Below are 245,000 nucleotides of genomic sequence, written 5' to 3' on the forward strand. Positions count from 1 at the left end.
GTTGCATCCCCTGACTAAAGGGCGGTCCCCAGACCAAAGTGTGGTCCCCAGGTCAAAGGGCCATCCCCTGACTAAAAGGTGGTCCCCAGACCAATGGGCGGTTCACAGGCCAAAGGACGGTCCCCAGACCAAAGGACGGTCCCCAGACCAATGGGCAGTCCACAGACCAATGGGCGGTCCCCAGACCAATGGGCAGTCCACAGACCAATGGGCGGTCCCCAGACCAATGGGCGGTCCCCAGACCAATGGGCGGTCCACAGACCAAAGAGTGGTCCCCAGGTCAAAGGGCCATCCCCTGACTAAAAGGTGGTCCCCAAACCAATGGGCGGTCCCCAGACCAATGGGCGGTCCCCAGACCAAAGGGTGGTCCCCAGATCAAAGGGTGGTCCCCTGACCAAAGGGCGGTCCCCAGACCAATGGGCGGTCCACAGACCAAAGGACAGTCCCCAGACCAATGGGCGGTCCCCAGACCAAAGGACGGTCCCCAGACCAATGAGCGGTCAACAGACCAAAGGATGGTCCCCTTACCAAAGGGTGGTCCCCAGATCAAAGGGTGGTCCCCAGACCAAAGGACGGTCCCCTGACCAAAGGGTGGTCCCCAGACCAATGGGCGGTCCACAGACCAAAGGATGGTCCCCTGACCAAAGGGTGGTCCCCACAACAAAGGGCGGTCCCCTGACCAATGAGCGGTCAACAGACCAAAGGGCGGTCCACAGACCAATGGGCGGTCCCCTGACCAAAGGGTGGTCCCCACAACAAAGGGCGGTCCCCTGACCAATGAGCGGTCAACAGACCAAAGGGCAGTCCCCTGACCATAGGGTGGTCCCCACAACAAAGGGCGGTCCCCTGACCAATGAGCGGTCAACAGACCAAAGGGGCGGTCCACAGACCAATGGGCGGTCCCCTGACCAAAGGGTGGTCCCCACAACAAAGGGCGGTCCCAGGCCAATGGGCGGTCTCCCGACCAAAGGGCGGTCCACAGACCAAAGGGTGGTCCCCACAACAAAAGGCGGTCCCCAGACCAATGAGCGGTCCTCTGACCAAAGGGCGGTCCCCAGACCAAAGGGCTGTCCCCAGACCAATGGGCGGTCCACAGACCAATGGGCGGTCCCCAGACCAAAGGGCTTTCCTCTGACCAAAGGGCGGTACCCAGACCAATGGGCGGTCCCCAGACCAAAGGGCGGTCCTCTGACCAAAGGGTGGTCCCCAGGTCAAAGGGTGGTCCACAGACCAATGGGCGGTACCCAGACCAATGGGCGGTCCACAGACCAATGGGCGGTCCACAGGCCAGAGGGCCTTCCCCAGACCAAAGGGTTTTTTGTTGTTTTTTACAGTCTGTGTTCTGGACGGCCACAGTTCCTCCCAGAGGGCAACAACCAGAGCTCCTTCAGTGGGGTTCTGGACTACTTTCGTTAAAATCTGTCAAAATCAACCATGGGTTACCCAGTTCTTCTTTACAGTCTGCTTTGAACCTGAACCTGCAACCCATCTTAACATATATGCTCATTATAGCAACACATTCAGACCTGAGTGCCTGTAAACCACAGATATCCACAGCCCGCTGGGCTTCTTTCTGCATGTGGAGAATGTTCCTGAAGAAAGTTGCGGGTGAATGCATCAGGAGTTGGACAAACCTGGAAACAGCTGTTGGATGAAGCCGCATGTTTGACTGCAGATTACAGAGAGCTAATTAACTTTAATCCCGTTAATGAGAGTGGCCATGTTTGCTGTGTGAGATCAGAGCGGCGCCGGATTTAAGGATTAATCCAGTGAAATGACACACACCACGGCGTGTTTGCTCTCCACTGAGGAAATATTGAAGCTTTCTGTCCGCAGACATATGGAAACCAATCTCACACACTCTCACACACACACACACATACTTTTTCGGCTAACTTTAAGAGGATGTTGTTTTGATATCTCGGTCACAGCACATAAAATGAAATTTTGCCTGTTAGGGAGAGTTAAAGAATCATGAATATTGATCTGGAAATATATTTCATCCACTTTTGGACCCCTAGAAAGCACCAGTGTCCTGTTGGACCAAAGGTTGACAACCAAAAAGAGCTTTCCCGTTCTCCCACCAAATATATATACAAATAGTTTATTAAATTAAATCATAGAACCAGGGGACACAGTGGCGCAGATGGTAGTGCAGCCCAGCTAGAAGGTCATAGGTTCAGTTCTCGCCGGGCACGCTGTGGGTGCTGATGGTTGGCTAACTTGCTCAGCCTTGGGATTAGCCCAAGTAACTCCTTCTTGCTGCTTTCCCTTGGACATCTCAAGGCTAGTCCGGGTTTGGTTCAGACTAGCAAGCCAGGACTAGCCCCTCGGTGATTACCATAAACTCAGTGCGGTTACATGCACATCTAAATCAAGCTACTGGCAACAATGTAGCTAAGGATTAAACTGATGTATAAATGCGCAAGGAGGAGGAACGGCAGGTCTGGATTCAGACGTGTTGTCTGAAATCCTTACAAAGGAAAACATCATTTCACACCTTTTTCTTAGCATATAGTAATATGTATGCTGTATGCTGACCTATATGAGTACTTATTTGTTGAAAATGAAATAAATGAGAGCTCCAGTATACACTATAGTGGGCATGGGCAGTCCTATCCTGGTAAGGGCCAAAAGATGTCAAAAGAGGCCAAACATGCCCTCGTTGGGGCCCATATGGAGCAATTGTAGGCAGAAAATTAAGTTAATGTGGGTGCCAAATACTGTGTGAAATGAACATAATTGGCCCCCATAGTCTGAAGCCCAGGCTGGAAGACTACAGAAAGCCCACATGGGGGCCAACAAGAGCAAAACCACTGTTAACCCTTTTCCACCAAACCGGTTCCAAGGCTGGTTCTCACCAGTGATGAGTTTGGAACAGGGCTTTCTGTTTCCACCGACAAAGAACTGGCTCCGGGCCATAAAACCTGTTCCAGGGTAGCACCAACTCTTTGCTAGGCTAGAGGAAAGAGTCAGCGGAGGGAGCGGAGTTGTTCATACCAACCGCAATAGCAAGACTGGGAGACGGCGACATTTTCAAATAAGCAACGAATAAATCTGGATGCAGCAAAGCAGCAATGGTCTGTGGAGGAGACAACCTGTCTTTTAGCAATATGGTCCACGGAGGGCGCTACATGGACCAAGTCTGTATTAGAGCAAATACGTTGTAGTTGCTTTCGCGCTAACGCAAATGCAGTGACGTAACTGACGTTTGCAGCGACCTAACTGACATTAGCAGCAACGTAAATTGCGTTTGCAGCGGCGTAAATTGCGTTTGCAGCGACATAACTAACTGACATTAGCAGCGACGTAAATGATGTTTGCAGCAACGTAACTAACTGACGTTTGCAGCGACGTAAATTAAGTTTGCAGCGGCCTAACTGACCTTAGCAGCGACGTAAATTGCGTTTGCAGCAACATAACTGACGTTAGCAGTGAAGTAAATTACGTTTGCAGGGGCCTAACTGACGTTAGCAGCGGTGTAAATTGCAATTGCAGCGACCTAACTGATGTTAGCATCGAAGTAAATTGCGTTTGCAGCAAAGTAAATTACGTTTGCAGCAACCTAACTGACGTTAGTAGCAACGTAAATTGCGTTTGCAGCAACGTAAATTAACAACGTAACATAACTGATGTTTCCAGCAACGCAACTGACGTTTGCAGCGAAGTAAATGATTGTGTTTGCAGCGAAATAACTAACTGACATTAGCAGCAACGTAAATGATGTTTGCAGCAACGTAAATGACGTTAGCAGCGACATAAATTGCGTTTGCAGCGAAGTAAATTGCGTTTGCAGCGACATAACTGACGTTAGCAGCGACATAAATTACGTTTGCAGCGACGTAACTGACCATTGCAGGGACATAATGACATGGCTCCCCTTAGCATCCGAGCTATGAAAAAGCAAACCGGTTCTCAACTGGTTCGCAAGTTGAACGAGTTGTGAACCAGCACCAGCTCTGGAACCGGTTTGGTGGAAAAGGGGTATGTGGGTCCTGTTTGACCCAGCCCAGTGGAGACCTCCATGGGTTTTGTTAGCAGGGCCCAGACACACATCCACAAATGAGGGGCCATCCTGGGCATACCTAACGGACAGGCTTGCTGAAGGACCTGTCTTGTGTTGATGGTGATCTCCACAGTGGAGTTCACTACCTCCACAGTCCCCAAAACAGGCCCCCTCAAGAAAACCCACACGCAAGCCCTAAATAGAGGGAATGCACATGACGTCACAGATGCGACTTAACAACGGGTCACGCCCACTGAGTGTCAGAAAGACTGAGTGTCAGAAAGACTGAGTGTCAGAAAGACTGAGTGGCAGAAAGACTGAGTGTCAGAAAGACTGAGTGGCAGTGGCAGTTTCAGCAACTGGAAAACATCTAAAATGGGAAAGAGCTGTTGTACTCATAGATTTAGCAAGAAATCAGAGTTATCGTTTTACAGACTGAAGAAAAATAAGCTTAAGAGACAAATGGATCGCTGCAATTCACAGAAACAACTGGATTCCAGGCACCGAAACGTGGATTTGCAGTTCCCATTTTGTATCAGATAATGTTGGATTTTTGGGTAGCTAACGTTAAACGGTCAAATCATAAAGTTCGGTGTCCTCATCACTTTAATTTCACCAACAAATCCTGCCTTGAAGTCGGACCAAGCATCAAGACTTTTGTGAGCCTTCAAGCTTTGCTTTGTGTATTTCCCGGCGTAGAAATTAAGTACATATAAATATTGGAAACTGGATTCGTGGCCAAATATTAATCTCCATGGACCACTGGTTCTTGGGGTAACTGTACCAAATATTAATGTCCATGGACCACTGGTTCTTGGTAACTGTACCAAATATTAATGTCCATGGACCACTGGTTCTTGGTAACTGTACCAAATATTAATGTCCATGGACCACTGGTTCTTGGTAACTGTACCAAATATTAATGTCCATGGACCACTGGTTCTTGGGGTAACTGTACCAAATATTAATGTCCATGCACCACTGGTTCTTGGGGTAATTGTACCAAATATTAATGTCCATGGACCACTGGTTCTTGGGGTAACTGTACCAAATATTAATGTCCATGGACCACTGGTTCTTGGTAACTGTACCAAATATTAATGTCCATGGACCACTGGTTCTTGGTAACTGTACCAAATATTAATGTCCATGGACCACTGGTTCTTGGGGTAACTGTACCAAATATTAATGTCCATGGACCACTGGTTCTTGGGGTAACTGTACAGGTCACTGTCAAGTCCAGCTGCCTTTAATTTAAGCCGATAATCAGCTGTTATCCCGTCTTCTCCACTAGTTGCAGACATTTTTGCTGATGTTTTGCCACTTAGTGGGAGTAAGGGGGCTGGTCCAGTGGGGAAGTGACGTCAATGCAAACCCTCTATACCAGACCTTTCTGAGGGACACCCACATGGGGTCACATGTGGGTGCCTGCTGGGATTGTGGCTTCAAACTAAAACACACATACACAAACCAGGTGTGTGTTCGTGTGTTCATCACTCGCCGCTCTCACTTGTCATGTGACATCCACACTTTGTAAACCTCCAAATTAAACCAGCAAACAAACAATTACTCGAGTCAATGAGAACAATTAGGTGCGCGAGGCCTCCGAGGGCCGAATCTGCATACCGAACGAGTTCATTATCATACCGCTGAGCAATGGAGGAGATGCCGCCTTCAGCCTCGCATTAATCAGCGGTTTAACCTCCGCACATGTACACTCAGTGGTGGTACCACAGATGAGTTCACAGTCAGGTTTATCCGTTCGTGGGAAATATTCTCACTAATGTGACGTAAGAGGGAGACCCGGAGAGAAGCTCTCAGGTGCAAATATAAGGGTAGAAAGGTTTTATTCAGAGCAGAAACACAAGGAACACATACAAGGTCCAAACCAGTACAGTTCCTGCAGTGAATGATACACTGAACACATGACCTGGCCAGAGTTGCTGTAAAGGAAATGACACCAGCGCAGGAGCCAGAAATCAAGCAGAAACAGACATGACACCACGAAGAAGAAACACAAACCATGAGAAGTGGGTTGGCTGATCGTTGTGTAAGATATGATTTGGCTGATCCTTGAGGGGAAATAAAAGTGACATAATGCAGAATAGAAATTCATATTAAGCACTAATAATATAAAACAAAAAAATGTATGTGAAAATAAAACATTCTACAAGTTAAAACTACAAGTTAAGTAGTTCTTCATCGTTCTGTATTTTTGTTGTCATTCCATAAATCTAATTGTACTATTATTATTATTATTATTATTATTATTATTATTATTATTATTATTATTATTATTTTTATTATTATTATTATTATTATTATTATTATTATTATTATTATTATTATTATTATTATTGATAATTGTTGAGCCTTAAGAGAAACAACATTTATATATTTTTTTTAATCATGTGATTTATATAGCAAAGATGAAGGGGAAAAAAATAATAATAATACTACTACTAATAATAATAATAATAATAATAATAATAATAATAATAATAATAATAATAATAATAATAATAATAGTAATAACACCATTAACAATATTAACAATAATAATAATAATCTATTATTATCAATATTATTATTCGTGTTATTATTTATTCACGTGAATTATTTCTGGATGATTGCTTTGTATGATTTAAACAAATGAAGTAAAATAAGATAAGATAAGATAAGAAATCCTTTAATAGTCCCCCAGAGGGGAAATTTCCAGATTACAGCAGCAAAGTGGATAGTGCAAAACACAAGAGGCATCAATATCACACAATAATAATAATAATAGAAAAACACTATAAACAGTATATACAATAGTAATAATAATAGAAAAACACTATAAACAGTATATACAATAATAATAATAATAAAAATAAGAAGGAGAATAAAATAGTAATAAAATAAAAAAATACTAGTATACAAAAGAAAAACAGATGGATATTTACAGATGATATTACAGGATATTTACAATACCAGAGAATGGTATTGCACATTTTTGTTTGTGGTCTACTGTGAGCAGTGCTGGTTGTGTAGTCTCACAGCTGCAGGGAGGAAGGACCGTCTGTAGCGCTCCTTCACACACCTAGGGTGAAGGAGCCTGTCGCTGAAGGAGCTCTCCAGCGCTCTGAAGGTGTCCTTCATGGGGTGGGAGTCCTTCTCCATCATGGATGACAGCTTAGCCATCATCCTCCTCTCTCCCACCACCTGTACTGTATCCAGAGAGCAACCCACGACAGAGCCGGCCCTTTTGATTGTTTTGTCCAGCCTCCTTCTGTCTGCAGCTGTGATGTTGCTGCCCCAGCAGACCACTCCGTAAAAAATGGCTGATGCCACCACAGTGTCGTAGAATGTTTTTAGGAGTGTTTCCTCCACACCAAAGGCCCTCAGTCTCCTGAGCAGATAGAGTCTGCTCTGGCCTTTTTTGTGGAGTGCAGAGGAATTAGTAGTCCAGTCCAGTTTATTGTTGAGGTGAACACCCAGGTACTTATAAGATGTCACCATCTCAATGTCCTTTCCCTGGATGTTCACCGGTGTCGGGGGGGATTTATTACACCTGCGGAAATCCACCACCAGTTCTTTGGTTTTCCCCGCGTTGATCTGGAGGTGGTTCTGCAGGCACCAGTCCACAAAGTCCTGGGACAGTTCTCTGTACTCGCTATCGTCTTCATCAGTGATGAGGCCGACGATAGCAGAGTCATCAGAGAACTTTTGAAGGTGACAGGTTGGGGAGTTGTAGGAGAAGTAAAATAAAACAAGTGTTTGTCTTTAAATGTGTTTAAAAGTTCATCTGTTCTCTAGTAAACTTGGTCCTGATGAAACGACGAACAAAGGGATGGCGCCATCTTGTGGCTAATGACGGTTTCATCAACTGGTTTGAACTAGTTTGGCTCGGTTTTTTCATCCGGTTTAAATCCACTCATCACCTCTGAATCTGACCTCTAATTCAATTTAACCAATAACTAACGAACTAAAATAAATAAAAACACGTGACCTGCATCACTTCATAGAAACACGCGTGTCAGACGGCAGGCACGGCTTGTAGCGATGGCAGCTTTTATTTTGAAGAGTTTAAATAAACAGTGTCTTTTAATTTGAAAAGTGTCGCCGGAAGTCTTGCCGGATGTAGACGAAGGCAGTCAGCTCCATCGCAGTAGCTAGCTCGGTGCGTGTTCGTGTGCTTCTCTTTCTGTGAGTGATCTGACCATGGCGTACCAGCTGTACCGGAACACCACCCTGGGAAACAGCCTGCAGGAGAGTCTGGACGAGCTCATCCAGGTGAGCGGAGCCGAGCAGAAGCGAGCAGAGCCGGGCAGAGTCGAGCCGAAGCTCCCCGGCTGCTAACGGCTGATTCATGGTTCCGCGTTAAAACGCGGCGACGCACACCGTACGGTGCCGTAGGCTCTGCGTCGCTGTAACGCGGTACCATAAATTAGCCCTAACCCGCTGAGCGGGAGAAGTGCAGCTGCTGCAGAGTGGCTGCACAAACACCGCAGTTCTGAAGAGAAAACAGTGTTTTAAAGTCTTCCTACGGGGGCTGGAAATCCTGGAAAGTGCTCGAATTTAAAGGTGCTTGGATTTGAGTTTAAGTGCTTGAAACACCTGGAAAAGTCCAACAAACTGGGATCAAACATCGCAGTTATTTAGAAAATAAGCTCAGTATTAAAAGTTTAAGCCAAAGCAATAACCGATAATTGGTAGTTTCTTATTTGTGTATCTTTTTTTTTTTGGAACAATATTTTTATTGAATTTCAATATAAATGCACAAAAAATAGGGCTTGCTGTGTACACACAGATAAAAACAAATAAACAAACGGAAAAAAATAAAATTATTATTTTCTGTAATGCAATAAAAAAAAAATGTCATACATTCTGGATTCATTACAAATAAACTGAAATATTGCAAGTTTTTTATTATTTTAATATTGCTGATTATGGCTCACAGTTTAGGATTCCCAGAACATTCAAATTTTTTAAGATTTTCTTGGAGACAGACGGGCGAGGGAACGAGCAGCGCAGAAAGACCGGAATTAATTTAAAGAGGAATGAGTGTTTACATGATCGCGGAATTATTCTATTCAGATTTAAAATCGGAATAAACCAGCCACTTACTTCGGAATTAAATTTAATTCAGAATGGTCATTTTCATTCGGAATTAGGTGTTTACATGGTAATTTTTACTCATTTTAAACCGGATTTAATTTTAATTCCGAATTAAAAAGGAATTAAACTTCCCATGTAAACGCACTCATCGTGCATGTTATATTAAATGCTTGTATTAACATTTGATTGTGTTCACTGGTTTTCTTACGGTGCATCAGACAAAGGAACACAAGGATCTTTCAGGGGACTGGTAGTGTTTCCTCCTGCAGCTGGTTACCAGCACCGATGCTGCAGGGTGTCTTTATTAGATTAGAAGGTCTGGGATATCTGCTGAAAACCCTCAGGCCCCGTTTACACGGAGCAAAAACTGAGGCGTTTTAATGCGTTTTGGCCATTCGTTTACACGAAAACGGAGCTCAAAGCCCCCCAAAACGATCATTTCTGAAAACTCCGGCCAAAGTGGAGATTTTCAAAAACTCCGTTTACACGTTTGCGTCTAAACGGAGGAAAACGGAGATTTAGGCTTCAGAACATCACATATGCACCAGAAACGTCACCAGCGTCATTTGTGCGACTTGTTTACAATTAGTTTGGCCACCGTCAATATTTTCTTGTATTTTACCTGTTTTATATTCTAAAGTCACACTTAAAAGTAACTCCACTTCTCTGTCACTCCAAACCAAAGACTCTCGTTCCGTCTTGGAAGTAAAGCCTGAATTATGGTCCCGCGTTAAATCGACGCAGAGCCTACGGCGTAGGTTACGCGGCGATGCGCGCCGTACGGTGTGCGTCGCCGCGTACCCTACGCCGTAGGCTCTGCGTTAGTGTAACGCAGAACCATAAATCAGCCTAAACTGGAAGTTACACAAATACACGTGTCATTTGTTGATGTTTTTTCCAGGATTCTGATTGGCTGGCATGACGTTAACAGCGTTTTCATGCGGGTCCGTGTAAACGAGGATATTTTTGAAAACGTAGAGGGGAAAATGTCAGTTTTTGTAAATACCCGGCTACGTGTAAACGTGGCCTCAGTCCCCCCGAGCGACAGGTTCCCAGAGCCGCGGTTAAGAGTGAAACAGGCAGAAACGTGTGTGAACGGTGATGGAACGTGTTGAGATGTGAGGTTGACGGGAGAATAAAGTCTCTGTTCTGGTCCCCAGACCCAGCAGATCACCCCCCAGCTGGCCCTGCAGGTCCTGCTCCAGTTCGACAAAGCCATCAACACAGCCCTGGCCAACCGGGTCCGGAACCGGGTCAACTTCAGGGTGAGTCCAGTCCCAGACCTGCACCAACCCCAACCTGGGGCCCGTTCTGGTCCTGATCTTTGGTCTCTGTTCTGGTCCTGGTCTCTGTTCTGGTCTCTGTTCTGGTCCTGGTCTCTGTTCTGGTCTCTGTTCTGGTCCTGGTCTCTGTTCTGGTCTCTGTTCTGGTCCTGGTCTCTGTTCTGGTCCCGATCTCTGATCTCTGTTCTGGTATATTGACTCTTTTAATAGACTTAAATTATGAAAACTACTGCAACAATTACCCTACATGGATAATTAATTATGAATATATATATATATATATATATATATGTGTGTGTTTGTGTAAACACTCACCGGCCACTTCATTAAGTACAACTGTCCAACTACTCTATAACGAAACATTTCTAATCAGCCAATAACATGACAGCACCTCAACGCTTGTAGACATGTGGACGTGGTGAAGACGATCTGCTGCAGTTCAAACCAGCATCAGAACGGGGAAGAACGTGATTTAAGGGAATCTGAACATGGCATGGTTGTTGGTACCAGACGGGCTGGTCTGAGTGTTTCACAAAATGCTGATCTACTGGGATTTTCACCCACAACCATCTCCCGGGTTTACAGAGAGTGGTCCGAAAGAGAAAATATGCAGTGAGCGGCAGCTCGGTTGGTGCAAATCCCTTGTTGATGCCGGAGGTCAGAGGAGAACTGGAGACTGGTGGGAGCTGATAGAAAGACAACAGTAACTCAAATAACCACTCGTTACAGCTAAGAACAGGAAACTGAGGCTACAATTCACACAGTAACCAGAACTGGACAACAGAAGATGGAAAAACGTTTCCTGGTCTGATGAGTCTCCAATTCTGCTGCCACATTCAGATGGTCGGGTCAGAGTTCATCAACATGAAAGCTTGGATCCATCCTGCCTTGTATCAACGGTCCAGGCTGCTGCTGGTGGTGTGACGGTGTGGGGGAGATTTTCCTGGCACACTTTGGACCCTTTAGTACCAACTGAGCATCATCTCAACGCCACAGCCTACCTGAGGGCCAATCCCAATACACCCCCTACTTTCTACCACTAGCCCTAAAAATGAAGCCACAGGCGTAGGGTCCTTGTAATGTTCCCTAGGGATTGGGACACCACTTGCTACGTCACTGCGTGGTTTACGTTGGGGTACGTAAGCGACTGCGTAGTTACGTTTGCACAAACGTCACACCATATCAGGAAGCCCAGAGATAAAAGCTGTTCAAATTTCAGCTGTAGCGCTGTTAATTTGCCACTTTATTAAGTTTTAATATTTTTTCAGGTGTAAAAGTAACCGTTAAGATCCCCAACCTGGGCTCAGTTTATCCAAATAACGCCTGTTAAGAAATTTGATCCGAAGTTTTTGGGGATGAGCCGCCGGCTCGGGAGCTGATTTATGGTTCTGCGTTAAATGTTGATTTAACGCAAAACCATAAATCAGCCGAGATCTGAAGATACAACGCAACAACGACCAAGCAGGTGATTATGTACATTCACTGAGTGAGTATTATGAAATTAAAATATATATTTCTCGCTAGAAATGTAATCAAAACGCATTTTTATGCAGAAACTAACTCAAAATATTGATTTTTATTCACTAAAATTAGAAATGTCCGCCATGTTTTTTTGTTTGATTCAGTCTGCAAATGATGACGTAAAGCATTCTGGGAAATTTTCTCTAGCCCTCCGTCAGCGAGTCAGTATCTGAAATCCCTCGCTGTGAAGGGCTAGATTCATACACACTAGCCCTCGTTATGTCCACTAGCCCTACATGCAAAGAGGAATTGGGACACCACTACCCTCACGGGAACGCACAAAATTTAGGGGTAGGGATGAAAAGTAAGAGTAGGGGGGGATTGGGACTGGGCCTGAATGTTGGTGCTGGCCACGTCCATCCCTTTATGACCAGTGTACAATCTTCTGATGCTACTTCCAGCAGGATAACATGTCATAAGAATCATCTCAGACTCTTGAACACGAGGATGAGTTCACTACTCAAATGTTCTCCAGTCACCAGATCTCCATCCAACAGAACACCTTTGTGATACGGGAGATTCTCATCATGGATGTGCAGCCCACAAATCTGCAGCAACTGTGTGATGCTGTCATGTCAATATGGACCAAACTCTCTGAGCAATGTTTTCTGAACCTTGTTGAATCTATGCCAGGAAGGATTAAGGCAGTTCTGAAGGTAAAAGGGGTCCAACCCGGTACTAGCAAGGTGTACCTAATAAAGTGGCTGGTGAGTGTAAGTGCTAACATGTACTCATGTTATTGGCAGGTTGTCCAAGTGATTCTCTGAATACTACTACTACCACTGTCATTAAGCAGATGCTTTTATCCAAAGTGACTTATCTGGCTCCAGCTGATCCAAAATGCAGCAGCACGAGTGCTGACAGGAATCGGCAGGAGAGACCACGTCTCTCCAGTGTTAGCGTCGCTCCATTGGTCCCTGTAAAACTCAGGATCCAATTCAAAGTTCTATTACTTGCGTGTAAAGCCCAAAACGGCTTAGCTCCGCGATATTTACAAGACCTGATAGTGCCTTATGTTCCTGGCAGAGCTCTCCGTTCTCAGAGTGCAGGTGAGTGTATATCTAGACGCATAAGAACTAGGTATATGAGTTGGTTGGTCACTGCCCCCTGGTGGATGTGTTGCTTAGCAACCACGTGAGCACAGAGGTATGAGGGTTAGTGACTGTAACACCTGTTGTTGTTTCCTCCTGCAGGGCTCCCTGAACACGTACCGGTTCTGTGACAACGTGTGGACGTTTGTTCTGAACGACGTGGAGTTCCGGGAGGTCACGGACCTGGTGAAGGTGGACAAGGTCAAGATCGTGGCCTGCGACGGGAAGAGTGAGTCAGAACCTGCAGCTAAACTCATCACCGGACCTCGTTAAAAATCCCACACAGATGCAGTTTCCAGTGCTGTCCCTGGTTCTGGTTCTGGTGGTCCCAGTCAGGACTTTACTGGAACACAATCACCAGGAGTTCACCACTAAAATTAAGAAGGGAGTCAGCATTCAGCTTCACGTGATTACCATGGTAACTGAAGCACACAGGCTGAGACGTTGGGATTGTAGGTTTCCATTGACAGATTATACAGGACTGTCTCAGAAAATTAGAATATTGTGATAAAGTTCTTTATTTTCTGTAATGCAATTAAAAAAACAAAAATGTCATACATTCTGGATTCATTACAAATCAACTGAAATATTGCAAGCCTTTTATTATTTTAATATTGCTGATCATGGTTTACAGTTTAAGATTAAGATTCACAGATATCAGAGATAGGATATTTGAGTTTTCTTAAGCTGTAAACCATGATCAGCAATATTAAAATAATAAAAGGCTTGCAATATTTCAGTTGATTTTTTTTTTCTCCCTTTCCTTTTTTAATCTGGACATTTCGACTTTTTTCTCGACGTTTCAACTTTTTTCTTGAGATTGTATTTCAACATTAATCTCAATATTTCAACTTTTTTCTCAACATTTCGACTTTTTTCACGAAATTTCGACTTATTTCTCAACATTTCGACTTTTTTTCTCTCGACATTTTGGCTTTTTTCTCAAAATTGTACTTCCAACATTAATCTCGACATTTCGACTTTTTTCGCGAAATTTCGACTTTTTTCACGAAATTTCGACTTATTTCTCAACATTTCGCCTTTTTTCTCGAAGTGCATAAGGAAAAAAAAAATGTTCCCCCAGTTCTAACTAATATAGATCCATGCAGCATGTGTTGTCTTCATTCTAAGGCTGATACAAGACTTTTAATTTTTTGCAGCTCCAGACATATTTGTTTTTGGTCCAATATGGCTCTAAAACATTTTGGGTCACCGCCCCCTGGTCTAGGTGTTGCCGTGTCCTCCAGCTGACCTTGTTCTCCCTGTGTTCAGATTCCGGCTCCAACGCTGCAGAGTGACGGCGGATCCTCGTCTTCCTCCGTCAGATGGACCCGGACGGACCAAGACTGTACATATAATTTATTACAGCAGTTACCAGTGTGTGTGTGTGTGTGTGAGAGAGTGTGTGTGTGTGTGTGTGTGTGTGTGTGTGTGAGAGAGTGTGTGTGTGTGTGTGAGAGAGAGAGAGAGAGAGAGAGAGAGAGAGAGGGAGTGTGTGTGTGAGGTCACCAACAGGAATTTCTTTTTGTTTTTTTTTAATAATGAAGGTTTTGTGTTCAGTGTGTTGTCAAAATGCTGAATCATCTTTAATAAAACTTTATTTAAAACACAGATTCAGTTGTGGTGTTTGAGATGATTGAGCTGCTGCCTGTTAAATACATAGTTATCTGTTTATGACATTAAATATTCAGCAGATGCATCCTCCAAAGAACATTATATAACTTTTTTTTTCCAGTATGCAATCATTTATTCACTTAAAAAGAATGAGGACAGTCTTACTACCTGTATGAAGGTCTGGGGGCTGCAGGTGTGTCCTAACACAGTACCAGCCGGGAAAGACAAAAGTACTGGTCTTAGAGAAGCAGTTTGGGCTACTTTTAAAACTAAAACAAAGCCAGTTGAATAGGCCTGTGTTTAAAAGATCGGCTTTCCGATTCTAAATCGATTCTCATATTAATTCCTAAAAATCGATTCGTATGGCTAAAGATCAATTTTTTTTTTCTTCTTTCATCATTACATTACAACTTTTGGTATTTTTTTGTTTTTGCCTAAAAAAGGAATGTTTTGTTGGACACCAGCATAACTAGTGCCATGTTTTTTGCCTTTAAATATGTTTAAAGGTATGAAACCATTAAAGTTTTCAGTTATAATTGCATAAAATATTTATTTGCTTTATATATGCCCCCCCTCTGGGCATCCCGCTGCTGCTTCCACCTGCCTGCTGTGCTGCTGACGTCCCTGACTCCCCCAGTCTGGTCTTTGGCAGGAGGGTCCCCCTTATGATCCAGGTCCTGGTCGAGGTTTCTTCCTCCTAAAGGGGAGTTTTTCTTGCCACTGTTTGGTTTAAGGTTTTTCTCCCACTAGGGGAGTTTTTACCTGCCATTGTTTATGTAATAATTGCTCGGGGGTTTATGTTCTGGATCTCTGGAAAGATCCTAGAGACAACTTCTGTTGTATTAGACGCTATACAAATTGAATTGAATATATATTTATTCAAGTAGCCTCATAATTGTAACAACATCTGCATCTGATTGTTAAATTAAACAAAGTGCAATTCAAAAATATTTATTGTCACTGAATGAAAGTACCTGTGCCGGGCCGGGCTCACGCTGAGCTCTGGCGTGTTGTGGACGTGTCCCTGCAGCCGGAGGAACGAGACGCTTCACCCAATAACTTCTTTATTTAAATTAAACACGGGAAACACTGAACAGTAGAAAAGTCCGGCCGGAGCAGCCGGAGCAGCCGGCCGGACCGCAGAACCCCCAGCGGCTCCGCCCACAGGTCACACAGAAGCTGTTCCAGCGGTGCAGACTGGTGGAGCTGTGAGGGAGACGGGCCGGGCCGGGCTGGGCTGCCGCTGGAGGACCACGGACCGCCGGCACCGCGGGTCAGAGCGCCTCGTCCAGCGGCACCATGAGCAGCTGCAGCTCCTTGAAGGCGCTGCCGTGGCGACCCACCTGCAGGGCCCGGTTCTTCACGATGTTGCTCAGGTTCTTCAGGTGCTTGCAGCACGCTCGGCACTTCTGGTGTCTGCACACACACAAGCAGTAGCAGCATCAGAACCAGACGGCAGCACACATTTCAGACGTGCTGCTCCGGGTCAGACTGGACGGGATCTTTAAAAGTCACTAAATCCCTAACCATGACCCCTCACACCCTGCTATCTGTTTAAGCGCCTCCACTCCCAGAGGAGGATTATTTAGAAGTCACTGGGTAAAAGGAACAAGAGATACAATGACTCTTAGGGCCAATCCCAATACACCCCCTACTTTCTACCACTAGCCCTAAAAATGAAGCCACAGACTTTAGGGCCCTTGTAATGTTCCCTAGGGATTGGGACACCACTTGCTACGTCACTGCGTGGTTTACGTTCGGGTACGTAAGCGACTGCGTAGTTACGTTTGCACATACGTCACACCATATCAGGAAGCCCAGAGATAAAAGCTGTTTTAATTTCAGCTGTAGCGCTGTTAATATGCCCGTTTATTACTGCGTTGGTGTAACGCGGAACCATAATCAGCCTTTATTCTGGCGAGATCTGAAAAGACTTCGCAACAACGGGCAAGCGAGTGATTATATACATTCACTGATTGAATATTATGAAAGTAAAATATATATTTCTTGCTAGAAATGTAATCAAAATGCATTTTTATGCAGAAACTAACTCAAAATATTGATTTTATTCACGAAAAATGAGAAATGTCCGCCATGTTTTTTTGTTTGATTCAGTCTGCAAATGATGACGTACTGTAAAGCATTCTGGGAAATTTTCTCTGGCCCTCGGTCAGCGAGTCAGCATCTGAAATCCCTAACTGAAGGGCTAGATTCATACACACTAGCCCTCGTTATGTCCACTAGCCCTACATGCAAAGAGGAATTGGGACACCACTACCCTCAGGGGAACACGCAAAATTTAGGAGTAGGACTGAAAAGTAGGACTAGGGGGGGATTGGGACTGGGCCTCTCTTTCCCTCGGGCGTACGACTACTAAACGCTTAACGCAGGGGTGTCCAAAGTCGGTCCTCGAGGGCCGCAGTCCTGCATGTTTTAGATGTTTCCCTTTTTTTATCAAACCGTGATACAAGGAGCTCTGTCATCAACAGAACTATCCAGACTTTGATGACAAGGTGGTGACGAGCGTTAATTAGAATCAGGTGTGTTGATGCAGGAAACAACTAAAACATGCAGGACACCGGCCCTCGAGGACCCACTTTGGACACCCCTTGTCCTATTTCGGTAATCCTGTCTGATATGTGCTGTTGTGTGCCTTGTCCAGTTTAGTCTGCACTGTTATTACTCTGTTTTTGTCCTCTGGAGAATGTTCTGTCTCTTGTACTGCTGTGGTGTTGCAGCTCCACCTGCACCGTGACACTAGCTCCCCCGGCCGAGCCGGGTGGCAGTAACAGGCCGGTGAGTGGACCCACCTCTCCTCCCGGCTGATGTCCACCCCCACGGCCGGCGACGCCTTCAGCGTGTCGTTGATCAGCATCCAGAAGTGCTTCATGATGAGCTTCAGGGACGTGGAGCCGGTCTGCATGTAGCTGAGGACACACAACCACAACGGTGACCCGGGGGGTTCTGGAGGACCGGGATCTGGACCCGGGAGGTTCTGGCACATATTCATGTCTCCTCCTCCTCCTATGGAGCTGCTGTGATACGTCAACGTCACCGCCATATTGGATGTTCAAGACTGTAAACTAATACAAGTAAATTGACTTATTTTCATAAAGCGCCTTTCTACAAAGAAATGTACGTTTTACGTCTCATTTATTCATTCACGCACTAATATACTTGGGAAACAGTTAGGCACCAAATATAATATATTTAATTTTCTCAGATGGCAAAAATAAGAACTTTATTGATCCCACATAGGAGTAATTCATGTTATATCAGCTACAGAGAACAAGGTAGTGCCGAAAAACAATATATATCCCCACTCAGAAAAATAAGAAAAATAGAGAAACATATTTTCTCATCAATAAAACAAATTTTAATTTAACATATTTTAACCATTTTTTCAGACAATAAAATAACTGAAAAAATCTTTAAAAAGGTTCAAATATGTTATTTTGTTACTTGAAAAAATTAACTGTTTCCCAAGTATATTAGTGCGTGTTTGAATGAATAAATGAGACGTAAAACGTACATTTCTTTGTAGAAAGGCGCTTTATGAAAATAAGTCCATTTACTTGTATTAGTTTATGTAGCACGGTGAGTGCCACGGGGGCCCGACCGACAGGATGGAGAGACACGGAGCTTTGTGCAGAACCCTTTTTATTAGATCAGATCACCAACACACCGTGCACAAGCACCTCAAGCCAGCCGCAGCTTCTCCGCCCCTTGCTGCTGTCCAGCTCTGCCTTATAAAAGGCAGGCAGGGTGGAGAGCTGCAGCCACTCAGGCGGATGGGACACAGGTGCGCGTGTCCCATCAACCTCCCCACCTTGCCACAGTTTACAGTCTTGAACATCCAATATGGTGGAGACGTTGACGTATCGCAGAAGCGGACAAGCACACTCGATGCATCGTCTACGTTTCTATGTCTATGTTCTGGAGGACCGGGACCTGGACCGGGAGGTTCTGGCGGGGGGAGCTCACCTCTCGTACTTGCTCTGCAGCAGCTTGTCGATCTGGGGCAGGATGGTGGTGCACAGGTCCAGCTTCCACAGAGACCTGCAGCAGGGCACAGGGGTGAGAGCTGCCCCTGCTGGGGACGGGGGGTGGAACCATACACTAATCTCACCATAACCATACCATATTATAGCAGTATTTTTTTAACAACCTTGAATGAGGAACATATGACTGGAAAAAATGGTCTTTTATTTGAAAGACACAAAATACAAAACAATACTGTGCGTTTGCCCTATTGTTCCAGTTTGTAATGCTTTATAACTGTTTAAGTTTTAAAGAGAAAGCCAGGCCAACCATTTTCCACAAACTGAACTAAAAGTAAATGTCAGGTTTGCATTATGATCTTCAGTTTCATACAAGTACAAATATTTAGACACAAACTGAATAGTTTCTCTCATGTAGGATTTGACTTTTTTCTTTTCCAGAAATTTAACAACTAAAATTAAATAAATAAATAAAAGTAAATAAATACATACAATTTTACATCATAAACAGATTGACTCCTGCTCACCTTATAAGTGTAAGAGGAGATTTATTTTTGTTAAGAAGATTATTTTGGTAATTCAGGGTTGATTATTTTATAAATCTATTCTTTATATTGTGATGTAAATCAGGGACTATAATGACACTAGTCAGTTTATCTGTAGTGATGAGTCTGTTTTAGATTGGGCGGAGTGATACGCCACAGTACGGCACTAGGTGCTGTGTTGATGTTCTAAAATCCTACACTGTTGAGGGACATTAAAGTACACTGGAACTCAGCAGAAGTTTCCCCGTGTTTATCCTATTCACCACCCCAAAAAGGTTTAATTTAATAAGGTAAGGCTTAACTCTACACCAGCCTTACAGAAGTAAAAGTTCCCGTGATCGGGACCAAAACGGGACTAGTTTCTTCTGAGCGGAGGAAGATTTTCATCCGCGGGTCGAGGCGCGGTCGGATGCGCGTTACTAGTCAACACAATAGATTAATATTAATAACCCAATATCAGATACAGTTTGTCACCTCCACGACACGTATCGTGACGTTTTTGTATCGCGAAATTTCGTGGCACCATATATTGTTACACCCCTACTGGGGACGGAGGGAACTGCAGGCTGACGGAGGAGCAGCTCTGCTGCCTCTGCTGGCTCCACCAGATGTGTGTGTGTGTGTGTGTGTGTGTGTGTGTGTGTGTGTGTGTGTGTGTGTGTGTGTGTGTGTGTGTGTGTGTGTGTGTGTGTGTGTGTGTGTGTGTGTGTGTGTGTGTGTGTGTGTGTGTGTGTGTGTGTGTGTGAGAGTCTCACGGCTGCTGGTTGATGATGTTGAGGATGTCCACCACGATGGACAGGTCACTGATGGAGACAGCCATGTCCAGGGCGCTCTGCAGACACACGGGGACAGCAGGACAGTTAAACCTCTGCAGCTGATGGAACACAGTCCTCACACACACTCTGAACTTTGTGTTTAATGTTCAGTTTGTTGTTGTTCATGTGTAGGCATCAGAATTTATCCTAAGTGTTGTTTTATCATCTTTTAACGCTTGTGTAAATAAATTGTGATTAATTTGAATGAGAGAAGTTGTTTGTGCTTATTTTATCCATATTTGTCACAGCTGCTGGTTGTAAAGGTCTGAGCTCAGACTTCACTGTTGTTCTGTAACCCCCGGCAACAGGCTGCACGTAGGGAATAACAGCTACTTTGAGACTGATTTTGCTCCCCCTCACCTTCATGTCGTCCCGGGTCCACACGGCCCGGACCGTCTGCAGGTTCTTGTGGCGGCTGCTCAGCATCACACACATGGTCTCGTGGCCCTTCTTGATCTGGGACAGAGCCTCCTCGTCACTCAGGCTGCCCGAGTTCTGCTGCCCTGAGAACTGGGAGATAGAGACGTTTAGAGACGTTTAGAGACGCTCAGAGACGCTGAGAAACACCTGCAGAAATACTGCAGGAATGACATAGCAGCAGTTAAATGCAGCCTTCTGTAAGCTTTAAATATCCACTGGGCTTACATCAAATACATCAAAACACAACAATAAAAAACACTTTTCTGAACTTATCAATATGACTCTGTCCTTCACAGGATAAGTAAAATGGATCACTGCAAAAACTCTAAATCTTAACAAGAATATTTGTCTTATTTCTAGTTAAAATGTCTCATTTTAGTAAAGAAATCTCATTCCACTTAAAACAAGACTCATCACTGGAAAAAACAACAATTTTCACCTGTTTCAAGTAGATTTTCACTTAAAATAAGTAGAAAAATCTGCCAGTGGAACAGGATTTTTTTGCTTGTAATAAGAAGATAAATCTTGTCCCACTGGCAGATTTTTCTACTTATTTCAAGTGAAAATTGACTTGAAATAGGTGAAAATGGTCAAATAAGTTATTTTTCTGGTGATGACTCTAAATGTTGAAATAGCAGTAAAACCACATTCATTGATGAAATGACTATGGATGGAAAGGGGGGATGGCAGTTTTACAGGGGGGATGATTTGGACCGTTTTTATTTCAGGGGGGGTGCCATCCCCCCTCATCCCCCCTCATCCCCCCTCATCTCCAGTACTGCCGACGCCTCGCCGACGCCCCACCTCCACTCACCGGCAGGAAGTCGGCCACGTTGAGGCCGATGGGCTCGTTCCTGGTGCTGAGGATGATCTTGGGCTGTTTGGACTTGGTGGAGGTCACCGGGGCTGCAGGGGGGGGCTGGCTGGAGGAGGGGGGGTCACCGGACGCAGGGACCGCTGCCGACGGGGCGGGGCGCTTCGCACAGGAGATGACTGTGGGCTCCACCCGCTGGACGGGGGTGGAGGTGGCCAGGGGGGGGGCCTGGGAACGGACACACGTGATCATTACAGTGTTTAGATGCAGGACCTGCCCATGGTACAGCTACAGCTACGCTCTCCTCCGCTACAGAACCAGGACTCAATCTCTGGAGCCGCAGAACCCACCTATCAACGCTAAACACCTGAACAACAAAACACCAGCTTTTATTTTCACTTCACTGACCTCCTGCTGCCTTCACTGACCTCCTGCTGCCTTCACTGACCTCCTGCTGCCTTCACTGACCTCCTGCTGCCTTCACTGACCTCCTGCTGCCTTCACTGACCTCCTGCTGCCTTCACTGACCTCGTGCTGCCTTCACTGACCTCCTGCTGCCTTCACTGACCTCCTGCTGCCTTCACTGACCTCGTGCTGCCTTCACTGACCTCGTGCTGCCTTCACTGACCTCGTGCTGCCTTCACTGACCTCGTGCTGCCTTCACTGACCTCGTGCTGCCTTCACTGACCTCGTGCTGCCTTCACTGACGTGCTGCCTTCACTGACCTCCTGCTGCCTTCACTGACCTCCTGCTGCCTTCACTGACCTCGTGCTGCCTTCACTGACCTCGTGCTGCCTTCAATGACCTCGTGCTGCCTTCACTGACCTCCTGCTGCCTTCACTGACCTCGTGCTGCCTTCACTGACCTCGTGCTGCCTTCACTGACCTCGTGCTGCCTTCACTGTCCTCCTGCTGCCTTCACTGACCTCCTGCTGCCTTCACTGACCTCCTGCTGCCTTCACTGACCTCGTGCTGCCTTCACTGACCCGCTACAGCCCTCACCCACCTCGTGCTGCCTTCACTGACCTCGTGCTGCCTTCACTGACCTCGTGCTGCCTTCACTGACCTCCTGCTGCCTTCACTGACCTCGTGCTGCCTTCACTGACCTCCTGCTGCCTTCACTGACCTGCTGCCTTCACTGACCTCGTGCTGCCTTCACTGACCCGCTACAGCCCTCACCCACCTCGTGCTGCCTTCACTGACCTGCTGCCTTTCAGGAAACGGAGGAATCATGTCCTTCAGCTGTCGGCCGATCGCCAGCACGGTCTCTGGGGGGAAGAGGAGGGAGTTATTGTGATTTCCTGACGTAAGAGCTTCAGAACAGCGTGCTGAGGTCTCCATGGTGACGGTGGAGCAGCTGCAGCTGCTGCAGCTCCTGCAGCACCGGTCAGGCCGGCAGCAGCCGGGTTCTGGACTCACCGTCTTCAGGAGGAGCGGAGAACGGCTCCGAGGTCCTGGGAGGAGTCCGAGCTGCAACAGACACACAGAGACCATCACAGAAGTGATCACAAGTGTTCCAGCCGGGGACTCGGTGTGGGACGGAACAGGAGCGGACTGGGACGACCCTCAGGGGAACTGGGAGGTGTGTGTTGCCTTCAGGAACCGTCAGGGTGATGACCTGGGGGAGGGACTGACCCAGGTGGGACTTGGGGTAACTGGGAGTGACAGGAGGGCCCTGGCGTGGTGTCGGGGTGACTCGTGGAAGTCATGCTGGATTCACACCGAAAGCGTCAAAAATCTCCTGTGGTCGCTCAGGACGGGTGCAGTGGGCGGGGCCTGTAGTGGGCGGGGCCTGTAGTGGGCGGGGCTTTGGGAGTTTGATGCTCCTTAACAAGGTTGGTCGGCGAGCCGTTGGTCCCGGTGAAGCTGCAGTAAACACCACTGACACACCGGGCCGATTTGGTCATAATGTGTGTTTTGTGATTAATAAGGACGTTTTCACTTACTCATTAAGGCTCCAAAAATCCACCTTTATTAAGCGGTGGAGCCCTGTCATAGCTTTATTAATACAATGAGGTCTATTACCCAATGTTGCTTGGCCCACCTGCCTAATTCTTACTGTACTCCCTCTATACAGATGCCAATTTTTCCTAGAGTAAATATGGTGCCGGCTTTTCTATACACACCGTTGTACCTTGGAGTGGATTATTATTATTATTATTGACTTTACTATTTTTTTATTTTATTTATGGGTTTGTTATTATATACGTATATTTTGGAGTGAATAATTATGTTGTCATTTTCTTTTGTTTTATTTGCTTAATACTTAAGTATAATGTGTACAAATGTTGTATGCAGCTGAAAAAGGAAAAAAAAAGAAGAAAATGTATGTGGTGTATTGTTGTTGAAAATTAAATAAAAATTAAGTTCCAAAAAAAAATAAGGACGTTTTCTTTTTTATTATTTTGCGTTGGATCGATGTAGCAAATAAAATCATTGGGACCATCCAGCTCCTCAACCATCAGTTATTGTTTCACGAGAGCAGTTCAGGTAAAAACTGCAGTCAAATCAGCAAAAATGTCAGTTTGCTGGGTGAAATATATTCATTCCTGATAAAATAAGTTTGTTAGTGCACAGCTCTGCTCATGTGTGCATGTGAATGAGTGTACGTTTGTGTGAACATGAAAGTACAATCTGCATTGAGGGTTCTTGCTTCAGGAATCCTGGTCTGTGATTGGACGCTGCCTCGGCTTCAACGCTGCTCATTTGCATAAAGTTTAGATTTTTCAACTTCAAATTGACGCTCTGGACGCCTCCAACGCCTCTCGCAGCGCTTTCATTGAAAATGAATGGCAGCCGGACGCCTATGACGCCCGTGGTGCTTTTGGTGTGAATCCAGGGTGAGGTGGTGCTTGTGTGTGACGTGTGACCGGGTGCTCCACCTACAGATGGCGTTCTTGGGCTGGAAGAGATCCTTGTAGTCCTCGGCGTTGTGGATCTCAGCGGACGCCACCTTCTCGTCCGCCTCGTCCTCGCTGGGGCTCCGCCTCTCTCCCTCAGGGCTCCGCCTGTCAGCCTCCGAGTGCTGCTTCACCCTGATCACATCACAAAGGTCATCCTATTACTACGGTCAGAGCCGGATTAACGCAAAGGCAAACTAGGCATGTGCCTAGGGCCCGACAGAGGGGGGGCCCAGACAGAGGGACAAAAAAAAAAAAAAAAATTTATTTATTTTTTTTTTGTCTGCACACATATTAATGGTTGATAACATGCCGGTAAAAACCTAAGGCATATATATATATATATATATATATATATATATATATATATATATATATATATATATATATATATATATATATATAGTAAATATGCACATATATATATATATATATATATATATATATATATATATATATATATATATATATATATATATATATATATATGTGCATATTTACTATATATACTATATTTAGTATACATACATATATATATACGCATACGCACAGGGCCGCCGCAAGGGATGTGCGAACCGTGCGACCGCTCGGGGCCTCGCGCCCCAAGGGGCCTGGCGCTATGGGCCGTTTTTTTTTCCCCCCTAATTTCTTTTTTTTTTTTTTTTTCGTTTTTTCCATTATAAATATCAACAGTCACGCTCCATTACAGACCTAAATATGTACTAGTCATGTGCATATCAATAAATATATGTGCAATGATGAGGCGTGTCTGTTGTTCAATACAACTGATCAGACCAAGCGCAGACACAAGCTGCTCTGATCCAGACGGTGGAGTGTGGAACAATCTGTCACACAATGTCGAGAGAACGAGACAGATTCAGGAAATTTCCATCAGGGGGTGAAAAAAGAAAAAAACGAAATAAAATGAGTTTAATGCCTCTCTGAAAGGCTTGTTTGATAAATTTGTTACAAAAATCACCGATCCGACCGGGTCTCAAGCAGCCATGGGGCCCCGCGTCGAGGCAAGAGATGATGATGAGGCAGGGGAAGGTATCCAGTATTTTGCTAATTGGAGAGTTAAAATTGTGCATATAGACACCCGATCCGACCCGAAAAACCCAGCAAAAATAGTCCCCGGTAATTCACTTCCGTTTTTTTATTTGCGGCGTATTTTTTTATTTGCAGCAGCGTTTCTTTATATTTGCAGCATTTATTTTATTTGCAAAGCATTTATTTTATTTACACCCAGACCCAGACCCGGACCCGGTCACCTGTGAGAGCTGCAGGTGGTGGTGGGCCTCTCGTAGCTCCGACGCAGCGCGGCCCCCTTGGGGTCCTTGGGCTCTGCCAGGGGCCGGTTGTCCTGGATGATTCCCTGGATCACGGAGCCGCCGCTCTTCTTCACCCTCTTCAGGTCCACCACGAAAGAAGAGACGCTGGACAGCTGGTGGGACACGCCGATCTGAGGAGGAGGAGAGGGGGTCAGGGTTTGCTGTGGGGGCCCGGCCGGGTCCGTGTACTTCGCGGCCATCCGTTTTTTGTTTTGAAATGGCAAAATAAAAATAGAGAAATAATCCAAAATAATCCATTTCCCGTTTTTTGTTTTGATAATAAAAAACGGAAAACATCATTATCCGTTATCCGATTTCATTGATGTGTTTGAAAATCAAAATTGGGAATTAAAACAGCGAGTGGAAAACTCTTTTCTCTATTTCCTATTCGTTCCCAGTATGTTAGAGTTCAGTACATGTTATTGATTGGACGCTACTTTTTTTTTGGACGCTGCAGCTGAACGGACTGTCACAACATCACTGCATGACAGAGTGAAGACAGATTACAGATTAAACTCATGTTTCACGGTCCGTGTATCTTTTGGTCATTGGATTTTTCCGTCATGAGTGGGAATCAAAAAACAAAAAACGATTGGTTTATTTGATTTTCCTTTTAAAACAAAAAACAAATATTGAATTACACTGCATTTTTTCTTTTTCTGTGTTAATATGACTTAACAAAGATTCAAAATACGCTTTTATTTTCGTTTTCTATTTCATATAAGAAAAATGAAATTACTAGTCAACAGGAAGGAAAAAACGAACCAAAAACAACCGTTTATTCATATTCGTGCACCGGAAGCTGGCATTTACAACCGAGTGAACTTAGTTCTGGATATTTGACAGGCATTCCTGTGACAATTCTCTCCAGGGGAAGTTTGATTTTAATATTTAATTGGTCGGGTTTACGTGACTCGGAAATGGCTCTGTACGCGGCAGTTCGGGTAACCATGGTTACCATGGCGGCGCTGAAACAACAGATTAAGGATTATTTTTTAAAGATTGATAAGGACTTGTTCCACAGCGGTTTGACGCACAATGACATTTCCTGCACGTTGCAGCAGATGAGTCTCCTGCAATGCTCAGAAATGAGCGTCAGAAGATTCTGTGCTCGGCATGATCTGAGGAGAAAAAGACGCAGAGCTGGAGAGCGCTTTGATTCAATCTATTTATGAGGTTTTTATTCAGATGTCCACAGTATATTGTAAATATACACACTGCATGCGACGCGAGCGAGAGTCAGCGTCAAAAACAGTTCCATTGCTTTATTTTTATTGCACTGTCTACACTGGTTGCGAGCGACGCGGCGTCGTTTTGAGCTGGACTTTTGTCGCACGCCCTGCTTCTATTTTCTTCCCGTCGCTCGCTTTGAAAGCCGGTTGAAAGTTGAAAAAAAAGTTAAAAGCGCTGTAGGAAACAGTCATTTCAATACAAGAACCTCAATAAAGTGTCAGCTGCTGGAGGGAGATCGCCAGGCTGGAAGGTTCTGTTAAGATAATAAGATATAATAAGAATCTTATCTTAGGGCTTAATTTGTGCCGGATCCTGCCGGATTTCTCGTGTCCTCTGCTTTTCCCCCACATCCCAGTAATGATCTGACATGCTGACATGTTTGCTGCTTTAACACCACACGCCGCTCACTCACGCTGTTCCCTGTTTCATTGCGTCACCGTTCGGTTTTTTCCCCACTTATTCCACCGAATAATAAGCTTGTTTTCTGTTTAGAAAGTACAAACGTAGGAAGATTACAAGTAATCACCATCTTTTACTCGTCCCTTTACTCTTTCAGGAGTAATTTTAGGAGTTTCTTTCAGGAGCGCATAATTCAGGAGTGAATAAAGGCTGATTTATGGTTCCGCGTAAAATCGACGGCGTAGCCTACGGCGTAGGGTACGCGGCGACGCGCACCGTTCGGTGACTGCGCCGCGTAACCTACGCCGTAAGGTCTGCGTTGGTGTAACGCGAAACCATAAATCAGCCTTTTAAAAGGCGAGTCTCAGCTGTCAATCAAAAGAACGTGGTAGAACGTGGGGCCGATGACGCGTTCAGTGTTTCAGGACAGAGCGGGTCCGATGCCACGCAGTGTGACGACAGTCGGACGCTCGCATGCAGTTAGGACAGGCTTTTAGGGAGCCGTAGCCTAATTTTTGTTGACCGCTTTGATCACTGATCACCCCGATCACGTTTGCAGTGTACACGTTTAAAACCCATTAAGCATGTCGGAAGGCCGTTGTGGCTGAGTTTTGTCATTAAACGCCATAAAACTTCTCTCGGACTCAGCGTGCTTCTCTGTCAGCAGCGCGTCTGGAGAAGGTCGGGTTGGAAGAACCTAAGAGAGCTCCATCAGCCATGAATTCCGGCGTCAGGTAAAGTTTGTGCTGCAGTGCAATTTATACATATAATGGTAATCACGTGGATACTTCACGCGTGGGACTAAATTAATTCTTCCAACCCGACCTTCTCCAGCATGCACCCCCAGTGACACAGATAGCCGGTCATTCGGCCATGACGAATCAAAGCGCTCTCCAGCTCTGCGTCTTTTTCTCCTCAGATCATGCCGAGCACAGAATCTTCTGACGCTCATTTCTGAGCATTGCAGGAGACACATCTGCTGCAACGTGCAGGAAATGTCATTGTGCGTCAAAATAAAAGCGTATTTTGAATCTTTGTTAAGTCATATTAACACAGAAAAAGAAAAAATGCAGTGTAATTCAATATTTGTTTTTTGTTTTAAAAGGAAAATCAAATAAACCAATCGTTTTTTGTTTTTTGATTCCCACTCATGACGGAAAAATCCAATGACCAAAAGATACACGGACCTTTCACTCCCAGGTTTCATATTTGATTTATTTTCTGTTTCAACATAAAAAAAATCTAAAACGGTCCGTGTATCTTTTGGTCATTGGATTTTTCCATCATGAGTGGGAATCAAAAAACAAAAGACGATTGGTTTATTTGATTTTCCTTTTAAAACAAAAAACAAATATTGAATTACACTGCATTTTTTCTTTTTCTGTGTTAATATGATTTAACAAAGATTCAAAATACGCTTTTATTTTCGTTTTCTATTTCATATAAGAAAAATGAAATCAATAGTCAACAGGAACGAAAAAACGAACCAAAAACAACCGTTTATTCATATTCAGTGCAGTGTTTGGCGGGTGTGCTTGTGAGAACTGGGGTCCCTGGAGGTCCTGCAGAGCCAATGTCCCCGTAGCGCGAGGTGTCTCCGGCGAGCTGCAGTGTTTGGCGGGCTGTCTGTGAGTGTCCTGGGGTCCCTGGAGGTCCTGGAGAGCACAAGTCCCCGTACCGGGAGCTGTCCCCGGTCCTGGCCGGGATCAGTGCAGTGTTTGGCCGGTGTGCTTGTGAGAACTGGGGTCCCTGGAGGTCCAGGAGGCAAAGGGGAAGCCCAAGTAGCCTACCCCCCCCCGTACCGGGACGTGGTCCCGGTCTTGGCCGGGTGCAGTGCAGCGTTTGGCGGGCTGGGTGTGAGTGTCTGGGGTCTCTGGGTGCCTGGGTCCTGGTCCCGGGACTCGTGGGTCCCTGGGTCGGGTCCCGGGACTCGTGGGTCCCTGGGTCGGGTCCCGGGACTCGCGGGTCCCTGGGTCGGGTCCCGGGACTCGTGGGTCCCTGGGTCCTGGCCACTTTCGCCCGATTTTCAGACACTTTGGCCGGCTTTCGGCTTCCTTCGGGCCCGCCTCTGCGGCGCTGCTCCCCCCGACCACCGGGGGGTTTGCAGCGCCTCCCTCTCGGTAGCGAGACCGAGTCGACCCGTCCGCCCCAGGTGTCCCCCCACGGAGCCTCGCCGCCGCCGGGCAGGCCGACCTCCGACGTCGGCTGCCGCTCTGGCGGTGGTGTTCTCCGGGAAAAACAATGTTTCTCAAACCCTACCACGCCGCAGACGGCTGAACCGGGGCCTGGATTGCCGGTCACCCCCAGCCCGAGCGGACCCACCCGCCCGCCCAGAAAACGGTGCGTCGAGGCGGGGCGAGGTTCCGGCCGCTCCCGAGGTCTCCCCGCACGGGGCTGCCGAGACCCGAGTCCCGTTGCTGGTGGATCGGAGGTCGGCCTGCCCGGCGGCGGCGAGGCTCCGTGGGGGGACACCTGGGGCGGACGGGTCGACTCGGTCTCGCTACCGAGAGGGAGGCGCTGCAGACCCCCCGGTGGTCGGGGGGAGCAGCGCCGCAGAGGCGGGCCCGAAGGAAGCTGAAAGCCGGCCAAAGTGTCTGAAAATCGGGCGAAAGTGGCCAGGACCCAGGGACCCACGAGTCCCGGGACCCGACCCAGGGACCCACGAGTCCCGGGACCAGGACCCAGGGACCCACGAGTCCCGGGACCCGACCCAGGGACCCACGAGTCCCGGGACCAGGACCCAGGGACCCACGAGTCCCGGGACCAGGACCCAGGGACCCACGAGTCCCGGGACCCGACCCAGGGACCCACGAGTCCCGGGACCCGACCCAGGGACCCACGAGTCCCGGGACCAGGACCCAGGCACCCAGAGACCCCAGACACTCACACCCAGCCCGCCAAACGCTGCACTGCACCCGGCCAAGACCGGGACCACGTCCCGGTACGGGGGGTAGGCTACTTGGGCTTTCCCTTTGCCTCCTGGACCTCCAGGGACCCCAGTTCTCACAAGCACACCGGCCAAACACTGCACTGATCCCGGCCAGGACCGGGGACAGCTCCCGGTACGGGGACTTGTGCTCTCCAGGACCTCCAGGGACCCCAGGACACTCACAGACAGCCCGCCAAACACTGCAGCTCGCCGGGGACACCTCGCGCTACGGGGACATTGGCTCTCCAGGACCTCCAGGGACCCCAGTTCTCACAAGCACACCCGCCAAACACTGCACTGAATATGAATAAACGGTTGTTTTTGGTTCGTTTTTTCGTTCCTGTTGATTAGTAATTTCATTTTTCTTATATGAAATAGAAAACGAAAATAAAAGCGTATTTTGAATCTTTGTTAAATCATATTAACACAGAAAAAGAAAAAATGCAGTGTAATTCAATATTTGTTTTTTGTTTTAAAAGGAAAATCAAATAAACCAATCGTTTTTTGTTTTTTGATTCCCACTCATGATGGAAAAATCCAATGACCAAAAGATACACGGACCTAAAACTGTTAGTTTTCAATCTGATCAACAAAAGAACAAGGATAATGGATAACGATTCGTTTTCCGTTTTTTATTATCAAAACAAAAAACGGGAAACAGATTATTTTGGATTATTTCTCTATTTTTATTTTGTCATTTCAAAACAAAAAACAGATGGCCGTGAAGTACACGGACCCCGGCCGGGGGAACCTGCGTGGGGGCCGGACCGGCCCCCCGGCCGGGGGAACCTGCGTGGGGGGGCTACGCACCAGCTGCTGGCTGCAGACGGCCAGGTCCGACACCCGTCCCCAGCCCACCGGCACCACGTCGAAGCAGCGGTCCGGCTCCCAGCCAAACACACGCAGGGAGTCGCTGGCCCCGCTGTAGAGGCAGGAGCCGTCAGCGCTGAAGCACATGCACCTGCAAGAGACACGGGGTTCAGGACAGGGGCCCCGAGGTCAGGAACAGGGGTCCCGAGGTCAGGGGGGTCAGGAAGTGGGGCCCTGGGGCCCTGGGCCCCGGGGCGGCCAGCAGTATCATGTGACTCACCTGACGGCAGACGTGTCTCCCTCCAGCGATCCGATCATGCTGAACTTCTCCAGGTCCCATAGCTTGATGCTCCTGCAGGAGAAACCTTCAGTAATCAGGGTGGGGTCATGCCGACTATCAAGGCAGCCACACTAACAAGCAGCCAGGCCTCATACCTGTCGTAGCTGCCGGACGCCAGCAGGTACTCGTTGGGGTGAAACTGGACGATGTTGACGGCCGCCGTGTGAGCGGTGAACTCGGTGAGGGTCTTCCCCTGAGTCAGGTCCCACAGCTGCCGGAGACAGGAGACAGAAAGGTTTCACTCCCACTCCACTGTCACAAGACACTAGCCACCATACTACCCCTGAACTAACGCTTTACTGCCTTGTTTTCATGCTTTTCTCCTACCCTGAGCTAAACCAGCCTGAAGTGGATGTGGACCTACGTCAGGACGGCACCACACCCAGGTCAGAGACTGGCACTTGGTTGGAACACGCCCACTTTACTTACTTCCAAGTAGGGATGCCCTGATACTAATACTGGTATCGGTACCAGTCCCAAAGCAGCCCGCTAGTGCGTACCTTCACCGTGCAGTCGTCACTCGCCGAGGCCAACCACTTCCCATCTGGACTGAAGGCCAGACTCCTGACAGCCTGAGAGTGACCCTGCAGCAAAACAGACTCATGGTGACACGGGGCAGCCGCTCACGGGCCGAGGGCATCACACGAGTCCAGCTACGCCTTACCTTGTACCTGAACACGTAGCCCTTCCTCCGGACATCCCACAGCTGACAGGCAGACGTTCATGTGGGGAGAGAAACAGACACGATGACATTCATGCAGAACACGAAGACATACACAAACACAAACACACACACACACACACACACACACACACACACACACACACACACACACCTTGATGTTGGTGTCCATGGAGCTGGAGGCCAGGAAGTCTCCGTATGGATGACATCCCAGACTGGTGATGTTGGCTTTGTGTCCCGCCAGCGTCTGTGAAACTGAGGAAGGAGGCAGCGGTCAGTGAGCAGCGCCCTGGCACCGCCCTCGTACCGCCCTCGTACCGCCCTGGCACCGCCCTCGTACCGCCCTGGCACCGCCTTCGTACCGCCCTCGTACCGCCCTGGCACCGCCCTGGCACCGCCCTGGCACCGCCCTGGCACCGCCGTCATACCGCCCTGGCACCGCCCTCGTACCGCCCTGGCACCGCCCTCGTACCGCCCTGGCACCGCCTTCGTACCGCCGTCGTACCGCCCTGGCACCGCCCTCGTACCGCCCTGGCACCGCCCTGGCACCGCCCTCGTACCGCCCTGGCACCGCCCTGGCACCGCCCTGGCACCGCCCTCGTACCGCCGTCGTACCGCCCTGGCACCGCCCCCCTACCGCCCTGGCACCGCCCTCCTACCGCCCTGGCACCGCCCTCCTACCGCCCTGGCACCGCCCTCCTACCGCCCTGGCACCGCTCTCCTACCGCCCTGGCACCGCCCTCTTACCGCCCTGGCACCCCCCTAGCGCGGCCCGCGCACCCCCCCTAGCACGGCCCGCGCACCCCCCCTAGCGCGGCCCGCGCACCACCCTAGCGCGGTCCTGGCACCCCCCCTAGCGCGGTCCTGGCACCCCCCCTAGCGCGGTCCTGGCACCCCCCCTAGCGCGGTCCTGGCACCGCCCTAGCGCGGCCCTGGCACCGCCCTAGCGCGGCCCTCTCACCACCCTAGCGCGGCCCTCTCACCGCCCTAGCGCGGCCCTCTCACCGCCCTAGCGCGGCCCTCTCACCGCCCTAGCGCGGCCCTCTCACCGCCCTAGCGCGGCCCTGGCACCCCCCCTAGCGCGGCCCTAGCACCGCCCTAGCGCGGCCCTAGCACCGCCCTAGCGCGGCCCTCTCACCGCCCTAGCGCGGCCCTCTCACCGCCCTAGCGCGGCCCTCTCATCGCCCTAGCGCGGTCATGGCACCCCCTTAGCGCCTCGAAAGGAGAGCCCTGGTTCCCAGGTGGAGGGGTTCCCTGCTGAAGCCCCGCCCCTGTCTGACCAACACACGCAGCAAACTGAAACTTACTCTTGGCGGCCTCCAGGTCCCAGATGCGTATGGAGCCAGACTGGGAACCAGCCACAACCTGCTCCTCTGATGCGTTGAACTGGACACACTCCACAGGGGTCTTGTGGCCCGTCAGGCTCTGAGAACAGGTGTGAGCAAGTGCACATGCTTAAGAAGTGTGCTGAACCGCGTCAGAAACTAGGTAGCGCTTCCGAAAAGGTCCAGTTAGGTGCAGAGACGGCACAATGATATTAAAAATAACATTCAATTAATATTTTGTTGTTGGCAAGTAAGACGGCTCTCACGAGGAAGTGGTTGCAAACTGAAACTCCCACCGTTGAGGACTGGATCAATGTTATCCATGACATTTTTGCCATGGAAAAACTGACATTTATACTTAGACTTGAACAGGAAAAGTTTGAAGACTACTGGAAGTCATGGACTGAATACAGTATGTATCCTCCTTTAGATTGGACTTTAAGGGTGCTTTCACACCTGTGGCCCGTTTGTTTTGTTCCGATTCAGGGGCTGAACCGATACAGTTGTTCCGTTTCTCGTTCGTGGGGTTTGTGTTCACAAGGCAAACGTCTGTACCGTTTCAAAGCTGGTAACAAATTCCATGCGCGAACCAGCTGCTCTCTGATTGGTCAAATGAACGCGGAAGGAGTTTCCTCTTCCGCACCCCGACAACACGCCCCTTTCAGCGCAGCGCAGACTGCAGCCGTTGGCTTTGGCTGATTTATGGTTCCGCGTTACACCAACGCAGAGCCTATGGCGTAGAGTACGGCGTAGGCTCTGCGTCGATTTAACGCGGAACCATTAATCAGGCTTTACCCATTCATTTATGTGCGCTCGGCGCAGAGCAGGGCTCAGCAGCGGACGAGAGGCCGCCTGCCGCAGCCGGGTTTGGGCTGCGCAAACCCTGCCCGAATTGAACATTGTTTAATTTCAAACAAAGTTTAATTTGTGCCGTGCTGGGAAGACATCTCGCACGTCCAATAGGAGAGGAGTTGGTGGAGGCTGGACCGACTCCTCTCCTTGCGCCGCCGCAGCACATACACAAACCAAATGAATGAATGGAGTTGTATCGGTTGCTGTGTGGATTATGTTCTCACTCCAAATAAAAAAAATGAACCGTTTCAGGTCTCAATTGGAATCGAGCTGAGACCACCTCTCCTAGCGATCTCGGAACGCTTGTTTTGTACCGTTTCAGAGCGCGATTACTGTGTTCACATGTACCAAAACGTTCCGATCTTGAGGGGGAAACGTTCCCTGTATCGGAACAACTGCTTGAAACGGTACAGGTGTGAAAGTACCCTAAGTCATCTTTAGTAGAAGAGACTAATCCACTAACTCCCCCTAAGTTCCTAAGCTACTCTACTGTTGTTTTTAATTTATTTATTTATTTTGACTCTGATGTTTCAAGTATTATATTGTTTCAGGTGAACATGTTTGTAGCTAGTCCCCATTCCTTCTTTTTTTTCCTTTTCCCTCTCCATTTTCATTGCTATGATAATAGGAAAAGAGCAGGTAAAAAGGTGTTTTTCTTTCTTTCTTTTTTATTATTATTTTAATTTTATTTTTACTTTTTTTTTCTCCCCTTCCCTTTTATATTATCTTCCCCCTTTTCCCTCTCTTTATGAATGAGCTGTCTTCCTTTTATTTTTATTTTACTTTTATTTATATCAAAAACAGGGACATGATGTAAGCATGCAATATTGTATAACATGTATCACCTTTGTTCCAAATAAAAATTTGAATGAAAAAAAATAAATAATAACATTGAAAATAACAGCTCTGTTGTCCTACCATGATGCAGTTGGCTTTGCTGACGGCCCAGATGTTGACCCTGCAGTCCTCCCCCCCGGTGGCCAGCAGGCGGCCGGAGCTCTTCCCCAGAGCCAGGCAGGAAACAGAGCGGGAATGAGCCTCGAACTCCTCTGGACGACGACACGGGACACGGCAAATACGTCAGCGTCTCAGTGAGACTCACTGGACAGAGAGTCCAGTGATTCTCTGTCGTTTTTATCAGTCCTTCATTGAAAGCCTTTTAACTTGTTCTTTTATTTGTTGGTTCAACAACCTGTCACTCAGGGACAGAAACAGTCTTAACAGTGTGGTGAAAATCTGTTCTAAGATTATTGGACTCCAGCAGAAAGACCTTGGTTCCCTATGGGAACAACAGGTTTTGAGGAACTCAGAGTATTCTGGGACTTCTGGACACGTGTTAGGAAAATAATTTTCCCTGCTGCCTTCAGGACGTCGTTATGCCCAACCTGTGTGTAAGGGTAATCGCTTTTCCAAGTCTTTTACCCCCTCTGCTGTTCGGCTATTAAATTTAAATGTATCCTTATGAATTTGTTTGGAATGTGTATTTAGGTGCTGTGTACCTTCTAGGAATGTATACAGTGTTTGTATAGAGCAGGGGTCGGCAACCCAAAATCTTGAAAGAGCCATATTGGACCAAAAACACAAAACACAAATATGTCTGGAGCCGCAAAAAATGAAAAGTCTTGTATCAGCCTTAGAATGAAGGCAACACATGCTGCATGTTTCTATATTAGTTATAACTGGGGGAAGTTTTTTCTTCATTACACACTTTGAGAAAAAAGTCGAAATGTTGAGAAAAAACTTGAAATTTCGTGAAAAAAAGTCGTAATGTTGAGAAAAAAGTAGAAATTTCGAGAAAAAAGTTGAAATGTTGAGAAAAAAGTCGAAATATCAAGATTAATGTTGAAGTGAAATCTCGAGAAAAAAGTCAAGATTTCGAGAAAGAAGTCGAAATGTTGAGATTAAAAAGGAAAGGAAGGAAGAAAAAAAGAGGAAAAAAGGAAAGAAAGAAGAAAAAAGAAAAAAAGGAGAAAAAAAGAAGAAAAAAAAGAAAAAGAAAAAAAGGAAGAAAAAAAAGAAAAAGAAAAAAAAGGAAGAAAAAAAAGAAAAAAAAAGAAAAAAAAAGAAAAAAAGAAGAAAAAGGTAAAAAAAAAAGGTCAAACATTTTTGAAAAACCTCCAGGGAGCCATTAGGGCGGCGCTAAAGAGCCGCATGCGGCTCTAGAGCCGCGGGTTGCCGACCCCCGGTATAGACTGTTTTTTAATTAATTTATTGGTATCAGCACTTTTTTAATGCAACAAATTGCAGATTTTTGCACACAGCTGCCAACTTTCTGTCTGTCTTCTATTGAATGTGTTATGTGTTTGTTATGTGTGTGTTTGGGCACGAGCTGCCAAATCAAATTGCCCTTCAAGGGATTAATAAAGTTGTTTTGAATTTGAATTGAATTGAATTGTCTCGTACACCAGGATACCGTGACACGGCAGCTGTGTGACTGATGTTTGTACTCACGCAGCCTCCATGACATCTTGGTGTTGGAAGCAGCCATGCTGCTCACTTTGGGAGACGCTGCTAGTGGGGGCTACTTCATGAGGCTGCGCCTGGGCCGCGGCCCCTGGCTGGAGACGGCGGCCCCTGGCTGGAGACGGTGGCCCCTGGCTGGGGACGGTGGCCCCTGGCTGGAGATGGTGGCCCCTGGCTGGAGATGGTGGCCCCTGGCTGGAGAGGGTGGCCCCTGGCTGGAGACGGTGGCCCCTGGCTGGAGACGCGGCTCACCAGAACCACGTGGAGCTCAGGTTGGTTGGACCTGAGCTCCTAGAGAGTTCCGGAAACACAGATTAGGATTAGATAACCTTTGTGTTTGTCAAAATAAATCAATCAGTGCCAGGCATACCTGTCAAGTTTTGGATTTAAAAATATGGGAATTTTCCGCCAACTGCGGTCCAGTATCTTACATTATAAGACAGATTTACGAGAAATTTAAAATGAAAACTACCTGTCAATCACTTACAAACTAGTTGACCTTTGTTGACACTGAAATGCTGTGGACATTCCTATGTATGTATTTCCTATAATAGACCCTAAATAAAACAAAAAAACAAAAAGTGAATTAAAGCATATTTATTTATTTTAAATATTTTCAGTTTATATACACATTGATTGACTTCAAGTGAAACATTTAGATTTTCTAAGATTTTCACTCATGTGGCTCTCTGGCATTCACTGACGGACATCGGCCCGTGAGAGACACTGACATCGCAGTTCCTCGCTCCTCTTTAGGAAAGTAAATTAGTTTTCCCATTTTTATAGATATTTACACGAAGTCTTTGCTTTTTTGGGGCAGAAATACCTCCTCTCTGGTTACATCCATCCATCATACCTCACTGACCGTCAACAGTTTGGACAACTAAAGAACCACCAATCTGGGTGCACGGGTGTCCCCCAGGGGTCAGTATTGGGTCTGCTTCTCTTCACCATGTACCTCCTACCCCTGGGCTCAATCCTCCGTCCACCATGGGGTCCATTTCCACTGCTACGCCGACGACACACAGATCTATATCTCCTCCAAACCCACTGCTGCTATTCCTCCCACCTCCCTAACCAACTGTCTGGATGACATCAATACCTGGATGAGCAAAAATTTTCTAAAACTCAACGGCAATAAAACTGAGGCTCTTCATCGGCTCCAAATCCACCCTCACCAAGTCACAACTCTCTCCTGCTCCACCCATCATCATCGACCGGCTTCCCGTTACCTTCTCCTCCCAAGTCCAGAGCCATGGCATCATTCTGGACATTACCCTTTTATTTGCACCTCATATTCACAACATCAACTGCATTCTTCCACCTCCGCAACATGTCCAGACTCCGTCCAGCACCGTCCCGGTCCAGCACCGTCCCGGTCCAGCACCGTCCCGGTCCAGCACCGTCCCGGTCCAGCACCGTCCCGGTCCAGCACCGTCCCGGTCCAGCACCGTCCCGGTCCAGCACCGTCCCGGTCCAGCACCGTCCCGGTCCAGCACCGTCCCGGTCCAGCACCGTCCCGGTCCACTCTTTCATCACATCCCGTATCTATTACTGTAGCACCCTCCTCACTGGCCTCCCTACCAAACTCACCGACAGATTGCAACTCATTCAGAACTCGGCCGCCCCGATCATCACCCGCACCAAGTCATCTGACCACATCACCCCCTTCTTATCCAACTACACTGGCTCCCAGTCCACTCCCAGTCCACTACCAGTCCACTCCCAGTCCACCACCAGTCCACTCCCAGTCCACCACCAGTCCACCACCAGTCCACTACTGAATCATCTACAAAAGGCTGAGTTATGGTTCTGCCAAACCACACGCCGTCACCGACCTGCACCTCCCAAAAATTGAAACTACGCGTCGAGGTGACGCAGACCACACGCAGACGGAGAGGGCTGTGACTGGTTCGCTTGGAAGCACCGCATTTCCGGTTTCCGGTTTGAAGCAGTCGTGAACTTTCAGCGCTCTTTTCTTCGTGTATGTGTGATTTTTTTTTGTTTAGGTTTTTTGCACAATAGTTGTCCTTATCTCTTTGATTCACTGTGACCGGAAAAGTCGGATAAACCATTCAGGAAAAGATTGCAACCCCCTAGCAGTCGCGGGGGGTACTGCACCGCGGAGAAATAGAGTGACGGAGAAGTCTGAAGGGTTCACGACGGCGTCACGGTGACGGCGTAGGCTCTACGTTGGTTTAACACAGAACCATAACTCAGGCTTTATCCAACTCCACTGGCCTCCAGTTCACCACCAGTCCACCACCAGTACCGCATCATCTACAAAAACCTCCTCCTCACCTACAAGGCGTTTCACCACCAGTGACCTCTGACCTCCTCCATGAACACCTCCCTCCCTCCCCACCCTCCTCATCCTCGGCTGGACTTCTCAACATTCCCACTTCAGCCTGAGCACGATGGGTGCCCCATGGGTGCCCGAGCCTTCAGCTGCTCAGCACCCAGACTCTGGAACCCCCTTCCCCCACACATAAAACAGACAGACTCCATCACATTCAAAACCCAACTCAAACATCACCTGTTTAAACTCGCTCACTCACTTTAATCAGTCATTGTGCACTACACTGCACCAGTTTGTTCTATTTATTTGTCTATGTACTTTGTTTATGCGGTCTGTTGCTTCTTTTTTTGTATTAACTGTATTTTAACTTATAAAATGTGTGTTTGTATCACTTGTAAGGTGACATGAAAGGCGCCTCTAAATAAAATAAATTATTGTTATTGATTTCTGATTTGTTGTTCCGAGTTTGTTCCTGTTTGTTGCCGCTAACCTCGCGAGAACTGCCACCCAGGCCACAGCAACGGGCAGTTATCGCGAGATTAGTGACAATTCAGTTTGCTGTTTACAAACTATGATATTATAAAACTGGAAATTTACGGGAAAATACTAATACGACTTGGCAGGTATTGGTTCCAGGTTCTCCTTAATCTAATAGCAGAGCTGTTTCTGAGCTGGACCGGGTCTGACTGGTTTAACCGACTCATGAGAGACTTTTAGAGTTTTAGGGTAAGAATAAAGGCTTCTGAAACAATAAGCTGTTTTATAGTTGATTGAGAGCAGCCTGAGCCCCGTGGTCCGTCCAAAAACCCGGACCACTGCTGGACTTTAGCCGCCACAAACAGAACAAACTTCATTGAAACAACAGAGAGGAAAAACTGTTCAGAGCCACTGGTCATTTCATCTAAAAGGCTGATTTATGGTCCTGCGTCACACCGACGCAGAGCCTACGGCGTACGGTACGCGGCCCTACGCCGTCGATTTAACGCAGAACCATAAATCAGGCTTAAGAAACTACAGCAACTGCAGCAGGGAGCGACGGCTCACCTGGGGCCGGCTCTCAGCTCCCTCAGCTCGGCGTTAGCAGGTGAGGTCGAGCCGCGGGGAAACACGTGACCCGCCGCAGGTAAACGCAGATAAAAACGCAGGTTGAGCCGACAGCGACCTGTTGACGTGCTCGCTGATCCCGCTGCAGCCTAGCAACGGAGCTACCTACGTCACTTCCTCTACTGCCCGGATGTTTTTACTTTTTTGGGGGAAAACTTTATTGCCCAGCAATTTCAGAATAAAAGTACAAAGGACTGCAATGAGCCAATTCTTGAAAGGATTTTAGTCTATGATTTATATTAAAATGTTGCATATGAATACTTAAGTAAACAAGCATATTCTTAAATCAATGTAAATGATGACAAAATGAAACCTGATAGAAATCAACAACACGAATGTAAATCTTACACAGATAGAGGTCATTGTAATTACTTATTTTAATTCTACAGGATCTCCTGTAGAGGTCTGATGGATCTCCTGTAGAGGTCTGGAGGATCTCCCGTAGAGGTCTGGAGGATCTCCCGTAGAGGTCTGGAGGATCTCCCGTAGAGGTCTGATGGATCTCCTGTAGAGGTCTGGAGGATCTCCTGTAGAGGTCTGGAGGATCTCCCTTAGAGGTCTGGAGGATCTCCTGTAGAAGTCTGAAGATCTCCTGTAGAGGTCTGGAGGATCTCCCGTAAAGGTCTGGAGGATCTCCTGTAGAGGTCTGAAGATCTCCTGTAGAGGTCTGAAGGATCTCCCGTAGAGGTCTGGAGGGTCTCCTGTAGAGGTCTGGAGGATCTCCTGTAGAGGTCTGGAGGGTCTCCTGTAGAGGTCTGGAGGATCTCCTGTAGAGGTCTGAAGATCTCCTGTAGAGGTCTGAAGGATCTCCCGTAGAGGTCTGGAGGGTCTCCTGTAGAGGTCTGGAGGATCTCCTGTAGAGGTCTGGAGGATCTCCTGTAGAGGTCTGAAGATCTCCTGTAGAGGTCTGAAGGATCTCCCGTAGAGGTCTGAAGGATCTCCCGTAGAGGTCTGGAGGGTCTCCTGTAGAGGTCTGGAGGATCTCCTGTAGAGGTCTGGAGGGTCTCCTGTAGAGGTCTGAAGGATCTCCTGTAGAGGTCTGGAGGATCTCCTGTAGAGGTCTGGAGGATCTCCTGTAGAGGTCTGGAAGGTCTCCCGTAAAAGTCTGGAGGGTCTCCTGTAGAGGTCTGGAAGGTCTCCCGTAAAAGTCTGGAGGGTCTCCTGTAGAGGTCTGGAAGGTCTCCCGTAGAGGTCCGAGGGTCTCCTGTAGAGGTCTGGAGGGTCTCCTGTAGAGGTCTGGAGGATCTCCGGTAGAGGTCTGGAGGGTCTCCTGTAGAGGTCTGAAGGGTCTCCTGTAGAGGTCTGGAGGGTCTCCTGTAGATGTCTGGAAGATCTCCCGTAGAGGTCTGGAGGGTCTCCTGTAGAGGTCTGAAGATCTCCTGTAGAGGTCTGGAGGATCTGTAGAGGTCTGGAGGGTCTCCTGTAGAGGTCTGGAGGGTCTCCTTTAGTGGCAAAATGCAGCAGCACGAGTGCTGACAGGAATCAGTGTTATCTTCACTCCATTGCTCCGGTAAAAGTCCAATTCAATTCAATTAAAAATGTTGTTATTTGCGTATAAAGCCCAAAATGGCTTAGCACTGCGATATTTGCAAGACCTGATAGTGCCTTATGTTCCTGGCAGAGCTCTCCGCTCTCAGAGTGCAGGTTTACTCGTAGTTCCTAGAGGATCCAAATGTAGATTTGGAGGACGGTTCCTCTGCTATCAGTTCGGTAAACCTTTACTTAGTGTTTAGTAAACCTCTAGTTAGTTAGTAAACCTCTAGTTAGTGTTAGTAAACCTCTAGTTATTGTTTAGTAAACCTCTAGTTATTGTTTAGTAAACCTCTAGTTAGTGTTCAGTAAACCTCTAGTTAGTGTTTAGTAGACCTCTAGTTAGTGCTAGTAAACCTCTAGTTAGTGTTTAGTAAATGTCTAGTTAGTGTTTAGTAAATCTCTATTTAGTGTTTAGTAAACCTCTAGTTAGTGTTTAGTAAACCTCTAGTTAGTGTTAGTAAACCTCTAGTTAGTGTTTAGTAAATCTCTAGTTAGTGTTAGTAAACCTCTAGTTATTGTTTAGTAAACCTCTAGTTAGTGTTCAGTAAACCTCTAGTTAGTGTTTAGTAAATCTCTAGTTAGTGTTTAGTAAATCTCTATTTAGTGTTTAGTAAACCTCTAGTAAGTGTTAGTAAACCTCTAGTTAGTGTTTAGTAAACCTTTAGTTAGTGTTAGTAAACCTCTAGTTATTGTTCAGTAAACCTCTAGTTAGTGCTAGTAAACCTGTAGTTAGTGTTTAGTAAACCTCTATTTAGTGTTAGTAAACCTGTAGTTAGTGTTTAGTAAACCTCTAGTTAGTGTTCAGTAAACCTCTAGTTAGTGTTTAGTAAATCTCTAGTTAGTGTTTAGTAAACCTCTAGTTAGTGTTAGTAAATCTCTAGTTAGTGTTTAGTAAACCTCTATTTAGTGTTAGTAAACCTGTAGTTAGTGTTTAGTAAAACTCAATTTAGTGTTAGTAAACCTGTAGTTAGTGTTTAGTAAATCTGTATTTAGTGTTAGTAAACCTCTAGTTAGTGTTCAGTAAACCTCTAGTTAGTGTTAGTAAACCTCTAGTTAGTGTTCAGTAAACCTCTAGTTAGTGTTTAGTAAACCTCTAGTTAGTGTTAGTAAACCTCTAGTTAGTGTTTAGTAAACCTCTAGCTAGTGTTAGTAAACCTCTAGTTAGTGCTAGTAAACCTGTAGTTAGTGTTAGTAAACCTCTAGTTAGTGTTAGTAAACCTCTAGTTAGTGCTAGTAAACCTTTATTTAGTGTTTAGTAAATATCTAGTTAGTGTTTAGTAAACCTCTAGTTAGTGTTTAGTAAACGTCTAGTAAGTGTTTAGTAAACCTCTAGTTAGTGATAGTAAACCTGTAGTTAGTGTTTAGTAAACCTCTATTTAGTGTTAGTAAACCTCTAGTTAGTGTTTAGTAAATCTGTAGTTAGTGTTTAGTAAACCTCTAGTTAGTGTTATTAAATCTCTAGTTAGTGTTTAGTAAACCTCTAGTTAGTGTTAGTAAATCTGTAGTTAGTGTTTAGTAAACCTCTATTTAGTGTTAGTAAATCTCTAGTTAGTGTTTAGTAAACCTCTATTTAGTGTTAGTAAACCTGTAGTTAGTGTTTACTAAACCTCTAGTTAGTGTTCAGTAAACCTCTAGTTAGTGTTAGTAAACCTCTAGTTAGTGTTCAGTAAACCTCTAGTTAGTGTTTAGTAAACATCTAGTTAGTGTTTAGTAAACCTCTAGTTAGTGTTAGTAAACCTCTAATTAGTGTTTAGTAAACCTCTAGCTAGTGTTAGTAAACCTTTAGTTAGTGCTAGTAAACCTGTAGTTAGTGTTAGTAAACCTCTAGTTAGTGTTAGTAAACCTCTAGTTAGTGCTAGTAAACCTCTATTTAGTGTTTAGTAAATCTCTAGTTAGTGTTTAGTAAACCTCTAGTTAGTGTTTAGTAAACCTCTAGTTAGTGTTTAGTAAACCTCTAGTTAGTGTTAGTAAACCTCTAGTTAGTGTTAGTAAACCTCTAGTTAGTGTTTAGTAAACCTCTAGTTAGTGCTAGTAAACCTCTAGTTAGTGCTAGTAAACCTCTAGTTAGTGTTTAGTAAACCTCTAGTTAGTGTTAGTAAACCTCTAGTTAGTGCTAGTAAACCTCTAGTTAGTGTTTAGTAAACCTCTAGTTAGTGCTAGTAAACCTCTATTTAGTGTTTATTAAATCTCTAGTTAGTGTTTAGTAAACCTCTAGTTAGTGTTCAGTAAACCTCTAGTTAGTGTTAGTAAACCTCTAGTTAGTGCTAGTAAACCTGTAGTTAGTGTTTAGTAAATCTCTAGTTAGTGTTAGTAAACCTCTATTTTCGTGTTTAGTAAACCTCTAGTTATTGTTAGTAAACCTCTAGTTAGTATTAGTAAACCTTTAGCTAGTGTTAGTAAACCTCTAGTTAGTGCTAGTAAACATGTAGTTAGTGTTAGTAAACCTCTAGTTAGTGTTAGTAAACCTCTAGTTAGTGTTAGTAAACCTCTAGTTAGTGCTAGTAAACCTCTAGTTAGTGTTTAGTAAACCTCTAGTTAGTGCTAGTAAACCTCTATTTAGTGTTTAGTAAATCTCTAGTTAGTGTTTAGTAAACCTCTAGTTAGTGTTCAGTAAACCTCTAGTTAGTGTTAGTTAACCTCTAGTTAGTGCTAGTAAACCTGTAGTTAGTGTTTAGTAAATCTCTAGTTAGTGTTAGTAAACCTCTATTTAGTGTTTAGTAAACCTCTATTTAGTGTTTAGTAAACCTCTATTTAGTGTTTAGTAAATCTCTAGTTAGTGTTTAGTAAACCTCTAGTTAGTGTTTAGTAAACCTCTAGTTAGTGTTTAGTAAACCTCTAGTTATTGTTTAGTAAACATGTGCTGGGAGGTTGAGCTGAAATCTTAATATATTTTTGACTGAAGAATAAATTAATATACATCAAAGTTTAGGCTAATCAATTTTCAATTTTTAGATTGCCTGTTTTTGCTATCAACTCACCACACACACATACTGTACATATACCTGGATATATACATACACCCATCTATATACACATGTATACATATACCTGGATATATACATACACCCATCTATATACACATGTATACATATACCTGGATATATATATACACGTATCTATACACACGTATACATATACCTGGATATATACATACACCCATCTATATACACATGTATACATATACCTGGATATATATATACACGTATCTATACACATGTATACATATACCTGGATATATATATATGTATATATATATATATATATATATATATATATATATATATATATATACACGCATCTATACACACGTATACATATACCTGGATATATACATACACAAATATACATGTACCTAGGTATATACATACATCCACCTATACACCCATCTAGATACACACACACACAAACAGCGATAAAAGCTGCCAGCCTGGTCAGGAAGTACATCCTGGTCTGCCCCTTCCTGTAAAGATAGTCACAGTTCACCGACCAGTCACATTTGTTGTCCCGCTGCAGACATAGGCACTTGCTTTCTTTAAAGGTTTTTTTGTGGCCTTTACTGGGAAATAGGTGGACAGGAAGCTGGTAGAGGTAGGGGGGGGGCAGCGAGGAGTGACAGACCCGGACTCAAACCTGCACTGCCTGCACGAGGGGGACAGCCTTTGTAATGGCACTTTTCCACTACATCACTTTAAATATTAAGTGTAAATCAACCCCTAGGTCTTGTAGCTGAATTTGCTCCCATTTCAGATTAAAAACCATAGATGGTAAAAACCTGCCAGGCTGACAGTAGGATGATGGAAACAACACTATGACCTGTGACCTTTTATCTGTTGCTTCTCTGTGTGGCCAGTAGGGGCAGTTGCTGACTTTGTAAAATATTAATTGAAGGGTTTTTCTACAAGTTTGTTAATCTGTTGTCTGGTTCCATGGTCTTAATCACTGTGGATTACAATCTAACTACAACAAAAAGTTATTCCATCTAGTTTTACAAGTGTATTTGTAATGACAGGGAAGAACATGAAATAAGTTTATAGTGGGTGTTTGAATGATCAATAATCAGTATTATTGGCAGTAATAGAGCCCCATGGAGGCTTGAGCCGGCCCTGTGTGGGAGCTCCAGCTGGACCCACATGTGGAGCTGCACATCCAGCTGCTCAGCTTGCAGAGGTGCTCCTCCACTCTGCGGAAGTGGGTGTGGCGGCTGGTTTTACTGTGAAAGGGCTGCGGCGGAAGTAGGCGTGGCGGCTGGTTTTACTGTGAAAGGGCAGCGGCGGAAGTGGGCGTGTCGGCCCTGGTTAAGTGGACGCTGCAGCGCTTCCTGCTTCACAGCCGCTCCCGGCCCCAGCAGAACGTGTCGGAGCCAGAGCCAGCGGAACCAGGGGGACCAGGGAACCAGCCGAGGGTCGCGGGTCGCGGCAGCAGCAGCAGCAGCAGCAGCAGCCAGGAGGAGGCCCGGGAGTCCCGGGAGAAGCCTCCGGCATCCGGGCAGATGGCGAAGACGTACGACTACCTGTTCAAGCTGCTGCTGATCGGGGACAGCGGCGTGGGCAAGACCTGCCTGCTGTTCCGCTTCAGCGAGGACGCCTTCAACACCACCTTCATCTCCACCATCGGTGAGTGGTAACCCCCGTAACCATGGTAACCTAACCCTAACCCTTCAACACCACCTTCATCTCCACCATCGGTGAGTGGCAACCCCGGTACCCTAGTAACCACGCCCCCCCCGGTAACCCTGGTAACCCCGGTAACCACGCCCCCCTCCGGTAACCCCGGTAACCACGCCCCCCCCGTCACCCCGGTAACCCCGGTAACCCTGGTAACCACGGTAACCCCGGGAAACTGAAGTCAGCTGTGACGTCAGCAGCTGCCTCTGGTTGATGGGAAGTGAACTAGTCACGTGATTCAGGAGGATGTGGATCAGCATCTTTGAGTTTCCTATTAATGTCAATAGAAACAATTTGAACTGAAACATTAGTGGGAATGTTGTATTACTGCTCACTGAGGTGGGAAACCAGGGGGACACATCCGGGGGGTCTGGAGACCTCCAGGGTCTGGATCCAGACCCTGAAGGTCCTCCTAGACCACCAGGGTCTGGATCCAGACCCTGGTGGTCCTCCTTGACCACCAGGGTCTGGATCCAGACCACCAGGGACTGGATCCAGACCACCAGGGACTGGATCCAGACCTCCAGGGACTGGATCCAGACCACCAGGGACTGGATCCAGACCTCCAGGGTCTGGGTCCAGACCTCCAGGGACTGGATCCAGACCTCCAGGGTCTGGATCCAGTCCCTGGTGGTCTGGATCCAGTCCCTGGTGGTCTGGATCCAGTCCCTGGTGGTCCTCCCAGACCACCAAGGTCTGGGGGGGTCTGGGGACAGCTCAGTGGCATAAAGGCCACTAGAACCACAAAACACCAATGCGTGTCTGTACAAAGACAAACACACGTTTAACTCTGGCGTGTAGCTGGAGTGAGAGCTGCGCTACCTGCGGGGACTGGAGCTACGCAGCGCCGCCTCGTCCGGACCTCCATTAGTTTTGTTGACCGTCCCATTGGACCGTGTCAGACTGGTTTTGCTCCCGCTAAAGCCTTAATTATGGTTCCGCGTTACCCTCTGCGTTGGTGTAACGCGGAACCTTATATCAGCCTTAATGCTGCTGTGCATGGCTCAAACAGCAGCTTGGCAGCAACTCCTGTGGAGAATGTCTTTGGCTAGCACTAGCTGTGGAGCTGCAACAATGCTAACAAAGACTTAACAGTAACGTTAGCAGAAACATTAATGGAGATGCTGATCTTGGTCCGAGCGGAGCGCTGCTGGATCCTGGTAAAAGTCTTCAGTCCAGGATTGTTGTTCCACCTTCTGTCCTGTAGCACCTTCACCTCCCTGCCGTGGTGTGTGACTCCTGCAGGGCTGGAACGGCCCGACATCGGGGGCCGGGTCGCTGGCTGGGGAGCCTTTACAGCGGGAAGTTGCTGATGACGGAGAATCTGTGAAAATCAGAACCAACGTGACTCCTGGATTTAATAGGAAATACTTGTGTGTGGGCCGGTCCTCACAGAGACGGTGAACACTCAGAGTGTGTGTTGTGTGTGTTTCCGGTGCACCAGCGTGGATGTTGCTCAGGTGGAAACAGGAAGCGTGTGTTTGTGCTGCACTCTTCTGTCTCCGTGAGGACGTGTTGGCTGGTCAGAAACCCGGCTGTCTCCAGAGCTGAACCAGAACTCGGACCTGTTCAGCTCACGTCCACTCAGCTGTGGTTCTGTCAGTTCTCATGTTGCTTGGGCGTCTGCCCCTGGTTCTGGTTCCAGAGCCGGCCGCCGGCCCGGCAGTGGTGGTCTGGCTGAATCTCCTGGTTTGGTGTCCGGTCCAGGACCACGTAGGAGCCTCATTAGTGGCGGTTCAGGGGCCCGTCGTCCGTTCTCTTCGTTCTTCAGTTACTCATCTTAAAGGGGACCTATTCTGAAAAACATGTTTTCTCTTGCTTTAACATATATAAAGTGGTCTCCCCTCAGCCTGCCAACTCAGAGAAGGAGGAAAGCAACCAAATTCTGCAGTGTCTGTACAGCCGCCTGGATGATCCGTCCAGTGTGATGTGGATCTACGAGCCAATAAGATTCTGCTCCCGTCATTACGTAACGACAGGAGCGATGTGTGAAACCACGCCCACAACTAACTCCACCGGCCGGAGCTTCCGCCATTTTTTCGTAGCGGTGTATCGCATCATTCAGGCAGCCAATCAGCACAGAGCCTCGTTATCATAGCCCCGCCCACTACCCCTAAATTTTGCGCGTTCCCGTGAGGGTAGTGGTTTCCCAATTCCTCTTCATCTAGGGGGAGTGCGGAAAACAAGGCTAGTGTGTATGAATCTGGCCCTTCAGAACGAGGGATTTCAGATGCTGACTCGCTGACCTAGGGCCAGAAAAAATTCCCAGAATGCTTTTTGTCATCATTTGCAGACTGAATCAAACAAAAAAAACATGGCGGACATTTCTTATCTTTTAGTGAATAAAATCAATATTTTGAGTTAGTTTCTGCATAAAAATGCATTTTGATTACATTTCTAGCGAGAAATATATATTTTACTTTCATAATATTCACTCAGTGAATGTACATAATCACTCGCTTGGTCGTTGTTGCATTGTATCTTCAGATCTCGCCAGAATAAAGGCTGATTTATGGTTCCACGTTACACCAACGCAGAGCCTACGACGTAGGCTCTGCGTTGGTGTAACGCGGAACCATAAATCAGCTCCCGGAGCCAGCAGGCAGTTTTGATCCCGAAATTTTCGGAGTAAATTTCTTAACAGGCGTAGCTACAACTGTAAGATTTCATCTATTAAACCAACATTTATTTTCCTAAATGATTTATTTTAGCCAGCGGTAATTCTCCACAGAGCTGCAGGTTTCTCCCCGGGACGACGGCGCAGGTTGACCCGGCCGTGAGCTGCAGCTGCTGCTGCTGCTGCTGCTCCGGCCCGGCGGCTCTTCTCTGAAAACATCGGGTCAAATTTCTTAACAGGCGTTATTTGGATAAACTGAGCCCAGGTTGGGGATCTTAACGGTTACTTTTACACCTGAAAACATATTAAAACTTAATAAAGTGACATATTAACAGCACTACAGCTGAAATTAAAACAGCTTTTATCTCTGGGCTTCCTGATATGGTGTGACGTTTGTGCAAACGTAACTACGCAGTCGCTTACATACCTGAACGTAAACCACGCAGTGACGTAGCAAGCAAAATTTAGGGGTAGTGCTGAAAAGTAGGAGTAGTGGGAGTATTGGGACAGGCCCCTGGGAAGATTACAAGTGCCCTAAAATCTGTGGCTTCTTTTTTAGGGCTAGTGGTAGAAAGTAGGGGCTGTATTGGGATTGGCCCTTAGAGACTGAATTAAATGCAATCAAAAGCTTGTTTTTAAGACATTAAAGGCCTGTTTAAAATAGGTATTGGATGCCATAATAGGTCCCCTTTAAGGGTTGATCTTTTTGACGTCTGAGCTGAACCTGTCCTGCTCAGGTTGAGACGCTCCGTAGTCTAGTGGCTACAGGTGGGCTTGGGTCTGGAGGACCAGGTTCAAGCCCCGGAACGGCAACCAAGATGAACTACCTTGGGCCTCTGAGCAAGACCTTCACCCAAGCTGCATGGTGTGTGTCTCAGATGTTAGTCGCTTTGGATAAAAGCGCCTGCTAGATGACAGTAGTAGTAGGAGTAGACCCATGGGTCTCCTCAGAGACGTGAATGTGGTCAAGTGGACAAGCTTTTCTTTGTTCTTGGAGATGTTTCACCTTCTTTTACCCAGAAGCCTCAGCTGCATGAAGGGAGCGTGTCCTCCAGAACAAAGAAGTGTGGTTGTCTTGGTTGGAGTATTTGGCGTCACCGTGACCCGGGCGACCCTCCCCCCGACCCAGCGACGGCGTCGGGGCTGTGCGTCCCCTACGCCATCGCTGCTAGCAGAAGTCCACCAGATGCTGAACTGGAACCAGAGCGAATCAGGACTGGTTCCGGATCAGGAGGTGGATCGGAACCAGAAACTGGTTGAACGGCCCGTCCACAGCTCCCAGTGTGCGCTGGTCTCTGCTCCCAGTCCGGCTGCAGGAATGTGAGGCGAGCGGCGGGACAGAGGACGCTCTGTCCCGCCGGGCCGCAGGTCTGCTGAGAGTCAGCTGACCTCCGGCTGCACGTGGGCCGGCCGTTCTGCCCCTGAAAAGGTCCACAAGGTCCTGCTGTGCTGACAGAACCTCACGGACCAGTCAGAGGGTCCGGGCTGGACCCGGGTCCAGGTCAGGACCAGGACCAGGACCGGGGACAGTGCTGCACGTGTACGTGTGACGTGGGAACTTCCCACGGCCCAGAATGCTTCAGTGGCCACGGTTACATGATGATTTTTAATTCAGAATTAATCATTCAGAATTAAATAATTCAGAATTTAGGCCCCGTTCACACGTAGCAGAAACGGTGGTGTTTTCATGCGTTTTTGCCGTTCGTTTACACAAAAACGATGCTCAAATTCACCAAAAACCATCATTTCTGAAAACTCCGGCCAAAGTGGAGATTTTCAAAAACTCCGTCTTCACTTTTGCTTGTAAACGGAGAGAAACGTCACATTATGCAACAGAAACGTCACCAGCGTCATGAGTGCGACCTGTGTTTACAATTTGTTTGGCCACCGTCAATATTTTCTTGAATTTTACTTGTTTTATATTCTAAAGTCACACTTAAAAGTAACTCCACTTCTCTGTCCTAACCAAAGACTCTGGTTCATCTTGGAAGTAACTGGAAGTTACTCGTGTCATTTGTTGATGTTTTTTCCAGGATTCTGATTGGCTAGCATGACTTTATCTTCTCGTTACACTGCCCCCTGTAGGTTTGGCTGCTCATAGCACCTTAACAGATATTTATGCAGGTTCCTGGAAATGATGGTATTTTTCAAACGCAGAGGGGGAAATATCTGTTTTTGTAAATACCCGGCTGTGTGGAAACATTGCCTCAAACTATTTTCCTTTGAGTTTACATGGAAATAGTAATTCTGAATTGAGGTTTACATGGAAAACACGTTTGATGGTCTTTCTCCAATTCCTCTCCAGGTCTGGGGGTTGGGAAGGTTCTGATTGGATAGGGGGGGGACCGGAAGTTAAACTACCGGAAGAAAAACTAACTTAGCCGCTACAACTTTGAAAAGCTCACAATTTTGATGTTTCCTGTTTCCATCTGTTCTTTTAATGATTTCTATTTATTAAATAAATGTTCTCTGCTCTTGACCACCGTTTACTGCTGCTGCATCTTGAAACTTTGTTTGGAAAACCAGCCCAGCGGAATATAAGATCATGGAGACAGACGGGGAGGGAACGAGCAGAAAGAAAGACCAGGATTAATTTAAAGAGGAATGAGTCGGTGCATCCAAAATGCCGTACTAAACAGTATATACTAAAAAGTATATTTAAGTTTGGCACACTTTTGAGTAAATATCAGTAGTGTGCATTAATTTGGACGTACTATTAAGAGCACACACGTCACTTCCTGCCGTTGGGAGGAAGGGACGTGTCACAGCAGCAGTAGCAGCTGTTACCATGGTAACAGCAGCAGTAGTGCTGTTACCATGGTAACAGCAGCAGTAGCAGCTGTTACCATGGTAACAGCAGCAGTAGTGCTGTTACCATGGTAACAGCAGCAGTAGCAGCTGTTACTATGGTAACAGCAGCAGCAGTAGCAGCACCGCTCCGCCATTTCCCGTTTATTCTTGCCGAAACAAGATGACATTATAAAATATTATTAAAATATTAATATTATATACGAATATTCATATACTTAATATGATACTTATGACATGTACGTATCACTTAGCAACCAAACACCGCTGCATTGCATTGTGGGAAGTTTCTGCTTAGCTAGTGTCCATCAATCCACACTATACATTTCTCCAGAATGAGTATGGATAGTACATACTATCCATACTCATATCCATACTCATTTCGGACGTAGCCAGTGTATACATGATCACGGAAATATTCTATTCGGATTTAAAATGGGAATAAACCAGCCACTTCGGAATTAAGTTTACATGGTAAATTTTACTCATTTTAAATCCGATTTAATTTTAATTCTGAATGAAAGAGGAATTAAACTTCCCATGTAAACGCACTGACTGTGTATGAGACCTCAGTCTTAAAAAGTCCTTGGAAAATCTTGAAGGGCCCCCAGGCCCTCGCCACGGGGGTGTTGAAGGGCCACGAGGGTCTGTCTGGCGCTGGCGTTGATCAGACGTGTGTTCAAGCATCAACAACAGCAGCAGCAGCGTTGAGCCTTGATGTGGGAGTTCTGAAGCAAAGCACTCTGGACCTTTTGCAGAGTTTTCAGCCTGAGCAGCAGAGAGAGTTTCACTTCCTGCTGGGGGGGGGGGGCGGCTCCGGCTGGTTCAGTCCCACTCAGACTGCTGCCAGATGTTGCAGCGTCTCCGTGGCGACGGCCCGGTGCTCGTCACATGACGGGAAACGAGACACCGGAGCGCTGGTGTCTTCAGAGCGGCTCTGTGAGAACGCGGTCCAGACCCGGGCGTTGCCGGGCCAACAGCACGTCACACCGCTGCAGAGACCGGAGACGGCTGCTCCGGGTCATGTGACGGGGTCTGGTGACGGGGGGGGGTTCAGATGGGACAGGAAGCAGCGTCTGCGTCAGGAAACTGAGCCGTCGGGTTTCTATGAACCTCCAGGCTGCAGAGAGGAAGTGGCTGTCGTTTATTATTAACGTGCATCACTCCGAGCCCGGCGCTTGTTTTTAACCAGCCCGCAGCCAGCGGGGTGGAGCTTAGCTCCACCTCGCACCGCAGACGTAGGCGTTGGAGCTCGGCTTCTAGAGCAGGGATCATTAACTGGCGGCCCGCGGGCCCAATCTGGCCCGCCAAACCGTTCCATCCGGCCCGCGACTGGATTCTTCTCTGACCGGCCTCTGACAGCTCAGGATATGAATCCTGTAAATTTGTATGTTTAGATTCTATTCTTTTGCTACAGCAACAGTTTCATTGCAAATGAGGCAAACAGGTGACGCATTTGGGAAGGTCGGCATGATAAATAATGCGTACTTTTCAGTCCAGTCATCGTTAGAGGATCTGTTTTCCACATCAACTTTTCCTTTGAGAGCCATTTTACCTGTTAAGAGGCCTTTTCCTGTCACTTCTGTGGTGTTTGTTTTTCAAGTGCTCTATAAATAAAGTTGACTTAATTGAGTTGAGGCAAAATATCTCTATCACTCCTGGTGGATGACTGTGGTCTAGGTGATAGGAGACGGACTCATAAAGGCTAAAGATGCCTTCAGTTTTGTAATGAAATGGAAAAAAAATATTATGCCAAAATTTGATTTTTATTTACCGTATTTTCCGCACTAAGGTGCACCTAAAAGCCTTTAATTTTCTCAAAAACCGGCAGTGCGCCTTATAATGCAGTGCGCCTTATATATGATCATTATGGTAATGTCTGTTACTGTAGTCAGGGGGATTGTGGGTAATGTAGTTGGTGTCGCTGAAGTAACGGCGCTAAAAACGTCAGGAATCATCACAGACATTCAAGACAACAGCGGAGACGCTGACTCGCATAATGGAGACTTTGACGAGACGGAGCAAAGCTGGTTTTTATTTTGTTAATAAAGTTTGACATACGGTGGTACTTGTTTTTTTTTTGCATTTGCTGTAGGATTTTGTAGCAACAGGTAGATACGTATCTCAACCCCAGCCACTATAGTACACTATTTTACCTGATATTTAGTGCACCTTATAATGCGGTGCACCTTATATATGAAGGGTGTTTTAAAAGAGGCCATTTATTGAAGGTGCGCCTTATGGAGAAAATACGGTAATTTTTATTTGAGGGTCCGGCCCCCAAGGTGACTGTCCGGTAAAATTCTGGCCCTCTGACAAATATAGTTGGTGACCCCTGATCTAGAGGCAGACTCCGCCCACCCCCACCGTCCATATGTGGGGGCAAAACCCGGGCCCGTCCCCTGGTCCCTAGGGGCTGCAGTTGCTCTACTGACCACTAGGGGCTGCAGTTGCTCTACTGGCCACTAGGGGCTGGATCTAACAGTGAGTTTGTCTCCTTTGACCTCCACGTTGTCCCGCGGACCCTTCTGGACCAGTGGCGGATGGAGACTATTTTAAATGGGGGGGCAGGGGGTCCACACAGGGGAGGGTGGAACAACATCAGCGCAGTAGGAGGAGATTCTAACGTCTATTTAAACTTGTTTCTGCTGCTCCTTGGAGGGTTTTGGGGAACGTCTTTAAGTGAGGCTGCACTGGTGTCCCCCTACGGGAGGTACCAGGACCACTGAAGAAGAAACATACAGTTCTGCAGCTGGTCCTGGTTCTGATAAATATATATGTGTGTATGCTGTACATTGTGTTTATTTCACTGCACAAGCACTTCCGGTTAGATGCTAACTGCGTTCCGTTGACCTGTACATGTGCAATGATAATAAAGTTGAATCTAATGGAATCTAAAGCTGAACTTGTTGTATAACTGACCCGAGATCTGGACCTGTCCCTGTCTCTAGGAATCGACTTCAAGATCCGGACGGTGGATCTGGACGGCAAGAAGATCAAACTTCAGATCTGGTGAGTTTGTGTGTGCGTACGTGCTCGGTCTCTAAATGGTGACGTAAAACTTGATGTTGGGATCATTTCCTGTCACATGGTCCAGTTTTAGCTGATGGACATCCTCAGTTTTCTCTGCAAACTGGTCTACTGAGGAGTTTTTGTACGTCTCTGTACGTCTTTTGTGCGTCTCCTTCTCGGTAGCGAGGCCGAGTCGCCCCGTCCGCCCCAGGTGTCCCGCCACGGAGCCGCCGCCGGGCAATCACGGGCAATTCATGCCCCCCCTTTAACATCTCATGGTGGTCCCTACTACGTCTGCAAATCACGCCCCTCCTTCCCCCTTAACTTCTCATGGTGGCCTCAATTACGTCCGCCTTATGGATCTGCGTTAAGTCAACGCAGCCCTACCACGTAGGCTCTGCGTCGGTGTAACGTGGAAACATAAATCAGCCTTTAAATAATACAATGGGCCAATTGTCATTGGGCGCGCGGCACATTTAAGAAAAAAAAAAAAACTTTTATATGCGCCTAATGGTCACAAAAATACGGTACTCAAGACGCCACTGTTTCCTTCCCCTTCCTCAGGGACACAGCGGGTCAGGAGCGCTTCAGGACCATCACCACGGCCTATTACAGAGGAGCCATGGTAAGACCCCCCTCACTGTTACAGAGGAGCCATGGTAAGACCCCCCCTCACTATTACAGAGGAGCCATGGTAAGACCCCCCTCACTATTACAGAGGAGCCATGGTAAGACACGCCCCCTCACTCCCACCAGCTCTGGCCGGCCGGCTGAGCCTCTTCACTCCGTGTTTCTGCTGCAGGGCATCATGCTGGTGTACGACATCACCAACGAGAAGTCCTTTGACAACATCAGGAACTGGATACGCAACATAGAGGAGGTAGGCCCCGCCCCCACACCAGCTCTGACCGGTTCAGGCTGGAAACTCACGTTTCTGCTCGTGTGTGTGTGTGTGTCGTCAGCACGCGTCGTCGGACGTGGAGAGGATGGTCCTGGGAAACAAGTGCGACATGAACGACAAGAGACAAGTGTCCAAGGAGAGAGGAGAGAAGGTCTGGCTGCTGCTTTCATCACTAATGCTCTGCAAAAACTCAATCTTACCAGGAATATTCGTCTTATTTCTAGTTAAAATGTCTCATTTTTAGTCAGAAAATCTCATTACACTTAAAACAAGAGTCATTACCAGAAAAATAACTTGTTATTTGACAATTTTCACCTGTTTCAAGTAAATTTTCACTTGAAATAAGTACAAAAATCTGCCAGTGGAACAAGATTTATCTTCTCATTACAAGCAAAAAAATATTGTTCCACTGGCAGATTTCTCTACTTATTATACTTATATACTTGAAACAGGTGAAAATTGTTGTTTTTTCCAGAGATGAGTCTTGTTTTAAGTGTAATGAGATAGTTTTTGACTAAAAATGAGATTAAGCTTTGTGACAATATCAGTTGGTTAACCTACACTGCAAAAACTCAAAATCTTACCAGGAATATTTGTCTTATTTCTAGTTAAAATGTCTCATTTCAAAAAATCTCATTACACTTAAAACAAGAGTCATCACAATAAAAATAACTTATTTGACAATTTTCACCTGTTTCAAGTAAATTTTCACTTGAAATAAGTAGAAAAATCTGCCAGTGGGACAAGATTTATCTTCTCATTACAAGCAAAAAAATCTTGTTCCACTGGCAGATTTTTCTACTTATTTCAAGTGAAAATCTACTTGAAACAGGTGAAAATAGTTGTTTTTTCCAGTGATGAGTCTTGTTTTAAGTGTAATGAGATTTTTTTTTTTTTAAATGAGACATTTTAACTAGAAAATAAGACAAATATTCTTAAGATCTAGAGTTTTTGCAGTGTGCTTCACACGTTTTAACCTGCAGAAACCACAAGATGTTTGGTAGCTGTAGCTAACGAGGACCACGATACCTGACGTGATTAAAGACACCTCGCTGAGATCTTTTATTTTGAAATAGCGACGTCGTTTCAGAAGTGTGAGGGGGGAGTTGAAAGAGGAAATGGACGTGAAAGGTGGTCATGTGTCTAACGCCAGCTCGTGTCTCCCTCAGCTCGCCATCGACTATGGGATCAAGTTCCTGGAAACCAGCGCTAAGTCCAGCATCAACGTGGAGGAGGTGGGTCCCCGTAGCTCCGCCCCCTGCACGCTCACGTCTCCACGGCAACGCCTTTCAAATGTTTTCTTCCTCCGCAGGCCTTCCTCACGCTCGCCAGGGACATCATGAGCCGACTAAACAGGAAGATGGTGAGTTTGAGAGCGGTAACGATACACTAATCTCACGATACGGTACGATTCACAATTACGATACGATATTATAGCAGTATTTTTTTAACAACCTTGAATGAGGAACATATGACTGGAAAAAATGGTGTTTTATTTGAAAGACACAAAAACAATGCTGTGCATTTGCCCTATTGTTACAGTTTGTAATGCTTTATAACTGTTTAAGTTTTAAGAGAAAGCCAGGCCAACCATTTTCCACAAACTGAACTAAAAGTAAATGTCAGGTTTGCATTATGATCTTCAGTTTCATACAAGTACAAATATTTTGCCACAAACTGAATAGTTTCTCTCATGTATGATTTGACTTTTCTTTTCCAGAAATGTAACAACTAAAATTAAATAAATAAATACAAGTAAATAAATACAGGGCTGTCTCAGAAAATTAGCATATTGTGATAAAGTCCTTTATTTTCTGTAATGCAAAAATGTCATACATTCTGGATTCATTACAAATCAACTGAAATATTGCAAGCCTTTTATTATTTTAATATTGCTGATTATTGCTCTGTTTCAGCACAACGACAACAACCCGGCCGGGGCAGGCGGGCCCGTCAAGATCACGGAGTCCCGCTCCAAGAAGAGCCTGTTCCGGTGCTCGCTGCTGTAGCGGAGCCTCCTCACAGCCAATCACCTGCCCCGACTCCTCCTCCTCTTATTCCTCTTCTTCTTCTGGTGGAAATGTGGCTGCTGTTGGCTCGGCTGGGCGGCGCTGATCCTGGAGGTGGTGGTGATGATGAGGAGGAGGAGGAGGAGGAGCCCCACCGGCTCACGGGTCAGTAACAAACTCCTGAAACTTCTGGGATCCAACATGAAGGAAACACTGATTTAGAGGCTTTGAGCTGCACACAGATGCTGGATCAGAACTGGACCAGAACCGCCGGACTCTCTGCAGCAGCTTCGTCGCAGGACGGCCCAACCAGCTCCTGCACCGTTTGGTTCCCGGCAGACATTTACCTTCACAACGGTTCTGACACAGAGCGTGTTACAGAACCAAACTGTGTTGGACCTTCTTTGCAGCAGCCTGTGAGTTTTCAGAGAATAATTATGAACATGAAGAAACAACCCAAATGAGAGTGAAGGGACTCCTCCTCGGCGAGCCTTCATTTATTTCCCGTCGGGGGACCAAGAACCCGGTCTGCCTGAGTCGTTTTCATTTGGATCTAGATCCATTTTTCTGTTGGAGACCTGTAACACATTCCTGCACGGTGACGGGGGTTTGATCCCAGACTCCTCCGAGCCCAGAGATGTGGCCTCTGGACAGGTTGTGTTAGCGCACTGACCCGTGCTGCCAGGAACTGCTGCTTCCCTCCCCGGGTAACCCAGAACTGGGGGAAACGAGGGTGGGAGCAGGTCTGGTGTCAGTCCATCGATTATCTCTACCCACTTATCCCATCTGCCTCACACTTCACCCCAGAACCCTTCCAGAACCACAGCCATCTCTTGGTACAGTTAACAACACAAGACATGTTACCTTTAAACTGTGAACACTTTGCTAAAGTAAAGGTGGCGGACGGAGCTGTTGAGCTGTAAACCAACCCCCAATAGAGGGTTTGTATTGCAGTCACTTCCCCACTGGACCAGCCCCCTTACTCACACTGAGTGGCAAAAACAGCTGCAAGTAGTGGAGAAGACGGGATAACAGCTGATTATCAGCTTAAATTAGTGTCAGTTGGACTTGACAGTGACCCGTACAGTTACCCCAAGAACCAGTGGTCCATGGACATTAATATTTGGTACAGTTACCCCAAGAACCAGTGGTCCATGGACATTAATATTTGGTACAGTTACCCCAAGAACCAGTGGTCCATGGACATTAATATTTGGTACAGTTACCAAGAACCAGTGGTCCATGGACATTAATATTTGGTACAGTTACCAAGAACCAGTGGTCCATGGACATTAATATTTGGTACAGTTACCAAGAACCAGTGGTCCATGGACATTAATATTTGGTACAGTTACCCCAAGAACCAGTGGTCCATGGACATTAATATTTGTCCACAAATCCAGTTTCTTGATATTTATATGTACTTAATTTCTACGCCGGGGAAATGCACGAAGCAAAGCTTGAAGGCTTACAAAAGTCTTGACGCTTGGTCCGACTTCAAGGCAGGATTTGTTGTAGAAATTAAAGTGATGAGGACACTGAACTTTATGATTTGACCGTTTAACGTTAGCTACCCAAAAATCCAACATTACCTGATACAAAATGGGAACCACAAATCCACGTTTCGGTGTCTGGAATCCAGTTGTTTCTGTGAATTACAGCGATCCATTTGTCTCTCTTAAGATTATTTTTCAGCAGTCTGTAAAACGATAACTCCCATTTCTTGAGTACAGTCGATCGCACAACAGCTCTTTCCCATTTTAGATGTTTTCCAGTTGCTCAAACTGAAAGTTTACGCTGACACTCAGTCTTTCTGCCACTCAGTCTTTCTGCCACTCAGTCTTTCTGACACTCAGTCTTTCTGACACTCAGTCATTAGAGTCTTTACAAGGGAGATGAAGTGTCGTCTTCGGGGTTGGACGGATGTCACGCCTCCTGTGCTCTGAAATTCCTTAATCTTTTTGGAACATTTTTCAGCATTTTCCTCCTCAAGCACTTAACTGTTTTTGTTCCTAATCGTCATTTTGATCCCGTCTCTGTTCCTGCGAGCACTAAACTGTCCAGACGTCTTCTGGAATGTGTTGCAGGTCTCAAATGAAGTTTTTTAAATTCATGTTCTCTGAGAAAATGTAAAAGTCATATATCGTCCCAATTAGTTCTGATCTGTGGTTGTATGAAAATATGAAATCAATAATTTGCACGTTTTGAGGTCAAGATTCAGCATTCCTCCTGATGAGTCTGAAAGCACCATCAGTGAACGGAAGCAGAGTTTATTAGTGTTTTATTTAACCGGTTCTCACCTGAAGTCTTATCGTCTGAAGTCCTGACCTTCATCGCCTCAGTTTATCTGGGCTAACGTTGTCATGTTAAATGCAGTTTTCTTGTCAGGGATTTGAACCTTTGCCAACTCAAATGAGTTTGTCCTCTTGTTGCCACTGCGAGGCGTTAGGGTTGGAGATGTTGGGCTCCTGAGCAGGTTCCCGGCAGGGAGGGGTTCATTTTCAAAAGTAAAACATGTGGAATCCCCATTGCAGCGGTTCCTGCCCTCTGCAGCACAGCAGAGAGGGACGGGGCAGCAGCGGCGCCAGCAGTGCCGGCAGCGCCTACTTTCTCCTGATTTCTGCTTTCAGACCTGATGCAGCGCATGAGCGTGCACGTGTTCAGAGGTCTTCGTGTCTTCAGTCAGAAAACGATCGATGAGGTCGGACTTTGATCAATAATCAGTTACAACACTGCTCTTGTTTTGAAACTTCCAGAGGAAGTCCTTTTGTGTGTTACAGGCCCCCAGGCGGGGGTCCAGAGATCACTCTAACATCTAGAAATGTCCCGTGATGACGTCACAAACCAAAGAGCTGAAACGCTGGCCTTGGAGCTCAGATATACTTGCAGTTGGTGCTTGCGTTCGCGTCCATTGGCGTCCGTTCGCGTGCACCACCAACTGCAACGTCGCTTGCGTAGCACGGGGCGTTTGTTGTGCAGGGCGGCGCCAGCTGGTCTGAGGTCAGCTGACCCTGAACGCTCTCACGTGCACGTCTTAACTTGCTATGCAACTGACTTGAGTTTATCCTTAGTGAGTTTCACAGATAATCAAATGTATTGATCTGCTGATCGGGACGATCACCCGGATCTTTTCTTGTTGCTTTTTTAATTACTTGTTTTTTTTATTTCAAAATAAAAGCCTTTCCTCATTAACTGTCAGATACAAACTTAAAAATAAACTTGTTTTATATTTGTTTATATTTGTTTCCGTTGGTTTGATGTTTCCTCCAAACAACCATCAAGTTCATACTGAAACCTCCATGAGGTTGGATCCAGCCCCTGGATGTCGAGGGCTGGAAGGAAGGCTGTGGGAGGTGAAGCAGCACCGTCTGGTCCTGCAGCTCTGGTGTAGCAGTAGTTTTAGTTAGTTAAGACTACCATATACATTATACATACATATACATACATTTTTACAGTGCAATGATTGCATTAGCACTAGAATGTAGTCATGCAATACACTAAACACATCTGATGTATGCTTATGTTTCAGAGAAGTCGGGGAAAAAATAAATAAGATTAAAAAAAAATATTGGATTATTTAACAGATCTGACACAAAGCTGGTATATTAAAAGCCTCACACGGGGCACCATTATGTTGTGGCACAAAAGGGGGTGCTGGTTCAGTTAATAATTGTCCTTCGATAAATATTAATTAATAAAGTAGATTATCAAATTGAATTATCAAAATGAATCAATCAAAACCGGGCACCTACAGGGCGTTACAGAATAACAGTAAAGGAAGGAGTCTGAGCTCAGACCTTTGCAACCAGCAGCTGTGACAAATATGGATAAATTAAACACAAAACTTCTCTCATCCACGGCTGGGCTTTGGAGTCTTTCCTTAATTCCTTTGTTCCAAAGCCATGCGGTCAGCGGTAATAAAATGGAGGCTGGTCTCAGACTGAGGCCTTAAAGAGGACCTATTATGAAAAACAGGTTTTTTCTTGCTTTAACATTTATAAAGAGGTCTCCCCTCAGCCTGCCAACTCAGAGAAGGAGGAAAGCAACCAAATTCTACAGCCGCCCGGATGAGCCGTCCAGTGTCATGTGGATCTACGAGCCAATAAGATTCTGCTCCCTTTGGTTAAGTAACCAAAATGCAAACCACGCCCACAACTATAAAACCGTGTAACTGCATGAGCGTCCGACTATCGTAGCACTGCGTGACATCGGACGCTCTCTGTCCATCTCCCTCCAGCAGCTGCCACTTTATTGAGGTTTTTGTGGTGAAATGAGGAGGAATCATAGAGATAACTTCTCATTTCAACTAACTGGATCAGCCGTTCCTCATCATGATTGTTTCCTACAGCGCTTTCAACCGGCTTTCAACACGAGTGGCAGGAAGAAAATAGAAGCAGGGCGTCCAACAAATGTTCAGCTGAAAACGGCCAGTTAGGACAGTCCAATAGAAAATAAAGCAATTGAATTGATTTTGTCGCTGACACTCGCATCGCATCCAGTTAGGACACAGTGTAAATAACTCGGCCAGCCGGAGCTTCCGCCATTTTTCCGTAGGGGTGTATCGCGTCATTCAGGCAGCCAATCAGCACAGAGCCTCATTATCATAGCCCCGCCCACTCAGAATCCCTCATAGATAATGAGGTTAGAGAATGGGAAGATAAAGACATGGATCAGAGGCTGAATTTCTAATTTATTTAGCAAAAACAATCAAAAGCTTGTTTTTAAGACATTCAAGGCCTGTTTAAATAAACATTAGATGCCATAATAGGTCCCCTTTAAAGTTGAAATGAAGGCTTCCCTGTTCCTATAGGACCGTGGCCCAACACTTAGGAAGAAGTTGTTTTCTGCTGATCTTCATGTAATTTGAACCTGTGGTTTCTCCAGTGTTGTGCAAGTTCCTACTTCTCATGAACTAGTGCAAAGTTCAGTTCACATAGTTTCAAAATGAACAGTTTACGTTCATAGTTCACCATTTTCACTATGAACTAGTTCAAATTCAGTTCATTTCAATATTTTTCAATATTTTTCGGTGAGAAGTACGAATGAAACGCCCCCCTATCCTAAAACTGTTCACTGTACAATCATTATTGTCCTAGTGGCTTTTCAACTTTACTCAGAGGCTGTAAATCTCCAACAATGTAGTCCATTATCAGTTTGTCTACCTGTTGCTGAAGGAGCAGCAGTGACTGGGGTTGTTTGGGGCTGTTGGGTCTTCTTGGTCTTTCCTGATGACTTTGTTTGATTGTCAAAGACTTTCAGATATTTTCTCACACTGGACGGATGCTTTAACTCCACATGACGTTTACAATGTGAAGTTGACGAGGCAGACGCTCTGACTTGTTTTCTCAGTGCAGGTGGACATAATTTACACAGAAAGGTTAGATTTCTACCATTAGACTCTTTGGTAGACTGTGTAAAATTCCTGCAGATAATGATAATGTGGAAAGAGGAATTTCAGGTCACCATTGGGGCAGACAATAAAGTATTCTATTCTAGTCTAGTCTAAATGACAGTAAAACACAGACTGAATCCAGGTGTCGGGTGTAACTTCATGACTGCAGGTCCAGGTGGTTTTACCGGAACAAACACCACAATCATGTGATCCGACCTCTGAGCGTCTGCGTTTGTGGCGTAACGACTTGCAGAGATGATTCTTCGTTTCTGACGGTGTAAACTTTCTAAACAGAGAACATTCAGAAGCTTGAACACTGACAAAGTGACTTCACAAACACAAATCTGCAAGGTTGTTTTTAATAAACTCCAAACTCAAAAAAATGGACTTCATAAATATACAAAATTTTCCAAAAGTGTGAGGAAGAAGAAACAAACGGACAGAACGATAAACTGACCTCAAAGTCAAACTCAGAAAATTAAAAGGCAAAAAAACTCACTTATAACTTATAAAGTTGCACATTTGCAAAAGGTCATTCCCACTTTTTGACTTTATAAAAGTGAAGGTTTATGAGAAACACTGGAAACTAAACTAAGAGCTGAGGAACCTGCACGTTGGGAACGTTGCAAGAACAGACAGAAACTGGAAACTGGTATGAACGAATGGATTTTCACGACAAGCGTCGTTAAGACGCTGCGTCACTTTGTCAAAGGAACAAATTCAGCATTTGACATTTCTAAGGAAACACTGGAACTGCATCTTCAACTACGAAGGTTTCATCTTTCAGAGACATCAGGAGCTCCGTGAGCCGGTCCCTCCGCTCTTCCTCTCAAACGTTTGTGTTTGGGAGTACTGAACGTTGACGTCCTGGGAACCAACAGGTCTATCCTCCGGGTCCACTGCGGTTTATTTACACGCATGTACAGGCGACGGGGCCGAGCCGGGCCGGGGAGCAGGACCGGCACCGGCACCGGCAGCAGAACCAGCAGTCCATATTTACATGAGGAACAACTGCAGACGCAGCTCCGACGTCGGCGTCCGACATCAGAACCTGCAGACACAAACCAGCCTGCAGTTAGTCACATGACCTCAGGACGGGCCTGGGGAGGGGAGGGGGGGGGGGGGGTGCCCGACGGGTCACAGCTCCTGGAACCCAGGTGAGACTGAGCTGGACCAGACCAGACCCGAGCAGACCCCCCTGCAGATCAGGACTACGTTTCCATTCATCAATAACCCTTTTCTAACCGGAATATTAGCAATAACCCGGTTGCTCACGGCCATGTAAACACCACTGACTACGTTTACATGCAGTCAAAATTGGTGTTATTGCTAATATTCCGCTTACTGAAACATTCAGAATATTCCGTTACCATGGTAATTAATCATTTGGGATATCTGGATCAAACCAGCGACGCACGGAGAACATCATGACGCAATTAGCGTCATTTCTGCTTTTCCTTCCTGTATCCAAATTCAAAACAAATGCTGCTTCACGCAACTTTTCTCTCACCTTCTGGTAAATCTGGAGTAACCCAGGGCTCATATTGGGGTTTTTAAAAACTTGAATATGAGCAAATTCGGGTTATTCAAAGGGGTTATTGGTGTTTACATGGCCGTGCAATTTCGGGTTATTGCCAATATTCGGGTTTTAAAAGGGTTATTGATGCATGGAAACATAGAATTTGCACGGCCATGTAAACACCAATAACCCCTATGAATAACCCGAATTTGCTCATATTGGGGTTTTTAAAAACCTGAATATTTAAATTACTCATTTTAAAACCCAAATATTGGGTCATGTAAACGCCAAACGGAATATCTATTATAAACACGGAGAAACCAAGACCAGGAGGAGACTAATCACTTCATAAATGTAATGAAGGATATGAACATTTCTGCATTTGTAGACGGTAGAAAGTACCGGGATAGAAGATTTACAAGAAGGTGAGAGAAAAGTTACGTGAAGCAGCATTTGTTTTGAATTTGGATACAGGAAGAAGAAGCAGAAATGACGGGAATTGAATTAATTACCATGTAAACAGGGATAACCCTGTTTGCTCACGCATGGAAACACATTATTCAGAATGTTTCAGTAACTGGAATATTGACCTTAACCCCAATTCTGACTGCATGTAAACGTAGTCCATGATTCTCCCTCCACCGTGCCCACGTCCTTCAACCCCCACAAACATTCAAGCTCATTCCAGACGTTTTCCAGAGAGACGGAGCGAAGGATGATGTTGTGACTCACAGGATCAGGATCAGAGCCCGGGGGTCAGACGATGGTGGCCGGGCTGACGACCGCAGCAGCTTCCTGCAGAGGAACACAGGGGTCATGTGACCACAGGGACGGGTCATGTGACATCACATCCACCGTCTGATGGGGATCAATCTAATCATATCCATGTCTCCTCCTCCTCCCATGGAGCTGCTGTGATACGTCAACGTCACCGCCATATTGGATGTTCAAGACTGTAAACTAATACAAGTAAATTGACTTATTTTCATAAAGCGCCTTTCTACAAAGAAATGTACGTTTTACATCTCATTTATTCATTCACACATGCACTAATATACTTGGGAAACAATTAGGCACCAAGTATAATATATTTAATTTTCTCAGATGGCAAAAATAAGAACTTTATTGATCCCACATAGGAGTAATTCATGTTATATCAGCTATAGAGAACAAGGTAGTGCCGAAAAACAATAACTATGCCCCCTCACAAAAATAAGAAAAATAGAGAAACACATTTTCTCATTAACATATTTTACATTTTTCAAGTAACAAAATAACATATTTGAACCATTTTAAAGATTTTTTTTTCAGTTATTTTATTGTCTGAAAAATGGTTCAAATATGTTAAATTAAAATTTGTTTTGTTGATTAGAAAATATGTTTCTCTATTTGTCTTATTTTTGTGAGGGGGATATATATTGTTTTTCGGCACTACCTTGTTCTCTATTGGCGCTTTTGCATTAGTACCACCTTAGCCAGGCTCGGCTCCGCTCGGCTCGTCGCGGCTCTTCCCGTTTGTCCCCGTTTGTTTTTCCACCCCCAGGGGAGAAGTGTGCAGGTTGGGGTGAAGCTGCTGTGACGTACTCCATTGTGCAACCGCTTTGTTCATGTCGGCGCTGATGAGAAATCAGCTGGAGCCGCGAGCAGCTGAGAGTAAAACAGCCCGTCTAGATCCCTTTTTAATTCTCTCCTCAGCACCAGGTTTATGAACATCTGCACCTCAGAGTTGGATCACCAAACAGACGTTTGCGCTTTATAATAAAATCGCCGCGAGTCGCTCTCGCGCTGACTCCCGCTTCCTGATTCAAACGTCTGACGGCCCCGCCCCCGACCAATCAGTGGCGAGGAGGTTGGTGACGTCAGAAATAGTCCCGGCTCAGCCCGCTATAGAACCTCACTGAAATGGTTACAGAAAAAAGTATCGACTTGGAGCGGCTCTACTCGTCTCAGCCCTAGTGCGAAAGCGCAAAATGGGGCCGTGGCGGGTAGAACCGAGGTGAAGCGTTACTAGTGCAAAAGCGGCTTATAGCTAATATAACATGAATTACTCCTATGTGGGATCAATAAAGTTCTTATTTTCGCCATCTGAGAAAATTAAATATATTATATTTGGTGCCTAACTGTTTAAGTATATTAGTGCGTGTGTGAATGAATAAATGAGACGTAAAACGTACATTTCTTTGTAGAAAGGCGCTTTATGAAAATAAGTCCATTTACTTGTATTAGTTTACAGCGCAGTCTTGAACATCCAATATGGCGGCGACGTTGACGTATCACAGCAGCTCCATGGAAGGAGGAGGAGACATGGATATGAATCCAACAGTGAAAGCTTCTCTGTACCAGCCCCCCGGTCTCGCACTCAGAATGTGTGCTGATTTCTCCCAGTGGCCAGCCGCGGTACTGCAACAAAAAATCCCATGTGGCCCAGAAAGCTTTTTTCCCATAGACCGCAATAGTAAAAGAGAAGCCTCTAAAACTGTTCACAGGACACCTCCAGCTGTAATCACCGTCAATTACTAATCTTTGTATTCTATATTTTTAAGTCATGGACTTTATATCCGTCAAAAATGTTTTATAACGGCCAGAAAAGTCAAAGAAAAGTCTCTTTCTGGGCGTGACGTCACGGCTGACGTCACAGCCGTGTCCGTGCATTCCACGGATGTTTATATTAATATATATTATGTAATTATATTATATTAATACATTAATAATATATGTAATACTATACATGTAATAATATACATTAATTAATATATTATATTAATACATATTATATTAATACTCGCGTCATTGCCCCGGGGCATGATGGGAGGCCCCAGAGCATCATGGGAGGTGACTCAACTGCGCATGCTCTATGGGCCCATTAACGCGGAAGTCAGGAACTTTTTCAGCGTATGCGCTGAGTGAGCAAATTGCATTGAAATGAATGGACGGCCATTTTTGACGTCCCATCCAGTTCTATAATACATCCATGCTCTGTACTCACAGACGTCAGGTCGGTGCTGAGCTGCAGTTTCCTGGAGGACCAGGAGGGCGGGGGGGAGGGCTGGATGGGAGGGCTGGACTCCTCCGCCAGCGCCTCCTGCTGGTGGGAGGAGGCGCAGCCGCTGTCTGAGCCGGTGGAGCCGGACAAGCAGCGGGACGACGAGCCGGAACTCTCCGTAGCTGCAGAGAAACAACCAGACATCAGACAACGAGCATGATGGGAAATCTAGGCTCAAGTATGTGTGTGTGCACGTATGTGTAGGGCTGGGGATCCATTCCCATTCTTAAGATTCAGAATCAATTATCACCATTTGATTTGATCCGATTTGATTCCGATATTGATTTGGGTTAGTGTTATTAAAACTGTTTTTTCGGCTGTTGCATGAATTATATGACTGTAGTTATGCCACATACAGGACTGTCTCAGAAAATTAGAATATTGTGATTTTCTGTAATGCAATTACAAAAACAAAATCAACTGAAATATTGCAAGCCTTTTATTATTTTAATATTGCTGATCATGGTTTACAGCTTAAGAAAACTCAAATATCCTATCTCAAAAAATTAGAATATTCTAGGAATCTTAATCTTAAACTCTAAACCCTAATCAGCAATATTAAAATAATAAAAGGCTTGCAATATTTCAGTTGATTTGTAATGAATCCAGAATGTATGACATTTTAGTTTTTTTAATTGCATTACACAAAATAAAGAACTTTATCACAATATTCAAATTTTCTGAGACAGTCCTGTATTAATACTAGTATTATATTGAGATTCAACAGCAAGTATTGCAGCTAATGATGCTGTAAGGACCAATCAGCTCCCAGAATGCTGATAGAACTGCTTTCAGAAACATCGTGGTAGGAATTACCAAACAGATCCAGGGAGGAAACAGAGACGGATGAAATCCGTTTTATTTTTTAATAATTTTTGAGAATTTGGTTTTTAGCATTTTATGCAAATGTAACCCCAAGACAGTATATAAAGTAATGAAATATAGACAATTTATGCAATTATAACTGAAAACTTTAATGTCTTCATACATTTAAACATATTTAAAGGCAAAAACATGGAATTAGTTATTCTCGTGTCCAAACAAACATCCTTTTTTGGGCATAAACCAAAAAATAACAAAAGTTGTATTGATGAAAAAAATATCAATGTTTAGACATACAAATTGATTTTTAGGAATTAATATGAGAATCGATTAAGAATTGGAAAATCATTTTTTTTCAACACAGGCCTATGTGTGTGTGTGTGTGTGTGTGTGTGTGTGTGTGTGTGTCGTACTCATGGAGGGCTGGCTGCTGGTCTCGTGTTCCTCCTCCTCGATGCAGGAGGAGCTGAAGGAGGAGTCGGCCGGAGCAGAGGAGGGGGGGGGGCTGACTGCAGGACCAGAAGAGAGGAGAAGGAACTTTAATTCCTCTTTAATTCACAATTAAAATTAAATCCCATTTAAAATGAGTAAAAATTACCATGTAAACACCTAATTCTGAATGAAAATGGCCATTCCGAATTAAACTTAATTCCGAAGTAAGTGGCTGGTTTATTCGGGCCCGAGCACTTACAGTGCCCTATTGTATCTGTAGGAGATGTTCTTTATTCTTTCTTTCTTTCTTTCTTTCTTTCTTTCTTTCTTTCTTTCTTTCTTTCTTTCTTTCTTTCTTTCTTTCTTTCTTTCTTTCTTTCTTTCTTTCTTTCTTTCTTTCTTTCTTTCTTTCTTTCTTTCTTTCTTTCTTTCTTTCTTCTGACGAAATGAGGGCCTTTTTGCCTCCCTAAACGTGCCCCAAAAGTCACCGAATTTTGCACCAAGCCAGGCCTGCCGAAAAATGTTCATGGTTTGCATTAATAATGGCTCAACAGCGCCCCTTGAAAACTTTGTGCCTCAAGCCCCACAATACGGTTTGACGTACATGCACGAAAATCGGTACACACCTGTATCATGTCGCAACTTAAAGAAAAGTCTCTTGGCGCCATGGCCGAAACCCAACAGGAAGTCGGCCATTTTGAACATTCTGAATTAATCGCGTAATTTTGGAGCAATTTATGCCATTCCTTCGAGAATTAATACGGCCCGAACCGTAACGTGCACCCAGGTGTGTTATACATCAAAATGTGCGTCTCCATCCTGCGACGATGCGCATTACCCTTCTCTTTCAAAAGTGTTACCGTGGCGACGCTAGAGGCCAAAAAGCGCGCCCCCCTTCATGATTGGTCCATATTTGATAGTTCTCCAAAAGTCACCAAATTTTGCATGCAAAGCAGGCCTGGCGATAAATGTGATATTTCATGCTTTGCATTAATGGGCGTGGCAAAATGGCTCAACAGCGCCCCCTAGAATACAGAGACCATTTATTTAATAAATAGCTTGGACCTGGAAATAATTAAAAGAACTGATGGAAACAAGAAACATAAAAAGTGTGAGCTTTTCAAAGTTGTAGCGGCTAAGTTTGTTTTTCTTCCGGTAGTTTAACTTCCGGTCCCCCCCCCCTATCCAATCAGAACCTTCCCAACCCCCAGACCTGGAGAGGAATTGGAGAAAGACCATCAAACGTGTTTTCCATGTAAACCTCAATTCAGAATTACTGTTTCCATGTAAACTCCAAGGAAAATAGTTTAATTCTGAATTATTTAATTAGGAATAATTAATTCAGAATTGAAAAACATCATGTAACCATGGCCATTATCTCCTCTGGGGGGGGTTCAGTTTTAACAAATAAATGATGGAAAGGTGTAAAAACATGTTCATGTGAGTTTGTGGAAAACTCACGAGATCAAGAGAGTTAACATTTACAGAGGACAGCATTTGGTACCTGAGCGGGTGGTGGGTGGGGGTTTAGTACCTAGGCGGGGGGGCGTACCTGTACATGTGCAAGTTGAGGGGCCCCAGCAGGCTGCAGGACGAGGGTCCTGGGGGGGTGTCGGGGGGCCCGGCTCCCCGCTTGAAGGGGTGTGAGTGGTCGAAGACGGAGACGGCGATGGACGCCCGCGTTCTGGCTCCTGCACACAGAAACACATGAGTGGTGAAGCTCCGCACTGAACTCCCGGGGGGGAACTCCCGGGGGGGGGGGGACACTTTCCCAGGGGGGCCAGACTGCGGTACCTCTGCTCTTCATGATGTAGTGAACGGCTCGGTCGCTGATGGCGGCGTCGCTGGGCTGGATGTCCAGGAAGGGTTTGTTCCCCACGCCCATGGACACCATCTCCTTCAGACGCGTCTCTGAGCAAGCAGGACGGGGGGAGTTAGTGACCACAACCAGTACTCCAGTTGTAAAAAAACATCAGGGGGGATGGTGGATTTTATCAGATGGGGACAGATCATTTGTGCTGATTACAAATAATATAATATATTACAAATAATAGCACTGACCAAAACAGCTGCAGAAATACTGCAGGAATGACATAGCAGCAGTTAAATGCAGCCTTCTGTAAGCTTTAAATATCCACTGGGCTTACATCAAATACATCAAAACAACAATAAAAAACACTTTTCTGAACTTATCAATATGACTCTGTCCTTTACAGGATAAGTAACATGGATCACTGCAAAAACTCTAAATCTTAACAAGAATATTTGTCTTATTTCTAGTTAAAATGTCTCATTTTAGTAAAAAAAATCTCATTACACTTAAAACAAGACTCATCACTGGAAAAAACAACAATTTTCACCTGTTTCAAGTAGATTTTCACTTGAAATAAGTAGAAAAATCTGCCAGTGGAACAAGATTTTTTTGCTTGTAATGAGAAGATAAATCTTGTTCCACTGGCAGATTTTCCTACTTATTTCAAGTGAAAATTTACTTGAAACAGGTGAAAATTGTCAAATAAGTTATTTTTTGGTGATGACTCTAAATGTTGAAATAGAGTAAAACCATATTAATTGATGAAATGACATAAGGGATGGAAAGGAGGGATGGCAGTTTTACAGGGGGGATGATTTGGACCGTTTTTATTTCAGGGGGGGATGATTTGGACCGTTTTTATTTCAGGGGGGGATGATTTGGACCGTTTTTATTTCAGGGGGGATGATTTGGACCGTTTTTATTTCAGGGGGGATGATTTGGACCGTTTTTATTTCAGGGGGGGGATGATTTGGACCGTTTTTATTTCAGGGGGGATGCCATCCCCCCTCAACTCCAGTACTGCCCACAACCACGCAGCAGCAGCAGCAGCAGCAGCAGCAGCAGCAGCAGCAGCAGCAGCACCGGCCCCTGCTGGCCCCCGACCTCTCACCTTTGTTGCGGGTGGCCTGGGTCCACAGGATCCTGGCGATGTCTCCCGTCCACGCCGCCTTCACCTCGGCTGTGGGCGGCTGCAGGATGAAGGTCTGGTTCTTGGACGTCCTCCTCCTGAACCAGATCTCAAACTTCAGCCCGTTGTCCCCCGCTGATTCAGTCAGACCCACGTCTGCCGTCTGGGGACCACAGCAAGCAGTGAGCAGACGGCCAGCCCTTTTAATATTTAACAGCTATGTGTTGCAGATATCCACACTTCAATTCTTCCTAGTCAAAAAGAGCATTTCAGATATCTACAATTACATTCTTCCTGTCCATTCACGTGTGTGGGGTTTCTAATTACAGATATCTACAATTCAGTTGCAGATATCTGCAATGTCAATTACGGATATCTGCAACTGAATTACGACTAGCTGTAATTCCAGTTTCAGATATCTTTAATTCCCCTCAATTCAAGATATCTACATCGTCCTTTTTAGATATCTTAAATTAAGTTTTGACTAGTCAGAACGAAGTTGTAGATATCTTGAACTGGAATTATGACTAGTCCAAATGACGTTGTAGATATCTCAAACTGGAATTACAGATAGTCATAATTTAATTGTAGATATCTATAATCAAGTTATAGATATCTTGTAATGAATTTTAATTAGAGATATGTCAAATTGGAGATATCTTTAACTTCCATTCTGCCTAGTCAAAATGTAATTACAGATATCTTGAATTAGAGTATTGACTCGTCAAAATGATGTCATAGATATCTTGAATGACAATTCTGACTAGTCACACTGGCCAGGGTTACATGTTTAGGTAACCCTTTCTTTTACAGTACAGTAATAACCAGGTAATACCATGGTAATAACACTGTAATTACCTAGTAGTACTTTGTATTTACAAGGTAATTACATGGTAACTACTAGGTACTTACCTAGTACTTACCTAGTAAGTACTAGGTAATTATTATGTATTTTCTTGTACCATGTAATTATGTGTATTTACCATGTAATTACAAGGTAAATACCTGGTTGTTTAAACTAAACATTACTAGGTAATTACAAAAATATTAGATGGGAACTATGAGGGAAATTACAGGTATTTACTAGGTTAAAATTGGTAACTACCAGTCAATTTACCATGTAATTACTCTGAAATTACATTAATTATTTCTAAGTAAGTACCAGGTAATTACTAAGTATTTTTCTGCAAAATACCAGGGAATGATAACCTATATTTGAGGTAGTTACCAGATAATTACACTTCAATGACCATGTAGTTACCTTGTATTTACTATACATTTCATGGATAACTACCGGGTATTTACCCATTCATTATTGATTCATGTATTATCAATGGAGATTGGTGCAGGTACCCCCGAGGGTGTAAAAGACTCTATTGACCTTGTAATTAACCTGATAGTTACCATGTTTTACCTGGTGATTGGCAGGTACTTACCTTGTAGTTACTTGCCCAGTAATTCTATTTCCTAAGTATTTACCCAATAAGTACAGACATTTTTACCTGGCTTTTACTCAGTAATTAAAGTGAAACTGGACTGTAAAAGAAAGCGTGTGTTGTTTCCATAATATTACCTGGTACTTCCTCATTAAGTACAGAAATAATTACCTGATATTTACCCATTAATTAAAGTGAAACTGGACTGTAAAAGAAAGCGTGTGTTGTTTCCATAATATTACCAGGTACTAAAATAAAAGCATACAAATAATGTCTTTGTAATTACCTAGTAATGTTTAGTTTAAACAACCAGGTATTTACCATGTAATTACATGGTAAATACACATAATTACATGGTACAAGAAAATACTTAATAATTACCTAGTACTTATTGGGTAAATTACCCGGTAGTTACCATGTAATTACTTTGTACATACAAGGTACTACTAGGTTATTACAGTGTAATTACCATGGTATTTAGACCCTCCAGAAAAACGCGGGCTAAAATCATTGATTATGCGATTAAATGTGTGTGTTTTTTATGTGCTTTTATGCGGTGAAATTGCGGAATATGCGGGAAGTCGTGGAATATGCGGAAAGAGGAGAGGAGAGGAGAGGGGCGGTGGTGGCCCGGAGGCCGGCCGTCTCTCCCCCCCAGCCCGCGGCTCAGTGCTCGGGTGATTGCCGGGTGCGCCGGCGCGGCGAGGGGACGCCGGAGCTCCATCACCCCCACGCGTCCGCCGCCAAGATCCCCCAGTGGATGGGAGCATGTGTCCGCCTCCGCTGGCCTTCGCAGGTGCAGTGGTACGCGGTCGGCGCGGATCCTGAGTTCACCGGCAGCCGCGCCCACCGCGCAAGCTGGGGGCTCGGCGGAGACGGCACTCCCTTGTACCTCTCACCCCCGCGGGTGAGAGCGGCAGTTTGGGGGGTGGCGGTTTCTGCGAGGTCCCGCACGTCGCGACCGGGCGTCCCGACATGTCACTCACAACACTTCCCCCTTTTTCCAAACTTTATGCGAAAATGTGCATGGTGAAATCAAGCGAGCCCCGCATAATTCGCATATTCAGCGCTGACATATGCGATCATCGCGGGAAATATGCGCCCTTTTAGGAATAAATGTATCCCCGCGTAATCTGCGCCATTTGGCTGATTATGCAATGAATTATGCGATTGCATAATCGCGTTTTTCTGGAGGGCCTAGGTATTACCTGGTTATTACTGTACTGTAAAAGAAAGGGTAACCAATGTTTTTTATTTCGGAATTAATTATTCTGAATTAAATAATTCCGAATTAAACTATTTTCCTTCAAGTTTACATGGAAATAGTAATTCCGAATTGAGGTTTACATGGAAAACACTTTTGATGGTCTTTCTCCAATTCCTCTCCAGGTCTGGGGGTTGGGAAGGTTCTGATTGGATAGGGGGGGGACCGGAAGTTAAACTACCGGAAGAAAAACTAACTTAGCCGCTACAACTTTGAAAAGCTCACAATTTTGATGTTTCCTGTTTCCATCTGTTCTTTTAATTATTTCTATTTATTAAATAAATGGTCTCTGCTCTTGACCAGCGTTTACTGCTGCTGCATCTTGAAACTTTGTTTGGAAAACCAGCCCAGTGGAATATAAGATCATGGAGACAGACGGACGAGGGAACGAGCAGAAAGAAAGACCGGGATTAATTTAAAGAGGAATGAGTGTAAACATGATCACTGAATTATTCTATTTGGATTTAAAATCGGAATAAACCAGCCACTTACTTTGGAATTAAGTTTAATTCAGAATGGCCATTTTCATTCGGAATTAGGTGTTTACATGGAAATTTTTACTTATTTAAAATCGTATTTAATTTTAATTCTGAATTAAAGAGGAAATTAAACTTCCCATGTGAACACACTCAATGTAATTAGGACTAGTCAAAATGCAGTTGTGAACTCCTGCTCACCTTGAAGGAGTGCTTGTAGATGAACACGTCCAGCCCGCCCTCCATCTTCTTGGGTTTGCTGAAGAGGACGAGCTCCTCGAACAGGAAGATGCGGCGCTGACACTTCCTCCTCCCGCTCCAGACGGTGAACTCGTCCTGCCGGATCAGCTGGCCCTGCTCCTTCAGGTTCACCTGCAGGGACGGTTCAACCACAACTCAGCCATGTTGGGGACACCTGCTTCTTCTGTGGCGCAGCAGGAGCAGAGGTGCTAGTAACCAGTTACATTTACTACGTTACATTTACTTGAGTACGTTTTGGGAAATGTTGTACTTTTAGGAGTAGTTTTGAATCACTATACTTTGTACTTTTACTTGAGTAGATTTGTGAAGAAGAAACTGTTACTCTTCCTCCGCTACATTAGGCTACGTTGAGCTGTTACTTTTCTTTTATCCCTTTTATCCGCGTACGTGTCAATCTCATGACATCACTGGGTGATTCTTTGGCAAAAATGTTTGTTTTTGCATGTTTTGTCACATTTACACAGACTCAAACACACACAGAGTTTCTATGAGTTCATGTTTGTTCTAGTTCTGCTGGTTAAAAAAGAAAAGTACAAAGGCTGGAAATTTTGTGCTTAATTTATTTTTTTATTCTGTTATATTTATTTTATTATTTATTAAAGTACTTGAATTTACTTTAAGATTATTTTAATTTAAGCTATTTTTTATTAATTTAAATTTATTTTATTATTTTATTGATTTAATTTGCCTGAAGATGATTATTTTGTACTTTTGTCTGTTTGAATGGTTGTGTTAAAAAAATAAATCAGACGTTACTCAACAGTTACTCAGTACTTTTTTTCACCAAGTACTTTTTCACTTTTACTCAAGTCATTAATTGGATGACTACTTTTTACTTCTACTTGAGTCAAACAACAAATCTTACATGGAATTGACTAAAATAATATTAGAAAAAGCCAAGAACACGCTTCCTCTCAAGTCTGTCAGCAGGAGGGGTGTAACAATATATCGTGCCAGGAAATTTTGCGATACAAAAACGTCACAATACGTGTCGTGGAGGTGACAAACTGTAGCGCAATATTGGGACACATTTATCCAGTCAATACAAGCAGACGATGATTTCTTTTTCAATGTAGTGATTTTGTTTTAACACAAGAGGGCGCTCTGAGCTGGTGGTGACTAATCTGCACCGCACCGCCCTCTCCCATCTTTCCAATGCTTGTTGTTTCAGAGAGTGTGTAGGATTTACAAGTAAAATGGAAAACAACGTAGCAATAGAAGACGCCCCCACCACATTTAAGTCACCGGTATGGCGGCATTTTGGATTTCCAGTTGTGGATATTGCTAATATTCCTAAAAATTCAATTCAATTCAATTCAATTTTATTTATATAGCGTCTAATACAACAGATGTTGTCTCTAGACGCTTTCCAGAGATCCAGAACATAAACATAAACATAAACATAAACCCCGAGCAATTATTACATAAACAATGGCAGGTAAAAACTCCCATAGTGGGAGAAAAACCTTAAGCCAAACAGTGGCAAGAAAAACTCCCCTTTAGGAGGAAAGAAACCTTGAGCAGGACCAGGCTCATAAAAGGGGACCCTCCTGCCGAAGGCCAGACTGGGGGAGTCAGGGACCCTGAAAATGAATATGTCCATCTCTCAGGCTGGAGCAGGTGAAGCTCTTAGCTCTGCAGAAGATCAATAACAGTCATGTTGCATTTGGAGTTTGGGACTTTTCATAGTTTATTTATTTACTTTTTTTCATTTATTTATTTAATTTTAGTTGTTAAATTTCTGGAAAAGAAAAAAGTCAAATCATACATGAGAGAAACTATTCAGTTTGTGGCAAAATATTTGTACTTGTATGAAACTGAAGATGCAAACCTGACATTTACTTTTAGTTCAGTTTGTGTAAAATGGTTGGCCTGGCTTTCTCTTTAAAACTTAAACAGTTATAAAGCATTACAAACACAGTTTGTACCTGTACACCTCTAGTTAGTGTTAGTAAACCTCTAGTTAGTGTTAGTAAACCTCTAGTTAGTGTTAGTAAACCTCTAGTTAGTGTTCAGTAAACCTCTAGTTAGTGTTAGTAAACCTCTAGTTAGTGTTAGTAAACCACTAGTTAGTGTTTAGTAAACCTCTAGTTAGTGTTCAGTAAACCTCTAGTTAGTGTTAAACCTCTAGTTAGTGTTAGTAAACCTCTAGTTAGTGTTTAGTAAACCTCTAGTTAGTGTTAGTAAACCTATAGTTAGTGTTAGTAAACCTCTAGTTAGTGTTAGTAAACCTCTAGTTAGTGTTAAACCTCTAGTTAGTGTTTAGTAAACCACTAGTTAGTGTTAGTAAACCTCTAGTTAGTGTTAGTAAACCTCTAGTTAGTGTTAGTAAACCTCTAGTTAGTGTTAAACCTCTAGTTAGTGTTAGTAAACCTCTAGTTAGTGTTCAGTAAACCTCTAGTTAGTGTTAGTAAACCTCTAGTTAGTGTTAGTAAACCTCTAGTTAGTGTTAGTAAACCTCTAGTTAGTGTTAGTAAACCTCTAGTTAGTGTTAGTAAACCTCTAGTTAGTGTTAAACCTCTAGTTAGTGTTAGTAAACCTCTATTTAGTGTTCAGTAAACCTCTAGTTAGTGTTAGTAAACCACTAGTTAGTGTTAGTAAACCTCTAGTTAGTGTTAGTAAACCTCTAGTTAGTGTTAAACCTCTAGTTAGTGTTAGTAAACCTCTAGTTAGTGATAAACCTCTAGTTAGTGTTAAACCTCTAGTTAGTGTTAGTAAACCTCTAGTTAGTGTTAAACCTCTAGTTAGTGTTAGTAAACCTCTAGTTAGTGATAAACCTCTAGTTAGTGTTAAACCTCTAGTTAGTGTTAGTAAACCTCTAGTTTGTGTTAGTAAACCTCTAGTTAGTGTTAGTAAACCTCTAGTTAGTGTTAGTAAACCTCTAGTTAGTGTTAGTAAACCTCTAGTTAGTGTTAGTAAACCTCTAGTTTGTGTTAGTAAACCTCTAGTTAGTGTTAGTAAACCTCTAGTTAGTGTTAGTAAACCTCTAGTTAGTGATAAACCTCTAGTTAGTGTTAAACCTCTAGTTAGTGTTAGTAAACCTCTAGTTTGTGTTAGTAAACCTCTAGTTAGTGTTTAGTAAACCTCTAGTTAGTGTTAGTAAACCTCTAGTTAGTGTTAGTAAACCTCTAGTTAGTGTTTAGTAAACCTCTAGTTAGTGTTAGTAAACCTCTAGTTTGTGTTAGTAAACCTCTAGTTAGTGTTAGTAAACCTCTAGTTTGTGTTAGTAAACCTCTAGTTAGTGTTAGTAAACCTGTAGTTAGTGTTAATAAACCAGACCTGATCAACATCCAAACACCTGAATGAACCGATCGACTCACATCACAGTCCAGGATGGCGTCCATGGCCAGCAGGTCGTTGCCGTGGCGCAGCTGGAACTTGACCATGTTGGTGGCGTCCTCCAGCGTGGCCAGCTCCGCCTCCTGGGACACGCCCACCTCCTTCATGAGGTCGGTGAGCAGCAGGGCGTACTTACTCATCCTCTGGATGGGCTTCAGCAGGTACGAGGACAGGTCCATCTTGTCTCCCAGTTCCAGCTGCTTCCTCTGAAAACAGCAGGGGGGGTCAGTGATGGAGGTCAGAGGTCAGAATGATCCACAGACGTCAGAAGAGGACCGGTCCTCACCCTGAAGAAGGCGTGTCCGTGGTTGGCCAGCAGAGCGTCAGACTTGGGCTTGTTTTTGCTGTAGAGGGCGTACAGGCTGAACTGCTCCTGCTGCAAACACACATGCAGGAGAAGCTTCATGAAGGTAAGAGGACTGAGAACCAACTGATCCAGGAAAACAATCACTGCATCCTGGACTCACAGGAATGTTGCTGTAGAAAACTCATCTGTACCTAAAGACCCATCTGTACCTAGAGATTCAGCAGAGCAACCGCCCTCAACATGGCAACAACAGGAATGGACCTTAGCTTGTGTTAGCGTATTAGCGTGTCTGAGGTAGAACTGTAGGACTAACCCTGCATTCACACCGAAAACGTCAAAAATCTCCTGACGCCAGCATCGCACTGCTTTGTGCGTTCACACTGAAAGCTGCTGCACTGTCGACGGCTGCAGTGGGCGGGGCTAAAGGAGGGAACAGTATACACATATCTATCTATAGCTGCGCATCTTCAGTTTCCTATTTCACCATAGATCACACTTTGGGAAGCCTTCTTTATATTTCAGAGTTATTTCCGCGTAGATAGGAGAGAGTTTGATGCTCCTTAACCAGGTTGGTCCTGGATCAACATCAACCATCATCGTTGGTCCCGGTGAAGCTGCAGTCTGTCTGCGGTGAACACTGACACACCGGGTCCCAGCGGGTTTGGTCATATTGTTTAAACTGTGTTTTGTAATTAATAAGCATGTTTTTTTTTAAATTATTTTGCGTTGGATCGATGTAGCAAATAAAATCGTTGGGACCATCCAGCTCCTCAACCATCAGTTACTGTTTCACATGAGCAGTTCAGGTAAAAACGGCAGTGAAAGCAGCAAAAATGTCAGTTTGCTGGATGAAATATATTAATTCCTGATAAAATAAGTGTGTTAGTGCACAGCACTGCTCATGTACGCATGGGAATGAGTGTACGTTTGTGTGTACATGAATGTACAATCTGCATTGAGAGTTCTCGCTTCGGGAATCCTGGTCTGTGATTGGACGCTGCCTCGGCGTCACCGCTGCTCATTTTCATAAAGTTCAGATTTTTCAACTTCAAATTGACGCTCTGCTCCGGCTGCTCCGGCTGCGTCTGCTGCTCTCGCTGCTTCTCGACGCGCGTTTTCATAGAAAATGAATGGCAGCCAGACACCTATGACGCTCCTGACGCTTCCAGTGTGAATGCAGGGTTAGAGGATGTATGTTAGCGTGTGTTAGCCTGTGTGTGATGTAGTGTGTGTGTGTTAGTGTGTCCTACGTGTCGGAGGAAGCAGCAGGGGACTCTCAGCGGATGCTTCCAGCAGGCCTCCAGCTCCCGGAGGAAGAACTGGTTGTGGAAGTCCAGCAGCTTCTCCAGGTTCCCGAAGACGATGGAGCGTTTCCCCCTCAGGTCCTGAGGAAGGTCGTCCCGGTCCATCTCAGGGAAGTAGTGCTGGATGATGTAGTGCAGCGAGCGGACGTACTCCCGCTCCGTGGTCACCATCTCCTCCACGATGTGACGCAGCTTGCTGCACACAGACATCAGTCTCTGCTCACATCAACACCACAGTAAAGGGCTGCATTGGGATTGGGTCCCGCAAATATTGCGGGGGCAGGCGGTTTGAATTTTCAGCTAAAAAAAACACTGCGTTATCGGGATGTAGCCTAACGACAAGATGGAAATCAATGAGGTGTAAAAGAACCTCAAACAAGGTCTTTACAAAACAAAGACAAAGCAAGGCCAGTCAGATATTTGGAGAAACTGCTTTTAGTGTCTGTGGAGCATCTTGGAAGAGACGCAGGATTGGAACCTCAGACAGTCAGCAACATTCTCTTCCTCCACAGATATGTAATGGCCAAGTGATTAATTTGTTAAATTAATTCATTTAATTGGTTAACTTTGTCTATTTTATGTTATTTATTAGTGTTATTTGAGCCAGTCACAGCTACTCTCGTTGCTATAAACTCAATCACATAATTGATGCGCGAAAGGTGGGAACGGTAATGTGATTTTTATCTGACTATATTTATATACAATGTTTAAATCACTGTATAATATATTTTACACCAGACGATACAAGGCTGCACATAATATTAATAAGATAAGATCATGATTAGAGATTGACATAAAGCACCTGTTAACGTTACATATAGTACATTAAAAAGCCCTCTTATCACTTCCATAACATACAGCGCTGCACATTACATGTTATGCTTGTTAATGACAGAAAGAAAAAGGGTTTATGTTATAGAAGACTGTGAAAAGAGGGCTTCTTAATGTACTATTAAAACGGGTGCTTTATATCAATATGTGTATTATGTGCAGCCTTGTATCGTCTGGTGTAACGTTAAAATATAATAAAGAAACGTCTCGTAATTTACAGCGTTGTACAGTGATATAAACATCGTATATAAATATAGTCAGATAAAAATCACAAAAAGCACTTCCGGTTGTAGTGACCGGTTATGAAGCGTTTTTCTTTTGAAGATGGTTTCTTGTTTTATATCGTTTTGTGCTTTGCATCGTTTCTCTATTTGCAGTGTTTGATGATGCTGCATTTGTCTTTGGTTTTTGCAGCAGGTTTTTTCATTTGCACCACGTTCCTCTTTTTGTACCTCGTTTTCAGTTTGTGAATTTGAATCGTTTCTGTACTTGAAGCCGTTTTCCTTAACTGAGACGCATTAGGCCGTTGCAGTGCGTCTGGCCCTTGTCGCCCACCGTAGTATTTACATCCAAGGAATAAAAACATTGTGAACTATCAGTTTGAGAGTCAACTATCATCAGTCGGGGCTACACAAATTATTTTTTCTTTCTGTGCGGCCCGGTACCAGATGACCCAGGGCCCGGGGTTTGGGGACCACTGCTCTACCCCACACCACTAGCGTTACCGTACCCACCTTCCCCGAGGTCTGGGGTCTGCCGTGGGGGTCCCGGGGGTGGGGGTCCGGGGCCCGGCTGCGCGGGGGCAGAGCGTGCGGTCGGCCGTCTCCGTGCTGCTGACCTCCAGGCCGCGGATGAACACGCCCGTGTTTCCCCGACGCGCCGGCTCGCTGAGGGCGCGGGGACAGTGGCCGTAGCGGGACAGGTCCGGCGTGGAGGGACTGTCGAAGCTCTGCGTCTTCCTCATCTGCTGCCGCCGGCTGCAGAAGAAGGACGAGGAGGGGCTGAAGCCGGGGGAGGACATGTCCACCTGGTCCGAGGACTCCTCGGAGGACGAGCTGCGGAACAGGCGCTGGAGCAGCGGCGTGTGCTGAGGGGTGGGAGGGGACGGGGAGGTCAGGGGCGAGGACGTGCTCGCGTCCTCCTCCAGGGAGAAGGAGGACGTCTTCCGGGAGCTCCAGAACCCCGACAGAGTCTTTCTGGAGGAGGTGGAGCTTCTGCTGCTGGTGGAGTCGGAGCGGCGTCTGTGGGCGGAGTCTCGTGTCCGGAACGCCGCCTCCATCTTCCTGTCAAACATCTTCTTGGTCTCTTGACACTTGGACCAGGCGAAGCTCCACTGGTGGAGGCCACGTTCCCCCCGCAGCTCGCCGGCCTCCACCTTCATCTCCTGGAAGCGCCTGTCTGGGATCGGTGGGTGCTTGTGCTGGTAGTCCTGCAGGGAGCCGATCACGTCCTGGCATTTATCTGGCAGCGTGCAGTCCTCCATGCTGATCCCGGCTAGGTGGCGCATCCCATCCAGCGCCCAGCCGTAGGCCTGCACACAGAGAGGAGCCACACGGGTCACGACAGAAACACTCACAAGTCACGACGGGGCAGCCCCGGCAGCGCTGGCACGTCTACCAATCAAGGTTCAGGAAATCAAGGAGACATTTATGGCACTTTTCCACTAGCACCTACTCAGCTCAACTCAGCCTGGTTTCTTTTTCATAATAATTCAGCACCTGGAGCAGAAGTAGGAGGTTGGAGAAGCTGCTGTGACGTATTTGATTGTGTATCTAAAGGAAGAAGACAACAACACTAAAGATGTAGAACCTGAAGGAGATGATAGATGTGCTGCTGGGTCTGTGGCTTGTGTTCGATACCATGTTTTATACGCTGCGCTATAAAACTTGGCCAGCGTTGGTCAGTCATGGCCAGTCATGGCCAGTCATGGCCAGCATTGGTCAGTCATGACGAGTCATGGTCGGTCATGGTCAGTCATGGCCAGTCATGGCCAGCATTGGTCAGTCATGACGAGTCATGGTCGGTCATGACGAGTCATGGTCGGTCATGGTCAGTCATGGCCAGCGTTGGTCAGTCATGGTCAGTTATGGTGAGTCATGTTTGGTCATGGCCAGTCATGGCCAGCGTTGGTCAGTCATGGTCAGTTATGGTGAGTCATGTTCGGTCATGGCCAGTCATGGCCAGCGTTTGGTCAGTCATGGCCAGTCATGGTGAGTCATGGCCAGTCATGGCGAATCATGGCCAGTCATGGCTAGTCAAGGCCAGTCATGGCCAGTCATGGCTAGTCAAGGCCAGTCAAGGCCAGTCATGGCGAGTCAAAGCATTGAATAGACTGGGCATGAGGATAAAGAAAATAGAATGCCCCTCCCCCTTTTCTCTGTCCTCCTTTATTCATACATACCTGGTTGTCTTAAGTCCCCTTTATTCTCAAGCACAACACATCACACACTCACCTAACTGCACCCATCACGTCTTCTCTTTCCTACTTTTTCATGTTCCACTTTTGGTGATCTTAGTCCGCTTTGGCAAAATGTTTTATTCTTTTTCACTTTTCGTTGTTTTCTTGAGGGACTAATAAAATATGGTGACCCAAGATGACCAGATGGTTTTTTTGTTCGGACCCTTTGAAACAGGATTAAAAGAGGTGCTACTAACATTAGCATGACTGTATGTACCCCCCAGTCTCCGCGGCCCCTCTTCCCATGAGGATGTCACAGGCATTATTTCAGGGTAATCGCTGGGATCTGGTCTCTGTGAGGAGGGGGGCAGTGTGTGCGTGAGAGTGTGTGATGTGACTGATCCGTACAGTGACAGGACGTCGGCTGGCGGACAATGAACCCATATGGAGACCGCCGGGTCAGCGATCATCAGATCAATTAGCTGTTGATGCGTCCTGATCGCTGCAGCCGCTGGCTTCCCACACCATGCCCCCCCCCCCCCCCACGGGGGCCGTCTTCAGCTGCCTCCCTCCCTGTGGGTGTGGTTTAAGTAATAATCCTTTCAGAAGTCGGCGGACACAAGCTTCACCAAGTTCTCCTGAAGCACTTTCCCTTGTAATGCCCTTTGATGCCACAATGTCCTCATCAATTAATCAGTTTTGGGAAAGATGCTGAACTGATGATTGATCACTTCTGCTACTACTACTACTGTCATTAAGCAGACGCTTTCATCCAAAGCGACTTACAAGTGAGACACACACACCATGGAGCAATTAGGGTTAAGGCTTTGCTCAGGGTCCTCCAGACCCAGGTCCACCTCTGTAGCCACTAGACTACCACCTCCCTGCTCTGGATGTTGTTATGAACTCCAGAGTAGGAAGGAAAACATGGCGCTGAAAGGAAAGGAGGAGGAGCAGCAGCAGGAGGAGGTAGGAGGAGTAGGATCATGATCACATGATTACAGCCGATCTAACGTGACTCGGCCGATCTAGCGTGACCCATCTGGATTCCTGGATTGGGGCTAAACAATCTCCTACTCTGGTCCAGAACATCTCAGCGTTTATGGGACCACCACCGATGCTCCTGTCTGAAACCCCCACATGGTCCATCAACATCCCACTGTCATGAAAAGTATCGTCCAACCAGGAGCCACCAGCCACGCATCTGCACCATCATGCATTGCGCTCAAGACATCAACAAAAGAAAAAGGACATGGGCAGAGATCAGCAATAAATGACCTAATTATTAACGAAGTGGGCCTTCTGTGAACTGAAGAATATCTCCAGCATCAAGGAGACGTGTTGTTGCCAAAGCAACCACACAGCCTTTCGGTTCAGGTCTGCTCTATGTCCCCAGAACCAGAACCGAACATGGGGAAGCAGCATTCAGCCAATCAAGCCATGACTTGAACACCAATCATCCTCTACATACGGGTCCCTGCAGACACCTGGACATGTGGACTAGATAGAGACTAGGGGGTCAGAGAAACCATGGACTAGATAGAGACTAGGGGGTCAGAGAAACCATGGACTAGATAGAGACTAGGGGGTCAGAGAAACCATGGACTAGATAGAGACTAGGGGGGTCAGAGAATCCATGGACTAGATAGAGACTAGGGGGGGTCAGAGAAACCATGGACTAGATAGAGACTAGGGGGGTCAGAGAAACCATGGACTAGATAGAGACTAGGGGGTCAGAGAAACCATGGACTAGATAGAGACTAGGGGGGTCAGAGAATCCATGGACTAGATAGAGACTAGGGGGGTCAGGGAGAGCATGGACTAGATAGGGACTAGGGGGGTCAGAGAATCCATGGACTAGATAGAGACTAGGGGGGTCAGGGAGAGCATGGACTATATAGAGACTAGGGGGGTCAGAGAATCCATGGACTAGATAGAGACTAGGGGGGTCAGAGAAACCATGGACTAGATAGAGACTAGGGGGTCAGAGAAACCATGGACTAGATAGAGACTAGGGGGTCAGAGAAACCATGGACTAGATAGAGACTAGGGGGGTCAGAGAGAGCATGGACTAGATAGAGACTAGGGGGGTCAGAGAAACCATGGACTAGATAGAGACTAGGGGGGTCAGAGAAACCATGGACTAGATAGAGACTAGGGGGGTCAGAGAATCCATGGACTAGATAGAGACTAGGGGGGTCAGAGAAACCATGGACTAGATAGAGACTAGGGGGGTCAGAGAGAGCATGGACTAGATAGAGACTAGGGGGGTCAGAGAGAGCATGGACTAGATAGAGACTAGGGGGGTCAGAGAAACCATGGACTAGATAGAGACTAGGGGGGTCAGAGAAACCATGGACTAGATAGAGACTAGGGGGGTCAGAGAAACCATGGACTAGATAGAGACTAGGGGGTCAGAGAAACCATGGACTAGATAGAGACTAGGGGGGTCAGAGAATCCATGGACTAGATAGAGACTAGGGGGGTCAGGGAGAGCATGGACTAGATAGAGACTAGGGGGGTCAGAGAATCCATGGACTAGATAGAGACTAGGGGGGTCAGAGAGAGCATGGACTAGATAGAGACTAGGGGGGTCAGAGAGAGCATGGACTAGATAGAGACTAGGGGGGTCAGAGAATCCATGGACTAGATAGAGACTAGGGGGGTCAGAGAATCCATGGACTAGATAGAGACTAGGGGGGTCAGAGAATCCATGGACTAGATAGAGACTAGGGGGGTCAGGGAGAGCATGGACTAGATAGAGACTAGGGGGGTCAGAGAGAGCATGGACTAGATAGAGACTAGGGGGGTCAGAGAATCCATGGACTAGATAGAGACTAGGGGGGTCAGAGAATCCATGGACTAGATAGAGACTAGGGGGGTCAGAGAAACCATGGACTAGATAGAGACTAGGGGGGTCAGAGAATCCATGGACTAGATAGAGACTAGGGGGGTCAGGGAGAGCATGGACTAGATAGAGACTAGGGGGGTCAGAGAGAGCATGGACTAGATAGAGACTAGGGGGGTCAGAGAAACCATGGACTAGATAGAGACTAGGGGGGTCAGGGAGAGCATGGACTAGATAGAGACTAGGGGGGTCAGAGAAACCATGGACTAGATAGAGACTAGGGGGGTCAGAGAAACCATGGACTAGATAGAGACTAGGGGGGTCAGGGAGAGCATGGACTAGATAGAGACTAGGGGGGTCAGAGAAACCATGGACTAGATAGAGACTAGGGGGGTCAGAGAATCCATGGGCTAGATAGAGACTAGGGGGGTCAGAGAATCCATGGACTAGATAGAGACTAGGGGGGTCAGAGAGAGCATGGACTAGATAGAGACTAGGGGGGTCAGAGAAACCATGGACTAGATAGAGACTAGGGGGGTCAGAGAGAGCATGGACTAGATAGAGACTAGGGGGGTCAGAGAATCCATGGACTAGATAGAGACTAGGGGGGTCAGAGAAACCATGGACTAGATAGAGACTAGGGGGGTCAGGGAGAGCATGGACTAGATAGAGACTAGGGGGGTCAGAGAAACCATGGACTAGATAGAGACTAGGGGGGTCAGGGAGAGCATGGACTAGATAGAGACTAGGGGGGTCAGAGAGAGCATGGACTAGATAGAGACTAGGGGGGTCAGAGAATCCATGGACTAGATAGAGACTAGGGGGGTCAGAGAAACCATGGACTAGATAGAGACTAGGGGGGTCAGAGAATCCATGGACTAGATAGAGACTAGGGGGGTCAGAGAATCCATGGACTAGATAGAGACTAGGGGGGTCAGAGAATCCATGGACTAGATAGAGACTAGGGGGGTCAGGGAGAGCATGGACTAGATAGAGACTAGGGGGGTCAGAGAGAGCATGGACTAGATAGAGACTAGGGGGGTCAGAGAATCCATGGACTAGATAGAGACTAGGGGGGTCAGAGAATCCATGGACTAGATAGAGACTAGGGGGGTCAGAGAAACCATGGACTAGATAGAGACTAGGGGGGTCAGAGAATCCATGGACTAGATAGAGACTAGGGGGGTCAGGGAGAGCATGGACTAGATAGAGACTAGGGGGGTCAGAGAGAGCATGGACTAGATAGAGACTAGGGGGGTCAGAGAAACCATGGACTAGATAGAGACTAGGGGGGTCAGGGAGAGCATGGACTAGATAGAGACTAGGGGGGTCAGAGAAACCATGGACTAGATAGAGACTAGGGGGGTCAGAGAAACCATGGACTAGATAGAGACTAGGGGGGTCAGGGAGAGCATGGACTAGATAGAGACTAGGGGGGTCAGAGAAACCATGGACTAGATAGAGACTAGGGGGGTCAGAGAATCCATGGGCTAGATAGAGACTAGGGGGGTCAGAGAATCCATGGACTAGATAGAGACTAGGGGGGTCAGAGAGAGCATGGACTAGATAGAGACTAGGGGGGTCAGAGAAACCATGGACTAGATAGAGACTAGGGGGGTCAGAGAGAGCATGGACTAGATAGAGACTAGGGGGGTCAGAGAATCCATGGACTAGATAGAGACTAGGGGGGTCAGAGAAACCATGGACTAGATAGAGACTAGGGGGGTCAGGGAGAGCATGGACTAGATAGAGACTAGGGGGGTCAGAGAAACCATGGACTAGATAGAGACTAGGGGGGTCAGGGAGAGCATGGACTAGATAGAGACTAGGGGGGTCAGAGAGAGCATGGACTAGATAGAGACTAGGGGGGTCAGAGAATCCATGGACTAGATAGAGACTAGGGGGGTCAGAGAAACCATGGACTAGATAGAGACTAGGGGGGTCAGTGAGAGCATGGACTAGATCTTTCATGGAGACCTGGGGCCTCATTTATAAAGCTTGCGTGCGCACAAAACAGGGCTTGAAAGATGCGCAAGCCACCTTCTACACAATGTGCGTATCTTTACGCCAACCCTGACCCTCGCGCACGAACAGTCTGAAGACATGGGGAACTGGCGACGCAGGCGGTGAGGTGGTGAAATGAAGCCAGATTCATGTCATACTGTTAATGTCATCACATATCAGACTTATAATATAATAGCACTGATCGTGTCTCTCTGTGTTTGAAGCTCAGCGTCAGTCAGGACTCTGGTGCTGCAGCAGCCGCGGTGCAGGACACGCCGTGCTGGTGTCGTGCCAAAAAGTGATTGAAGGCCAAATACAGTTAATAAAAAGTTGTTTCTGCCTAAATATGACTTGATCTCATTTTTGAGCTTCATAATCTGAAAACCTGACGTTTTAGCGCTATCTCTCAACGGGCTGCTGTGCGCGCTCCCGTGGCCAGAAATCAGATTCTGGCAGGCAATCACTTTTTGGCACAACACCTGTCGTACGACACCAGGCCACTCTTCTCTTGGCCTCCACCTTCAAATCGCACCACTTCTTTTTTCTTTCTGCCACAAATCTCTCCGTGGCACTCACAGCGTTTCCAGCAGCAAAGACCTGCTGCCACTCACTCGCTTTCTTTTTGTTAGTGATGCCACTACTGTGACCACCAAATAATGTGGTTTTCCTGCCTCCACCTCATCCACAACATCTCCATCTCAGTCTCCGTGAAATTTAGTGGCACGGTGGCTCGACACGTCTCATTCATCCTGACACAGCAGAAACAGACTGCAGGTGGCGCTGCGCATGCTCAGCAGGCTCATTTATATACAAATACAGTCATCATGTAGTTTGCATTCACCATTCATGGTAAAAAGTGGGCGTGTAGAGGGCGGGATATGAGGGCGAATTCAGCTGCGCAACCTTCCAGCTGGACTGTGATTTATAAAGTGAACATTGTGTGCAAGTGTGCGTGCACACGGTTTTATAAATCCGGGTTTTTTTTGTGCGCACGCCATTTTCGGCTTTTGAGCGCACGTACACTTTTAGTATGAATCCTATGCACTCTTTTAGAAATGAGGCCCCTGGTGACCCGGGTGAGAAGAGAAGACTTGAATCCAGGTCTAAAACAACGGCAGGCAGCAGGTTTCTGGGGTTCTTCACCCGAGGGCCGGTAACGGTGTACAGAGGATCCCCATGACAACCACCTTGAGGCACGCCCCCTTCGGTTCATGACCCGTCCAGGACTTTCAGACATGCAAGTAGAGTCCGTTTTTACATCCATGTGTACGCGGTAAAGCAAAGCAACTCCTTCTGAAGATCTGATGTGAAAGTGAATAAAACCTCCCCTCTGATGGACTTCTGGAAATAAACAAGTCTGAGGTTCCCCAGTCTTTCGGGGCGGTGCGGGGCTTCATGGGTCTGCTGGTACCGGCGTCTCAGCGGCTCTAGCCTCAGTCACACAGCAGTTCTAGTTCTTCAAACTGGATCACAAGGGCCTAGTTTAAAACAGCAGTGGGCCCAGAAAGGAGCTTGGGAGCCGCCCACAACACAAAAACACCTCCTGTCAGTCAAATACGACTTCAACCACAAAATCACTAAATTATCCAATTCAGGAAACTAAGGACTAGAAACTATGAATCTAAAAACATCAGCAACATCAGAACCTGATCAGAATCAGAAGCAACATCAGAATCTAAAAGCATCAGCATTTCTGGATCAACAGTTAGAAGATGATTTAAGTCTTTGGAGGCCGGTTTGGGGCTGAAACCGGACTGGAACCTAGTCATCACAGTCAGCAGCAGAACACACTGCAAAAACTCAAAATCTTAACAAGAATATTTGTCTTATTTGTAGTTAAAATGTCTCATTTTTAGTCAAAGAAATCTCATTACACTTAAAACAAGACTCATCACTGGAAAAAACAACAATTTCCACCTGTTTCAAGTAGATTTTCACTTGAAATAAGTAGAAAAATCTGCCAGTGGAACAAGATTTCTTTGCTTGTAATGAGAAGATAAATCTTGTTCCACTGGCAGATTTTTCTACTTATTTCAAGTGAAAATTTACTTGAAACAGGTGAAAATTGTCAAATAACTTTGTTATGTTTCTTGTAATGACTCTTGTTTTAAGTGTAATGAGATTTTTTGACTAAAAATTAGACATTTTAACTAGAAATAAGACAAATATTCCTGGTAAGATTTTGAGAACGAATTTGAAAACGGAGCTCAAAGTCACCAAAAACGATCATTTCTGTAAACTCCGGCCAAAGTGGAGATTTGCAAAAACTCCGTCTTCACGTTTGCTTGTAAACAGAGAGAAACGGACATTTAGGCTTCAGAACGTCACATTATGCCACAGAAACGGCACGACACTGCAAAAACTCAAAATCTTAACAAGAATATTTGTCTTATATCTAGTTAAAATGTTTCATTTTTAGTCAAAAAAATCTCATTACACCTAAAACAAGACTCATCACTGGAAAAAAGTGAACATTTACTTGAAACAGGTGGAAATTGTCAAATAAGTTATTTTTCTGGTAATGACTCTTGTGTAATGAGATTTTTTTTAACTAAAAATGAGACATTTTAACTAGAAATAAGACTCCTGACTCAAGACTTCCTGGTAAGATTTGGAGTTTTTGCAGTGCAGAGACGTATTTACCCCCATAGTCCTTCAGAGAAGAGGGACGCTGAGGAGGGACGAGGACGTAGTTCCACGGGGTGATGTCACACACACAAACACACACAAACACACACCTCGGAGCGCTACAGCTGGAAACCACGATCCCTCAGAGCTCTGAAGTTAACGTCCAACAGCTGGATCTCCCAAAGTCCCGGCCGAACGGCACCATGTGACCCGACTACGACACAACTCTGCTGCGAGTGTGTACGAGTGTGTAGAAGTGTGTCGTACCTCGATCAGTCGCAGCGCTGCAGCCTGAATGAAGCCAGCCCGGAGTGGCATCCTGACCACACACACTCTCACACCCCCACCTCATTCACAGGCTGAATGGCAGATGGGCGGTCCCACGGGAGCAGGGGAGCAGGGGGGGGGGGGGGGGGGGGGGGGTCGCCACGGCGACAAAGACTCAGTGGTGAGAGCAGTGAAAAGAGGAAGGAGGGAAAACTTGGCACTGGACTGACACCTGGACTGTTGGAGCTGCTTTCAGGAGCCGGGACTCCTGCTGGGAGTCTGTCTCAGACGGAGTGTGAGTGTGTGTGTGTGTGTGTGTGTGTGTGTGTGTGTGTGTGTGTGTGTGTGTGTGTGTGTGTGTGTGTGTGTGTGTGTGTGTGTGTGTGTGTGTGTGTGTTGGTCCCCACAGAGACGGTGAACCCCAGACGTGAGTGTCAGGTCAGATCTTCTGCTCCCACTCCTCCTGCTGCTGCTGGAGCTGTCTGTTCTGCTCAGGACCAGGAACCTCACTGGTTCCTGGTCCACAACACCAACCAGAACTGGACCACACGTCTAGAACCACAGGACCCGGTCCGGGTCCACACCCTGGTGGTGAGTAGTTCTGGATCCAGACCCTCCAGGTTCAAATGTCCAACTCTCACTGGTACGAACACAGTTCTGGGGCCTCATGTACAAAACGTGCGGACGCTACTTTCTACGCTCACGGTCGGATGTTGCGGTTTTTCACGCACAAATCAAGTCTGGCGTACACACTTTTCTGAGGTTTTGTCCTGGTTTAGGTAACAAGAGGATCTTCTGGATCTCTGCCTGAACTGGACCAGCTGCTCCGGTTCAGACCAACATGATCTTTCAGCTGGAACTGCTACAGGTCAGACATCTCTGTCACCATGACGACCGTATGGGACGACTACTGGAGATTAAAGCCAGATCCTAAAACATCCCATAACTTTGTCTGGATAGAAAAACATTAAAATACATTTTGCAGCAAAAAAAAAAACGGTTCTGTAAAGTTGTCTTTTAAAATAAAACTAAGATATCATGAAAAGATTGGGTGGTACGAACTGATGTGATTCTGCAATGATAAAATTTTTATTGAATGTTTCTGACAATTTTCAGAGTCTGATATTAGTCTGCTGCAGGTGCTGCAGGTCCAGAAAGAGTTTCTCCGGTGATGGACCGGGATCTAGACCAGTCTCTCCTCCCAGGACCAGGACCAGGACCTGGACCAGGACCTGGACCAGGATCTAGACCGGTCTCTCCTCCTGCAGATGCAACACTCCGAGTTACAGCAACTTTGCTCTTTATTTCTCACGTTTGCACCTCGATAATCACGTTGTAACAAGTTGTCTTTATTTCTGCAGCGGAGGAATCAGATCCTGATGCTTCATGTTTTAAATATAAATGTATATTGTTATATTTATGAGAGAGGTGATCGTGGACATCCACAATGTGTAAGACTCAATAAACGTGAAGATTGGTCTTAATCCGTCAGTCTACAGGACTGTCTCAGAAAATTAGAATATTGTGATAAAGTTCTTTATTTTCTGTAATGCAATTAAAAAAACAAAAATGTCATACATTCTGGATTCATTACAAATCAACTGAAATATTATTTTAATATTGCTGATTATGGTTTACAGTTTAAGATTAAGATTCCCAGAATATTCAAATTTTTTGAGATAGGATATTTGAGTTTTCTTAAGCTGTAAGCCATGATCAGCAATATTAAAATAATAAAAGGCTTGTAATATTTCAGTTGATTTGTAATGAATCCAGAATGGATGACATTTTTGTTTTTGTAACTGCATTACAGAAAATCACAATATTCTAATTTTCTGAGACAGTCCTGTAATACGCGTGACAATAAAGTTGAACGAGGAGCCGTTTTTCATCCACCAACTTAAGTTCTGGTGTCGGTTCTTAAATTACAAACAAGAAAAGCATAGTGTAATGATGCACTGACGCTGCCCATAAACATTCACAAACCCGTACGATCATAATAAAAACCACAACTCTTCACGGAACGCAACACAAAGCAAAGAACAACAATACCCATAATGCAATGCAGCTGAAATCGGAAGAAATGCCTCCAAATAAATGATTTTTCCAGCCTAAACTTCTGATAGTTCTCCGAGCCGTTGGGCGTACCTGGTCCAGGAAGCGGTACAGCTGCACGGCCCGCTCGATGTTCTGTCCGGTGCTGGTGACCCGCTGGGAGAAGTCCTGCAGCGCGGCCCAGAAGGAGTGGACCTTGTTCTCGTAGACGTGCAGGTCGGCCGACGACACGTCGTCCCAGCGCTCCAGGCGGGCCAGCAGCGCCTCGCCCCGTTTACAGTGCTCCTGCAGGCGGACAGGCGGAGGACTGGGTCAGAACCTTCACACACCAAACACAGATCAGAACCGGACGGTGAGGGGTTTGGGCCCCGTGTGTGCCGTACGTATGCGGTGGCGCAGAAGTCCTTGTAGTCCTGCTGTTTTCTGTTCAGAACCTCCAGAGAATCTGCTGGGTCCTCCAGAACCCTCAGACGGACCTCCCCGACCTCCTCCAGCCACGTCCTCACCTGCTCAGACACACACACACACACACGGGCAGGAATCAGAACAGGAATCAGCTGGGCAGACGGGGGAGCAGCTTCTGAGGAGGTGATCTGATCAGAGCCGTTGTGTGCTGGTCCTGCAGCCCGCGGCTCTTTAGCGCCGCCTTAGTGGCTCCCTGGAGCTTTTTCAAAAATGTTTGACCTTTTTTTTTTCTTCTTTTTTTCTCTCTTTTTTCCTTTTTTTCTCTTTTTTTCTTTTTTCCTTTTTTAATCTCAGCATTTCAACTTTTTTCTCGACATTTCAACTTTTTTCTCAAAAATTTGGACTTTTTTCTCAACATTTTGACTTTTTTCGCGACATTTCGACTTTTTTCTTGACATTTCGACTTTTTTCTCGAGATTTTACTTCAACATTTATCTCGACATTTCAAATGTTTTTCTTGACATTTCGACCTTTTTCTCGACATTTTGACTTTTTTCTTGACATTTCGTCTTTCGCCATTTGCCCTCATTCTAAGGCTTATACATACAAAGCTTTTCATTTTTTGCGGCTCCAGACATATTTGTTTTTTGTGTTTTTGGTCTAATATGCCTCTTTCAACATTTTGGGTCGCCGACCCCTGGTCTAGTACCTACTCAGCCCGACTTGACTTGGTTCTTCTCCAATAGGGGTCTAACGTGCAGAGTAGATACTTTTCTGTAACTATTCTGCCGAGGTTCTAAGCTGCTGAGTCGGCTGTATCTGACATCATCACACTACAGGCCACCGATTGGTCGCGGGGTTGGAGTCAGACGTCTGAGTCAGGAGGAGGAAATCAGAGAAAGAGACTCTGACGGATTCTTGTTCATTTTATTCAACCAGCAATGGCAGCAAAAGTCTGTTTCATGATCCAACTCTGAGGTGCAGATGTTCATAAACCTGGTGCTGAGGAGAGAATTAAAAAGGCGGCGATAAGGAACGACCAGATCTACCAGGAGCTCTGTCTCTTCATAGCTGCTCACGGCTCCAGCTGACTTTTCAGCAGCACAGAGACAAACTAAAAAAATTAAAAAGCTTTGCTGCTTGAAGCTTCTCTCACTCTCATTTTTTAACTTGATATCAAACACAAGCCACAGATCCAGCAGCACATCTATCATCTCCTCCAGGTTCTACATCTTTAGTGTTGTTGTCTTCTTCGTTTAGATACACAATCAAATACGTCACAGCAGCTTCACTACAACCTCCTACTTCTGCTTCAGGTGCTGAATTGTAGTGGAAAAGAAACCAGGCCGAGCTGAGATGAGTAGAGCCGAGTAGGTGCTGGTGGAAAAGCGGCATTGCAGCGTCAGAGCTGCAGTACATGGCCGACACCAGCAGAGGTCAGTGTGGAGCTGAGCTCACAGAGAGGCTGATGATCAACTGCTGGTGTTGTTCAGCTGGCGGACTGTGAGCTGCGTTTAAAAAGCATCTCGGAGGAAGGAAACGGACACCAGGAAAAGGAACACCGACACAACTGATTCCAGGAGGAGCTGACGCCCTGAAGGCAGATAGGCCTCACCTGGTGAGGGGGGTCTACTGTGCCTCTGATCAGAGGGGAGGTGGGGGCTCTCCCTCTGACAGCCGGCCCTCTGGTCGGACCAATGTCTGAGTTCTGGTTCCACCGGGGTGGGTGGAGTCATTTCCTGCCCAGGTGGGGTCGCCCCCAAACTGGCTTTAAAGTGACTCTGCAGACCCCTGCAGGTCTCTGATCCTGATTGTCATTGGGGGCTACGCCGGAGTCTCTCCGTAGCCTACGCCGTAGCCTGACCTGCACCTCCCAAAAAATGGAACCCAACGCAGACTGAGAGGGCTGTGATTGGTTTGCTTGGTAGCAACCAGTACTGGAGTTGAGGGGGGATGAGGGGGGATGAGGGGGGATGAGGGGGGATGGCATCCTCCCTTGAAATAAGTAGGAAAATCTGTCAGTGGGACAAGATTTATCTTCTCATTACAAGCAAAAAAATCTTGTCCCACTGGCAGATTTTTCTACTTATTACTACTCAAGTGAAAATCTACTTGAAACAGGTGAAAATTATGTTCTGATACATTTGTATCATAGCAATTCTCTCTTGTCGGACATCCCTCCTCGTCTTTCAGCTCACGCCAGCGAGTGAACGCCGGCCCAATGTTTATTCTAGTCCGGGCATTTAGCTTGTTACTCTCCCGCTTTCTTTTTTTCGCCTCCTCCGATAAAACTTTTATTTTCTTGGGTTTTTCCGCTGCTTCGGCCATGACACCAGCTTCTGCTGAGCTCTGCGCTCCACGCCCCGCCCAGCTTTGGTCTCCACTACGAATGGGGAAGGAGGGGGAAGTGACGTATGCCGTAAAGCAGTCAAAGCCGTAAAAATGTGTAGTTTTTTAGTGTGGCAGGGTTCCTACCATGCTCCTCAAAGTTACATAGTGCCAGTGAAGGAGATACAGACCCCTCAGACCATGACAGAGGTTCATTAAACCTGTTGGAAGTTGATGTTCCATCACAATGATGATGATTAAGCTGGAAAACTTACATAGTGCTGCTTTAAGCACTTAGCACTTTAACTTTACGGTCACCTACTGGTTTATCAATTGCAACTTGTTTTATTGTTTAATGATTTTTATCTAGTTCTGTCGTATCTTTTAATGTGTTTTTGTTGGTATGAATGTCATATCTTGTCTACTTTGTCTGCTGATGTCCGATTCTGTGTCTGGCATTAATTTGCCGCGGGGACAAGTTAGCCTCTGGCTACAACCATACATATTTACACATGTGTTTATTAATATGTACAGTCCCTGTCTAACAAATAAAGTCAATTGAATTGAATTGAATTGACATGCACCTGACCCGGGGCCCTGCCCTGCAGCTAGATCTGGGGGGGGGGTTCTCATTGGTCGGTGGCCGGGCTCAGCTGAGGGCCCCCCCGGGGTGCTAGGGGGGCTCCCCCCTAGCCGGTACTGACCTGGGTGAAGCCCTGCTCCAGGCCCCTGAAGTCCAGCAGGAAGTTGAGCTCCTGCGTGCGTGCGTTGGACAGCATGACCAGGCGGTGCAGCAGCTCGTCCACCCGCTCGTACAGCGACGCCACAAAGGTATGTTATTGTACAAAAACACAATAATTAATATTATTACATAAACAATATTATGTTAACAGACTAGAGTAGACTACAAATAAAAAAAGTCAAAGCTTTGTATTACAGTAGTTTATTCAAGCATTTGTTTGATTTTATTTGTTTATTTTATTTAATAATAGAGGTGTAACAATATATCGTGCCACGAAATTTTGCGATACAAAAACGTCACAATACGTGTCGTGGAGGTGACAAACTGTATCTGATATTGGGTTATTAATATTAATCTATTGTGTTGACTAGTAACGACCGCGCCTCGACCCACGGACCAAAATCTTCCTCCTCTCAGAAGAAACTAGTACCGTTTTGGTCCCGATCACGGGACTCTTGCAGGGTTTTGAGCTCTGAACTTTTACTTATGTAAGGCTGGTGTAGAGTTAAGCCTTACCTTATTAAATTAAACCTTTTTGGGGTGGTGAGTAGGATAAACACGGGGACAACTTCTGCTGAGTTCCAGTGTACTTTAATGTCCCTCAACAGTGTAGGATTTTAGAACATCAACACAGCACCTAGTGCCGTACTGTGGCGTATCACTCCGCCCAATCTAGAACAGACTAATCACTACAGATAAACTGACTAGTGTCATTATAGTCCCTGATTTACATCAGAATAGAAAGAATATATTTATAAAATAATGAACCCTGAATTACCAAAATAACCTTCTTAACAAAAATAAATCTCCTCTTACACTTATAAGGTGAGCAGGAGTCAATCTTTTTTATGATGTAAAATTGTATGTATTTATTTACTTTTATTTATGTATTTAATTTTAGTTGTTAAATTTCTGGAAAAGAAAATAAGTCAAATCATACATGAGAGAAACTATTCAGTTTGTGGCTAAATATTTGTACTTGTCTGAAACTGAAGATCATAATGCAAACCTGACATTTACTTTTAGTTCAGTTTGTGGAAAATGGTTGGCCTGGCTTTCTCTTTAAAACTTAAACAGTTATAAAGCATTACAAACTGTACAATAGGGCAAATGCACAGTATCGTTTTGTATTTTGTGTCTTTCAAATAAAAGACAATTTTTTCCAGTCATATGTTCCTCATTCAAGGTTGTTAAAAAAATACTGTTATAATATCGTATCGTTATCGTGACCTCCGTATCGTGTATCGTACCGTATCGTGAGATTAGTGTATCGTTACACCCCTATTTAATAATGTCTGTTTTTGTACATTTGAATTTATTCGTTTAGTTTATTTATTTAGCAATATAAAACAAATTGAACAATAAACAGACATTGAAATAACATGCAAGGAAAGGAAGAAGCCTGGTGGCTTATATAGAATCCTTTCCATATATGAATAAAAAACAAAAGCTAAACAAGGGGGGGTAAAAAAACAAAAAACACAAAAGAAAACGTAACTCAGATTAAATAATAAACACTACAAAGATGAAACAATAAGAAAGTTCTTTAAATGTTTTTTGAATGTTGGCAAGGATGGTGATGATTTAAGAGATTTATTGAGTGAATTCCACAAGTGGGGAAAGATTGATGTTTACATGTTCTACAAAACCTTAAATTAAAATCATCTTTGTGCCTTGTGGCATAAGAATGAATATCGGAATTAACACAAAAGAAATAGAAAAATAGAAAAATATTCTTATATGGAAAACATATTGACGAAATACTGTTCATCTAAGGAGGTCCAGGGATCCCGGAGGTCCAGGGATCCCGGAGGTTCTGGTTACCTGGGCAGCAGGGGGAGGTCCGGACTGGAGGGTGCTGATGGTCTTCTGCAGCAGGACCACCACGTCTTCACACTGAGCGCTCAGCTGCTCCAGCCTCTGAGGGACACAAGCACCGGTGAGTGTTTACGCTGGTTCTGGTTCTGGTTCTGGTTCTGGCTCCATCGGCCCAGCGGGCCGCTGTCCTGTCCAGTTCTGCTGCTTCGTCCAAAAATGCTACCGCCGCATAAACCGATAGCGTCTGTCTATCGATTTTTGCTACCCTATCAAAAAATGCTACCTAATGGTTTTCTACCTTTGTAGAGCTACAATTTTACTGTGTTTTACTCCCTAGCCCACTTCCTTTTCCCCAACTGATCCTTGTCTCTTGCCAGGCCGTCATTGTAAATAAGAATGTTCTTAATGACCTGCCTGGTTAAATAAAGGAGAATGACTGAATGAATATCAAATAAAGCGATAGAATTGTTTTTTTTTCTCTTTATCGTATAATGTTCACAAAGTGTAATGCAATTCATGTCATGGGTAGTTTATTTTGAAGGATCAAATACTCAACATCCCATATTATCAATTTTACATCAATATTTGAGGGGTAGCATAATTTAATAGTCCAGTAACATCCTATCAAATAATGCTCCCATCACTTAATGCATTCAGGTAAGATACTAATCACCTCACTGCCACTGCAGGATGAATGTCAGCATTTTTATACCTCAATTTATCCATTTTAAATCAATATATTTGGATTCATAATAAGTATAAAATACAGTATTTTCTGGACTATAAGCCGCACCTGCATACAAGCCGCATCCGCTCTATTTAAAAAAAAAAGATCTGCAAGCCGCAGATATTTCTGTTGTTAGATTAGATATTTACTACATGTACAGAAGGATTCTGAACTGTAAATGATGTACATGTTTATACCTAAATAGATCCTTTCATAACAGTGTCTTTTAACACGGCAGCAACTTTGCTGATTAAAACGGGACAGAACCAAGAGAAAATAACTGGCATTTATTTATCTATTTATCTGTTTGAAATCTGCTTCTACTTCTATCTGCTAAAGAAGAAGTAGCATATTCTTCTTTGCATTTATTTTGTCTTAGTTTCGATTCTAATTCCGGTTAGAGCGCCCCGAGCGGTGGAAGAAAAATCCACAGAATAGCTGCACCTTTGTATAAGCCGCATGGTTGAAAACCTATGAAAAAAGTAGCGGCTTATAGTCCAGAAAATACAGTATATATGTTCTTCTTCGATGGACAGAACAGCGGGTCGGGGTGGGAGCATGGATGGACAGAACAGCGGGTCGGGGTGGTAGCATGGATGGACAGAACAGCGGGTCGGGGTGGTAGCATGGATGGACAGAACAGCGGGTTGGGGTGGGAGCATGGATGGACAGAACAGCGGGTCGGGGTGGTAGCATGGATGGACAGAACAGCGGGTTGGGGTGGGAGCATGGATGGACAGAACAGCGGGTCGGGGTGGGAGTGTGGATGGACAGAACAGCGGGTCGGGGTGGGACCTACGGTTCTGAAGGAGATCCAGCTGCTCTGGCTGAAGCTCAGCGATCCTCCCAGCTCCAGGGGAACCTGCCGGAGATCCACGTGCTTCTGCAGCGCCTTCAGGGAGCTGAGCAGCTCCACCTAAACACACACACAATATACAATATCATATATATATACACAATATTATATATATATATATATATATATATATATATATATATATATATATATATATATATATATATATATATATATATATATATATATATATATATACACAATATTGCTTACATCATGTCTCTGTTTTTGATATAAATAAAAATAAAATAAAATAAAAGAAGACAACTCATTCATAAAGAGAGGGAAAAGGGGGAAAAATAATAAAAAAGGGAGGGAAAAAAAAGGAAAATAAAATAATTTAATAATAATAATAAAACTAAAATAATAATAAAAAAGAAAGAAAAAACAATATTTCTCACACCTTTTTACCTGCTCTTTCCTAGTATCATAGCTAAGAAGGTTCCTTTTTTTTAAACAAAACTTTATTGAAAATATACAAACTCTCAAAGAGGATAATGGATAAATATCAATTTAAATGCAATATGAAAAGAAAGGAAAGTAAGAAATTAAATAAAAAATGGGGATTCTTGTATGGAATACAAAAACAAGGCGCTCTAAGAATTAAAAGGTGCATATGAATAGCAAAATAAATAAAGCATTTAAATTCACATAATGGAGCATAGAAAAGGAGAGGAATTATTAAATTAGAATAACAAATTACGAGCAATGTCTAGACTTATTTTACTTGCATTTTTGTTTTCTACTCTGTTGAGACATGTTAAAAAAATCTTAAAATCGTTAATAAAACCCCAGAATGAGGGTTTACAATTTCTCCATTTGGCACAATGAATACAGCACTTACCCAGTAACAAAATTGTATTAATAATATCAGAAACAGAAAATTCCAAATCATCCAAAAAGAAAATAATATGGCTTAATTCAAAAGGTGGAACATTATTACTTCTAAGAGATATCCAATCGTTACCTGTGTGGCTGCAGGCTTGTCCAGCTGCAGGGCGGAGTCCTTGCTGCTCAGGATTAAGATGGTGTGGATGGAACCTGGTTTGTCCTTCTAAACGGTCAGAAAAAACAGTTCTGAACCAGCTCTGACCTGGATCCAGAACCAGAACCAGAACCAGAGCCTGGCCTGTAGACCTGACTCCGTCACCCCCCACGATTAGGTGACCTACCTGCAGCGTCCTGAGGGCGGAGAACAGGCCGGCGGCCGGAGTGGCTCGCCGGGCGTCCACCAGCACCGTCAGCCCTGCGGCTCGCGCCTCCTCCCTGGTGGATACAGGAAGTGATGTCAGAGGGGGGACGGGTCACCTGAGAGGGCCTGAGGCCGGGGCTTACCCCAGGGTGGAGGTGTAGTAGAGCAGGAGGCGGTGGAGCTCGGCGCTGTCCCAGTCCGAGTGCGACCACACGGAGCTGCAGGCGTTGACGGTGAGCAGGGCTCGTCCTCCGACGTCTCGGGTTCCTGCAGGAGACGCCGAGCGTTAGTACCACCCTGTCAGGCGGAGCAGCCCGGCAGGGCGGTGTCCCAGCCAGGACACACCTCAGGGGTTGACGGCTATTGGTGAGCAGACTGTCAATCATATTCCAAATTAATCTATTGCTTGATATAAACTCTCCTGGCGTGGTACAGAAACCTTCCCCCCTCAGAGTCGTCAAGGATTCGAAATCAAACGATTGAGACCAGAACGAATGTTCGTTCCAGACTGTAAACATGTTTATTTCTGCTCTAAAGTTGGACATTTTAACCTGGAGGTCAGTGGAGGTCAGTGGAAGCAGGGGGGGGTTAGTTGTTCTAATCTGCTACTGCTACTACCGCTACTCAGAATCAGAATCAGGTTTATTAGGTCAGCTTAGAAAACTGTAGACTTCGGATACACCGGCGGCGACACAATGGTATTGTGCGCCAGTATTTCCAAGGGTAACACTGGGATAGGGGGGAGAGGGGGAGAAAAAAAAACATTTTCACACTGAGTATAATACACAGTATCAAGGTGCAAAAACACCTCGGCACACAGAGCAACAGACATCATCACAAGACTTGCATGTGGGTGTGTGGGGGGTGGGGGTGGGGGTTGAGGGGGGTCCTGGCACAGTACATCCAAGTGATCGACGCGACTTCATGGCGCTCGAAACCCGGAGACTGTTGGGGGGGGGGGCGATAAGAGGGGGGGCGAGGAAGGTGTTGAGTTGAGGGAGGTGTGGTTATCAGCAAGTGTGTGTGTAGCGGTAAGTCCGTGAACTTCGCTCAGAGCTGCTCTCAGCCAATGTCATTGATCTTATCAGTCGGCTCGGTCAGTTCTGAAAACAGTCCACAGATGTTCCTGAGAGGGGCAGAGGTGGGGGCAGAGTCACCTTCTTTACATTCCACCAGAAAGATTGTGACCAGAGCGATCGGCCAGAACCGCCCTGTCAATGCCAGATTATAGAATCAACAATTATATTGCAAAAACAGGCAGCCTCAGTAATTTTCCGCCTGCCTTCAGTCTCTGGTTCATCAATGGCGACTCCAATCAGACGAATTTGTGATCAATTTCCGCCAAGCCGAGCTTCCAACTTCTCCAAGGTCTTATCCATCTTGCCAATGAGCTCAAAGACCGCAGCCAGCCTGCGATTCTGTTCGAGAATCGCATCCAGCTTACGGCTTTGCTCCCCCAACGTTAAAGTCTGAGTGTTGATCGCCTTGCTTGACCCTTCAGCCACGTCCAGAAGCTCTGAAAGAGCCAAAACAGCTGTCGACGACTTACGCGTTTGTCGGTACACCAGGAATCCCCCTCCTCCGATCAAGAGAAATCCTGCTATCATAAATCCAATTATGAAGGCACTACTACTATTACTAAATATTTAATCACTTTTCCAACTGTTGCTCTGCTTACTGCCCCCTATCGGTCACTGCCGGTACGACATGCTCTCCTCGCATACTACGCGAGCGACGTTGCAGTTGGTAGTTCAGGAGAACAGACAAGAAAGGACGCTAACGAAAGCACCAACTGCAAGTATATCTGGGCTCTAAAAGGCAACGCGGTCGACACGCTAAGATTCCCGAGAGACTGCAGCGTCCTAAAGGCTGCTAGTCAGGGGGGACTGGGGACTGGAGTTAAGGTGGAAGGGTTCCAGACCGGCCCACTCCACCCGGAGCTGGGCGTGTCTCCGGGGGGGGTGGATACCCACTGAATGGTCCAGATCAACAGAGCTGGACAGCAAACCCTGTAGGACACGACCGGTACCAACCGAGCAGGACTTCCTGGACTCAGGTCTCCGTTCAGGATCTGATTCTGGTTCATGTCTGTGTTTTCTTACCAGGTAGACACACAGCTCCGGACCTCAGCAGCACACTGTAGAACCTGGACTGGGAGGACTGGGAGGACTGGGAAGCCTGTGGGAACTGTGCTGGGACTCTGGGGATGGTTGCAGTTGGTTCTGGCGTTGCTGGACTGGGACCAGCAGCCGGACCGGACTCTGAGTGGACATGAGGAGGCTCACCGCCGACAGCTGTGGAGAGACACAAACACCGACGTAAAGACAATGGTTCAGACCTCCAACAACGATTGGACCGCAGGAACCTTCTCCAGGAGTCTATCAGGAGGTCCCTGTGGGCGCGTTTCCACCAGCAGGAGTCAGTCAACCTGAGAACCTCTCCTGCTACAGGGACGTAAAGGTTCCTGAAGGCCCCTTTTACAGGGGGTTCCCGGGGAGAGGGACACACACCGAGGACCCGGCCCTGAAACATTTACCTGGGACCCCGCTAGTGGAAACACAGCATTTGTTGGCCCCAAAGTTGTCGGGGAATTCTGGCCTTGGTGGGCTACTAGTACCTAGACCTCCTTCTTGGTGGGCTACTAGTACCTAGACCCCCTTCCTGGTGGGACACTAGTACCTAGACCCCCTTCCTGGTGGGACACTAGTACCCAGACCCCTTCTTGGTGGGTCACTAGTACCTAGACCCCCTTGTTGGTGGGACACTAGTACCTAGACCCCTTCTTGGTGGGACACTAGTACCTAGACCCCCTGCTTGGTGGGTCACTAGTACCTAGACCCCCTGCTTGGTGGGTCACTAGTACCTAGACCCCTTCCTGGTGGGTCACTAGTACCTAGACCACCATCTTGGTGGGACACTAGTACCTAGACCCCCTTGTTGGTGGTATACTAGTACCTAGACCCCCTTCTTGGTGAGACACTAGTACCTAGACCCCCTTGTTGGTGGGTCACTAGTACCTAGACCCCTTGTTGGTGGGACACTAGTACCTAGACCCCTTGTTGGTGGGACACTAGTACCTAGACCCCTTGTTGGTGGGACACTAGTACCTACACCCTCTTTTGGGTGGGACACTAGTACCCAGACCCCCTTATTGGTGGGACACTAGTACCTAAACCCTTTTCTTGGTGGGACACTAGTACCTAGACCCCCTTGTTGGTGGAACACTAGTACCTAGACCCCCTTGTTGGTGGAACACTAGTACCTAGACCCTCTTCTTGGTGGGACACTAGTACCTAGACCCTCTTCTTGGTGGGACACTAGTACCTAGACCCTCTTCTTGGTGGGACACTAGTACCTAAACCCTTTTCTTGGTGGGACACTAGTACCTAAACCCTTTTCTTGGTGGGTCACTTGTACCTAGACCCCCTTCTTGGTGGGTCACTAGTACCTGAAGCATCACACACACACACGCACACACAGGGGAGTTAGCGGAGGACGAGGTGGAGTCAGCGGGAGGTTTTACTGAGGGAGGTGTGGAGGAGGAAGGTAAAAAGGAGGAGGAGTGGTTTAGCCAATCAGAGGAGGAGGAAGAGGTGACGAGTACGGCAGCCTGATGGATTGTGGGATGAGAAGCAGGAAAAGGAAAGGGGCCGAGGAGGAGACAGGTTTTAGTACCTTCAGTCCGATGCTCTGCAGATCTTCCTCCATCATCCTCCTCTTCGTCCTTCGTGTGCTGCTCCTGCTTTCCCCGCCCACCTTCACACTCCTCACATCCAAGCTGGACTTCTAGACTCTCAGCTTCACAATAAGAGTCCTCAGGTTGCGTGTGAAGTGAGTCTGCTGTTGCGTTGGAGACTCTTTGTGGCGATTCTGATGGAATGATCCAAGTACTCGACTTTTCCGAGGGTCTCTGAAGGGTGCTGGTTTCAGAATAAAAGTCTTCTGACTGTGAATGTAGTGTAGTATTTTCATAATAAGAGTCCTCATTGTGCCTATGTGTTGTATTTTCAGAACTGCACTCCTCAGGATGTGTTTGAATTGCACTTTCAGAACAAAGAACCTTGGTGTGTGTTTCCTGGGTATTGCTTTCAGTATAAAAGTCCTCAGTCTGTGTATGTAGTGTGTTTCCAGAATAAGAGTCCTCAGTCTGTGTTTGCAGTGTTCTTTCAGAATAAGAGTCCTCGTTGTGTGTTTGTAGTTTGTTTTCAGAATAAGAGTCCCCAGTCTGTGTTTGTAGTGTGTTTTCAGAATAAGAGACTTCAATCTGTGTTTGGAGTGGGATTTCAGAATAAGAGTCCTCAGTCTGAGTTTGCAGTGTGTTTTCAGAATAAGAGACTTCAGTCTGTGTTTGTAGTGTGATTTCAGAATAAGAGTCCTCAGCCTGTGTTTGCAGTGTGCTTTCAGAATAAGAGTCCTCATTGTGTGTTTTTGTGTTTTCAGAATAAGAGTCCTCATTGTGTGTTTGAGTGTTTTCAGAATAAGAGTCCTCAGTCTGTGTTTGTAGTGGGATTTGAGAGTAAGATTCTACAGGTTGCATTTGCCGTGTATCAACTGCCCAAAAAGAGTCCTTGTGGAGTGTTTCTTGTTTAATATTTTCATAATGAGAGTGTTCATGGTGGGTCTTTTGTGTGCCTTCAGAATAAGAGTCCTCAGGTTGCGTCTGTAGTGAGTCTGCTGTTGCCGTGGAGACTCTTTGTGGTGTTTCAGACTCAGATGGAATGATCCAAGTATTCGACTTTTCAGAGGGTCTCTGAAGGGTGCTGGTTTCAGAATAAAAGTCTTCTGACTGTGAATGTACAGAGGTATTTTCAGAGTAAGAGTCCTCATTGTGCTTATGTGTTGTATTTTCAGAACTGCACTCCTCAGGATGTGTTTGAATTGTGCTTTCAGAACAAAGAGCCTTGGTGTGTGTTTCCTGTGTATTGTTTTCAGAATAAAAGTCCTCAGTCTGTGTATGTAGTGCGTTTTGAGAGCCCAGAGGTTGTGTATCATCTTCAGAATAAGAGTCCACAGGCTGTTGCTGTACTGTACTTTCAGAATAAGAGTCCTCAAACTTAGGCTGTACTGTACTTTCAGAATAAGAGTCCTCAAGCTGTAGCTGTACTGTACTTTCAGAATAAGAATCCTCAGGCTGTGGCTGTACTGTACTTTCAGAATAAGAGTCCTCAGGCTGTGACTGTACTGTACTTTCAGAATAAGAGTCCTCAGGCTGTGGCTGTACTGTACTTTCAGAATAAGAGTCCTCAAGCTGTAGCTGTACTGTACTTTCAGAATAAGAGTCCTCAGGCTGTGACTGTACTGTACTTTCAGAATAAGAGTCCTCAGGCTGTGACTGTACTGTACTTTCAGAATAAGAGTCCTCAGGCTGTGGCTGTACTGTACTTTCAGAATAAGAGTCCTCAAGCTGTGGCTGTACTATGCTTTCAGAATAAGAGTCCTCAGGCTGTGGCTGTACTGTACTTTCAGAATAAGAGTCCTCAGGCTGTGGCTGTACTGTGCTTTCAGAATAAGAGTCCTCAGGCTGTGACTGTACTGTACTTTCAGAATAAGAGTCCTCAGGCTGTGGCTGTACTGTACTTTCAGAATAAGAGTCCTCAAGCTGTAGCTGTACTGTACTTTCAGAATAAGAGTCCTCAGGCTGTGACTGTACTGTACTTTCAGAATAAGAGTCCTCAGGCTGTGACTGTACTGTACTTTCAGAATAAGAGTCCTCAGGCTGTGGCTGTACTGTACTTTCAGAATAAGAGTCCTCAAGCTGTGGCTGTACTGTGCTTTCAGAATAAGAGTCCTCAGGCTGTGGCTGTACTGTACTTTCAGAATAAGAGTCCTCAGGCTGTGGCTGTACTGTGCTTTCAGAATAAGAGTCCTCAGGCTGTGGCTGTACTGTGCTTTCAGAATAAGAGTCCTCAAGCTGTAGCTGTACTGTACTTTCAGAATAAGAGTCTTCAGGCTGTGGCTGTACTGTACTTTCAGAATAAGAGTCTTCAGGCTGTGGCTGTACTGTGCCTTCAGAATAAGAGTCCTCAAGCTGTAGCTGTACTGTACTTTCAGAATAAGAGTCTTCAGGCTGTGGCTGTACTGAGCTTTCAGAATAAGAGTCTTCAGGCTGTGGCTGTACTGAGCTTTCAGAATAAGAGTCCACGGGCTGTTGCTGTACTGTGCTTTCAGAATAAGAGTCCTCAGGCTGTGGCTGTACTGAGCTTTCAGAATAAGAGTCCTCAGGCTGTGGCTGTACTGAGCTTTCAGAATAAGAGTCCTCAGGTTGAGCCTGAATTGAGTCTGTTACTGTGGACTCACTCTGTGACATTTCAGCCTCAACGGAGTGAACGGTTTGAGTACTTGACTTCTGCAGGGTGCAGATTTCACAACAAGAGTCCTCATTGTGTCTTTGTTGTGTTTCACTTTCAAAATAAGAGTCCTCAGACTGTGTCTGTACAGTGGTATTTTCAAAATAAGAGTCCTCAGACTGTGTCTGTACAGTGGTATTTTCAACATAAGAGTTTTCAGACTGTGGTTGTAATGTGCTTTCTGTACAAGAAGTGGATTTCTTCTGTAGGACATTTTCAAAGTCCACAGGAAGTGTTTGGTTTATGATATTTTCAGGATGAGAGTCTCCAGACTGAGGTCGTAGTGTGATGTCTGCAGGATAATAGCACTCAGACGGAGCTCGTGGTGCGTTTTCAGTATAAGAGTCTTCAGAATATGTTTGCTTTGTGGTGCTTTCACAATAAGAGCCCTCAGGCGCTGCTCTCTGTGTGTTTTCAGTGTGAGAGCTGCTTGGCTGTGATTGTAATGTGCTTTCAACATCAGCGTTCTCATGCTCTACTGGTTGTGAGTTATTTTCAGAATACGAGTCCTCAGGATGTGTTTGTTTCCTGTTGCTTTCAGAGTAAGACTTCTTCCAGTGGTTGGGATGTGTACCACTTTCAGAATAAAGGTCTTCAGGGTGTGTGTGTGCTGTACTGTTTTCTGAACAACAGTTCTCAGATTGTGTTTGTAGTGTATCTCTTTCAAAATAGAAGTCCTCAGAGTGTGTTTGAGACTTTTCAAAATAAGAGTCCAAGTGCATCTGTTGAGTGCTATTTTCACAGTAAAAGTCCTCATCTATGTCCACTTTTGCATGTCTTCCCTTTTCCTCTTGTGTGTATTCGTCTTTCTTTCCATCTTCCACCACTTGTTCCTCCTCTCTTTGATTCTGCGGTACAATCAAAACCTGAACCTCCTCTTCTACCTCCACCTCCCCTGCTCCTTCGTCTTCTGACACCTCTCTACCTCCCTCTGTTTCTTCACTTCCTCCCACTTCTTCTCCCTCTAATAACCTCCGTCCCTCTCCTTTCACCCCCCTTTCTCCCTCCTCCCCTCCCTCACAAACTCCAACTTCCTGTTTCATTTCTGCCAGCTCTCTTCCTCCCTTTTCTCCATCTATCATGTCCTGTTTCTGATCCGTCCCTCCCACCTCTCCCTTCAGATCTGGACCGGTACCTCCGGGGCGACGCCGAGCCTGTTGGGGAGGAGCAGAGGAGGAGAAGAAGGGAGTGAAGGGAGTGAGGGGGACGTGGCCGTGGTCCTGGTTCAGGTTGTCCTCGATGAGTCTGGAGCAGCGCAGAGTGTGGGAGCTGAGCCGGCGGGGCCGTGAGGAGTCCGGGACGTCTGAGCGGGTCCGTGTGGCGGCGGCGGCGTTGACGGTGGGAGGTGTGTGCACGCTGAGCCTGGACCGGTGCTGCAGGCTGATGGACTGGGTCAAAGAGCCTTTCTGGGGGGAGAAGCGTGGCAGCGGCGTGGGCAGCGGCAGCTCCGACAGCTCCACGTACTCCCCCTCCGAGTCGTCGCTGCTCGCCGCGCGTTGGTCCGTTTTCACCGGGGTTGGGAGGAGCTTCTCTTCCTTGGCGTCTCCGTCCTTCTCCTCCGCCTGGGGGGCGGCGTGGCCGATGAACGGCGGGTAGACCAGGTCCTCCCAGGGGACCCGGAACACGTCTCCGTGGGCGGAGAGCAGGCAGCGCTCCAGCCTCGCCGCTCCGCGCTGCTCCCTGTCCCGGTCGATGGAGTCCAGCCAGGCCATGGTGGAGAGCTCGGCCCTCAGAGCTGCAGCCGGCACCGCCTGCTGCTCCGCATGGCTGCACGGGGACGGGCGGGGGCCCGGGGCCGGGGACGAGGGGCGGGGGACGTCCGCGGGGACGGGTCTCCTGGACGCAGGAGGCAGCGCTCCGGAGGACGCAGCGGGACGACTACCTGCTGGTGGGAGCAGGGAGGCCGGCCTTCATGACGGAGCAGCGGCAGCTGAGGGGGGAGAAGCAGAAAGGTCCTATAAATATTTAGGCACTATTATTGACAAACTGTCATTTGGAAAAAATTCAAACTCGCTATACAGGACTGTCTCAGAAAATTAGAATATTGTGATTTTCTGTAATGCAATTACAAAAACAAAAATGTCATACATTCTGGATTCATTACAAATCAACTGAAATATTGCAAGCCTTTTATTATTTTAATATTGCTGATCATGGATTACAGTTTAAGAAAACTCAAATATCCTATCTCAAAAAATTAGAATATTCTGGGAATCTTAATCTTAAGCTGTAAGCCATAAATCGGCCCTCAAAATCCTGATGGGTGCATCTCTAATTAAGAGCCTTGGTTAATGAATATGTAATAAAACACAGCGGCCCAGAGGGCGGTCCTGGCTGGGGTGCAGAGGGAGCGGGTTCAGGCCCAGGAGACCTGGACACGCCCTCGACAGAGAGCAGGAAGGGGAGAGCTGTGAGACCCAGGTGGGAGGAGGAGTCAGCCGTGACCCGCAGCCTCCACAACAAAGACGGAGCGGGGAGACGGTTGTGGTTGTGGTTCAACTCCTTATCTGATCTGAAGTCAGGTAGACGCCACGGCGCTCAGAGCGACGGCGCTCCGGAACCCCCCCCAGGGGTCTCTTGCTACAAGTAGCATCAAGACGAGCCATATTATCTTTAGATGAAGCATCTTAGTGAGAAACACCGGCCATGACACGCAGAAGCAGAAATCCGGCTGTTGAAGTATCAAACTACTCTCAAGCCTGAATTCCTAATTCGAAAGCCTAATTTGCGATCTTTTCCTGAATGGTTTATCCGACTTTTTCCGGTCATAGTGAATCAAAGAGATAAGGACAACTATTGTGCAAAAAAACAAAACAAAAAAAATCACACACACACGAAGAAAAGAGCGCTGAAAGTTCACGACTGCTTCAAACTGGAAACCGGAAATGCGTTGCTTCCAAGCGAACCAATCACAGCCCTCTCTGTCTGTGTGTGGTCTGCGTCGCCTCGACGCGTAGTTACAATTTTTGGGAGGTGCAAGTCAGGCTACGGCGTCAGTGACGGCGTGTGGTCTGCGTTGACGCGTACCACACGCCGTAGGCATGGCGTCGTTTTGACGCAGAACCATAACTCAAGCTTCACCGACATTTGCAGAGGACCAAACATGTCTGCTGCAGCTCAGCTAAGTCCAGCTCACTGGACAGTCCTCAACCCGGACCGGGACGACCAGACCTGGGGCCTCATTTATAAAGCTTGCGTGCGCACAAAACAGGGCATAAAAGATGCACACGCAACCTTCTACGCAAAGGATCGCGTCCCTCTGTGTGTGAAGCGCAGCGTCAGTCAGGACTCTGCTGCTGCTGCAGCCGCGGTGCAGGACACGCCGGGAACCTCCTCTTCACCCACCGCGACAACCGTAGAGTGACTAAGGACAGAACAAATAAGTGCCGGGCCACTCTCCTCTTGGCCTCCTCCTTCAGATCACACCACTTCTTTTTTATTTCTGTCACAGATCTGTCCGTGGCACTCACGGCGTTTACAGCAGCAAAGACGTGCTGCCACTCACTCGCTTTCTTTTTGTTAGTGATGCCACTACTGTGACCACCAAATAATGTGGTTTTCCTGCCTCCACCTCATCCACAACATCTCCATCTCAATCTCCGTGAAATTTAGTGGCACGGTTGCTCGACACGTCTCATTCATCCTGACGCAGCAGAAACAGACTGCAGGTGGCGCTGCGCATGCTCAGCAGGGTCATTTATATGCAAATACAGTCATGGAGTAGTTTGCATTCACCATTTATGGTATGAAGTGGGCGTGTAGAGGGCGGGGTATGAGGAGAATTCAGCTGCGCAACCTTCCAGCTGGACTGTGATTTATAAAGAGAACATTGCGTGCAGATGTGCGTGCACACGGTTTTATAAATCAGGATTTTTTTGTGCGCACGCCATTTTCGGCTTTTGAGCGCACGTAAACTTTTAGTATGAATCCTACGCACTCTTTTATAAATGAGGTCCCAGTCCTCCCCCGTACTCACGCAGGCGTCCAGCTGGAGGTTCTGCAGCAACTTGCAGAAAGTGGATCAGATAGCGCAGGCCGTCTCCAGGATAGCAGTCGTCCACCACGCTGAGGACCTGAGAGAGGACGGTTGGGGGTGTGTTCTGGGATGGCGGGTCGAGGGCAGCGAGCACCGTCTGGATGCAGAGATCCAAAGACTCAGAGTCCTGCAGAACAAATATGGAGGTTTGGATCAATGATCAGTGAGTCAGCTGGAGCTACGTATGTGCTAGAGTCCTTTAGAGAGAGAGTAATCACAACTCCGTTTACTGCAATGGTTTAGTTTTTTCACAGCAATGGCGGAGCATGGAGCCCCTCAAAAGCTCCCGGAAAAAGAGAAAAAAAGAAGAAAAAAAAAAAGGAAAAATATCAGTTTATTTCTGCCAACGAATGTACAGGTTTAGTAAAGAAGAAGAGTTCCAGGTAACTAACACAAGCATATATATTTATAAGGAAGAGGGGGTAACTGATATAATTCCATTTATTTGCAATGAATTCAAATATTAGAACACATTATGCTGTTGGGAATCCAGATTTATTGTTAATCACCTGTTATTCTGCTTCACTCAAGTCTGAAAGTTAAAAAAGGAAGTATGGCAGGTGTAAATGTACAGAATGTACATGGTTTAGCAAAAAGACAACAGGTCAAAGCAATTAACACAAGCATACAGTATATCCTACATTTATAAGGAAGATTAGGTAACAGTTAAACAGATAGAACTCCAGATAGAATTTAATTTATTTGCCACAGATTTCTCATTAGAACACATTGATTATATATGTTGTTGTGAGTCAGGCTTATTGTGTAGTAGTCAACTGGAAAATCACTGTCATCTGTCAGTCTGCCTCACTCACGTCTTTAAGCTAAAAATCAACATATTACGATTTTATTGTTGTTGTCAAAGAATGTACAGGTTTAGTAAACTTAACATAAACAAACAATTAACATAAGCATAAAAATATTCCAAAGCGAAATATTTATTGACCTTCTCTACCGATTGTCGTGGTTTTTGAATTGCCCGCCAAGCACTTCCGGGAACTTGTGGAGGACTACATGGACCACGTGATGGTCCATTTTCTGTTTTTCAGAAAATATAGGCGTCACGTCATTGACCCAAATACGTTTATTTGTGCTATGAGGTTGGACGGAGCAGCATGGAGGCTGACGGACAGGGCCGGTTCTAGAAAATGATGACTAAGGCTGCATCTCAGATCAGAGGGGGTGCACATGTCTGGCACTTTATTCAACACTAAATTATGCATTTTCCCATAATTTCGAGTGGAATGATAGTAGCAAAACAAGAACATTTAAAGTGTATTTCAAATGCTTTATTGCAGCAATATTGCTGCAGAACAAAGAAAATGCTACATTTAGTCTGGGCTACCTCACCCATCAGACATCTAGCAACAAAAATAAAACATAGCAACAAAAATAAATATAACCATAAATATACAAGACTGTCTCAGAAAATTTGAATATTGTGATAAAGTCCTTTATTTTCTGTAATGCAAAAATGTCATACATTCTGGATTCATTACAAATCAACTGAAATATTGCAAGCCTTTTATTATTTTAATATTGCTGATCATGGCTTACAGCTTAAGAAAACTCAAATATCCTATCTCAAAAAATTTGAATATTCTGGGAATCTTAATCTTAAACTGTAAGAATAACCATCGTTACTTTGTTAACGGAGCAGCAGAGAGCAGAGTCTTGCTGGTGCAGGAAACTGCTGGAAGCAGATGAGTGACGTACACTGAAGGCTGATTTATGGTTCCACGTTGCACCAACGCAGAGCTTACGGCATAGGATACGCGGGGACGCAAACGTACGGTGCGCGTTGCCGCGTAACCTACACCGTAGGCTACGCCGTCGATTTAACGCGGAACCATAAATCAGGCTTAACGTGCGCATTTGTCAGTTTTCTTTTCTTCTTTTCAACTGAGCATGCAAACACATAAACTGAGGGTGCAATGCATGATTATGCACCCTCATAGAACCGGGCCTGCTGATGGAGACGGTGCAGCGTGTTCTCAGGAGGCCCCAGAGGTGTGGCTGGAAGCCCCCGGCCCGTCAGCTGCTGTAACCCAACCCTCGCCTGGGAGAAGCTAAAAATATGAGCCTGCAGACGGCGCCGGCTCCAGGAGGCAGACGTTTCCACATGGTTGTGATGGCACTTGAACCCCGGTCCCCCCCGTGGAGCAGCAGCTCAGTCTGGCTTCACAACAGCAAGCAGCTCATCATGACTGGTGTCATTCAAAACGCCTGAAGGATTTCTCACTCTCCTTAACCAGGGAAAGTTTAACTTCCCTGCATAGAGGGGACCCTCTGCGTGGAAAACACCCACAGCTCCTTTGGATAGCTCTGAAGTAATAATACATTCAAAGAGCTACCATTCTTGGTTTTTTTTAACCAACATTCTTTTTATTGTTTTCACTTAAGCTGGGCATACACGATATTTTAAATGGTTTGATTCAGCCCCATCTCAAACTGCACGACTAGATCGCTGAGTTCAAAAGTTCACAGCCCACGATTTAGAGATTTTTAGGATGGAAAAGCTGACCTTCCAACTAAAAACACAAAGGGACATATTTTACAAAATTTGGAATAACTGGATCGTATTTATCACCCCCATGAGAGCAGATTTTATTCGACTTCACTGGTACTATTATGTTGTAACTCGTTGATTTAACCTTTGACTGGGTTTTATGATTAATTCCACAACAGCAGCAGCAGGTGACCCCCTGATTTCTCTTCATAGTTCATGTAAACAGTTAAACTAAGTTGTATTGTATCAGAGTCCTATCCAAGTGAATGTGGAGCCCTCTGCTCATTCTAGACATCTTTCTGATGCGGTTCTAAGGAGGAGGATTCACCTCACATTGCCGTTTTCCCTCCACAAGTGCTGTGAAACTTTAATTGTCTGTGAAACCGGGCTCTATAAAGCTCAAAGGAGGACAAACCCGTGTACTATGACTATGCTACTCTTGGACCAGTACACCTTGATGTCTAATAATGTACATTTTCAGGACTCAAACAAACAAAACTGGAAGGACATTCATTTTCATTGACTTGAATATTGCTGTACTGTTTTATCTACTTGTCCTTTCCAAATAAAGAAACAATAAAAAAAAAAACTCTTTGGAGATTGAATCTAGGATGTAGCGATGAACAGGCCCTTGTGCGTGCTATTTTCACCAATAAAGGTAAAGGAGTCAAAACAGACTGACCGATGACACCACCCACGGCTCTTTATGTCATACCATGCAAAAGTTATGACAGAAAATAGGAACTATCAAATATTGATCAATCAGATGAAGGGGCGGGGCTAATTTGCACCAATTATGTTCAAGGACTCAAAACCGAGTCAGATGACACCACCCACGAGTCTTTATATCACACCATTCAAAAGTTATGGCAGAAAGGAATTATCAGATATCGACCAATCAGATGAAGGGGGGACGCGCTTTTTGGCATCTATCGTCGCCACGGTAACACTTTTGACTGAGAAAAGTAATGCTTATCGTCGCAGGATAGAGACACACATTTTGATGTATAACACACCTGGGTGCACGTTACGGTTCGGGCCGTATTAACGGCTGAAGAAATGGTATAAATTGCGCCAAAATTACATGATTAATTCAAAATGGCTGACTTCCTGTTCGGTTTCGGCCATGACGCCAAGAGACTTTTCTTTAAGTTGCGACATGATACAGGTGTGTACCGATTTTCATGCATGTACGTCAAACCGTATTGTGGGGCTTGAGGCACAAAGTTTTCTAGGGGGCGCTGTTGAGCCATTAGACCACGCCCATTAATGCAAACCATTAAATATCAAATTTATCACCAGGCCTGGCTTGGTGCAAAATTTGGTGACTTTTGGGGCACGTTTAGGGGGAAAAAGGCCCTCATTTCATCGGAAGAAAAACGAGAAAAACAACGAGAACGAGAACGAGAACATCTCCTACAGATAAAATAGAGCCTTCGCACTGTAAGTGCTCGGGCCCTAATAATTGAAAAAGACATAAACAATATGGCATCTGATGAAATGGAGAAGAAATTACGATTTACAAAACAAATGAATCTGGACCCAAAGCCACACGATTCTGGCAAAGCGCCTCAGAACACAAACAAATCAATCACTCAATACACAAAATCAGGGAACCAACCAACAATGAAATAATATATGAACTAGACATAATTCAAAAAACCTTCAAAGACTACTACAAAACGCTGTACTCGACACCTGGGAATAGAAAAGACTACTTCAACTACTTGTTAAAACTGGATCTTGCCTCCATAGGTACCAACCAAAACAGAGCTCTAACCTCTCCAATAACAACAGAAGAGCTAGACAAGGCCATCAGTAAACTGAAGAATAATAAAAGCCCTGGGAGCGATGGATACCCAAAGGAGTGCTATAAAATCTTTAGGCTGGAGATCTCTTCCTGACTGTTGGAGTCCTTTAACTGGACACTCAGCTAGGGCTGCAGCGATTACTCGATGTTGTCGACAAAAATCAATAATGAAAATTGTCGACAATGAATTCCATTCTCTATTACACGAGACCTGAATAAGCTCTATGAGATAAATTACCACAGAATCAACAACAACATACAGAAACACCTGTCTAAATGGTTATCAATAACTTTAGGCTTTAGCTCGAGAATTGAGGCAATAAAGCTGAATATTCTATACTGTTATACCTATTCCTCTTCCCACCGGTTCCGATCCCAGACTCTCAATTTACAGCATGGGATAGCCAGATATTGCGATTGATGTGGGAAGGTAAAAGACCTAGAATCAAATTCAAAACACTCCAACTGGAGAAACTAAACGGAGGCCTGGCGTTACCCAACTTAAGACAATACTTTTATGCTGCTCAACTGAGATATATGGTATGTTGGTGTTCTCCAGAATACTATGCTAAATGGAAGAATATAGAGCTCACCCAGAGCAAAAGACCAGGTTAGGAGAAAAACACAAATTTGAACTAGAAAACAAAGACCTGTTTCACTTCTTACAATTAAGACACTTTTTTGAAACATAGGTTAAAATTGTTATATCATCAGAAAGTAATGTACTGATTAAAATCATGACGAATGCCTACAAGGAAATGCCCTCCAAAGCTGTCTCTAAACTAAACACATGTCTACAGAAATGTAATGGCAACACCTCACCGTATATAAAATCTAAATGGGAAGGTGAATTACAGACCAACATTTCAGAGTGTGAGTGGAGCCTATTATGCAAAAAACCCAACACAGTTCTACAAGCTCCAAACGCTAGAGAGTTGGGATGGAAAAATCTGACACGTTCCTTTGTCACGCCTCAAATTAGAAGCAAACAGACTGGATTACCACAAAAATGTTGGAGACAATGTGGGAGCTATAATGCCAATCACAGTCATATTTTCTGGTCATGTAACAAATTACAATCTTTCTGGGATGACAGTATTGGGCTTTTGGAGGTCATTTTAAATTTTAAGGTTCCCAGGGACCCGAGGGTTCTGTATCTGGAATTGATCCCAGAAGGAGTTGTTATGAAACAAGATAATGACTGTTGCCTTTTAAGAATTACAAGAACCTGGTAAAGTGACTGGTAAAAGCTCCATAAACAGGACATTGGATGGACATTATGGAGGAGATCTACACGATGGAAAACATTACCTTTTATCTTCGAATCAAAGCAGGTGACTTTACACAAAACTGGAGAAAATGGACATTATTTAAAGACAAAGACAAAGCTCACTCAACTTAATAAGAATTGGGTTGCCCCCTCTTGTACTATTTTACCTTATTTTATTTTATGTTATGTACTGTTACATGTATACAAAAATAACTGTGTTGCCCTGTAACTGTGTTACTCTGTGTTGTTCATGTATTGTTAAAATAATTGAAAAGTTAATATTTCTTAAAACAAGTTTGGATATTTACACATGGGAAATGGGTTAATAATAAGTTAACAAAGTATAAATCAATATTACATTTTTTTGAGATGATGTAAGAACAGCGATGTCACTTCCGGTTTCTCGTGACTTCACTTCCTTTTTGTACATGTGCTCCGGTCAAACCAGCCGTCGTTACCCTGCGCTAGCAAATCGGATTCCTACCATTTCAGTTGTGTACAAGCAATGCTTTTTTACCACATTCACACATGTTCAAGCTTCAATATATTTGATGAAACCCCACTCCACGCTTCTGCAGGGGTGATAGTAAAAAAAAAACCTGAGCCTGAACTTTTTTCCCCTGGGAGGTAAGCGAGCCCCTAAGCCAAGATATATGCCCCGATCAACACAATTGTCATTTTTTTGTCCTCTTAAAGTGTAAGTCTGGTGTAAATTGACCCATGGTCCTGTTGTTCAAGCTCACCACAAGCAGCCCATAGAAAACAGAATGAGACAATTGAACAACCCAGGCCAGGGGTGTGAACACGGAACTCAGTACTTCTTCATAAATAACTCAAAAATCCCAGAGAGAAAAAAACCACCAGCAAGCTAACAAACAAACCAATAAAGCTCTCAGAGTTAACAAAACGAACCAGCAATGAACAACTCGCAGCCCCGCTGTTTTAACCTCTCATCCTCATGAGCTGATGGGCTGCAGGTGTGGTTTAAGGCTGATTTATGGTTCCGCGTTACACCAACGCAGGCCATACACTGTGGGTTACGCGAACTACGGCGCACCCTCCAGCGAAAGCTCTGCGTCGATTTAACGCGGAACCATAAATCAGGCTTCACAGCGCGACTAACTGTGCGCCCGGCTCGTACTCCTCGCCGCGCGCAGCTCCTCGCCGACTCTGCGCTCATATATTTAATAAATTTATAAAGCCCATATATTAATAAAGCCTCACTTGGCCGAGCCCTAACGCTGAGACCATGGTAGATCTAGGTTACATGCGGCACTGTTGACTTTTCCCTGCCGGCTCTGCTCACTCGCTCACTCGCTAAACAGTCCCCTCACAAACGGTGTCCAGCGGCGCTACGTTCCGCCACGCCGCGCGGCGTTCCCAACGTTGTGTACGCTACTCACCAGTATTACGGTATATGAAAAATTCATATCATAAGAAAAATAAACACCCGTTTAGCTGAACGTTTAGCTTTGGGTCATCTACACCCGAGTGAGAACGTTACAATAACTAAATAAAGAGTTAAAAAAAAAAGACATTTCAGAGTCAGAGGAAGTGGGTTTCCCTGTGTGACAGGGTGGGGGGGGGTCTGGGTGTGACTCAGCCGTCAGGGATTCACAGCAGCTGGCAGCCAAACGCGGCTCCCAGGCCAACATTAGCAGCAGATTATCAGCTGACACACACACACACACACACACACACACACACACACACACACACACACACACACACACACACACCCTGCTCAACACCAGCCACACTGACAGGTGAGACACCAACCAGTTTACCATCAACACTCACGTTACCGCAGCAACCGGCTGCTGCAGCTGAACCACGGCCTGAGGAGAGGCCTGGATGGAACTCCAGCAGGGACGTCAGCAGTTGCCCGGTGCTGAATCAAACAAGGACAGAATTGCTCCTCTCAAAGCTCAGAGTGAGAAACCTGGAGAGCTGGAAGCATCGGGGGGAGAACAGGCAACCTCTGCCCCGCCGGCAGCAAAGGAACTGGTCTGTGTACGGTATCACTGGTGACAATCGTGTAGTGTGTACGGCACGCTGCAGACACCTGCACAATATCCCCTCTCATTACAATCTGATCATCAGCCAAACTAAACCCAGTGACAGCTCAGACCTTGACTCAGACCTGCAGTTCCTCTACTGACCACCAGGACCTGGATCCAGACCTGCAGTTACTCTACAGACCACCAGGACCTGGATCCAGACCTGCAGTTCCTCTACCGACCACCAGGGTCTGGATCCAGACCTGCAGTTCCTCTACCGACCACTAGGACCTGGATCCAGACCTGCAGGTCCTCTACTGACCACCAGGACCTGGATCCAGACCTGCAGTTCCTCTACCGACCACCAGGGTCTGGATCCAGACCTGCAGTTCCTCTACCGACCACCAGGGTCTGGATCCAGACCTGCAGTTCCTCTACCGACCACCAGGGTCTGGATCCAGACCTGCAGTTCCTCTACCGACCACCAGGGTCTGGATCTGGACCTGCGACCACCAGGGTCTGGATCCAGACCTGCATTTCCTCTACCGACCACCAGGGATCTGGACCCATCTACATTTGAATCCTCTAAGAACTAAGAGTAAACCTGCACTCTGAGAACAGAGAGCTCTGCCAGGAACATAAGGCACTATCAGGTCTTGCAAATATTGCGGAGCTAAGCTGTTTTGGGCTTTATACGCAAGTAATAAAATTATTACGCAAGTAATAACATTTGGATTGAATTCTGAGTTTTACGGGGACCAATGGACCAACGCTAACACTGGAGAGACGTGGTCTCTCCTGCTGATTCCTGTCAGCACTCACTGCTGCATTTTGGATCAGCTGGAGCCTATTCAGAGAATTACTTGGACATCCTGCTAATAACACATTACAGTAATCTAGTCTAGAAGATACAAATGCGTTAATTAGTTTTAGTATTGATAATAATGGCTGAAGATGTACAGTCAGTGACGGTTTACAGACTTGTTCCCCCAGCTGCAGGTGGATTTAACACACATCCTGTCAATCTGAGCGACATCAGCATCCGTTGGAGCTCAGATGAGAAAAGTACCGATCCAACACATCTTCACCACAGTTTTACAGTGATTTTCTTCCTCCTCCGCCCACCCCAGCAGCTCCGACCTGAAACAGTGGTGCTGCTGTGTAAAAGTTTCCCACGTAGAGGTTGTCTTGTCTTTGGTTTGTCCTGTCATTTCCTGTTTTATTTTGAAAAGTAATTCTCGTTTCAGGTCCCTGGCCGTTCCTCATGTGTCTCAGTCTGATTGTCCTAAATGTTTCCACCTGTCCCCTATTTCCTCCATGTGTTTAAATAATCTGTGTTCCGCTTGTCTTGTGTAGAGTGTCTTCGTCCTTGTTCACAGCCATATAATCGCCATAGTGAGCCGTATGTTCCTCGTGACGAGTGATTTATTTGTTTGTTAACTTATATCCTAGCTTAGATTCCTAGTTCTTGGGTTTTTTCATCTTAAAGAGTGATTTGTTTGTAGCCAAATTATTTTATATAGGCAGGTTTTTCCTCCATATGGAGCGTTTTGGGTTTATTTGTTTCTTATTATTAAAGTTATTTTTTCCCTCCTCTTGAGTGTTTATTGTTCTCAATAGTCAGAGGCCACATTTACACATAGCCGGGTATTTACAAAAACGGATATTTCCCCCTCTACTTTTTGAAAAATACCATCATTTACACGAACCCGCATGTAGCCAAACCTACAGGGGGCAGTGTAACGAGAAGATAAAGTCATGCTAGCCAATCAGAATCCTGGAATAAAACATCAACAAATGACACGAGTAACTACAGTGGTCAAGCAAATTGTAAACACAGGTCTCACACATGACGCTGGTGACGTTTCTGTGGCATAATGTGACGTTCTGAAGCCTAAATGTCCGTTTCCCTCTATTTACAAGCAAACGTGAAGACGGAGTTTTTGCAAATCTCCACTTTGGCCGGAATTTTCAGAAATGATGGTTTTTGGTGACTTTGAGCTTTGTTTTCGTGTAAACGAACGGCCAAAACGTAGGAAAACACCACAGTTTTTGCTACGTGTAAACAGGGCAAGAGTATAGTGTCTAGTTTTGTTTATAGCCGTTTGTTTGTCACTCGGTCCGAGGTCTCCGGTGAATGCAACAAAAGCCTGTTATCTAATATCTCTGCATCTGAGTCCTGCTTTGAGTCTGGGCCTGACAAGAGTATCTTCTGTGAACCGGCACCAGCTCTGCTGTAGCTGGATATAAACGCCAGGATTACAGAGGAAGACTGAAGCTCGGTGGGGGACAGACGGGGGGACATCAAAGCAGGCTGGGTGAGGTTCCCATGGGACAACCATGGAGGACCACCCACTCTGAGGCCCGGCTGAATAACGACTTCATTATCCTGAACGCAGCAGAGATCTGGGACTAAAGAGACACTTTTACTTTTATGCAGATTTATGACGCTGACACCGTCCACGGCAGATCAATGGAGAAGAGGTCAGAGGTCAATCAGGGGGCTAAACTCTCCTTCCTCTGATCACAATGAGATCCAAAGACAGACGTGTTGGCAACATGAAGGGGGCGGGCCTTGGGCGGTGACTCACGCAGAAGCGCTGGCTGCAAAGCCTGCCAATAACACCTTAGATCAACACGCTTTCACCTCAAACCCCACAACAGTTATTCACCAGCATTCCTTTGGTTGTTGCTGTACTTATGTCTCATTTAGTTTCTGCTCCAGACTTGTGTCTTGAGCAGGCAGAAGTCTAGTCTGATTGGCTGTTTAGGGCAGGACCAAGGCCCGTCAGAAACAGTGGTGAGCTCAGTCAGAGAAAGTTCAGTCCCCCAGGAGACAGAGGAGAGCTGCTGCTAGACACATCTCAAGGAGCTGATGGTGGTGGCGCGACTGGTTAGGGTGTCCCTGGTTAGGGTGTCCCCTGGTTAGGGTGTCCCCTGGTTACGGTGTCCCTGGTTAGGGTGTCCCCTGGTTACGGTGTCCCTGGTTAGGGTGTCCCTGGTACCCTAACCAGGTGTCCCTGGTTAGGGTGTCCCCTGGTTAGGGTGTCCCTGGTTAGGGTGTCCCAATCCTGGGAGTCACCTGGCAGGACAGGGTCACAGACAGTGCAATCCTGGAGAGAGCACAGCTCCCCACCATGCTGTCCCTGCTGAAACAACGCCGTCTCCACTGGCTGGGCCACGTCCGTCGCATGGACGATGGCCGCATGCCAAAAGAGACTCTGTATGCAGAGCTAGAGTCAGGGAAGAGGCAAGTAGGCCGCCCACTGCTCCGATACAAGGATGTCTGCAAGCACGACCTCAAATCCTTCAACATCAATCCAGCCACGTGGGAAGACGTCGCCCAAGAAATGGAAACAAGCTTTACAAAACGGACTGCAGACCCACGAAACCACCCTGGCTCTACACCGAGAAACAAAAAGGAAGTTGAGGAAGCAGAAAATCACCATGCCCACACCAGCACCAGATTCAGCCCACACCTGCGACGCCTGCGGCCGTGTCTGCCTCTCCCGAATTGGACTCACCAGCCACAGGAGAAGCTGCGTGAAGAAGATCTAACCTCCTCCAGACACAAGAAATCGATGGTTTTCCAAGACTGTGATGCCAATGGATGGATGGGTTAGGGTCTCCACAACCTGGACCCAAATTAGGCAAAATGATGATGGATGGATGGATGTATGTATGTATGTATGGATGTATGGATGGATGGACGTATGGATGGATGAGTGGATGTATGGATGGATGTATGGATGGGTGTATGGATGGATGGATGCATGGATGGATGGATGATGGATATATGGATGGATGAGTGGATGGATGGAATGATGGATGGATGCATGGCTGGATGGATGCATGGCTGGATGGATGGATGGATGGATAAATATATGGATGGATGGATGGATGGATGAGTGGATGGATGGATGGATGAGTGGATGGATGGATGGATGAGTGGATGGATGGATGGATGAGTGAGTGGATGGATGGATGGATGGATGCTTGGATGGATATATGGATGGATGAGTGGATGGATGGATGGATGGATGATCGATGGATGATGGATATATGGATGGATGGCGGATGGATGGGTGGATGGATGGATGGATGCATGACTGGATGGATGGATGAGTGGATGGATGGATGGTTGGATGGATGCATGACTGGATGGATGGATGAGTGGATGGATGGATGAGTGGATGGATGGACGGATGGATGGATGAGTGGATGGATGGATGAGTGGATGGATGGATGGATGGATGAGTGGATGGATGGATGGATGAGTGGATGGATGGATTGATGGATGGATGGATGGATGGATGCATGCATGGATGCATGCATGCATGGCTGGATGGATGCATGCATGGCTGGATGGATGCATGGCTGGATGTCCAGAAACATCAATGAAGTGAAGCAACAACCAAACGTCCCTCCCTTCCAGAGAGAACTATAAACGATCTGAAAGAGACAGCGATGCTGCCGTTTATCCCTCCTGACAGAAACATAATCAGATACTTAATCCCATCTCTCAGGTTCTGCTAGTTTTATAGTCAGTGTCCCCATTGTCCCTGGAGGACCGTGATTCATCCTCCCCAGGGACAGAAAAACCAGTTCCTGGAGGGTGTGGAGGATGAGGGTGCGGTGAGTCCCGGGGTCACGGTCAGGCCGAGAGAGGAGAGTTCAACACACGTCCGTCACAACCAGGACGTGAATACATGTCCCTGACTGGCTCATATCTGAGGACGTGTCCAAGTGGAGTGACAGCAGCCGACATTAGCTAATGCCCAAAAATATTTGGCTAATTAGGAAGCAGCAGCACCTGCCTCATGTTTTATTCCATAATGAGGCAATATGCAATATTTCACCCTCTAGAGACTCTTAGAGATGATTTAGGGCCAATCCCAATACACCCCCTACTTTCTACCACTAGCCCTAAAAATGAAGCCACAGGCGTAGGGCCCTTGTAATGTTCCCTAGGGATTGGGACACCACTACGTCACTGCATGGTTTATATTCGGGTACGTAAGCGACTGCGTAGTTACGTTTGCACATACGTCACACCATATCAGGAAGCCCAGAGCTAAAAGCTGTTTTAATTTCAGCTGTAGCTGTTAATATGCCACTTTATCAAGTTTTAATATTTTTTCAGGCGTAAAAGTAACCGTTAAGATCCCCAACCTGGGCTCAGTTTATCCAAATAACGCCTGTTAAGAAATTTTCGGGGTTCCGCGTTAAATCGACGCAGAGCCTAAGGCGTAGGTTACGGCGTACGGCGCGCGTCGCCGCGTAACCTACACCGTAGGTTGGTGTAACGTGGAACCATAAATCAGCCTTTATTCTGGCAAGATCTGAAGATACAAGGCAACAACGGGCAAGCGAGTGATTATATATATTCACTGAGTGAATAATATGAAAGTAAAATATACATTTCTTGCTAGAAATGTAATCAAAACGCATTTTTATGCAGAAACTAACTCAAAATATTGATTTTATTCAATAAAAATTACAAATGTCCGCCATGTTTTTTTGTTTGATTCAGTCTGCAAATGATGACGTAAAGCATTCTGGGAAATTTTTCTGGCCCTCGGTCGCAAAGTCAAGATCTAAAATCCCTCGCTGTGAAGGGACAGATTGATACACACTAGCCCTCGTTATGTCCACTAGCCCTACATGCCAAGAGGAATTGGGACACCACTACCCTCACGGGAATGCAAAAAAATCTAGGGGTAGGGCTGAAAAGTAGGACTAGGGGGGAATTGGGACTGGCCCCTAGAGTCAGCTTACAAGGAGTAAGTGTAGCTTCAGCTTTCTTGTGGTAATAAATGTGTACAACACAACATGTGCACGAACACAGACAACAGTAGATATTTCCATCTGTTAGAGTTGATACAAGTTGTAAACTATAAACCTTAGTTTTCCTGTGGAAAAAGGAATTAAATCTTAAAATAAAAAAATAATTATGAATTATTAAGCTTTGTGAAAGCTTTAGCGATATCATCCGCCGCCTGTGAGGAAACTGTTGTGAGTGAAGCAAAACTCTTCACACTAGAGCTGCTAATGTCACTGGTGAAGCTGACTGACATGATTGTCATCCTGCGTGAGGTTTGTGGACTGTATATAGTCTGGTGAATCCCCAGTGGGGATTCATCAGTGAAATATTTACAACCCAGCAGCGCGTACCGGGATCCACTCAACTCAAAATACCCCTTCGTGTGAGAAACTTTCAAGTTTCTTATCAGCTTCGTTGTGTTGAAATTCTTTTATAACATTCCTCCTCGGGGGACTTTGCAAACTGCAAATTTGTTGTCCTTTTCGGACATTGTAAAACTCTCATACCGGCGACGCCTCCTTAGGACACCTTGGTTTCAGATGTGGGAATGCACGCACGGGCGACGGGTTGTTGTTGTAAACATCATCAGATCGGCCTGCTTTGAACTATTATTTTGAGAACTCTGATCAAAACCGATAGGGGCATTATCGGCCCGGTACCGATGGGTTGCCGATCGATCGGTTCATCTCTAGTAGAGACCAGCCAGTGGTCGCCACGATTCTGAAAAACAGCCACAGACAGATCCAATCAGGTGGCCCGGTCAACCAGAGAACTAGACTATCAGAAGTCCCTCCTGGACATTCAGGAGGGACTCGTGGTGGTTCACCTGGCCAGGACACCTCCTGGTCACCCCCCTGTCCAACTGGGAAGAAGCTTCAGGCTAGACCGGGGGTCGGCAACCCGGGGCTCTAGAGCCGCATGTGGCTCTTTAGCGCCGCCCTAGTGAGTCCTGGAGCTTTTTCAGAAATGTTTGACCTTTTTTTTTCCCCTCTCTCTTTTTTTCTTCTTTTCTTCTTCCTTTTTCCTTTCCTTTTTAATCTCGACATTTCGACTTTTTTCTCGTCATTTCTACTTTTTTCTCAACATTTCAACTTTTTTCCTCAACATTTCGACTTTTTTCTCGTCATTTCGACTTTTTTCTCAACATTTTTAACTTTTTTCCTCAACATTTCGACTTTTTTCTCAAGATTGTACTTCAACATTAAGCGCACCCTCAAAATGTCATTAATCTCGACATTTTGACTACTTCCTCGACAATTCCTCAACATTTCGACTATTTCCTCAACATTTTGACTTTTTTCTCGACATTTCGACTTTTTTCCTGAACATTTCAACTTTTTTTCTCGACATTGACTTTTTCTTGACATTTCGACTTTTTTTCTCGACATTTTGAATTTTTTTATCGACATTTCAACTATTTCCACGACATTTCGACTTTTTTCTCGACATTTCGACTTTTTTCCTCAACATTTCGACTTTTTTCTGAAGATTTTGCCTTTCGCCATTTGCCTTCATTCTAATAGACTTTCATTTTCGCTCCAGACATATTTGTTTTTTGTTTTTTCGGTCTAATATGGCTCTTTCAACATTTTGGGTTGCAGACCCCTGGTCTGGACCCAGAACATGGGGGGGAGACTGTATCCGTCGGCTGGCCTGGGAACCCCTCAGTGTTCTGGAGGAACTGGGGGGGGGCTGGCTGAGGTACAGGGGGCTTTAGATGAGGTGAAGAGGGAGAAGAACCTCCAACATGATGGATGAAGTCACCTGAAGTCAGGAGGAGGAGCTTCAGCAGACAACACGTGCCAGGACAAACCACAGAGGCCGTGAGGGAGTTGGCTGGTGTGGATCTGCTTCGGGCCGGGGATTTATTCCTCCATTTCCTGCCCGTTTCCTCTGCTGTTTGTTTGCTGGGACCTGTTGAGGCCTGTCTGAAGACACGTTATCCCCACAGGGGTTCAGGTTTCATCGCTCTGATCTCGTCTCACTGCACGGGTGACGGGGAGGAATGAAAGCCAAACATTGTCAGGGAGAACACGCCTTTATTGTGAAAGGATCTGCTGTGAACTGATCTGAGGGCAGAGGACGAGCTGGCGGGAGCTCCGGGAGCTCCGGGAGCTCCGGGTCCAACACGTCAACAGCCAGATACCGATACAGGAATGTCAGATAGCAACGCTGTGAGAACACATCTGCAGCCAGGTGGCTTCACTCGCACCCTCAGACAGGAAATCCCCATTGGAAACATCTGAATGAACCTGGACCGATCCCCGGGGGACGCAGGCTGAGCAGGCTGCAGATGGACGTCTCCTAGACTGGGAGTCTTCTAAGCTTCACATTGGTCCCACATCCACCAAATCAGCTTCAGTCTTTCTCTTCTCACCATCCAAGCCAGTAGCTTGGATCTGGAAACCTGGCCCCCCAGGTGATGGGGGAGCTCCTCCAGATCCAGGACAGTAATCACACATCATTGCAGAAACTATAGATCGTACGGTACAACATAGTCATGAACCGAAACAAGCAGATGTTACACTGTAGTCCAATAAAGACCATTTTTACACCTAAACAAAACACCAACCCAAGGGGTTGCTGGTCACACCCGCTGGTAACAACCCCTGGTGACAACCACTGGTAACAACCGCTGGTGACAACCACTGGTAACAACCGCTGGTGACAAGCGCTTGTTACCACTGTCACACCCGCTGGTAACAACCGCTGGTGACAACCCCTGGTGACAACCCCTGGTGACAACCACTGGTAACAACCGCTGGTGACAACCCCTGGTGACAACCCCTGGTGACAACCACTGGTAACAACCGCTGGTAACAACCCCTGGTGACAACCACTGGTAAAAACCCCTGGTGACAACCCCTGGTGACAACCCCTGGTGACAACCACTGGTGACAACCACTGGTAACAACCCCTGGTGACAACCACTGGTAACAACCGCTGGTGACAACCCCTGGTGACAACCCCTGGTGACAACCACTGGTAACAACCCCTGGTGACAACCACTGGTAACAACCGCTGGTGACAACCACTGGTAACAACCACTGGTAACAACCCCTGGTGACAACCACTGGTGACAACCACTGGTAACAACCCCTGGTGACAACCACTGGTAACAACCGCTGGTGACAACCCCTGGTGACAACCCCTGGTGACAACCACTGGTAACAACCCCTGGTGACAACCACTGGTAACAACCCCTGGTGACAACCACTGGTAACAACCGCTGGTGACAAGCGCTTGTTACCACTGTCACACCCGCTGGTAAAAACCCCTGGTGACAACCCCTGGTGACAACCACTGGTAACAACCGCCGGTTAAAAAGCCCTGGTGACAACCCCTGGTGACAACCCCTGGTAACAACCGCTGGTGACAAGCGCTTGTTACAACTGTCACACCCGCTGGTAACAACCGCTGGTGACAACCGTCTGTGACGACCATCACAACCCCTGGTGACAACCACTGGTAACAAGCGCTGGTGACAACCACTGGTAACAAGCGCTGGTGACAACCACTGGTAACAAGCGCTGGTGACAACGTATTTCTGGTGTCTCTTCACACAGACCAAGCTCCAGAAGGGGATGATTTGATGGTATTTCTGCGGCGCTGATCCGAGAACGTGGACAGGCGTGAGCGGGGTCTGATCCAAGCGGACCAACGTGAGCTAGCTCAGGCTTCACATCAGCGGCTGATGTTTGTCAGCTGTTTTAACTCAAGTTTTCCTGGAGAGAGCAGATTAATGAAGGGTTGGTTCTGGTTCTGGACCTGTACCAGGACCAGGACCTGTCCTGGGGTTGTGAGAGTGGGATTGAGTCCTCTGCAGAGCGGCGGGCGCAGAGCGGCGGGCGCAGAGCGGCGACCTCGTCCTGCTGCAGGTTCCTAAAACACCTGATGAGATCTGAGGTTTCTCCCAGCGGACCGCTGACCGGGCCACGAGGGACGGCTTGATGCTGGACCCGGATGTGCAGAGCAGCGCTGCCCCAACGCTGAGGCCTTTGTGGAGCTAAAGAGGTAACGGTTGGGTCCCATGGGACCCGGAGGCCTCGGAGGGGCTCAGGGACCCTTGTGGTTCAGAAGAGTCGCTTAAAAGTATTTTTGATGTCTACTGAACCGATTCTGCAAACCCAACCAGAAAATGTGGGGACGTTATGGCAGGCCCGGTTCTACGAGGGTGCATAAGCATTACACCCTCAGTTTATGTGTTTGCATGCTCAGTTGAAAAGACGAAAAGAAAACTGACAAGTGCGCGCGCGTTAAGCCTGATTTATGGTTCCGCGTTAAATCGACGACGTAGGTTACGCGCCGACACGCACCGTACGTTCGCGTCCCCGCGTATCCTATGCCGTAAGCTCTGCGTTGGTGCAACGCGGAACCATAAATCAGCCAGTGTCCGTCACTCATCTGCGTCCACTTTGCGACACTTTAAATATTATTGTTTGACTGGTATCATTCCACTTGAAATGACTGTCATGTTTAGTGATGGTTTTGAGCTGTATAGATAAAATGAGTTTGAATTTCTATGTTTTATTTTCAGGGTAAGAAACATGTGTTGCTAGATTGTCTGATGGGTGAAATAGCCCACACTAAATGTAGCATTTTCTTTGTTCTGCAGCAATATTGCTGCAATAAAGCATTTGAAATACACTTTAAATATTCTTGTTTTGCTAGTATCATTCCACTTGAAATGATGGGAAAATGCATAATTTAGTGTTGAATAACGTGCCAGGCATGTGCCCCCCCTCTGATCTGAGATGCAGCCCTAGTCATCATTTTCTAGAACCGGCCCTGCGTTATGGGAATATGGAGAATAGCAGCAGGCTGAGAGACGAAGGTCCCACTCCTCCTCCTCCTCGGTTCAAATAAGGACATTTGATCAGAGTACAGAACCTAAAAGTGTTCATGAGCATGGTGGATTCACATGGACCGAGTCGGCCACTAAAGACCCCACCGGTGGACCTGCTGCACATGTCTGCACGTGTCTGCAGGTCCACTCTCATTGAGTGGGGGGTCAGGGGTTAAACCCAGTTGTGGGGGTGTGTTTGCCCATATGGAGCCGGGGGTGGGGCGGGAGGCAGGTCTCATGTTTCAGGAGGGAGACAGGAGGACTTTACGGCCCTCTGCCCCCGGACCGACCCCTCCCAACAACACAGGACCACTTCCTGCCCCCGATGAGAGCCAGCAGGTGTGAGCATAGACATATAAACGTAGACGCCCTATCGAGCATTGAGCCGTACGTCAACGACGCCGCCATATTGGATGTTCAAGACTGCGCTGTAAACTAATACAAGTAAATGGACTTATTTTCATAAAGTGCCTTTCTGCAAAGCAATTTACGTTTTACATCTCATTTATTCATTCACACACGCACTAATATACTTGGGAAACAGTTAGGCACCAAATATAATATATTTAATTTTCTCAGATGGAAAAAATAAGAACTTTATTGATCCCACATAGTAGTAATTCATGTTCTATCAGCTATAGAGAACAAGGTAGTGCCGAAAAACTATATATCCCCCCTCACAAAAATAAGAAAAATAGAGAAACATATTTTCTCATCAACAAAACATATTTTACAATTTTAATGTAACAAGATAACATATTTGAACCATTTTTCAGACAATAAAATACCATTTGAACCATTTTCAGACAATAAAATAACTGAAAAAATCTGAAAAATGGTTCAAATATGTTATTTTGTTGCTTGAAAAATTTAAAATATGTTTCTGTAAAATGTGTTTTGTTGATGAGAAAATATGTTTCTCCATTTTTCTTATTTTTGTGAGAGGGATATATATTGTTTTTCGGCACTACCTTGTTCTCTATAGCTGATACAACATGAATTACTCCTATGTAGAGTAAGTAAGTTCTTATTTTTGCCATCTGAGAAAATTAAATATATTATATTTGGTGCCTAACTGTTTCCCAAGTATATTAGTGCGTGTGTGAATGAATAAATGAGACGTAAAACGTACATTTCTTTGTGGAAAGATGCTTTATGAAAATAAGTCCATTTACTTGTATTAGTTTACAGCGCAGTCTTGAACATCCAATATGGCGGTGACGTTGACGTACGGCTTAGCGCTCGATGGGGCGTCTACGTATATATGTCTATGGGTGTGAGGCCCAGCTGACGGGGCTGAGGACCTGGACCTGGACCAGGACCTGGACAGGAGCGTGGAGGCGGCGTCCAGGGGGCTGCAGAGGCTGGGGGGCCCCCCTTCTGCAGAGACCCAGGACCAGGACCGTGGAGCTGCCGCTACACCGAGTGTCTGTCCGGACTTGAATGTTGTGACCATCAGCAGAATCATCCTGAACATTCCTGCAGCGTGTCGTCATGCCGTGTACGTTTACCCAGCAGCCCCCGGACAAGTCCAGGCAGCCTCGGAGGAGGAGAGCTGGAGCTGGAGTTAGATCTGATTACCACGGTAACCTACGGCGCTCTGGTCCCGTCTGCTCCTGCGGTGGAACCGGTGGAGCCCACAGAGCTGTGTGGGGTCGTCATGGTGACAACAGCAGCATCAGTAGAGCTGGACACACCACCAGTGATGGTTCTGAAGTCCAGATGGAAGGTCTCTGGTTTCCCTCCCGACCCACGGCCCCTGGCCCCAACCCAGTAGGGGTTAAGTAGTAGAACGTATCAGAGCCGGTCCCTTTGCAGCCTGGTCATTCTCTCGTCATTCATCCCGGGGATGAATCTCTGCTAACAACGTCAGCTTCATCTCCCACAGGAGGAGGATTGGGGCCAACAAAATATGCGTCTGAAGCCTGAATTATGGTTCTGCATTAAACCAACGCAGAGCACACGCCGTTGCCGTGACGCTGTCCTGAACCCTCCGGACTTCTCTGTCACTCCACTTCGCCGTGGTGCAATACCCCCCGCGACCGCTAGGGGGGTGCGTTCTTTTCCTGAATGGTTTATATGACTTTTCCGGTCACAGTGAATCAAAGAGATAAGGAAAACTATTGTGCAAAAAAACAAAACAAAATAAATCACACATACATGAAGAAAATAGCGCAGAAAGTTCACTACTGCTTCAAACCGGAAACCGGAAATGCGTTGCTACCAAGCAAACCAATCACAGCCCTCTCGGTCTGCGACCTCTTGACGCGTAGTTACAATTTGTAGGAGGTGCGTCAGGCACGGCATGGCGTGGGGTGCGCGACGCGGCGCAACCTGCGGCGTAGGCTCGGCGTCGATTTGTTGCAGAACCATAATCCAGCCTTAACTTGGGCAATTTGGCTTTTTCTTGCTCCCTTTTTTCTTTTTCTTTGCATCTTATCGCTCCACTTTTGTGTTTCTAACTCCCGCTCATGTTTAGGCTGCAGGATTACTGCTCTCTGTTGACGAGGGATCCATGATGATGTTGATAGACGGCTGTTGATGACCAACGATTTTAACCAGAATACATTTGGAGATTAACTTGCAATTTTTGTTTTAATGTTAAGTGTGAGTGTGAAAATCTCAGCACAGCATATTATACAATACTTTATACCTAATATACGGCCCCCCCAGGCCCCCTTGAAGCCCCGCCCCGGCCTCAGACACCACACCCCTCTATAAATGCAGAAATTGTCTATATTTCATTACTTTGTATACTGTGTTGGGCTTACCTTTGCATAAAATGCTAAAAACCAAATTCTCAAAAATTAAAAAACACGATAAAGACCGAAAATGGAAACAAATAAAACTGGAATGTGGGAAAAAATAAAAGCGATTTCATCCGTCTCTGTTTCCTCCCTGGATCTGTTTGATAATTCTGACCCACAACGTTTCTGAAAGCAGTTCTATCAGCATTCTGGGAGCTGATTGGTCCTTACAGCATTATCAGCTGCAATACTTGCTGCTGAATCTCAATATAATACTAGTATTAATATGTTGCAGAACTACAGTCATATAATTCATGCAACAGCTCAAAAAACTGTTTTAATAACACTAACCCAAATCAATATCGGAATCAAATCGAATCAAATCTTGATAATCTATTCTGAATCTTAAGAATCGGAATCAAATCCATTCTTGACATTTGAATGGATCCCCAGCCCTGAATGGGAGCGTTCTGAACAATAAAGTTCACACTTCTGAAGGAAGTAATCAACCCAGTAACCAGCAACTGGGAATTGTTACTTTCTCCAGTTGGACCGTAAAGTGCTGCCAGACGGCGGAGGCTCCCAGCAGGGCGGAGCGACGCCAACGCGCCATCCGTCCAGAAGACGACACAAACTTTAATGCAGGAAAAACAGACTCTGCCTGGTGTTTTGAGAAGCAGGCCCAGACCCGGCCCCCAAGGACATCTCTGTTTTCATATCAGGTTCGTTAGCGTCATGCTCCAGGTCTCCAGGACTCCTCAGTTTCACCTACTCCTTCAGAGATCTGTCTTTCATGTTCTGCTGCAAGCTGCTGTGTTAGTTGTGTGTTTGTTGTGATTGTGGCCCGCGACCTTGAGCGCCATGAAAGCTCCTCATGGATAAAATGTATTATTATTAATTGTTTTCAGCGCCAACCAAAATAATCTTGATTATGTTGTTTTCCCACAATGGAGCAGTCCTGTGCTGCAGGCTGAGCTCTGCAGACGTCCCAGCAGACGTCCCAGCTAGGGATGGGAATCGAGAACCGGTTCTGAACAAGAACCGGTTCCCAGTGTTTCAATTCTTTGGAATCCTTTGGAAATTTTGCAAACGATTCGCTTTTTGATTCCATTGGGAACGAACGGCGTCATCACGCACGTTGCATAAGTCAGCAGTCAATAGTAAACATGGCGCCCAAGTGATCCAACGCTCAACAGTCCGGTAACATTTCAGTTAAAAAGACGACAAGACAACTTGCAATACTTGCCAAGTCAATATTTCTGCAGAGAACAGACTGGATGATGGCAGAGTAGAAGGTTCAGCAGCTGCTGTGGCAGGTTAAACTTCCTGAGCTGAAGCAGGAAGTACAACCTCTGCTGAGCTTCTTCCTGACAGAGTTAATGTGGGTGGTGGGTTTTTCCTACTCTGGGAAGCTACAACACGTCACACACCAGGGTCACATGACGCGCCTACACCTGCGATGTTCAGTTCACCTCAGGCTCATGCAGCCACACGTCCAGCTCCGTTTGATGACAGAAACTAACTGAAGAGTTCAAATCTGACCAAGGAAACAGATGTCTCATCAGTAGGATGAAGCAGGACAACATCTACATCCAAAAAGAGCAAGATCAAAGACTTATGCAACACAGCCAAACATGCTGTTTCCATGGTAACGCCAGCTCAGCCCTGCTCAGGTGTGTTTGTCCGAGTGACGCGGGTCTCTGGTGTTCCTACACGGCTCTTTCTGTTCAAACATCCAGGTCAACCCTCCCCCCGGTCTGTGTGTATAATGACACATGTCTGAATACAGACACTGGAAACATGTCCGTCTTATGGCGCTTTTCCACTAGTACCTACTCAGCGCGCCCCGACTCGGGACGCCTCGTACCGCCTCCACCCGCTTTGCCGTCCAGATCAGAAGTAGGAGGTTGGAGAAGCTGCTGTGACGTATTTGATTGTGTATCTAAAGGAAGAAGACAACAACACTAAAGATGTAGAACCTGGAGGAGATGATAGATGTGCTGCTGGGTCTGTGACTTGTGTTCAATATCAAGTTAAAAAATGAGAGTGAGAGAAGCTTCAAGCGGCAACGTTTTGTGATGTGATTTGTGATGTGATGAGAAATAAAGCCTGAATTATGGTTCCGCGGTAAATCGACGGCGTAGGCTCTGCGTTGGTGTAACGCGGAACCATAAATCAGCCTTCAGCTGGAGCCGTGAGCAGCTATGAAGAGACAGAGCTCCTGGTGGATCTGGTCGTTCCTTATCTCCGTCTAGATCCTTTTTAATTCTCTCCTCAGCACCAGGTTTATGAACATCTGACCCTCAGAGTTGGATCATGAAACAGACTTTTGCTGCTGTTGCTGGTTGAATAAAATGAGGAAGCCGTGGGCTGCTCTCGCGCTGACTCCCGCTTCCTGACTCAGACGTCTGACTCCAACCCCCCGACCAATCGGTGGTGGTATGATGTCAGATACAGCCGACTCAGCAGTTTAGAACCTCAGCAGAATAGTTACAGAAAAGTATCTACTCGGCACGTTAGACCCCTAGTGGAAAAGCGCAAGACAGGGGTGTGGCGGGTAGGAGAGCGCAGAGTAGATACTAGTGGAAAAGCGCCATTAGTTTTACTGGGTCTCAGTGTTGCATTTGTTACAGGTGACAACAATATTTTACTGGAACCCCTGGAGAACTGGGCGGGTCTTTCCGGACCTGTGCTAAACTGGTTCAAAATATACTTGGAGAACAGGAAGTACTTTGTGTCAACAGGTAACTTTACATCTGAGCAGACAAGAATCACATGTGGAGTTCCTCAAGGTTCCCCCCTGGGACCTCTTCTGTTTAACATCTCCATGCTCCCACTGGCACAGATTATAAACAACAACTAAATAAACTACCACAGCTATGCAGATGACACGCAGATATATATAACAATGTCACCAGGAGACCGAGGCTCTGCACAGGCTCTTGGTAGGTGAGGAGATTCATGACTGGATTAATGAATGGATATTCCACAACTTTCTCCAGTTAAACAAAAACAAAACTGAGATAACTGTCTTTAGAGTCAAAGATAAACGATTACAGGTCAACACAGAGCTTCAATCTATACACCTGAAAACCACCAACCAGGCCAGAAATGTGGCCATAAGACTATTGAACTCTAAATGAAAGGATTCCACACCCAACACACACACACATATACAAAATGGAACTGCTGCTAAATGACTGTTTTTTGAAATATAAAACTGCATATTCTATTTATTTTCATATTTTTTAAGCACTCAAGCACTTTTTTAAGTTAAGTAAAGTTAAAATTTAGTTTTAGTTAAGTTGAGTCAGGATGTTTTTAAACTGTATCATTTTATTTGCTTCCCAGTGCACTGTTGTTACATGTGTCCTGAAAATGACAAATAAAACTCGTATCGTAAATCTGGAAAAACACAATAAGGCAATAACAAAGTCAGCCTACTACCACCTTAAGAATAGGCTGTCTGTCCATCAGAGGACAGACTCTACAGTTCTGATTCTGGTCTATAAAGCTCTGAAAGGTCCAGGACCAGAACACATCAGGGACCTTGTGACCCAGTATGAACCTTCCAGACCCCTCAGGTCATCTGGATCAGTTTTTTATCAGTTCCCAGAGTCAGAACCAGAAATGGAGAGGCTGCATTCAGCTTCTATGCTCCACAAGTCTGGAACAAACTCCCAGAAAGCCTCAGATCAGATTAAACTCTTTATTTAAATCCAGGTTCTCAGCTGCACCTGAATAAAATCCAAACCTGAACTGGTACTTTTAAACTTGAATTTAGAAACTGGATCATATTTTAACTACTGCTTTTATCTGTTGTTCTTTTTTGTTTAACATTTAAATCATGCTTTTTATTTATGTTTTAATGTCTTTGGTCTTTGAATCACCTTGTTGTTGAACTGTTCAGAAATAAACTTCCTTACCAACCAGGCATGTTAAGTCCTGCGTTAGAACAAGGTCAAACTTTGAAGGTCCCTGGTTTCCAACCTGTCTGTTTGAAGAAAACACCCCCAACTCCAGCCAGCAGCTTCACGAGGAGTCCCGGTGCAGTCAAGGGGACATGGAGAACTGATCCATCCCATCCCAGGTGGAGGAGGTGGAGGGGGAAGTCGCTGCTCAAAAGGCTTGAATTCAGGCAGGTGGACTTCCTGATCCCATTTTTCCATCTTGAAGAAGTCCGACTGACTTGAGTCAAAGCTTGGAGTTGGACCATGACCTGATGCCGGGGGTCTCCAAGTTCCAAGGGGAAACATGCAATCATTTTGAGAGATGTTGGATAAACTGGTACATGAGGCGATCAAACGGAAAACTTTCTCCCCATATACCAGAATACAACGTAGTGATGCTGCATGAGGGGCCAGCCACCTGCGGCTGCATGCATGCTAGCCACCTGCGGCTGCATGCATGCTAGCCACCTGCGGCTGCATGCATGCCAGCCACCTACAGCTGCATGCATGCCAGCCACCTACAGCTGCATGCATGCTAGCCACCTGCGGCTGCATGCATGCCAGCCACCTACAGCTGCATGCATGCTAGCCACCTGCGGCTGCATGCATGCCAGCCACCTACAGCTGCATGCATGCTAGCCACCTGCGGCTGCATGCATGCCAGCCACCTGCGGCTGCATGCATGCCAGCCACCTGCGGCTGCATGCATGCCAGCCACCTGTGGCTGCATGCATGCCAGCCACCTGTGGCTGCATGCCAGCCACCTACAGCTGCATGCCAGCCACCTGCGGCTGCATGCATGCCAGCCACCTGCGGCTGCATGCATGCCAGCCACCTGCGGCTGCATGCATGCCAGCCACCTACAGCTGCATGCCAGCCACCTGCGGCTGCATGCATGCCAGCCACCTGTGGCTGCATGCATGCCAGCCACCTACAGCTGCATGCCAGCCACCTGCGGCTGCATGCATGCTAGCCACCTGTGGCTGCATGCCAGCCACCTACAGCTGCATGCCAGCCACCTGCGGCTGCATGCATGGAGCTGCAGGTGGCTGGCATGCATGCCAGCCACCTGCAGCTGCATGCATGCAGCAACCTGCGGCTGCATGAGGGCCAGCCACCTGCGGCTGCATGCATGCAGCTGTCTGCAGCTGCATGCTAGTAACCTGCTAACGGTTTAAACTACGACTACACAGATTGTACCGGTGTACAGATGACCACTCTGAGACAAAAACAACTTGTTGGTGTTTCCACTAGATCCATGTAATCCCAAGTGACCAATCAGAATCCATTTTGATCTCTTAAGTTGTTTGTGTCCGCAACAAACTTAAAAAAGACAAAACATTTTCTTCATTCTGATTGGATAATGACTGCAGGGGCGTGGACTTTTGAGCTGCCCATCTATCCTATTGGCTGTAAACATTCAACTGAGGTGTCAATCATCCAGATCCATCCCAGTGTTCCTGAGGGATGGCACTGCTCAGCAACTGCCCCACATGGGGCCACAGGAGCCCCATCCTGAAGAGGTCGGCTGATACCACCAAACCAGAACAGAAAAGAAGACCGTCATCATCGTCTTGTGTGGAGAAGGAAAAAGGAAAAAGCAGCCCGGCATACCAGCCAAAACAAGCAGCTTCATAGGTGGGACATTTAGTAAAAATCTGCATTAACTTCAGGAGAACCTGTACTGCTGGAGGTGCAACAGGTATTCCCAGCATCTGGGAGGACAGGAGAGAACTTATCAAGCAACCGACCCAGTCAGAGTGAAGGCGTCAGGAGGTCAGAGCGGGTAACCAGTCAATTGGATCAATCAGGAGGACAATACGGTGCACGGAACCAGACACAGGTGGCTCCGTTCTGCTGCTGAGGGAACCGTTTAACCTCATCTGCAGGAGTCAGGGAGTTCAGAGGTCGGCCTACAACACACAGCTCAGGACAACTGTTGAACAACACAGCACCCCTGGTCCCCTCCCCCAGCACAACAGACCTGTCCTCACACACCATGTGCTGCAGCTGAGTGTGTGTGTGTGTGTGTGTGTGTGTGTGTGTGTGTGTGTGTGTGTGTGTGTGTGTGTGTGTGTGTGTGTGTGTGTGTGTGTGTGTGTGTGTGTGTGTGTGTGTGTGTGTGTGTGTGTGTGTGTGTGTGTGTGTGTGGATCTCACCATGCTGTGAGCAGCTCTGAACATCTCCGTTCCAGTCTGAAGCCATGTTGTCTCTGACTGGGAGCTGCGTGAGTCTCTCCTCCCGGCAGCTCCGATTCTGCTGGAACTTACACTGCAGCCGCTCAAATGCCAAGCCCCGCCCCCTGCCAAGCCCCGCCCCTGCCAAGCCCCGCCCACCAGCTGCCAGTCATTTCTCTCCCTGCTCCTCACCTCTTCTCTTTGCTGCCCTCTGCTGGCCGTGTGCTGGTCTGGACGCCCAGGTGAGTTAACACACGTCCCAGCAGGTGGGCCACACCTTCAGACACCGGGGCCGGGGTCACCAGACCGGGCGACGGTCGCCAGACTGGGCGACGGTCACAGGACCGGGCTGTAGACCGGGGCGACGGTCAGACCGGGCGGCGGTCACCAGACTGGGCGACGGTCGCCAGACTGGGCGACGGTGACCAGACTGGCCGGCGGTCAGACCGAGCGACGGTCACCAGACTGGGCGGTAAACCGGGCGAAGGTCACAGGACCGGGCTGTAGACCGGGCGACGTTCGGACCGGGCGACGGTCACAGGACCGGGCTGTAAACCGGGCGACGGTCACCAGACGGGGCGGTAAACCGGGCGACGGTCACCAGACGGGGCGGTAAACCGGGCGACGGTCACAGGACCGGGCTGTAGACCGGGCGACGGTCGGACCGAGCGACGGTCACCAGACTGGGCGGTAAACCGGGTGACGGTCACAGGACCGGGCTGTAGACCGGGCGACGGTCGGACCGAGCGACGGTCACCAGACTGGGCGGTAAACCGGGTGACGGTCACAGGACCGGGCTGTAGACCGGGCGACGGTCGGACCGAGCGACGGTCACCAGACTGGGCGGTAAACCGGTTGACGGTCACCTGACTGGGCGGTAAACCGGTTGACGGTCACCTGACTGGGCGGTAAACCGGTTGACGGTCACCTGACTGGGCGGTAAACCGGTTGACGGTCACCTGACTGGGCGGTAAACCGGGCGACGGTCACCAGACGGGGCGGTAAACCGGGCGACGGTCACCTGACTGGGCGGTAAACCGGGCGACGGTCACCAGACGGGGCGGTAAACCGGGCGACGGTCACCAGACGGGGCGGTAAACCGGGCGACGGTCACCAGACGGGGCGGTAAACCGGGCGACGGTCACCAGACGGGGCGGTAAACCGGGTGACGGTCACCAGACTGGGCAGTAAACCGGGCGACGGTCGGACCGAGCGACGGTCACCAGACTGGGCGGTAAACCGGGTGACGGTCACCAGACTGGGCAGTAAACCGGGTGACGGTCACCAGACGGGGCGGTAAACCGGGCGACGGTCACCAGACGGGGCGGTAAACCGGGCGACGGTCACAGGACCGGGCTGTAGACCGGGCGACGGTCGGACCGAGCGACGGTCACCAGACTGGGCGGTAAACCGGGTGACGGTCACAGGACCGGGCTGTAGACCGGGCGACGGTCGGACCGAGCGACGGTCACCAGACTGGGCGGTAAACCGGGTGACGGTCACAGGACCGGGCTGTAGACCGGGCGACGGTCGGACCGAGCGACGGTCACCAGACTGGGCGGTAAACCGGTTGACGGTCACCTGACTGGGCGGTAAACCGGTTGACGGTCACCTGACTGGGCGGTAAACCGGGCGACGGTCACCAGACGGGGCGGTAAACCGGGCGACGGTCACCTGACTGGGCGGTAAACCGGGCGACGGTCACCAGACGGGGCGGTAAACCGGGCGACGGTCACCAGACGGGGCGGTAAACCGGGCGACGGTCACCAGACGGGGCGGTAAACCGGGCGACGGTCACCAGACGGGGCGGTAAACCGGGTGACGGTCACCAGACTGGGCAGTAAACCGGGCGACGGTCGGACCGAGCGACGGTCACCAGACTGGGCGGTAAACCGGGTGACGGTCACCAGACTGGGCAGTAAACCGGGTGACGGTCACCTGACTGGGCGGTAAACCGGGTGACGGTCACCAGACTGGGCAGTAAACCGGGTGACGGTCACCTGACTGGGCGGTAAACCGGGCGACGGTCACCAGACGGGGCGGTAAACCGGGCGACGGTCACCTGACTGGGCGGTAAACCGGGCGACGGTCACCAGACGGGGCGGTAAACCGGGCGACGGTCACCAGACGGGGCGGTAAACCGGGCGACGGTCACCAGACGGGGCGGTAAACCGGGCGACGGTCACCAGACGGGGCGGTAAACCGGGCGACGGTCACCAGACGGGGCGGTAAACCGGGTGACGGTCACAGGACCGGGCTGTAGACCGGGCGACGGTCGGACCGAGCGACGGTCACCAGACTGGGCGGTAAACCGGGTGACGGTCACCAGACTGGGCGGTAAACCGGGTGACGGTCACCAGACTGGGCAGTAAACCGGGTGACGGTCACCTGACTGGGCGGTAAACCGGGTGACGGTCACCAGACTGGGCAGTAAACCGGGTGACGGTCACCTGACTGGGCGGTAAACCGGGCGACGGTCACCAGACGGGGCGGTAAACCGGGCGACGGTCACCTGACTGGGCGGTAAACCGGGCGACGGTCACCAGACGGGGCGGTAAACCGGGCGACGGTCACCAGACGGGGCGGTAAACCGGGCGACGGTCACCAGACGGGGCGGTAAACCGGGTGACGGTCACAGGACCGGGCTGTAGACCGGGCGACGGTCGGACCGAGCGACGGTCACCAGACTGGGCGGTAAACCGGGTGACGGTCACCAGACTGGGCGGTAAACCGGGTGACGGTCACCAGACTGGGCGGTAAACCGGGTGACGGTCGGACCAGGCGGCAGTCACCAGACTGGGCTGCGGTCACAGGACCGGGCGGTAGACCGGGCAACGGTCGGACCAGGCGGCGGTCAACAGACTGGGCAGTGGTCATACCGGGCGGTAGACCGGGCAACGGTCAGACCGGGCGACGGTCAGACAGCTGGTCCTCTCCCTGAACCGCTGTCACTCAGCCCTCGGTTCCAACAGCGGAGCCAAAACCACAGTAAGCTCTGCAGCATCACTTAGCACTGGTTTGCTCAGCTGATGTCAGTGCTAGTACTGTTTGCTAAGGTACCACTAGGTCAGTGCCAGCTCTGTTAGCATCAGCTCTGTTAGCATCAGCTCGGATAGTCGTGGCTCAGTTAGCTAGTTAGTGGCGACTCAGGTAGTGCTCAGATAGCTTAGCATCAGTTCTGTTAGCACCACTGCTGTTGCTGTCAGTTCAGTTAGCATTAGGGCTGCAACGATTCGTCGACGTTGTCGACAAAATTCAATAATCAAAATTGTCGACAATGAATTCCATTGTCAACAATTGTCGCCAGACGTGTTTTCCAACGGAGTGAGGCGTCTCTCTTCAATACAATCTCTGCCGATTGTCGAGCATGCACGGTAGCGTCTCAGCAGCTGCGGGTAATAAAAGTTCAAAAGTTTGGGAGCATTTTAGCCTCGATACGGCGAATAAAAAGATGACTTGCAAGGTTTGCAAAGCCGACCTGCTTTTCAGGGGAGCACGTCGGTAATGCATTTGAAGAGAAAGCACGTCGGTTGGTTGAACGAAACAGACTCGCCTTGGTAAGATATTAAGCGTATTTTCATTTGTTAAATTAATTCGTTTAATTAGTTAACTTTGTTTATTTCAAGTTATTTATTAGTATTATTTGAGCCACTCACAGCTACTCTCGTTGCTATAACCTCAAGCTAGGGCTGCACGATTAATCGTTAAAAAATCGCGATCTCGATTCATGCTTAAACGCGATCTCATTTCCAAATGACGACGATTTAAAAAAAAAAATTTTTTTTTTTTTTTTTTTTTTTTTTAAAGATAGCTGCATAAAAAAGGACTAGGCCTATGTTCTAGGTTGTTGTAGTCCTGTCATGGTCAACTATCATGTTGTCATGTTTGTTATATTTTGTTAATGATTGTGGATTACATTTGGAGAAACATCTACCTTTCTCATCACCTGACACATATTGCAAATAAATATTGTTAAAATTGTTATTGTTACAATTATTTAAAGACAAGAGAGATGTTTATTGTTTTTATGTTCAATGTCAGCTGTTACAGCAAAAAGCAGCCAGAAGAATAATTTGTTGCCTCAGAACTACAGGATCTGTTACAAGTCCCCTTTCTGAAAGGGTGTTCAACTCAGGGAGGAACAAATATTGTTCAAAATTGTTATTATTGTTTAAATTATTCAAAGGTTTGTGTAAAGAAGACAAGAGATGTTTATTGTTATTATATTTTTGTTCAGCTGTTGCAAAGTTAAAGTAATAAGTGCAATAAATTTTATATTGGAAAAAAATCGTGAGAGAATCGTGATCTCAATTCTAAGCAAAAAAATCGTGATTCTCATTTTGTCCAGAATCGTGCAGCCCTACCTCAAGCACATAATTGATGCAGCGCGAAAGGCGAAAAAGCTTGTGCGATGATGACGATGATGGATTTGCATCTAACTTTCAGTCAGGTGCCTATGAACTGTCAATTATCCATCAAACTCCACAATGATCATGTTAACATTAAATCAGATAGATTTGTCTGGACATTTCTCTTGCAGGACGGGAGAAGACTCTAAATCAATGCATCTTTATTATTGTGCGGCAGGAATTCTCAGAGTTTTGCGGGAGCAGGATGAAGAAAACAGTCCCGCTATATCAGGGCTCTAGTGCCATCTTTCTTGTGTTTATTATCATTTGCCACATAATTAAAGCAACCTCATACTAAAATAAAAAAAATGACCAATTATCCGATTAGTCGACTAATCGTTTCAATAGTCGGTGACCAGTCGACGATTAAAATAGTGGTTAGTTGCAGCCCTAGTTAGCATTAGCTCTGTTAGCATCAGCTCAGTTACCGTACCAGCCCAGAAGAGTCTATATAAACCAACACATTTATTTCTAACAGGATTGAATGACAGGCAGCTCACTGGGCAGCTGTTAGAATTCCCACATCCGTATTTGCCTTGCTACCGCGCTTAGCCGCCGAGCCAGCATCGGCTAAATACGAGCATAACTCTTGTTTTCTCCACCGAGTCAACACATGAAACAGGATATTCTGCAGATATTGGTCGAGGATCGACTGTAGGAGCTGCTAGCCACAGTCCACAGCTCTGCAAGAGAGGCTTGGCTTTATGCCGTAGCTGAACCCAACAGGAACCCCCTGACGTCTCGTCCAACCAAGTCCTTTCAAGACACTGATTCAATTCAGTTCAATTCAATTTTGATGATATAGCGTCTTTTACAGTTGAAGTTGTGTCCAAGTGCTTTCCAGAGACCAGAACATGGCAGCTGTTGGAATAATTATGTATATAGATATAGACAGTACTCGAGTTGTAAAATAAAATCAGGGGGGATGGTGGATTTGATCATATGGGGACAGATAATTTGAGCTGATTACAAATAATATAATATATTACAAATAATAGCGCTGACCAAAACACCTGCAGAAATACTGCAGGAATGACATAGCAGCAGTTAAATGCAGCCTTCTGTAAGCTTTAAATATCCACTGGGCTTACATCAAATACATCAAAACACAACAATAAAAAACACTTTTCTGAACTTATCAATATGACTCTGTCCTTCACAGGATAAGGAAAATGGATCACTGCAAAAACTCTAAATCTTAACAAGAATATTTGTCTTATTTCTAGTTAAAATGTCTCATTTTAGTAAAAAAAACCTCATTACACTTAAAACAAGACTCATCACTGGAAAAAACAACAATTTTCACCTGTTTCAAGTAGATTTTCACTTGAAATAAGTAGAAAAATCGGCCAGTGGAACAAGATTTTTTTGCTTGTAATAAGAAGATAAATCTTGTCCCACTGGCAGATTTTTCTACTTATTTCAAGTGAAAATTTACTTGAAACAGGAGAAAATTGTCAAATAAGTTATTTCTCTGGTGTTATTTTCTGGTGGTGACTCTAAATGTTGAAATAGCAGTAAAACCACATTCATTAATGAAATGACATAAGTGATGGAAAGGAGGGATGCGTTTTTATTTCAGGGGGGGATGCCATCCCCCTTCATCCCCCCTCAACTCCAGTACTGGATATAGATAAATGTTGAAGTTATAATTTTTCATGATTATGCCATAACTTTGAATATGAATCTTGTGCTTATTGTTTTAACTGAAGCTGCTGAGAAACAGAAGCTGCAGTTTCACATCAGCGCAGGGGAATGTGGGAGTAGAGCACATCCTCTTATCAATCATTAGTGTGTGTGTGTGTGTGTGTGTGTGTGTGTGTGTGTGTGTGTGTGTGTGTGTGTGTGTGTGTGTGTGTGTGTGTGTGTGTGTGTGTAAGCACCAGCCAGGTGCCAACGGAAGGGGAGGCGTGACTGCATCTTGGACTGAAGATATTAACTGACCGCTAGTATTCTTCTACTATTGTGAGCTAATAATTTCCCACTTTGCATGAGCAGCCTTAACCCCCACCCTGATGCTGCTCGTGCCCGTGTAACCAGGGCATTCCCCAATGAATAAAAAGAGGAGACGGAGCAGAGACGGACAGAGGTGTTTGGAGGATTGTGACTGCACGTCCTCTGACTTCTCTCCTCGCGAGTTTTTAACCTGAACTGATGTCTCTGTCTTTTGTTAATATCCAGCAGATTTAGCCAGGGTTGCTGAGGTGTCAGTCTGGACCTGGCAGCAGCAGAGACACTAGACCAGTAGCTGGGTCATGTGACAGGGCAGTAAATGTCCAAAAAGCAGCGCTGCAGAGAAGAATGGACCAGAGTTCCTCCACAGCCACGTGAGACACTGATAAGGTCAGCAGGAAACTTAACTCACTGCTGCTAAAAGTGGATCTCCAAGCTGCTGAACCATGGCAGCCGCCCAAACAACTGCACAACCTGTTCTTATTGGGCCAAGGTCATGTGATGCCAGGATTGTACATTCTGTCAGATTTATTGTTTCGTCTTCCACCTTTTCCAAACGTTCAACAGTTCTCCCTCATTCCCTGGTTTTCATGCACCTCTTATTCCTAACCGTTTATGACTGTTGGGAGTCTCCATGTATCGAAGGGGTCAAAGGTCAGGGCTCTAAGCTACAGGAACGTTGTTTGTGGTGATGCGGAGGAACGTATCACTCTGATTCCTTGCATCACAGATCACGGGAGCGCCTCTGAATGCTGGACAGATGGACAGAAGGCTGTGTGTCCTCCTGAAATTTAATTACAAACCTTCATTTTGTCTCTAAGTTTTGATACTGACGGCTTTCATAAGCTGTCACATGCTTCTAATTTTGTTTCTCTGCCTGATGTAAGTTTGAAACGTCTGCTTGTAAATGTTCTTTCTTCTTAAACCGTCTCTTGCTGAACGTGACTATTAGTGATCATCTCGCCTCCTGCTGCTGCAGCAGCAGCTTTTATTGTGGAAAACACAAGCCCATCTGTTCTACCGAAGCCATCGCTGCTCCAGTCAGCTTACAGCAGCTTGGCTGCTGTGGGCCCACATGAAAGTCTGCCTGTGTCATGGGGGTTCGTCCACTCTTAATTCAATTCAGTTTTATTCATACAGCGTTCATAATTCATAAATTCATAAAGAGTGGGTTGGTTGGAGCAAGGTAGTCTGCATGGTTTATAATTCGTATTGCTTTCTTTTGCAGCATGTATAGTGGTTTGATGTTTGTTTTGTAGGTGTTCCCCCATAATTCCACACAATAAGTTAAGTATGGAAGTATGAGGGAGCAGTACAGTATGTGGAGTGTATTGCTGTTCAGTATGTGTTTCATTTTGTATAATATAGCAATTGATTTAGAGATTTTTGTTTTTGTGTTATTGATGTGTAGTTTCCAGCTCAGTCTACTGTCTATGGTAATTCCCAGAAATGTATGTTCGTTTACTCGTTCAATCTCTACATAATTTATTGATAATTTGGGATGTGTATTCATTTTTTTTGTTGGAAAAGATAATGTATTTGGTTTTGGTGAGGTTCAGTGACAGTTAGTTTACATCAAATCACAGTTTGAGAATGTTAAGTTCCCTTTCCACTGCATGCAAGAGCTGTTCAAGGTCTTTTCCGGCGCTGTACAGGCTTGTGTCGTCAGCAAACAGGACACGTTTAAGAAGAGGCAGTGCATTACATATATCATTAGAGATAGCATGAGGATGAAGAACAGAGAGAGGAGAGATGCAGCTATATTAGTATAAATGATCCATTAACTGGAGACCTAAGAGTTCTACGTAAATATGACTAATACCTGGTTAGTTGGTGGACTACAGAGACCACTATATAAACAGGTGTAGACAGCAGACACTGAGGGGTGGGGGGGGGCTGCAGGTCAGTGGATCATGTTGGGGTCTCCCTGCAGCTTAGGTCTATAGCAGCATATCTGGGATGAAGACTAGATTCATAATAATTAGGCGTGTCAAATTAGCGCATTCATTGCGATGAATTTTATTAGCATATTTAGCATATTTTATATTTATGTTTTTTACTCGCTTAATCTAGTTTTTTAATCTCTAACTTTACTTTTTCTGTTTGCGAGTTGCCTTTATGTTGTTTTTTTTCTTTTCTTTATGGTCATGTTCTGGGTCTCTGGAAAGCGCCTAGAGGCAACCTCTTTTGTAATAGACGCTATATAAATAAACATTTAATTGAATTGAATTTATTATGAAATCTGTGTTTCTGCTTGAGTTGTGGGCAGAAAACAACGGTCAGTCCCACCTTGAAGTGGACGTTGATTGGCTGTCCCTGTGTGTGGGCGTGTTTAGCTACGCTGGTAGACTCCCTTGTAGCTGGACAGGCATGGGGGGGTAGCGGAGGAGAGAAAATGGAGGAGCATGTAAAGTTGTCGGTCCAGTGAACGGGGAATTTACATTTCTAAAACGCCCCAGCAGCAACATTTCATAAAGGCAGAGTGATGTGTGTCTTTGTGGAAAGGACTTTGCTCACCACCGAAGCAGCTCAAGTTTAGCCACATAAACGCAAAGCACCCGGTCGAGAGCGCAGCCACAGCTAACGTTAGCTGCGACCATGTTGCCACAGCGACCATGTTGCCACAGCGACCATGTTGCCACAGCAACCATGTTGCCACAGCGACCATGTTACCACAGCAACGATGTTGCCACAGCGACGATGTTACCACAGCGACGATGTTACCACAGCGACCATGTTGCCACAGCGACCATGTTAACACAGCGTCGATGTTACCACAGCGACGATGTTAACACAGCGACCATGTTAACACAGCGACCATGTTAACACAGCGACCATGTTAACACAGCGACCATGTTACCACAGCGACGATGTTACCACAGCGACGATGTTACCACAGCGACGATGTTGCCACAGCGACGATGTTACCACAGCGACGATGTTACCACAGCGACCATGTTGCCACAGCGACCATGTTAACACAGCGACGATGTTAACACAGCAACGATGTTAACACAGCAACGATGTTAACACAGCAACGATGTTACCACAGCAACGATGTTACCACAGCAACGATGTTACCACAGCAACGATGTTACCACAGCAACCATGTTACCACAGCAACCATGTTACCACAGCAACCATGTTACCACAGCAACGATGTTGCCACAGCGACGATGTTACCACAGCGACGATGTTAACACAGCGACCATGTTAACACAGCGACGATGTTACCACAGCGACGATGTTACCACAGCGACGATGTTAACACAGCGACGATGTTACCACAGCGACGATGTTAACACAGCGACGATGTTACCACAGCGACGATGTTAACACAGCAACCATGTTACCACAGCAACGATGTTACCACAGCAACCATGTTACCACAGCAACCATGTTACAACAGCAACAATGTTACCACAGCAACAATGTTACCATAGCAACAATGTTACCACAGCAACCATGTTACCACAGCAACCATGTTACCACAGCAACAATGTTACCACAGCAACAATGTTACCATAGCAACAATGTTACCACAGCAACGATGTTGCCACAGCAACGATGTTACCACAACAAGCATATTGCCACAGCAACCATGTTGCCACAGCAACGCTCTTCCCGAAACTAGACTTGAGGAGAGCACCGCACGCATGAGCACGTCTGCACAAATGTTCCTGCCAAGTGGATGTAAACACACAGGACTACATCTGTTCAAATCTGTTAAAAAAAAATAAATAGATAACTTTATAAAGCCACTGTTTTGTTGTTATATATCAATCTTCTTATCTGCCACAAAAATGTAATACATTCAAAGGAAAACCCCTCAAATTGAGGGGTTTTCTCAGCAATATTTAGGTGAGATAAAAAAAAAGATGAATTAGATGAATTCATTACAGATCTTAATTAATTAATCACTCTCATCCCTCCTTCCACTCCTGGATCCTCCCAGCTCCTGTTGCTACAGAGGCTTTTATTGTGAAAGTGTCACGTGTCAGAAGGATGCTGACTCTGCTCCAACATGTCCCACATGTGACCACACTCACTGACTGGGAACAAAGACCAGTGGTGGAGTCCCAGTTTGCAGTCTGACATCGCCATGGCGACAGTGAAGTAGGACACAATGATAATGGGGAGCCTGGAACGGGCTACCGGGTAAAAGGGCTGCTGCTGGTGTCCTGGCGGCTCCGGACTGGAACCAGTCGGTGACGGCAGCCACGGGTCATGTGACCACTCGCACCAGTACACACTTTGGTCCAGGCTTCTCTGGGACCAGTGTGATGCTGACCTCCACACAGCAGCACCAGTGAGACCAGTACAGGGTCAGAGCTTTGTGCTGGTTTCCACGGTGCTGCTGGGAAGATGTTGAGAGGCTCCAGGAGCTGCTGGGAAAAAACCTGTTTTCAGAGGCTCAACGAGGGAAAAACAAGTGACTAGAGAGTGAAAGTAACTGGCAGAGGTCCAGTGACTCCCCTGCCCCTCCTCTCAGAGGTCTGATGGGAGCACTGGGGTAACTGGAGACCCTCAGTCTGGTCCCAGATCCCAGACCCAGAGCAGAAGTCTGAGAGAGATCTGCTGATGCCACCAATCTGCGATGATGCCTGGAACAACCAAGGAGCTGTCAGCACATGAAACCATGGCAACAGACTGACAGGAAGAGTGATGAGCAGACGTCCAGGCCATCCTGAAGTCCGGAATCCAGGTCTCCGCCGTGGCATAGTGGACACAGAGCTCCCGGAAATCCACCACAGACTGGGTGAAGAGATGTGGACCCTGATGTCACCCGGAGGTCCCTGAACGCTGGTTCAATGGTGTCGGGCAGCAGCTGACTCCGCCCAACTCTGGTTCTCTTCACGCCTACTTTCCGTCAGTTACCAGAAGACTATTTTACTTTACTTTGATGCTAACTCATTTCAGTTTTAACTCCCTCTGACTGAATCTGTCCATGCGCCCTGGTTGCTGGTCTGGACTTGTATGCATACTTGGCGAGTAAGATGTCGTCAGCGTACTTGATGACATCACAGCTCAGCTAGCAGGGTAGCACGTACTCAGAAACATCGTTAATTTAATGAAGCAGAAAATAAACCCTCAAGATGTCAACTCCAGTATCAGCTCAACCTTCACATCTCTCTATTTTGGTCTTTTTCCAGACGGACTGAACAAGGAAGACACTTATCTATTGAAGATCTTGCTGGCAGCAAGTAAAAAGGCCATTACAAAATGTTGGCTCCAAAAAAACAGTCCTACTGCTGATCTCTTTATTAGTATTGTTAAACAACTACATCTCTTAGAACAGATGACTTATTCCATACGACTCCAAAAATAACTGGGAGAAAATTGGTGGGCAAAATGGTGTATTTATTTAGCCGATGAGACAGGCACCTCATAAATTGTCTGCGTGACATTACACTGTGAAGTTGTTAAAGTTGACTTGAGTTACTAATCATCCCATGACCTCACATGTTTGTTTTGTAATGTGTTTTTCTTGTAATGTTAAAAAAAAAAAAAATCATAAATAAAAAGTTAAAAAAAAAAAGATGTCAACTCCACGGACTCCTCTGACTAAAGTCGTATTTGTAATTGTTGCTTTACACAATGTTTTAACTAGTTAGATGTCTGCCACGTTGTAAATAAAGTTCAGAGGAAGTGAAAAGAAAAAAAACTCAAAAATATCCAAAGTCTTTATCCTGATAACTTGAACCCAAGTATAACAAATAATATGGCACTTACACATCAATCACATAATCACATAATCTCAAGCTCTAGCTTTATCTCCTCCTCTCACCTCTGTTATCACTGCAGGTGATGCATGCAGGGACTCCTGTGATCAGAAACCACTGGGTGTCTTTCACTTGGGTATTTCACTTCTTTAGAACAAATATACATGTAATATTTAGTGACTGCAGATGATCTGCCGTTGTAGAGTGCTTGTCCCTAAAGTTCAGTAACTTGTAGAGTAATTAAATAACTGAGTTTAACTTAAGACAACACTGTCTTTAAAAGCACGAGAGGTGGTGGTAACAGCAACCTGTCTTTATTGCTAATGTGGCGTGACTAAATGGTTGAAAAACACTTTACTGGAGGCGTCCTCCATGAAGTGGGACAGACTTTAAACTGGATCGGCTTTGACTGAAGACGTTTCACAGGAATACAAATACAAGCGGCTGAAACAAGAACTCGTGAAGCTCCAACTCTCTGCCAGGCGTGGTGAGTCTCGGCTGGCCATCCTCAGTTCAAGCTAGCAGCCTTCACCCTAAACCTTCCAACCCAGGACCCTCCCAGACCAACCCAGACCAAACCGGAACCCTTTTAGACCAACCCAGAACCTTCCAGACCAAACCGGAACCCTTCTAGACCAACCCAGAACCTTCCAGACCAAACCGGAACCCTTCTAGACCAACCCAGAACCTTCCAGACCAAACCGGAACCCTTCTAGACCAACCCAGAACCTTCCAGACCAAACCGGAACCCTTCGAGACCAACCCAGAATCTTCTAGACCAAACCGGAACCCTTCTAGACCAACACAGAACCTTCCAGACCAAACCGGAACCCTTCTAGACCAACCCAGAACCCTCCCAGACCAAGCCAAAGTGTTCCCCCCGGTGTTCCCAGCAGTGTTCCCCATCAGTGTTACCTCCAGTGTTCCCACCATAGTTCCCGAACACAGTTCCCCACCATTGTTCCCACTATAGTTCCCCACTAGGGTTCCCAACATTGTTCCCACCAGTGTTCCCCAGCAATGGTCTATGCCAGTGTTCCCACCATTGTTCCCCACAGGTGTTCCCACCATTGTTCCCAGCAGTGTTCCCCATCGGTGTTCTCCGCCAGTGTTCTCCATCGGTGTTACCTTCATTGTTCCCACCCGTGTTCCCCACCATAGTTCCCCACCATAGTTTGGCTTAAGGCTTTTCTCCCACTATGGGAGTTTTTACCTGCCATTGTTTATATAATAATTGCTCAGGGGTTTATGTTTATGTTCATGTTCTGGATCTCTGGAAAGCGTCTAGAGACAACATCTGTTGTATTAGACGCTATATAAATAAAATTGAATTGAAAATTGAATTGAATAGTTCCCCACCATAGTTCCCGAACACAGTCCCCACCAGTGTTCCCACCATAGTTCCCCACTAGGGTTCCCACCAATGTTCCCACCATAGTTCCCCACCAGTGTTCCCACCATAGTTCCCGAACACAGTCCCCACCAGTGTTCCCACCATAGTTCCCCACCAGTGTTCCTACCATAGTTCCCCACCAGTGTTCCCACCATAGTTCCCGAACACAGTCCCCACCAGTGTTCCCACCATAGTTCCCCACCAGTGTTCCCACCATAGTTCCCGAACACAGTCCCCACCAGTGTTCCCACCATAGTTCCCCACCAGTGTTCCCACCATAGTTCCCGAACACAGTCCCCACCAGTGTTCCCACCATAGTTCACCACTAGGGTTCCCACCAATGTTCCCACCATAGTTCCCACCATAGTTCCCCACTAGGGTTCCCACCAGTGTTCCCACCATAGTTCACCACTAGGGTTCCCACCAATGTTCCCACCATAGTTCCCACCATAGTTCCCCACTAGGGTTCCCAACAATGTTCCCACCATAGTTCCCCACTAGGGTTTCCACCAATGTTCCCACCATAGTTCCCCACCAGTGTTCCCACCATAGTTCCCCACCATAGTTCCCGAACACAGTCCCCACCAGTGTTCCCACCATAGTTCCCCATCAGTGTCACCTACATTGTTCCCACCGATGTTCCCACCAGTGTTCCCCACTAGGATTCCCAACATTGTTCCCACCATTGTTCCCCACCAGTGTTCCCACCAGTGACTGACGTCTCTTCCCGATTATGTAATGGGCCTTTCAATTATCAAGATGACATTAGGTTCATGATTTTATTGCCTCCTCGTGACTTGAGCAGAAACGGGCTGCAAACAAGCTGCTGCTTATGAGATTTGTTTAATGTGGGAGACGATGTAACATTTGCTTCCTCTGCTGTTTCCTCATCCAGCTGTTGCTGGCGTGGGCTCGCCCCAGCAGCTGGCTCCGTCTCAGGAACACTGGAGCGCCAGGAGGACCACTGAGCATCTGAGCATCTGAGCCTCTGCAGGCCTTTCATGTGGCGGTGACGCTGCCCAGCTGGATGATCACTTCATCCCCAGCTGGAGGTGAACAAGCTGTCACAGCTTTCTATTCACAAACGCCGCTCCTTCCACCAATCTGCTCCTTCCTGGGCGGAGTCGGGATCGAGCAGTAATGCTGGATTTGCTCCATCTTAAGTGAGACGTCAAAAACGGCGTGTTTCGAGTACAGTAATCCCACCTTTCACGTCTCGCTGCTTCACGGATTTGCATTGTGCATTGTGTTCTGAATTCTGATTGGCTAAATAGTTTCCCACTTCTTCACTTCTGGTGTCAATAACGCTGGTCGCTTAGCAACAATGCTGAAAACGGCCAATGAGCTTCAGCAGCAGCAGCTCAAGAACGGGACCCTTTGATGGATCGTTCATTACAGTTCTCAGATATAATCCATGGTGGCATGTCGGAAGTAGAAAAGAAGAAAAAAGAGCGACAACAACGACCCATAACTATGTTCTTCTCTTGAAAAAACACTCCTGCACCGCAGGCTTTAGGAGAAAAAGACGCTACAGAGCGAGTCAGGATGCAGCAGCATCAGAAGAGCAGTGAAATAAACATCAGTCACAATTTGTCCTACTGTACTTATTGTATTTTTTTTTCATTATCATTTTTCATTTTCTCCCGTTCCAATCCAATTACTCGGGTCGCGGTGGGGCGGTGCCGATTTCCGCAATTTGAAGCCTCTTTTTGGAGCGTAACCCCCGCGCGTGTGAAGTAAACTCGGCCGGCTGAATACTGAACCCCCCCCAACGGGGCCGAGCCCCGACCCGAGTATTAAATCAAAGTCTGGGTACCATGCAGGTACGGGCTGTTCCGTGGTCAGTCGTGATCAGAACCGCCCCGACGCGCATCCGATGGCTAGCCACCCGTCCACTTTCAGACGATCCAGAGAATTCTTCAAAAGGTTTGTTGGCATTTACTCCTGAGACACATCTGGCCCAGCACCATGACAGAACCACAAGAGCTGCCAGTAGCCCAGATGAGCCCAGGTCTGGATGGGGTTCAACTAGAGCAGGGGTTCTTAACCTTTCTGACCTTGAGGCCCAATTTTTTCAGTACAGAGTGGCCCGGGGCCCATTAAATATTAACACTGTATAGGTTTAAAATGATGTCAATCTTGGTTTGATTTGTATTCAATAATAAACCAAATCCACTTACAGTTTAACAAGCAAAAACTTTGTCAAGTAAAATGACATAATAAAATGTGATCATCACAGACTTTTATTAAAAATGTCAATGTTAACATGCAAACACATCAGGCTTGATTCATGGGATAAATCAATCAGTTCAGGCTTATTAATTACGTTACTTTAAGTTTAACCTGCAGTACACAAATAGTAAAATACATTCAAATCAAAATCTTAATAAAGCAACATAAAATAATATAGCCTACAAGCAACACACAATTTCTCATTAGCTCAGGGAAATTCACCTTTTTAATACAAAAGCTGCTACATACTAACTAAACAATTAACATTAACAAATATGGTCTTTGCCTTAACGAAATATAATAAAATACATTCACTCATACACAACGCATGTCAGAATTGAGTAATTCCACAAGATGGCGGCACACGCACCTGCGTACTCTTGTACACCAAGAAAACTTACTTTTTAACTTAATAAAACATCACAAAAATATTCTTCTCAAAGCTAAAACATATTAAGAAATTATTGAGTACCGTTCCACAGTTAAACTCAATTAACACATACCTGGAAAATAAAGGATAAATGATCACGCCGCGCTCGCTCTCCCCGTTGGCGGCGCAGACCAAGTAATCGATCCCTGATCCTACTCTGTGCAAATAAAGGATTTTCTCTGTAAATACACACCATTTATCTTACTATTACACGTACAGCTAGCTGAGTGTCTCCTACTCCTCATTTATGGAGCTGGTTAAAGTAACAACTGACTAATGCATTAGCGCCACCACATGGTCGGGAGTTGCTATGCAGTCCTGCGGCCCTCGCGGCCCACACGTACAAAACTGAATTCTTTTGCGGCCCTCTAGGGGGCGCTCGCGGCCCAAGCTTGGCCCTATGGTTAAGAATCACTGACCTAGAGCACCCAGTTCAGTGGTCCAGCGCTCCTGCTCATCACAGCAGCCATCACGTTAAAGGAAAACAAAGGTATAAAGACAGGAACATTTCCCAGTTTTGTTTCTGTTTGTGTCTGGTAGGAATGGGTGATATTTTACCGTTCACGATAAACCGTCAAAATGATAAATTCCTGTTGATGACGTTTTTGTGTAAAGCTGATTTATGGTTCTGCGTTAAATCGACGCGCAACGTACGTGAAGGAAGGAAGGAAGGAGGAAGGATGGAAGGATGGAAGGTAGGAAGGAAGGAAGGAAGGAAGGAAGGAAGCAAGGAAGGAAGGAAGGAAGGAAGGAAGGAAGGAGGAAAGAAGGAAGGAAGAAATAAAGAAAGGAGGAAGGAAGGTAGGAAGGAAGAAAGAAAGGAGGAAGGAAGGATGGAAGGGAGGAGGAAGGAAGAAAGGTAGGAAGGAGGAAGGAAGAAAGAAAGAAAGAAAGAAAGAAAGAAAGAAAGATGGAAGGAGGAAGGAAGGAAGGAAGGAAGGAAGGAAGGAAGGAAGGAAGAACGATGGAAGGAGGGAGGAAGGAAGGAAGAAAGGAAGGAAATGAGCCAGAAAGAAAGAAAGAAAGAAAGAAAGAAAGAAAGAAAGAAAGAAAGAAAGAAAGAAAGAAAGAAAGAAAGAAAGAAAGAAAGAAAGAAAGAAAGAAAGAAAGAAAGAAAGAAAGAAAGAAAGAAAGAAAGAAAGAAAGAAAGAAAGAAAGAAAGAAAGAAAGAAAGAAAGAAAGAAAGAAAGAAAGAAAGAAAGAAAGAAAGAAAGAAAGAAAGAAAGAAAGAAAGAAAGAAAGAAAGAAAGAAAGAAAGAAAGATAAATTCCCATTGGTGTAGTTTAGTAGTATTTAGTATCTTTTACAGCAGTGTTTTGGCTCCAGACAGAGGCTGAATGTGGTGATAGATTTATAGTTACAAAGGTGGAGTTGAATTGGTATTTTTTTATCGTCATTTTTATCGTTATCGGGATAAATGCCAGAAATGATCGTGATACATTTTTTAGTCCGAACCGCCCATCTCTGGTGTCTGGAGATTAAAAAATGTCAAAATGTTGTGGAGTATGTGAAGACACGGGACCTGAGGACCCAGCGTTCAGCTCTGGACGGCCCGGTCCATGTCCCTGCTTGTCTGGGGCAATCACACTCTGAGTGGAGATTGAAATCATTCTCAGCTGGTCCCGCTCAGACCATAATACCCAGCAGAACCTCACCAGCAAACCAGAACAAGCTGCTAACAGCTCCCTGTAAACAACTGCTGGGATTCTCTGCTGCAGTGCATGCTGGGAAGGGAGAGGGGGCGGGGGGGAGCCCCCTGAAGAGGAAATGAAAGGGAAGGAGCCAGATTGTAGTTAATATACGGTTACCGAGTCGCTGAGTCAGCACACGGTCCAGTTATGAAGCCTGTCTGACTGTGGAGTCAAGAAACAAACCAGTACACACCAGTACACACCAGTACAGACCAGTACACACCAGTACACACCAGTACACACCAGTACAGACCAGTACAGACCAGTACACATCAGTACACACCAGTACACACCAGTACACACCAGTACAGACCAGTACACACCAGTACACACCAGTACAGACCAGTACACATCAGCACACACCAGTACACACCAGTACAGACCAGTACACACCAGTACAGACCAGTACACACCAGTACACACCAGTACAGACCAGTACACACCAGTACAGAATAGTACAGTACACACCAGTACAGACCAGTACAGACCAGTATACACCAGTACAGACCAGTACAGACCAGTACAGTACACACCAGTACACACCAGTACAGACCAGTACACACCAGTACAGTACAGTACACACCAGTACAGACCAGTACACATCAGTACAGTACACACCAGTACACACCAGTACAGACCAGTACAAACCAGTACAGAACAGTACACACCAGTACAGAATAGTACAGATAACTACAGATGGTGCACCACTCCACCCGTCAACCTCCCACTCAGGGAACCAGGGGGGCGTCCACCCGTCTCTCTTCCAGCTCGGTCCTCTCCCACAGTCCTGGGAGGTTGAGGGTTCAACACCGTAGTGTTGATGTTCCCAGGACCGAGCTGTCTGTTTGCTACTAGTATCTGCTGGAGTCTCCCAGGTTGGAGTTCCCCACCTGCCAATGGACCCACTGCTCACTTCACCCACCACATCTGATCCTTCTCTCCCTGCAACCCTCTGTACTTCTCCCAACAACAACTAGAAAGTAAAGCTGCTGTTGAAGAATGGGGGGTGTGATTATAGGCCCTGTAGCCCAGCTCTAGCTTGAACTAAGCTCTCAGGTTTTACAGTTGTGTGTTTGTCTTTGTGTGATTAAAAACTGCTTAAATGACCTCAGACCTGAATGACTGGATTGTATGTGTAACCATTTTAAAATGGTAAAATGTGACCATATTCTTTTATGGGAACAAGGCATAAACCTGCAACTACAGTGGTGGCACCAGCTTCATTAGTGGTGATCCGCCTCCACTGATGTTTATCACAATGCAGTAAAAGATAGTCATTAGTGAGTGAAGCAGGAATCCAGGGGTGAGGAGATGTTTCATCCAGAGTTACTGTCTCAGACTCTAAAGGCAGCCACCTGCTGCAGATGCAGCCACCTACTGCAGATGCAGTCACCCGCGGCAGATGCGTAGACTGTAGAAGAATTGAAAACCCCTGTGGACATTTTAGATTGGCAGGGTCTTTGAGCTCCTGCTTTCAATGTTCAATCACCTTTTAAAACCCTATTTTACTGCTCACATCACCAAGTAACTAAACTTAAAAGTTACCGGAATCAATATCATGCCAAATAATATGTTGAAATCCAGGAGCGGTAGCATTGCAGGTAGAATGAAAGCGGGCAACATTTTGGGCCTGCTCGATCAGGACAGGGCCTCACTAGACACTGACTTCACGTCTTCTTTTGTCAGCCTGGACACAAAGCTGAACAAGCTGTAGTCTCAGGTGTTCCCACGTGTTGCTGATCTCGAGTCCCGTGCGGAGGAGACCAGCCAACGTCTGCAAGTGCACGCTCAATGTTGCAAGAAGACAACCAGTAGCTGAGATCTAAACCTTTGATCTGGAGAGGTGCAGTAGAATCTAGAACATCTGCATGATTGGTTTACCCGAGTCCGTCCAAGCGCACGCCCCAACGATCTTTTTCTCTTCAAGCTTCTTGCTTGAGGTCTTCAGCGATCAGGAGTTACCTGCTGCCCCAGAAATGGACAGAGCCCACTGCAGTCTGGCACCAAAAATCTGGCCCATGAAACAAGCTGCGCCCCGTTAGCACCGCTTCCACCAGTACCAGGTCGAAGATGTGGTAAGGAGAGAGCCACATAAACGAGTTGAGCTGGAATACTGAGGGCACAAACTCTGATTTTATGAAGATTATACAGCGGGCGTTTTGAACAAATAGGCTCAACACAAGGACATCCTGGCTGAACTATACCGGACTGCAACCCTCAGTGAGAGGAGGTGGTTGGCCTCCGCCGCTGAACTGGCCGCCGCCAGTTCATCCCCAGCCACCCGCTCCTCTGTGAACTCTTACTGAGGACTCGCGGGAAACTCGCAACCAGCTAAAATTAACAACCAAATACTTGTGAGTAAATAAGCATGATCAATCACGAGGTTTATCTTCCTGCTTACTTCAACTGAGTCATGCTCTTGTGTGGCCTTGTGATTACCTCTTTATTTTTCATTGTGAGTATTACAAGTTATGGGCAATTATCTAACAGCTTGAGAAGCACCGTTAAAGTTAAAGGAAAACTCAAAATACTTTGTGTGTTGGGGTGTGTGGTGTGTTGGGGTGTGTGGTGTGTTGGGGTGTGTGGTATGTTGGGGTGTGTGGTATGTTGGGGTGTGTGGTGTGTTGGTGTGTGGTGTGTTGGGGTGTGTGGTGTGTTGGGGTGTGTGGTGTGTTGGGGTGTGTGGTGTGTTGGGGTGTGTGGTGTGTTGGGGTGTGTGGTGTGTTGGGGTGTGTGGTGTGTTGGGGTGTGTGGTGTGTTGGGGTGTGTTGGGGTGTGGGTCGTGTTGGGGTGTGTGGTGTGTTGGGGTGTGTGGTGTGTTGGGGTGTGTGGTGTGTTGGGGTGTGTTGGGGTGTGGGTCGTGTTGGGGTGTGTGGTGTGTTGGGGTGTGTGGTGTGTTGGGGTGTGTTGGGGTGTGGGTCGTGTTGGGGTGTGTGGTGTGTTGGGGTGTGTGGTGTGTTGGGGTGTGTGGTGTGTTGGGGTGTGTTGGGGTGTGGGTCGTGTTGGGGTGTGGGTCGTGTTGGGGTGTGTGGTGTGTTGGGGTGTGTGGTGTGTTGGGGTGTGTGGTGTGTGGGTCGTGTTGGGGTGTGTGGTGTGTTGGGGTGTGTGGTGTGTTGGGGTGTGTAGTGTGTTGGGGTGTGTGGTATGTTGGGGTGTGTGGTGTGTTGGGGTGTGTGGTGTGTTGGGGTGTGTGGTGTGTTGGGGTGTGTGGTGTGTTGGGGTGTGTGGTATGTTGGGGTGTGTGGTGTGTTGGGGTGTGTGGTGTGTTGGGGTGTGTGGTGTGTTGGGGTGTGTGGTGTGTTGGGGTGTGTGGTATGTTGGGGTGTGTGGTGTGTTGGGGTGTGTGGTGTGTTGGGGTGTGTGGTGTGTTGGGGTGTGTGGTGTGTTGGGGTGTGTGGTGTGTTGGGGTGTGTTGGGGTGTGGGTCGTGTTGGGGTGTGTGGTGTGTTGGGGTGTGTGGTGTGTTGGGGTGTGTGGTGTGTGGGTCGTGTTGGGGTGTGTGGTGTGTTGGGGTGTGTGGTGTGTTGGGGTGTGTGGTGTGTGGGTCGTGTTGGGGTGTGTGGTGTGTTGGGGTGTGTGGTGTGTTGGGGTGTGTAGTGTGTTGGGGTGTGTGGTGTGTTGGTCGTGTTGGGGTGTGTGGTGTGTTGGGGTGTGTGGTGTGTTGGGGTGTGTGGTGTGTTGGGGTGTGGGTCGTTTTGGGGTGTGTGGTGTTTTGGGGTGTGTGTCGTGTGAGTCGTGTTGGGTTGTGTGGTGTGTTGGGGTGTGTGGTGTGTGGTGTGTTGTGTGTAGGGTTGTGTGGTGTGTTGGGGTGTGTAGTGTGTTGGGGTGTGTGTCGTGTGAGTCGTGTTGGGTTGTGTGATGTGTTGGGTGTATCCGTATCAGCGTATCTGTGTTCCCTCCCCTTTTTCAATTTTTTCTTTGATTGTTCTCTGTCTCCCTCTCAGCTACCTTCATCCTTTACCAAATCAGATGTCAGATGGAGGCTAATCTTAACTTCATGAAGTTAAGATTAGCCTCTGGAACGTTGAGGGGTTGAACCATCCGGTAAAAAGTCTTTGCTCAGCTCCAGTGGCTGAGGCAGGGCTCGTCCCAGACATGCTTCTGATCACTGGTGACGAGCTAAACGCTGGGCCGGACAACTTTTCCATTCTGCAACTAGGGGGAAGGCCGGGGGAGTAGGCATCCTTGTTGACACAAGTATTCCTTTTGAGGCCTCTGACATTTTAATTCAATTATTTATATAAGGTCTATTACGACACAAGCCGTCTCTAGGTGGTTTCCAGAGACCAGAACATGACCCCGGTCAATTATTACAGAAACAAAAGGCATGTAACCCCCTTTAAGAGGGAAAAAAAACTGGATCATAAAGGGACCCCCCCTCATAATCGGGTTATTTGGAGTTTATGTTAGACTGTTCCTCATCTAAACCTGCAGCTTTTAGCAAGTCTGGCGCTTTTTACATCCTGCAGGAAGACATTACTCCTCCTCCTCCCACATTCACCACACCTACACCCGGAACTATTGTTTCTTCCTAGACAGTAAATGTATTTAGGAGCTCAAATCCTGCAGCTATCACTTGCGGTGCCCCTCCCTGGTGCATGTGTGGCGTTCCCAGCGGCCGAGCACCAGGGCAGCGCTGGAGATGGGAGCTTTCCCACACATATTTCTACACATATTAAAACATTTTTGCGCATCAACAACACACCAGATGTGTCCAATAAACTAGCGTGGTCAGCCTTAAAAGTGCATTCAAGAAGGGGAAATCATATGGTTTGGAGCATATAAAAAGTGTTCGCAGCAAAAACAAACATTGCTAATCAGATTTTACAGACGGACAGCATCCGATGTCAGCCTCCCCTGAACCGTACCAGTAATGTCTGCAACTCCACACAGAATTTAACCTTCTCTCTTTTCACCACGGCTGAAAGTCAATTATTTCGTAGTAAAAGCAGCTACTATGAGCTTCTGGCTAACCAGCTGCGTGGCTTGAGAGCTAGGGAAGTCATTCCTAGAGACCGTGGAGGGAGAACAACCAACCAGAAAGCGCTTAATGACAAATCCGAACACTTTCACTACAACAGCTTCAAGTACCATGGTAAACTTCTTTAATAACCTGGATCTCCCATCACTTTCCTCAATGCAGCCATCACTCAGTCAGGAACGTCTACAGTCAGGTGAACCCACTCCTTAGACTCAGGTACACTCCCCCCTTCATTAAACCAGCCTCTGGAAAGAAAACCCACTAGAGTTTGCTTTTGACGGACCGATGTTGTTACAAAACACAGATATAAAGATCCAAGCCCAAGTCTGAGCCAGAGTCTGAACCCAAATCTTTGCCCAAGCCTGAGCCCTGCAGACTGGAGGATCATTTGACAGAGTTGAGTGGAACTATCTCCTCCTGACTTTGGAAAGCTTTAGTTTCAGCCCAGTCTTCAGTGAGACTCCTGTATACAGTGGGGTAAAAAAGTATTTAGTCCGACACCAATTGTGCAAGTTCTCCCACTTAAAAAGATGAAAGAGGCCTGTTATTTCCATCATAGGTAACTTCAACTATGAAACAGAATGAGGGGAAAGAATCCAGGTAATCACATTGTAAGATTTTTACTGACCTAATTGGTAAATTCCTCGGTTAAATAAGTATTTGGTCACCTACAAACAGGCAAGATTTCTGGAGAACCTCAATCAGTTTTTTTTGGACATGGACTACATTTAAATACAAGTGAACTATTTACAGTTAATAAAGACGCTCTTGAACTCAATTATGCAGATCTCCCCTTAAAGGTGGGGAAGGATCAACTCAACTATTTTGGAATATGTGTTACTAAACAATTAAAAAATGTATTTAAATCAAATGTTCTCATTGATCAGATAAAACAGATTCCACCTTAATGGTCCCTCGCCTCTGTCCCTCCTCGGAAGAATATATTCAGTTAAAATGACAAACTTTCTATATTCATTTTAGTGCCTTCCTATTCTTATACCAAATTACTCTTTAAGGCCCATGAATCATGAATGATATTCCACATATGTAATAATAAACGACCATGTTTGCAGAAAACCTTTCTTCAGAGATCCAAGCAAACAGGAGGAATGGCTCTGCCTAATTTCTAGTCCTATTACTAGGCGGTGTTTGATCCACTGGAGGCTTGCCCAGCCTGGGTGGATGTGGGCCTTTAGGTGTTGCCCTTCCACTAAGCGTAACCTCAGATACCTCCAAGAGCAATCACGGCGTAAACATTCTCTACTGATTTGAGTTTGCAACCCTCACTCCGATGGTTGCTAACCATCAATGTGCTCCTTCAGTGCTGGATGCCGGATGTTGCATTTAACATTTTACTTCAACTGTTCAAAGTAATAAAAGAACATTGCTAATTTCTAATCAACCTTTTTCTGTTTATCAAAATATATATCCATGAGGACAACAGAACTGTATTTTTGCAGGGACTCAAAGCAACAACTCATCAACTGACTGTATTATGTTTTCGGGTTAATATCCCACCTATACCATCCCTATACCATCCCAATACCTATTCAATACCACAGAAATACCTATTCATATACCCCCCCTATACCTACACCACCCCAACACCTATTCATATACCACAGAAATACCTATTCATAGACCCTCCCTATACCTATACCACCCCAACATCTATTCATATACCACAGAAATACCTATTCATAGACCCTCCCTATACCTATACCACCCAATACCTATTCATAGACCCACCCTATACCTCTATCACCCCAATACCTATTCATATACCCTCCCTATACCTATACCACCCCAACATCTATTCATATACCACAGAAATACCTATTCATAGACCCTCCCTATACCTATACCACCCAATACCTATTCATAGACCCACCCTATACCTATACCACCCCAATACCTATTCATATACCCTCCCTATACCTATACCACCCAATACCTATTCATATACCCTCCCTATACCTATACCACCCCAATACCTATTCATATACCCTCCCTATACCTATACCACCCCAATACCTATTCATATACCCTCCCTATACCTATATCACCCCAATACCTATTCATATATACCCCCTATACTTATACCACCCCAATACCTATTAATATCCCCCCCCTATACCTATACCACCCCAATGCCTATTCATATACCCTCCCTATTCCACCCTATACCTATACGACTCCTATACCTATACCACCCCAGTAGTACCTATTCCTCTACCGCCCCGATGAAACCCCTGTACCTATACCTATACCACCCTAACATTTATTCATATACCACAGAAATACCTATTCATATACCCTCTCTATACCACCCTATACCTTCCTTATACCTATACGACTCCTATGCCACCCCAGTAGTACCTATTCCTCTACCGCCCGATGAAACCCCTGTACCTACACATATACCACCCCTATACCTACACCTATATCTATACCACCCCTATACCTACACCTATATCTATACCACCCCTATACCTACACCTATACCACCCCTGTACCTACACGTATACCACCCCTATACCTACACCTATACCACCCCTGTACATGTAAACCCCCTATACCTATACCTATACCACCCCTATACCTACACCTATACCAACCCCTGTACCTACACCTATATCTATACCACCCCTGTACCTACACCTATACCATCCCTGTACCTACATGTATACCACCCCTGTACCTACACCTATACCATCCCTGTACCTACATGTATACCACCTCTGTACCTACACCTATACCATCCCTGTACCTACATGTATACCACCCCTGTACCTACACCTATACCATCCCTGTACCTACATGTATACCACCCCTGTACCTACACCTATACCACCCCTGTACCTACATGTATACCACCCCTGTACCTACACCTATACCCCCTCATACCTATACCTCCCAACACCTACACCATCCCTATACACCCCTATACCTACATGTATACCACCCCTGTACCTACACCTATATCTATACCCCCCTATACCTACATGTATACCACCCCTGTACCTACACCTATATCTATACCCCCTATATCTACATCTATACCTACATGTATACCACCCCTATACCTACACCTATATATATACCCCCCTATACCTACATGTATACCACCCCTATACCTACACCTATATCTATACCCCCCTATACCTACATGTATACCACCCCTGTACCTACACTTATATCTATACCCCCCTATACCTACATGTACACCACCCCTGTACCTACACCCCCTCATACCTACACCCTCCAGATACCTATATCCACATCCCTATACCTATACACCCCTATAGCTATACCACCCTGATACCTATACAACTTCTATACCATCCCTATACCACCCCCCCCCCCTTTACTTTTACCATCTCTATACCAATACCAATATACCAAATTTCCAGTCCCAAGTCAATGGTGGTCTTTCCCGAGTCGGGGCACTGCCACAGTCCGTTTCTGGGCGTGAGCTGGAAACCGGAGCAGACTGAAGGCAGCCTTTTGGCCACATCTTGGTGTCACAAAATAAAACATGTTTGATCTCAGTCTTCAGTCTTTTCCTGCCTCGCGGCAGATGCGTCAATAAACGTCTAACAGCTTTAAAGATAGTTGGTTAGCATCTTGAACTCTGCCAAAACCAAGTATTTACATCCTGCAACTCACACCACTCACGTCTGACAATCTGACTCTCAATTCGTCTGAACTGCTCCAAGAGCCAGCACAGGAAGTGATGGCAGTGCCCTGCAAACTCCTGTTGAAGACATACGTTGTTGGATTGAGCTAGCTATGAAGCATTAGCACAATGTCAGCCATCAGGCGGCATTTCAGCTGGAATCCTGCTTTCGTCAGGAGCCCTCAGGTGAACGGACACGAGGAGCTTATGAAGTCGCAGCAGAACAATCTGGTGACAATGATTAGTAATAAACATAATTATTTAATTGTTGGTGTCAGCTGATCGTTGAAAGCCCAGGCATAAGAGTTAGTATTAGACAAGAAACAAAAGGTACTGGAGCATCAGTGTTTTAAAACACAAAGTTATGTTATTAAATCTGTGAACCTTGACCCCGTGGTCTTGAGGGGTGAGGAGGAAGTCATGTGTTAGTGTTTGAAAGTCTAAAGATTTGCAAGGTTGTCCTGCTCTCACTGTGCAGATGATCACCATCCGTGGTTGTTTTGATTTGTTGTGCTGCACTTTTCAGCTATAAAACCATCTGCATTCACATTTACCTGCAGGAACACACCTCCCACTCACTCCCTGACTTTCCCTGACATTCCAGGAATCTTTCTCAGACCAGCTTCGATTGGACACATCAGATCAACGGTACTCTCAGAGTATGAAAACCCAAATACAGCACAAAACGGAACTTTTAGCTTTGCAACAGTCTACAGAAACAGACAGCACTTACTGTTGGCGACTGGAGCTCAGCCCCCCAGTTCCTCTCAGACTGAAGTAATCCAACCTAAATCCCACGGAGACCCAGACGACGCTCCACACGGCGCTCCGGACGACCCAACGCACAAGTTTCAGAGCTGCCACTGGCGCTATGCTCAGAAAACTGCAGCGCCGCTTCACAGAGGACCGACCCAGTCTGCAGACAGCTCCACCCTCCAGCCCGAATTCAACAAACAGCTGCTAACACACACACACCCACACAGTCAGAGACATGCTCAGGCTGAAGCTGGCGGGACTTTAGAGGACATTCTTTGGACAGTAGATGAAGCTTTAAATAGAGCAGCAGTATCTGTACACCTCCACTACAGAGACAGCTGCGCACACACACACACACACACACACACACACACACACACACACACACACACACACACACACACACACACACACACACACACACACACACACACACACACACACACACACACACACACACACACACACACACACACACACACACACACACACACACACACACACACTCTCTAGGAAACCATGTCCTTCATATGTATTTGGTCATGAATAGAGTGTAGTAAGAACTGGACAAGCCCTCAATGACGTCACCCACACATTTCTAAAAACTGCGTTTAAAGCCGTTTTTCAGAGGATGGAGGACGCCGTCTTATCAGGAGATAACTCCGCCCACCAACCCCAGGTAATCCAATAATCAGGTGGAACAGGTCGGCCTGGCAGGGATTGACACGCCCACCTTTCCCCAGTTGGCACGCCAGGTATTTTAGCTCTGCTCATGCTAGCTACCATGCTATGTAGTATTATCATTTCAGATTTTGCGACTCAAAAATCACACATCTTAAATCAGTCGGGACTAGTAGAACTGAAATAAGGACTAATAGAACTGAAACCAGGACTAGTAGAACTGAAACAGGGACTAGCAGAACTGAAACAGGGACTAGCAGAACTGAAACAGGGACTAGCAGAACTGAAACCGGGACTAGCAGAAGTGAAACAGGGACTAGCAGAAGTGAAACAGGGACTAGTAGAACTGAAGCAGGGACTAGCAGAACTGAAACAGGGACTAGCAGAACTGAAACAGGGACTAGCAGAACTGAAACAGGGACTAGCAGAACTGAAACAGGGACTAGCAGAACTGAAACAGGGACTAGCAGAACTGAAACAGGGACTAGTAGAACTGAAACAGGGACTAGCAGAACTGAAACAGGGACTAATAGAACTGAAACGGGGACTAGTAGAACTGAAACGGGGACTAGTAGAACTGAAACGGGGACTAATAGAACTGAAACGGGGACTAGCAGAACTGAAACAGGGACTAGCAGAACTGAAACGGGGACTAGTAGAACTGAAACGGGGACTAGTAGAACTGAAACAGGGACTAGTAGAACTGAAACAGGGACTAGCAGAACTGAAACAGGGACTAGCAGAACTGAAACAGGGACTAGCAGAACTGAAACAGGGACTAGCAGAACTGTATGGAGCTAGAACAGTCTCAAAAGTGACAAATGCACACGGCGATCAACAAATTCAGCACGGGATGATTTGCAAATACACAGAACAATTCACACGTGCATAGGACAAGATACACAAATGTATACATAATGTATTTATTTGCGTGCTCTTACTGTGCTGAGGTTTGCACACACTACATGCAATGCTTTAGTGTATCCAGTCCAAACACTCCATCCAAATGCTCCTGGCCCTTCTGTCAAATGTTAGAAACCATTGTGGCCCGCGAGTGAAAAGGTTTGCCGACCCCTGGTCTATTCCAACGGAAGCAGACTGATGTGCCGTCCTGCTGCGGCTGCTTTTGTTGTGTGTGAAGGCAGCATGGCAGCTTGACCGTTTCCATCTCTGACCTGGGACTCTGACGAGGGACCCCGGAGACCGGACCCCCCGGAGACCGGACCCGGGGGTCTACCAGGACAGATGAATAATAACGGGAGTCCCTGAGGGACTTCATTAGTGACGGTGTGTGTTGCAGTCGTGCACTGACACACTCAGACCAGCCCAACACACATTCAGCCATTTTCAAGCACTTTCTATTTCGACAGGTTTCCAGGACTTTACAACAGTTGTGGTTAAAGTCTAGGGATGCTATTTTATGCTATTTTAATTTGTGTACTTGCCGATACCGAGTACCGATACGATACTTCTACCATAAAAATAACTAGGCTAAAAATGCAATGAAAAATGCAATGAATTGGAAGACAGGTTTTATATTGATGAGGCATTGTGACACCGTGGCTGATGTGAAACTCCAGCTTCCTACCCCCTGCAGGGGCAACACCTTGGAACTAGCTTCAACAAAGACTTGAACCACGGGAATGCCATATGACGAAGTTCCTGACTGACTGATATGTTAATACCAACTCATTTGGCCACAGACTTGAACCACGAGAACACCCTATGGGATAATTTACAACTTAGTGACAGTCATGCCAAATGCCCGATAACGGCATTTGGCCACAGATCACATCTGACTGTAAATTGCTTTTCGTCTCTCACTTGGAGTGGTGTGGCTTGTAGCTTGCATTACGGAGCACAAGTCTTTCCCTGACCCTGCACCCCAACCTGGGACTTGCTGATTGGGCCGGAGCTTCGGGAGCTGCGTGCTGGCCTGCGGTCCCCACCCCTGGTCATCCCGTTGCTGCTTCCACCTGCCTGCTGTGCTGTTGCCGTCCCTGACCCACCAGTCTGGCCCTCGGCAGGAGGGTCCCCCCTTATGAGCCTGGTCCTGCTCAAGGTTTCTTCCCTCCTAAAGGGGAGTTTTTCCTTGCCACTGTTTGGCTTAAGGTTTTTCTCCCACTAGGGGAGTTTTTACCTGCCATTGTTTATGTAATAACTGCTCGGGGGTCATGTTCTGGGTATGGGTCTCTGGAAAGCGTCTAGAGACAACTCTGTTGTATTAGACGCTATATAAATAAAATTGAATTGAATTGAATTGAACTTGGCTTGTTTATTCCTGCCTTTTGTGCTTTGAACTTACTGTATAAAAGTCATGATTTCAAACCATTCTTGGTCAGCAGACCCACCCAGCCATGCGCTGCGTGGGTGTGCTCACCGCCGGCTTACTGAATAAAACTCACTACACCACAGCGGACTTCTGAACTGGATTTGATATTATTCTTCAACAATATGCAACAGATCAATTCAATAAAAATAAATAAAATGAGTAGAATGACTTTTTCAAACAAAAAATAATCTTTCTGTGTAAATAAAAAGTCTCCACACTGGCACCGTCTTCACATTTAAGAAAATATCAAACATATAACATATCAATGAAACATCATATCGTGGCTCAAGTGCGTCGAGAAGACGGTGAAATCCTTTGTCTTCTCCAACTGACAGTGGCTGGTCATCCAGCGCTATATATAGTAGTAGTAGTAGTATATAACGGGTTAGAACCTCAGTTATTTTAACTTGTCTCTTTCCATTGTCTGTCTCTTTTGTAGAACCTGAGCTAATGTTGCTGTTGTGCTGTTGTGTTCTTGCAGTAGCATTAGCAAACTCCGTATACTCAGCTTTATGATGCATCTGGAGATGTTTTATCAAGTTGCTGGTATTAAACAACGTATTCTCCCTTCCTCCTCTTGACACCTAAGCAGCACGTAGCTTCAGTCTGTCTTGCTTCTGTCATCGTCCCTTATTCTGAAACATGTCCACACTGCGGACGTCCCGCTGCATTAATTGTTGCTATCTTGCCTGAAACGGCGCTGCCAGTCTCACTCATGTATCACTCTCTTCTCACTCATGTATCACTCTCTTCTCATCACCACGCTGACTGCAGCTCAACATCTCCCCCTAGAGTCACTAATCAGTAACTACAACAACAATGAAGTATCAGTGCGTGGTATTGGAGAATTTTTGCGAGTAGAAGTATATGAGAGCAGTATCGGTCCGATACCAATACCAGTATCGGTATCGGGACATCCCTATTAAAGTCCTTTCGAGATGGGTCGCATTTCAATTTAGTGTTTCAAGACTTACTACTTACTAATAAACCGTTTTAAATCTCGTGTTATGGTTAGCTGAATGGTAGCAAGTATTTTAAATCTTACTTTCCCTCTCTAAAAACTACATAATAACTTTAGTTTAAAACTAAAGTTTGAGTTTGTGTCTAGCACCACCCCAAAAAAGCCAGACTGGAATGGACGCAAAAGCTTAGTCCCGTCTCAGAAAAGCCAAATCACAAAATGCAGTGTAACAGTCTGCATTAAACATGATTTGATTTGATTTTTATTTTGTACATGTAAAAGACAACCATTAAAGAGAAGATGAGAAAAAAAACAAAGCAAACAAAAAAAACAACAAAACAAAGAATTTCATACTTTAAAACTTAATATCTTAATTACATGTGCAAAAGGAATAGGAAGAAGTGTAAACTTATTTAATCCTACCCCATTCACTAATCATTTATTAACACGTATTTATAATAACTAACTATAGTATAATTATACTCACACACTTACCTATACATACATACTTTGCCCCTTATACATGGAACAAACTTCAAAAGGATCTAAAAATAACAGAACTTACTCCACTGAGTGATTTTAAGACCAGAATGAGTGCACTTGACACGGCATCTCTGATTTGTAACTGTTTTAAATGATTTCCATTTTTTGTTTCATTTGATTTTATTTGATTTTAATATTTTACATCACACCTCTGTAAATTTTAATATCTGAAATCTTGTGCTGCCTCTTGGCCAGGACACCCTTGCAAAATAGATTTTTAATCTCAATGGGTTTCTTTTCCTGGTTAAATAAAGGTTAAAAATAATAATAATAATAATAATAATAATAATAATAATAATAAAATACACATAGTTGAGTATTTCTATATATTTGTGCACACATGCCCATATAAATATTCATATAAATACACTTATTACACATACTATCTCTATATTAACTCCATCTGCTCTATATCTAGATATATCTACTTACCAACGTATTCACACACATTCACATATATATACATACACATACACTCATACATATACATACACATATAAACATGACCTAAACATGTTTTTAAAATGCTATTTCCTGTCAGAGATGGTTAAATCTAACCGATGTCAAGACCAGTCCTTTGTGAACCCAGTATTTACTACCATTTTACAGCTGTTTTTCAGCTGTTCCATATTTATCTACTGAAGTTCTTGATGACGAGGGGGACTTCATCTTAGAACTGAAGATGTGTTACAAGACTAGTTCAAGACTAGCAGCTGTAAGATTTATCCCCTCAATGGGACTGAACCAGAGGCAGCTAAAGATTGCTGCTCCCTCCTGGAGCTACATGAGCAGTTCTTCCTCGTCTACTGAGTTTGAAATATGGGCAAGCTGCTGAAGCCTTCCGTACATGTCCAGTCAGCACATTCCTGCAGATAGTCTGGTGTCCATGAATCCTCTCACAGACCGCCATCCCCCGGTTCATCGCCAGGTTCATTCCCCGGACCTTTCTCCTGAGAGGCCGACACAGTTCAGCGCTGCAGCGAAGCCTCGGGGGAGTCTGCCAGCCCCCCCACCCTTGAACCCCAACGAGCCTCAGTGGTCTGAAAGCTGCTTTCATGTGACTGCTGAATATGGAGGGAAAAGGTCACCAGCAGGTCCATTCAAAAACCCACAAAGCACCAGGACACGGTTATGACTTATTTATAAAGGTGAGGAGTCCTGGGTCCTTTCATCTGGTGCATTTCCTGAGACTTCCCAGCTGGACTCCAGTCCTCAGAACCCCAAGCTCATTACTGGAGACAGACCGGTGTCCCCGGCCCGGCTGCCAGCAGGGACCCAACGTCCGCTGATGAAGTCAGACGCTTACCACGCCACCAGAGCTGAACCTGGCCGCCGGCCACGGCCAACGGCAGCGTCCAAAGGCAGCATCCAACGGGGAGCCGCCGCCAACGGGGAGCCGCCGCCAACGGGGCGCCGCCGCCAACGGCAGCATGTACGATATTGCATTATATATTTAATTATCGTTATCGTCACATGACCAGCATTTTCGTGCGTCTCCTCTCGTTTTCCTCGGAGATAATGGTTCGTTGACAACGATATTTAGTCATAATTTTTGTTGAAGAAAGCAACTTTACTACTGACCACGGGGATCTGGATCCAGACCTGCAGTTCCTCTACCGACCACCAATGTCTGGATCCAGACCTGCAGTTCCTCTACCGACCACCAATGTCTGGATCCAGACCTGCAGGTCCTCCACTGACCACGGGGGTCTGGATGTGGACCCGAGTCCGTCTCCATTGACCTTGTCCGGTACTAAAACCAGTTGTTGAATAAATGCATGTAAAGCAGAAAAATTACGACAACAATAGGGGTGTGGTCTGTTGATCGACAGAGGTGTCTTCACTGTAAGCACATGATCTTGTGGAGTGAAAGTTTTTGAAAATAAGCTACATGAAAATCAATCATCAAAGTATTCCACATAAAAACCTAAACTACAGCGACGGTCCAGGCAGAATGGACATCATCTGGGCTTCAGTGATCGGCTGAGAGTTCTTGTAACTACTGCAGGGATCAAGTTCTTTATCTAAGGGTCAGACACAATGAGGAGGCTGCTGACAGGACTGGAACTGTGTCCACAAGTGTCCAATGCAGGATCAACAACTGGAACCAGGATCAAGAACTGGAACCAGGATCAAGGACTGGAACCAGGAAGGAGAACCATCCCCTTCCAGGAGGAAATCCTGCATCGAGGGGATCTCTGTGGACATCAGAGGGGAGAACCAGGTTCAACATCTGGAGACCCAACAGAGGGAGGACCTCAGGAGACCCAACTGAGGGAGGACCTCAGGAGACCCAAAAGAGGGAGGACCTCAGGAGACCCAACAGAGGGAGGACCTCAGGAGACCCAACAGAGGGAGGACCTCAGGAGACCCAACAGAGGGAGCACCTCAGGAGACCCAACGGAGGGAGGACCTCAGGAGACCCAACAGAGGGAGCACCTCAGGAGACCCAACAGAGGGAGCACCTCAGGAGACCCAACGGAGGGAGGACCTCAGGAGACCCAACAGAGGGAGCACCTCAGGAGACCCAACAGAGGGAGGACCTCAGGAGACCCAACAGAGGGAGCACCTCAGGAGACCCAACTGAGGGAGGACCTCAGGAGACCCAAAAGAGGGAGGACCTCAGGAGACCCAACAGAGGGAGGACCTCAGGAGACCCAACAGAGGGAGGACCTCAGGAGACCCAACAGAGGGAGGACCTCAGGAGACCCAACAGAGGGAGGACCTCAGGAGACCCAACAGAGGGAGCACCTCAGGAGACCCAACAGAGGGAGCACCTCAGGAGACCCAACAGAGGGAGCACCTCAGGAGACCCAACGGAGGGAGGACCTCAGGAGACCCATAGGAGGGAGGACCTCAGGAGACCCAACAGAGGGTGGACCTCAGGAGACCCAACAGAGGGAGGACCTCAGGAGACCCAACAGAGGGAGGACCTCAGGAGACCCAACGGATGGAACCTCAGGAGACCCAACAGAGGGAGGACCTCAGGAGACCCAACAGAGGGAGGACCTCAGGAGACCCAACAGATGGAGGACCTCAGGAGACCCAACGGAGGGAGGACCTCAGGAGACCCAACAGAGGGAGGACCTCAGGAGACCCAACAGAGGGAGGACCTCAGGAGACCCAACGGAGGGAGGACCTCAGGAGACCCAACGGAGGGAGGACCTCAGGAGACCCAACGGATGGAACCTCAGGAGACCCAACGGAGGGAGGACCTCAGGAGACCCAACAGAGGGAGGACCTCAGGAGACCCAACAGAGGGAGGACCTCAGGAGACCCAACAGAGGGAGGACCTCAGGAGACCCAACGGATGGAGGACCTCAGGAGACCCAACGGAGGGAGGACCTCAGGAGACCCAACAGAGGGAGGACCTCAGGAGACCCAACGGATGGAACCTCAGGAGACCCAACGGAGGGAGGACCTCAGGAGAACCAACGGAGGGAGGACCTCAGGAGACCCAACAGAGGGAGGACCTCAGGAGACCCAACAGAGGGAGGACCTCAGGAGACCCAACGGATGGAGGACCTCAGGAGACCCAACGGAGGGAGGACCTCAGGAGACCCAACAGAGGGAGGACCTCAGGAGACCCAACGGAGGGAGGACCTCAGGAGACCAGAATCTGCTACAGATCATCAAGACTGGAGTCTAGATCAACGGAAGGAGGTCACATGATTTACTCAGAGTTCTAGAGAGGTGGGCGCCTCGGGGTGAGAAGAGAGGCAGATGAAGTCCCATAATGCCTAGTGTCTGCTACAAGCTTGTGGGGGCGGGGCTAAAATCTGGGTGTGCTGCTTCCTGGCCACTGTGAGAACCTCACCTCCAACAGGGACGTTTGTCACCCAGAAAAGGTTCCTGGAGACCACCTGCCAGGCATACAGTCAGGAACCAGAGCCAGGGGCCGCCGAGTCAGGAACCACAGAGTCAGGAACCACAAAGTCAAGAACCACAAAGTCAGGAACCAGTCAGGGACCGCCAAGTTGGGAACCACAGAATCAGGGACTGCAGAGTCAGGAACCACAGAGTCAGGAACCAGAGTCAGGGACCGCTGAGTCAGGAACCACCGGAGTCGGGAAGCACAGAGTCGGGAACCACAGAATCAGGAACCACAAAAGCAGGAACCATAGAGTCAGGAACCACCAAGTCAGGGACCACAGGGAACAGGGAACGGCACAACAACCCGCTCCGACAAATCTACCAGGAACTCCCGCTGCCAGGCCTACAGTCAGGAACCAGAGCCAGGGGCCTCTGAGTCAGGAACCACCGAGTCAGGAACCAAAGTCAGGAACCACAAAGTCAAGAACCAGTCAGGGACCGCCAAGTTGGGAACCACAGAGTCAGGAACCACCAAGTCAGGGACCACAGGGAACAGGGAACGGCACAACAACCCGCCCCGACAAATCTACCAGGAACTCCCGCTGACAGGCCTAAAGTCAGGAACCAGGTCCAGGAACCACTAAGTCAGGAACCAGAGTCAGGGACCGCCAAGTAAAAAATGAGATTTTAGTATTTAAATTCATTATTGTAAAAGGTAGATTTAATTATTTAATGGGACATTTAATTAATTAATTGTATATTTCATAATTCCATTATGAATTTAATTAGTTAGTGGTAAATGTAATTGTTTAATGATGTCTTTATGTAATGTACAATATATTTAAATAATTAGTGATAAATGTAATTGTTTTATGATGTCTTTATGAAATGTGTGATATATTTAATTAATTAGTGGTAAATGTAATTGTTTAAGGATGTCTTTATGAAATATGTGATATATTTAATGAATTACTAGGAGATTTAAAAAATGTATTTTCCTGATATCTTATTATTTAATTTTGGCCCCCGTTAACCCTCCGTAGAGAGATGCCATGCAGCTTGAAATATCAACCACACTTTCATTGATAAATGGTTATGTGTGGTTGTTCTTCCGAGGCGTTGCTTGTTTAACACAAAGACAGAGCCCATTCTTATTATTTTAACCCAATAAGGGGGATGAAAGAGGGGGAATCTGCACAGAACCAGGAGGTTTCCACTTCGTGTGGACGCACCTCTGTGGCATGTTCTCTTATGCAATGAATCACTTTGTTGTTTTTTTCCTGCGTGAACAAACAACAGCTTGTGAAACCACTTGGATGCAGTTCTCATCGGGCCTCCGGTTCTGTGTAATTACCGGTTCTGGACGACAACACAGCCATAAAACACGTCTCCCTGCTCGGATGGAAGCGCAGCGGTCCCAGCCCTGACTGACGGGCAGCTCATCGCAGAGGAATGTGAGCAGGTTTTCCAGCTCACGGAGCAATCCGAGGGGAGCCAATGAGAGCGGGGCCCGGCCCGCAGCTAAGCCCTCACAGAAAAGCTGCATTATGGGCCGGCTGATCCGGGGTCTGCCGCTCCGTCTCCACAGAAACGCCACGGCCTCCCGACCAGGCAACCGCATAGCTGGAGGGCGGATTACTGAGAAATGAGTTCTACTAACAGGAATGATCGGGACTGAGCCCAGCCAGCAGCCGTGTTTTCATTCCTTCCTTCCGTGAGGAAAAAGTGCCGCGTTGGTTCTGGGTCGGGAGGTTCCTCAACACGACCCCTAGCTTCACAAACCTCCAGCTTAAAGCTGAGCCTGGGTTTGTCAGAGAACTGCAGGTTTTGTAAATGCTTTGAGAGAATCCTTCAGACCTAAACCAAGCTATACTTGACATGGGCAGCGGTGCAGGAACCGTGGGCCGGGCACCAGGGCCAGGTCCATGTCCAGGTCCATGGCCGGGTTCTGGGGTAGCTCTCCCTCACAGACCCGACATCGGAAACACTCGGTAACACGGGTAAACGTATCAAGTAGGGATGCCCCGATACTGATACTGGTATCAGGGCCGATACTGCTCTCATATACTCGCACTCGCAAAAATTCTCTGATACCGCGCACTAGGGCTGCACGATTCTGGACAAAATGAGAATCACGATTTCTTTGCTTAGAATTGAGATCACGATTCTCTCACGATTTTTTTCCAATATAAAATTTATTGCACTTATTACTTTAACTTTGCAACAGCTGAACAAAAATATAATAACAATAAACATATCTTGTCTTCTTTACACAAACCTTTGAATAATTTAAACAATAATAACAATTTTGAACAATATTTGTTCCTCCCTGAGTTGAACACCCTTTCAGAAAGGGGACTTGTAACAGATCCTGTAGTTCTGAGGCAACAAATTATTCCTCTGGCTGCTTTTTGCTGTAAAAGCTGACATTGGACATAAAAACAATAAACATCTCTCTTGTCTTTAAATAATTTTAACAATAACAATTTTAACAATATTTATGTGCAATATGTGATATGTGAACAGGTGATGAGAAAGGTAGATGTTTCTCCAAATGTAATCCACAATCATTAACAAAATATAACAAACATGACAACATGATAGTTGACCATGACAGGACTGCAACAACCTAGAACATAGGCCTAGTACTTTTTTTATGCAGCCATCTTTAAAAAAAAAAAAAAAAAAAAAAAATATTTTAATCGTCGTCATTTGGAAATGAGATCGCGTTCAAGCATGAATCGAGATCGCGATTTTTTAACGATTAATCATGCAGCCCTACCGCGCACAGATACCACTTCATTGTTGTTGTAGTTACTGATTAGCGACTCTAGGGAGAGATGTTGAGCTGCAGTCAGCGTGGTGATGAGAAAAAAGTGATACATGAGTGAGACTGGCAGCTCAGTTTCAGGCAAGATAACAACAATTAATGCAGCGGGACGTCAGCTCTGTGGACATATTTCAGAATAAGAGACGATGACAGAAGCGAGGCAGACTGAAGCTACTGCTGCTAAGGTGTCAAGAGGAGGAAAGAAGAATACGTTGTTTAGTTGAGTTGGAACCATTTTGAGATTTTCGTCATTTCTTCATTTGTATTATTCATTAGAGTATGTAAATCAGTATGTGATAAAATCATATTGGTATCATCAGCAAACAAAATTGGAAAAGAAAATTTACAAACTGATGACAAATCATTTATGTAAATAAGAAATAATAAGGGTCCTAAGATAGATCCTTGCGGAACACCACATGATATCTGAGTTATATTTGAGACACAACCCTTTATAACTACATATTTTTCCCTCTCACTCATATAATTTGTAAACCATTTTAGTATATTTCCTTGGAAACCATAATGTTTCAATTTAGCCAACAAAATATCATAATTAACTGTATCAAATGCTTTACTGAGATCTAAAAAAATACCAAGTGCAAATTTGTTATCATTTATAGCCAGTGCTTTAAGTGGACAAAAATAAGTGCCGGTACTCCCCTTATTCAACTGATGTCAGGTAAATTAGGCGGTGGGTAACAGCAGATGATTAAGTGATATATTTAAATACTAGGACATGATCCTGATTTTTAAAAAGAAAATTGTTTTATTGAATTTTCCAAACAAATTATGTGTACACAAGGGAGGTCTTCAGGGGGGTGGCCCTCAGGTAGCAGAGAGGCTGATGCACAACCGAACTAACTGGACCTAGAGTTCCCTGTGGACAGACACGTGAGAGACACAGAGATAAAATATGGAGACAAGGCATGGAGAAAATTGGGGAAGTGAGCCATGTAGTTGACAAGTAAATCAATTAAATAACATACTCCTGTGTTTGTTTCTATCATAAAAAAAGGTTGACAATGACTGTCTATTATTTTAGACTTAAATATTTGATTGTAGTGAAACTTAAAAGGGCAAATTCACGTATTTAGGAGGACCAACAACATGATATTATTGATGAATAAGATCTTCATATACTTACAAAAATGCAACCACATCCGTACACCGGGTCTGTTGTTCATACAACTGAAGGCACGCTCACATTCACTGGTAGACACAGCAGTGGTATGGACAGCTTTTAGCAGAGGCTTCAGAGCTGTTGGTGTCCGGGATCCCCTCAGCTCCTTGTATTCTCCAAATCCTTCAATACTTCTTCTCCTCCCCACTTTTAAAGAAAGATTAAAATATCTTCTTCTTCACGTTCTTTTTATTGCTTTCTGGCACACTCGACTCGCGGGACCTCCGTAAACTGATTTATGGTTCCACGTTAGACCAACGCAGAGCCTACGCCGTAGGGTACGCGGCGACGCGCACGTACGTTGTCCCGGTACACCTTAAAAAGTCCCGGTACGCCAGAGGCTAATATTGAGAAGTGGGGGTACTCCGTACCGGTGCGTACCGGCCCACTTAAACCGGCCCACTCAGTTGTACATCGCCATGTCTCCTGATGACACAGGCCACTTGATGCCCTTTTTAACTGTATTTTAGATATTAAGTCATGGATGGCAGATAATTTCCTACAGCTCAACCAGGACAAAACAGAGGTTTTAGTTATTGGTCCTGAAGGCCAGAGAGAGAAACTTTTACCAAAACTACAAGATTTTAAACCTTCACAATGTGTAAAGAACCTGGGTGTTATTTTTGACTCTGAGCTCACTTTTATTCCACACATAAAGAATATTACGAAGATAGGTTTTTACCATCTTAAGAATATAGCCAGAGTCCGCCCGTTTCTCTCTCAGGCCAGCACGGAGGTGCTGATGCATGCTTTTATCTCTAGTCGTTTAGATTATTGTACTGCCCTGCTCTCTGGTCTTCCTAAAAAGAGTATTAAGAACCTACAATTACTACAGAATTCAGCCGCTAGCGTGCTGACGAGGACCAGAGGGCGGGAGCACATTACACCTGTTTTAAAATCGCTGCATTGGCTCCCCGTCCGCTTCAGGATTGATTTTAAGGTTCTTTTACTGGTTTTTAAGTGTTTTAACGGTCTTGGGCCATCTTATTTATCTGATCTGCTTTTACCGTATCAACCCTCACGGACCCTGAGGTCCTCTGGCACCGGCCTTTTAACCATTCCCCGAACCGCGACCAAAACCCACGGTGAGGCTGCATTCAGCCATTATGGCCCTTATTTATGGAACAGCCTGCCAGAGAACCTCAGGGCCGCAGAGAACGTTGATATTTTTAAAAGGAGGCTCAAGACACACCTTTTTGGTTTGGCTTTTATCTGATCTCATTTACCTAGTCTTTTCAGCTATTTATTGTGTTTACTTCTTTAGCTTTTTTAATTATCTTTAAAACTTTAATCCATTTTAGTGACTTTTTATTTTATGTTATGTATTATTCATCTTAAGTTTTGTATAGATTTCTCTAAAATTTTACACTTTTAGGCATTTTTTACTTTCTTTTAATCTTTTAGTTTTTAGCTCCAGTGTTTCCTCAGGGGGGTCGTTCACACTGGGAGGTGTGCCTGCTCCGCCCATGGGGGTGTCGTCATGGGGATCCCTCAGGCCTGGGTAGCTGGGGGTGGGACTCCACCTTCTGTGTGGGGTCTGCCTCTGTCCGGGTTGGGGGGGTCTCTGTGGCGATGTTCCTTGTGGTCATGGCCGGTGGAGCCTCTGGGTGTGGACGGCCACCCATAGGTAGTGTTTTCCTCACCTGGATCGTTAGTGCTAAGCCATGTCACCAGTCCACTTACTGTGTGTGTGTGGGCGTGTGAGTGTGTGCACATGTGTATGAGTGTGAGTGAGTGTGTGTGTACGCGTGGGGGGTGGGGTCGTATGGGATGTTTTAAATTGTGTTTTTTATTGTTATTTTATTCTGCATGTAAAGCACCATGTGTTGCATTTATATTGTATGATTTGGTGCTATATAAATAAATAAAGTTTAAGTTTAAGTTTAAAGCACTGTTTTTAGCTGTATGTACTTTGTCTGTGAGTTGCAATAATGCCATATAGGTGGAGTGACCTTTTCTAAATCCATACTGATGCTCGTATATTTATTTATACCGAAAGATTATTTTTTGTTTAAAATAGTTATTCTACTAATTTTATTTATTTTTATTGAATGTATCTGTTGCAAATAAAACCTGTCTTCCAATTCATTGCATTTTTCATTGCATTTTTAGCCTAGTTATTTTTGTGGTAGAAGTATCGTATCGGTACTTGGTATCGTCAAGTACACAAATTAAAATACTCGTATTCAGTGTGAAAAAAATGGTATGGGGGCATCCCTAGCTGTGACGCCCTCACCCCAAGCGGGCAACAGTACCGCTGCCAGAAACATCTGTGGTGGAGGTGTTTAGTCTGGAGCTGCTTAATTACGGAGTGAAGCATCTCCTGCTGAGGAAGGAGACATGATGGGGAGGTGGTGGAGCCAGAACCTCCCCCGGTCCTGGGTACACAGCTCGTCTCCCCAGGCTGATGTTTACAGCTGCCTGCTGTCTGATTCCAACCAACTATTATCCCTCAGACTGACACCCACCAGCAGGTGAGGCTGCAGGACACACTTGAGGAGACGAACAAGCTGTTGTATGCAGTATGGCTGAAGTTAAACCAAAGATGTGAACATTAATTGCTAATTTAGTTGTTTTTTTTTTCTCTCTCTCTGTCGTGACCCGTCACTATTATTGTATACCTTATATGTATATGTATAATAGTCCATACATAATAAATATGTATGCAATAATTTCAACTTGTGCAATAAGTGCAATAGGGCAAACGCAATATGCATCAGCACTTTACAACTTTGAGCACTAAAAGCAATTAAAATGCAAAAAGAAATGCAAGAAATCAATGTGCAATATGCATTAGCACTTTATACATCTGAGCCTTGGAGCACTTTAAAGAAAATTGGAGCACTTTAAAGAAAATTGGAGCACTTTAAAGAAATAATGGGACTATAATCTGCATTAACACTTTAAATCTCTTGCATTTAAGCACTTTAAACGTGACGGTCATCTACTGGTATTAATTGTAACATGTTTTTATTTCTTATTGATTTTATCTAGCTTAGTCGTGTTTTTAAATGTTGTCTTTCGTCGCTATATCTTGTCTTCCTTGTTTTCTGGTGTCTGATTTTATGTTTTATGTTTGGCATTGATTTGCCGCAGGGACGAATGGTGGAAATTAGCCTATGGCTATAACCATACACGTTTACACCCGTGTTCATCAACATGTACAGTCCCTGTCATCAAATAAATAAATAAATTAAATAAATAAATAAGCTGCAGTGCAGCACGTCAACGTCCTCCGTGCAGGTCAGAGGGTCCACTGAGGGGCTCACATGGTCCGCCTCTCCGTTCTACATGACTCAGACACGTCACGGAGGAGTCCGGACACTTCACATGTTAGTGCTGAAAACCTCCAGGGTGCAGAAAACTTAACCCGGGCAGACACTGTGCAATTGTCGGCTCGTTTTGAACCGATTTTCCAGTCGTGCGACTATTTTTTGGATCGGGCCGGATTTTTACCCAATCGTTGGTCGTTGCTTCGTGCAGTAAACGTGGGGTAATGACGAGAGATTAACTTCTGCTCCAGGTGCTGAATTGTTATGGGAAAAAAAACCAGGCCGAGCTGAGATGAGTAGAGCCGAGTAGGTTCTAGTGGAAAAGAGAAATAGCTGAGAGGTCAGCGAAGGCTGCAGCACCGGCTCAGACCGTGTGCAGCGCCGGTGGGCGGACGTGGTGGGTGAACGTTGTTTCCACAAGACCCGTCCCCATCCCTGGATGAATGTCTAACGTGCGCTGGTGAGTGTCAGCACGAGACGCCACAATCCACGCACCAGGCCAAGCTTCCTGAAGAGGAGGGCCGTGGGCTTCACCCCGTACATGCACTTCCCTGAGGAACGTCTGACGGCGTCCTGAGTCTGAGGCTCCTTGAAACCCTCAGAGGGGACTACGTACCATCATCCTGGTGGTTACTTAAGGAATCCAGTTCATTTATAAGAATAAAAGTGCCCAACAGTCACAAGATGACCGACGGAGACCCGGAGAGCGAGCAAACAACCACCAGGGCACCGAAACCAAGCTCTAGGCTCCAGGGGTTGATTCTTCATCCCAGATACTCCAAAACACACAAATGTTCAGCTGGTTCAAACACAGCCAATCATTACCGTATTGTCCCGAATATAAGACGACCCTGATTATAAGACAACTCCCTCTTTTTCAAGACTCAAGTTTGAAAAAAGTTTGAACACCAAATTACATTTTTATACAGAAAACAATGACAGTACATCCGGAATAAATGATTATAACAATATAGTTGAGAGAAAAAGCATGTTATTTTGCATCATTCAAATCATCATCTTGAAGTTTGCATCATAACTTCTCCTCAGCTGCTGGTTAACCTTTTTTCTCGACATTTCAACTTTTTTCTTGAAATTTTTAACAATTTCCTCGACATTCCGACTTTTTTTTTCTCGACATTTCGACTTTTTTCTCGAAATTTTTACTTTTTTCCTCGACATTTCGACTTTTTTCTCGACATTTCGACTTTTTTCTCGACATTTGCCTTCATTCTAGGGATGTTAACAATTAATTGCCGTTATGAAATTACCCGATTAAAATTAACGATTACAATTAATCTATTTATTTATTTTTTTTTTCGTTTAATTTCACCAGCTGGTATTACGCCCGGACCACATTTAATGCGACAACGCGCTGCGCCGCGCACATAAAGTAGAAGAAAGAGACGGCGGATATGTTTGGTTTTAGTAACATCATGCTCAGGCAATGAGTCTGCAATGGCCCAGACGGGAGACACATGTAGCTCAGTGCTTAACTTTTATTTTTAATCCACTCTATATTCTTCTGGTTGTTCTCCGGTATGCTCCCCTAAAGCCTGAATTATGGTTCCGCCTTAAATCGACGCAGAGCCGCCGCCGTAGCCTACGGCGTAGGCTCTGCGTTGTTGTAACGCGGAACCATAAATCAGCCTTCACCCGGTACATACATAGGTTTTTCTAAACATCTGTTCCCGCTACAGTTTTAACTAAAAGAAAATGTGCTCCAATACAGCAGGTCTCATCATTTTATTTTGAACACTGCCAAAACTCTAACTTAAAACGTAACTAGAACTTAAAATTTGCTTGACACAAATGACACTATTATGGCTGCTGTTACTACTAATAGCCGTGAAGTGCACTTTATATTATATTCCTTGTGGTACAAAAATGTCTTTTTGTTACTTTTGTATCAAATAAATATTTGATTAAGGAATACATTAAAATGTCCTTTGTATTTTATATAAGCAAAAAAAATTATGTTTGTATCTCAGATGGGGGAAAAACGCCGCTTATCAACTAATCGATGATCGATCGATAAGGTTATCAACTGTCAATTAATGAAATAATCGATAATTTGCATCCCTACTTCATTCTAAGGCTTATACAAGACTTTTCATTTTTTGCGGCTCCAGACATATTTGTTTTTTGTGTTTTTGGTCCAATATGGCTCTTTCAACATTTTGGGTTGAAGACCCATGGTCTAGGGAGTTAAGTTCAGCATCCGCTTTAAAGATATCTGGCGCCATCTAGCGTTGTGAATGGGTATAACGTCTAGACCCCGAAAGGAAGACGACCCCCACTTTTTCAGTCTTATTTCAATGCAAAAAACACCATCTTATATTTGGGCCAATGCGGTAGTAACGTGTGACTAAAGTATTGACCCCCCTACTGGGAGAAAACCCTTCTTGTTAGACAGCCGCCCCTGAGCAAGGCCCTTAACCAGTACTACTCAAGTTGTAAAAAAACATCAGGGGGGGGGTGGATTTTATCATATAGGGACAGATCATTTGTGCTGATTACAAATAATATAATATATTACAAATAATAGCAGTGACCAAAACACCTGCAGAAATACTGCAGGAATGACATAGCAGCAGTTAAATGCAGCCTTCTGTAAGCTTTAAATATCCACTGGGCTTACATCAAATACATCAAAACACAACAATAAAAAACAGTTTTCTGAACTTATCAATATGACTCTGTCCTTCACAGGATAAGTAACATGGATCACTGCAAAAACTCTAAATCTTAACAAGAATATTTGTCTGATTTCTAGTTAAAATGTCTCATTTTAGGAAAAAAAATCTCATTACACTTAAAACAAGACTCATCACTGGAAAAAACAACTATTTTCACCTGTTTCAAGTAGATTTTCACTTAAAATAAGTAGAAAAATCTGCCAGTGGAACACGATTTTTTTGCTTGTAATAAGAAGATAAATCTTGTTCCACTGGCAGATTTTCCTACTTATTTCAAGTGAAATTTTACTTGAATCAGGTGAAAATTGCCAAATAAGTTATTTTTCTGGTGATGCCATCCCTCCTCATCCCCCCTCAACTCCAGTACTGCCCTTAACCCTAACTAGAAACGTGAGCCACTGCTCCCTGTCTGACTGGTGACGGGTTACAGCAGAGGACTACCTTCCCCTTGTGGGGTGAATAAAGGTTCATGATTGTAAAGAAGTACAGCACACAGCTTCAGGGTCATTACTCCCACATGTTCCATGATGTTGCTGCTGTCAAAGCCCTTGTTTACAGGACAGCTGAGTTGACAACCCATTTTCCTGGGTTTCCTAATGAAGACCTAATAATCATTCTCATTCTAAAGATAACTAGAACATTTCAGGAAATTGTGATACGAGCATGCCTGACTGCCCATTTTATTAGTTCAATGAAGTTCATAGTATCTATATTTACTACAGCTTGTTTGGTTTCTTCTGTTAATGGACACAGTTTGTCAAGACATACCTGAAAAATGCCGGGTGCTTCATGGTAAACTGTGTGTCTGGTGACAGAATAAATTAGACAAGCTAAAATGATTTGTTTACTGCATGAGCTGTTTCAATTTCTTTCTTTTTTGCACTTTAAATGGATATTGAAAGGCCTATTTGAGTTATTTATTTCTTAGTTATTTCATAATAATAATTGTGAAATTATAATTTCACAATAATTATAGTGAAATTATTATTTCACTAGTTATTGTACAGTCATATAATGAAGGCAACAGCTCAAAAAAATATTTTTAATAACACTAACCCACATCAATATTGGATCGAATGAAATGCTGATAATCGATTCTGAATCTTAAGAATCGGAATCGAGCCGATTCTTGACATATCAGCCCTACTTTATACATCTGCTGTAATCTCATGTTTTATCAAACTGAACTCAACATATAAGTGTTTCTGCTCACTCGTGTTTCAGCACCGTCTCGCTTCTGAAAGGGTTTGCAAAGTCGCAATTTTTAAGGTTTTATTCTCAGAGATATGGGAGACTATTATCCTGAATTAAATCAGGGTTGATTTCTTTTTCCCATCAAATGTCCTGAGAGTTGTTATCTCCATATTCAGCATCTCAAGACTTATGAAGCCTAAAATACAAATATTCATCTACTTGATAACAATAATGTTCCTTCCTTTGTGTGTGAAACTGTCCAGAACCATTAATACTGGTCCCCAACAGAATCTTCCAGGAGCCACGTGACGGCCCCTGTTCTGCCAATTTCTGCTGCTTTGCCAAAAAATGCTCCCTAATGGTTTTCTACCTTTGCAGAGCTACAATTTGACTGTGTTTTACTCCCTAAACCACTTCCTTTCCTGTTCCGTTTGATGGGGATATTCCGTTTAGCGTTTACATGACCCAATATTCGGGTTTTAAAAGGAGTAACCCAGGGGTCATATTGGGGTTTTTAAAAACCTGAATATGAGAAAATGTGCGTTATTCAAAGGGGTTATTATTGGTGTTTACATGGCCGTGCAAATTCGGGTTATTGCCAATATTCGGGTTTTAAAAGGGTTGTTGATGCATGGAAACACAGTCATTGTAAATAAGAATGTTCTTAATGACCTGTCTGGTTAAATAAAGGCCATTGACTGAGTGAATATCAAATAAAGTGATAGAATAGTTGTTTTTTTTTCTCTTTATTGTATAATGTCCACAAATTGTAATGCAATTCATGTCATGGGTAGTGTATTTTGAAAGATCAAATACTCAAAATCCCATTTTACATTGTGCAAGAAATGATTAAATCGACTGTGCACATGCGCAGAACCACAAAGTAGCAATTCTCGGCAGGTAGCAAGGATTGGCACAACACCGGCCCCCACACTCCCACCCGATGCTAACGTGCTAAACTACCTGCTTACCTGGTCACGTGGTTACCTGGGAACACGTTAACTCACCGTAGCAAATAGAGCCGTCTCTTAGGTGGCTCCAGCTGCTCCTTCACGCGGAGGACCGTCTCTAAATGTGCCCAGCCTCTCCTTGTCCTCCCCCGGGTCCACCTGAGTTCACCTGTCTCCTCGCGTCCACCTGCCGCGCTGCTCCGCTCGAGCGCCAACGACGGCGCTGCCCGCTACAGTGCGGCTCGGCGCCCCCTGTGGGCCGACCGTGGTACTGCACCGATGTGCGGCCGAAATACGTGAACATATTTTCTCATCAACAAAGCATATTTTACATAAACATATTTTTAAATTTTCAAGTAACAAAATAACGTATTTTAACCATTTTTCAGATTTTTTCAGTTATTTTATTGTCTGAAAAATATTTCAAATGTTATTTTATTTTCTGAAAAATGGTTCAAATATGTTATTTTGTTATTTGAAAATTTTTAAATTTGTTTTGTTGATGAGAAAATATGTTTCTGTATTTTTCTTATTTTTGTGAGGGGGCATAGTTATTGTTTTTCGGCACTACCTTGTTCTCTATAGCTGATATAACATGAATTACTCCTATGTGGGATCAATAAAGTTCTTATTTTTTCCATCTGAGAAAATTAAATATATTATACTTGGTGCCTAACTGTTTCCCAAGTACTGTATATTAGTGCGTGTGTGAATGAATTAATGAGATGTAAAACGTACATTTCTTTGTAGAAAGGCGCTTTATGAAAATAAGTCAATTTACTTGTATTAGTTTACAGCGCAGTCTTGAACATCCAAGATGGCGGCGACGTTGACGTATCGCAGCGGATACGGATACATGTTGTGATCCTGTTTCTCTTCATTTGTAACAGATTCCCCTGCATTGTTGAAGCCTCGTTGGAAAGTTGGAGCGTTGGCACTCGGTCTGAATGATTTCATGTACTCACCCCCAGGGACCGGCTCCAAAGCCAAGTCAAGCTTTATTGACCTCTGTGTGAAAACGTCCAACTTTACCACAGAATTAAATGTATTTACAGTCTGGTTCAAAAAACAGCTTTGGTCTCCACAGTTAGATTGCACAGGAGTGAATATTTATGTACTTTATCTGGTAAAATTTAAAAGGCACAACTTTATTCATAATTGGAGGCGTGGTATTTTGAGATACAGCTTGCACTAGTTTACGGCTAGCTGTCATCCCTTTAGCTACTTGCCAGCATCTTGACTTCTGCGCGGTGCATAAAGACCTAACAGGGGATAGTCATTCTTATTTTAAAGGAGACCTATTATGGCATTTAATGTCTATTTTAAACAGGCCTTGAATGTCTTAAAAACAAACTTTTGATAGTTTTTTCTATATAAATTAGAAATTCAGCCTCTGAGCCATGTCTTTATCTTTCCATTCTCTAACCTCATTATCTATGCAGGATTCGGAGGGGGCAGGGCTATGATAATGAGGCTCTGTGCTGATTGGCTGCCTGAATGACGCGATACACCGCTACGAAAAAGTGGCGGAAGCTCCGGCCGGCGGAGTTAAGCCTGAATTACGGTCGACGCAAACCCTACGCCGTAGGCTCTGCGTTGGTGTAATGCGGAACCATAAATCAGCCTTTACACCGTGTCATGCATGCGATGCGAGTGAGCGTCAGCAACAAAATCAATTCCATTTATTTTCTATTGGACTGTCCTAACTGGCCGCAGCGCTGCGCAGCGACGCAGCGTTGAAAGCCGGTTGAAAGCGCTGTAGGAAACAGTCACGGACGAGGAACGGCTGATCCAGTTAGTTGAAATGAGAAGTTATCTCTATGATTCCTCCTCATTTCACTACAAAAACCTCAATAAAGTGGCAGCTACTGGAGGGAGATGGACAGAGAGCGTCCGATGTCACGCAGTGCTACGATAGTCGAGTGGGGTGGTGGGGGGTGACGACATCCACTGCCAATCCAGGAAGCAGGAACACACGGAAACACACGTCAGGCACTGGAAATCTGCAACAAAAAAAACCACAAACAAAACACGAAACCGGCACGGAGCCGACCAAAACATGAACAGCAATCGACCCAAATCTTGAGATCTGATCGCAGTCTGAGCTAAGCTACCGCTACCGCTACCTAACCTATGTGTGTGTGTATATGTATGTGACTGAGTGGCTATATGTGTGTGTGTGTGTGTGTGTGTGTGTGTGTGTGTGTGTGTGTGTGTGTGTGTGTGTGTGTGTGTGTGTGTGTGTGTGTGTGTGTGTGTAATAAACCAAACAAAGCTCCACCTGAAGTGTATCTATAGTGGGGGAGGGGGGGAGCAACCCCGCCACCCGCGAGACCAGAGGCCGACACGGAAGAACCCGGAACCCAGGCCACCAGCAACCCCACAGAGGGGAGAGGTAGGAGGGAGGCAACCCACCGCCTGCAAAGCCCCCCCCCCCGGCGGCGGCCGAGGGGGCCCGCGGGCGGGGCCCCCACGGCGCGGAAGGAAGCAGCCAGGGATCCCGCGGCGGCGGACCGCGACCCAGGCACTCCCCGGCCACCCGCACGTGGCCAGGAGGCCCTCACCCTTCAGGCCAACGACCCCCACCCGGCAGGGGGCCAGCCTGCCCGGAGAGACAGAGCCGCCCCGGCCGCCGACGCGGACAGGCGCACCCGCCCCCACGAAGTGGCCCTCCAAGACCAGAGGGGCGCCCCGCCGCAGAGGCAGCGGGGGGGACCGGAGACGGGCCCGGAGAGAGGGAACCCCCCAACAGGGCGACACCCGCGCAGGCCCGACAACTGAGGGCCCCAGACCCAGGCATCCCATTCATTCATCCATTCACCTATCCTATACCTATACTAATAATGAGATATACTATAATAATAATAATAATACTAATAATAATAATAATAATAATAACCATCTTTGTATAATATAATATTGATAAATTATTAAGTTTTGATGTCCTTCCAATGGAGGCTCAAATCCTCCATGGCAGGACCCTTCCACACCGCATTCTCACCGACACAGACACACAATCACGCACCGTTTCCCCCTCCCCGGGGAGGTCCAGCACCGCCAGAAGGCACCCCAGGCTGCACGGCGAGCCCCGCCAGGCCCGGGAATCCCGACCCACCCATCCCAGGCCGGCGAGGGAACGCGGGTGATGTGGGACCCCCTCCCGCCCCTGGTGTTGAGTGCATGTGATTAATGCCATAAAAACAGGGAGGGGGAGGGCCAAGTATCGATTTGACACCGACCCCCCCCTCCCGAACTACGTGTCATTGTCAAATGTATTTATTAAGTGTTGAATGTGCAGTGTCTACTTTGCTGTTAAAACCGTGAGGCGGGGAGTGCCGGGCCACGCGGGACAATGCCCCCCACGACCCGGACCCCCCGCCCCTCGCCTATGTGCGTATGAATCGTGTAGGGGGGGAGAGAGGGGGAGCGGAGGCCGAAGCCAGGAAGCAGGACCAGCAAAGCCGGCCCTGATAAGACACCCGCGCCCCCCCACCGGCCATCCAGTGGACGGGGGCCGGCCCTCCGAGCCGGGCCAGGGCCCCACCGTACCTCCACTTCCACCTACTTTTGGATACTTAAGTACCTTTAAAAGCAAGTACTTTTCTACTCTTACTCGAGTAATATTTTGACTGAGCTACTTTTACTTGTAACGGAGTAAATTTTGACCAGTAGTATTTGTACTCTTACTCAAGTACTGGGGTCGAGTACTCTGTCCACCACTGCTTGGGGGTGGGGGGAGAGTCAGATCCACCAACAGGGTGGATCTAATGTAGCATGAGGATAAAGTAGCACAAAAACACTAAATGTTATTACAAGTAGGTGATGGTTAACAGCTGCTCTCCCAGAAACGCAGTAAATCAAAGGCAGGGCAGCTGGGACTCATTCAGAAAAACCTTTATTGACTCCTGGTTTTAGCATCAAAGCGAACAGACATTTGGCACAAAGACGAACAGGTTTGATTTTCCAACACAATAACCTGAATCATAGGTAACGTTGATGCTGCACAGCGCATCCCTGCGCCTGGATTTTACGTGAGGAGATGCCGTTAGGTCCACGACATCAGAGGGATGAAAGCAGGTCTGTTTCCGTGGTGACCGCTGCAGCAGGTCAGCAGAAACGACACAGACCTGAGCTCTGACAGGTCAGACGCTGCTGCTACAACCTAGATCAACCTCATCCAAAGCCCAAATCTCATGTTTTCAAAAATCTCAAAAAACCTGGAACGGTACGGAAAATGCAACAAAAGAAAAGGTGATGCAGTGAGATTTTTCAGGTTTTCTTTGTCATCATCTTCAATGTATTTGTTGATATACATCCAATTATTCAATTCAAGCAAATCTTGGAGAACATGACTGAAATGTTTAAAAAATAATGTTCCTCAAAGAAAGATTGGAAACGTCTTCAAAGATGTCTCCTTCAGCGTAAATATTATTAAACCAACACACACGCTTAACATCTCCCATTGGTATCTGACCTTCCTTGAAATTATCTACCTGGAAATATCTACAGCCCCAATCCATAATGCAAAACAACTAAATATTTTATTTTGGTATAAGGCAGCAGATAAAATTAAGGCCAAAATTGAAAGATTTATTCAAAATAGTTTTTCTGTTTTTCTTCATTATCTTTTTTTTTCCATCGAATACTTGTTTAACATCATTGTGGATGCCATTGTTGATAAGAAAATCATGGAAAATAAATAAAAACATTTGATCACAAAAAAAAAGATGTCCCCTTCAGCATAGAATATTATTAAAGCAATCAAAGAATCATACATTAACCGAGGAGTACCACAGGGATCTGTACGAGGATCTCTGCTTCTTTTTTTAAAAATAATCCCCTAATCCCACTCACTCGTGATCATCATGTGCTGCATACGGATGTTCTCTTCCAGGAGTGAGCAGCATATTAGTAAAAATGGAACTGTGTGTTTCAGTTCTCGAAAGTAAAACTTGATCCATGGAAACAAACTGAATAAAGCTGATGAAAAAATAAATCATGAAATATCTGGGGTTGATATTGTCAGCAAGGTAATATGCGTGAACTCAACAACGGCTGCAATAGAGGGAATGACGTCACAGATGAGACTTCACAGCGGGTTACGCCCACTGAGTGTCAGAAAGACTGAGTGTCAGAAAGACTGAGTGTCAGAAAGACTGAGTGGCAGAAAGACTGAGTGTCAGAAAGACTGAGTGGCAGAAAGACTGAGTGGCAGAAAGACTGAGTGTCAGCGTAAACTTTCAGTTTGAGCAACTGGAAAACATCTAAAATGGGAAAGAGCTGTTGTTCGATCGACTGTACTCATAGATTTAGCAAGAAATCAGAGTTATCGTTTTACAGACTGATGAAAAATAAACTTAAGAGAGACAAATGGATTGCTGCAATTCACAGAAACAACTGGATTCCAGGCACCGAAACGTGGATTTGTGGTTCCCATTTTGTACCAGGTAATGTTGGATTTTTGGGTAGCTAACGTTAAACGGTCAAATCATAAAGTCCGGTGTCCTCATCACTTTAATTTCTACAACAAATCCTGCCTTGAAGTCGGACCAAGCGTCAAGACTTTTGTAAGCCTTCAAGCTTTGCTTCGTGTATTTCCCCGGCGTAGAAATTAAGTACATATATATATAGTACATAATATCAGGAAACTCGATTCATGGCCAAATATTAATGTCCATGGACCACTGGTTCTTGGTAACTGTACCAAATATTAATGTCCATGGACCACTGGTTCTTGGTAACTGTACCAAATATTAATGTCCATGGACCACTGGTTCTTGCGGTAACTGTACCAAATATTAATGTCCATGGACCACTGGTTCTTGGTAACTGTACCAAATATTAATCTCCATGGACCACTGGTTCTTGCGGTAACTGTACCAAATATTAATCTCCAAGGACCACTGGTTCTTGGTAACTGTACCAAATATTAATGTCCATGGACCACTGGTTCTTGGTAACTGTGCCAAATATTAATGTCCATGGACCACTGGTTCTTGGGGTAACTGTACCAAATATTAATGTCCATGGACCACTGGTTCTTGGTAACTGTACCAAATATTAATGTCCATGGACCCCTGGTTCTTGGTAACTGTACCAAATATTAATGTCCATGGACCACTGGTTCTTGGGGTGACTGTACCAAATATTAATGTCCATGGACCACTGGTTCTTGGTAACTGTACCAAATATTAATGTCCATGGACCACTGGTTCTTGCGGTAACTGTACCAAATATTAATGTCCATGGACCACTGGTTCTTGGGGTAACTGTACCAAATATTAATGTCCATGGACCACTGGTTCTTGGTAACTGTACCAAATATTAATGTCCATGGACCACTGGTTCTTGGGGTAACTGTACCAAATATTAATGTCCATGGACCACTGGTTCTTGGGGTAACTGTACCAAATATTAATGTCCATGGACCACTGGTTCTTGCGGTAACTGTACCAAATATTAATGTCCATGGACCACTGGTTCTTGGGGTAACTGTACCAAATATTAATGTCCATGGACCACTGGTTCTTGGTAACTGTACCAAATATTAATGTCCATGGACCACTGGTTCTTGGGGTAACTGTACCAAATATTAATGTCCATGGACCACTGGTTCTTGGGGTAACTGTACCAAATATTAATGTCCATGGACCACTGGTTCTTGGTAACTGTACCAAATATTAATGTCCATGGACCACTGGTTCTTGGGGTAACTGTACCAAATATTAATGTCCATGGACCACTGGTTCTTGGTAACTGTACCAAATATTAATGTCCATGGACCACTGGTTCTTGGGGTAACTGTAGGGGTCACTGTCAAGTCCAACTGCCTTTAATTTAAGCCGATAATCAGCTGTTATCCCGTCTTCTCCACTAGTTGCAGCTGTTTTTGCTGATGTTTTACCACTCAGTGTGAGTAAGGGGGCTGGTCCAGTGGGAATGTGACGTCAATGCAGACCCTCTATTGTTAGAATATGACATGTTGCATGACGTGAAGTTGTGGGCGGAGCTAAAGACTGTGATGTCACAGAGCTGAGTGACAGCTTTTCAACCCAACATTAAGTTAAGGGTTGTGTGTGTCAGAGGTTTTGATGTGGTAGCCAATTTACACATGCAAGTATACGTACGTCATATGTATATACCACATATATGAGCAAAGAGAAGATCGTGATCATAAGATGTCCCCTTTAATATCAACTAGAGCTTCTAAGCAGAGGAGACGAGCTTCGTGCGTCACATTAGCTGAACGGTACAAATGATTACTGTCTAATGTTTGAGGCTGGAAGCTGCGCGGCTGCAGGACGGTGATCACACCAACACATCTTTGGCAAAACGAGAGAAATGTGGAGGATGAAGCTGCTGACAGTGTGATGACGGGCTTCTCACACACACACACACACACACACACACACACACACACACACACACACACACACACACACACACACACACACACACACACACACACACACACACGGGGACACAAACACTGAAGCGACACACCGACAGCAGAGTAAATAAGGCAGCTACAGTCTGCACACATGTTCATTACAATCTCTTTTTTCTTTAAACACACTTTGATCATCAAAAATAAACTACTCTGCAGATTCTATATATATATTTGCAGCTTTACAAAATACGTGTTTGGATTAGAAATGAGCAGCTTTGTCGGAGCAGACGCGCCACAGACGTGTGGGTGCACCAGAGGAAAGAGCAGTGGGGCTGTGAGCAGCTGTGTCTGTGCAGCAGCGCCCCCTGCAGCTCTCTGAGCTCCTAACAGCTGATACAAACATGAAACATCACACATTTACACTCATGTGCAAAAGTTAGGGACCCTTCCTTCAATCCTGTTTCTCTGGATGTGTAAACACAATGTAACTTGTTTCACTGACTACGTTTCCGTGCAGTCATAATTGGGGTTAAGGTCAATATTCCGGTTACTGAAACATTCGGAATAATCTGTTTCCATGCGTGAGCAAACAGGGTTATCCCTGTTTACATAGTAATTAATCATTTGGGATATCTGGATCAAACCAGCGACGCACGGAGAACATCATGACGCAATCCCGTCATTTCTGCTTCTTCTTCCTGTATCCAAATCAAAAGCAACAACAACAACAGCACGGTGGATAATGAACAGCCCAGTAGAATTCGCCTTTTTCAGCGTCTTCCAGCGGAGCTTGATCTGGTCTGGCGTTCCTACAAATGCTGCTTCGTGCAACTTTTCTCTCACCTTCTTGTAAATCTTCTATCCCGGTACTTTCTACCGTCTACAAATGCAGAAATGTTCATATCCTTCATTACATTTATGAAGTGATTAGTCTCCTCCTGGTCTTGGTTTCTCCGTGTTTATAAGAACTTCCTGGACTCAAAAGACCAGGATTCCTTGTGAACAGAGAATGTGCAGAAAACAGATTCCTGTTCCTTTTGATGGGGAAATCCCATTAGGCCAGTGTTTTTCATCCCTGGTCCTGGAGAGCCACACCCCTGCATGTTTTAGATGTTTCCTGCTCCAGCACACCGTGATAAAAGTACCTGTGTCATCAACAGAGTTGTGAAGACCTTGATGACAAGCTAATTAGGAGCATTAATTAGAATCAGGTGTGTTGGTGCATCTATCCTGTAGTGCACTAACCAACCATTGCAGTGTTTCACTTCATTAGGTGTACCAGGTGTAACCAAGTGAAACAAGTCAAATAAGTGTTTAAAAAAATTGTATTTCGTTGCTTGTCTGAGGTTTACTACAAACACTATTATATTTATTATGTTTTTACCCAAAAAGTCAAGGATTTAAAGAAGGGGTGGAACATTTTGCACATGAATGCATGAATTATTACTTAGACAGCTAAGAAATCCTGTTGCAATAAAGCTGATTTCCTCTTTAAGACAATGAGCCAGCGTCCTCCTGGAGCAGTCCTGATTTCATTGCTGATTTAAAAACTATTTCACCAAAAAGACGAAGAGCAGATCATCTAACATGAAACACTGAGCGTAGACACTGAGGTCAGTTATCAGACACATTCACACCAGACTGGAACTCAAACACGTACACGTGTCGAAATGGGGAATAATCCGCCGCTGAAAGTACAGTAGCCCCTGCAGCTGCTTGGCCGCACCTGCTGGGCTGCACCTGCTGGGCTGCACCATAGACATGTATACGTAGACGCCCCATTGAGCGCTGAGCCGTACGTCAACATCACCGCCATATTGGATGTTCAAGACTGTAAACTAATACAAGTAAATGGACTTATTTTCATAAAGTGCCTTTCTACAAAGAAATGTACGTTTTACGTCTCATTTATTCATTCACACACGCACTAATATACTTGGGAAACAGTTAGGCACCAAATATAATATATTTAATTTTCTCAGATGGCAAAAATTAGAACTTTATTGATCCCACATAGGAGTAATTCATGTTATATCAGCTATAGAGAACAAGGTAGTGCCGAAAAACAATATATATCCCCCTCACAAAAATAAGAAAAATAGAGAAACATATTTTCTCATCAACATATTTTACATTAACATATTTTACATTTTTCAAGTAACAAAATAGCATATTTGAACCATTTTAAGGATTTTTTTCAGTTATTTTATTGTCTGAAAAATGTTCAAATGTTATTTTATTGTCTGAAAAATGGTTCAAATATGTTAAATTAAAATTTGTTTTGTTGATGAGAAAATATGTTTCTATTTTTCTTATTTTTGTGAGGGGGGATATATATTGTTTTTCGGCACTACCTTGTTCTCTATAGCTGATATAACATGAATTACTCCTATGTGGGATCAATAAAGTTCTTATTTTTGCCATCTGAGAAAATTAAATATATTATATTTGGTGCCTAACTGTTTCCAAGTATATTAGTGCGTGTGTGAATGAATAAATGAGACGTAAAACGTACATTTCTTTGTAGAAAGATGCATTATGAAAATAAGTCCATTTACTTGTATTAGTTTACAGTCTTGAACATCCAATATGGCGGCGACGTTGACGTATCACAGCAGCTCCATGGGAGGAGGAGGAGACATGGATATGTGCTGCACCTGCAGAGAGCAGATGCTTCTGAAGGAAATCAGACTTCCCTCTCCAGTAAAGAGGACATCAGACCTGCTTCCACGTCTGATTCCAGCTCACAGCGAGTGTACGCGAGTCACACTCAGCTCACATGATTCATGAGCAGCTGAACTCTCAGGAACAGACTGGATCTCTGATACAGAGTGGCAAGAAGAAGCATGGGAACCCTTTTGATGGAGCTTTTAGCCCATGAGCTGCTGGCTCCAGCTGACCCTAACCCTTCCCAGTTTGGCCCCGGACCTTTCCTACCGTTGCTAACCCGAGCAGTCTAAGTTTTAGAGCCAGACCCCGGCTGGTCAGGACCAGCTTTCAGCTACCATGCTCCTGGTTCCAGTTTTGCCTCGATAGGGATGGGAATCGAGAACCGGGTCTTGTTGAGAACCGGTTCCCAGTGTTTCAATTCCTTGGAATCGTTTGCCTTTTTCGCAAACGATTCCCTTATCGATTCCAGTGGGCGCGAATGACGTCACCAAGCACGTAGCGCAACGTGCGCATTCGCGCCCAGCAGGAAAACACGGGGACAAAGCGGCATAAACACTCGAAAGTTTGGTTACATTTTACCAAAAAGGATGAAAACAAGGCGACAATTCTTGCAATGTGGACATTTCAACAGAGGGGGGAAACTGTTAGGACTCGGCCGGCTGATGCGCTGGGAGCGCGGAGTCAGCCGGTGTGTGGTAGGGCTGATTTATGGTTCCGCGTTACACCGACGCAGAGCCTACGGCGTACGGTACGCCGTACGGTGCGTGTCGCCGCGTACCCTATGCCGTAGGCTCTGCGTCGATTTAACGCGGACCATAAATCATGCTTTAGAAGAGCTGTGCGCTCCGGCGGACAGCAGAGCTCCAGACACAGCTGCAGCTCGTCAGCTCATCTATGGAGAAGTTAAAGAGCATCTACCGCTAGATTCTCCTTTCATCAAGGCAGGGAAGAGAATCAGGCCAGAATAGATGAATGTCACCAGCAGTGACTAAGTTTGTGGTGTTGAACATGTTACTGGACATTCTTGTGTAATTGACACAAAATAATTTGTTGTATTTAGTTAATTTCTACAGAAGAATATTTATTTTATTATTATTTTATATTAAATACATATTTTATATTACAAATAATTTTGTGGGGACCCCCTGGCACCATCGAGGAGCCCAAGGCTGGGGGCATCTTAAGACCTCACTTATATTTTTTTTGATCAAAGGTATAAAACAAAGTTGATACTAAAATTGTTTGTTCTCCTTTTTTCCAAATAAGAATCGATAAGAGACTTGATAAAGAATCGAATCGTTAAGCAGAATCGAACATGGAATCGGAATCGGAAAAATCTTATCAATTCCCATCCCTACTCATCGATCAAAATCAAGGTATAGTAGCATATAAGCATCACAGATTAGCATCAGCTAGGCTAATTTAAACTGGATGAAGGAAAGGCTTTTCCCAGATCCCTCCGGGTCGGAGCTGCAGCTGTCCGGCTAGAAGCTCCAAATACTAGTACACACTGACTACGTTTACATGCAGTCAAAATTGGGGTTATTGCTAATATTCCGGTTACTGAAACATTGGGAATATTCAGTTTACATGGTAATTAATCATTTGAGATATCTGGATCAAACCAGCGACGCACGGAGAACGTGATGACGCAATTACCGCCATTTCCGCTTCTTCTTCCTGTATCCAAATTCAAAACAAATGCTGCTTCGTGCAACTTTTCTCTCACCTTCTTGTAAATCTTCTATCCCGGTACTTTCTACCGTCTACAAATGCAGAAATGTTCATATCCTTCATTACATTTATGAAGTGATTAGTCTCCTCCTGGTCTTGGTTTCTCCGTGTTTATAAGAACTTCCTGGACTCAAAACACCAGGATTCCTTGTGAAAAGAACATGAAAACACATTCATGTTCCGTTTGATGAGGATATTCCGTTTGGTGTTTACATGACCCAATATTCAGGTTTTAAAAGGAGGAACCGAGGGGTCATTTTGGGGTTTTTAAAAACCTGAATATGAGCAAATTCAGGTTATTGCTAATATTGGGGTTTTAAAAGGTTTATTGACTGCATGTAAACGCAGTCACTGTGTGCAGCAATGCTGTTGTGTCTGTTCCTGACAGTTCACAAGGTTTTACATGAACTCAGCATTCCTGTCAACTATCTGGCGTGAATTCATGAACCCGGACTGGAAATGGTTTCAGATGTGGGAGGTGCTTACGGCAGACTGTAGTGGTGGAGACGCGCCGGCAGGAAGTCTTGAGAATGCACCGAAGCCCTGCTGGTTTGAGTCAGAACGTTTGCTGATGATGATGTTTTGTTACTTCAGTCAGTTTAACGCCATCAGACGTTTCCTTGTATCTGAATGCGCTGGTGATGTTGTGGAAACCTTTGTTTCTGCTTGATCAGACCGCAGCAGAGATGGCGGGGCAGATCTCTCCTGATGGAGGAGGAGGAGCTACAACAGGATGGCTGCAGAGCAGGGGCCGGATTCACAAAACATTCTTAAGAAAAAAAATCTCTTTAAGTGTCATTTTTTTCTTAAGTTCAGTCTTAAGAAGAAAAATGAGTAATAATAATAATAATAATAATAATATAATATAATTCTGGGATACTTAGCTGCTACTGCTGTGTGAACGGTCTGCTGGAGCGGCTACTGAATCCTTCATTTAGTATGCAGTATACAGTACATACTGATGCAGTATGCAGCATGTAGTATGCAGTATGACATTTCAGATACAGCCATATTTTAAGAAGTTCTTAAGTAGGAAAAATAAGAAATTCGTAAGAAATGACAGTTCTTAAGACAGTTCTTAAGAAAATATTGAGGAATTGCAGTTAAGAACTTTCTTATGAACTTCTTAATTTTAGATCTTAAGACATTTCTTAAGATGGTTCTTAAGAACATATTGGTGAATCCAGCCCCTGGTTTCCTATTGGACGGCCTGTTTCTGCAGAGTCCTGCTCTGCCCCCCGGGTTTCTCTGATGTAGGACTAGTGGTTACAGCTGGGTGGGGCCCCGACTGTTACAGCTGGGTGGGGCCCCGACTGTTACAGCTGGGTGGGGCCCCGACTGTTACAGCTGGGTGGGGCCCCGACTGTTACAGCTGGGTGGGGCCCCGACTGTGCGGCTCGGCGCCGCCCGGAGGCGGCGGCGCCGTCACCAGGCTCCTCAGGTACACGCAGGGACTCCTCCGCCTGGTGGAGCCCGGCGGGGGCGGGGGAGGCGGCAGGGACCCGGGGGGCCTCAGGGTGGCCATGAGGGGCTGCATCTCCGGAGACGCCACCTCCTCCTCCTCCTCATCCTCCTCCTCCTTCCTTTTCTGTTTCTCCTGGAAGCAGAAGGAGCTCTGAGCTCCGACGGAGGCGGAGCTCCCCTCGGTGCTGCCCGGCGGGGTGTAGGAGGCCGGCCGGGGGGCTCCCAGCCGGGACAGAGCGCTGACCCGGGGGTGCACGGGCTCGGCCGGCCCGGGCGGGGAGGACATGCTCTCCAGGGAGGAGATGCTCTGGTTCCAGGCCTGCTGCAGGTCCACGGGGATGATCTTGGTGGCCTCCACCGACACGCAGGGGGGGGGGGAGCCCACGCTGCCCTTCCAGGGGAGGTGGCTGTCTTCACTGGGGGGGGACGGGGGTGCAGGGGGGGGCGGAGGACAGACCTCTAGCGCTGCTGGGACTGAAGCACAACACACAACAGGGGGACAGTTTAATTCCTCTTTAATTCAGAATTAAAATTACCGTATTTTCCGCACTATAAGGCGCTTCTAAAAGCCTTCAATTTTTTCAAAAGCTGACCATGCGCCTTATATCCGGTGCGCCTTATATATGGATCAATATTGAGCCACAACAGGTCTCGCAAGTACAGTAAGCAGCCGCCAGGCTGTTTCTCCACAAATTAGGCATACTGGTAGGCCACTCTCATCAGAGGTAAATGCAAATGAATCTGCCCAGGCATCATTGAATGTTCGATTTTCTTCAGATGTTTTTCTTTTCTTACATTTCTCCATACTTGGCCTTGCTGGGGTTGAAAGTCGCGACGAATGGATGGCGTTTTGGCGGGAATACCGGCTTTCCCAAGTATGACGTTTATTTTGAGCGACGAAAAACCATCTCCGTAATATTGCAAAGATTAGGAAAATCCTCTCGCAGAGTGATGCAGAAAAACTAGCTCATGCGTTTGTATCTTCTAGACTAGATTACTGTAATGTGTGTGTAATGCAGCAGCGAGTGCTGACAGGAATCAGCAGGAGAGACCACGTCTCTCCATTGGCTACCCGTAAAATTCAGAATCCAATTAAAAATGTTATCACTTGCATATAAAGCCCAAAACAGCTTAGCTCCGCAGTATTTACAAGACCTGATAGAGCCTTATGTTCCTGGCAGAGCTCTCCGCTCCCAGAGTGCAGGTTTACTCGTTGTTCCTAGAGTATCTAAATGTAGATTTGGAGGGCGGGCGTTCTGCTATCAGGCACCATTACTATGGAACCAACTTCCTATCTGGGTTAAGGAGGCTGACACCACCTCCACCTGTAAAACTAAACTTAAAACCTTTCTGTTTAGTAAAGCCTATAGTTAGTGTTTAGTAAACCTCTAGTTAGTGTTAGTAAACCTCTAGGTAGTGTAAACTCTAGTGTGTTAGAGTCAGTAGTCATAGTCGCAGCTATAGAACAAGACTATAATAGTTAGTCTCAAATATAGCTTTGCAGTAGATATGCTGCTATAGGCTTCTGCTGCAGGGGGGCACCGACATGATCCGCTGGGCGGTGCCTCTCACCCTTCTTCTCCTCTCCTTTTCCCTTCCTCTCTTCTCCATTTCCATTTTTATTTATTATAAATATCTCATAGCTATCATTTCTGTCCATCGTTCCTGTAGTTTCTTGTGCTGTCCCCCTTTTTTCTCTTTTGTGCATGTTTGCAGGCCGGAGCTTCGGGAGCTGCGTTCTGGCCTGCGGTCCCGGTCCCCCCCCCCCCATCCCCGGTCATCCCATTGCTGCTTCCACCTGACTACGTGGATGTCTGCTGTTGCTGCTGATGTGATTGAGCTTTTTCTTTTGAATTTCATTTATGAAACACACTTCACCAATAAAAATGTGGATTTCAAATCTCCTCTTCTTAGGGCCCGATTTACTAAGATCCTAAATAAAGAGTACTAAATTGCGTGTGCACTGAAAAAGTTTGCGCGTGCTGTTTGCGTGTGGTTTGCGGGTGATCAACTAAGATTGCGTGCGCAATTGATAACAGGTGCAAACAGCAGTATTTAAATGAGGTGTTGCGTGTCTTAAGGTTTGCGAGCGCAAACTTTGCGCCATGGAGAGTGGATGGAATGCACAGTCACAAGTCACAAGCGCAAAATGAAATTTGACGAGTTGGAGTTAGAGATATTAGTGGAAGAGGCAAATAAACACATTCATGAACTACAGCAAAGAAATTTAAACATTACCAAAAGAAACGCAATATCGGAGAAAACCTGCGATAGAATAAATACAGTTGGTAACACAAAAAACGGAAAAACGTCTGGTTTTTCATATTTCAATTTTAGGCACAGATCAAAAATACGAAATAGAAAAACAGGCCACAGGACCGAATTTGATTTTAATATTGAATTGGTCGGGTTTACGTGACCCGGCGGTGCTCGGCATGATCTGAGGAGAAAAAGACATCAGACACAGAGCTGGAGAGCGCTTTGATTCATCTATTTATGAGTTAAGTTTTTATTCAGATGTCCACAGTATATTGCAAATATTATATAATATATAGCAAACACTGACAGTAAATGTGTGACAGACGGGACCATCATGGCAAGAAGAGAAGAGAAGTGTTCAGAACAGCACAGAGCGCACACTAAAGGCTGATTTATGGTTCCGCGTCACACCAACGGAGAACCGACGGCGTAGGGTACGCGGCGACGCACACCGCACCGCGACCCTACGCGTCGGCTACGCCGTCGATTTAACGCAGAACCATAATTCAGGCGAAGCTGCAGTCTCTGCGCTGATCCTGACACAGCGGGTCGGAGCGGATTTGGTCATGATGTTTAACCTGTGTTTTGTGATTAATAAGCACGGGTTTTAATTAAATGTAATTTACGAAAGATGATTTCACGTTCAATAAGATAAGTAATCAATAAAATACAAAGTTTTGGCACAAAGGCTTGGCCTGCTTGTGGGCGAGTGGAGGGGGGCACAATAAGAGAAGGTGGCAAGATATAAGGCGGAGTACTAACGAAAAAGTGGCCTTTAATAAAACTTGTGCAACCATTTTTAAAATAGCATGCAGCAGAATAAAGACTCTCTCTCTGCGTATTCTTTGATTTTGGATGTCACCTCCTTGCCACAATAACAGCAGCAGCAGATTAGCACCTTCCTTTCGAACGTATTAAATACAGACGCAATCACAATACGCGCAATTACTTTCAGGCTTGGTAAATCTCATTGCGCGTGATAAATGGAGCAATTTGCATCTTCCCCTCCCAGTATTTAGGATTTCTGCCGGGTACGCCCCATATTGATTATTCATCAGGGCAAAAGTACTAAATGGATTGCGTGTGTTATTTAGCGCATTTCAGAGACGCAGTCGTCTTTGCACGCTGTTAGTAGATCAGCTGGCACTTTGGTTTGCGGGTGCTGTCAAGTTTGCACACGTTTTTACACACGCAAACCTTTAGTAAATCGGGCCCTTAGTGTATTCAATTGATTAGTCATGCACTGCAATTTTGTAATTTCCTAGAATTCGAATTCTTTATTTGGTGACCTTTAGCAGATATGAGATTAAAATGTGATTAATTAGATTAATCAATTATAAATCCTGTAATTAATTAGATAAAAAAATGTAATCGCCTGACAGCACTATTTCAAACATTAATGCTAAAAAGAGCAGGAAAAAGGATCATTTCATTGGAGCCATTGGTGCCGTCCACTAACAAGCCTCCACGAAATCGACCAATCAGAGAACAAGTTTAGAGGAAGAGTCCTTGTGATTCTTGTTCTTGTGAAGTGACGATGTGTTTATGGTCTTATATTGGGTGCAAAGATGCTCTAGATGAGCAGCAGGTTCAAATGAGCAGACTGAAGGATAGCTATCTCAACATGTGATCACCCTTCATCTATTTTTACCTGATTTGGGTCGCTGTTTTGGCGTCTCTGCTTTGCGAGCGATGAAGGTGATCCCTACGTCCTCCTCCTTCTCAAGGTCTGAATGTTCAGCTTTGTCCTCCTCCGGCTCCACGGGGACGACGACCGGCTCTGAAACACAGAACGGGGGGACGTTGTGGAGGCTGAACGGGGTCGTGGACCCCCCCTCTCCTCTGGGGGGTCCCAGGAGCCCACGACACCCCAGTCCCTCCTGGGCTGATCTGTCGTCTCACAGAGGGACAAACAGATACAGTACATCCAGGGTTGCCACCCGTCCCTTGAAATACGTATTTGTTACGTAATTTAGGTTGAGAATTGAGAATTGAGAATGAGGTTTCTTCAGAACAGTCAAGGGTCTGTTATGGTGTTCCGCAGGGTTCAGTGCTAGGGCCAATCTTGTTCAGTTTATACATGCAGCCATTGGGACGTATAATCCAGAATCATGGCATACACTTTCATTGCTATGCTGATGATATGCAGCTCTATTTGTCTATGAAGCCGGATGAGACAGAACCGTTGGTTAAACTTCAGGCATGTCTTAGGGACATCAAGGACTGGATGTCCAGATATTTTTTACTTCTAAATCATTCAGATGTTACTATTTTTAGTCCAGAGCATTTTAGGAAGGGATTAGATGGAGTTGCAATGACTTCCAGTGCAACTGTGAGAAACCTTGGTGTTGTTTTTGATCAGGATTTGTCGTTCAAACTATAAGTAACTAATAAGACTATACTATATTAATAATCATTGCTCGGAAGTCATGTCCTGGGTATCTGGAAAGCACCTAGAGACAACTTCTATTGTAATAGATGCTATATATATATATATATATATATATATATATATATATAAATATATATATATATATATATATATATATATATATATATATATATGCTATTGAATTGAACCCCCTTTTAACAAAGTCAAAACATGACCGTTGGCTGGTGCAACAAGGTCTTTATAAGCTTTTTGCCTTTTATTCTTGTCTATACAAGTGAGGTCGGCATTATAGTTTTGTTGTACTGGAACAAAATGCTAATAAAAACATGCTATTCCAAATCGTGATGCGAAGTTGGAGCCTGATGAAAGTCAACTCAAGACTTCAGATGTGGCGTCACAGACGATGACGGCCTCAAGTTAGACGATCATTGTGCAAAGCTGGGCTTGTTTGAGGCTACAGGGGCCCCTGACGTTAAGCAGGGCCTCAGGTCATGTGGGGGCCGTTCCGGCCCTCCTGGGGCCTCTCAGGACACAGAAAGATTGCGGCCCTCTGACTTGCGCCTTTGTTACCTTTGTCCTGCCAGCTGACGTTGCGTCTGGGTTTGTCCCCACCGTCCTCCCTGGAGTCTGATCCTCGGCGCTGTTGAAACATGGACGGAACATTCTCGTCAGTAAGTGTGTGTGGTAAACGCGTGAACTGTCCTGCTGTAAAAGCCCCGTAAACCTTTACATCTAACAACATTCATGCCGCCTTAATGACGGTCCGGCGTAAGTAGCGGCATTGTAACACTGCATTATGTAATAACGCCGCATTTTGTAATAAAATCCTTGAACGCAATATGTAATAAAGTTTGACTCATAACTAAGAATGAATTTTACAAACTAGTAAGATGTTTCATTAGTCAAAACTTAATCAAATATAACTGTGTTTATTATCATTTTCTTCATGTTTCTTCACGTATGTGCATGATTGTAGACTGAGCCTGTACACTGAGACAGTGAAAAATGTAACTTTTTTCAAAGGCCGGTAGAGGTAGTCAAATTTCGGTGTCTCGCCATGAACACAAAAGTCGGCTTCCATTCTGAACAAGTGGATATGACAATCTTGGATGAGCTCCATAGCACCACCTTTTGGTCAGGTATACATTTTTCATCAAATTATGTGCTGTAATTGATGTTTCGTTCATCCAATCACAATGAAATCGACACATATTATTGTCATAAGGGTCCTTATTGACTACTGTATCGTGGTCATAACTTGAACAAAATTGCCATTTTACGTCACTCTGAACTTCTGGTAAAATAATCATTAAAAATCACTGGTTTGGTCTTAGGACAATTAAATGTCAGATTCAGATACCTTTCGAGGACTTAAAAAGGACTTAAAAATCAAACCACTGGAACATATCATATTTGGAAAAGTTTGTCACTCACTTTTTTCAAAATATGAACTCATTTTCAAATAAATCATAACTTTGTCATGCCATGTCCAATTAACTTCAAACTTCGTAAATATATTGTTTACTGTGAAGTAAAAAGATTTTGTGAATTTCATAAATGTATGTCCAACACATGATTTTTAATGATTTCAGATGCAAAATCTGCCTGCATTGGCCAGTTTAACAAAACCGCAGTCTACGCGGAGCAGGCGGAGGATGAGGAGATAATTTTTTCACCGTTGGAATTCTGAAACTGCCGATTATTTCTCCTGGTGCGTTCAGGGACAATTGGAATTTACTGTATTTGGCGAGAATTGACCATTGCTTTATTGTATTGGTTCAAAATTATTTAAAGAGGGATAAACTTCATTTATAATTAGAAGGAGAACCATGAACACTTTCCATTTCCACTTCGCCATGGCCGAAACCGAACAGGAAGTCAGCCAGTTTGAATTAATTGTGTAATTTTGGCGCAATTTATGCCATTCCTTCGGCCGCTTCTTCGCCCGAACCGTAACATGCACCCAGGTGTGTTATACATCAAAATGTGCATCTCAATCCTGCGACGACGCGCATTACTTTTCTCAGTCAAAAGCGTAAGGACTCGTGGGTGGTGTCATCGGACTTGGTATTGAGTACTTGACCTTTATTGGCCTGAATTAGCCCCGCCCCTTATTCTGATCGGTTAATATTTGATAGTCCCTATTTTCTGCTATAACTTTTGAATGGTTTGACATAGAGAGTCGTGGGTGGTGTCATCTGACTCAGTTTTGAGTACTTGACCTTCATTGGCATGAATTAGCCCCGCCCCTTTTTCTGATTGGTCGATATTTGATAAATCCTATTTTCTGCTATAACTTTTGAATGGTATGACATACAGAGTCGTGGGTGGTGTCATCAGACTCGGTTCACCTTAATTGGTGCAAATAATAATAATTTAATTGTACCTGTCTTTATGAAAAATGTAAAATCTTAATAAACAAAGTTTAAAGAAAAAAAGGTACGTTGGAACAACTCTAGCCAGGTCCAGTCTAAACCCGGTCCCTGGAGCTGGAGCTGGTCTGTACGACCAGAGACAGAGACGCTGAGACTCTTCATGAACGCTGGGGGGAGTTTTTTTTTGTGATGTCACCGTGATGTCACCGTGATGTCACCGTGATGTCACCGTGAGCAGCTGAAAGCAGGAGTGATGTGGTGTGGAGGCCTCTTGCCTTCTTCAGGCTGCGCTCCTTCTTGTGCCGTTTGTGTCGGGTGGATTTGAACGTCTCCATGCGGCTCCTCATGTTCCTCTGGAACACCTCCCGGTCCTGGCGCTCCTTCTCCCCCAGAGGCATGAAGTGGCGGCTGTAGTGAGACTGATACTGGAAACAAACACAACAACAGGCTCGTTACCTCAGGTATCCCTGGCAGACTCCTAAAACTCCCTCCTGAGAACCTGCACCAGTTCCTGGTGGGGGAATTACCCGTCTCCTGGGCTTGTAGAGGTTTCCTGCCAGGACGTGGTGTGTCTCAGTGTCCTCCTCCACTTTGGCTCCCGGGACGTTATCGATCACCTGCAGGTCCAGACACACCCCACTGCCGTTCTCACGCCTACAACACACCACCAACTCAGTTAGCTCAGGTTTGATGCCGTCCTCATACACTGCTGTGAGACTGATGTTTCTAATGAAGGGAACGCTCTCTGTTGTCTGACGTGGGCGGGTCATACAATCATGTGACTCACAGATAGTTGGTGACGTTGGTGACTTCAGGAAACGAGGCTCTGCTGGCCATGGAGGGCAGCGACAGTCGGGCTGACGTCAGGACGTTCCCGCCCTGCTCAGAAAAACACAAACAGCTTCACACTGGGAGGTCAGGAGAGTCTCCCTGCTCTGCTGCAACTCCTGTGTGATGGAGGAGTCGTCCTCTTTGGAGATGCTCTGTGCTGGTGCTGGTGCTGGTGCTGGTGCACTCATCTGGAAGGCTGTGAATCTAAAGTCCTCGCCTAAAGCCAGCTGGCTAACATAAATGTTATCTGTGATAAATGTAAGTGCTCTCCTGGTCCCCTGGGCCACATGTTTTGTCAATGTCCTTACTTACATGATTTTTGGTTTATTTTAAAACTATCTCCTCTCATCGCCATATTTGGGATTCCGGATTCCTCACTGAATTTAAATTCAGCCCAGAGAGATGTTGTGGCCTTTACGTCTTTAATAGCAAGGCGTACATTATTGTTACATTGGAAATCTGCTGGAAGTCCCTCAATTTCTATGTGGCTTAAGGATATGATGTCTTTTCTGAAACTTGAAAAAATCAGGTACCGTATTTTCGCGACCATATGGCGCACTGTGTGGAAAGGCGCACCCTCAGTTTTGTGTGTCATTTTTGGTTTTAAAACACACATACGGCGCACCGACCCAAAAGGCGCCGTCTACGGAGACGGAGCTGCACACACACGCGTTGCAAAACACACACGCGCTAAAAATACAGCAGAAGCAAAACTTAGTTTGATATTTTACTTCACTTTTCACATCAATCAAACCCTTCAAAGGTTCATATTCTGTTTCTGCATTAAAGAATTTAAAAAAACCACCGGGTTGCTGCACAAACCTGTCTCAGCCACTGATCATCTCCTCATCCATCCAGCCCTTTTCATTTCACTCTGGCTGGAAAAGTCTCTTTAGGGAACGCTTTTCTTTTAAAAATCCCGACCGCGGCGGTTCCGGGTCCCGCTCCCCGTTTGCTCCCTCGCGCTGGACCGGGTCCCGGGTCCCGGTCCGCCCCCCCCCGCGCTGGTCCCGCGGCGTCGCCCCCCCCCGCGCTGGTCCCGCGGCGGTCCCGGGTCCCGCGTCCCGGGGCCCTCGCGCTGGACCCGCTCACACACACGCGCTGTCGGGGAGCCGGTACCGGGGTTTGTATCCGACAGGAGCTCCGTTAATTCAGCTGCGCCAGTCCGAATTTCCAGACCTGTCTCCTGTCCCCCTCTTTTCATTCACCCTTATAATGACTCCGGCTGGAAACCTCTTATGCAAAGTTTTTCTTTTAAAAATCACCATAAGTTTCTGTCCATCAGCTGCGCCAGTCCAGCACCACATAGCCTACATGAGAATCTGTGTGTCGCGCCGCGAATACACACACGCGCATGTCGGGATCCGGTACCGGGTTTGTAACTGACAGATTTGGCTGCAAATCTCGGAAAGTGAAGCTGATCTGACCTGAGACAGACCCCAGAAATCTCTGCTCTTAAAGCGGCCGGGAACCAGGTCATCGGACCCGCTTGGGGAACCAGGAAGTCGGCTGCAGCAGCGACCATCACCGCGCTGCTGCAGCCGCTGCTTTAACCGGGGAATGTGGACGGTTCCGACCGGCCGGCGCTGCAGAACACTCACACACAAGTGTGCTTATTTAAATAGAGCGGAGAAAAACTTAGTTTGATTGTATTTTATTTCACTTTACACATCAAGCAAATCCTTAAAAGTCTTCATCATCTGTTTCGCATTAAACAGCTCAGTGGAGTCTCATTCAGCTTCACCCGCCCCCTTCTCTTTTTACCTTCTCATGGTGGCCGACCTGACATTACCGTAATTCAGGTAATAGACACGGCGCACCGTTTCTTAAGGCGCCCGGCACATTAAAAAAAAAAAAAAAAAAAAAAGTTGCGCCTTATGGTCGCGAAAATACGGTACTCTATTCGTTACTCTAATCACTAATCACAACCATGAACCTGTCCCGGGCCGACCTCCAGCCGGCCATAGCCGTCTGTTAACACTTAACAGCACAACTAAACATTCAGTCTTTAAATTAATAGTTTTGATCTCAACTCAGAAATGTAGAGTCAAGTTTACGGAAAATGCAAAATAACTAAAGCAATAGCAGCTAAATGTTTGACACCATTGACTGCAATCCACCTGCCACTGATTAAACCAAGAGCAGAAATGCTCTTTGTACCAGAATGTAAATACGTTTATTTCTGCTGTAACGCTGAATAGTTTAACCTGGAGGTCAATGGAGATGACCATACTGATGGATCCAGACCCTGGTGGTCAGTAGAGGACCTGCAGGTCTGGATCTGGACCCTAGTGGTCTGTAGAGGACCTGCAGGTCTGGATCTGGACCCTAGTGGTCTGTAGAGGACCTGCAGGTCTGGATCTGGACCCTAGTGGTCTGTAGAGGACCTGCAGGTCTGGATCTGGACCCTAGTGGTCTGTAGAGGACCTGCAGGTCTGGATCTGGACCCTAGTGGTCTGTAGAGGACCTGCAGGTCTGGATCTGGACCCTAGTGGTCTGTAGAGGACCTGCAGGTCTGGATCTGGACCCTAGTGGTCTGTAGAGGACCTGCAGGTCTGGATCTGGACCCTAGTGGTCTGTAGAGGACCTGCAGGTCTGGATCTGGACCCTAGTGGTCTGTAGAGGACCTGCAGGTCTGGATCTGGACCCTAGTGGTCTGTAGAGGACCTGCAGGTCTGGATCTGGACCCTAGTGGTCTGTAGAGGACCTGCAGGTCTGGATCTGGACCCTAGTGGTCTGTAGAGGACCTGCAGGTCTGGATCTGGACCCTAGTGGTCTGTAGAGCACCTGCAGGTCTGGATCTGGACCCTAGTGGTCTGTAGAGGACCTGCAGGTCTGGATCTGGACCCTAGTGGTCAGTAGAGGAACTGCAGTTTTTCAATTTTGGTTTTCTCATCTCTCTGTGAGCTCTGTGTTGGTTCCAGAGGTCCCCATGGATACCAGCTCCATGGGTACCAGCTCCATGGGTACCAGCTCCATGGGGACCAGCTCCATGGGGACCAGCTCCATGGATACCAGCTCCATGGTTACCAGCTCCATGGTTACCAGCTCCATGGGTACCAGCTCCATGGTTACCAGCTCCATGGGTACCAGCTCAATGGTTACCAGCTCCATGGTTACCAGCTCCATGGTTACCAGCTCCATGGGTACCAGCTCCATGGGGACCAGCTCCATGGGTACCAGCTCCATGGATACCAGCTCCATGGGTACCAGCTCCATGGGTACCAGCTCCATGGGTACCAGCTCCATGGTTACCAGCTCCATGGGGACCAGCTCCATGGGGACCAGCTCCATGGGGACCAGCTCCATGGGGACCAGCTCCATGGGGACCAGCTCCATGGATACCAGCTCCATGGGGACCAGCTCCATGGGTACCAGCTCCATGGTTACCAGCTCCATGGATACCAGCTCCATGGGTACCAGCTCCATGGATACCAGCTCCATGGTACCAGCTCCATGGGGACCAGCTCCATGGGGACCAGCTCCATGGGGACCAGCTCCATGGGGACCAGCTCCATGGATACCAGCTCCATGGGGACCAGCTCCATGGATACCAGCTCCATGGTACCAGCTCCATGGGGACCAGCTCCATGGGGACCAGCTCCATGGGGACCAGCTCCATGGGGACCAGCTCCATGGTTACCAGCTCCATGGATACCAGCTCCATGGTACCAGCTCCATGGGGACCAGCTCCATGGGGACCAGCTCCATGGGGACCAGCTCCATGGGGACCAGCTCCATGGATACCAGCTCCATGGGGACCAGCTCCATGGGTACCAGCTCCATGGGTACCAGCTCCATGGTTACCAGCTCCATGGTTACCAGCTCCATGGGTACCAGCTCCATGGGTACCAGCTCCATGGTTACCAGCTCCATGGTTACCAGCTCCATGGGGACCAGCTCCATGGTTACCAGCTCCATGGTTACCAGCTCCATGGGTACCAGCTCCATGGTTACCAGCTCCATGGTTACCAGCTCCATGGGGACCAGCTCCATGGGTACCAGCTCCATGGTTACCAGCTCCATGGGGACCAGCTCCATGGTTACCAGCTCCATGGTTACCAGCTCCATGGGTACCAGCTCCATGGTTACCAGCTCCATGGTTACCAGCTCCATGGGGACCAGCTCCATGGTTACCAGCTCCATGGTAACCAGCTCCATGGGTACCAGCTCCATGGTTACCAGCTCCATGGTTACCAGCTCCATGGGGACCAGCTCCATGGATACCAGCTCCATGGTACCAGCTCCATGGGTACCAGCTCCATGGATACCAGCTCCATGGTACCAGCTCCATGGGTACCAGCTCCATGGGGACCAGCTCCATGGGTACCAGCTCCATGGTTACCAGCTCCATGGGTACCAGCTCCATGGGGACCAGCTCCATGGGTACCAGCTCCATGGGTACCAGCTCCATGGGTACCAGCTCCATGGGGACCAGCTCTGGTTCCAGTGGGATTGTAGCAGTGAGTGTCTCACCTGGTCGATGACGCTGATGGCGTCCCTGATGTTGATCTTCTGATAAGCCTCCCACAGTTCACTCTTCCTGTACACTGACTTCCTCAGCAGCAGCTTGCTCAGGTAGTTCTTATCAAACTGCTCCCACCTGCACACAGACACATTTTAACTAGAAATAAGACAAATATTCTTGTTAAGATTTTGAGTTTTTGCAGTGTGGTGAAGTTTCTGTTGCATAACGTGACGTTCTGAAGCCTAAATGTCTGTTTCTCTCTGTTTACAAGCAAACGTGATGACGGAGTTTTTGCAAATTTCCACTTTGGCCGGAGTTTTCAGGAACGATGGCTTTTGGAGACTTTGAGCTTCGTTTTCATGTAAACGAACGGCCAAAACGCATGAAAACACCACCGGTTTTTGCTACGTGTAAACGGGGCCTCAGATGAATCGTTCCTTACAGTCTCAGATATAATCCATGGTGGCATGTCGGGTTATAAGAATCTTTTTGCCCAGAAGAAAAAAGAGCGACAACAACAACCCATAACTATGTTCTTCTCTGGAAAAAACACACCTGCACCGCGGCTTTAGGAGAAAAAGACGCTACAGAGCGAGTCAGGATGCAGCAGCATCAGAAGAGCAGGGAAATACGCACCAGTCACAATCTGTCCTACTGTACTTACTGTATTTTTTTCATAATCATTTTTCATTTTCTCCCGTTCAAATCCAATTAAAGGAGCTGGAGGCTGGATTTATGAAAGAAAATTGTATAGGTTTTAATTTTTCTAGTAATAATGTCAGATGAAGCGTTCCAAACCCAAAAGAATGAGCCCTCTAGTGTATCTCTCCTTTGCCTTGAACAGGCTGTGTGCTGCAAAATGTGCTGCAATTCGGGCCCAAATTTCCCGTGCTGTCCTGCGGATGTGACGTCACATGACGCTGCATGCCGGTTCTCCCCGTTCTCCCGTGCCGGCTTCACTGTTGGCTGCAGTACCCCCGGCGGCCGTCGTGGTGAAGGGTGGCGCTAGAGAGTCTCATTTCTTAAAAGGAGCCTCATGCTCCTTTAATCGGGTTGCGGTGGGGCGGGGCTGATCGCCCCATTTTGGAGCCTTGTATAATAATTGTAAAAAAAAAAACGAGGGATTACTGTATTGGGTTCCTAGGTTGTTTCTGTTACAGGACCAGGACGTTGGTGGGACTCACTTGTCTCTCCAGTGGTTGTAGCCCTGCAGTCCTGCTATGTCCTCCACTGCAGTCAGGATGTGATCAAAGGCCTGACACACACACACACACACACACACACACACACACACACACACACACACACACACGGTTAGCCACAGGTGTTAGAAGTAGCAGAGGCAGAGGGAGAACAGGAGGAAGAGGAAATGACGTTACTCTCTCGTGGATCTCCTCGTTGATGGTCGGCTTCCTGTTGGTGGACCGAGGAACTTTCAGCCACTTCACCAGCGGTTTGATGGTCAGACCCTGAAAGCAGAACCAGAACACAGATGCAGACAAGGTGAGCAAGAACAGCACATGGAACCAGTACTCCAGTTGTAAAAAAGAATCAGGGGGATGGGGGATTTGATCATATGGGGACAGATAATTTGTGCTGATTACAAATAATATAATAGATTACAAATAATAGCAGTGACCAAAACACCTGCAGAAATACTGCAGGAATGACATAGCAGCAGTTAAATGCAGCCTTCTGTAAGCTTTAAATATCCACTGGGCTTACATCAAATACATCAAAACACAACAATAAAAAACACTTTTCTGAACTTATCAATATGACTCTGTCCTTCACAGGATAAGTAACATGGATCACTGCAAAAACTCACAATCTTAACAAGAATATTTGTCTTATTTCTAGTTAAAATGTCTCATTTTAGTAAAAAAATCTCATTACACTTAAAACAAGACTCATCACTGGAAAAAACAACAATTTTCACCTGTTTCAAGTAGATTTTCACTTAAAATAAGTAGAAAAATCTGCCAGTGGAACAAGATTTTTTTGCTTGTAATAATAAAATAAATCTTGTTCCACTGGCAGATTTTTCTACTTATTTCAAGTGAAAATTTACTTGAAACAGGTGAAAATTGTCAAATAAGTTATTTTTCTGGTGTTATTTTTCTGGTGATGACTCTAAATGTTGAAATAGCAGTAAAACCACATTCATTGATGAAATGACATAAGGGATGGAAAGGAGGGATGGCAGTTTTACAGGGGGGGGTGATTTTGACCGTTTTTATTTCAGGGGGGGATGCCATCCCCCCTCATCCCCCCTCATCCCCCCTCAACTCGGAGAAGTACCCTGGTAAAGAGGAACATTATTCTTCCACCAGAATATCTCGTGCTTTTCTTTTTTTTTACTTATTTTTTCTTGAACACAAACTGATTAATACACATTTACACTCTTTATCCATGTTAACAGATATTAACAGAACCTGCAATCGTGTACAGTGAAATAAAAGACATGAAAATAAATAAATAATAATCATTTGTTAATGCTTCTGTTACTAGAGACCAGCGGTCACTGAACTGGTTAGTTTTTAGCCTCAATCTTGCTGTAATTTCCTCCATCATATACACACATGTTTTCTCCTCTCTCTCCAGTGTGTCATGATGGGGACTCTGGTTTCAGCCAGTTAATGACTGTTATCATTTTTTGCCCACTAAAAGTAGAATTCTCAGTAGAGAAGCCAGATCTCTCTCCATCATATCATCCGGAAGTATAGCTAGTATGACTAGGGCTGGCCTCATAGTAAAATCAACATTTCATTTCATTTCTTTATTTATTTAGAAAGAGACAATACACATTAATTAACATGAGCACTTGAGTCCATCATGTACCTGTAAATGTGCCAGATTTAGCCATCCAGGCTAATTTACATCTGCAGTCCCTGGCAGGTTGATGACATATAACATGCAGAATCTGTTTCATCTCTAATTCAACCTTTTTCCAGAAATCAGTGCCCAAAATCAATGTGTAAAGTCCCCAACCAGACCACAGCCTCTCCAACACAGCTCAGACATATTGCTGTGTTTTGATGTGATGACAGTACAAAGTACCGCATCTTCCCCTTCCAGTCAAACTCCCTCCATATTGGGCTTCATTTCACTGCTTTCTGATCTCCCTTCAGTGACGTACGGGCGGCAGAGCTCCTACCTGGAACATGACGGTGAAGAAGACGACGACGATCGTCGTGGCTACGAAGTAGTCCTTGGCTTTGACCCGCTCTCCGTCCAGCAGCACCACCAGGGCGAACGCCACCGCCCCCCTCAGGCCGCCGTACGACATCACCACCTGGTCGATCTTGTCCAGCGGGACCAGGCGGAAGCGGTTCAGGACCCAGGTCTGCCCAACCACCCCTGAGAACGGAGGCCAGGCACGTTTATTTGTATAATTCAACACAAGGTCATTCAAAGTGCCTTACTTCAACATTAAAAGCGGCAAGACACAATGAAACAGTAAATAACTAATAAAATTAAAGCTGCAAGCAGCGATGAACGGGCCCTCATACTCATGGACACTGCCCCACACATTCCTAGGTCAATAATACTATAAAAAGTGCCTTTGCTGTTCACATAAAACTCAACTTATCATCATAAGCATATCAGAAATGACACCATCCACAACTCTCTATGTCAAACCATTCAAAAGTTATGGCAGAAAATAGGAACTATGAAATATCGACCAATCAGAAGAAGGGGCGGGGCTAATTCACACCAATGAAGATTAAGGACTCAAAACCAAATCCGATGACACCACCCACAAGTCTTTATGTCAAACTATTCAAAAGTTATGGTAGAAAGTAGGAACTATCAGATATGGACCAATCAGATGAAGGGGGGGCGCTTTTTGGCGTCTAGCGTCGCCACGGTAACACTTTTGACTGAGAAAAGTAAGGCGCGTTGTCGCAGGATGGAGACGCACATTTTGATGTATAACACACCTGGGTGCACGTTACGGTTCGGGCCGTATTAACTGCTGAAGGAATGGCATAAATTGCGCCAAAATGACACGATTAATTCAAAATGGCCGACTTCCTGTTGGGTTTCGGCCATGGCGCCAAGAGACTTTTCTTTAAGTTGCGACATGATACAGGTGTGTAGCGATTTTCGTGCATGTACGTCAAACCGTATTGTGGGGCTTGAGGCACAAAGTTTTCTAGGGGGCGCTGTTGAGCCGTTAGGCCACGCCCATTAATGCAAACCATGAAATATCACATTTATCGCCAGGCCTGGCTTGTGTGCAAAATTTGGTGACTTTTGGGGCACGTTTAGGGGGGCAAAGAGGCCATCCTTTCGTCATAAAAGTAAAACAGAGAAAGAAAAACAATTCCTACAGATACAATAGGGCCTTCGCACTGTCAGTGCTCGGGCCCTAATGATAAGAAGAGAGGTAAAATAATAAAAAGCACAAGTTGTTAAAAATAAGGGCCTCCTCATCCGTTCACCTCGCCTCACAACCGTGAGGGACAGAGCAAAACTCACTTCCCCCATCTTCATAACATTGATTCAATAACTCACTTTACGCTTCAACTCAAAGCTCATCTGTCCAGGAGTTCCTGCTGTCTGATGTCTGCACAGTTAATGCTTTGATGCTGCGACCATAATCCAGACTTGTCCATTTAGCATCATTGTATTATCAATTTATGATCTCTAATTGCTTTTATTTATATCTCTATAGTGTCTGTATTTTATTGTTTTTATTCTGCTTTTATCTCCACAGTGGCCTTGAGTGTTGTGGAAATGCCCCTATAAAAAAATGTATTATCATTAATCTCGATCCTACAGTCCTCTCCAATTTCACTCATATTTACTTTTTTTTTCCCAAGGTCTTAGAAAAACCTGTTTTTCCAAGGTCTTAGAACAACCTGTTCTCATCCAGTTGCTCTCTTTTTGCTGAGGATTCAGAACCCTTTATAGCACTTAATCTACTCTGCTGAAGGTCCATAACCACTTCCTCCTGTCCCTGGATGATAATAAAATAACTTTTTTTTTAAATATACATTTTATTGGATTTTTACTGGAATGTTTTTATGCTTCTAAGTCTTTGTGTTTTATGATTATATTTGTAGTCCATGTTTTTATTTGATTGATTTTAACTGTGAAGCACTTTGGTCAAAAAGGTTAGAAGTGCTATATAGATATGGATGGATGGATGGATGGATGGATGGATGGATGGATGGATGGATGGATGGAATCTTCCGTTTACTTTGACTTTCATTTCTTTACAGTCCTATGAACCCACGGGTTTTCACTTCTTTTATAGATTTCACATCCATGTGTACAGGGGTGATCTTTCTGTCCTTCATAATGTAAAATTGTATGTCTTTTAATTGCTGGCTGGCTATGATTAATGTCTAGATGTTATCACTTTAGCTACTTAGTAGTTAGCACTATCTTGGCTTGACTTCTGAGTAGGCCTGTGTTGAAAAAAATCGATTTTCCAATTCTAAATCGATCCTCATATTAATTCCTAAAAATTGATCCGTAGGCCTATGTCTAAAGATCGATTTTTTTTTTTCATCATTACATTACACCTTTGGGTATTTCTTTGTTTATGCTCCAAAAAAAGAAAGGTTTTGTTGGACACAAGAATAACTAGTTCCATGTTTTTGCCTTTAAATATGTTTAAAGGTATTAAAACATTCAAGTTTTCAGTTATAATTAAATAAATTGTCTATATTTCATTACTTTATATCCTGTCTTCGGGTTACATTTGCATAAAATGCTAAAAAAAACAAATTTTCAAAAATGAAAAACCGAAATAAAACGAAAATGGAAAAAAATTAAACGGAATGTGGGAAAAAGAAACCGATTTCATTCGTCTTCTGTTTGATAATTCTGCCCCACACGATGTTTCTGAAAGCAGTTCTATCAGCATTCTGGGAGCTGATTGGTCCTTACAGCATCATTAGCTGCAATACTTGCTGTTGAATCTCAATATAATACTAGTATTCATATGTTGCAGAACTACACAGTCATATAATTAATGCAACAGTTCAAAAAATAGTTTAAATAACACTAACCCAAATCAATATCAGAATCGAATCGGATTGAATCAAAACTTGATAATTGATTCTGAATCTTAAGAATTTGAATTGAATCGATTCTTGACATTTGAATGGATCCTCAGCCCTACTTCTGAGTTGTGAATAAATACCTCACAGAGCATAACCATTCATATGTCCTAACTCTTTTAGCTAATATGATTGTTATGCTGTTAGGAATACTAATGGCACTTTTCCACTAGTACCTACTCAGCGCGGCTCTACTCGCCACGCACCCGTCTTGCACTTCTCCACGACGGGCCAAGGCGGGTGGAGCCGTGCTGAGTAAATACTTTTTCTGCATCTATTCTGCCGAGGTTCTAAGCTGCTGAGTCGGCTGTATCTGACGTCATCACACTACAGGACACTGATTGGTCGGGGGGCGGGTCCGTCAGACGTTTGAATCAGGAAGCGGGAGTCAGCGCGAAAGCAGCCCGCGGCTTCCTCATTTTATCCGACAGGCAACTGCAGTGCAAAAGTCTGTTTCATGATCCAACTCTGAGGTGCAGATGTTCATAAACCTGGTGCTGAGGAGAGAATTAAAAAGGGATCTAGACGGAGATAAGGAACGACCAGATCTACCAGGAGCTCTGTCTCTTCATAGCTGCTCACGGCTCCAGCTGACTTTTCAGCAGCGCCGACAAACAAAATAAAAAAAAAAGCGTTGCCGGTTGAATCTTCTCTCACTCATATTTTTTAACTTGATATCGAACACAAGCCACAGACCCAGCAGCACAGCAGCTGATTTCTCATCAAAACAACCCGCCCACTCTCACCACTTCTCACCTGGGTGTTTAAAAACAAACGAGGACGAGACAGGTGGAGGCGGGACGAGGTGTGATGAGTCGAGGCGCGCTGAGTTGGTACTAGTGGAAAAGTGCCATAAGTGTACCACTATGGCTGCCTGTGAGTTGGCCTGGAAGGGTCCGAGGACAAAGCTCAGCAGAAGGCAGGAACTGCATTTCCCCTGGGCTAACAGGGGAAAGGCCTCTAGCTCTAGGACGCTAGCCCTGGGAGCCGCCGGAATGGCTAGGTCCTCCAAATGAGACATGAGTTGGAATGCCCTCTTAGTTTTTGTCTGGATCTCCGCCAGGATCCAGCTTTGACAAAGCCCCAAGGGGTCCCGAGCACCCCGTTACTACTGTTTGTACTCCGGGAACTTCATGTGAACAATGTTTTTCTGTTGGAAATGCTGCCACAAACGCCACTGTGACCTATATTTCTGTCCCTGAAAAACCATGGAGAAAAAAGGAGGGACTGACCCACAGCTCTGAAGACGAAGATGAAGACGAGGGTGCAGGACACCAGGCCCGTGTCCCAGGCCCACTTGGACTTGTCCACGGCGGAGATTCCCAGGAAGATGAAAATGATGGTCTCAGCGATGCTCGCCAGAGTCTTCATCGTGTACTTGACCGTGGTCCGGGACTTCTGCGAGATGTTGGCCTCCACGTATTTGTTGGCCCCGATGCCACAGAAGGTCATTCTGTCAATGATAACCGGTGGAGGCGTGTTACCGGGTTGAGAACATGCTCAAGATGAAAAAATGTCATTAGAAACTGGAGTGGTTTCTGTCTATAGAGGGTATGCATTGACGTTTCTTTCATCACTAGTAGGGGAAACTGTGGAGAAGACGGGATAACAGCCAATTATCGGCTTAAATTAGTGTCAGTTGGACCTGACAGTGACCCGTACAGTTACCCCAAGAACCAGTGGTCCATGGACATTAATATTTGGTACAGTTACCAAGAACCAGTGGTCCATGGACATTAATATTTGGTACAGTTACCAAGAACCAGTGGTCCATGGACATTAATATTTGGTACAGTTACCAAGAACCAGTGGTCCATGGACATTAATATTTGGCCATGAATCCAGTTTCCTGATATTTATATGTACTTAATTTCTACGCCGGGGAAATACACGAAGCAAAGCTTGAAGGCATACAAAAGTCTTGACGCTTGGTCCGACTTCAAGGCAGGATTTGTTGGTGAAATTAAAGTGATGAGGACACGGAACTTTATGATTTGAATGTTTAACGTTACGTTATCTACCCAAAAATCCAACATTACCTGACACAAAATGGGAACCGCAAATCCACGTTTCGGTGTCTGGAATCCAGTTGTTTCTGTGAATTGCAGCGATCCATTTGTCTCTCTTAAGCTTATTTTTCAGCAGTCTGTAAAACCATAACTCTGATTTCTTGCTAAATCTATGAGTACAGTCGATCGCACAACAGCTCTTTCCCATTTTAGATGTTTTCCAGTTGCTCAAACTGAAAGTTTACGAGTTTATGAGCTGCCACTCAGTCTTTCTGACACTCAGTCTTTCTGACACTCAGTGGGCGTAACTCGCTGTGAAGTCGCATCTGTGACGTCATGGGCATTCCCTCTATAAGTTATCACTTTAGTTTATTTCTGAACTTTCCTGAACTGACAGATTAATGAGTCCCGGATCATCGTCATGGGTTTGAACTCCCCTGTCATCCCTGGAGTATTACTAAACAGGAGCCCCCAAAAAGCCGGAGAAGGCCCTGAGCAAGGCGGACGGACTTACGATAAGATGGCAGAGAGGGAGAAGAGCTCGGCGGTCAGGTAGGCCAGGTAGACCAGCAGGAAGACAAAGAGCGGCTCAATGATGCGAACTTTCTTGGTGAAACGAGTCACGAAGCCGAGGATGACGGCGAAGACCAGACCCACCAGAGTCCCCCCGATACTGACGATGAGGAAAGAGGCTGCAGAGGAAAAGAGAGGAGGAGAGGTGAGGAGAGGTGAGGAGAGGAGAGGTGAGGAGAGGAGAGGAGAGGAGAGGAGAGGAGAGGTGAGGAGAGGTGAGCCTCTGAGGTCAACTTCCCGTCAGCTGGTGTTTCTGTCCGAGAACTCACCCACGCCTTTGAAGTAGTCGGCCGTCTGGACGTTCCCCGGTCCCACCTCCACAAAGGAGATGTACACCTTATAAAGAACCTGCAAGAGACGCATAGACCACTGGTATCTTTAAAAGCAGACATCCATAATTTGAATGAATGAATGAAGTTTATTCAGTCATGACAACACAAAAATAACACAACACCAAAAAACCTTGTGCACAGCGTTAACATTTCACACAAAACCAAAAATCATCTTTACAACTGTCCTGAACGCATCAGGGCTGTGAGCCAACGCTGATTGGCTGTAAAGGCTGATTTATGGTTCCGCGCTACACCGACGCAGAGCCTACGCCGTAGGGTACGCAGCGCCACGCGGCATATGTGCGCATCGCCGCGTATCGTACGTCGTATCTCTGCGTTGGTGTAACGCAGAACCATAAATCAGCCTTAACAGTTACAGCCAATTTGCCGACTCTGCAAATTTGCTGCCATGAAGGAGATGAGCTAAACTTTAAAAGAGGACTAAGCATGTACAAAGTTTTGAATGTTACCCCATTTTCCACGTTACCTGGATTATTTTGGGTTATGGAAGAGTCACCATTGGTGAGTCAGTGTAACCTTCTTAAATAATGTCTTTATCAGAAGGTTGTGGTATTCTTGACCAGCTGCCTATTTGAATGAGCTTTGTGTTGTTGTCAACTAGTCTAGAGTCTATTCTCTGTTATTGAGCTCAGAAATTATGTTATAGACCGCTTTGTCTATATCTATCTAAATAGATTGTGTGATTTTAGACCAGTGTGTGTGTGTGTGTGTTCTTCTGAACAAGTTTGTGACTTTACTCTGCTTTCTGCAGCATAGGCCTAGAGGCTTGGCTCAATAAAAGTGAGAATAAATGTAGTTTGATGGGTAGGATGATGTTGTTGAACGTTAAAATGACATCATAAGGGCCCGTGGAGAATGCTCCGCCCCCTCTGTACTGAGACCCACACTCCCCCACTGGTTCCTGGTTTAGCTCCTTAGTCATGTTTTTGGACTGTTGGAAGACGAATACCTGCAGAAATCCCACAGCAACATCACGGCAGCTCCATCTACAGGACCATTACATTTCTAAACTTCAAATATCTTTTGTTTCTGCTCCTTTCAAACTCTGCAGCAGGTTTTTGGGCCCAGAAGTTTAATCTCTAAACTGCTCAAACTTTTCTGGAACTGCTCTGTCTCAGTATGTTTTAGGAAACATTAGTGTACAGCTCATTCAGGCCTGCCTGTGGGATTGGAGGTCACGGCCACAGAATTCCCACAGTTTGTTTTTTTCCATTTCTCGGTGGGATTAGCTCATATTCTGAGTGCTGCGGAGGATTAGACAGCAGCGGTTAATCTGCTCACAGCTGATTAATGTCAGCCTGCTCACATTCAGCATGTTGCTGAGTAACGCTGGAGGTTCTTCTCTTCAGGTTCTGTCTTTGTCCATCCCGCAGATCAGTTACTCTGGGAAGAACGCTGGTTTAAAAAGGGACCTTCTGCTGTTTTTCTGGTCAGTCATCCTTCCAGAGCCACAACTCTAAATACAATCCCAACTTTTAAAAAAAAATTAAAGTAAGACATATTCAACTTTATAAGTGGGCTAAAAATTACCAGCTCACACTGAAATCAGTGGCAGCAACACATCTCTAATGATGTGGTACACGGGCAACAAAAGGGCTACCAAAAAGTCTTACCAAAAAGAAACACCTGGTTGAACTTCTACAACTAACAAAGTGATGATTCAGGAACATCTAGCTCTACCCTGTAACGTTACTTCTACCATTTACATTGGAGGGTGTCATCTGCATGCGTTTGGATGTTCATGAGGTGTATGAGGACGAATACAGCTACAGACAATCATTTAGGTAACTAGTAATGGGCCGAGCATAAATCCCTGTAGGACACCTGAGGACATCTGATTCTTAAGGGCCAATCACAATACACCCCCTACTTTCTACCACTAGCCCTCACCCACTACCACTAGCCCTAAAAATGAGTAGGTCCTTGTAATGTTCCCTAGGGATTAGGACACCAATACGTCACTGCATGGTTTATATTCGGGTACGTAAGTGACTGCGTAGTTACGTTTGCACATACGTCACACCATATCAGGAAGCCCAGAGATAAAAGCTGTTTTAATTTCCGCTGTAGAGCTGTTAATATGCCCCTTTATTAAGTTTTAATATTTTTTCAGGCGTAAAAGTAACCGTTAAGATCCCCCAACCTGGGCTCAGTTTATCCAAATAACGCCTGTTAAGAAATTTGATCCAATGTTTTCGGGATGAGAACCCGAGCCTACGGTGTAGGTAACGTGGCGACGCGGACCGTACGGTGCGCGTCGCCGCGTAACCTACGCCGTACACTCTGCGTTGGTGTAACGCGGAACCATAAATCAGCCTTTATTCTGGCGAGATCTGAAGATACAACGCAACAACGGGCAAGCGGGTGATTATGTACATTCACTGAGTGAATATTATGAAAGTGAAATATAAATTTCTTGCTAGAAATGTAACCAAAACGCATTTTTATGCAGAAATAAACTCAAAATATTGATTTTATTCACTAAAAAATAAGAAATGTCCGCCTTCTTTTTTTGTTTGATTCAGTTTGCAAATGATGACGTAAAGAATTCTGGGAAATTTCTCTAGCCCTCCATCAGCGAGTCAGAATCTGAAATCCCTCGCTGTGAAGGGCTAGATTGATACACACTAGCCCTCGTTATGTCCACTAGCCCTACATGCAAAGAGGAATTGGGACACCACTACCCTCACAGGAACGCGCAACATTTAGGGGTAGGACTGAAAAATAGGACTAGGGGCGGATTGGGACTGGGCCTTAAGCCTACCTGGAAAAACATGGGCAAAAAAAACATGGAAATGTAAGTGACACTAAAAAGATGCAGACGCAGGTGGTTAGGCCGCAGGAAGAGCAAATCCATGTGGCCACCAGGCAGTGCTAGGGTGGTAGCCCTGGTAGCCCTGGAGATCGTCAGGCGGACCAGTTGTTGCAATGTGGATTCTATACCGGTGCGTTGTGGTCAAGACAAAGCTGAGCCAAAGAGGCCATCCAGATAAGACTCTGTTTACCGTCGATCTACATTTGTACCCTTCACCAACTGTGGGTTGTGACCAAGGCAACAATATCAACATCCCCCTTAGTGATATGGGGAGAAGCTCCACCCTTCAGGGGGGGACTGGTAGAAGAACCACTGGTCCTGCTCATCCAGAGAAGCTAACTGACGTGGTTCTGGTTAGGATGCCTTGGGACACCTCCTTGTCCAACCAGGAGAACGCCCTGATGCACACAAAGGACACATTGGAGTAATGATATTTCTATGCTGACTGGGGAACACCTTATGGCGCTTTTCCACTAGTACCTCGCCTCGGTTTGGTTCTTTCCCACTAGGGGTCTAACGTACCGAGTAGTAGGGCTGGGCGATTATACGATCTCGATTTGTGATCGCGATCGAATTAAGTTCGATCACGGTGATCAGCTGTGGGTATACTTTCTTGATCACGTGCAAAACATGCTGCAGCAAAGTGCACGACAACCAATCACAACCCGCTTTCCTGGCACCGCACTGTCTGCATTAATTGATCATGCGCATGACATGCCGCAGCAAGTTGCATGACCATAGGCAGTAAACTAGTCACATCTGCCTCCCCTGCACCGGTGGGAGCAAGCGTGACCAGAGAGAATAAAACTACAAGACAACAACAACCGCAGGCTAGCGTTAGCTTAGCTTCGAGCCGACCGGGACTCACGGTTTGCGGTTATTTATTTATTTATTTATTTAACTTCTTCCGAGCGACCCTCCGAGACGGGATTCAGCACTCTTCTGACACCATGTAACATGCCTTGCTTAGGCAGTCGGTAAGGATCCAGACGGGAGACGTACGTAGCTCTGTGTTTTACGTTTATTCACCATTCCATGCATACTTCTGGTCCGTTCCTTAATAGCAGGGCTTTCCACAAGCGCCGGCCATATAGCCGACTACTCGATTAGGTCCAGCCGGCTACTTTAATGACGCTTATTTTTTTAGCCTATAAATATTATTTTTTCGATTTGAATAAAATTAAATGTTTTTCTCATAGACTGACAATAATGTCAAACTGAACCGCACTCATTAAAGTTGTGATTCGCTCTGCTTGTACCACAAATTACTCTGATCTGATCACCGCCGACTTCATAGAGAAACTCTGCGGCACCGACATGGGTGCGTGCGTGCGTGTGTGCGCGCGCTCAGCGGAGTGAATGTGTCGGAACGCGGAGGCAACAAGCCGAGCTCACCATGATGCTTCTTTTGTCACCATAAAAACGGTACGTCCTTATTACTCAGGCTATCCACTACGAAATGTAATCAGTTTAATCAGTTCGTATTAAAAAGAAAGCCTAACCGCGTTGCGACGCGCGCCGTACGGTGCGTACTGCCGCGTACCCTACGCCGTAGGCTCTGTGTTGGTGTAACGCGGGACCATAAATCAGCCATAAGTCCCTTTAGGCTAATACTGTGAGAAATAACCTCTCATAATAGCAGTACTACAGTTAATAAATGTAATAAATGCTCCTACTGCCGTTTCTGCTGGCTACTGAGTCCCGTAAGTGGCGAGTGAGTTTTAACTCCTTAATTACTAACCAGCGTCAGAGTCACGCACAGTACACAAACTGTGATGTTAGAGAGCCACCTTTTGGTCAATTTAAGCAACAGCATCGCCAGCTGCTTGACAGTGACTCATTAGTTTACTGTTTTTGTTGTTAATAATGTCATTGCAATTTGATCTATGCAATTGTGAAAAAAATGGCAAAACTGTGAACAACCGCAATTTTTGGTTGGTTTACATTTTAAATGATCATGAAAATTTTTTTTGTCTGCTAAAACTACTTGAAACTTTTTTAAACTGCTTAAAACTACCTGTTTGTTGTGCCATTTTCTATATGGCTCTTGTTAAAACATGCTATTTGCTTTATTTGTTAATAAAAAAAAAACTAATATCTGGTTTCTTTCTATTTTATTCCAGAAGGGAGGGGGGATCTTCTGATTTAAAAAAAATCGTGATTAAATATCGAGATCATTCAATATGGGAAAAAAAATCGTGATCACTTTTTTTGCCATAACGCCCAGCCCTACCGAGTAGATACTTTTTCTGTATCTATTCTGCCGAGGTTCTAAGCTGCTGAGTCAGCTGTATCTGACATCATCACACTACAGACCACTGATTGGTCGGGGGGTTGGAGTCAGACGTCTGAGTCAGGAGGAGGAAATCAGAGAAAGAGACTCTGACGGATTCTTGTTCACTTTATTCAACCAGCAATGGCAGCAAAAGTCTGTTTCATGATCCAACTCTGAGGTGCAGATGTTCATAAACCTGGTGCTGAGGAGAGAATTAAAAAGGATCTAGACGGAGATAAGGAACGACCAGATCTACCAGGAGCTCTGTCTCTTCATAGCTGCTCACGGCTCCAGATGACTTTTCAGCAGCACCAAGACAAAACTAACAAAAAAAAAGCGTTGCCGCTTGAAGTTTCTCTCTCTCTCATTTTCTAACTTGATATGGAACACAAGCCACAGACCCAGCAGCACATCTATCATCTCCTCCAGGTTCTACATCTTTAGTGTTGTTGTCTTCTTCGTTTAGATACACAATCAAATACGTCACAGCAGCTTCTCTCCAACCTCCTACTTCTGCTCCAGGTGCTGAATTGTTATGGAAAAGAAACCAGGCCGAGCTGAGATGAGTAGAGCCGAGTAGGTACTAGTGGAAAAGCGCCATTAGTGTTCCAGAATTGCCGGCGGGGTCGGGAGCTGGAGGGAAGAGGTTCTGGGCTCTGCTAGGATCCCTGCCCTCACCACCCAAGTCCAGACCAGCAGAAGTTCATGGATGGATTGATCTTAAAGAGTCTCTCATAACATCTCATCATCTACAGCACATACTATTAAAAGACTGTGTAAGAACATGGAGAAACCTCTGTGTGCCAGGGACAAGAGTGAAAATCACAGTGCATGGACTCGGGAACAAGTCCAGAGAGTGATGGTGTGTTGCCATAGCAGGGGTCGGCAACCCAAAATGTTAAAAGAGCCCTATTGGACCAAAAACACAAAAAACAAATATGTCTGGAGCCACAAAAAATGAAAAGTCTTGTATAAGCCTTAGAATGAAGACAACACATGCTGCATGTATCTATATTAGTTATAACTGGGGGAAGATTTTATTTTTCATTATGCACTTCGAGAAAAAAGTCGAAATGTCGAGAAAAAAGTCGAAATTTCGTGAAAAAAGTTGAAATGTTGAGAAAAAAGTCAAAATGTCCAGAAGAAAGTCAAAATTTCGAGAAAAAAGTCGAAATGTCGAGATTAAAAAGGAAAGAAAAAGAAAGAAAAAGAGAGGACAGAAGAATAAAAGAAAAAAAGGAAGAGAAAAAAAGAGAAAAAAGGAAAAAAAAAGAGAAAAAAGCAAAAAAGAAGAATAAATAGGAAAAAAAATAAAGAAAAAAAAGAAGAAAGAAGGAAAAAAACATCAGGTCAAACATTTTTGAAAAGCTCCAGGAGCCACTAGGGCGGTGCTAAGGAGCTCTGTAGCCGCGGGTTGCCGACCCCCGTGCTTTAGTGACAGAGGCTTACACGGCCAAAAGCCCTCTATGAATCCATGGCCTTTCTGATCACATGGGGTCGTTCTGAACAGCAACAGACGATGCTGAGCTAATGAAGGGGGCTGGTGTGTCTTGTAATACCACTGTCTCCCACTAGAGGTGCCCTCATGTCAGCAGGGGTGTGTAAACGTGTGAACTTTCTTGTGATATGCTGCTCCCATGTGGTCAGGACCGGTCCAGAAACACCCCCACCCTCTCTCTTTTGGAAACCATAGATATCATCACGAACACAAGTGGGGAAACAGTCTTTAGTGTGAAGACTCCTCATTGGCCCTGTGAGGCTCTCTGTTGCTATGGCAACACAGCAACAGACGGAGCTGTGGGACAGCGCGTGTTTCTTTACAAAAAGTGTCAGGATTCACATTTGCTGAGTCACCGGAAGCTGATGTATGAGGGGGGTCATCAGTCATTCAGAGCTGGTACCCAGCACCGCTGACGCTCATCTACACCTGTACTTGTCATTCAATCCACTCCCACCTGTCGGCCACTGCACAAAGTTCAGCTCTTCTCACAGAGATTTCCCCGTGGATGAATAGACACGCCTTTAAGTAACCTGGCCAACACCGAACTATCGATCATTCCAGTCCATCATCAGGTAACAGTGCTGAACCGTCTCTTCATACCCTGAAAAGCCTTCGCTAGCATGATCCACAACCAGCGTTCCGGGACACGTCACAACCTCAGGAGACCAGGGACCACTTTCACCCCTGGACCTCCTCACGTCCGCCATCAACCTGTTTAAGGGTGTTTTCACACCTGTCCCGTTTGGAGCAGTTGTTCCCAAACAGGGAGCGTTTCCCCCTAAAGATCGGTTCGTTTGGTACATGTGAACACAGCAATCGCGCTCGGTTGCGGGACAAAACAATCGAGCCGAGATCTCCTAGGAGAGGTCGTCTCGGCTCGCTTCCATTCCAGACCTGGAGCGGTTCGTTTGCAGTGAGAACATAATCCACACAGCAACCAACACATGTCACTCATAACTGTGCTTACGATGCTCCATAGTTGTTCTTCCGCGTTCATTTCTGACAAATGAGAGAACAGTTGGTTCGCGCATGGCATTTGTTAACAGCTTTAGAAAGATACAGGCGGTTGCCTTGTGAACACAAACGAAAAACGAAACAACTGTATCGATTTAGGATACACTAGGTCCCAAGACGATACGATTTCCGATACGATTTGATATCGATATTCTAGTTACAATAACGGAATAATGTGATCCTTCCACGCACTACGTCTGGCCGGAGAAACCCCACCCTGTCTGGTGAAAAGATGCGGCCTGCTCACTCCTCAGGTTAAGGAGGAGACCTGAGCTCAGTGCAGGAACTCCCGGGGTTGGTAGAGGGAGCAACGCCCAGGACTGAGGAGCACTGGGTGATAAAATGTGGAAAAAAATCGGGATATAAAATGTTTTTTTATTTTTTTAAATTGATACTTGGATTTATGTATCGATAATCGTTCCTACACATGTATATCAATAAAATATTGATATATCGATATATATATTTTTTTTTTACCTTGTCTGCACACATATTAATGGTTAATACCATGCTGGTAAAAACCTAAGGTATATATATATGTGCATTATGATGTGATATATCGATATTTTTAACCCACCCCTAATCGATTTAGCCCCTGAATCGGAACAAAACAAACGAGGTCTGAAAGCACCCTTAGTGTGTGGACCTTTGGGACATGGGTTCACCGAGTCCAGAGAGGACCACGGACTTGTCCCTCGGTACGTCCTTGATCACGATCACATCCAGTCATGTGTGAGTTTGTGTCTTACCACAGTGACGGCATCGTTGAGCAGCGACTCCCCAAACACGATGATGAAGAGCATCTCGTTGATGTGGACCTCCTCGAACACGGCCAGCACCGCCACAGGGTCCACGGCTGAGATCAGGGCCCCGAACAGCAGGAAGTCCATCAGGTCCGCCTGCACACGCTCATCTGCACACGCAAAAGGACATGTCCTCATTTCACTGCATCTAATGTAAAATATCTGTCACTCCTGACCTCAGGTCAGTCCATGTGCACGACTGTGCAGCCGGTTGCGTGAGGGATCACGCTGACTCAGCTGGAATAAGAAAGCAGCTCAGCTTAATGACAGATAGCTGGGAGGGAATATGTCAAAAATCATGAAGATTGTGCACTTGGTGGCAAGTTTTTCATATTTGGCATGGTGTTAGGTTTGGACATAAGGTTTTCAAAAACCACCGCAAACAAATTGTGACGCCCCCTAGTGGCCGGTTTGTAGAAAATTCGAAATGGCTCCCGCCGAAAAGACCAAAGGTCATATCTTAGCTTCTCGTGGTCCTAGATTGTTGTATATTGTCACTTTTTCTACTTTTTTGGTGCTAGGAATTCGATTCTGAGATAAATTTCCTTTTTCAAGGACATGTTGAAGGTCAACTTTAATTTTCAAGGTCATTTTTTGCCCCAAAAACTTAAGAATTAAGTCACATAAAAATATTGTATAGGGCTGTAGACCCCTATTTTCACCCCAAGGAATGCAATTTTCTGTTTATTGGACAGGTCACTATCGCTGTAGTGTCAATCTCATTGGGTGAGAACAGTGACCTTCTTTCAGGCTTAAGATGAACAGAACCTCAGAACTAAGTCACAGTGAAAGAATAGGATTTTATTAAAATAACACACAAAAAACATCAGCTGCGCATATTTAAACTCACTTCACACCTACAATGCTGCCTCTACCGCCTTGCTTATTGATTCATTTTGAATTTTCTGCAAACCGGCCACTAGGGGGACGTCCCAATTTTCATGAATTCCCTCCCAGCTAAGAGGCGTTGGAGCATGAGTGCAGCAGGGAACTACACCTGCAGATCTACAACCACTGGCACTGACCTATGATGCCCATGAGTTTGGCCGCGTACAGGCAGAAGCCGGTGCAGAAGGCGTTCCACAGCGTTCCCACCACAGCGTACGTCAGGATGGCTCCCAAGTTGTCGAAGAAGAGCCGGGCCGGCATGAAGTAGCCGGCGTCGCCCACGATGGTGGGCAGCAGGAAGAGGAAGAAGAGGGCGGGATCCAGCTGGTACAGCTGCTTCTTATTGGCTATGAGGACGACCCCGCCCAGGACCAGGCCCAGCAGGATCAGCATGCAGCTCTCCGGCACCACGGTGGTGAACCGCTGGGAGAAGTGGAACACTGCAGGAACAGAGACGGAGCACATCCTGTGTCAGACCACTTATGCTCCTCCTAACCTTCCTCTCTCAGTCCTCTTCAACCTCCTCATCTTCAACTCATTATGTTATTCTCCCACACCCACTTTCAGAATTCTACTCCCCACTTCCTCCTCTACTGCTGCATGCCCTCTCTTCTCACCGGACTGGATCCAGTCAGGAGCCGTGCATTCCTGCAGCTCTCTGTGATGAAGACTTTATGAGCTTCTTTAGCAGTAAAATCATCAAAATTAGAAAAGATACAGTATCAATCAGGCCCATCAGCGGTTGTGGGCGTTTCTTCAGCGTTAGCGACTTCCCTAGGCTCTAACATGAATCTAGACTGTTTTGATCCTATAGACCTCCCTGAGCTGACCTCACTCGTCAATAGAGCTAAATCAACCACATGTATGTCAGACCCCATCCCGACTCCACTATTCAAAAATGTTTTTTCTCTTATTGGCACGACAATACTGGACCAAATCAACCTATCCCTAAACTTAGGATATGTACCACAGGTTTTCAAAGTTGCAGTAATTAAACATTTACTTAAAAAACCTTCTCTTGACCCAGACACCTTAGCTAAATATAGACCAATTTCCAACCTTCCATTTGTATCTAAAATTCTGGAAAAAGTAGTTTTCAGCCAGTTATGTGAACATTTGTATAGAAATGACCTGTTTGAAGTTTTTGGTTCAAAGCATCTTAGGAAGGGATTAGATGGTGTGGCGATGGCTTCCAGTGCAACTGTGAGAAACCTTGGTGTTGTTTTCGATCAACACGAATGATTTCGAATGATTTGTCGTTTAAACTGTATATTGATCAGGTTTGTAAAATAGCATTTTTCCATCTACGTAATATTGCAACGATCAGGAACATCCTCTCACACAGAGTGATGCGGAAAAATTAATTAACGCGTTTGTATCTTCTAGACTAGATTACTGTAATGTGTTGTTAGCAGGATGTCCAAGTAACTTGCTGAATAGGCTCCAGCTGATCCAAAATGCAGCAGCGCGAGTACTGACAGGAATCAGCAGGAGAGACCACGTCTCTCCAGTGTTAGCGTCGCTCCATTGGTTACCCGTAAAACTCAGAATCCAATTTAAAATTGTATTACTTGTGTATAAAGCCCAAAACGGCTCAGCTCCGCAGTATTTGCAAGACCTGATAGTGCCTTATGTTCCTGGCAGAGCTCTCCGCTCTCAGAGTGCAGGTTTACTCGTAGTTCCTAGAGTATCCAAATGTAGATTTGGAGGACGGTTCTTCTGCTATCAGGAACCGTTACTATGGAACCAACTTCCAATCTGGGTTAAGGAGGCTGACACCACCTCCACCTTCAAAACTAAACTTAAAACCTTTCTGTTTAGTAAAGCCTATAGTTAGTGTTAGTAAACCTCTAGTTAGTGTTAGTAAACCTCTGGTTAGTGTTTAGTAAACCTGTAGTTGGTGTTAGTAAACCTCTAGTTAGTGTTAGTAAACCTATAGTTATCTCATCTCATCTTCTTCTCCCGCTCCATCCGTTACCGGGTCGCGGGGGCAGCAGCCCCAGCAGGGATGCCCAGACTTCCCTCACCCCAGACACTTCCTCCAGCTCTTCCGGGGGGAGTCCGAGGCGTTCCCAGGCCAGCCGAGAGACATAGTCTCTCCAGCAGGTCCTGGGTCTTCCCCGGGGTCTCCTCCCGGTGGGACATGCCTGGAACACCTCCCTAGGGAGGCGTCCAGGAGGCATCCGGTACAGATGCCCAAGCCACCTCAGCTGACTCCTCTCAATGTGGAGGAGTAGCGGCTCGACTCCGAGCTCCTCCCGGGTGACCGAACTCCTCACCCTATCTCTAAGGGAGCGTCCAGCCACCCTGCGGAGGAAACTCATCTCGGCCGCTTGTATCCGCGATCTTGTCCTTTCGGTCACTACCCAAAGTTCATGATCATAGGTGAGGGTAGGGGCGTAGATTGACCGGTAAATCGAGAGCTTCGCCTTTCGACTCAGCTCCTTCTTCACCACGACGGTCCAGTACATCGACCGCATTACTGCGGACGCTGCACCGATCCGCCTGTCAATCTCACGCTCCATTGTTCCCTCACTCGTGAACAAGATCCCGAGATACTTGAACTCCTCCACCTGAGGCAGGACTTCTCCACCCACCCGGAGAAGGCATGCCACCCTTTTCCGGTCGAGAACCATGGCCTCGGTCTTGGAGGTGCTGATTCTCATCCCTGCCGCGTCGCACTCGGCCGCAAACCGCCCCAGCACATGCTGGAGGTCCCGGTCTGATGAAGCCAACAGGACAACATCATCTGCAAAAAGCAGAGATGAAATCCTGAGGTTCCCAAACCGGATCCCCTCCGGCCCCTGGCTGCGCCTAGAAATCCTGTCCATAAAAATTATGAACAGGACCGGTGACAAAGGGCAGCCCTGCCGGAGTTCAACATGCACCGGGAACAAGTCTGACTTACTGCCGGCAATGCGAACCATACTCCTGCTTCGATCATACAGAGACCGGACAGCCCTTAGTAGAGGGCCCCGGACTCCATACTCACTCAGCACCCCCCACAGAATGGCACGAGGGACACGGTCAAATGCCTTCTCCAGATCCACAAAACACATGTAGACTGGTTGGGCAAATTCCCATGAACCCTCGAGCACCCTGCGGAGGGTATAGAGCTGGTCCAGTGTTCCACGACCGGGACGAAAACCGCATTGTTCCTCCTGAATCCGAGGTTCGACTATCGGCCGTAATCTCCTCTCCAGTACCCTGGCGTAGACTTTCCCCGGGAGGCTGAGAAGTGTGATCCCCCTGTAGTTGGAACACACTCTCCGGTCCCCCTTTTTAAACAGAGGGACCACCACCCCGGTTTGCCACCCCAGCGTTACTGTCCCCTTCCTCCATGCAATGTCGCAGAGGCGTGTCAGCCAAGACAGCCCTACGACATCCAGAGACTTGAGGTACTCAGGGCGAATCTCATCCACCCCCGGTGCCCGGCCACCGAGGAGCTTACGAACCACCTCGGTGACCTCGGCTTGGGTGATGGATGAGCACACCTCCGAGCCCCAACCCTCTGCTTCCTTAGTGGAAGGCATGTCAGTCGGGTTAAGGAGATCCTCAAAGTATTCCTTCCACCGTCCGACAATGTCCCCAGTCGAGGTCAACAGCTCCCCACCAGCACCATAAATGGTGCCGGCAGAGTACTGCTTCCCCCTTCTGAGGCGCCGAACGGTCCTCCAGAATTTCCTCGAGGCCGACCGAAAGTCCTCCTCCATGGCCTCCCCGAACTCCTCCCAGACCCGAGTTTTTGCCTCCAAGACTGCCCGAGCCGCGGCCCGCTTGGCCTGCCGGTACCTATCTACTGCGTCAGGAGTCCCACCGGCCAACATAGCCCGGTAGGACTCCTTCTTCAGTCTGACGGCATCCTGTACTTCCGGTGTCCACCACCGGGTTCTAGGATTGCCGCCACGACAGGCACCGGAGACCTTGCGTCCACAGCTTCGAGCCGCCGCGTTGACAATGGAGGCAGAGAACATGGTCCACTCGGACTCGATGTCCCCCGCCTCCCCCACTAAACCTATAGTTAGTGTTAGTAAACCTCTAGTTAGTGTAAACTCTAGTGTGTTAGAGTCAGTAGTCATAGTTGCAGCTATAGAACAAGACTATAATAGTTAGTCTCAAATATAGCTTGGTGGTAGATATGCTGCTATAGGCCTATGCTGCAGGGGGGCACCGACATGATCCACCGGGTGGTGCCCCTCACCCCTCCTTCTCTTTCCTTTCTCATTTATTAATTATTTAAGTATCTCATAACCATCATTGTTCTCCATTGTTCTTGTCTAGTTTGTTGTGCTGGTCTGCCCCCCGCCAGGTCCTGGTCCAAGTTTCTTCCCCCCTTATGATCCAGGTCCTGGTCCAGGTTTCTACCCCCTTATGATCCAGGTCCTGGTCCAGGTTTCTACCCCCCTTATGATCCAGGTCCTGGTCCAGGTTTCTACCCCCCTTATGATCCAGGTCCTGGTCCAGGTTTCTACCCCCTTATGATCCAGGTCCTGGTCCAGGTTTCTTCCTCCTAAAGGGGAGTTTTTTCATGCCACTGTTTGGCGTAAGGTTTTTCTCCCACTAGGGGAGTTTTTACCTGCCATTGTTTATGTAATAATTGCTCGGGGATCATGTTCTCTGGAAAGATCCTAGAGACATCCTCTCTGATTGGTCCGTGTGTTTCAGGTACAGATGGTGTGATGTACCTGAAACACACGAATGAAATCCGCTGAGCCGCTGTTGCCAAGACAAACGTGTGTGTGAGAGAGCGAGCGCGACCTTGGAGAGGGGAAATCCATCGTTTAAGAGTCACAAGACACACACACACACACACACACACACACACACACACACACACACACACACACACACACACACACACACACACACACACACACACACACACACACACACACACACACCCTGAGCTGGTGAGTCAGCGAGCTGCAGGACAACAACATCCCAAACATGCAGCTAGATCTGGTATCTGCTGCTCATCCTCCTGCTGAACTCCGTCCAGGGAGTGACTCCTGGGAGGGTCCCAGTGACGTCAGTAAATGTCAGTAAACACTGGCGTTGGCATGGTAACGGCGGTAAACCACGTTAAGGCGTAGCAGGGGCCTCGTGCTGCGGTCTACGTGGTAAATGGCTGGCTGTGAATGGAGCGCTAACTGATGAAACAACGGCTCTTGTTTCAAACATAATGCGGCTTGTTGTTCTGAATGTTCTCGGTCGTCTTCTGCTGAGGTTCTAGGACCGGACCAGCTGCGTCTACCTCGCCATCGGCTCACAGATGCTGCAGTGGTGTCCTGAGCAAGCGTCTCCCTGAGTTTCAGAGGGACGGAGGGAGGAACCTGCCGTGTGCAAGCCCGAGGAGGGGAAGTGAGGATGATCAGACCTTCTGGACGTGTGTGGGAGGGTTATCTGTGGATTCACTTAGAACTACAAACAAGCGTTTAACCCCAAACGTTTCTTCTCGGGGTTCGACTTGTCAATGTTGGAGTCAAACCGCTACGCTCACCAACACGCCTCCTTGTGTTAGCCCCGCCTCCATGACCATGATAGGGCCGGACCTGGAAAAGAGGGGTTGCGTGGTTTCGAGGGAGGTCCAGATTTCTGACCATAAAATCTGACTCAAATGTCAACATTTGATTGCTTAATGTGCAAGAAAGATGTCTGAAGCGGAGGTCACCTGACCGGAGGACCCATCTGTCTGGATGTCTGACGGCCGTGAGCCGCGCAGCGTTTGTGGACAGGAGAGGAGATGCAGAGAGGTTACCCTAGCAACACAGAGCTGTGATGGTGCTCACGTACGACACCTCACAAGAGCAGAAGTCTTCATCTTGTTTTGTCTCTCTGTGGAGCCGGGACTATGTCAGACTACTAGGCCGGACCCAGCCTCTCAAACCTCTCAGACCCAGCCCCTTGGACGTAGCCTCTCAGACGTAGCCTCTCGGACGTAGCCTCTCGGACTTAGACTCTCGGACGTAGCATCTCAGACGTAACCTCTCAGACGTAGACTCTCGGACGTAGCCTCTCGGACGTAGACTCTCGGACTTAGACTCTCGGACGTAGCATCTCAGACGTAACCTCTCAGACGTAGACTCTCGGACGTAGCCTATCCGACGTAGCCTATCCGACGTAGCCTATCAGACGTAGCCTCTCGGACGTAGCCTCTCAGACGTAGACTCTCGGACGTAGCCTTTCGGACGTAGACTCTCGGACGTAGCCTATCGGACGTAGCCTATCAGACGTAGCCTTTCGGACGTAGACTCTCGGACGTAGCCTCTCGGACGTAGCCTCTCGGACGTAGCCTCTCGGACGTAGCCTATCGGACGTAGCCTCTCGGACGTAGCCTATCCAACATAGCCTCTCGGACGTAGCCTATCGGACGTGGCCTCTCAGACGTAGCCTATCGGACGTAGACTACCGGACGTAGCTTATCGGACGTAGCCTCTCGGACGTAGCCTATCGGACGTAGCCTCTCAGACGTAGCCTATCGGACGTAGCTTATCGGACGTAGACTCTCAGACGTAGCTTATCGGACGTAGACTCTCGTACGTAGCCTCTCGGACGTAGACTCTCGGACGTAGCCTCTCGGACGTAGACTCTCGGACGTAGACTCTCGGACGTAGACTCTCGGACGTAGCCTCCCGGACGTAGACTCTCAGACGTAGACTCTCGGACGTAGACTCTCGGACGTAGACTCTCGGACGTAAATTCTCAGGCGTAGACTCTCAAACGTAGACTCTCAGGCGTAGCCTCCCGGACGTAGACTCTCAGACGTAGACTCTCGGACGTAGACTCTCAGACGTAGCCTCTCGGACGTAGACTCTCAGACGTAGCCTCTCGGACGTAGACTCTCAGACGTAGCCTCTCGGACGTAGACTCTCAGACGTAGCCTCTCGGACGTAGCCTATCAGACGTAGCCTCTCGGACGTAGCACCCTTGTGCAGGGGCGTAGCCTCACACTTGTGGGTGATTTCCAGGTGTTGGGTGGGTCAGTTCACCGGCACCAGCGCGTCTGGGTTCACGTGTCGCCACGCTCCATTGAAGAACCTGCTCAGCGGGACGCTGAGGACACTAACAGTTGATGTTCAAGATGAAAGTGGGTTGCCGGACGCAGCACTGATCACTCTTCAGTGTTCTGCCTCTGTGGATTTACCAAGTCAGAGCTGGCTGATACAGATGAGGTCAGGGTCTCTGGTGGCCCCTGGGGGGCCTGCAGCCTCCCTGCCTGGTCCATGGAGCTCTGTGATCCAATCAGGACGGAAACAGACACAGAGGCTGTGTTGATTGTCTTTCATGTTTGAGCTCTGCCTCCCCTGTGATTGGCTGACCTCATCCTGCCTGATCAAACTGAAGCCAGACCGCAGAAATCCTAAGTACCCCCCCTCACTCCTTCCACACAACTCAAGAGGGTAAGTTATAGCCAGACGCTGCGAATCATCAGTCCAATCAGCAGACCTCTGCTAAAGCACTTGTTTCCGTCAGTTAGCAGGTCTGGAGCACTCAGGTGTGTAATAACACAATGTTAAGAGGGAAAGACATCAGCAAAGGTATAAGAAAAGAAACTGTTGCCGCACATGGACCTAGAAAGGGCTGGAAAACCGTTTCCAAACTGTGGAGTTCAACTTTCTACAGTGAGGAATTTATCCCAAGACCAGGCCCTGGAGGCAAGACTGAGGTTCACAAACCTGCACCTGAACAAACCAGCAGACCCCTGGAACCATGTCCTCTGGACTCATGACCCCAACGTGTCATGTCCAGAACCATGTTTGAAGAGAACCAGCAGAACCACCTCAGACCCACTGAAGAGTACGGTGGTGGAGGGGTGATGATATGGGGTTGAGTTTGCAGCCACAGGACCGGGACACCTTTCACGAGATCCTGGACACCTATCGCTGGACACTTATCAAAAGACCTTGCCATCTATGGCGGGACAACTATTACAAGATCTGGACCCCTATTGCAGGACCGGGACACCTATCACAGGACACCTATCAAAAGACCTGGCCATCTATCGTGGGACCGGGACACCTATCGCGGGACGTTATCACAAGACCTGGACCCCTATTGCAGGACCCGGACACCTATCACGGGACACCTATCAGAAGACCTGGCCATCTATCGCGGGACACCAATCACAAGAACTGGACCCCTATCATGGGACCTGGACACCTATCGTGGGACCGTCTTTTGATAGGTGATAGGACACCTGTCAAAAGACCTGGCCATCTATTGCGGGACACCTATCGCAGGACCGGGACACCTATCGCAGGACCGGGACACCTATCGCAGAACCGGGACACCTATCGTGGGACCGGGACACCTATCGCAGAACCGGGACACCTATCGTGGGACCGGGACACCTATCGCAGGACCGGGACACCTATCGCAGAACCGGGAAACCTATCGCAGGACCGGGACACCTATCGTGGGACCGGGACACCTATCGTGGGACCGGGACACCTATCGCAGAACCGGGACACCTATCGTGGGACCGGGACACCTATCGTGGGACCGGGACACCTATCGTGGGCCCGGGACACCTATCGCAGGACCGGGACACCTATCGCGGGACCGGGACACCTATCGTGGGACAAGGACACCTACGTATCACTGAGAAGACCGTGACCTCAGCCCGGTTAGAGGTCAGGTCTTCACGTGAGTTTCAGTGATGATACACCATGTGGATCACCCGGTGAACCCCGGTGAACCCGCCAGCTGAACTGGACCTGAACCCAGACCCAGAACTCCAAAGGAACCCGGGGCCCAACACTAACTTTTCTTCAGGGAGGAGGTAAGTGGGTGTCATGGAAAGTTCAGAGCTGGTTCAGACTCCGGTTACAGTCGGTACAGCTCCAGCCGGAGACCCGGTCCAGCCGGTAGAGCTCCAGAGACCCGGTCCAGCCGGTAGAGCTCCAGAGACCCGGTCCAGCCGGTAGAGCTCCAGAGACCCGGTCCAGCCAGCCTCACGCACACACTCACAGATCTTGACCACACACTCACGGATCTTGACCACACACTAATGGATCTTGGCCGGATCTTGACCACACACTCACGGATCTTGGCCGGATCTTGACCACACACTCACGGATCTTGACCACACACTCACGGATCTTGACCACACACTCACGGATCTTGACCACACACTCACGGATCTTGACCACACACTCACGGATCTTGACCACACACTAATGGATCTTGGCCGGATCTTGACCACACACTCCCAGATCTTGACCACACACTCAGAGATCTTGACCACACACTAATGGATCTTGACCACACACTAATGGACCTTGGCCGGATCTTGACCACACACTCACAGATCTTGACCACACACTCACAGATCTTGACCACACACTCACAGATCTTGACCACACACTCACGGATCTTGACCACACACTCACGGACCTTGACCACACACTAATGGATCTTGGCCGGATCTTGACCACACACTCACAGATCTTGACCACACACTCACAGATCTTGACCACACTAACGGATCTTGACCACACACTCACAGATCTTGACCACACACTCACAGATCTTGACCACACACTCACAGATCTTGACCACACACTAACGGATCTTGACCACACACTCACGGATCTTGACCACACACTAACGGATCTTGACCACACACTAACAGATCTTGACCACACACTAACGGATCTTGACCACACACTAACGGATCTTGACCACACACTCACAGATCTTGACCACACACTCACAGATCTTGACCACACTAACAGATCTTGACCACACACTCCCAGATCTTGACCACACACTCACAGATCTTGACCACACACTAACAGATCTTGACCACACACTAACGGATCTTGACCACACACTAACGGATCTTGACCACACACTCACAGATCTTGACCACACACTCACAGATCTTGACCACACTAACAGATCTTGACCACACACTCCCAGATCTTGACCACACACTCACAGATCTTGGCCACACACTCACAGATCTTGACCACACACTCACAGATCTTGGCCACGCTGGCCAGCAGCAGCCAGATGGCGATGATGTAGGGGGTCTGCACGTAGCTCCACTCCCACTGGACCACCCGGTACCCGCCTCCGTGCTGATGCTCCCCCGCATCCTCCTCCTCCACCTGCGCGGAGCGGGCCAGGGCCATGCCGGCGGCGGCCGCCGTGGGCTGCAGGGGGGGCGGCGGCGGAGCGGCGGAGGTACCAGGGGTCCCGGGGGCCCCTCCGGCCCCTCCGGGGGGGGTCGCCGTCAGCAGCAGCAGCGTCGCTCCGAGCAGCAGCATCGTGTCCGCGGGAGCTGGCCGTCTCACATCCCGCCGCCTTTATATCCGCGCAGACACGGGAGGACGGAGCTTTGCGGCGCCGCGCACACGCACGCAGCTCTGGGCAGGACTCGGAGGAGGGACGCGGGGACGCACCACGTGACCCGCCGCCTTTAAAGAGACCCGCAGGTAAAAGCTGGGGGTCCAGTCCTCACCTGGACCTGCGGGGACGGCACCGTCAGCACCGTCAGCACCGTCAGCTGGCACCCAGGGGCACCCAGGGGCACCCAGGGGCGCTCCACACATGTTTCATAGGGGGGGCCAGGTGGGGCCACTTCAATCCTTGGGGTGGACACCAAAACTAGTATTAGAGCCAAACTAAGACAAAAAAAAGGAAATTACGAGAATAAATGCATAATGTTACGAGAATAAAGTCGTAATATTACGAGAATAAAGTCGTAATATTATGAGAATAAAGTTGTAATATTATGAGAATAAAGTCGTAATATTACGAGAATAAAGTCGTAATATTATGAGAATAAAGTTGTAATATTATGAGAATAAAGTCATGATATTATGAGAATAAAGTCATAATATTACGAGAATAAAGTCGTAATATCACGAGAATAAAGTCATAATGTTGCGAGAATAAAGTTGTAATATTATGAGAATAAAGTTGTAATATTATGAGAATAAAGTCGTAACATTACGAGAATAAAGTTGTAATATTACGAAAATAAAGTCGTAATATTATGAGAATAAAGTTGTAATATTACGAGAATAAAGTCGTAATATTAAAAGAATAAAGTCGTAATTTATGAGAATAAAGTCGTAATATTATGAGAATAAAGTAGTAATATTATGAGAATAAAGTCGTAATATTACGAGAATAAATTCATAATATTATGAGAATAAAGTCATAATATTACGAGAATAAAGTCGTAATATTACGAGAATAAAGTCGTGATATTATGAGAATAAAGTCATAATATTACGAGAATAAAGTCGTAATATTACGAGAATAAAGTCGTAATATTACGAGAATAAAGTCGTAATATTACGAGAATAAAGTCGTAATATTACAAGAATAAAGTCGTAATTTATGAGAATAAAGTCGTAATATTATGAGAATAAAGTAGTAATATTATGAGAATAAAGTCGTAATATTACGAGAATAAATTCATAATATTATGAGAATAAAGTCGTAATATTATGAGAATAAAGTCGTATTACGTATTCTCGTAATTTTACGACTTTATTCTCATATTATTATGACATTATTCTCGTAATTTCCTTTTTTTTGTCTTAGTTTGGCCCTAATACTCCGTCGTAAAAAGCCGTCATTACAGGACTTTATTATACTGTTGTAGTATACAGGCTCAGAAATACTTAAAGAAACGCCTACCGATCCACTGCCGACCCAGGTTGATATGATATGATATAAGATATGTGCCACAATAGGACACATGTTCTGCTCATGTACTTCTCTCAATGACTATCGTAGACAGATATTTGGTGTATTTTCTAAAATTTGTGGTCAAACTATAGCGCTTAGCTATCATACAGCCAACTTTGATGTACCACCTCCGGGCTGTAAAGTCTCAAACTTACAAGCAAATGTTTTAGCATTTGCTTCCTGCTTGCACACAGACTTATATTTTTTAACTGGAAATCACATGTAGTCTTGCAGTCCTGCAGTGGCTGAGGGATGTACTATCTTTCTTACCGTTAGAGAAACTGAGATACAAGATATGTAAAGCTTTCAATGAAGCATTGTATTTGTTTTTGTAACTATGTATGTATTTATTTTTGTTTGTTTATTAATTTCATTCCTGTCTAAGAGCCTTGGGGGTGGAGGGTGGGGGGATACTCTTTCTATGTATGTCCACGTTAAGTTTGATGTTTATTAACGAAAAGATGTAAAATAAAGTTTTTTTTTAAAAAAATAAAAAAAATCACAATTCGCAGCTGTAGGAATACAGAGCTTGGAAAAACTCAGAATTTTTGACTTCATAAACATGTTTTTCCTTGTTGAAAAGCAAAAGCAAAAAAGAAACAGAAAATGTGATATTATAAACCCACAAATTAAAAAGCAAGTTCAAAGCTCTGCTTTTGGCTTACCAAACACTTACCCAAATGGCTCCTGCCTACCTTCACTCCTTCATCCAGAGCTACTCTCCCTCTACCTTCACTCCTTCATCCAGAGCTACTCTCCCTCTACCTTCACTCCTTCATCCAGAGCTACACTCCCTCTACCTTCACTCCTTCATCCAGAGCTACTCTCCCTCTACCTTCACTCCTTCATCCAGAGCTACTCTCCCTTTATTTTCACTCCTTCATCCAGAGCTACTCTCCCACTACCTTCACTCCTTCATCCAGAGATACTCTCCCTCTACCTTCACTCCTTCATCCAGAGTTACTCTCCCTCTACCTTCACTCCTTCATCCAGAGCTACTCTCCCACTACCTTCACTCCTTCATCCAGAGATACTCTCCCTCTACCTTCACTCCTTCATCCAGAGCTACTCTCCCTCTACCTTCACTCCTTCATCCAGAGCTACTCTCCCTCTACCTTCACTCCTTCATCCAGAGCTACTCTCCCTCTACCTTCACTCCTTCATCCAGAGCTACTCTCCCTCTACCTTCATTCCTTCATCCAGAGCTACTCTCCCTCTACCTTCACTCCTTCATCCAGAGCTACACTACCTTCACTCCTTCATCCAGAGCTACACTCCCTTTACCTTCACTCCTTCATCCAGAGCTACTCTCCCTCTACCTTCACTCCTTCATCCAGAGCTACACTACCTTCACTCCTTCATCCAGAGCTACACTCCCTCTACCTTCACTCCTTCATCCAGAGCTACACTACCTTCACTCCTTCATCCAGAGCTACTCTCCCTCGACCTTCACTCCTTCATGCGGAGCTACTCTCCCTTCACTCCTTCATCCAGAGCTGCACTCCCTCTACCTTCACTCCTTCATCCAGAGCTACTCTCCCTCTACCTTCACTCCTTCATCCAGAGCTACTCTCCCTCTACCTTCACTCCTTCATCCAGAGCTAGACTCCCTCTACCTTCACTCCTTCATCCAGAGCTAGACTCCCTCTACCTTCACTCCTTCATCCAGAGCTACACTCCCTCTACCTTCACTCCTTCATCCAGAGCTACTCTCCCTCTACCTTCACTCCTTCATCCAGAGCTACTCTCCCTCTACCTTCACTCTTTCATCCAGAGCTACTCTCCCTCTACCTTCACCCCTTCATCCAGAGCTACTCTCCCTCCACCTTCACTCCTTCATCCAGAGCTACACTCCCTCTACCTTCACTCTTTCATCCAGAGCTACACTCTCTCTACCTTCACTCTTTCATCCAGAGCTACACTCCCTCTACCTTCACTCTTTCATCCAGAGCTACTCTCCCTCCACCTTCACTCCTTCATCCAGAGCTACACTCCCTCTACCTTCACTCCTTCATCCAGAGCTACTCTCCCTCTACCTTCACTCCTTCATCCAGATCTACTCTCCCTCTACCTTCACTCCTTCATCCAGAGCCACACTCCCTCTACCTTCACTCTCTCATCCAGAGCTACACTCCCTCTACCTTCACTCCTTCATCCAGAGCCACACTCCCTCTACCTTCACTCCTTCATCCAGATCTACTCTCCCTCTACCTTCACTCCTTCATCCAGAGCCACACTCCCTCTACCTTCACTCCTTCATCCAGATCTACACTCCCTCTACCTTCACTCCTTCATTCAGAGCTACTCTCCCTCTACCTTCACTCCTTCATCCAGATCTACTCTCCCTCTACCTTCACTCCTTCATCCAGAGCTACTCTCCCTCTACCTTCACTCCTTCATCCAGAGCTACACTCCCTCTACCTTCACTCCTTCATCCAGAGATACTCTCCCTCTACCTTCACTCCTTCATCCAGAGCTACTCTCCCTCTACCTTCACTCCTTCATCCAGAGCTACTCTCCCTCTACCTTCACTCCTTCATCCAGAGCTACTCTCCCTCTACCTTCACTCCTTCATCCAGAGCTACTCTCCCTCTACCTTCATTCCTTCATCCAGAGCTACTCTCCCTCTACCTTCACTCCTTCATCCAGAGCTACACTACCTTCACTCCTTCATCCAGAGCTACACTCCCTTTACCTTCACTCCTTCATCCAGAGCTACTCTCCCTCTACCTTCACTCCTTCATCCAGAGCTACTCTCCCTCTACCTTCACTCCTTCATCCAGAGCTACACTACCTTCACTCCTTCATCCAGAGCTACACTCCCTCTACCTTCACTCCTTCATCCAGAGCTACACTACCTTCACTCCTTCATCCAGAGCTACTCTCCCTCGACCTTCACTCCTTCATGCGGAGCTGCACTCCCTCTACCTTCACTCCTTCATGCGGAGCTACACTCCCTCTACCTTCACTCCTTCATCCAGAGCTACTCTCCCTCTACCTTCACTCCTTCATCCAGAGCTACTCTCCCTCTACCTTCACTCCTTCATCCAGAGCTAGACTCCCTCTACCTTCACTCCTTCATCCAGAGCTACTCTCCCTCTACCTTCACTCCTTCATCCAGAGCTAC

At 46.1% G+C, this 245,000-nt stretch overlaps 5 protein-coding genes across 8 annotated transcripts; 2 read left to right on the forward strand and 3 right to left on the reverse strand.

Annotated features, from left to right (window-relative positions):
* The first annotated feature begins 8,118 nt into the window (after positions 1–8,118).
* Positions 8,119–14,614, forward strand: gtf2a2 (general transcription factor IIA, 2). The gene is made up of 4 exons (XM_061736210.1): positions 8,119–8,281; positions 10,267–10,371; positions 13,104–13,230; positions 14,274–14,614. The coding sequence occupies exons 1-4, from the start codon at positions 8,210–8,212 to the stop codon at positions 14,297–14,299; spliced, it is 330 nt and encodes a 109-aa protein (XP_061592194.1). The 5' UTR covers positions 8,119–8,209; the 3' UTR covers positions 14,300–14,614.
* katnb1 (katanin p80 (WD repeat containing) subunit B 1) lies at positions 14,611–39,976 on the reverse strand. Its single transcript, XM_061736198.1, has 20 exons — positions 39,817–39,976; positions 36,462–36,764; positions 34,929–35,059; positions 33,141–33,258; positions 31,988–32,088; positions 31,816–31,857; positions 31,652–31,735; positions 31,247–31,362; positions 31,092–31,163; positions 30,812–30,962; positions 25,381–25,571; positions 24,096–24,244; positions 22,629–22,679; positions 22,413–22,477; positions 21,211–21,438; positions 20,337–20,486; positions 19,917–19,993; positions 18,600–18,674; positions 17,426–17,542; positions 14,611–16,031 (listed from the first exon to the last, which is right to left on the reverse strand). The coding sequence occupies exons 2-20, from the start codon at positions 36,496–36,498 to the stop codon at positions 15,890–15,892; spliced, it is 2,097 nt and encodes a 698-aa protein (XP_061592182.1). The 5' UTR covers positions 36,499–36,764; positions 39,817–39,976; the 3' UTR covers positions 14,611–15,889.
* A 5,738-nt stretch (positions 39,977–45,714) lies between these two features.
* On the forward strand, positions 45,715–60,657 carry rab8b (RAB8B, member RAS oncogene family). The gene is made up of 8 exons (XM_061736223.1): positions 45,715–46,022; positions 54,450–54,510; positions 55,075–55,135; positions 55,313–55,390; positions 55,473–55,562; positions 56,581–56,646; positions 56,724–56,774; positions 57,328–60,657. The coding sequence occupies exons 1-8, from the start codon at positions 45,899–45,901 to the stop codon at positions 57,418–57,420; spliced, it is 624 nt and encodes a 207-aa protein (XP_061592207.1). The 5' UTR covers positions 45,715–45,898; the 3' UTR covers positions 57,421–60,657.
* Positions 60,658–63,165: 2,508 nt separating this feature from the next.
* On the reverse strand, positions 63,166–165,967 carry plekhg4 (pleckstrin homology domain containing, family G (with RhoGef domain) member 4). 4 transcript variants are annotated; one of them, XM_061736252.1, is made up of 25 exons: positions 138,555–138,613; positions 122,553–122,663; positions 111,380–111,566; positions 104,732–109,333; positions 103,159–103,350; positions 101,200–101,323; positions 101,037–101,130; positions 100,832–100,918; positions 99,808–99,924; positions 98,288–98,383; positions 96,426–96,530; positions 93,372–93,494; positions 93,082–93,273; positions 81,523–82,319; positions 79,904–80,153; positions 78,633–78,722; positions 78,328–78,552; positions 74,948–75,118; positions 71,553–71,733; positions 70,423–70,539; positions 70,181–70,319; positions 68,610–68,705; positions 67,318–67,496; positions 65,064–65,126; positions 63,166–63,863 (listed from the first exon to the last, which is right to left on the reverse strand). In XM_061736252.1, coding segments are annotated over exons 4-24 (7,761 nt in total). In that variant the 5' UTR covers positions 109,116–109,333; positions 111,380–111,566; positions 122,553–122,663; positions 138,555–138,613; the 3' UTR covers positions 63,166–63,863; positions 65,064–65,124. The 4 variants fall into 4 exon arrangements, with proteins under 4 accessions (XP_061592236.1, XP_061592219.1, XP_061592244.1 ...); XM_061736235.1 differs by lacking the exons at positions 122,553–122,663; positions 138,555–138,613 and adding an exon at positions 165,796–165,967; XM_061736260.1 differs by lacking the exons at positions 122,553–122,663; positions 138,555–138,613 and adding an exon at positions 165,796–165,953 and having other exon boundaries at positions 108,539–109,333.
* Positions 165,968–198,101: 32,134 nt separating this feature from the next.
* slc9a5 (solute carrier family 9 member A5) lies at positions 198,102–240,444 on the reverse strand. The gene is made up of 16 exons (XM_061736273.1): positions 240,150–240,444; positions 230,302–230,604; positions 229,223–229,386; positions 220,785–220,863; positions 220,457–220,634; positions 219,166–219,386; positions 215,014–215,216; positions 213,236–213,325; positions 213,041–213,111; positions 211,865–211,991; positions 207,345–207,436; positions 207,085–207,211; positions 206,833–206,982; positions 204,753–204,822; positions 203,442–203,570; positions 198,102–200,005 (listed from the first exon to the last, which is right to left on the reverse strand). Exons 1-16 carry the CDS (start codon positions 240,436–240,438, stop codon positions 199,434–199,436), a joined length of 2,865 nt encoding a protein of 954 aa, XP_061592257.1. The 5' UTR covers positions 240,439–240,444; the 3' UTR covers positions 198,102–199,433.
* Between the last annotated feature and the right edge of the window lie 4,556 nt (positions 240,445–245,000).

This window comes from Cololabis saira, chromosome 2, assembly GCF_033807715.1.
Source record: "Cololabis saira isolate AMF1-May2022 chromosome 2, fColSai1.1, whole genome shotgun sequence".
Lineage (NCBI taxonomy): Eukaryota > Metazoa > Chordata > Actinopteri > Beloniformes > Belonidae > Cololabis > Cololabis saira.

What these genes read in the sequence shown, in the direction of transcription:
- rab8b (XM_061736223.1), top strand. Translation starts at nt 45,899, where the DNA reads ATGGCGAAGACGTACGACTACCTGTTCAAGCTGCTGCTGATCGGGGAC. An exon ending in AAGATCAAACTTCAGATCTG is followed by an intron (nt 54,511 to 55,074) that starts GTGAGTTTGTGT and finishes CCCCTTCCTCAG; the next exon opens with GGACACAGCGGGTCAGGAGC. An exon ending in CCTATTACAGAGGAGCCATG is followed by an intron (nt 55,136 to 55,312) that starts GTAAGACCCCCC and finishes TTTCTGCTGCAG; the next exon opens with GGCATCATGCTGGTGTACGA.
- slc9a5 (XM_061736273.1), bottom strand. Translation starts at nt 240,438, where the DNA reads ATGCTGCTGCTCGGAGCGACGCTGCTGCTGCTGACGGCGACCCCCCCC. An exon ending in CTTCGTCTTCAGAGCTGTGG is followed by an intron (nt 215,217 to 219,165) that starts GTCAGTCCCTCC and finishes CTCCGTTCTCAG; the next exon opens with GGGTGGTTGGGCAGACCTGG. An exon ending in TCTACAAGCCCAGGAGACGG is followed by an intron (nt 206,983 to 207,084) that starts GTAATTCCCCCA and finishes GTTTGTTTCCAG; the next exon opens with TATCAGTCTCACTACAGCCG.
- plekhg4 (XM_061736235.1), bottom strand. Translation starts at nt 109,115, where the DNA reads ATGGCCTGGCTGGACTCCATCGACCGGGACAGGGAGCAGCGCGGAGCG. An exon ending in GACCCCAGACCTCGGGGAAG is followed by an intron (nt 80,154 to 81,522) that starts GTGGGTACGGTA and finishes GTCTGTGTGCAG; the next exon opens with CAAGCTGCGTCACATCGTGG. An exon ending in CAGCAGCCAGCCCTCCATGA is followed by an intron (nt 67,497 to 68,609) that starts GTACGACACACA and finishes GTTTCTCTGCAG; the next exon opens with CTACGGAGAGTTCCGGCTCG.
- katnb1 (XM_061736198.1), bottom strand. Translation starts at nt 36,498, where the DNA reads ATGGCTGCTTCCAACACCAAGATGTCATGGAGGCTGC. An exon ending in ACCACCTGCAGCTCTCACAG is followed by an intron (nt 24,245 to 25,380) that starts GTGACCGGGTCC and finishes TGATGTGATCAG; the next exon opens with GGTGAAGCAGCACTCGGAGG. An exon ending in ACGTGGCCGACTTCCTGCCG is followed by an intron (nt 20,487 to 21,210) that starts GTGAGTGGAGGT and finishes TCTATCTCCCAG; the next exon opens with TTCTCAGGGCAGCAGAACTC.
- gtf2a2 (XM_061736210.1), top strand. Translation starts at nt 8,210, where the DNA reads ATGGCGTACCAGCTGTACCGGAACACCACCCTGGGAAACAGCCTGCAG. An exon ending in GTCTGGACGAGCTCATCCAG is followed by an intron (nt 8,282 to 10,266) that starts GTGAGCGGAGCC and finishes TCTGGTCCCCAG; the next exon opens with ACCCAGCAGATCACCCCCCA. An exon ending in GGAACCGGGTCAACTTCAGG is followed by an intron (nt 10,372 to 13,103) that starts GTGAGTCCAGTC and finishes TTCCTCCTGCAG; the next exon opens with GGCTCCCTGAACACGTACCG.